At 34.6% G+C, this 288,358-nt stretch overlaps 1 long non-coding RNA gene across 2 annotated transcripts, besides 3 other annotated features; it reads right to left on the reverse strand.

The window, feature by feature from the left end:
- Positions 1-953: 953 nt before the first annotated feature.
- LINC02484 (long intergenic non-protein coding RNA 2484) lies at positions 954-149,290 on the reverse strand. 2 transcript variants are annotated; one of them, NR_147183.1, is made up of 4 exons: positions 149,166-149,290; positions 138,630-138,769; positions 5,344-5,405; positions 954-998 (listed from the first exon to the last, which is right to left on the reverse strand). It is a non-coding gene; the product is annotated as a long intergenic non-protein coding RNA 2484 (long non-coding RNA). The 2 variants fall into 2 exon arrangements; NR_147184.1 differs by lacking the exon at positions 954-998 and adding an exon at positions 3,049-3,267.
- Positions 45,111-45,627: an enhancer, noted in NCBI's record as "NANOG hESC enhancer chr4:34167190-34167706 (GRCh37/hg19 assembly coordinates)". NCBI's record gives its function as "activates a minimal SCP1, AML or CMV promoter by ChIP-STARR-seq in naive and primed H9 embryonic stem cells {active_cell/tissue: H9 hESC(naive and primed)}" and the evidence as "EXISTENCE:reporter gene assay evidence [ECO:0000049][PMID:30033119]".
- Positions 60,064-61,263: an enhancer, noted in NCBI's record as "MED14-independent group 3 enhancer chr4:34182143-34183342 (GRCh37/hg19 assembly coordinates)". NCBI's record gives its function as "activates an origin of replication core promoter dependent on BRD2, BRD4, P300/CBP and CDK7 cofactors, and independent of MED14, by STARR-seq in HCT116 cells {active_cell/tissue: HCT116}" and the evidence as "EXISTENCE:reporter gene assay evidence [ECO:0000049][PMID:35650434]".
- Positions 214,770-215,064: an enhancer, noted in NCBI's record as "tiled region #11927; HepG2 Activating non-DNase unmatched - State 24:Quies, and K562 Activating DNase matched - State 3:PromF". NCBI's record gives its function as "activates a minimal TATA promoter and a strong SV40 promoter by Sharpr-MPRA in HepG2 and K562 cells {active_cell/tissue: HepG2 | K562}" and the evidence as "EXISTENCE:reporter gene assay evidence [ECO:0000049][PMID:27701403]".

Genomic DNA, 288,358 nt, shown 5'->3' on the forward strand with positions numbered 1-288,358 from the left:
TATGATCTTAGTGGGCATGCAGTTGTGGATCCAAAGATATAGCATCTGGAGTGTCCAGTAAAATATAGACCCACAGCAGATGCAAGAGACACATTTACACAGAAATCACATATCTGATTTCACATTTTATATTTAAGTTTATGGGCTCCCCATGTGTCTCTACTCAAAAGTGTTAAGTAAATTGTGCATTAAGATTGATGCTGGAGAATTTAAGGACTCTGGGTTAGGATGAAATAAAAACATGCAGAGAGGAAAACTTAAGAAGAAGAGACCACACCTTGTCTCAAACACATTTCTCTTACCTCACAATAATTCCTAGAATCAACTTTGCCTACATGTGAAAGTCATCTACCTGTTTAAAATGTAACACAAAAGAGCAGTTGGTCACCCTGAAATATTTTATGTGAGGATTGGGAGCGAAAGAACACACAGTATGAAAAAAAATCAGCAAATTTAATCTCAGTGCAAAATAAAAGAAATACATGCATTTTCCCCTTAGGAGTCATGCAGCCCTTAGACTTTAATGCTTTACCTTTGCTTTCCTGATTCTACTATTCCAAGGAGTTATTTTAACTCCCTGTTTGCTTCTTCATTCCATTGTTCTTTTTTCCTCCTGCAAACTTACCTTTCTATTTTCTACATGTCTTTGGAGTATCAGCAAGAACAGTGCAATGTATAATAATCCTGGAAAATGGAAGCATAAGATTCAGGTTCTTATGAACAACATCATTTGCCATGATGTTGATAAAATACCAAACTGTGACTGGATAATGACCTTTGGGTTTATGCTTATGTTCACATACCTAGAGTATAAGCAGTTGTGGAGATCAGTCTTTTGTGGTAAGTTTTTATAGTTCATGTGAAAAAGAAAAAAAATAAATATCTAGCACCCAGAGTTGCCTGATGCAAATATTCTTCTGATTCTCACTGTGAAATGTTTTTTTGTTGAGGATAATTTCTCACTTTAGAGTAAAACAAATCTTGGGTCTTGTCACTGTCTGAAATTAAGAGAAACACATCACTAAGATCAAATACCTTACCTACATAAAGTTATATTTTAATTGATGCTGAAATTGTGTCTTTCCACAGAGAACAGAGATGTTTAGTGTGTGGATTTTATTTCATTTTATTTTTTGAGACGGAGTCTCGCTCTGTCGCCCAGGCTGGAATGCAGTGGCATGATCTCGGCTCACTGCAAGCTCTGCCTCCCGGGTTCACGCCATTCTCCTGCCTCAGCCTCCAGAGTAGCTGGGACTACAGGTGTCCGCCACCATGCCCAGCTAATTTTTTTTTTTTTTTTTGTATTTTTAGTAGAGACGGGGTTTCACCGTGTTAGCCAGGATGGTCTCGATCTCTTGACCTCGTGATCCGCCCGCCTTGGCCTCCCAAAGTACTGGGATTACAGGCGTGAGCCACCGCACCCAGTCGGCTAGTGTGTGGATTTTAAAATGAACTTTTTCTTTACTGGAAATACATAGTCAACTTCATTGGTAGGAGTAAAAAACAACAGAATATAGCTTAGCAGCTTAGTTATAATGCATACTAGGCTACAGGCAGTAGCACAGATCACAAAATCATCGAAGGTGAGAGTCACAGGTTATATGACAACTGCCCTTTCCCTGAATATGAGGGTATTCTAAGCCTGGGTTATAAGTGGACTGGAATGGCGTCCAGCTGGTGAATTCAGCTCGGAAATGCAGGTGAGAAAAGTGCTTAATACTTGAAACATAAGGTGCAAAGAACAGTATTTAAAACACTAAGGACACTTTTGAAATTTGTAGGGAAAGGATTCTAAATGAAAACAGGCAAAATGATGTGACAGGCGTGGCTATGGATTCTGAATCAATAGCCTTCTATGAATTCAGAAAAAAAACTGAACAAAACTTTACTATAGCTTTATAGTAAAGCTGATTGTTTCCTACAGTTTTATATTGTAGTTCAGTAAGTTGGAAGGCTATAGGGTTACAGGAAAGAGGTACAGATAGAGGCAGTCACTCAGAGAATTTTCTTCTGAGTAGAAATCTGCTTTTCTTTGGTATAGCAGCCGTGTTTATTGTCTTGCACATTTTTATTATTAATAGGAAGCTGCAGTGATTCTTACACTACCTGCTCCACACCACTCCCACCTCTCTGGCCCCCTTAAACCAGAATTATGTACAGTAGGCAACGTGCTCCGTGTGGTTTCCAGAATTGCTGGAGGGATGCACAGTTTCCGTCAACTGAAATACAGAATTTTTTTTAGTCTTAACTTTAGTCCATTTAAGATTCCCTAAATAGATTTCTTCTGGAATCTCTTCTAGTTTCTATGCCAATCAGTTCTTTCAGATGTAGCAAAGACACATCATTGATTCCTTCTATTCTTGTCTGATTTAGTAAAACTTATCATAACCAAATTAACATAAAAATTAACATAACTGAAATATAACTTCTGATTTTTTTTCCTCCCATCCAATCTATTTTCCCCCAATCTTTCCTATTTCTGGAAATGGGATCATCATGTGCCCAGTTGATTAAGACTTTATTTTCTAACCACACATATATTATCATCAGAAACTCTTGTAGCTCCATCATCAAAATAAAATTAAAAAACCCCTACTCCACCACGAATGTCCTCTTTTTATCATCATCCTTCACTTGTACTATAGAAGTAGCAGACTAGCCAATATTTGTACTGCTGGTCTTTCCCTCTTGCAATCTGTTCTCTAAATAGCAGCAAGCTATCTGTTTAAGATGCTCATCAGTGCACATCCTTTCTTAATTAAATACATCTAATAGCCTCCTATTACTCTTAGAATTTGGAACTTTCTTTAATGGTCAACATTAGCCTGTCTGATATGCTATGGCTTAAGCCTTTGACCTTATCTATTCTACTTTTTTTTTTTCTCACTGAACTTCTGCCTCTCTAATCTTTCAACTTCTGCTGTACAATTTCCATATTATTGATTATTTTAGAGTCACTTCTTATTCCCTTTGCCTGGAATATTTTGCTCCAGATGCTACAGAAGTAGCATCCTCAATGGCTGATGCCTTCACAGAAGGTAGCCTTCTTCCCATATGTCAGTCCTTGACTATCTTATCTAGAATAAGCCCCACCCATCTCAGTTATGGTCTATTACTTTTTATGCTCTTTTTTTTTTTTTGACAACCAAATGTTATCCGAAATTCTAACAAGTTCATTAGTCCCTGGAAGAATCATCCATCTGGCCGTGTTGAGACGAATCCACTGAGATTCCAGTTTTAAAAAATCATCTTATATTAGTCAGGGTCCTGGAAGAAAAAAGGGCACATTCAAAATCAACAATTTGCAAGAGTTTGAGTTTAAGAAAACCAACAAAGGACAGTGCCATGTGCCAGGATTAGTGAGAGCTGTAGCACTTCTCACTCTTGAGTCTGAAGGAACAAAGAGTAGAGTAGAAATGCTTATCATAATGTGAGTGGTACACATACGGAAAGAGCCACTAGAGACTTGTGACTTTGCGTCAAGAGACAACAAACTCCACCAGACCTAAAAGAGAGGAGGCAATTAACACTTCAGCTTTCCTTCTTTCCATATTCCCTTTCATTCTCAGAATACAATTTAAATTCATACTGCTTATTTGATAAAATATAAATATATTTCACTATTAAGCTACTTAATTTTTTTGGGTGTGGTCAATTACACTGTAACAATTTTTGCCAGAATATCAAACACTTTTATGTTTTCAAATATAATGGTTACTTCTCTCTTCTCATTCTCAAGCTCTCAGCGATATTTGTTCTAGAACAAGAATAGGATCCTGGAGACCTGGTAGAAATGCATCTTAAGAGTCCAGGCAAGTTGATAGTTCAGAGTATTAGTAAATGTTACTAGAAATTACAAGAAAATAATAGATAGTGACTTGGAAGTAAGACTGTCTTAGAAAGTGCTGTTAGAAAGAGGGGCAGCCACGAAGGGGCAGAGAACTGTGAGACAAGTCATATTTGAGGTAATAAGTGACCTAAAGGAGTAATTTTTCAGACACTGTCCTAAATGCTTCACAGGTATTAATTAATTTAATCTTCACTATAACAATATGAAGTGAAGATGATGTCTTGCTATATTGGGGGGAACCTGTTTTTTTTCTTGGGGGGGAACACAACTGGCCCAGAAAAATTAAGGAACCCCACCAATAATACTAGTAGTTTTCAGTAGTCATCTATTAGCATTCATGATTTGCTCCTAGGGTGCAATGTAATGTTGGCGATATTACAGAAAGGAATTATTCTATTCAATTGTTATTTAAGAAAAAATTTCTAAGAAAATCTAAATGGAAGTATTTATTAAAAGTGGTTTTAGAAATCTGATAGTATATGGTCATAACTTTTCTCTGTGAAAAGTAACATTTAGTAGTTTGATAAGTATCAATCACAAGAAAAAGAAAAGGAAATTATTTTTACATTTTAAAATACTCTAACAGATTTGACTCTGTGGCTCATGCCTATAAGCCCAGCACTTAAGGAGGCCAAGATGGGAGAACTGTCCAAGCCCAAGAGTTCAAAATCAGCTTGGGCAACATAGTGAGACCCTGTTCCCAGAAAAAAATAAAAATAAAAAATTAGCTGAGTGTCGGGGAGAATTACTTGCACCCAGGAGGATGAGATGCAGTGGGCTATGATTGTGGCACTGTACTCCAGCCTGTGCCTCAGAGCAAGACTGTGTCTCAAAAAACAATATTAAAAAATTAAAATACTTAATAATTTTCACTTCAATTTTGCAAGGAGTATTTGCATATCTTATTTTATTTCAGAATAAATATTTATTTTTTTCTCTAAGTAGACAGAATTTTATGGCAAAAAATCTTACACAGATCACGTTGAAGGAGCACATATTAAATTTCTATTTTATATTAAAACTTGTATACTTTAGTCATTCCACATTTGACTTTTAAAACAAAACACTTGGTTTCCCCTTATCTTTAACATAGTTTTTCATTCATTTCACTCATTTTCTCATAGATAAATAAATGACATTTGCTTAAAGCAAAATTCCAGGGTTCCTTTATAATTGCAGTAAGGCTAATAAATCAGAGAAACCAAAAAAAATAAGGAAAATTTTCAAAAATATGCTAAATTAGTAGAAAGACAGGATTCAAATTTTACAAATTAAATTTTTGGGGAATGGTGTTTCTTGGAAAAACTACAGGTTTTTATGTCATTGAGAAATCTTCAAGTTTCACAATATTAAGCTATCTAGATATCTCTGTATATCTGTTAGCACAAAGATTTCTCTTGAATAGTCCCTATATGGTCTACATAATACTGTTAATATAAAAGTAACTATGATTGTTGTTTTATTTTGACTATTACTATTATTGTTACACTTACTTGATCAAGTTTCTAGTTACTTCAAACTCATCAGGATCTCAATAAATCAGCTTTTGAGTACTCTAAAAGAAAAATAATGAAAATAAATATATTTAACCATCATTGTATTAAAGGTAGTATTTAAAGTTGTAGTAATTAATTAGGTCACTTATAGAGTGAATGAAGATAGAGAACGAATACACACAAGGACCAAAGAATTCAGAGTTAGTAGGAGGAAAACTAAAGAAGCTCAAGTTGCTAACTAAAAGAGCTGGAAAGTGTGGTGTTCAAAACTGTAGTATAACTTAGTGAGCATCTGTCCAAATCTCTTCACGCTCTTATAATCATGTATACATATGAGCATATATTTTCACCTTTATCCATACACAAACGTCTGTTTATGTGTGAATAGTGTGTGTACCTTGTTTGTTTCTTAAAAATGGTATCTATTAGTGAATTTGAGCAACTTTTCATATTTTTTGTGATTTAACTGCAACTCATTTATACTATTGCTATAACTTAAACACTTACATATTTTATTTAAGGACATTCATCTCTATCACGTTTATGAATTTTATAGTTTGAAATAATTTGGACCTCTGGTTTGTATAGAATGCTGATAAAATGCTTGGGCTTTGCAATTAAATAAATCTAAAAATAGAAGCTAATGTTGGTCTTTTATATGGAGAGTAGTTAAGTTTTTTAATCCATGGTTTCTTCATTTAATAATAGTAGTATCTTATGTGAGTATTATGAAATTAAGAAATTAAGATTTGGTATTTTTAGTTTGAATGAATACATGTAATAGTGACTCACATACTGGTAGTATAATTGTTATTAATGAAAAAATATAGTCAGATATTTTTATTTCTTAAAATTAATCGGATGTTTGAATAAAAAGCAATAATCTAAGGGTATTATTGTAATTGATGTCAGAGCTAAGTATAAATCTATTTGAAGTGTTTCAGAATCGTTAAGGAATTGTACATCACATTAAACAATGGTCTGAACACTAGCTTATCTGTAATACTGAATTAAAATGTAAAATTTCAATATTTTAATTAAATAATCACAGTTACTTTACATATGTAAATGATTTTGGCAAGTAAGCAATTGTTCTCTATCAATTTTCATCCATTCTTCCTTTGCCATGCCTCTTATTAGAGGCAGTAGGATTCAACTATTCTAATTCTGGTTGCTTTACGACTCTTAATTTACAAAGATTTGTACCATGTCATCCCTTTTTAAGTCACTTCTAGTGAGCTACATAATCTCTATTTTACATTAATCCTTACAACAATTATAGCTAATACCCCAAAATTTAATGTTTAATTGTTCAATGATTACTTAATATAACATAGTTATCTACATTTATATATTTGTACATTTTTTCAGTTCACACAAAGTCATGTAGTCCTACAGAAATGTCTAGTACACCGCTATTTTATATAATCAATATTGTATATTTGACCTGAGTAAAAATACATTAATTGTAATAACTTTTGACTCTTACTTCCTGGTTATTGTGAAGTTGTAAAAGGAATATTCTCATTGTTAAGGTCGCATAATTGCATTACCAAATTATTACTTTTACTGAAATCAGCGGGTAGAATACAACTCCATAAAGTTGTGCTTCTCAGTTGGGAGATGAAAGAGTAAGAGCATTTTCCAGTAGAGGAATGTCTTACACAGGGTTCCTAGGAAGCAGAGACTGGGGCAAAATCTTGTGAGCTAATACTTTATTGAAAGTGCAATTCTGAGGACCACCAAAGCAAAAGAAAAGTGAGGCCTGGAGATAGAGCATATATAAGAGAGTTAAATAACAGGTCATAGGTTTCCAACAAATACATCTGGGGGCTGTGTCCTAGAGGGATGTCCCTAGAGACCCAAAGGACACAAATCCATCTTGGGACAGTTTTCAGGCATGAAGGGCAAAACCATGGATATAATGGCTCCTTCTTGACTGCTGTACCTTATCAAAGACTACACAACAAGACAACAACTCTTTTACATTTCTAGGTGTCCTAACAGACTCTCTGGGCATCACTACGAAAGCCATAGTTCTAGGCCCAGTAGTATGCTGGCTTCAGGCATGACCCAGTGCATTCCCAGCCTTGATGGCCACAGGGAGAGACTCCTTGTGCTTAAGAAAAAGAGAAGGAAATGAAAAGAGGACTTTGTCTTGAAACTTGGGTACCAGCTGAGCCACAGTTAAATAAAGCACCAAGCAGGCACCTAATGCCCTCAGTCCCTGTCCCAGCTGCTGGACAGCATTTCTCAATCCACCCAGTGCCAAAAGGGAACCTGCTGACCTGAAGAAAAAAGCCCAGTCTTGACTGGTTTTATAACCTGATTAAAGAGCAGTTGGACATTGAATAAACATCAATTATAGCCAGGAAATAGCCAACAGAAGACTTGGGTGAGACCCAGTACTGTGCTGACTTCAGGTGTGACCTAGCATAGTCCCAGTGGTGGTGGTAATGGGAGTGCATGCATTGCCTTTCCCCCAACTCCAGGCAGCTCAGCATAGAGAGAGAGGCTCTGTTTGTTTGAGGGAAAGTAAGGGAAGAGAACAAGAGACATTACCTGGTAATCCATGAAATTGTCACAATATGCACCCAATACCACTAAAATGAAACTTCTATGAGTTTGCAGGAATCCTAGCATTACTGGGCTTGGGATGTCCACTATTGCACATACAACTGCAGTGACCAAAGACTTGGATCACAACACTCAATTTCCTTGGAATACTTGGAAAGCCTTCTCCAGAAGAAGATGTACAAACAAGCCCAGACTGAAAAGATTAGAAAAAAAATGTCTAACTGTTTAATATCTAACTATATGCAAATAAATTGGAAAACCTAAAGAAAATAAACTCCTAGACATATATAACCTAGCAAGATTGAATCAGGAAGAAATTCAAAAACCTGAAGATATCAATAGCAAGTAGTGAGATGAAAACCATAATAAAAAGTCTCCCAATAAAGCAAAGCCCAGGACCTGATGGCTTCATTGCTGAATTCTACCAAACATTTAAAAAAGAACTAATACCAATCCTACTCAAACTATTCATAAAAATAAAGGTAGACAAATACATTCAAACTCATTCTATGAGATCAGCATTACTCTGATACAAAAAAACAGACAAAGATACATCAAAAAATAAAATGAAATGCCAATAATCCTTAGTGAACACTGATGGAAAAATTCCCAACACGATGCAAACAAATCAAATTCCAAAACACATTAAAGAGATCCTTTATTATGACCTATTGTAATTCATCCCAAAGATGCAAGGGATGGTACAACATACACCAATCAATCAATGTGATGCATCATATCAACAGAATGAAGGAAAAAACGAATATGATCATCTAATTGATGCTGAAAAATATATATGATACAATTCAACATCCCTTCATCATGAAAACCCTCAAAAATTGGGAATAAAAGGAACATATCTCAAAAAAAAAAAGTCATATATTACCAACCCATAGCTAATATTATACTGAATGGGGGAAAAAAACAAACACTTTTCTCCAAGATCTGGAACAAGATAAAGATTCCCACTTTCATTACTGTTACTCAACATCATCCTGGAAATCCCAGCTAGAGCAATTAGACAAGAGAAAGAAATAAAAGGCTTGAAATTGGAAAGAAAGAAGTCAAATTACCCTGGTTGCAAATAATATAATCTTATATTTAGAAAAACCTAAGGACCCTACCAAAAAAAATTAGGACTAATAAACAAATTCAATAAAGTTCCATAATACAAAATCAATATACAAAAATCAGTAACATTTCTATACACCAAGAGCAAGCAATCTGAAAAATAAATCAAGAAAGTAATCCCATTTATAATAGCTACATAAAATAAAGTAAAATAAAATAACTATAAATAAACTTAACCAAAGAAGTAAAAGATCTCTACAATAAAAACTATGCAACATTTATTTAAAATATTGAGGAAGACACAAAAAATGGAAAAATAGTCCACGTTCATGGATTGGAGGAACTGATATAATTCTTAAAATGTCCGTAAAAGAGGGATCTACAGATTCAGTGCAATCCATACAAAATACCAACAATATTTTTCACAGACATAGAAAAAATCCTAAAATTTAAATGTAATCACAAAAGACTCAGTATAGCCACAGCCATTTGAGGAAAAAAAAAAAACTGGAGGAATCACATTATCTGACTTTAAATAATACTACAGAGCTATAGTAACCAAAACAGCATGGTGCTGACATAAAAAGAGACACATAGACTAATGTAACAGAATATAGAACCTAGAAATAAATTTATACATCTACAGTGAATTCATTTTCAACAAAAGTACAAGGAGCATACATTGGAGAAAAGACACTCTCTTCAATAAATGGTGCTGGAAAAACTGGATATCTGTATGCAGAAGAATAAAACTAGATATCTACCTCCTGCCGTGTATGAAAGTCAAATCAAAATGAATTAGACTTAAATCTCAGACCTGAAAATATGAGACTATTAAAAGAAAACATTGAGGAAACTCTCCAGGATATTTGTCTGGAGAAAGATTTCTTGAGTAATGCCCAAAAAGCACAGGCAACCCACGAAAAAAAAGGACAAATATAATCACATCAAGTTAAAAACCTTCTGCTCAGCAAAGGAAACAATCATAAAAATGAAGAAACAATTCACAGCATGGGAGAAAATGTTTGCAAACTGTCTATTTGACAAGGGATTAATAACTAGAATATATAAGGAACTCAATTCAATCAAAAAAATCTAATAATCTCATAAAAAATGGTTGAAAAATATGAATAGACATTTTCCAAAGGCCATACAAATGGAAAACAGATATGAAATGGTGCTCAATATCACTGATCTTCAGAGAAATGCAAATTAAAACTACAAGGAGATATTATCTCACCCCAATTAAAAGAGCTTTCATCCAAAAGACACGTAATAATGAATGCTGGTTAGGATGCACAGAAACAGAACCCTCATATGCTGTTGGTAGGAATATAAAGTAGTCCAGCTACTATGTAGTCAGTATGGAGGTTCCTCAAAAAACTACAAATAAAACTGTCATATGATCCAGCAATCCCACTGCTAGGTATATAACTTAAAGAAACCTAATCAGTATAAGAAGACATATGTGCGTTTCCATGTTTATTGCAACACTACTCACAATAGCCAAGATTTGAAATCCATCTAAGTGTCCATCAACAAATAAATGGATAAAGAAAATGTGGTACATATACATGATGGGATATTATCCAGCCCTAAAAAGGATGAGATCCTGTCATTTGCAACAACACAGATGGAATTGGAGGACATTGTGTAAAGTGATATAGTCTAGGCACGGAAAGACAAACTTCAAATGTTCTCACTCACGTGTGGAAGCTAAAAATTAAAACTAACTCATATAGATAAAGAGTAGAATGATGGTTATCAGTGGCTGAGAAGGGTAGTGAGGATGTGTGGAAACAGGGATGTTTAGTGGTGATATAGTTTGGATATTTGTTCCCGTCCAAATTTTATGTTGAAATTGAATCCCCAATGTTGGAGGTGGGGATTGGTGGGAGGTGTTTGGATCATGGGGGAAATTTCTCATCAATGGTTTCAGCCATCCCCTTTGTGATAAGTGAGCTTTTTCTCTGAGTTCACATGAGATCTAGTCATTTAATGCTGTGTGAAACTTTCCCCAAAGTCTCTTTCTTGTTTGCTCCTGCTTTTGCTCTATGACATTCCTGTTCCTCCTTCATCTTCTGCCATAATTGAAAGCTCCCTGAGGCTTCACCAAAAGTTGAGTTTCCTATAAAGCCTGCAGAAACCTGAGCCAACTAAACCTCTTTTCTTTGTAAATTACCCAGTCTCAGGTATTTCTTTACAGCAATGCAAGAACAGCCTGATACAGTCGGTACAAAAATAATTAGACAAAATGCATAAGTGCTAGTATTTGTTAGCAGAAGAGAGTGACTACAGTCAGCAATACTTTGTTGTACATTATAGAATAACTGAAGGAGTACAATTGGAATGTGTGTAACACCGAGAAATAATGAATGCTTGAGGTGATGGATACCCCATTTATCTTGATGTGATTATTACATATTGCATTGTATGCCTGTATCAAAATATCTCATGCACCCCATAAATATATATATACCTACTATGTACCCATAAAGGTTAAAAATATAAAAAGCACTAAATATTCTCAGTTTTAATTTTTCACCATATTAGTAAATTGAAAGACATGTCATAATCATATAACATTTTCAATCACATATAGATTTCTCTAATTTGCATATAAAATATTTATATATTAAATTATTTTTTAAATGATAACAATATTTCAAAGCTCCATATAGGTTGTGGTTTGGTTCAACACACTTGAAGAGAAAATTAAACGCAGAAACCCAAGGGCACTTAATTCAGATACTCATGCCCTATTTTATGTTTTAGTGAGATTGGTGAGTATAGTAGTTGATATGGATTGGCTGTGTCCCCACCCAAATATCATTTTGAATTTTAGTTCCCATAATCCCCAGATGTCATGGGAGGGACCCAGTGGGAAGCAATTGGATCATGGGGGCAGTTTTCCCCATGCTGTTCTCATGATAGCGAGTTCTCATGAGATCTGATGGTTTTATAAGGGGCTTCCCCCTTCCCTCAGCATTCATTATCTCTCCTGCTACCCTGTGAAGAGGTGCCTTCCACCATGATTGTTTCCTGAGGCCTCCCCAGCCATGCAGAACTGTGAGTCAATTAAACCTCTTTTCTTTATTAATTACCCAGTCTCAGGTATTTCATGGAAGCTGTGGTTGGCAGTCTATTAATGTGAGGTACAACACAGAGGAAGCAACCTTCCTAATGACTCGGCCTGCATGATTTCAGTGGACTCAAGTTTAGGTATTTTATCAATATAATTTGAAGGAAGTTACATCCATCTCTGACACAGTTCAGCTTCTCTCTCTGATTAATTTTTGCTGCATTTTTATTTCAATGTAATTTTGTGTGTAATTGATGTAACTCTTGGTTAAGAAGAGAGAAGGCACAGATGCATATTCCACCATATGTAGAAAATTGTAAAATGTACCTCATCTTCAAAAACACAGCAATGTTAGCTAATTTAAGATTTTCTTTCTTTTCTATGCACTTTCTTCATGCTGAGTATGATGATAATTTCTAAAAGTCCCCAAAGTTCAAAAGTTAAGCAAGAAAGCAAATAATAAAAAATGATGAAGACCTGACAAACAAAATAATGTGTCATTAGAAAATTTCATTTCAAATCATGAAGAAAAATTGCACAAAAATCAGTTTTATTAGTGTGGAATTTTGGGGTAAAGAAAATTTAGAGTCTTCTATTTCTTAATTTTCTGCAGTATATGAATAAATAGTGTAGGATTCTTCACAATGCACATTTACAGAGGATTCTTTGTGAATCTTCACATTCAAGTTATATGGCCAACTTTTACCAGATAGCCTATCCATTATCACATATAAGATCTTTACAGACATGGCTTTTAGGAACACCTATTTCAGCATTGGTCATTAAAGGTTTGTATTTTACTGAGTAGTTAGAAAAGAACAGCCTAGTACCTCTAAAGTCACTAATCTCATTCAAGAGGGCTCTGCCATTATGACCTAATTACTTCTCAAGTGTCTTATTCCCTAATACCTTTACACTGATGATTAGGTTTCAACATATGAATTTTGGAGGGGCATAAACATCCAGATTACAGCACATATAAAAAAATCAGTTGGAGCCTGAGACCAACTATGGTCTAGAGGGATTTTTGTCCCAGCCATGTTAGAATCACCTAGTGGGTTTGATAATCTTGTAGGCTTCTAGGAGCATCCTAGTTAAACTATCTCAGACTTTGTTGGGATTTAATTTGGGAACCTCTAATTTTAACAAACGTTTCAAATGTTTTTTACAAATATTATTGAGAACTACTAGCTTATAAGAATGTTGGATGCTACTTTCTCATTTGTATGTGTGTGTTAATTTCACCGTAATTTCCCATTTATAAATTTAAAGTGATAAAGTTTTAAGCAGTGAAAATTTCTGAGACTTTTATGTTTCCATACCACCTAGTAGATATGTATTTGCTATTCTAATTTTTAATTTTACATAATAGGTTACTCTAAAACAGAGTAGTACAAACCGACCATATTACTTTGTCTACAACAATGTGGATTACTTTTTTTAATTCCGGAATGGTTATATTTTTACAAAGAGCATTTTTATATATTATAAAGATATTACCTTGAAAGACAGGGAGGTTTTTTTTTTCTACTAAGTTGAGTTTATTTTTACCCAATGGAAAATATGGTTGGTGTGTGTGTGTTTGATTTTTATTTTTTATTTATTTTTCTGTTTAAAAATTATTTATTTCTTTTTCTTCCTTTTTTAACTTTTATTTTGGATTTGTGTTTCCAGGTACATGTACAGGTTTGTTACCTGGTTATATTACGTGTTGCTGAGGTTTGGGGTATAAATGATCCTGTTACCCAGGTACTGAGCATAGTATCCAATAGTTAGTTTTCAACCCATTCCCCTTTATTCTAGTGTCTCTTTTTATAATCTTTATGTCCATGACTACCCAATGTTGGATTCCAACTTATACGTGAGAACATGCGGTATTTGGTTTTCTGTGCCTGTGTTATTTCACTTGAAGGAATTATCTCCAGATGCATCCATTGTTACAAAGAACACGATTTTGTTATTTTTTTGTGGCTGTATAGTATTCCATGGTACGTATGTACCACATTTTCTTTATTCTGTCCATTACTGATGGACACCTAGGTTGATTCCGTTACTTTGTTACTGTGAATAGGGTTGTGATGAACAAGCAAGTGCATGTGTGTTTTTGGTACAACAATTTGTTTTCTTTTGAATATTTATCCAGTAATGAGATTGCTGGGGCAAATGGAAATTTTGTTTTGAGAAATATCCAAACTTCTTTCCATAGTGGTTAAACTAATTTAAATTCCCACCAACAGTGTACAAACATTTAATTTTCTCCTCAGCCATACCAATATCTGTTGTTTTCTTCTTCTTAATAATAGTCATTTTAATTGGTGTGAGATGGTACCTTATTGTTGTTTTCATTTGCATGTCTTTGATAATTATTGATTATGAGAATTTTTTCATATGCCTGTTGGCCACTTAGATTACTTCTGTTCATGACTTTTGCCCATTTTAATGGGGTTATTTGTCTTTTGCTTATTCAATTGTTTACATTCTTTATAGATACTAGATATTAGATCTTTGTTGAGTGCAACCTCATTATGTAGGTTGTCTACTTAATCTCTTGATAATTTCTTTTGCTGTTCAGAAACTCTTCAGTTTAATCAGGTCCCACTTGTTAATTTTTGTTTGTGTTGCAATTGCCTTTGAGGCCTTAGTCATAAATTATTTGCCAAAGCCAGTGTCCAGAATGATGTTTTCAAGGTTTTCTTCTATGATTCTTATAGTCTGAGGTCTTACATTTAAGTCTTTAATCCATCTTGAGTTAATTTTTAGATATGATAAAACACAGGAGTCCTGTTTCATTTTTCCGCATACAGATAGACAGCTATCTTGCACTATATACTGAATAGGGAGTCTTTCCACATTGCCTGTTTTTGTTGACTGTGTCGAATATTAGATGGCTGTAGGTGTGTGGCTTTACTTCTGGGTTCTTCATTCTGTTCCATTGTTCTATGTGTCTGTGTTTGTACTAGTACCATGTTGTTTTGGTTACTGTAGCCTCACCGTATAGTTTGAAGTCAGGTATTGTGATGCCTCCAGCCTTGTTCTTTTTGCCTAGGATTTCTTTGGCTATTCCAGCTCTTTTATGGTTTCATATAAATTTTATAAGTTTTGTTTCTAATTCTGTGAAAAATGACATGATAGTTTGATAGGAATAACATTTAATCTGTAGATTGTTTTAGGCAGTATGGCCATTAAAAAAATATTGGTTCTTCCAATCCATAAGCATGGAACTTTTTACTTGTTTGTATCATCTATGATTTATTTCAGCAATGTTTCGTATAATAGTTCTTACAGAGATCTTCCACCTCCTTGGTTAGAGATTTTCTTAGGTAGTTCAATTTTTTGTGGCTACTACAAATGGGATTGTGTTCTCGATTTCGCTCTCAGCTATAACGTTATTGGTGTATAGAAATGTCACTAATTTTTGTACATTGATTATATATCCTGACTGTATGAATGTAATTTCTCAAGTCTAAGAGTCTTTTGGTGGAGTCCTTAAGGTTTTTGAGGTAGATAATTATATCATCAGCAAACAGAGATAATCTGACTTCTTCTTTTGCTCTTTGGGTGACTTTTTTTTCTCTTGCTTGATTGCTCTGGCTTGGAATTTCAGTCTTGTTTTGAATGGAAGTGGTGACAGTGGATATTCTTGTCTTGTTCTGGTTCTCTAGAATAATGCTTCCAGCTTTTGCCCATCCGGTATGATGTTTTATGTGGATTTATCATAAATAGCTCTTATTATTTTGAGGTCTGTTTCTTCAATGCCTAGTCCCTTGAGAGTTTTTATTATAAAGGGATGTTGGATTTTATAAAAAGCTTTTTCCATATCAATTGTGATGATTCTATGGTTGTTTTTATTTCTGTTTATGTGGTGAATCAACCTTGAATCCGAGGAATGAAGCCTACTTAATCATGGTGAATTAACTTTTTGATGTGTTGTTGAATTTAGTTTGCTAATATTTTGTTGAGAACTTTTACATCAGTATTCATTAGGAGCAACAACCTGCAGTTTTTTAGGTTTTTTTTCCTCTTTCTTTGCCAAGTTTTCATATATAGGTACTTCTGCCTTTGTAGAATGAGTTAGAGAGGAGTCCCTACTCCATGATTTTTTGAAATAATTTTAGTTGATTTGGTACCAGCTATTCATGGTCTGTGTGGTAGAATTCAGCTATGAATCTATCTGGTCTGGGGTTTATTTTCATTGGTAGCTTTTCTATTACTAATTCTGTTTCAGAACTTGTTATTGGTCTGTTCGGTGTTTCATTATCTTCCTCATTCAATCGTGAGAGATTTTGGGTTTCCAGGAACTTATCCATTACTTCTAAATTTTTTAGTTTGTTTATGTAGAGATATTCATAATAGTCTCTGAGGATCTTTTGTATTTCTGATGGGTTTGTTGTGATGTCACCTTTGTTGCTTCTGATTGGACTTATTTGAATCTCTCTTTAATTAGCTAGCAGCCTTATGAATCTTGTTTAGATTTTCAGAAGCCAACTATTTTTTTAAACTGCATGGATTTTGGAGTCTCAATTTCATTCAGTTCTGCTCTAATTTCAGTTATTTCCTTTCTTCTGCTAGTTTTTGGGTTAGTTTGCTCTTGTTTTTCTGTTTCCTCTAGGTGAGATGCTAGATCACTAATTTGAAATTTTTCTGACATTTACAGGTAGGCATTTAGCTCTACGAAATTTCTTCTTAACACTGCTTTTGCTGCATGCCAGGTATTTTGGTATGTTGTGTGTCTATTTTCATTTATTTCAAAGAATTTTTTCATTTCTGCCTTGATTTCATTGCATACCCAGACATCATTCAGCAGCAAGTTGCTTAATTTCCATGAACTTATGTGGTTTTGAGAGATCTTCTTATTGTTTTTCATTTTTATTCTGCTGTGGTCCAAGAATGTGGTTGTTATGATTCTGAAACTTTTTTTGAATCTATTGAGAATTTCTTCATGGCTGAGAATATTGTCAATCTTGAAGTATGCTCCATGTAAAAATGAGTGAAGTTTTTGTAGATGTGTATTAGATCGAATTGTCTAATTGGTCAATTTTAATTCCAGAATCTTTGTTTTTTTTTGCTTTAATGATCTAATGCCGTCATTGGGGTGTTAAAGATCCCCCCTATTATAGTGTGGCTGTATAAGTCTTTTCATAGGTTTAGAAGTGCTTGTTTTGTTAACGTAGGTGCTCTAATGTTGAATGCATATATATTTATGGATATATATGTACACATTTATATATTTATATGCATATATATTTAGGATCATTAATTCATGCTAAATTGAACACTTTGTCATTATGTAATGCCCTTCTTTGTCCTTTTTTACTAATGTTGGTTTAAAGTCTGTTTTATCTGATATAAATATAGTGACCCCTGGTCTCTTGTGTTTTCTATTTGCATAGTAGATCTTTCTAGAGCCCTTTACTTTGAGCTTATGGGTATCATTACATGTGAGATGGGTCTCTCAAAGACAGCAGACTGATGGCCTTTTTTTTAAATTCAATTTGCTACTCTGTTCCTTTTTACTGGGGGCATGTAGACTATTTACATTCAAGGTTAATATTGATATGTGAAGTTTTGATCCTATTGTGCAAATACTAGCTGTGTGCTTTGCAGCTTCAATTGTGTTTTTACTTTATAGGGTCCGCGGTCTCTGTTTTTAAGCGTGTTTTTGTGGTAGCACATATTTTTTCCCCATGTTTAGAACTCCCTTAAGGATTTCTTATCAGGTGGGTTTAGAGGTAATGCATTCTTTTAGTGCATTTTTAGTGCATTTTTTGGGAAGGATATAATATTCTGGGTTGAATTTTTTTTTTCTTTACAAATGTTAGAAGTAGGCCCCTAATCTCTCCTGGCTTGTAAGATTTCTCCTGGAAAGTTCACTGTTAGTCTGATGTGGTTCCCTTTGCATGTGATACAGGTCAGGAATTTTTTAAGGGTGTGGCTGGACTTTTTTACTTGGACGTGCTCATGCAGTTATAGTAAAATGTTTTCTGTGCTTCAATCACTGAAGGCAGAACAAGCCTGGTAATTCAAGATGGTTTATTCATATGGCTATCAGTTGATGCAGCTGTCATCTGAGAGTTCAGCTTAGTAATGTTTACCAGATAAACAGCCTGTGGCCTCCTCCAACCCCATTCTATATTTGTAATAAATACTTCTGCTTTCTAAGAAGTTGATCTTGTAAGCAACACACGCTTCTGTTGGTATAATTTCTTTCTGTGCCTGATAAACTATTGCCATAAGGTGGGCAAAGTGGCCAGGTAGCAGTAATAGCTTCAAATGTATTGGGATTCTATGCCCTCCAAAGAAAGCTTCTCTTTTTTGTACCCAGAGGCATTATAATTACAGAGCCTAAAGCTATGAGAACAGAGAACTCCAGTTTCCCAAGTAGATTAGTAGGAGTGAAGAAATGCAAAATCATTCCTATTTGAAGTGTTGAAAGACATCTAACCACATCTCCTACCTGTTTCTTCCCAAAATCTCGACTTTGGCTTGGGATTCTTTCCCTCTCTGAGAATTGAACCTTATTTGAAGTTACGGCCACCCTGCTTACACTTAGGTCTTCAACTCTGTGTGCCTTCTAGTTGCAGAAGATGAATGCCTTCTTAAATATTGTCCAAGAGTTCTCTGGCTCTGACACTTGAATAATTAACAGATTGCTTCATGCATCATTGTTTCCTAGCAATAAACCACCCAAATCCTTAGTGTTTTTGTTTGATATTTCCCTTTATCTTTCAAATTCTAACAGCAATGTACCAGGTTGTAAATCACATTCACTTGCTTCCCATCTACATTTACCACAGTTAGAAATCTTAGAAGTCTCACTGCTACAATTTCCTGAAGACTATCAATACTCTACCTCCCACCAATGATGGGGGTCTTCATTTGCTATCAGAGTTTGAGATATGAGTTCTGGGAGGAGATAATTTGTTGGTAAAATTCTCCTATAAAAAGAGGATTAAGAGAAGCAAGGCAGTACAAGGGAAGAAAGCTGAAGATAAGCTGCTTTGGCTGGAAAATAGCTTCAATCTGGTCTCATGAGACTCTCTGCTATATAAACTGCACTAAGGAGCTAGCCTCAGCTTAAAATGAGATAACTAAACTTTCCTACCACCCCTTCAGTTCAGTCAATCATTGGCCTAATGGCTCCAGAAAGTTACCAATCAAAATTTTTTGATCAGGTAGTTTCTGCTTGGCCTCATCAATTTTCCAGAAAAGTTAGTAGCTATAGTCCTCTAGTAGCTAACATTCTTAGCAGCTGGGGAGTAAGTGCATCTGACTGTCTGGTGATGAGAGTTCATGCAGAGAACTAATAATACCACTATCTGAGAATGGGTTTGGAGGAATGACTTTTTTTCCGTGATTGGGGGAAATGTTACAATGTTTCTAGAAGGACCTCAAATGGAGAACTGAATTCTCTTTGACAAAGCAAATCTACTATGGTAAAATATTTCTACAAAAATATGTATACAAGTTTGTGAATGTGTCTATACAAGAATGTTCATAAACAATGTCTATAAGAGTAAAATTGTTAAAACCTTAAAATTTCCATAGTGAAGGATGGGTTAAATAATTTTATACAATGAGATATTATGATTTATATATTAATATAGCTCTATGATTTATGTTTCTGTATGTTCTTAACATCAAAACATAAATTGTTAAATCTTACACAAAGGTTATTTATTGTCTCACATTCTTTAGAATACTGCTGTATAAAAAAGAAACATATGTGAGGGCTTTTAACACATTATTAAACAGTGTAAGACTCAAAATAATCTTAGAGCCTTTTGGTTTCAGAATGTATGCATCCAAGGCTTAAAAGCAGCTGTTCTTGAAGGATGATATTTTTGGTATGACTAGCTCTAGTGAGATCATACTGGAATAATGGTATTTATAAAATATATTCATTATTATTGACATCCATCCTCTACAGGATATTAATAACTTGGAATATGAATTGGGATTGCAGGTTTTTCTTCATTTTGCTTACCTAAATTTCATAATTTAACTATGAACTATTTACAGATAAAGCATTACTTTTATTTATAGCTGCAACATATATCTTTAGATAAAAATAAGGGGGAAGTTTTTCTTACAGTCACACTCATATGTCGAATTACTTAGGGAAATCTTTATTACTATAAAAATACATGGTGTAAGGGTCTTCAATATCATTAATTTTATACAGCAATTTTTAACTGGTCTCAAAAACATTTTCAGTAAATTCTAATGAAATAACTTCCAGTGTTTGAACTCACAAGGGAATGCAGAAAACTGAATGCTGACAAAGAATTTTATTCCCCAGAAATATATAAACATACCTTATTTAATTTGGCATAAAAATGCAGATGTGCAAAAGGAATAGAATATAAGCCAGTAAACATGCAAAGGATCACCATTATGCACCTAAAAATATGATATTCTTGGGCCGGGCGCGGTGGCTCATGCCTGTACTCCCAGCACTTTGGGAGGCCAAGGTGGGTGGATCACGAGGTCAAAAGATGGAGACCATCCTGGCCAACAAGGTGAAACCCTGTCTCTACTAAAAATACAAAAATTAGCGGGGCGTGGTGGCGCACAGCTGTAGTCCCAGCTACTCGGGAGGCTGAGGCAGGAGAACTGCTTGAAGGCAGGAGGCTGAGGTTGCAGCGACATCACGCCACTGCACGCCAGCCTGGCCACAGAGCGAGTCTCCTCTCAAAAAAACAAACAGACAAACAAACAAACAAAAGACCTTCTTGCCACCCATGGAAACAAGTGGGACAGTGCTCTAATGAAGCAAAAAGTTGTTTTTCTGCTGGATTTGGGGTTAACAAATGTTATCACTTTGGCCTCTGAGATAACAGTACATACTGTAATTTTTATATGAAAAAGGTTAAATATTTAGTAGCTATAAATCAAAGTTTGATGTGAAATAGTATTTCAAAAAGTTTTTTCATCCTTTAAATGATTGGAGCCCATTCCATTTCTTCACATTCTCTGCAAAAATAAATCAGAAAATAAGTCTTAAATTTCCTTAGTAGTCTTCAAAACACAGATATGCTTGGTAAAATTTTATGGGCTTTAAATTATATAAATGGACATACATTTAAGATTTCACAAATATTTGAGCCAAGAAAATATCATGACAAAGTGACATTGGTAGGTGACATTGTTTGCTTCATGGCCACCAGCTTCCATTCCTTTATTTGATAACATGTTGTTTTTCCTTTGGGGATGATGCATACGGTTATGTACCACCAATTATGTTAGAAAATGGGAAAGATCCTTGCTCTTACCTTGTCAATTCTGCCAATGGTTAATTACATGACTTAAGCTTAACAACAACAACCAAAACCCCACCACATTTTTAAGGGACTCTGAATCTTAAGTGAGGTTTGCAAGAACAGAAGCAATGACAGAAGTGAGTTAATCTCAATAGAAATACCTGCACCAGACTGACCTTACTGTAAGGCACTTTCTGTAGAACCCAAAGTTACATTGATTATTGAACGACTGCAAATCTGGTTCTTTCTTCCACACTCAAAATTTTGAATAATGCTAAGAAGTGAATCCTATTATATTTATGTTTAATTCTCTAATTCAGCCAACACAAATAATAGAAAATAGAGGAATGAATAAAATAAGAATAACTTGCTATTCTTCCTAATATGGTCTCTTTATTGTAGTCAGCCTATACAATTTATAGCAACTGGAATACAGCTAGTGAACTGAAAAATGATATTTTAACCCTATACATATATAGTTGTACAAAAAAGTTCTTAAATAATCATGTTTTCATCTGGCAAAGATAGTTTATAACTTTAATTTGATGCCTTGGACACATGTGAAATCTCTCCCATAATTTAATACAGAGAGAACATAAATATTTTCCAATTTCAAGAGTTCATGATATCGGTCAATGCATCAATGACATAGTGCTTAATACTGAATACAGAAAGTGTGAAATAGTAGCTATACTACTTAACTAAGTATGACATATGCACATTAGTGAGTTGGAAATTAATTCCACAAAAAGTTCAGGATCTACCAGTGAAATTTCTGAGTAAGATTGTGGCTTGTTTGATCATTTTGGAATAATTTTTGCTGCAGATCCAGTTAAGAACAAGCTTGAGTGATGCAATCGTGCAGTTAAGATTCCAGGACCTTCATTAGGTAAAATACCTTCCGAAGAAAATTTGACTGTTTTTATTCAAATCTGATACATATATGGTTTTAACCAGTAATTCTAGATTGTGATATATACTTTGGAGGAGCATTTACATATGTCAAAAATAATGTTTACACAAGAATAATATATATTAGTTGGATTAATAATAACAATAAAGGCCGGGTGCAGTGCCTCACGCCTGTAATCCCAGCACTTTGGGAGGCCGAGGTAGGCGGATCACGAGGTCAAGAGATCAAGACAATCCTGGCCAACATGGTGAAACCCCATTTCTACCAAAAACACAAAAATTAGCTGGGTGTAATGGCACACACCTGTAATCCCAGCTACTCGGGAGGCTGAGGCAGGAGAGTCGCTTGAACCTGGGAGGTAGAGGTTGCAGTGAGCTGAGATCGCGCCACTGCACCCCAGCCTGGGCGACAGAGCGAGACTATGTCTCAAAAAATAAAATAATAATAAAAAGGAAAAATGAAACAAAACAAAAATATAAAGAAAGAAGGTCCCTAAATGCTATCAGTATAGATATGGATGAATCCATTTTATGTTATTCATGTTATAATATATGATGCAGTAGTTAAGAATAATGTGCTTTCAATGGACTAATATAGAAAAATTTAGAAGATATATTATTATTAAACAGAAAAATCAAGTTATAGACAAAATGTGCACTAGCATGCTCTCTATAAAGTATATTTTACAATGTTATGCATTTGTATCTACATTTATATTTATGGCTGTTATTATATTTACCTACCTATCCACATATATTTGGATAGATATAAACCAAATTAATTACTGTGGTTATTTCTGGGATAGGACTGATATTGACAGTGATTGTTGAAGGATCCTACGAAATATTTGAATTTTGCTTTTTATGAGAATAGCATATTTATGTATAAATTCTATAATCAAAATGAGTTTTTAAATAAGAGAAAATTTGAGTGAGTTGCCCATGGTAAAAAAGCTAATTAGTGCTTGAGACAATATTAAAACCTAGGAATTCTGACAATTATGATAGTCACTAATTTTCTTATGCTACATTCTTGCAAATGACTAATTTTCACTAAGCATTTCAACCAAAAAGAATTAAATATTAATTACATCCAAGTTAAAAAGGGGTGAAAGCACAGTCTTCCATCTATGCCATATTTTGTATTAATTAAACGATTTTGCTGTTATTAAAGCTGGCTTTAGGAAGAAGGTTAATGAGCCATTCTTGCAAAATTTGTAATGAGCACAAGAAAGGTAGCTTCAATCTTCCTCTAGGCTAGTGGTTTTGTAACATTAATATAAGTAAAATCACTGGAAATGCTAAAATTAGAGATTCCCAAATCCATTTCCAATAAAGTCTAAAGTAGTTGATCTAGGCATTTCAAAGAAGATTAAAAATTATTAAATACTCTAGATTATTCTAGTATGGCTGATTAAGGGCCATATTCCTAGACAGGATCAGAACTCCAAAATGCTGTCAACTGAATGAAAGGGGAAAGTTTGCTTCCCAATAGAAACCAAGCAGTGTTGAAGAAGTAAAGGGCTAGAGAGGAGGCCGAGAATAAAGTTCTTTAATAATGAATAAGTCCTCCTGATCTCAAATGATTTTCCAGAATATATGACATAAATAAGGCAGCCTATCTCCTTTTCATGGGATCAAGTTTATATTAAGAACTTTTCAGATTACCATGTCTTAAACAAAACAAAACAAACAAAAATAAAACCTTTGCAGAGGCCACTCAACTGTCCTTTTTTTTCTTTGAATATTTGATTTTTGGTGAAACTTTGTGAAATAATATCTTATTTGTCAATTCATAAACATTTTTAAGAAGACAATTCAATAAAATGAGATAGTTAAGACCTACAAATTAGTAATTAGTAGAACTATAAAATAACCTGCCCCAAAGTACCTCTTTGAGATATAAATATGTTAAGCAAGGATTAGTACAAAAGGATGTTTTCTTTGCCATTCATTGAGTATTTTCAATGATCATTTCTTACAAACGGTAGCTTCTGAAGAACTTCTTTTTACTTCTAGTTTTTCTTTCTGTCTTTGTGAAAGAAATTATTTTGTTTCAGATCACTTATTTATTCCTTTTAGAGTAGAGATTGAATTTAACTCTTACTTCTATGAAAGTACACTTAGAGACAAAAAGATATCATTAGATTTTTCTTATTTGACAGGTAAAAATAGAAAAAAAGTGCTCTCTTGATTTTTACATGGTAAGTGCAACTTTTTCATGAGTCATCTTAATTTTATATGCATTTCTTGCTCAGGTTTTGTGCAACAGAATTATAGCCATTTTTTGGTAAATCCATTTAAAATCATTCATCTGGATGAATATGTTTTTTTATTACAGCACAGATTACCATATACCTCCCAAAGACTTTTCTATTTCCCTGTCTTTAAAAAAAATCAACTCAATTCCCAAAGCACTTGACTATAGTAATGCCAATGCTGACTTAATTACGTGCAGTAAAGCTCTATTGGCTACAGCTTGTTGCTGGCTTTTCTAAGCTCTGCATGTATTTGTCTGGAAGGCAAATCCAAGAGTCATTTTTATCAGTGTCTGATCATGTTGCCATTATATGTGGTTAAATTTACTACAGTAATTCAGACCAAAATAAAAGAAAAATTCACAATAGATTTATATACAGCAAAAAAATCTGTGGGGCACTTGAGCAAGAAATAAAATGACTGCATCTGTATATTTAGAAATATAATTACTAAAACATATAGTAAAATATATTTACTGCATTAATTTATATATGTATAAAAGTATTACCAAAGTATAGCACTTACAAAACTTTGTTATTTGTTGTTTTCTGATAAGTTTACTTAAAGGCAATTAGTTCCTTTTGATCCTATATCTCAAAATCATGCCTAATCTTTTATTCAAAATGTCATAGACAGGGCAATTTCAAAATTATGTAAAACACCTGAATAGAAATTGTTCAAAAAAGACATACAAATGTCCAAGAGGTATATAAAAATGTGTTTCACATTACTAATCATCAGGGAAATGTGAATCAAAACTACCATGAGATATCATCGCATACCTGTTGGTATGACTATTATTAAGACGTCAAAATATGAAAGTTTAAGCAAGGATATGGAGAAAAGGAAACCCTTATACATCATTGGTGGGAATGTAAATTTGGACAACAATTATGGAAAACACCATGGATGTTTCTAAAAAATTTAAAAACAGAGCTACCATATGATCCTGCAATCCCATTTTGGGTATACATCCAAAATAAATGAAATCAGTAAGTTGAAGAGATATCCGCACTCCCACATTCATTACAGCATTATTCACAGCAGCCAGCATCTGGAATAAACCTGTGTCCATTCACAGATGAATGAATAAAGAAAATGTAATGTTTGGGTCAAAAATACAAAGTTGCAGTTATTTAGGATAAATAAATATGGAAATCTAATACAAGGTGTGAGGATAATAATTAATAATACTGTGTTGTATACTAGAAATTTTCTGAGAGATTTTATATGTTCTTACCACACAAAAATACATACACACACACACATGAATTATGTAAATTGAGGGCTATGTTAACTGACTTCATTGTAGTAATAACTAAACTATATATGTGTATATAAAAACATCATGTTGCGCACCTAAAATAGATACAAAAATGCAAAACTCCCATAATATAAAATTATAAAAACAAAACAAAAAACATTTCACAACATGCGTTAATTACAGTGTGATCACATTCAATTCAACTTAAATAACAGTGTTCTCAGCATAGTTTTCAGGTAGGACTCTTAGAATTATCTTTTATTTTAAAATTATAAAATATAAAACAGAATATTATTTAGCCTTAAAAAGGAAAGAAATCCTGTAATTTTCATCAACATGGATGAAACTGTAGGATGTTATGCTAAATGAAATAAACCAGGTACAGAAAGGCAAATACTAAGTGATTTCACTTATATGTGGAATCTAAACATGTTGAATTCATAAAAGCAGAGGATAGAATGGTGTTTCCAGGAGCTAAGAAGTGGGCAAAATGAGGAGATGTTGATCAAAGAGAACAAAGCTCCAGTTATACAGGATGAATAAGTTCTGTGAATAATTACCAAAATAAATAGTAAAAGATCTAGTGTATAGCAAAGTGACTATAGTTAATAATATTGTATTGTATATTTGAAATTAGCTCAGAGTAGATCTTAAATTTTCTCATCACAAAACAAAAATAACTATGTGAGGTGGTTATTATGTTAATTAGCTTCCTTGTGGCAATAATTTCAGAATGTATATCAAAGCACCATGTTATACATCTTAAAAGTATATACACATTATATTCATCAATTATATCTCAATAAAGCTAAAGACAAAACCAAAATGTTTCACTGTATTTACTGTTTTAGATGGACATTCTTCTTTTATCGATATATTTATATGAAACACACACACACATAGAATATATATAAAGAATATATCAAATATACACGGAATATATAGTTGAGTATATAGACACTTATATACTTAGTATGTTTATATGCACACATACACACAAATGCACAAAGGCACACAAATAAATGCACTTATATATTGAGTGTTGTCTGGGAACAATTGACCTCCAGTTGGTAGTTTGAAATTGACAATAGTAACCATATTTATATCACAGAAACAAAATAATTTATTTTATAAAGACAAAAGAGAGAAAATGGAAGAAACTTTGAAATTCATGGGTTTATGGGATTTCTAATTTGTTCTTGTCCTCTCAGAAAGCTAGCAGTTAAACATTACCAGCATGTCGCTGTACATATTAAATTGTGTGTGTTAGATTGATATAAATTGAATATGTCTGTGTGTATTTCTGGTCATGCAAATTAACGGTTTCATGAAATGGCTAGGGAATTCACTGCTTTTCTGCTTTCAAACATTTTGTAAGTAGTGACTCTAGAATCTGTCCTGAAATTTTGTGCATAATGGGTAGTGGATAGTACTTTTCCTATGCAGAACCACCTCCTGTTGCACCTCCTGTTGTTGTAGTAACTAATGTCACTACATTAGTGTTCTCCAACCCCCTTGTCAAGGGATATTGGTCTTTTATTAGGCATTCTTTCAGATGAATTCATTATGTTTTGGCATATTTCAAACACCACAAAAATTATTCAAGTCATTAAGTCTCATTTTCTGATTAGTATATTTGGCTGCTCATTCATTATTCCTGGTACACAATGTTACCTTGTTTGCATGTTTTATTTTTTTTTCCTGGACAAATTACTGAATGCACAAGGCAGTTTTAACCATGGGCAGAATCTTTGCAGATCAATGTTTCAGAGAAATGCCTATCAAACTGCCATATTTATCTTTCCTACCTATTTTTCTTTTCCCATAACTATAAGCATGGTTGGATTTCAAATGATTGATCATACAAAGCTCTAACAAAGAAAACATTAACCTTTCTGCCTTTAAGAAGCACACAATCTATTGTGGATGTAGCGATCATATTGAATCAGACAGGATGTGGTATCAGAGAGAATGGATCATTTATTTGATGTTCCTGACCTACGAAAAGGGAGCTCTCAAATTATTACTATTAGTTCTATCACATGAAAGCAAGTCCAGACTTAAGTAAAGGAGAGGCTTTTTTAGAAAAGACTATTGCAATAGAGGAAAGTAATGTTGTGATAGCGGATAAGTACTATTGCCATAGAAAGAAAGCTCCAGCTTAACCTGAGATCTGGAGTAGTATTAAAGTGAGGCAAAAAACAACTTTTTTTTTTATGAGAAGTAAACAAGGCTAGAAAGAACTGGGTGTGGGGAAATGGAATGATGAAGTGGAGAGACTGGATAGCTGACCTGAGTATATTTTCCCCTGGTATTAGCAGATTCTCAGGAGGGACCTTTGAGGAAGGGTCATTTAAGTTCCACTGCAAGAATTTTGTCCAGATTCGTTGCTGGAGACAAATATTAATAATTCAACTAAACATTTATGAGACACAGAATGAGTATTTGAAAGTCTGTGTCTGACCTTGTCATAGGTAAACAAAGGGGTATTTATGATTGTCTTCTCTGAGTCATCTAGGGAGAGAGATTCTTTGCAATAAAAATTTTGTACAGTAGAAAAAAAGAGGTTGGGGTAAGAAGTGTGGCTTTTGTCACCATAGCTTTTTTCCAAGAGCATGGAACTCAGGTAAAGTTCACTATAGTTGGTTACATTTTTGCAAATTTTATGTCAAGCCAAAATTTTTGTTTCTGCCTTAAGATTTTGATTCTTCACATGATATAAAGCGCCTCATATATCTCACATTTCTGTGTATCAACTGGGTAGGAGATGGACTGTTCATGAAAATGATAGCAGATGTGGAGATTCCGTAACAGGAGGCTGAAACTTAATGCATTGATCGTGGGATTGTAAACATCTGAATTTATTTCTATGGCTATTTACTTATCTTGGTGAAAATTTGAAAAATATGTTTCTCACTTCAACTATTCTGGGTATCTGTTGCTGAGAAATAAACTACCTCAATATTTAGCAGCTTAAAATAACAATTAATTATTGTGCCCACAAATGCATAATTTGGAGACAGCATAGGTCAAAGACCTGTGTATTCCACATAGCATCACCTGAAGCAACTCGATTGAACACTGTAGATCTAATTCCAAGACAGTTTGCTTACAGGGGTGGCAGGTTGGTGTTGGCTGTTAGCTAAGATCTCACCTGGGGCTAAGGTCCTGGAGTTTTGGTTCCATTTCATGTTGCTTGGACTACCCATCCAAGTAAGCTTAGAGTATAGTGGCTGTATTCCCAGGGCAATTATTCCAAGACAGAGAGAAGGTGAGGTGGGAACTATACTGATTTTAAGAACCGAGCCTTGGAAGTTATATAACCAACTTTTGCCAGACTCTTATGGTGTATCACAAAACTTGGCCCAGGTTCATTGGGAAGGAACATAAGCTTCAAGTCTTATTCATGCAATGGTAAGATTTCAAAAGATCATTTAAAACCAGAAATAGTTTAAGGACTATTTTAAGACATCATAAATTAACATAAATAATTATGTCCCAAATTTTTTGATAGAAAGATATGATTACGGCACTAGAGATTCTGTAATAAAAACGAACTTAGATGTGAAGGGCACAAAGTAGATGTGGGAACATCCTTGCAAAAATAAATTTTCTGGCATGCATTTTATTTTTTTTCTGGAGTATAATAGGCAATACTTCTCTGTTTAATCATTCAACTAATATATATCATGTCACTTGTTAATTTAGGATAACACACCAGTCGTAGTTTGTTTTCCACAAATATGCTAAGTTGTCAAAAAGTTATGTACAGTTACAGAGATCCACATATCCCTGAATATCATGTGATTATTACTGAAATAATTTCAAATCAGTAATGAGGCCGGGTGTGGTGGCTCATGCCTATAATCCCAGCACTTCAGGAGGCCAAGGCGGGCGGATCATGAGGTCAGGAGATGGAGACCATCCTGGCCAACATAGTGAAACCCCATCTCTACTAAAAATACAAAAAATTAGCCGGGCCTGGTGGCGCATCCCTGTAATCCCAGCTACTCGGGAGGCAGAGGCAGAAGAATCCCCTGAACCAGGGAGTTGGAGGTTGCAGTGAGCCGAGATGGCGCCACAGCACTCTAGCCTGGCGACACAGCGACACTCCTTCTCAAAAATAAATAAATAAATAAATAAATTAAATAAATAAAAATCAGTAATATGCATGAGGAACGTAATGATTGAAAACCTTTGTTATTTCTTTTATCTGAAAATTCCATTCCATCAGGGGTAAAACAAATTTTCTTTATCATTATCGTTTGGGAGCAGGATCAAATGTTTCCCATCCTTGAGCTGGAGCTTTTACTTACTTTCTACTTATCTCATCATCTTCCCTACAATTTTATAAGCTGAAAAATGAAACCCTCCCAAAAATAAAACACAGCTGTGGTGACTACATTCAAAAAGTCCAAAATAGATATTACCACATTTATTTACTGACTGTAAAGACTCACTGATGCTTCCAAGAAAGCTCTAAGTAGAAAAGGGAACTAGTGTTAAGATGATGAAAAGTCTCTATTACAAAATGATTGACGTGTGTATTAATTAGTAAAAATGTTAGCAATGTATTACTAGCTCTGAATTAAGTTAAATATGAGAGCAATGAGTGTGTATTTTGCTGAAATAATAATTCTTTAGACCACTAATTTATTACATTAATTTATCACTGGGCACCTATTATGTGTAAATAAGTCATAGTTAAGTTGACTTCTATGAATAAAATTCAGAAGATATTTTAGGCTAGTCAACTACCAATATACTTTAAAAGATTATAAAAGAGACTATTTAGAGTCTGAAGAGTATTTTCAAATCTTCTATAAGAGCACAGATTTCTAGGCTTTTAAAACTTACCTTAGAATAGAAAAAAAGACAGCTTTTTTACTTATCAGGTTAGTATAAGTATAAAATTAAAACTTGCTAAAAAACAAAGGAAAAAAGAATACTATGGACCATTAAAATGTATGACTACATATATATATAAATACACACATACACCTTTATACATGTGTGTATTCCATTCATAAATAAAATATTTGAATATGGAATCTACTTATGTAACAAAATAATTTTCTGCCTTAACAAATGGTATCATTTAAAAAATCCAAGAATAATTCATTATTAAAATATCCATTAATTCATCATATCAATATATGAAAGAAGTTTGAAATGATTGTCATATATATTGAAGCAGATCATGTAGAAAAATATGATCCATATGGGTTTCCGAGGATCTTATGTTTTAATTTATAAAAACATTAAGTAGAAAGTCAAGTGAAGAAGTTTAGAAATAAAATTGTATCATAGTACTTACTTATTAAAATGTTAAAGCCAGCAACTACAAGTGAAAATATTGTTACTTAGAAACTGTAAACTTATTTTATAGAAAAAATACTCCATAATTAATGTTTTAAATGAACAACCAACTTGGAAAACTGCTGTAGCTTAGAGAAAATTTTAAACAAATACATTAATATTTAAAATAGTTTTAAAGACCTATGTTTCAAAAAAAAGCCAACAAACTACAGAACTGAAACAGTCAATGTGAAGTAAAATGTACAAAAGAATAAACACAGATTTTCAATTAATATTATTATTATTATTACTACTAAGGCATTTTTAACACAAGTTAATGCTTACTATCAGCCAAGTGTACTTCTAATATTTTAATATTTTAAAGTTATTGTTTTATTTTTACTCACTAATAATCCTGTGATGTAGCACTATTATTACCCTTATTTCTAATTTTCAGTTACTGAAAAAATATAAGGCATGCATGGGGTTTAAATAGATTATCCAAGTTGTTCATCCTGTAATTAGAGGGACTAGAATTTAAACCAAGAAGGGCTGGCTCCAGAGGTGTTTGTAATCCATGTGTCTATAAAGGATTGCCATCTCACTCATAAACAAATAAATGAAATCTAAACCAATGAGAAATCAGTTTTGATCTTTCAGATTAAACTACAAAGAAAAGGCTCATAACATATAATGTTTATAACCATATGCTAAAACTGATCTCAAAATATCTGAAATTGGTAGAATAAAAATGAATGTACTGTTTGAAGTGAAATGTGTTTAGAATTCTAAATTTAAATCCCATTGGGGCAAGAAAGGCCGCTTCTAATAATTGATTCTACAAAAGTAATTACAGATATCTCTGAGATGAGTGTGAGGTATGTGGGTATTAATAGGGGATAGTGTAATAAATTACGGTACAATGAGATGATGGGCAATTACACTGCCTCAAACTCCCTGTCTTTTGTTTTTCACACGTCTTGCTCCCTCTCATCTTTCAGGTTCTACTCTACTCACCTAGGTCCCAGAAGCCTTCCAAATTCTCAACTTATGTTAGCCCTTCCTACCTCATTATAATTCATATCCATCCCCTCCCTAACTTTTTGGCATGTATTACAATCGTTCTTTATTATTATGAACTTCTTAGTTTTTAATTTGTCTCTTCTCACTAAAATGTAAGCTTAAGGAGGATTAACTTGTGTTATACCTCCATAACTGAGAACAATACCTATTATACAGTGGTACTCAAAAAATAACTATTGTATGTAAGAAAAACAGAATAAACCAATAGTTGTTCACGTGTGTGCATATAAAAAGGTATGCATACCAGCAAAATGCATCTTTAAGTTTTGAGATAAATGATGTTTTTCTCTTTATAGTCTCACCTTCTTTGGAACATTTTAGTTTTTTTTGTTTCAATTTTTATATACAATAATGCATACACTTTTTTGTTTCTAGAGTTTTTTTATTTTTTATTTGTTTTCAGAGAGTGTCTCATTATGTTGCTCAGGCTGGTCATGAACTCCTGGGCTCAAATCATTCTCCTTCCTTAGCATACCGAGTAGCTGGGATGACAAGGGTGCACAATTGCACTCAGCTACATACAAGTTTTATAAACAGAAAAACAAATGTAAAGTTACTGGCAACTTGAGAATGAACAGATATATCAGTACTAGCATGAGAAAATTCAAAGTGCTTCAAAATTCTAATAATAAATTATTGACTACTAACACAATTCATATTCTTTCAATGTATGGTAGTATAGAGATATTTAAAAATTTGTTATTTGTATATTTATACCTATCTATAATATTTTATCTTATTCTCAACAATGAACAGTAGTAATTACATATCCTAAATTTTAAATCTTCTCAATTTCACAATTTGAAAAAATAATAGAATGTAGATAATAGCATCTTGGTCCCTTCAGGCTGCTACAATAATACATGGGACTAGGCTATTTATAATATAATATAAACAGAAATTTATATTATCACAGTTTTGGAGGCTGAAATGTCCAAGCTCAAGGCACCAGCAGATTCAATGTCTGGAGAGGGCTGCCCTCTGCTTCAAAGTTGAAGCCTGGTTGCTGTGTCCTCCCATGGTAGAAGACAAAACAGCAAAAATGGCACTAGAGTGATTCCTTCAACCCTTTTTATAAGAACACTAGTCCATTCATGATGGTGGAGCTCTCCTGATTTGGTGGAGCTCTCCTGATTTAATTACCTCTCAAAAGGCCCCACCTTTTAATAATATAAATTTATTATTATATTTCAACATATGAATTTTAAAGGGACACATATACTGAAATTACAAAATTTCTTAATTTAATTTGCATTAAATTAAAAAGTTGCTTTTCCTATAAATAAAAAATAAATTTTTTAAAGTAACCTAACTTCATGTGAAAAGGCCCTTGATTTAAAATCATAAGTGCTAAATATCAAAAAGTATGTAGGGCTGGAAAAAATCGGTACACAATAAGAAAATAGAATTATTTAAAATTTATTTTACTGTAATTGCCTAATAAATGAATGTAATAAAAATGTCTTAGAATAAACAAATACATTTACATGGTTTTTTTTTTGTGGGCTAAAATATAAATTAATACATAATTTATACAAATTTATAAATGTGCCCGGAATTCATTGATCTTATCTACATAGCATGAAAGAGAAAGAGTTTTAAAGGAGAATAAAATTTAAAAGATTATATACATCTATATATATAAAAAAATCTTTCACATAATATATAAATATATTTTTTCTGAATCACATATAGTTTCTGAATAAATTGAATATAAAAACAAAATAAAATTTCTTATATATTTTCTATAATTGGTGAATATGAAAATATGATACTGAACTATAGTATTCAATCAAAATATTTTATAACAAAAAATTCAAATATTTTATTTGCAATTATTAATGAAATATGTGGACTGATAGTCCCATTTTATTTTTTTAACTATTCAGTTATCTCCTATCATGAATAGTTAAATATTCAAAATTACATTATATTTTTGGATCTTTTTACAGAAGTAAAAAGTATAATTACATTATATTTTTGGATTTTTGGATCTGACTACTCTCTTCTCATGAAATATAACTACATATACATTACATTTTATCAAAAATTAGAGTGAACTCATGCTATTTTACTGGACTGTTTCTGCACTGGATTTCCTTAAGTTTCTCAGAACCCCTTTTTTGAGGTTTCATGGAATAATTTAAGTTTAATAAATCTATTATTAGATTTAATAAATGAAGATTTATATCATAGATCATAAGTCATGAATTTTGCAAGTGTGCTTTTCCCTTCAAATCATCTTCCTTCAAAGTCATCTTTACAGGATAAACATAACTTAGTTTATACGGATATAAAGATCTTCCAACGTTTTATAATTGAAATTTCTTTGTAATACTTTTTCCAGTTCTATTAAGTTTTTCTTGACTTTTTTTTTAACTTCAGCACAATATTTTAGGTGTAGTTACAGCCAAAGTTGATATTTTAAATATTGAATAATCACTGGAATGCAATGTACATCATAAATATAAATCGATTTCAGTTCTGAACAATGGGAACAGCTTCAACACTATACTAAATGAATTTCAGCACAGATACTTAGAGAATTTTGAAATATTTTTAATAACTCTACTCATACTTTGGATCAACTGATAATGGACTCATAAAACAATGTCCTCAAATAATGGCTTAAAATCCTTTTAATTAATTAAGATGTATTGTTCATTGATATTGATGACAAGAAAATAGTTTAAAATAAGATAGATGATTTTCCTCTCTTTAGTATGTCATACATTCTAAAGGGGAGAAGAAGAAAATAAGCCCATTTAAAATGAAATAAACATTATTTTTCACCATGATGGAGCAGCTACTATCAGACATAACTCCCTATCTTAGTCCATTTTGGCTGCTATAACAAAATACCATAAACTGGATGGTTTATAAACAATGAAAATTTATTTCTCACAATTTGGGATGAGGGAAAGTACAAGATGAAAAGGCTGATAGATTTTGGGTCTGATGATGACCCACTTCCTCATAGCCATCTTCTCACTATAACTTGGCATAATAGAAGGGAAAAGGAACTCTCTAAGGTCTCTTTTATAAGACACTGATCGCATTCATGCAAGTTCTGCCCTCACTATCTAATCACCTCCCAAATGCCCTACCTCCAAATTTCTACCTCCTAATTACATTGATGATTAGGTTTCAACATATAAATTTTGTTAAATACTTAGACAATAGTACTTCCCTAGATAAATACCTGTGACAATGGGAAAAATACATAGAATAATTTCATGCATTGAGCAATGGACAGTGAAGAATGAGAAGAAAAAATATTTAAATAGAAAAGAATATATATTTAAAGAAATAATTCCCATTTTTTCCAAAATTAGTGAAAAATAAAAACCCACAAGTCTAAGAAACTCAGTGCAGTTCAAGAAGGGTAAATATAGAGGACATATTTGGGCAAACAGTTAAGTTGCTTAATATAACAATAAAAAGAAAACTGCTAAGTAACTCTGTTACTCTGTTCTCATGCTGCTATGAAGAAATACTGGAGACTGGGTAATTTATAAAGAAAAGAAGTTTAATTGATTCACAGTTCTTCATGACTGGGGAGGCCTCCGGAAACTAACAATCATGGCAAAGGGCATCCCTTCACAGGGCGGCAGGAGAGAAAATGAGTGTCGAGTGAAGGGGGACGCCCTTTATAAAACCATCAGATCTTGTGAGAACTCACTCACTATCATGCAATCAGCAATAGGGGAAACCACCTCCATGATTCAATTATCTCCACCTGGTCCCACCCATGAAATATGGGGATTATTACAATTCAAGGTGAGACTTGCATGGGGACATAGGGCCAAACCATATCAGAAACCCCTTCCCAATAAAAAAAACAGGATTATACTCAGGAATAAAATGTTATGAACAATGACTCACATCAAAAACAGTAAAGGTCACAAAAAAAAAATAAACAGCATCTTTAAAATGCCAAAAGAGAAAAGTCAATTTAGATATCCAGATTTAGTAAAAATTTTCTCCAAAATTTAATTAGAAATTGTTAATGTGTAAAAAGAAAATTTAGGTTAAATAGAAATGTTCACAGATGAAAGTTTGGATCTCATTAAAAAATGAAGAAAAACCCAAATAGCAGTTATGTTGGTAAACATACAGTTTCATTACAATTTTTAAAAAAAATGTTAAATGTTTAAAAGATAATAAATGTAATGTCACTAATGCAAAAGTAATAATGCACTAAATATGACGTACATAGAAATAAAACAACAGCAGCACAAAATATATGTGGGGAAGCGATTAAAATAAATTAAATGAAGTCCTATGTAGAAATAAAACAACAATCACACAGAATGTGTCTAGAAGTGGGAATAAAATGAATTAAATGCAGTACTAATTTTGCAATCTGAAACTGTGCAACATGACCTTAAAAATCAATGAGAAAAAATAACTATTCTCTGACCTGTAAAAATTGTGTCAAAATATTAAAAACTTGCTTAGAACCAGATATGCATATGGAAATTAAAAATTTTAAATAATATTTATTTGTTACACTGTGATTTGAAACACTAAAGTGTTTTATTTCTTTGTAAGAAACAAAGGTATTAAGAAGACTATCAATATTGCTTGCCTTCTGGTCATATATCTTATTTTTATATGCCATGAAAATCTTTCCTATGTCTTGGCAAATTGTCATACTCTTTTTCTAAGTGTGGATCAGCCTTGAACATTTTAATCTTTGCACGTTCAATATCGTTAAGATATCTCCAAGAGTTTCTTTAATGTAAGAATTTTAAAAAATATATTTCTGCAAGTGTCCTTTCTTCTGAGATACCTTTATCCTTTTTGTTTCAAACACTTTTCTTCGTTTTTATTAATAAATTCACTTTCAAGTTTCTCTGATTGTAGATTGAGACTCTTAAACAGTAGCAATGTCAACATCCCCATAGCTGGCTATTTCTTCTATAATTTTATTTTTGTTTTATTCAAACTGTATTTGCCACATTATAACATTTTTTTGCTGCCTTTTCAACTTCTTAGTCAAATGACTCTTTGGATTATTTATTTTTCAAAAATGACATGTGGGCTTATTGCAAGAATATGAGTAGACAATCCAACTATAAGATTTGCTGCCTGTGAATAACAGATGCATGGTGACCAAACACAAAAAGAATTTGAAAAAAGTGAAAAGACTGGTTATAATTTATTATAACCAGTGCACATCATATGTGCATGAACCACATATGCTATTTACATAGTGGTTTGTGAAACAAAGAGTTAGCTAAATGTGTAGCTTACTCATAGTCAATATACTATAATATCTAAAATATTAAATGTGTAGTTAATGTCACTTGATGTCAATTAAATTGTGTTAACAAATTCTTACATACCAGAACTATGCAAAACAAGAACTGTCTGTATGCTCTTATTTATTGTGTTGTTATGTACCTTAGAAAATCTTATTTTATACAGGAAGTGATAGAATATTAAAGCAAGATGGACTCAGATAAGTTAAGAATGTGTATTATAATCCTTTGATCTACCACTAAACATGTAATAAAAAGAGTGACAGCTAAAAACATCAAATAAGAGTTAAAATAGAGGAAGGTAGGGTGAGATAATGGAATAGAAGCCTACACTGTTAGTCCACCTGCCCTTCCCCGCTTTCCTGGAACCCAAATTTTAACAACTATCTGCACACAAGAAAACACCATCACAAGAACCAAAAGTCAGGCAGGTGAACAATTAAAGTGCCTGGTTTTGATTTTACATCACTGAAACAGGCATTGAGGAGAGCAGGAGAGATAGTGTTGAATCACTGACACCACCCCTACTCCATCCCAGCAGTGGCCATGCTACATGAAGACAGAATTTGTGGACTTTGAAGAGGATGAGCACAATGACTGGAAGACTTTACATTGAACCCAGTGCTGCACTGTTGCAGAAGAGAAGAAAGCTATGTTGGGCTCAGCCAGCACCTGTGAATGGAGGGCCATTTAGACCAGCCCTAGCCAGAGGGGAATCATCCATCCTAGCCATCAGAATTTGAGAGTCTTAGCAAGCTTCACCACTGTGGGCTGAAGTGTTTTGGTGTACCAGATACCTAGTTTTGCCATAGTGGCATAGAGCAAGAAGAAGTCTGTTAAGGTCCCTCAGTTTGGGCCTGTATTCTGACTGCGTTTCTGGACCTGCCCTTGGCCAGAGAGCCCACTGACCTGAAAGGTGAGTCCCAGGTATGACAGCATTCACCACAAGCTAACAGAAGTGCCCTTGATCTTTAAGTGAACATCACTGGTGGCCTGGCAGAACCACCCATGAACTGGTGGTGGTGGTGGCCACAGGGAGAGGTTCCTTTGCCTGCGGAAAAGTGATGGGAGGGAAGAGCAAGAATGACTTCATATTGTGGTTTGAGTGACAGCTTAGCTGCAGTAGTATATAACTTCAAGTAAATTGCTAAGGTTTTGCCTCTAATTACTCACTCCCAGAAAATGTCTCTGAACATGCCTGGAAACTGGGGGATCTCACCACACTGAAGAAAATGGCCTTGGGCAAGGCCCAGTGCTCTGCTGGCATCAGGTCTGAGCTAGCACAGTCTCAGTGTTGATGACCACAGGGTGCTTGAATTACCACACCCCCAGTTCCAGGTTCAGCAGAGACAGAGGGACTTTATTTGTTTGGCAGAAAATAAGGGGAAATAACAAGAGTCTTTCCCTAATAATCCAAAGAATTCTTGCAAATTTTATCCAAGACCACTGAGGCAGTACCTCTACAAGTCTGCAAAAAACACAGTGTTATAGGGTTTGCGGCCCAAATCTCTTTGCATACCTGAAAAGCCTTCCAAAGAAGGAGAGTTACAAAAAACCTCAACTCTGAAGACCATAACAAATAAATACCTAACTCTTCAATGGCCAGACACCTACAAATATCAACACCATCCAGGAAAACACGAGCCCACAAAATGAACAAGATAAGTCACCAGGGACTAATACTGGAGAAAAAGAGTTATATCGTCTTTCAGACAAGTAATTAAAAAGAGCTGTGTTGAGGAAACTCAACAAAATTCAAGATAACACATTGAAGGTATTCAGATAAATTTAACAAAAAGATTAAAACAAAAAGGATCAAAAAGAAATTTTAGAGGAGAAAAATGCAATTGACATATGGAGAATTCATCAAAATCTCCCAATAGCAAAAACGATCAAGCAGAAGAAAGAATTAGTGAGCTTGAAGACAGCTATTTGAAAATACACAGTCAGAGGAGACAAAAGAAAAAAGAATACAAAAGAATGAAGCATGTCTACAAGGTATAGAAAATAATTTCAAAGGGACAAATCCAGGAGTTATTGGCCTAAAATCCGAGGTAGAGAAAGAGATAGGGGGAGAAAGTTTGTTCAAAGGGATAATATCAAAGAACTTCCCAAACCTAGAGAAAGATATCAACATTCAAGTACAAGGAGGTTACAGAACACAAAGCAGATTTAACCCAAAGAAGACAACCTCAAGACATTTAATACTTGAACTTCCAAAGGTCAAGGATAAAGAAAGGATCTTAAAAGCAATAAGAGCAAAGAAATAAATAGCATACAATGTAGCTCTAATATGTGTGGCAGCAGACTTTCCAGTGGAAAGGTTTGCAGGCCAGGAGAGGATGACATGACATATATTTGAAGTGCTGAAGAATTAAAAACTTTTACCTTAGAATAGTTTATCTGGTAGAAATATTTTTTAAGCATGAAAGAGAAATAAAGACCTTCCCAGTCCAACAAAAGCTGAGGGAGTTTATCAATACCAGACCTGTTCAACAAGAAATGGTAAACAAAATTCTTCAGTCTGAAAGAAAAATATGTTAATGAGCAATAAAAAAATCACCTGACGGTACGAAACTCACTGAGAGTAGTAACCACAAAGAAAAACAGAGTACTATAGCACTGTCATTATGATATGCAAAATACTCCTGACTTAAGTACAAAGACTAAACAATGAACCAATCAAAAATAATAACTTTTAAATTCATAGACAGCACAATAAGACATAAAAAGGAACAACAAAAAGTTAAAAAGTGGGGGCATAAATTTACAGTGTAGAATTTTTATTTGTTTTCTCTTTTCTGTTTGTTTATGGAATCAGTGTTATCAGTTTAGAATAATGGGTTATTAAACAGTATTTGCAAGCCTCCTGGTAACTTCAAATAAAAAAAGACATAACAAATACACAAAAAATAAAAAGCAAAATTAAAGCATACTACCAAAGAAAATTACCTTCACTGAAAGGAAGACAGGAAGAAAAGAAAGAAGGAGGAGAAGTCTGCAAGACAACCAGAAAACAAATAATAAAATGGCAACAGAAACTCCCTACTTATCAATAAAAACGTTGAATGTAAATGGAAGAAACTCTCCAATTAAAAGACATACAGTGGCTGAAAAGATGAAAAAACAAGGTTCAACGATATTTTGCCTCAAGAAACATACTTCTCTTATAAAGACACACAAAGAGTGAAAATAAAGGAATGGAAAAAGTTATTTCATGCCAATGGAAATAAAAAAGAGAAAGAGCAGCTATACTTATGTCAGAAAAAAAAATTCCTAACAAAAACTGTATAAAAAGACAAGATTATCATGTAATAATAAAGAACTCAATTCAGCAAGAGAATATAATACAATTGCAAATAAATATGCACTCAACATTGGAGCACCCCAATACAGAAAGCAAATATTATTAGAGCTAAAGAGAGAAAGATAGACCTCAACACAATAATAGCTGGAGACTACTACACCCCCACCTACAGCATTGGACAGATATTCCAGATGGAAAATCAATAAAGAAAAATTGGACTTAATCGTCACTGTAGAACAAATGGACATAATTGATATTTATAGATGATTGCATCCAATGACTGAAGAATACACATTTTTTTTTCTTAGCACATGGATCATTCTTTTGGATAGATCATATGTTAGGTCACAAAACAAGTCTTAATACATTTCAAAAATTTTAAACAATACCAAGCATCCTCTCTCACCACAATGGAATAGAACTAGAAATCAATTACAAGAAAAATTTTGAAAACTATATGAAAAACATGTGAATTAAGCAATATTCTCCTGAATGACCATTGAGTCAATGAAGAAATTAAGAAGGAAATTGAAAAATGTCTTAAAACAAATGACAATGGAAACACAACATAACAAAACCTGTAGGATACAGCAAAAGCAGTGTTAAGAGGGAAATTTATAGCCATAAGTGCCAATTCAAACAAGAAGAAAAACTTCAAAAAGATACCCTTATAATGCATCCTAAAGATCTATAAAAGAAAGAGAAAGCTGAACCTAAATTTAGTAGAAGAAAACAAATAATAAAGATTAGGGCAGAATTAAATTTGAAACAAAGAAAACAATATAAAATATCCATGAAAAAAATTTCAAACTTTTGGCCAGAATAGCTAAAAAAAAAAAAAGAGAAGACCCAAATAAATAAAGTCAGATATGAAGAAGGAGGAATTACAAATAATACCACAGAAATTCAAAGAATCATTAGTGGCTACTATGAGCAATTACATTCCAATAAGTTGGAAAATCTAAAAGAAATGAATAAATTTCTAGACACATACAGCCTATCAAGATTTAACCATGAAGAAATCCAAAATCAGAACAGAACAATAATTAATAAAATGAATACCGTCAGAAAAGCCCAATATCTCTGATGAATAATGATGCAAAATCCCTCAAAAAATACTAGTAAACTGAATTCAATGATATATTAAAAAGATCATTCATCGAGACCAAGTGGGATTTATCCCTGTGATGCAAGGATGGTTCAATATATGCAATTGAATCAATGTGATATATCAATATAATGTAGGACAAAACCATATAGTAATTTCAACTGATGCTGAAAAAGCATATGATACAGCTCTACATCCCTTCATGATAAAATTTCTCAAAAAATGCATATAGAGGAAACATACCTCAACATAATAAAAGCCATATAGGCCAGAACTACAGCTATTAATTGTAACATACTGAATGGGGAAAAACTGAAGGCATTTCTTCTTAGACCTGGAGCAGTACAAGACTTTCCAATTTCACCAATTTTATTCAACGTAGTACTGGAAGTCCTGGTTAGAGCAAACAGACAGGAGAAAAAAATAAAAGCCACCCAAACTGAAAAGGAGAAAGAAAAAAGTATCCTTGTGGACAGATGATATGATTTGATATTTGAAAAAAACTAAAAACTCCACTAAAAAACTATTAGAAACAATAAAGACATTCAGTAATCTTGCAGGATACAAAATCGACATACAAAAACCAATAGAATTTCTATATGCCAACAATGAACAATGTGAGAAAAAATCAATAAAGGAATCTCATTTAGAATAGCTACAAATAAAGTTAAATAGCTAGCAATTAACTTAACCAAAGAAATGGAAGATCTCTATGATGAAAACTATAAAACATTGATTAAAGAAATTGAAGAAGACAGACAAAAAATGGAAAGGTCTTCATGGATTGGAAAAATCAACTTTATTCAAATATCCATAGTACTTAAATAAATCTATAGATTCAATGCAATACCTAACAAAATACCAATGATATTCTTTACAGAAATAGAAACAAAACACTTCTAAAATTTATATGGAACTACAAAAGACCAAGAATAGACAAAGCTACTTTAAGCAAAAAGAACAAAACTGGAGGAAATAATTTACCCAACTTCAAATTATTCTACAGAGATATAGTATCTAAAATATTATGGTACTGACACAAAAGCAGACATATAGACCAATGAAACAGAATAAAGAACATAGGGGAAAATCCAAACTCTACATAAACTCATTTTTGATAAAGGTGCCAAGAACATTCTTTGGGGGAAAAGATGGTCTTCAATAAATGGTTCTAGGAAAACTGTACACCCAAATGCAGAAGAATGAAACTGCATTCCTATCTCTTACCATATACAAAAATTAAATTAATATGGATTAAAGACTTAACAGAGGAATGGATAAAGAAAATGTGGTACTTGTACACAATGGAGTACTATTCAACAATAAAAAAATGAGATTCAGTCTTTTGCAACATGGATGGAACCACAAGTCATTATGCTATGTAAAATAAGCCAGGTATAAAAAGTCAAACATCGCATATTCTCACTTATTTGTGGTATCTGAACATCAAAACAATTAAAACCATGGATATGGAAAATAGAATGTTAGTTGCCAGAGGCTAAGAATGGTTGTGAGGGGGCAGGAGAGAGGTGGGATGCTTAATATGTACAAAAAATATACAGAGTGAATGAATAAGACAGCATTTCAGGGTAATAGACAATAATAATTTCACTGTAAATTTTTAACTAACCGAGAGATGTAATTGGATTGTTTGTATCACAAAAAATAAATGCTTGAGGGGATGGATACCCAATTTTCCATGATGCATATTATGCATTTCTTGCTGTACCAAAATATCTCAAGTACCCTATAGATATCTACACCTAATATGTACCCACAAAAATTAAAAATTAATTTGAAAATAAAATGAGAGTATTCAATAAGTGAATAAATACTTGATTAATTCAAGCAAAGTCAGGAAAAATACAAGACTAGAGGAAACATAGAAGAATAAATTACAAAATTATAAACAATATTAGTCATTTCACTGACTACATTAAATTCAAAGGCACTAAACACTACATTTGAAAGCCAAAGGCTGCCAGACTGGATGAAAAAACAACATCCAACTATATGGTGTTTACAAGAGACAAAATTTAATTATAAGGATACCAGGAAATCGAAGGATGAAAAACAATATGTAATGCAAACAGTAATGATTAGAAAGCTATAGAGAGAACCCTATGTAGATATCTAAAAAGTAGATATTACCGGAGAGAGCAAGAGAGATTTTTTGACAGAAGCGTCAATTCATCAGGAAGGCATAACTGTCTTATATATGTATGCATCCATAGCATAGGTTTAAAATGCATAAGAGAATAATTAAATGTTCCAAAAGAAAAATAACTAAATTTAAGATTTTGGCCAGGTGCAGTGGCTCATGTCTGTAATCCAAGTGCTTTGGGAGGCAGAGGTGGGAGGATCACTTGAGACTGGAAGTTTTAGACTAGCCTGTGCAACATAGTGAGATCCCCTCTCTACAAAAATGTAAAAACTAGCCAGGTGGGGTGGTGTGTGCCTGTAATTACAGCTACTCAGGAGGCTGATGTCGGAGGATTGAGCCCAGGACTTCCATGTTGCAGCAGGCTGTGATCGTGCCAGTGCACTCTAGCCTGAGCAAGAGAGGGACACCATGTCTCTTAAAATAATAATAATAATATCACTAATTTTAATTTCTCAGTAATTTCTTGAACAAGTAGACAAAATATCATTAAAGATGTAGAAGGATTACATTATCTAATGTGACCATATTCACATTTACGGATATGGAGTATTACATTCAACAATGGAATAATACACATTATTTTAAAGCACTCAAGGAATATTCACCAAAATACACTACAAGATGAAGCATAAAATGAGTTCCAAAGAATTAAAGTTATATAGATATCATAATCTGAATGAATAAAAACAAACTGAAAAACTACTTCAAATTATTAGAAATCCATCAAAAGTTAGAAATACAAAACCCCATTCTAAATACGTATGGGTGAAAAAGGAATGAGTGAAAATGAGAAAATATTTTTTCTAAATGATAGTGAATACAAAACCTAACAACATGTTTGTATGTAATTAAAGTAGTGATTAGAAGGAATTTTTAAACCTCAAAGCTCATTAATTGGATGTTGGGGAAAACAGTTTTAAAATCAATCATTCAAACCTTGGCATGAGAAGCTGAAAAAAGAAAAGCAAATAAAAACTGAAAAGGAAAAAGAAAAAGATATGAACATAAATAAATAAACTATTAGAACAGAAAAACAGACGAAAAAATCATAGATTCAAAAGACTATATTTGAAAAAGTTACCAAATTTAATAAATTCATATGATTTACTGAGAAGATGAGACACAGGATATACAAATGACCAATTTCAGGAATGCAAAAGGAGATATTATTCCAGGTGCTGTAAAATTTGTTAGGAGAATGAGGTAATATTGCAAACCTTTAAAGAGGTACTTAATGTTAAATGTGATCAATAAAGGTGAAGCCCTAATGCAACTGGACTGTTGTCTTTATAAGATGAAGAGACACCAGGTGCATGCATGCACAGATAAAAGCCATGTGAGGACAGAGTGAAAAGGTGACAATTAGCAAGCCAAAGAGTACTCAGGAAAAACCAACTCTGCCAACACTTTGATCTTGGATGTTTACCTCCGGAATTGTAAGAAATGAGTTTCTGTAGTTTAAGCCACCCATGATGTGGTGTTTTGTTATGGCAGTCTTAAAAGACTAAAATATTCTTATATTAAAATCTAAAAAGAATATTACATGAAGAGCAAATTTCAGAGCAACTTTTATCAAAGCATAGACAGAAAAATTCTAAAAAGAAAATATCAGCAAATACTATAAAACAATATATAAAAAGATTTATACATCATGACCAAGTGAGATTTATCCCAGTAGTAATGTTAGATTGAAGTAATATTAAAAAGTAGATTAACGCAGCATGTTAGCAAAATAAACAAAATATATAATCATCTTAATAGATGAAGAAACAGGATTTGATAAAAATTAATATTCATTTATAAGAAAAACTAACAATCTAGAAATAGAATATTAATCTGTTATAGAGTATCTATATAATTTATTTTAGTATATCATATTGCATGATAAAACAGTTAATGTTTTACTCCTACTTTTAAGTCTAAATGTAGAATATTTCCTTTCCATATTTATATAAACCCTGTGCTGTACATCTTGGCTAGTACAATAAGAAAATAAAAAAAATATAAGACATAAAAGATGGAAAAAATTAAACTGCCCTAATTCACTATTGGTAAAAACAGTAACAAAAAATTAAAAATGCAAAAACTTATAGAAATAGTAGATAAATTTAGCAGAAAGTAAAAGTAAATATATAAAACTAACTTTATATTTAGGTACTAAAGACAGTGGTAAAAAATGTTTAAATATGTTCTATAGCATAAAAATCATGAAATCTTTAGAAATGTAACAAAAGATATGTAACAAATAAAACATCATTGCTGAGTTAAACTAAAGAAGACTTAGCTAAATTTTTATGGTTAAGAATACCCAATATTGTCAATTTATAATTTTCTTTCTAAATTAACTACAGAGACAACGTATTTCTGCTAAAAAATATATGTAGTAATTGACAAATGGAATATAAAACATATTTTTAAAAATACCAAGGATTTAGAATATTCAAGGGAATAATGAAGGAGAACGGAGTTGACTACAATGGTTACTACAAAACTATAGTAATTCAGAGAGTTTAACACTTATGTAAGAATAGGTGAACAGATCAGCAAAAACAGAGGCAAGAGTAGATCCACAAACTAAAGGATAATTAATTTTTAATGAAGGAATCAAAGCAATTTTATGGGAAAAGTACATCTTTTCAAAAAATTATGCTTAATAAGCTCAATATATATATTCAAAAACCCGATAATCTTTTCCCAACCCCAAGTCACCACGTGCAGAAATTTTAACTTAAAATGGATGATAGATAAAATTTTGAAAACTAAATCTAGACCCAGGTGTGGTGGCTCAGGCCTATAATCCCAGCACTTTGGGAGGCAGAGTCAGGTGGATTACTTAAGCCCAGGAGTTCAAGACCAGCCTGGGCAACACGGGGAAATCCTGTCTCTACAAAAAATACAAAAATTAGCTGGGCAAGTTGGTGCACCTGTAGTGCCAGCTACTTGGGTGGCTGAGGTGGGAGGATCACTTGAGATTAGGAGGTCACGGCTGCAGTGAGCTGTGATCATATTATTACCCTACAGCTTGGGCAACAGAACAAGATACTGTATCAAAATATATACATATAAAAAAACTAAAGCTACATCAGTTTTGGTAGAATATACAAAGTAATAAGTTTTATGATATTGGTTTGTCAATATTTCTTAGATGGAACTCAAAAGGCACTTAGCAAAAAAGGGAAAAAGCAATCATTTGTATTTTACCAAAATTAACATATTTTAATCATCAAAAACATTATTAAGGCAGTGAAAAGTCACAAATAGACTGAAGAAAATGATGAGTTAATAGCTATGCTACCAAAGAAAGGACTCATACCCTGAATATAAAAATAATTCTTCCACATTAGTACTAAAGTGATAAACATTTCCACTAAAATTTGTGTCAAACACTAGAACATGTATGTCCAAAAAGACATAAGTGACTCACAAGAAACATGTGGAAGGGTGATTATATTCGTTCATTTTCGCACTGCTATAAGAAACTGCCCGAGATTGGGTAGCTTATAAAGGAAAGGGGTTTCATTGACTTACAGTTCAGCATGACTGGGGAGGCTTCAGGAAACTTACAATCATGGTGCAAGGTGAAGGCGAAACAAGGCACCTGCTTCACAAGGCAGTAGGAAGGAAACGTGCCAAGTGGAGGGCGAAGGGTCCCTGATAAATTCATCAGATCTCGTAAGAACTCACTATCATGAGAACAGCATAGGGGAAACGCCCCCATGACTCAATTACCTCCACTTGGTCTCTCCCTTCACAAGTGAGGATTATGGAGATTATGGGGTTTACAATTCAAGATGAAATTTGGGTGGGGACACAAAGCCTAACCCTATCAGTGATAAACATTAATATTTTTTAACAATGTCAATTAAAATCAAAATGTACAATTTTAAAACCCAGAATAAAAAAAACTGAAAAGGCCAGCAATAATTAGTATTAGCAAAGATATAGAGCATTCAGAACTTTTATACATTGCTGGTGAGAGTAAAAAAATGACATAACTACTTTGGAAATGTATGTATTTTCTCATAAAGTTACATAGATATCAACCCTACACCCTAGCAGTTTCACTCCTAGTTACTATGTGAGAGGAAAAAAAAGCTTTAAGTTTACACAAAAGATATGTGTAAGTATGTCCATAGCAGCTTTATTCATAATATTCAGAAACTAGAAGAAAAAAAATCAGCTATCTATTAGAAGATAAATGAACAGACTATGATATATCTATACAATGAATTAACAAGGAAAAAAGAATTGATGTAAATAACAACACCTGTGAATTTCAAAAGCATGATAGTGAGAGAAATGAAATGCAAAATAATACACAATGGGCCAGGTGTGGTGGCTCATGCCTATAATCCCAGCACTTTGGGAGGCTGAGGTGGGTGGATGATGAGGTCAGGAGTTGAAGACCAGCCTGGCCAAGACGGTAAAACCCTGTCTCTACTAAAAATACAAAAATTAGCCAAGCGCGGTGGCAGGTGCTTGTAATCCCAGCTACTCAGGAGGCTGAGGCAGGAGAATTGCTTGAACCTAGGTGGCAGAGGTTGCAGTGAGCCGAGATTGCACCACTGCACTCCAGCCTGGGAGACAGAGTGAGACTCCGTTTCAAAAATAATAATAATAATAATAATAATACACACTGTATGATTTCAATTATATGAATTTAATGAACACACAAAATTTATCTATAGTAATAGCAATCAGATGAGTACAGACCTATTGTAGTGTGCATTGCTTAGAGAGAGGCACAAGTAACTTTCTGGCATCATAGAAATGTTATCTGTCTTCAACCATGTAATTGATACATGTGTTTTTACAATTTTTACAATTTTACAATTTCAAAATTAAATGATGTATGTCTTTAGGATTTTTTTATTTTAATGGATGTAAATTACATCTCAATAAATTATTAGCTTTAAAATAAAACAATAAATAAATAAATAAAACTTTCAAGTAATTATAAGTCATAAGAAGAAAATAGAATTAGAAGATAGGCTAAGGAGTAAACTGGAACGGGTGAAGATAGGGACATATCTGAGGAGATAAAATTTTGCATAAGAATTGGAAAAAAAAGAGAGAGACAACAGGAAAAATCCCCGTGTGGATGATAGCAGGCAATTAGACCAACAGATGCAGTCTGATGGAAAAAACAAGAAAAACAACTTGTGAAGCAAGAGGAGACACTCAATGTGGGTGTGCATACACACTTATTTTTGTGTGCCTGTGTTCTCTGGAAAGACATATGTGGACCCCAGAGTGGGCACATGAAAAAGACTTCAACTGGACTTGAAGGCTGGAACCAAGACCAGCCAGTCCAGATCTTAAAACAAATATGCCTTGGTCCCAAATACACCTATACGAAAATATAAAATGAAGGTTTGTTTTGGTACAGCCACTGAAATTTGGGGTTATTTGTTATGCAGTATTATTGCAGCAATAGCTCTCTAATACATGTAACAACTATGCATGACAATGATTTGTTATGAAGAGTAGCAATTTAATTAAAATTATATAATATCAGGTAATAGAATATACTATAGTGTAAAAAGTGGTTCTCAGACTTTGATGAGAATGAGAATCTCTTGGGAAACTTATTAAAATCTACATTCAATGGCCTAAGTTCTAAAAAATATGATTCCTTTGTTCTGAGTTGGAGAATAGTAATTTTAAATACATGTATTATTCACAATGATCCCAATTCAATTGTTTAAAGACACACTTGTACTACATAAGCATAATGTCAAATTACATTGAAAATTTACATCATTTGTCCTGATGGTTTAAAAACATTTTTTTCTTGGGCAAATATATGTTAGATATGAATGTACTGTTGGTTTCTCTTTTATTTTTATGTGGGTAAGCATTTGGTTTCACAAAAATGAACACAGGATATTTTGATTAATTTAGAGCATCTGTGGGCAGCTTCATTTAGAATATTGCTTAGATTTAGTCATCTTTGATCTTGCTTGCCTAATAAAATCACCATAGCTGGAATCTAGACTTTAACTCATGTCCTAGCAGATGTTCATCTCTTTTGTCCTTTTAAGATTAGGTTAAATACAGCTGGTTAACTTTATTTATCCCATAGTTTGAGAGTGTTATCATTTATTCACATGTTATATCTGCCCTTAATTAAGGAAACAGATTTTTGCCCAAAATGTGTTCTTGAAAGTTTGAGTGGTACTATGTAGAGATGCAGAAATCTGCCACTTCTTTTTTTTCTTTTCATATAAAAAGTGTCTAATTTTTTGTGGTGTCTTTTTAGAAACACACCGGTTCCTCCACTTTCTAGCAGCAGATGACTTGGTTGCTAAACTTTCGGAATAAAAGCCTTTCTCTTTCAAATTTGAATTTTGGAAATTAGTCCCAACTAGCAAGCTCTTTGTTTTCTATTTTACTGCTTTCCTTCTGTTTTTATCCTTTATACCATTCATTCCACAATATGAGATGCATCTATAATGAATTATGTATGAATATACACAATTATATCATAGATACCATAGCTTTGTTTCATTGTCTTTCACTATTAACATTTAATAATTTTGAGTAATAATAAGCCAATAGAGTACCTATATCTTACATAAATAATGAATAGAAAGCCTAAGATAGAAATAACAGTTTGATTTGCAATCACTGTGCTTGTCTTCTGGTATGTGACATTTCATTGACTAAAGCATTAATCACATCCCTCTTTCCGTCCTCCTCTGCAGGGGTTAAGGATAATAAAGAATCATCAAGTGAGGGCCAGTCATCTGATTCCACAATGTGAAATATAAAGGCCAAATATTTTGGATAATAAAATATGATTATCAAATTCTTGTGAAAAAGATAGCCCTCTGATGGAAGTGTATTATATTATTTTAGGCTACAAAACATTGTCACTCATACAAGGATACATCAAAATGTAACATATATTATATACACCTGGGGAAATCAGTATCCATTTTAATTGACTATTCTTCTAAACTGAACTTTCTGCAATCATGACTACTTTTTTTTTTAACAAAGATATAGTTCTGCTCATGATGATCTCTTTGAAAAGTCTGATTGAATATGCTTTTAGTTCTTTTTCCTAAACGAATTCCCCTTTGGAATCTGAATTCCAGAGAGCAATGCAGTTCCCACATCTACATCTGTTTATTACTTTAATAGATATTACCCTCCAAAACTTCTTGTTAATACTGAACTTAAGTATGTGTTCATCATTAAAGATAGAAGGTAACTGCTCTTTTTTAATATTTCTAAGGCAAAAAAGAAAGAATGAAAATTAGGTGCTTTCTTTTTACTCTTTAGCAAGTTTAACTAATGTAATTAACAAAAATGGACTCATTCAAAGAGTTAACTCACTACCTATTAGTCCAGCATGATGTGAGTAGGTAATTTATACTTATTTTACAAACATCTAATTGAGTGCTTAGTTTGTGCTGAAAACTATTGTATGACAGAGAGTGGTATTCCCTAAATATCTATTTCCTTTGTAGTCTATGGAATTTAAACTCCCAATTGTTAGCTGGGCACATAAGCAAACCAATAGACATCACATTGTCCAGCTTTCTTGTAGAGAAGTGTATTATTTGACCAAATTTTGGTCACTGGGGTATGTGAAGTTGGGCAGAAGTCATGTGGACCTTTTCAGGAACCCTTCTTAAGAGACAGTAGTTGTCGATCCTTTGTCCTGTTTCCCTGTCCCTTACCCCCTTCCTGTAACCTGATGTGTAGACACAGAGGCAGTAGGAGCAGATGTATGCACCATGATTTGTTCCTGAGCAAAAAAGCCTGGATAGACAAGTAGTTTATGAAGCAAACTGCCATATCCACACTGGACTTCCAGATTCCACATGATTTTTAGTTTCTATATGAAAGATAAATGAACTTTATTGTGTGTTTGCTTGTTTACATCACTTAAGTCACTGTTATTCTGTATCTAGGACTGCTAAGCACAATCCCAGGTTATATTATACACATAACATCACGTTTAATACTCAGAACTTAGCCATGAAGTAGGAACCATTATAATACCCAGTCTAGAGTTGAAGAGACTCAAGTATAGAAAATGGACAATCTTGCCCAGTATCTTACAGTTAGTGAATGGAACAGTCAAGTCTATGTCCTGACGATTTGATTCCAGAGATTCTAAACTAGTATGAAAGACTGCTTCCTGATTAAACCACACACCTATTTATACTGTGAAGCTGTAGACTCCGTCTTTGGTGTTCTTGCATATCACTATATTAATTTTCAGAAATTTCAACAACTAATATAGAAAGTAAACATATTTCAACTATGATGTATCTGAAAAATTTCTCTTCAAATACTCCATTTAAAAAATAGCTGTATCAATAGGTTCATGGCTGTTAACATCAGCTTTAAAGAAATGGTGTTGTTGAGATTCCTGACTTTCTGATTGACCTTGGTATCTAATCATCTGTTAATAATCACTGGCATTTTTTCAATATTCTTATCCTCAGGAAAAAGAAATAAACTAACAAAATAAGGTGCTGAAATCCAAATGTCATTTTTAAATAATTATTACATTGCTTATTTTTTCTTATTAGTACTATAGCTTGTGGCCATTTAAAATATTTTCTATGATAGCTTGTGGCCATTTAAAATATTTTCAATGACTCAGTATCTTAAAGTTCAGTTCTGTTTTATTTTATTTTATTTTATTTTATTTTATTTTATTTTATTTTATTTTATTTTATTTTTAGTTATTTCTTGTCTTCTGCTGGCTTTGGGGTTGGTTTGCTCGTATTTTTCTACTTCTTCTAGGTGTGATGTTAAGTTTTTAATATGAGATCTTTCTAACTTTTTGATGTGGGCGTTTGGCAGTATAAACTTTCCTCTTAATACTGCTTTAGCTGCATTCCAGAGATTCTGACATGTATGTCTTTGTTTACGTCAGTTTCAAAGAATTTATTGATTTTTGCCTTTATTTCATTGTTTAACTGAAAGTAATTCAGAAGAAGATCATTTAATTTCAATGTAATTGTATGGTTTTGAGCAATATTCTTAATATTAATATCTATTTTTATTGTGCTGTGGTCTGAGAGTGTGGTTGGTATGATTTTTGGTTTTCTGAATTTGCTGAAAATTGTTTCATGGCCAATTGTGTGGTCAATTTTAGACATGTGCCATGTGCAGAGGAGAAGAATGTATTTTTTGTTGTTGTTGGGTGAAGAGTTCTGTAGATGTCTGCCAGTTCCATTTGGTCAAGTTTTGAGTTTAGGTCTGGAATATCATTGGTAATTTTCTGCCTCCATCAATTATTTAATACTGTCCATGGATATTGAAATATCCCACTATTACTGTGTGGTTATCTAAGTCTCTTTGTATGTCTCTAAGAGCTTGTTTTATAAATCTGGGTGTTCCTGTGTTGTGTGTACATATTTCTTTAGGATACTTAAGCCTTCTTGTTGAATTGAACCCTTTACCATTATGTAATGCCCTTCTTTATCTTTTTTGATTATTGTTGGTTTAAACTCTGTTTTGTCTGAAATTAGAATGGTAACCTCAGTTTTTTTGTTTGTTTGTTTTCTGTTTGCTTGGTAGATTTTTTTCAGTCCTTTTACTTTGAGCCTGTGGGTGTTTTATTGTATGTAAGATGGGTCTCTTGAAGATGGCATAGAGTTGAGCTGAAGTGAAAAAAATTGAGATGCAAAAAATAGTATACAAAAGAACACAAAATCATAAGTTTGTCCATTGAAAGTATACGTAAGATTGACAGACTTTCAGCTAGAATGATAAAGAAAAAAGAGGGAAGATCCAAATAATCACAATCAGAAATGGCAAAGGAAACATTACTAGTGACCTCACAGAAATACAGAAAACCGTTAGAGACTATTGTGAACACCCCTAAGCAAACAAACTAGAAAATTACACAAAATGGATTAATTCCTGGAAACAAGCAACTTCCCAAGATTGAACCTGGAAAATTTGTAACCCTATACAGACCAATAACAAGTTCCAAAATTAAATCATTAATTAAAAATCTGCCAACCAGAAAAAACCTTCTACCAAAATCACAGCCAAATACTACCAGATGTATAAAGAAGAGCTGTTACCATTTCTATTCTGATAAATTGAAGAGGGAATCCTCCCTGTCTCATTCTATGAGGCCAACATCATCCTGATATCAAAACCTGGCAGAGACACAACACAAAAATAAAGCATCAAGCCATTATCCTTGATGAACATAAATGTAAAAATTCTCAACAAAATATAAGCACACTAAATTCAGCAGCAAAAGTGAACATATTCGAAAAATTTCTACAAAATACTAGCATACTAAATTCAGTAACATATGAAAAAGCAAATCCAGCATGATAAAATAGGCTTTATCCCTGGGATGTAAGTTTGGTTCAACATGTGCAAATCAATAAATGTGATGTATCACATGAACATAACTAAAAACAAAAACCACATGACCATCTCAATAGATGCAGGAAATGCTTTTGATAAAATTCAAAATTTCTTTATGTTAATAACTTTCAACAAATTAGACCTAGAAGGAACATACTTCAAAATTGTAAGAGCCATCTATAACAAAACCACAGCCAACATCATACTCAATAGGCAAAAGTTGGAAGTATTCTCCTTGAGAGCTGGAACAAGAACATATTCACTCTCCACTGCTATTCAGCATAGTACTGGAAGTTCTAGCCAGTGCAATCAGGCAAGAGAAAGAAAAAAAGGCATCCATGTAGGAAGCGAGGAAGTCAAATATCTGTTTGCAGATGGTAAGATTTTATACCTAGAAAACCCTGTAGTGTCTGTCCCAAAGCTCCTAGACCTGATAAACAATTTTATCAAAGTTTCAGGATACAAAACCAATGTACAAAACTCAGTAGTATTTCTATACAACAACAACGTCCAAGGTGAGTGCCAAATCAAGAACAAAATCCCATTCAAAATATCCAAAAAAAGAATAAAATACATAGGAATAAAGCTAATCAGGGAGGCGAAAGATCTCTGCAATAAGAATTTTTATAAATTGCTCAAAGAATTCAGAGATTACACAAACGAAAAGTATTCCATGTTCATGGATAGAAACAATCAATATTGTTAAAATGGCCATGCTGCCCAAATTACAGATTCAATGCTACTCCTATCAAACTATCAATAACATTTTTCACAGAATAAGAAAAAAAAACTTCTAAAATTAATGTGGAACTAAAATGAACCCAAATAGCAAAAGCAATCCTAAGCAAAAAGAACAAAGCTGGAGTCATTACATTACCTGATTTCAAACTGTACTAAAAGTCTATAGTAACCAAAATAGCATGGTACTGGTACACACACAGACACTTAGACCAAAGCAACAGAATATAGAGCAACATAATAAATCTGCACCCCTCAACCATTTGGTCTTCAACAAAGTAGAAAAAAGAAACAAGCGTAGGGAAAAGACACTGTATTCAACAAATTATGTTTGGATAACTGGCTAACTTTATGCAGAAGAATGAAACTGAACCACTTCCTTAGGCCATATACAAAAATCAACTCAAATGGATTAAAAACTTAACTGTAAAACCTAAAACTACAGAAGCTCTGGAAGAAAACTTAGCAAATACCATTCTGGACATAGGTCCTGGCAAAGATTTTATGATGAAGACACCAAAAGCAATTGCAACAACAATAAAACTTGATAAATGGGACCTAATTAAACTAAAGAGCTTCTGCATGGCACCAAAAAAAAAAAAAAAAAAAAAAAAAAAAAACCCACTATCAATAGAGTAAATAGACAGTCTACAGAATGTGAGAAAATATTTGCAAACTATGCATCTGACGAATGTCTAATAATCAGTATCTAGAAAGAACTTGAACAAATTAACAAGCAAAAAACAAACAGCCCCATTTAAAATTGGGCAATGTATATGAACAGACACTTCAAAAGAACACATACATATGGCCAACAAACATATGAAAAAATGCTGAATATCACTAATCATTACAGAAATGCAAATCGAGACCATATCCACCAGTCATTATGGCTATTATTACAAAGTAAAAAAAAAAAAAAAAAAAAAAGATACTTGTGTGGTTGCAGAGAAAAGGGAACACTTATACACTGTTGGTAGGAGTGTAAATTAGTTCAACTATTGTGGAAAGCAATATGGTGATTCTTCAAAGAGCTAAAAGCAGAACCACCATTTGAACCAGCAATCCCATTACTGAATATACACCCAGAAGAATATAAATAATTCTGTCATAAAGACACATGCACATGTATGTTCACTGCAGCACTCTTCACAATAACAAAGATGTGGAATAAACCTAAATGCCCATCAACAGTAGGCTGGATAAAAAAAAAATGTAGTAAACATGCACAATGGAATACTATACAGCCATAAAAAAGGATGAGATTATGTCCTTTGCAGCAACAAGGAGAGAGCTGGAGACCTCTATCCTAAGTGAACTAACACAGGAACAGAAAACCAAATACTGCATGTTCTCACTTCTTACTGGGAGCTAAACATTGACTTCATAGACACAAAGAAGGGAACAACAGACACTGGGGCCTACTTGAGGGTGGAGGGTGAGAGGAGGGTGAGGATTGAGAAACTATCTCTAGAGTACTATGCTTATCACCTGGGTGGCAATATAATCTGTACACCACACCCTAGTGACATGCAATTTACCTACATAACAAACCTGCACATGTACCCTGAACCTAAATAGAAGTCAAATAAAAATAAAATAAAATAAAATAAAATAAGAATAAAATTGTTCCCTCGGATGAGCAATATTGTCTGTCTTTTATCATAGATTTCAACTTCACACTCCCCCCATGTTGCTCTAATTAGTGCCCGTTCCTACACAATTTTCATCTGTTTGCTTAGTATCTTCAAAATAAAATAACATATTTATTACTCTATCATGCCTGAATATCACACTGGGAATATGAAAAAGGAAATTTTCCCTGGAAGAACCCAAGTATACTAGAAAACCTGGAGTACTAGAACTCTTGTCCAGCAATGGTCGCATTAGACTTATGTATTAATTGCTATCACTATTCAGGAGCCCAGGCTCTAATCAAAATGAATGCTTTAGACAAACATCATCTTGTCTGCAATTATCTTTTTTTTTTGTTTTTCACTCTCTTAGAGATTAATAAGGGCATACACCTGAGAGCAAAGGAAACAAGTTAAAGTTAGTGTGACCAGGAAAGGAGCACTTGAAAGGGGACTATTTAATTAGTAATCTTCCATGTAGGAAGATAGGAGGAAGAAAAAGCTCAAATGATATTTCTACATATATATGTATATATTTTGACAATTATGACAAATATCCAATTTCTACTTTATAAATTCTTGTTGAAAATTCTAATTACCACATTAAAGGTATTCTCTTTATTCATGCAGTGTGATGGTAAAACCACAGAGTTAACTAAAAACAATTGTGAAGAAAAGAAATAGTATTTTACCACCAAAACAAATATGTCATTCAAATAAGTTGCATCGTCTAACTTAATAGGTTGCTATGCAATGATATAATGAGAAAAACCTGTAATGTATGTCTTCATAATATTATAGATGTGAATTAGAAGTTCTTCAACCCTTTCTGTACTGGTCCTTTCTGCACTGGAGAAACAGTTGCCAACATATTCAGCTCTGTTCTCCTGTGGATGCTAAGGGGCAGGTTTTCATTGCAATACTATAGTTACGTGGAATATATCCTGAGGTTGGTGACATTCAAAATCTCACATTTAATTTGAGTAAATTCTAGCAGGAATTCTCATTTGTTCCCAAAATTGTTAAGTAACTCTGTTATTTGTTCTGACCTCGGATGAGTGACTTATCCTAAGCTCTGGCTATTGGGTTCCAAGGACAAAAAGTCTAGGTATGCTATTTAATTTGAAATTTTGAATATAACCCAAGTAAACTATCATGTGGGCCACTTTACTCTTTAGGTGGAATGTGCATAGATGTTACATTTGGACTGGACACATCTATTATTTTGTGCCATAAAAGTAATTTAGTTTGTATTGTGTTTTATTGTTTCCTCACTGACCAAAGACATTCTTGAAAACACCAACCAGCTTAGTTCTCCTCAAACTGGACATTGCCATTCCTCAGTACTGCACTTTATTAATGAGACATTATTTTTTACAGAGCCACAATAAAAATTGACTGCCTGGGTGACAAACAGGGAGTTCTCCCCTTTGGATGCCTGTGGCTCTGGATTAGCTCACTGGGAAACTCTTCATTCCATTTTGGCTCAGGTAATGATTACTGAATATGCAAGAATTTCTTCCTTAGAAACAACCCAAACTTTGCATCACACCTCTGTGAAGAATGTGTTCTCTCCTATTAGAGCTATTTCACTGCAACAGGTTTATATAGTTTTAAATATAATTGTATATAAATATATATCTTTTAATTATATAAATCTGTTGCAGTGAAATAGCTCCAATTTACTGTACATGAATCTGGTAGGAAAGGGACAATTGACCCGATGGCTAAAGACTGATTTGCAATAAATTCTGATATTATTGGCAGCTATTGTAGCCAGCAACCATTCCCTATAATTTACCTTAGCTCTGCTGAGTATAGATAGATAGATAGATAGATAGATAGATAGATAGATAGATAGATATCATATAACATGTAATAGATACATCTTTATATATTTATATGAAATCTGTCCTTACTTAAAAGGGCACCCCTTACCTGTGCTTCAAAAGTTGTCAGTACTAGCTCATTTTTGGAAGAACCTCAGAAATCTGAAAGTGAGAGTTAGAATTTTGAAAAAATGTTCATAGTCTGACAATCATATTTCTACTGAGGGAAGAAAATTTATACTCGATGGGGAAAGGTATTGTGAGAGCTCTTCAATATCTGCTCTAATACTTCAGTTGCTCCAACAAAGAAGAGGAGAAGTGAGAGGTTCCCATGGTGAGGAGGGGAGAATAAATAGAACATGCTTGGTTCAGCATATCTGAGTACTCTCAGTCAGACTGCACTGACCCTCTGGTATTTTATATATACTCACTGTTATTAGGGAATCTTTATTTTCAATCTGTTTCAAAATGCAAAGGGAAATAAAAATATGTTTTTATTGATTTCATGAAATCCAAACATTGGTTACTCAAATCCCACTTTAAATGACTCAGACTGCATATATTCTTCAATATGCAGGAATTTTAAAAATTTAAACAGAATCAGCAATAGCTAAAACAAGACTTTGCAATTAGGCAATTTATTGATGCTGCAAATGCTAATCATATATTTTGCCCCAGTTATTACACACAAAATTTAATTGGCAAAATAGTTACCAATAGACAAAAGTGGATTATTTTATACACCTAAAATTACCATCATAGGTTGCAAAACTTTGCCCTTCTAACCATGTGGTGCTTAGAAGAAAGAATTTATAATCAAAATAGAAATATACTTCCAAATTTTTTATGTCTTCAGTTTTTTTTTCATCATGGAAATAGTAATAGAATAAATATCAAATTCTGGAACCAAATTTTGTGGAATTGCTGTCTCATTACATAGCTCTTTAACTTTCAAAAGTCAGGTTTTGGTAAATTTCTCCATCTGTAAAATGACAATGATAATTTATTTTAGCATTTAATAAATAGTCTTACTGGGTATTTATGAATATTAAATACATTAATTGTATAAAGCTCTAGGAATACATGAATATACTATGGAACATAATATTTGTTCAAAAAATGCCAACAATTATTAACATTCACTGAAGGTTTATAGAAAACTTATAAGTAATGTTGGACATTCTTTCAAATGATTGGAAACAAAGATAACTTATGAAGTCGGTCACTCCTTTTCTACATCAGCAGTAGATAGGTTTTTCTTAATATCCACTCTTTAACTCAATACTGAAAAAAAAGTGTGACAAAGAGCTCAAGGCTTATTGAATTAAAGGCACCTGATACCAATCTATTTTAATGCAATTATTTAAAATATGATAATTCAAACTCATTATTTTATTCTGTTTATTCATGCCTCTTTGATAAATCAACCTAAAAGTTTTATTTTTTGTATCATTTTACTTGCCATATTTTAATTTGAGAATGTTATTTTTCCAGAAATTTCCTAGAAAAGGTAGGAACCATCTAATTATACTCTATGTTGTTCAAAATAAACCATAACAACTTATTTATAGACAGAAAAATATGACACCTGGACTTAAAGCTCCTGCCTCATTTCTTTTTCTACTACATCATCATTAAAGGATTGCCAGAATCAAAGTTCTCATATTCTAATTTGGGAGATTTTGTCATTGAAATATTTTTTACAAAAAAAAAATTAGAGGTGGTATATGAATTTATACTTCATTTGCATTTTTCTGTAATTAACAACACAAGCTTTATATTTCAAATAGTTCATTGGAAAGGTAGTTTTTCTTTCTAACCACCCTTCATTTCCTAATGTATAATTGAGTTAAACCTGGTAAACATTTCTTTTTTTCCAGGTGTCAAGATGTTAAACTTTGTCAATAGAGGACTCTGCAGGGACACTGTGGATGAAAGGGTCTACTCTTCTTCACTCCAGGACACATCTCTGGACATGCTCTTCTAGTGCATGACAACCAACAGTATATCACAGCCAGCAGTGAAAGACTGCCTAAAATATAATCTACTTCTCAGGAGGCAGTTTCTTCCAGTATATTTGAAGAACGCTTTCAAGCTGTTTCTTCTATACAGAATCTAAGGTAACTTCATACTCTGGTGGGCCACAGGTAGGGGGTTCTTCCACATCTGTTCCTTCTTTAGAAGGTCTGCCTCAGCCTCAAAGTTTGTGGCTGCTTACTCCATATGCTATTCCTGAATTCTTTAGAGTTGTCTCTTTCCCATAATAGCTAATCCCCTATGAGAGTTTATAATTCCTTGTATTAAACTTCCTGTGTTCAAATTATTCTGTGGTTTCTGTCTCTTGGTTGAATGTTGACTAATAACAGTTGTGGTATGAGGAAGTAGAGGGGTTCCTGGAGAAAGATCTGAAAAGATGGTATTTGGACATTGGTTTACTCATGCCCTTGGGCTTGAGCATATTGGTGAAAACTTTGCCAGAAGGAAACAGAGTGCTAAGTAATCTATGGCATGTAGTGGCATACCAATTAATCAAGACATCACCTGTGCTTGATTGTGATCAAGTGCTGACTGAATCAAGTCCCATGGAAACTCAATGGCTGCCATAATTTAATGTACAGAAAGTGACTACAAAGACTATGCTGTGGCCAGAATTTCCTGAGTGACTTGGAACGCTTACAGAAATGAATGATAAGCTCAGGAATTTAGACGTCAACTCATGACTAAACCAGAGAGATTTCATAACAGTCCTAAAATACTATCTTATTTATTAGGGTCATAAGGTTGATACCATCAAAAACCAAATGCAAAATTTAATTATGTCAACTGTGAATAGCAAACTCCATGGTGTCACCATCCTTAAGTGTTAAGTTTCAAATATTGATTATGAATGATTGTTCAGTTGTAGAAATAAGGATTTCCTTGGCTACTCTTATTAACTTTTTGTTTTGTTTCTATATAAGTACTCAATTTCCTGTTTTTTTCTTCTCTGTTCTTACTCTTTTACAATAGAAGGTTGATGGCTATTAAAATGAAAATTCATTGTCATTGATTGCACAATGTCAAGATGGATTGTAATTGAGGAGGAGTGAACATTACTCAGAAATGGAGGCAGTACTTAAGAGCTTTGTTCTTCCTTTTACGTGAGGGTGAGCAGTTGTTTATGTTAGGATCGCCAGGTTGTGTTACACAGGAGCATTTTTTGTTTGTTTCTTATTGCTGTTTGGAGGCTTAAGAATGGGAAGAAAATATGTGTGAGGGATGATATATTTGGATTGGCTTGCTCAACATCCATTCAAACCTGCTTATTGTGTATTTTCTTATATTGCAGAGGCTAAAAAGCTAAAAAAAAAAACAAAACAAAAACAAAAGCAAGCCCACACACAGTTTTCCAGATTCTCTTGACATATCTAGATGTGATTTTGGTTTACATCATTCATATCACTTCTGGGAAATATTGGCTGCTTCACAGAAAAGCAGAGGTGGTAGACTTAAGATCTGGCCAGTGTTGCAGTAACGTTCAGATTTGGCAGGCCGTTTCCTGATTGCAGCAGAAGCACTGGCTGTCTCAGCATCCCGAATGTGTCCTGTGAGTTTTGAAAGTCATTAATGGGAGAAGGTCAGCGTAAAGTCTGTTGTTAGTCATTCTAAATATTTTGAAAGGTCATCAGTATCTGTATTAGTCTGTTTTTGTGCTGCTGATAAAGACATACCCAAGACTGGATAATCTATATATTAAAAAAAAAAAAAAAAAGAGGTTTCGTGGACCCACAGTTCCATGTGGCTGGGGAGGACTCACAATCAAAACGGAAGGCAAAAGTCACGTCTTCCATGGTGGCGGGCAAGACAGAATGAGAGCCAAGTGAATGGAGAAACCCCTTATAAACATAGCAGATCTCATGAGACTTATTCACTACCATGAGAACAGTATGGGGAAAACCGCCCCCTTGATTCAATTATTTCCCACCAGGTCCCTCCCACAACATGTCAGAATTATGGGAGCTACAATTCAACATGAGAATTGGGTGGGGACATATCAGTATCCTATAATAAATCCCATATCAGTATCCTATAATAAATCCCCATCAAGATTAACCCTGGATCAGGGAAGAAATTATTCCTGTTAATGATTTGAGAACAACAGACAAGACTTATGAATATATGTGCCATTACATTTAAGTCTTCATGTTCTTGGCATGTTCTAGGCAGTTGGTTTATGCTTTGCCTGCATGTGTTTCCCCTCATCAATCCTCCAAGTCATGTCATATCTAACTCCTCCTTTATCTGGATTGCTTTAGGTTTGGGTCTATAGCCCTTATGAAATACTTTGGGCACTATTACATCGATGTGATATTACTTTGGAGGCTTTTGATTCTACAGAACCATTCTTTTTTATCATGAAAACCTGCAATTTGCCTATCAGAATGTTTGCTTTCACAATTATCATTTATGATGTGCACTTCAAGGTGCTGTCTGAAGTCAACAATTTATAATAAAATGTAGAGAACATAAATGTTCCGTTTGATACATTTTTTAACAATTGTATACACTGATGTAAACACTATTAAAAGATGCGACTGTTGTATTACAGGAAAGAATGCTTCCCTGTGCCTTTTCTCTTCACACCACCACCACTACCACCGCCACTATGGTCACTGTTTTGATTTTATCTTTTTTTATTATTCCTAAGCTTAACATAAATACAGTCATAAGATGTGATGTATTCTTTTGTCTCTGGCTTCTTCTGCTCAACATGATATTTTAGAGATTTATTCATTCGGTGGCATATGTCAATTGTGTGCTTGTTTTTTATTAAATAATATTCAATGTATCAACATGCCACAATTTGTTTATCCTATTCTACTGCTGATGAAGTTTGGGTATTACACTTTTGGGTTGTTACAAATAAAGATGCTATAAAATAGCTTTATGGAAATTTTTCTAGATTAAACGTCTTTAGAAGACAGTTTAAAATGTCCTCTGCGATACTTTAGGTTTCACCTAGTGCTCAGTAAAGGTCTGCTACAGGTTGGTCAAGGAAATGGGGAGAGAGATTGCCCGAGGCACCAAAAGCTGTGAGTACAGCAGAAGAGCAAAGGGAATTCCTCATTCTGATGCTGGTGTCAGGGCTATAAATCACAGCTCTCCACAGCCTTTTCCATGCTCATGTCCCAAGCTCTGCTGGAGAGGAAGTGGTAATGCTGCCTTCATTGTGTTTTACTAGATTCCAAAGAGGAAAATGAGTGGAAATAAAATAGAACTTATTTCATTTTTATCTGCTTGAGTAGTCATTGCTTGCCCTCAGTGAAGACACACTGAAGTGCCCTGTAGGAATACAATTGAGCTTTCCTACCTTGCACTAGGTTTCAGGGGCTGCCACTTTGCAATAGAATACCAGTATGGCTGAAAACACGCTCTTTCTCTCTCTCTTTTTAAGAAGAGCTTTATTGAGATACAACCAATATACAAAAACTGCACATATTTAATGTATACATTTGATGAATTTGGACATAGGGATACACCCATGATACTATCACCACAATGAAGGTAGTAACAGACATATTCATCATGTCTAAAAGTTTCCTTGTGTCCCTTAGTTGTCATTGTTGCTCTTTGTTTTGTTTGCTTGCCTTTGTGGTAAGAACACTTTACAGGAGATCTATTCACTTAACAAATTTTCAAATGCATAATGTAGAATTGTTGACTTTAGGCACTATGCTGTAAAAAGATCTCTAGAATTAATTCATCTTGCATAAGCTGAAACTTTATATCAATTGAAAAACTCCCCATTTCCCTCTTCTCCCAGCTCATTGTCAACACCATTCTAGACTCTTCTTCTGTAAGTTTGACTATTTTAGATACTTCATATAAGTGGAATCACGCAGCATTTGTCCTTCTGTGACTGATTTATTTCATTTAGCATGATGCCCTTCAAGTTCAATAAAACTGTTTACAAACAACAACAGAAAAAGAATTTCTCTCATGTTTTCTGGGCCTTCCCCAGGCTTTAGCAGTTAACGACCATCATGCCTGAGAAAGTTTTCCCTCATTTCTCCTGTCCTGCTCCCAGCATTTTACAGCAGCTTCTTTGCTCCATTTTAAGCCTCTATTTCCTTGTGTGAATTTGTCTCCTCTCTCTGTCCTGTCCCCTAAGCCTTCAACAGGCCACTATCTTCCACTTGAAAAGGCTGTGCAACCCTAGGAGGGGTCCCTCAGATCCCCTTCCCACACTCTGACTGACCTCTGCATGCTACTGCCACCCACCAAGCAGACTCAAAAAATAGTCTGCAAGGCCATGCAAACCTTGTGGCTGGACTCCATAAGTTTCCAAACCATCATAACAGCTTATATATAAAGTACGGCTAAAGATTTCTTAATGGTGCGGCTGGCTTCTTCATCAGTTATTTACACTAGGTTTCTTCTCCTTCCACCCCTTGATCAGTAATGAAAGCAACTATTGGTGTTCTGTCTCCTAGTAAGCATGTGTCACTTTCTGGACTTGTTTTCATTTCGTTAACTTCTTGTTATTTTTTGTTATATCTTCAGTTCCATTATAGGATAAAAATTTAAAAAAATATAAATTTCTCTCTCATTCACCTTATTGGTATCAGTTATATGGTGAAATTATTAATGATTTCTTGTGACTTTCTACATTCCCACCTGAAGCAGGTGTCTCTTTTTATGTCATTTTAGTCTTTCTATAGTAATTCATTGTAAATAACAGACTAGACTCATTGCTTTGTATAATTACTACCACATGGCAGATATTCAATAAAATGATTTTGAATGTCAAATGAATTCATCAAATCAACCCTACATTGTCATACATTTCTATTTTTAAACAAGTGTCATCATTTCACTATTAAATCTGTTGCTCTGAATATTATCTTTAAAATACACTTCTGAGTCATTTTTTAGGTCACTTTATATTTCAGAACAGTTGATATCAAGGGTAAAAAGAACAGCATCTTTTTGTCACTTCCTGTTTTCTGAATAAAAATAATTTATTTTCTTCTGCAAACTTAATTTTTCCCACAATTGTACTTCAGTCAAGACTTCAGACTGACATTTATGGGGACTAGTCCATTCTCAACCTGTCCCCTGTCATCATAAGAAAACAAAGTAACTATCAGCAATTGTCTGTTTCTCATCTCTCTCTCCTTAAGATGTTTGTAAGAATAATAGTACTATTTAAATGTTAAAGTACTGTATGAACTTAGAAAAAAGCTTCAGAGACTCATTCTCAGGTAGAACCTAAGCTTCTAAATATAGTTGGTGTCCCCATATCCACAAGTTCTGCATCTGCATATTCAACCAAGCATGAATTTAAAATATTTTGGAAAAAACAATAAAAATAACAATACAGTTAAAAATAATGCAAATTAAAAAATATATAACAACTATTTACATAACACTGATCTTGTGTTAGCTATTGTAAGAAATCTAGAGAGTTTAAAGTACTTGTGAGGATGTGCATAGGTTATATGCAAATAATATTACATTTGTATAAGGGACTTGAGCATTGGAATTTTGGTATCCTCAGGGGTTCTGGAATGCATTCCTTGTAGATACAGAGGGACAACTGTATGTTAGGTTTCTGTTCTTGCTGAAAAGCTTTATTATCATTGAATCTCTTAAATGAGATTTCTTATTACTAAATATCACTTACATGTCATTAATATAATAATAGGGTCATTATCACTGAATAACATTAAATGTGCTTATATAAATGAAGCTAGAAATTGATGGCATAATAAGTTTGCCAGAGGTTTTTGCTTTGCTTATATAAACTCATGTAATTCTCACAAACAACTTGTGAGAGATGCTATTATTATTCCAATTTTACAAATGAAGAACCTCAGGAAAGGGACTTAATTAATTTGACCAAGGTTTCATAGTAAGTTACAATTAGGATTAAACCAAGGCAGTATGATTTCAACATCCATAATCATAAATTCTATATTTATTTGCTTTATTTATTAACAAGATTGCCTTCTACAACCAATAGTGAAATTGCTGTTAGCCCATTGTCAAACATAATGACATTACCTCAGTTCTCATTCAACTTCATTTCTCTACTCCATTCAACTAGAGACAACAATTTCCTTTATGTTCTTCCTGTATCCTATTCTCAACATGAGCAAAATCAGGCTCAACATATTTTCTTTTATTTCAGAGTTGGCAAACATCTTCCATAAAGAGCTAAAGAGTAAGATCTGTGGACCATGTGGTCCTTGTCACCACTGCTCAATTCTGCTGTTGCAGCGAGAAAGCAGCTGTAGAAGTTATGTGAATGAATCTGTGTTCCAGTAATACTTTATTTAGAAAAACAGACTGCAGTTGTATTTTGCCACAAGCTCAGTGGGTTTGCCTACCCTGGCATTACTCCATACTCAATTTAAAAAGGCCCATTAGAGTGGTCTTTAGGACTCTACTCTCCCATGCTTTTTATTTACCCTCTCTCATTGATATGTATATATATATCTCTTAGCTATCTATAGTAGTTACTAATCGCTGAATGAATACTATGAACCCTTTAGATATTTCCTGTAGCACAATCATAAAGAATGTCACTTGCCACACTAATCATAAGTGGAATATCTAGGACTTGACGTATTACTGAAATTCATGCTAAGATATGCTATACTGCCTCTCTGACTTTATGTTTTATTATTTATAATTCCATACTTATTTCAAATTGATGATTTAAAATTATTTTTAAGAGACAAGTGATTCTTGTACTTTTTTATATGGGTATCAGGCATGTGAAGTGAAGTGAACATTATAGAAAATCAAATAATACTAATAACTAGTATTTATTGAGTGCTTACTATATCCGCACTAAATATTTCCCTGTATTATTGCAATTAATAGTCAAAGCAATCTTATCTAGTAGATGCTATTATTTTCCTTATTTAACAACTGATACAAGACTTTGAAAAAGCAAGTAATTTGAAAATATAACTTAGCTAGCATGGCGTACCACCAATATTGAAATTCAGACAATGTTATCTCGGGTCCCATATTCTGAACACTTTTGCAATATCAACAAAGAAAATAGTAGTTTTGTAAAGCTGATGACACTACTGAGAGACTCTTTTGGAGGGACAATGTTTGTGCAAGAAAAGGTGAATAATATATTGAGTCAGGTGCATAATACACTGATTCAGATTGTTCATGACACTGTAAGTATTTCTCATGCCTATTACCTTTTCCATGAGAAGCAGCCATTGATGTTTTGTAGTTAAATTATTTACAATTCATGTCACAGTTGAGACTGTGCTCCGCGCAATTGATAGGGTATAAATAAATTAAGGTGGCAAATACGAGAATTCTGCATAAAATGGTCATTAAATAGTGGTTGAATTTCTGGATCCTTACTCGGGGTCTGTAAAGAAGAAGGCACAAAGAGGGAACAAAAACGCTAGGAAGAATAGAAGAGATAGTATGCATAAAGCTAAGAGAGAGAAAACCTAAGTCGCAAACACGATTAGATAGCATTAGATGCTGTCTCTGATAGAATAGTAAGTTAACAATAACGCTAAACTGACAGTAACTTCAAAGAATGTTGAACGTTTTACATGAGTTGGTGTTAAATCCAGACATGTTTTTGAAATGGTCCAATTTACCATGAAGCCTGACTTTTGTGGCTGCTGAGTATTTCACTTGTGCCTACATAATTTTTTCAGTTGTCTCACACACACACACAAAATTCTTGACTGTGGGCATTAATCCACACAAGAAATTTTCATTTATTTGCTTAGAAGACGTTTCTAGAAATGGTAATGTGTAATAGTATATAACAAAAATCCAGCTGTTTTCAATTATTTAATACTATGCAAGTAACGATATGTATGCTTCAGAATTTCCATTAAAATCATATTTTATTCTATTATTATTATTTTTCAGAGTATGAGTCTCACTCTGTCACCCCGGCTGGGGTGCAGTGGCACCATCATGACTCACTGCAGCTCAGCATCCCTGGCTCAAGCAATCCTCCTGCCTCAGCCTCCCAAGTAGCTGGGACTACAAACACTGATATGGTTTGGATCTCTACGTCCCTGCCTAAATCTCATATCAATTTGTCATCCTCAATGTTGAAGTGGGGCCTGGTGGGAGGTGACTGGGAGTGGATCCTTCACAAATGGTTTAGCACCATCCCCTCAGTGCTATTCTCTTTATAATGAGTAAGTGAGTTGTCGCAAGATCTGGTTGTTTAAAAGTGTGTAGCACCACCTCCCTCTCTTGCTCCTGCTCTGGCCATGTAAGATGACTACTTTCCCTTTACCTTTCACTGTAATTGTAAGTTTCCTGAGGCCACCCCAGAAGCAGAAGCTGATATGCTTCCTCTACAACCTGCAGAACTATAAGACAGTTAAACCTCATTTCTTTATAAATTACCCAGTCTCAGGTATTTCTTCACAGCAGTGCAAGAACAAACTAATACAAAAAAACTGGTACCCAGGAGTGAGGCAGTGCTTATTATAAAGGTACTTGAATATGTCGAAGTGGCTTTGGAATTAGGTAACAAGCACAGGTTGGAACAGTTTAGAAGGCTGGGATAAGAAGACAGGAAGATGAGGAAAAGTTTGGAACTTGCTAGAAACTTGTTAAATGGTTGTGATCAAAATGCTGATAGTGATATGGACAATGAAGTTCAGGATGAGGAGGTCTCAGGTGGAAATAAGGAACTTATTGGGAACTGGAGCAAAGGTCACTTTTGCTATGCATTAGCAAAGAACTCGGAGGCATTGTGCCTCTGCCCTAGAGATCTGTGGAACTTTGAACTTGGGAGCGATGATTTAAGGTAATTGGAGGAAGAAATTTCTAAGCAGCAAAGCATTCGGGAATTTACCTGGCTGCTTAGAACAGCCTATGGTCATATGCATGAGCAAATAAAAGATGTAAAACTAGAACTTATATTTAAAGGGGAAGCAGAGTATAAGAGTTTGGAAAATGTGCAACCTGACCATAGGATAGAAAAGGAAAACCCATTTTTGGGGCAGGGATTCAAGCATGCTGCAGAAATTTACATAAGTAAAAAGGAGCCAAGTCATAATAGCCAAGAGAATGAGGAAAAGGCCTTGAAGGTATTTCAGAGAACTTTGCTGCAGCCCTTCTCATCACAGGCACATATACCTAGGAGGAAAGACTGGTTTTGTGGGCCAGGCCCAGGCTCCACTGCCCCGCACAGCCTCATGCCCCTGTTCCCTGGATGCTGGTCACTCCAGCTCCAGACGTGGCTCAAAGGAGCCCAGGTAAACCTCAAGCTGCTGTTTCAGAGGGTACAAGCCATAAGCCTTGGTGGCTTCCAGGTGATGTTAAGCCTGTGGGTACACAGAGTGCAAGAATTGAGGCTTAGGAGCCTCTACCTTGATTTCAGAGAATGTATGGAAAAGCCTGAAAGTCCAGGCAGAAGAGAAGCCTGTTGCAGGGGCAGAGCCCTCATGAAGAAACTCTACTAGGGCAGTTCAGAGGGGAAATGTGGTGTTGGAGTTCCCACACAGAGTCCTCACTGGGTACTGCAAAGTGAAGCTGTGAGAAGAGGGCCACCATCATCCAGACCACAAAATGTTAGAGAGATACCCACAGCTTGTGCCACGTGCCTGGAAAAGCTGCAATGCCAGCTCTTGAGAACAACTGTGGTGGCTGAGCCCTGCAAAGCCACAGAAGCAGAGCTGTTGAAGGCCTTGGAAGCTCAACCCTCGCACTAGTATGTCCTGGATGTGAAAAATGCAGTCAGGGGAGATTATTTTGGAGCTTTAAGATTTAATGACCATCCTCCTGAATTTCAGACTCGTATGGAGCCTATTGCCCCTTCCTTTTGGCTGATTTCTCTCTTTTGGAATAGGAGTACTTACCCACTGCCTAAACCTCCATTGTATTTTGGAAGTAACTAATTTGTTTTTGATTTTACAGTATTATAGGTGGAAGGGACTAGCTTGTATCAGACTTTGGACTTTGGAGTTAATGCTGAAATGAGTTAAGACTTTGGGGACCATTGTGAAGGCATGATTTTATTTTGAAATGTGAGAAGGACATAAAATTTGAGAATGGTCAGGGGAAAAATGAAATGGTTTGGATCTGTCACCAACCAAATCTTATGTCAAATTGTAATCCCCAGTGTTGGAGGTGGGGCCTGGTGGGAGGTGATTGAATCATGAAGTTGGATCCTTTATGAATAGTTTATTAGCATCCCCTCAGTTCTGTTCTCATGATAGTGAGTTATCATGATATCTGGTTGTTTAAAGGTGTGTAACACCTTCTGCTTCTCTCTCTTTTGCTCCTGCTCCAGCCATGTAAGACATTCCTGCTTCCCCTTTACCTTTCACCATGATCGTAAGTTTCCTGAGTCCTCCCCAGAAGTGAAACCTGCTATGCTTCCATACAGCCTGCAAAACCATAAGCCTACTAAATTTATTTTCTTTATAATTACCTAATCTCAGGTATTTCTTTATAGCAGTGTGAGAACAGACTAATACAGTGCACACCACTATGCCTAGCTATTTTTTTTTTATTATTATCTTTTGTAGAGGCCAGTTCTAGCTGTGTTGCCTAGGCTGGCCTCAAACTCCTGGCCTCAAGCAATTCTCCTGCCTTGGCTTCCCAAAGTGCTGAAATTACAGACATGAGTCATGGTGCCCAGCCCATTTCCATTAAAATTGTAATATAACCTCTTGGATATTCATCACCTTTTCTCTACATTGTTTTGGTATCTGTAAAATGCAGCACATGATTTAAATTATCTCTAACTTTGTTGTAAGTTTTAACATTCCATTAATCTATCTCTTCCTCCTGTAATTAAATCTGTTTTTCTTCAATCTCTAGAATGTAACATTGATGAAAATTATAAGCATATAACCTAGCCTCAAAACTCAAAAATCAGATCTCAAAAGCTAAGCATATATATTTATTGGGCTACAAAGCTACAGGAAGAATAGATCTCTGGGAGGCCTTGAACTGACCATGTTTTTCCCCACTCTCACTTGTGGTTCTTGAGAATATCTGTAGATTGTATTGGGAATGCAACATCTTGAGATGAGGTTGAACTGACTGGAACAGCCTAAGCTCTGTTTCTGTTCCCTCCAAGAGAAGAGTGTCCTACAGCATTTTAGCCCACTGAGTCCAGTAATTCTAGGGTATATAACCCAGGTGGGCTACTTTTCAGGATCCCTCAGCAGTGATGTAAGTGAGGCACCGGCAGACAAGATTCCATTCGCTCTGAGCAGATTTCCTTAGCTTTGAAGGAGCGGGTTTCTACGAATCCTAGGCTTCTGCTGTTCCTTACTGCGTATCTGTAAGCAACAAACTTGCTTCATACAACTAGTGTGAATGTTCTATCTCACTGAACTCTGGCAAGCAGTAAAATTGCAGACCAAGATTCAGTGAGCTGAAGTGGTAACCAGGGCATGATGAATCTTGTTAGTACCACACAAGTATATTTTTGTGATTTAAAAAATGAGAAATTGCAATGAATTGAAAATAACCAAAAATACATATTATTTTTACTTTACATTTTTTAGTATGCATATATGTTAAGCATCTTAATTTATATAGAAATTTATTATATTCTAATATTTATGTATATTAAGAAAAGCCTATTGAATTTGCATGTAAGCCATTTAAATAAAATCTGTCAACTTTTTTACTCGTATATCTTATCTGGCTTATTTACTTAATCACAGATAATTTTCCAAAGCAACAATTGTGTTGCAGTCAATTATGTGTGATTGAAACTTGGTTTATAAAAGCAAATGTATTAAATTCAAGTGTTAAATCTGCAAAAACCTGATGAGTACTGTTTGGTTTATAAATTACGATCTCATAAAAGTGCTAATATTTTAATATTATTATTATAGCATATAAACTAGTATCACATCCCCAAAGACATAAGTGTTTGTACAATATATCTAAGTTTGTGTAATACCAGTAACAGTAAAATACCTTGCAGCTTAATATCTGCCAGTCACTGTTCTGAGCATGTGCTATGGATTAATCCTCAAAATAATTGTAAATACTGATTCCCATTATTTCCATTTTACAGGTGAGGAAACTGAGCAACAGAGCAGTAAGCAGTTTGTCGAAGATCAGACAACTCCTGCATAGTGGGTCCAAAAGATAAATTCTATTACTCTGATCCAGAATCTTGCTCTGAGACATTCTGTTATCTATTTTTTTGTGTATACCTGGTATAAACTATATATATATATAGTTGCTCTTTATATGACACTCTTGGTTTCTTTAATATAAAATATGAATAAAATGAATAACAAAGAAATTCTAACATTCCCGTATTTTGTTTTACAGTATGATATGATTCTTATAACTAATTGTTGAAATATTCCTCTGATAATACTGACAATAAAAAAAGACATTTAACTATATTTCTTACAAATGGATGATATGAAGTATATAGTAACAATAACAAAACTTATTTTTAAAAAATCTAACTTTCAGTAGCAGTTAGTATGTATATTATCTTTGAATAGGATTTTTTTAAAGAAAACATTTAAGACTCTCTAGTACCAGGCTCTTCAATGTTTTCTACCAGGGATATGGGATAGTAAGGCATGACATACACAGCCCCATGGGGAAATGATGCCATGTTTTTCGGGAGCAAATGTTCCTGTAATATGGAGGTGTTTTGAATTATGTATAATTAGAATCACATTTCATACAAAGGGAACCCGAGGACATCATGGTGAAGAATGTATGATTTAAAATAAATTCATTTTAATGTAAAAAACATGAGTTGGAAAATACCCTTTGCACTTCGGGTAAGACCACAGACATAGCACCACTTCACTCCATTTGGAGAAGTGTTATGCTGTCTGGTAAATTTAAGTAGAAAAGCTTAAAAATAATTAACGGGAAAGATTTTGTATATTGTGAATTGTTAAAGCTCAGAGGATATAGGGTATTTACTCATTACTAAGGAATGTTGTAGCCCAGCCAGCAGTAGTATTCAACAATCTTTGTTTTCATTTTTGTGCTTTACTACTTCACTTTCTACTTTATCATTCGACTTTATTTTCCACTTTACTATTTGTCTTCCTAATAATGCATGTCTTCAGGGGACTATTCCTGGTTGTTCATTCCTTAATCCAGTGGCTGCAATCTATAAGATCAGGAGAATGGTGTTGTCATTGCTATCAGTGTTCTTGCCATCACAACCAGGCTATTCGTGATACATTGACAGCTAGACAATGGAGTATAAGTTCTAGCACCTCACAATAAATATTCGTGCCTGTGGAAGCCTGTCCATTTGCCTTCATTGCTGTAGGAAGAATGGTCAACCCTCCTGGTTCTGTTCAAGTGCATCTCATTAGCTGACCCTATATTGCCTCAAGAAATCTAGCTACAAGTATGTGAAAGAAATGTCCTTGTTATCATTCAAACCCTGCATATAGGTAACAACATAGAAAGGAAAGAAACAGCTGTAATATGGACATTATCTTGAAGATTAATACTAAGAAACAATGTAAAAATAACAAGAAAATATTCTAATCTAGTCCTGAGAGTCACAATAAAAATAAATATTGGAGAAAGTACAATTTTATACAAGTCATAACCAAGAATATGCTAAAATCATCTTTGAGCAATAATATAAGCAAAGAATATACATTTACAAAGTATGTAAATGATAAGAGTTTTAGCAATCACTATGGAATAATTATAGTATGGGATAACTATGGAATTATTTAGCAATAGATTATGGAGTAAACTATAGAATGTGGTAGGGAAAATGTTACAGGATATCAAAAGAGTCGACTAAGCATAAATGGCTGTGAAACACCTAAGGCGGGGCTTCACTCATGGTCACATAGCTTAAGAATGATCACTGATTTCTTTGTGAGACAGTAATATTTATGCATAACCTAGAATATATATTGCCTTTTACAACAAAAGTTTTTTTGTAACATAGGTAACAAGTTAAATAATGACTGAAAAACTTTTACATATGAAATGGGGAGCAAGAAGATACTCCTGACTATTCCAATCACAGTTTAGCCGTTAGAAGTATGCATACTCAACAAAACATTTATCATAATATTTTGCTAGTAAAATCATTAATAGATTGTCCTCTGTAGTGGTAGAGATAGGTGCTACAATAAATTACTCTGTATTAAGTTTTAGGTACACAGCCTGGCTATTGTGTGCTTTTAATATAAAATATTGCATAAAAAGGCATAAGCTAAAATGAGGCAGAATTTATTTGGATACTATTTACTTGATTGTTTTCTCTATCTCGGCAACAGAATATTAGTCCAATTGTCATGACAGAAATACTCAGTCTACATATAAATATTTAATGAAAATTAGAAAAAATTTTGCTTTAACTTGTGATTTCTACTGATATTTTTTAATTTTGAAGAAAAAATGGAATATGAGCTCATATCTGTAACATCTATTGATCTATCTATCTAGACTTGTCAAAATTTATTAATACATATATTCAGAGCTTTCATCTTAAAAGCTATCCAACAGTTGCTAACTTTTCTTCTATTGTAGAGAAAACATTCTTGTTTGCTTTGAAATATCTTAAACCAGTCTTCCTTCAGAATATTTACTAGAATAACATTGAAATGTTTTCCTTTTATATCAATAAGTGTGTATATATTCACACACTAAAAAAATGGTAGGGGAAAACAATCAAAATTAAAGAAGTGAAAAACAGAGAGATAAACAATCACTGATATAGCACATATGACACATTTGAAACAAGCCCTCTGAGTAGGAATCCAAGACACAACTTTTTTCTTTCATAAGAACCTACAAATGCTCAAAGTTTTGTAGCACTGGGTTCAGATCCACATCTCTTCCAATTCCTTGGCAACAGATGAGTTGCAAAATTCAGAACTTTTGGATTTTAGAAAGGTAATATGGTGCGTATATTATGTAACACGTAACACACATTAATACTGCAATGAAACATATAAATAATTCATAGTGAAGAAAAAGCAAAACCTTATATATAATAGTAAGGTCATAGTTTGTTTCCAAACTCATTATAAAAGCAAAGAAAGATAACAAACAAATAAAAAACCATTAACTTTTGGGTCTGCAGATAAGGCATGCTGAACTTTCGTCTGTGACAGTGTAGAAGGGTAGTGCTCAAAACACGAGGCAAGCCAAAAGCGTTTTAAAAGCATCAAAATGCCAGATATCCTGCCCCATTCTCAGCTAGATAATGCCAGATATCCTGCCCCATTCTCATCTTTCCCATATTGAAGAAGATTTATCATATTGATAAAGGAAATGACTGAGAAGTTAAAAGTGGAGCAATGCATTCAAAATTCACAGAGAAAATGATTTCCAGAACTGTACCCACCTAAGCCATCCATGTAATAATAGGGGTCAAATGAAGACATTTCAGGCATAGATATCAAAATATTTTCCATTTTAGGAAGGTACAGAAGGATATATGCAACAAAATGAGACAGTATAAAAAGAAACTACATGGGTTATGAAATCAGGGAATGAAATACACATGCCAGCAGGAGCAATCTCCAAGTTAATATAGGGAGTTTAAACTTTGAGAGTTGTGCAAGAAACGGAGAGAGCAGCCTGTCCAGCAGGCCAGAAAGTTCTAGAGATGCCTTTAAGCTTACAAAACCAATAATGATAAAATGTTACAAAAGTGGTATTTCTTGATGGTTTTGATTTTATTTCTGGAGTGGGATTATGACGTGCTGGGATGTGACTTAGTGTTACTTGTGGATAAAATGTTATACATGCCTCTTATATGAACAGTCATAATACGGAGAATATATAATCATAAATTACGATACAACTAATTCTGTGGAAATGGGTGAACAGTAGTATGTTGAATGGTGATGGCAGCAGAATGCAGGTGGTGAAGCAGTGAGTGCTACATCATTATAAAAGTAAAGAACAAATAAGTATGTTACTGTAAACTAGAGATATAAGATAATAAAAAGAAGAAATCTAAATTGTTCAAAGCATTTGCTTCTGGTGATCAGGAAATGGGGGAAGGATCATGAAAGATTGCTTTTTTCAATTAAATCCTTGTATAATCATTTGATTCTTTAAATATTGTGCATCTACACTATTGATAAATGTATCCTAAATTAAAAAAAATAGTAGACTTTAAATTAAGAACTAGTCAAGCCCATTGCAGCTAAGTAGACACAGGGTTTATGAAAGGAATGATGAGAAGAAAATTCAGAAAGACTGTTTGGGGCCTTATCCTGTGAAATATGTGTCAATGTTAGAACACTTTGTTTTAAATGCTACAAGCAATAGGTATCATTGAATGACTTTAAATGGAATTTATTTTAACTTTCCAGGCCTCCCGTATAGCACTCCTTGAAGAGAAGAAACGCTGTTCTCTCAACCCAGGAAGTATTTATTGAACAAGCACTATTTTTTATTTATACATTAAGATCTTCTTTCTGGTTACTAATAAATGTAAAAGATGAGGGATGGGAGGAAGTAAATATATCTATTTATTTATAGATCTATCTATCTATCTATCTATCTATCTATCTATCTATCTATCTATCTATGAGAAACCATGATGACTAAACTATTTACCTTAAGGCTTTGGAAATTCCCGGAGTAAGACACCACATGGCATCTCCATTTAATTCTTTAGTCTTTGATTATGCAAGTGTTTAAAGTACTGTAAGTACAGAATCAATTATCAGTCTTTGTTAACTCAGAACCTGTTCTGCAAATTACAGCTGCCTACTTAAATTAAACCTCCTCTCTGGACCTACAAAAATATAGCTAAATGATGTCTATGAATATTCTTTTTAACTAGAGGTTCTCAAACATTAAAGCACATAAGAATCAATCGAAAATCTTATTTAAAATGCAAATTGCAGAATTGCAGAGCCCCATCTCAAGAGATTCTGATTCAGTACTTCTACTCTGATATCCAAGAATCAATCCGTCTCTCCTTCTCTCTCTCTCTCCCTACAAGTCACTATACTTTTCAGGTGGATTATAGACAATATTTTAGATGAAAGAAAGAAGACCAAAACAACTCTACATTCCTGTTATGTGTTTATACTCTCTCTGGAAGCTGCATTCTCTTCTTGAAAATAGGCACAGAACTTTTTAGGGAGAGATTTGTTCTGTGACACCTTCAGCCATAATATTCTTTCATATTATTAAATTCTTACAGTATAACCAAATTAGAGAAATCATAATTTATGAAGTTTTTCATATATTTTGAACAATCCTAATAATCCCACCACTCTGTAAAAATTAACATGAATATATTATTTTCCTCATACGAAATATGTAACAACTGCAAAGATAATATTAAAATATTTTGAAATATTTTAGCAGAAAAAGAAACTTGAGAACATTAAGAGAACCTAAGGAAAATCAATCTACTGGGAGTAAAAATAAAAGAGTTTGAAAAGTGCTTCTTTGCAAATACGAGACATGTTCTTAGTTAAAATAGAAAACAAACAAAAAAGCAGTCATCAAACAATGTAGAGTAGTCCAAATAATTTGTGGTCAGCTAATTAATTTGCTAATTAGTAACTTCTTTGCAAATTTCAGTCCCATCTTGGCTTTGTTTCTTAGCAGTTGTAGAAACAGTATTCTGCAAATGAACCACAATGTAGTGCATAGCCATGGGGAAATCTTGCCATAATCTCTGTTTAGTTTCCAATAGGAGAGCCACTAGCTAAATGTGGCTTACTGGGCAAAGACATATGGCTAATCTACACTGAGATATGCCTCAGGTATAGAACACACACCAACTTTTGAAGACATATTATACCAAAAAAAAAAAAAAGGAATGTAAACTCTCTTGTTAATACTTTGTGTTACACGCTGAAAAGATAATATTGAGATTTATTGAATTAAACATAACATGATTAAAATTAATTTCTTAGGTTTCTTTTTTTAACTTTATTATAGCTACTAGAAAACATGAAGTTTCTTATGTGGCTTGCATTAAATTTTGGTTGTTTTTTTTCTCATCCTTGTTGAGGAATGATTGAAAAATAAAAATTGCATATATTTAAGCTGTAGAACTTGATGTTTTGATAGACATATATGTTGTGAAATGAATATTACAGTCAAGCTTATTAGCATATCATCTGCCATAGTTATGATTCATTTATTTGTGGTGAGAAGACTTAAGATCTACCCTCTTAACAAATCTCAAGTATACAATACAGTATTGTTAACTATCGTTGCCATGCTGTGCATTTGATCCTCAGAACTCATTCATCCTGCATAACTGAAACCTTGTAGCTATGGCTCTGTAAGGATTATGTCAGACATGAGTCCCTTTTATGTTATACTGTAATTTGAAAGGATATTAACAGCACCTCCAGTCATGTTTCTTCATCCCTCCTATCATTCTATCACTGACTATGAAGTTTTGAAGACAGCAGCTACGGTGGAGATGTAGGCAGAAGCCTTTTCTGCTCTTCTTTTATTGGGTTTTTCCCTGCCCTGCCCTCCCTTGGCAGTTGGCCTTTTCTTTGTCTCTGCCTTCAGAAGTGATGGCTCTGTCCTGGCTTCTATCCTCAAATGATTCTTCATTCTGGAGGTTCTGCAACAACTGCTTCCTCAACTTCAAGTATAGAAATTAGATAAACTTGGTTTTACTTTTTACCTTAAGCCAGGTTCTAATTAAAAGGCAAAACAAAACAAAAAAAAAGTAGCCATTCTTATTCATAACCGCAGCAAATTGATATTTAGTTTGCCCATCTTGATTTGTCTAATACATAAGTGTATCAGGCTAAACTGAATTGGCATAATATCTAAAATTACTAATTCCAGAGAAAAGGTGTCTGAAAGACTGAAAATAATTTTTCCCTAGGAAGAAATGGTTTGCCAAGCAAATTAATAATGTAAAAGTTTTTCAGAGCTAATTACAACCCTTTCTTATTTGATCATTAAAACAGTTTTCCTTTGTTAGGCAATATTTTGTTAACCTAGTTTAGTCAGAGTGCGCATTAATGAAACTGAATTTTTTCAAAATATGGTATATTATTCGGTCATTATTTTTCTACTAAGAATAAACTTTACTAGAATTATTAAAAATAAATAAGACTTTAAAAATTACCTTAGTTTTTGCAGAGTGCTATTTCTTTAAAAAATTCTTTAAAAAATTCAGAATGAAATTGCAATTTATAAGTTTTGTTGAGTATTTACCCAAAGTTTGATTATCTTGGCCTGGGGAATAGCTTGAGGTTCAGATAAAATGTGACTTCAAAATGCAAACCTAGTCTGAATAATTAAGATTTAAATGTACTTTTACCTTAAATAGATAATATAAAAAAACTTAACTCTGGATTAGCATACATTTTCCTGAATCTTCTTTTCAGCTATAATCCAGACCAATATGCAAACAACATATATAAATATGAAATCACATTTCAGCACATCCAATATTATTCTGCCATTATAATTGCTAATCCCGAAATAATTCTGGCAGCAAGGAAGAGGATCTCTAGGGCGTCCCAAAACTACTCAAAATAAAGTGATATGTTAATAGAGAACTGCAGAGAAGCATGTCCCTGGCATGACTGGAGTCAGGCTGGTAATCTAGCAGCAAAGGTTGGCTGAGAGCTGAAGCAAGAAGATGTCAAGCCAGGTAGTGTATGGAAGGAAAGTTACCACTGAGGGCATAACATTTACCAGTGCACAGTGTTACAAGGGCATGCAAACTTGTCAAATAAATTGTTGTAGAGCTTGGATGCAAGAGATCAAAGTCCTATGGGTGGTGGCACTGTGGGCCCGAGGAATCAGTCTATTCAGAGTTGCCCGGCTCATTACAAAGCTAGAGAATAGGACTCAGTTACAAGAAGAATTTGCTGGCAAATACTCAGCAGGCAGATTGCTTAAGTCCTGTCCAATCCAATTGTCCATTGAGTACACAGTGACTTGGCTTGAGCAAATTTTTTTTTTTTTTTTTTTTTTTTTTTTTGAGACGGAGTCTCGCTCTGTCGCCCAGGCTGGAGTGCAGTGGCGGGATCTCGGCTCACTGCAAGCTCCGCCTCCCGGGTTCACGCCATTCTCCCGCCTCAGCCTCCCAAGTAGCTGGGACTACAGGCGCCCGCCACTACGCCCGGCTAATTTTTTGTATTTTTAGTAGAGACGGGGTTTCACCATTTTAGCCGGGATGGTCTCGATCTCCTGACCTCGTGATCCGCCCGCCTCGGCCTCCCAAAGTGCTGGGATTACAGGCGTGAGCCACCGCGCCCGGCCGGCTTGAGCAAATTTTAATCATGCTTCTCCTCTCCTTACAGACCTCTGAACCTAAACTTGGTTCAACCCCAAGTCTAAGCACGCACTAAGGTACAGAACTTGCCCCATTAACAGCTCATTCCAACAACTACCACACAAAGAGAAACATTTCTGGTTGAACCACCCCAATCATGCTGTCTGCCAATCCCCACCTAGATGTCCAGGTTCTTCTCAAGTTCCTGCTATCTCTGCTTATCCTTCCCTATAAAAGAGAGCTTTTTCTGTTTTTGGATAAGATATTTGCACATCCTAAGATTAGCGTTTCCTCCCTATTGCAAGTCTTTTGGGGTAAATCATCACCTACATCTGGATTTGTTTTTGACAGTCCCAGTGATGGGTCTGCCTCATTCTTTCCATCTCCTCCCATTCTTTTGTCTCCCTTGACTTTTTGCTGTTATCTGTAGTTATCCTAAAGAAGTGGTAAATCCAAGAATAAAATTCTTACACGAAGGTCTGACCTATTACTGCACATTCTAGAACTCTGCCTGGAATGTCCTCAATTCATTTCTCCTTTTTCTCCTGGAAAATTTCTTCTACTGCAGTCCTCAACCTATATACTTTAGAAAGAGTCCTCTGATGAATGCGATTGAATTAGATGTCTGTTTTTTTTTTTTTCTTTACACAGCTTACACAGGTTTTTATACCTAGCCTGACTGTAGTTATTCTGACTGCAGTATAAATGCCTGTTTCATTACATTTGCGTTTCTAATCTCCCTAAGGGCCTGCTCTGTGTCTTGTTCATTATTATCTCCCAGTATCTAGCACAGAGCTTACCACATATTTATTGTTTATTAATATTTTCTTATTATGTTACCAAATAAGTGAAATAATAAATACCTAGGCCCCATATTCACTAGAAATTAGCATGCCCCATTAACCAAAACAGAAGACAAATTGTATTAGAAAAACCTGTGCATTCATGGCCTAGGAATGTCTGAAAAGTAACCCAGTGCAGCCCTTATGGACCACATCCACAAAATTGTGTTGAGATGGAAATGGTAATGTGATTTGACTGATGCCATTAAAGCATTCACTGCCCAGGTCAAGAGTAATGGCTTAGAAACTCAGCAGAGCTCCACCTCTGATAGGTAAGGATACTAGCAGCAGGTATGCAAGTCAGAAGAGGCACAGAGATAGGAAAGTCCAGGACTGCTTATTTCATTAGTCACCACATTGTGTTTCATGCTATTGTCATGAACCTGATTACCACTCTGTCCAACATTATTTCATACCTGTTCCTTTTAATTTCCTATTTTTATATCTTCAGTTTTCCATCTACCTTCAATCAATTTAAGATTGTATCACAATTTCTTAATTCTTATTGTATTCATTCTATCATATCTAAATGGGACACTCAGCCTGTGCCTTTTTCTTTTGCAAATTACTCTAACAGAATTCTATTACTGAGAAACATTTCCAAAATTTAGCCTCCTGATTAAAAACTTGCAAAGTTTTAATGAACTTCACTACCCAAGAGACTGCTTTTACTACCGTATCAAAACAATGCAGATTGTGAAGATAGATAATGATAAGATTGGCAAAAGATTCTGGATGAACTCTTGAAGCTGATTAAACTGGGCCACCTGTTTTACAAAGTTCATTTTGCATTGGTATGTGTTTCATCTAGTCAGGTAACAATTGCCTGGCTTAATTGCATCAGTATGTGATTTTTCTGACCAGGGCAAATAGGATATGCCTTTGGAGAGAAAAATGTCTTAAAATGTTTGTTTATTCTATTTAATGTTCAAGGCTATTGAAAGACAATACATGTGAAGTATTAATATAAGGACCACTAAAAGTTTTTTCAAAAAGCTAACTCTGGATATGTGGTCATTATTATATTTAATGAGCTGTCATATATTTTTTGAAAGTAACATTAAAATATTATAAAAAGATACTATAAATTGTAGAGCAATAATGAAATTCCAAAAAAGAGCATAACTTTATGATACATTTTTAGATATTCATTCATAATTTAGATTGCTTAACATAAGCTTTATTTTGTTCTTAAAGTCTTTTTCTGTACTTTTGCTGTTGTTTTTGCTGTTATTATGGGACAAAATAATCTTCCCACAAATAAATGTGGTGTGACTATTATTAAATATTTTTTATGATCTGGGTTATGAATACCAATTATTGATATTATTAACTTCTATTGTTTTTACTTCTATGTATCAGCTATATGCGGATTTTATTGAAAAAAAAGTGGATTCCTGCATGGTATCTGCTTTCCTCTTTCTCTTCTAACGATACCTTTAGGGGTAAGTTAACGTGTGTAGTGTGTATGAGTTGGTGGAAGTGGGTGGTAAAAATACAGGAAATTATGCCTGATTACTTGCTTAGCTTGCATTTGGCAGTCAAAGCTAGTATTCAAACACAACCCTGGGCTAGATGAGGAAGAGGCAGTGTGTTGAGGGGAAGTACTGCAGGGAAAAAGCAGGGAGATACTGCTGAAAAGAGGTAAGAACAATTTATCATGCTTTTTATTCCATTGCTCAGTTACTACGGCAAGAACAAATCAGAGTGGACTAACACTCCATGCCCCTTATTCATTTGTTTAACCATTACGTATTGAGTGCCAATTATAGAAAAAGCATTGGTTTAGGCACTAGACATCTAGCAAGAAAAGAAAAATAACTACTGTCTCACAAAGGTTCATTTTCCCATCTTAAGGAAGCAGTACAACTGAAGGTTTGCAAAGTAGCACTTCCCCAATCCAGCTCTGAAGATTTGCTGTGATGAGCTACGATGAATGCATAACTTCACACCATGTGCCTTTATAAGTTTGCCTTATGGTTCCACTTCAAAATATTCAGTTCACATGGCTAATTAGCATATTTATATATCTATAATATATTATGAGTATTTATGCTACATATTGTCTCTTTGTAACTCCAAGTTCTATATCATGATAAGATGACCTGATTTCTAGTCATGCATCTAGGAGTTATGTGTGAGCTGCTTGACTTAATGCTCTTTAGTTCTTGCATCTTTAAAATGTGCATGGTAGTAGAGTAAAATTTAATTTCTACTGAGTGGATCAGGATGAATATTATTTCATAAAAGTGGATCTTCTCTAAGGGTGGAAATACATATGAACCATTTAATGAAATAATTATACACAGGGGAAGGGGTGTGGCAGGGAGAGGAAGTCCTCTATTCTACTTAAATAAAGGGGATAGCACCTTCCTGTTTTTATTTTTCTTATTTTACTTTCTGTGAATGAATTATAATGCAAAACACCTCAATAAAAGAACTAAATTAAAGATCTACAATAGTCCTAAATGCTTCTGTCTGATCACATGTACTGTCAAGCTGTTATTTCTAGTGTGAGAGTTGACAGGCATATAAGAACCAGTTCTCTTTCTTGTTCTCCCCTCCCTTCCTCCTCTATAAGTATTCTCCTTTCTATTAATACTGTAGGCTCTTGAGAGAGCTCAGGCTAACTGAGCCAAATTTCATGAGACACCTATTAAAAGGTTTCTCCATCAAATCTCCTGGAAAGGGAAGAAGCCCTACTGGCCATATTCCGTTGTAATTCAACTATGTCTGACAAATGAAAATATTTTAAAATATCAGTTTTCAAAGTGAATTTAACAAATAAATTAATGAATATTTACGTGGTTTGGCTGTGTTATTACCCAAATCTCGTCTTGAATTGTAGTTCCCATAATCCCCACATGTTGTGAGAGGGACCCAGTGGGAGGTAACTGAATCATGGGGGCAGTTACCCCCATGCTATTCTCATGATAGTGAGTGAGTTCTCATGAGATCTGACGGTTTTATAAATGTCTGGCATTTCCCCTGGTGGCATTCATTCTCTCTCCTGCCACCCTGTGAAGTGGCGCCCTCTGTAATAATTCTAAGTTTCCTGAGGCCTCCCCTGCCGTGTGGAACTGTGAGTCAGTTAAACCTCTTTCCTTTATAAATTACCAGTCTCGGGTATGTTCTTATAGCAGCATGAGAACAGACTAATACACTAAATTGGTACCAGGAGTGAAGTGCTCTTATAATGATACCTGAAAAGGTGGAGGTGACTTTGGAACTGGGTAACAGGCAGAGATTGGAAAAGTTTGCAGAGCTCAGAAGACAGGAAAATGTGGGAAAGTTTGGAATTTTCTAGAGACTTGGAAGGCTCAGAAGACAGGAAGATGTGGGAAAGTTTGGAACTTCCTAGAGACTTGTTGAATGGCTTTGCCCAAAATGCTGATATTGATAAGGACAATGAAGTACAGGCTGATGTGAGCTCAGATGGAGATGAGGAGCTTGTTGTGAACTGCAATAAAGGTGATTCTTGCTATGCTTTAGCAAAAAGACTGCAGCATTTTGCCCCTGCCCCAGAGACCTGTGGAACTTTGAACGTGAGAGAAATGATTTAGGGTATCTGGTGGAAGAAATTTTTAAGCAAAAAAGCATTCAAGAGGAAGCAGAGCATAAAAGTTTGAAAAATTTGCAGCCTGGTGATGCAATAGAAAAGAAAACCCATTTTCTGGGGAGAAATTCAAGCCTGCTTTAGAAAATTGCTTAAACAATGAGGAACAGAATGTTAATCACCAAGACAATGGGAAAAATGTCTCCAGGGCATGTTAGAGACTTTCGGGGGATGCCCCTCCCATCATAGCCCCAGAGGCCTAAGAGGAAAAAATTGCTACCTGGGCCAGGCCCAAGGCCCCCTGCTCTGTGAAGCCTCAGGACACAGTGCCCTTTGTCCAGCAGCTTCAGCTTCAGCCATGACTGGAAGGGCCAAGGTACAGCTCGGGCCATTGCTTTAGAGTGTGCAATCCCCAAGTCTTGGTGGCTTCCACATGGTGTTCAGTATGTGGGTGCACAGAAGTCAAGAATTCAGGTTCAGAAAGCTCTGCCTGGATTTCAGATTATATATTGCCATGCCTGGATGTCCAGGCAGAACTTTGCTACAGGGGCAGAGCCCTCCTGGAGAACCTCTGCTAGCACAGTGCAAAAGGGAAATGTGGGGTCACAGCCCCCACACAGAGTACCCATTAGGGCACTGCCTAATGGAGCTGTGAGAAGAGGGCCACTATCCTCCAGACCCCAGAATGGTTAGATCCATCAACAGCTTGCCATGTGCCTGGAAAAGTTGCAGACACTAAAGGCCAGCCTGTGAAAGCAGCTGGGAGGAAGACTGTACCCTGCAAAACCACAGGCATGGAGCTTCCTGAGGTTTTAGGAGCTCATCTCTTGCATCAGCATGACCTGGATGTGAGACATGGAGTCAAAGAGGATCATTTTCAAACCTTAAGTTTGAATTATGGCTCTATTGGATTTTGGACTTGCCTGGGGCCTGTAGCCCCTTTGTTTTGGCCAGTTTCTCTGATTTGGAATGGTATATTTATCCAGTGCCTGTACCCCCATTGTATCTAGGAAGTAACTAACTTGAATTTGATTATATAGGCTCCTAGGTGGAAGGGATTTGTCTTGTCTTAGATGAGACTTTGGATTTGGACTTTTGGGTTAATACTGGAATGAGTTAAGACTTTGGAAGACTGTTCGAAAGGCATGATTATGTTTTGAAATGTGAGGACATGAGATTTGGAAGAATCCAGGAGTGGAATGATATGGTTTGGCTGTGTCCCACCCAACTCGCATCTTGAATTATAGTTCCCATAATCCCATGTGTTGTGGGAGGGAGCCATTGAGAGGTAATTGAACCATGGGGCAGATATCCCCATGCTGTTCTCGTGATAGTGAGTTCTCACAAGATCTAATGGTTTTATGAGACTCTGACATTTCCCTGCTGGCATTCATTCTGTCTCCTGCTGTCCTGTGAGGAGGTACCTTTCACCATGATTGTAAGTTTCCTGAGGCCTCCGCAGCCATGTGGAATTGTGAGTCAACTAAACCTCTTTCCTTTATAAATCATCTAGTCTCGAGCATGCCCTTATAGTAGCATGAGAATGGACTAATAAAAATACATAAAGAGGCTTTTCTATAGAAGTATATTGTCCTAGTAGAAGTCAATGCTAATGAATCTTCAGTGCTAATTAGTCATCTTCCTAAGGAGATGCTGTTTTCTTTGTGAATCGGGTACTCTAATCAAAATAGACTTTGTAAATTTGTTAAAAATTCCAAAGTTTCTGAAGAAGACTGCTCTCTTTGGATTCCTGACACAGAATTTAACCAGAAGGTAAAAAGAAAGAAGAGGAAAATAAACAAGATTGCCATGAAGGGTTGACATATTAGGATAAAAAGGACAATACCCCCACCATACACATACATACAGGTGCATGTACACACCCACACTCACACACACACACATGCAAATACAGCAAGTCAGTAGAAATTAAGCAGACAGTGGGAAAAGGGGAAGTTTACATTCTAAGCATGCTTGTCAATCATGCTGGTGAATAGCAACATTAAAGAATCATAATCTGATAACAAAACTGAGAATTCAGATAAAAACAATTTAAGTATGGTTTTGTTCCTCTTACTGCTCTGCAACTGAAAGATAATAAAAATATCTACAAAATCTAGTAGGTAAATTAAATATTTACCTTAGCTCTTCTGCCAATAAAAGGAAGAGACCCTTAGCATGCCAAGAAATTCAATGATTTTGTTGTTTATTGTAATAACAAAGCTGGCCTCATAAATATATTCGTACAGATAAGTGACTTGGAAATAAGGGTACTTCCACCATTTATTTCAGCTGTTCTCTCAGATCCACTATCTAGTAATGGGATTTGTAAACATATTAAGATTCAATTTGAACATTCTGTTAAAATGCTGGTCTTGAAAAGATAAAACATTATAACTTGCAATATCACAATTTATTCTATTTGCAATTATCACAATGAGTACATGTCAGTTGCACCAATGTTAAATAAGAACTTATGTTTATTACAGTTTGATGACATTATAGATGTCATCTCTAAAACTATGTAGGTTATTCTTTTATAAAATACAAAATATTTAAATATTATCAGCCCTTTTTAAAGTAAGAGATTGACTACCAACTCCTAGTCTTAACTTTTGTTTTTTGTGCTTGCTTTTCTAGGGCACTATTTAAAAAAAAAAAAAAAAAAGGCCCTGACTAAATTGTAATGCAAAATATTTAAATACTACTATATGCAAAATTATGTTATTAGAATTTTAATCATACTTTTACCCTAGATTTTTTTAAATGCCTACTTAAATGTAGTAAATATTTCCATTTTTTTTGAAGTTTTTTCTTTTTATTATTCATTCAGTTACTGTGTTTCAGTAACTGCAGGAAAAATAAGCTACTTTGGTATTTCAAAACTTGAAATACCAAAGAGAAAACAGACCCCTTATAGAGCCAGATCCATTTAGAATTTTTCCTCCTGATTCATTCTCATGCGTATATTTTGGGTAGCTTTCTATAAAATTACAAGGTCTTTTTAAGAATGTAGCTTGTTTTCACTTTCTCATAGACTTAATAAATAATCTAGGACTTATCTAATTCCATAGCAAGGATTTAACCAGCATAGCTTCACTTGACTTCTAAAAATATTTTATGCTCTTTGTTTGAAAAGGTGGACACAGTAGGAAAGTCTAATGCAATTGCAAATAAGTTTTACCAAAGCAAACCACACAGTTCATTTTAAAGTCGAGCTCTTAGAAGCTCACCCTTTTTTGAGGGATTGAGGTGTTTGTTTGTTTGTTTGTTTGCTTGTTTTTGAGATGGAGTCGCGCTCTGCCGTCAGGCTGGAGTGCAGGGTCTCCAACTTGGCTCACTGCAACCTCCGCCTCCCAAGTTCAAGCGATTCTCCTGCTTCAGCCGCCTGAGTAGCTGGGACTACAAGCACGTGCCACCACGCCCAGCTAATTTTTGTATTTTTAGAAGAGTCAGGGTTTCACCACGTTGGCCAGTTGGCCAGGATGATCTCGATCTCTTGACCTCGTGATCCGCCTGTCTCCAGGTGTGTTTTAGAAGAAAGCCTACTTACTCCCAGGCATGCATTCCTTTCTTTTATAACATTAAAATGTTGCAACGCAACTTTTTGCTTTATACAAATGCATATGTGTATATGTGTATTGCCATGGTTAATACCGAATGTCAACTTGATTGGATTGAAGGATGCAAAGCATTGTTCCTAGGTGTGTGTATGTCAGGGTGTTACCAAAAGATGTTAACATTTGAGTCAGTGGACTGGGAGAGGCAGACCCACACTCAATCTAGGTGGGCATCATTTAATCAGCTGCCTGCACCCCTGGAGTAAAACAGGCAGAAGAAAGTGGAATGAGCAGACTCACTGAGACTTCCAGCCTTCATCTTTCTTCTGTGCTGGATGCTTCCTGCTCTTCTACATCTGACTCCAAGTTCTTCAACTTTTGGGCTCTTGGACATCCACCAGTGATTTGCCAGGTGCCCTTGGGCCTTTGACCACAGACTGAAGGCTGCACTGCCAGCTTCCCTATTTCTGAGTTTTTGGGACACAGACTGGTTTCCATTCTCCTCAGCTTGCAGATGGCCTATTGTGAGATTTCACCTTGTGACTGTGTGAGTCAACACTCCTAAATAAAGTCCCATATATATATATATACACATATATATACACACACACACACACACACATATATATATATACATACGTATATATCCTACTAGTTCTGTCCCTCTAGGGAGCCCTGACTAATATATGTATGTATATATCTATATAATATATATTACAATGTTATTATTTAGATTTTTTCTAGATTTTTCTCTTTATTTTAATGAAGACCATTGTAAGCAGTCCAAAATACTCGGTTTTTTTTCTTTAAGCTTCATTGAAATTCTACTGTTTCTTATTACCTCATTTCTCTATGCCAAAGAAGATTTTTAATTAAGGTTATATGCATCCAGGGTCATTAATAATCTGCTGATTAATTGCCACCACATGATTTTATGATGGCTTCTTTGGAAAGGTTATAAATTATGTTTAAGCTCTAAATGCTAGGCCATTCAAAATGAATTAAAAAAACAGTAAGGTCTGATTAACTGAGAAAATGAAAGGAAATTGAAGACAAGAAAATAAATAGTTAAATAAGGAATGTTATTGATAGGATGCTAGGTTAATTATTCAATTTTAGCTATTGTAGTGAACTTACAGCTGAAAAACTTACTAAGTAGTATAAAAGATATTTTGAACGTTGTCATCACAAAAAAATGATAAATATTTAGGGTGATGAATATGGTAATTATTCTGATTTATCATTATACTATGTATACATGCACTGAAACATCACCTAGTACCCCCAAAATATCTATGATTATGTGTTAATTAGAAATTTAAAAAATAAGTAATAAGTCAACTCAGTAGGCTTTGTAAATATCTATATGTGCAGATAGAGATAACACTATGATGTTTTATTCTGAATCATTCATAAAGGCTTATAACTAACTAATAAGCTCAATATTTTAATATTAATGGGGATCTCTTCATAAATTATAACTTGTTAAATAGAGCTTCTCTAAATTTTGTCTTCTACTTCTGTCAACTAGACACTGCTGTATGTGACATTTTGTTACAAATAATGTTTTAACACTTCCAGCACTAACTTTAATCTGGGTTCACATATTACAAAGTGAACTTCACTTGAATATTATTATTATGTACATTTTGACCTTGATCAGAGATGTTGGTCTTCAAAATATCCAGGCCACATGGTCATAGAAGGTATACATGGAAAGTCAAAGCAAATTATAATAACCTAATGAAGACTGTATTTTTTTGTATGCCCTTCAATTTTCATATGACTACTAGTTTTAGAAGAATGCGACTACTTATAAAAATAAAATAAATAATTAAGCAGAAATATTTCACTCTAAGAAGTCTGAAGGACCATATCGAAAATGTTTAGAAGGGACAGTGATAAGATAGCGATTAATAGTAAGGTGCAAATAACCAAGTCAGTTAAATGTAAATGTTATTCTATACATGCATGAATACATATGTATTGAAGGAAGAAAGGGATTAAGAGATAAAAAGCAATAAAGATGGACCATTTATAATTTTTAATAATCAAAAACAGAATAGTATTGTATAGCATTATTGAGATATATTTTACATACCATAAAATTTACCCGTGTAAAGTGCACAGACAGATCAATGGTTTTCAGTATCTTGAGAGTTGCTCAGCCATCACTAAAATCTAATTTTAGATTATTTAAACAGCCTCAAAAGAAATTATTAGCAGATTAGCAGTCATTCCTCACCCTCAACCACATTCCAACTTTTCCTTTTACCCACCACCAGCTCTTGGAAAATACTCATCTACTTTCTTTCTCTGTACATTTGCCTATTTTAGAAATTTCACGCAAATGGATTAATGCACGATGAATATTTTTGTGACTGGCTTCTTTCACTTAGCATAATATTTCAAGGTTTACCCATGAGGTAGAATGTACTGACACTTTATTTTTTACTGTCTAAAAATGTTCCATTATATTTATGTACTAAATATTGTTATCCATTCACTAGCTGATAAACATTGATAGGTTATCTTCTATTTTGGCTATTATGAATAATGCTGTTATAAACATTCACATGCATTTCTTTGTAGACGTATGTTTTCATTTCTCTTTGGTAACTAGAAATTTATTTTCTGAGTCATAAGGTGACTATCTCCAAGTTTAGCATTTTGAGTGAATGTCAAACATTTTCAAAGTCAATGCACCATTTTAAATTCACTCAACAATTTCTGAGGTTTCCAAAACTTGCTATTGTCTGCATTTTTTATTATAGCCATTGTAATGAATGTAAAATGGTATGTCATTATGGTTTTGATTTGCATTTACTTAATGACTAATGATGTTGAACATCTATTCAGGTGCTTATTGGCAATGTATATATACCTTCCTTCTAGAAAAATTATACTTAAATTATGTTCTCATTTTTAAATTGGGTTGTCTTTTTGTTGAGTTCGAAGAGTTCTTTATAAATTCTCAACGTTAGGTCCTTTACTAGATACGTGATTTGCAAAAAAAAAAAAAGATCCCATTCTATCTTTTTTTTTTTTTTTACTTTCTTAATGATGCCCTTTGATGTTAACTTTGATAAAGTCCAATTTACCTCTTTTTTTCTTTTGCTGCTTGTCCTTTTGATACCTTATTGAAGAAACCATTGTCTAATTCAAGGACATGAAGACACACTCCTGTGTTTTCTTTGAAGAATGTCATAGCTTTAGCACTTACATTTTTTTTGCTTTTAAATTTTATTATTATTTCTGGGGTACATGGGTAGGATATGCAGGTTTGTTACATAAGTAAATGTGTGCTGTGGTGGTTTGCTGTACTTATCAACCCATCACCTAGGTATTAAGCTGAACATATATTAGCTATTTTTCCTAATGCTCTCCCTCCCCCAATCCCATCCCTCAACTGGCCGCAGCATGGGTTATTCCCCTCCCTGTGTCCATTTGTTTTCATTGTTCAGCTCCCACTTATAAGTGAGAACATGCAGTGTTTGGTTTTCTGTTCCTGTGTTAGTTTGCTAGGATAATGGCTTCCAGCTTCACCCATGTCACTACAAAGAACATGATCTCATTCCTTTTTATGGCTTCATAGTATTCCATGGTTTATATGTACCACATTTTCTTTATCCAGTCTATCATTCATGGACATTTTGGTTGATTCCATATCTTTGTTATTGTGAATAGTGCTGTAATGAAGATACATGTGCATGTATCTTTGTAATAGAATGATTTATATTTTGGGGGGTGTATATCCAGTAATGGGACTGCTGGGTCAATGGTATTTCTGGTTCTAGATCTTTGAGGAATTGCCACACTCTCTTCCACAATGATTGAACTAATCTGACCTTTGACAAACCTGACATAAGAAAGCAATGGTGAAAGGGTTCCCTATGTAATAAATGGTGCTGGGAGAACCGGCTGCCCATATGCAGAAAATTGAAACTGGACCCTTTCATCAAACCTTGTACAAAAATTAACTCAAGATGGATTAAAGACTGAAATATAAAACCCAAAACTATAAATCCCTAGAAGAAAATCTAGGCGATACCATTCAGTTCATAGGCATTGGCAAATATTTCATGATGAAACGTCCAAAAGCAATTGCAACAAAAGCCAGAATTGACAAATGGGATCTAATTAAACTAAAGAGATTCTGCACAGCAAAATAAACTATCATCAGAGTAAGCAGGCAATCTACAGAGTGGGAGAAAATTTTTGCAATCTATTCATCTGAAAAAGGTCTAATATCCAGAATCTACAAGGAACCCAAACAAATTTACAACAAAAAAAGGAACAATCCCGTTAAAAAGTACGCAAAGGATAAGAACACATACTTCTCAAAAGAAGATATTCATGCAGCCAACAAACATGAAAATAACTCAACATCACTGATCATTAGAGAAATGCCAATTAAATTCACAATGAGATACCATCTCACACCAGTCAGTCAGAACGGCAATTACTAAAAAGTCAAGAAACAACAGATGCTGGCGAGGAGAAATAGGAACACTCTTACACCGTTGGTGGGGATGTATCACTTACATTTTAATATATGACTAATTTTAAGTAATTTTTTTGTGCATAGTGTAAGAAAAAGGTCCAACTTCATTATTTTGCAGGTCACCATATACAAATACAGATCACATGTCTTTTTTGGAATCTGAAAGAGTCCAAGTTACAACAAAACAGAATATGAATATCAACAAGTAGGAATTTATTTAGAGGAGACTGATGAAAAGATAATAATCCACTGCTGATATAGCAAATCTAAGTGGCATTGCAATAAATAATTTCTTTGACACGTACTAACCACAAATATCAGCTTATCATCAACTTGAATGTAAAAACTCTATAATTAATATCATCAACAATATAAATATTGTCAACCATTTAGTACTCTTATGTTCTAAGTCTAATGATATACGTATACACATTATATTTATATATTTATTTATATATATAAAATTTTATTTACCTCAGTATGAACACATGAAGGGACACTATGATTATTATCACTTTAAATATTAGAAGGGTAAAGTTAATAGAATTTATATAATATATCTGAAATTTATCTAACTCTGAAGTGTGTGCACTTCATTGTTATACCATGGCCTTTTTTAAAAGTGATGAGAATTTGTTTCCTTTTGGGTTTATTACCTTTTCTTTTATATATAAATGCCTCCTCTCTCAACACAAACATCAGTTTGCCTGGACACTGCTACCACATTGAACTAATCATCTTACTCATTGCTTGCACTCTCTCTCTTTATTAATTAATTAATTAATTAATTAATTTTTCTTTTGAGATGAAGTCTCGCTCTGTTGCCCGGGCTGGAGTGCGGTGGCACGATCTCGGCTCACTGCAACCTCCACCTCCCAGGTTCAAGTAGTTTTCCTGCCTTAATCTCCCAAGTAGCTGGGATTACAGGCGCGCACCACCGTGCCCAGCTAATTTTTTTGTACTTTTAGTAGAGACGGGGTTTCACTGTGATGCCAAACTGGTTTCGAACTCCTGACCTCAAGTGATCCACCCAGTTTGGCCTCCCAAAGTGCTAGGATTATAGTTGTGAGCCACCACGCCCTGGCCTCTTTTTTTTTTTTTTTTTTGTATTTTGTATTTTTTAGCAGGGTATCACTCTGTCTCCCAGGCTGGAGTGCAGTGGTGCAATCACAGCTCACTGCAGCCCTAACCTCCTGGGCTCAAACGATCCTCTGGAAAGTTTTTCATCTCTTTGATCGCTACAAAATCTCTATTTAGTCACAATAATATATAATAAATCGCTTTATCTTAATTCCTTGAAATCTAACTTAGCTTGCTACATCTCTACATAAAGAGGAATTAAAGTCATTTCCTAACTAAAACCCAGTGGAAGTGTTCCCATGCTTTGGTATCTTAGTTTGACTGTGTTGGAACCTTACCTTGCCAATTTGGTTAGCCTGGAATTCTGTTTCCTAAAATTTTCTTCCTTGAATAGGGACCATGGTGAACTTTGGCCTATAGACATACTTAGTAATTTGAGAAATAGAAGCAAGGCAGCAACCATTACTCTATGAAAAAATAGTAGTAGGTGGGTAGTTGTAATCACAAATGCCTAGCACCTCCATGCTACAACCAGCTATTCCTAAGTGTAATGTTTCTGTGTGTGTCTGTTTACTTCATTAATATCAAATAAGTACAATTTGGTGCTATAGTTTTGTTCACAAATTATGTAAATTGTTATTGATTGTATCTTCCAGCATTTCTCAAGTATGCATATGTATATAATTTTTAATTAGCCCAGTTCTTAATGCCAATCATTTACAACTGCCTTAAGAAATGTAGCTATTGCCAGGTGCGATGGCTCATGCCTGTAATCCCAGCCCTTTGGGAGGCTGAGGCGAGTGAATCACCTGAGGTCGGGAGTTCGAGACCAGCCTGACCAACAAGGAGAAACTCATCTCTAATGAAGATACAAAATTAGCTGGGCATGGTGGTGCATGCCTGTAGTCCCAGCTATTCGGGAGGCTGAGGCAGGAGAATTGCTTGAACCCAGGAGGTGGAGGTTTCAGTGAGCCGAGATCGTGCCATTGCACTCCAGCCTGGGCAACAAGAGCAAAACTCCGTCTCAAGAAAAAAAAAATGGATATAGTATGCTTTAGATTTTTATATATTTCATTTAATTGGAAATGGTGTGTTTAGCATCTAAGAATAGTCTGTGCTATGGCTTATAGAAGAAGCAACACCAGAATTTCAGTGGCAATGCAAACAACGTTATTTCTTGCTCTGCTATGCCACATCAAGCTTGAGTGACTCTCTAGGACGGTTGACTCCCATTTTATGGTGTACGATTCTGGATTGCTTTAAACTTATGGCAATTCCCTGTCCAGATACACTACCATAACCCCCACAAAAGACAGCTGTAACTTGTGTGCAGTCTTCATTGATGAAAGGGATTATGTGGAAAACTTTACATCAAAGATATGATGAAATGAAATATCCCCTTATGCACAGAAGGAAAAGTGGATAGGGATTATTAGTGAGCAGCATTAAATACTGCATATGTAACCCAAGTAAACTTTAAAGTGTACGCATAGAATGAATTAGGGAGGTTCCTTCTTTGTCTATCTTGTGTAATAGTGTCAAAAAGATTGGTACCAATTCTTCTTTGAATGTCTGGTAGAATTCTGCTGTGAATCCATCTGGTCCTAGACTTTTTTGTTGTTGGTAATTTTTAAATTACCATTTCAATCTTGCTGCTTGTTATTGCTCTGTTTGGGGTATCTAATTCTTCCTGATTTAAGCTAGGAGGGTTGTATTTTTCCAGGAATTTATCCATCTCTTCTAGGTTTTCTACTTTATGTGCATAAAGGCATTCATAGCCTTGAATGATCTTTTGTATTTCAGTGGTACAGATATAATACCTCTTGTTTCATTTCTCTAAGAGGTTATTTGGATTTCCTCTCTTCTTTTCTTGGGTAATCTTGCCAATGGTCTGTCAATTTTATTTATCTTTTCAAAGACACAGTTTTTCATTTCATTTGTCTTTTGTGTTTTTCTGTTTATTTGTTTGTTTCAAATTCATTTAGTTCTGATCTGATCTTTAAGCCAGCATCACCCTAATACCAAAACCAGGAAAGGACATAACCAAAAAAAAAACTACAGACAGATATCCTTGATGAACATAGATGATAAAATCCTTAACATAATACTAGCTAACCAAATCCAACAACATATCAAAAAGATAATCCATGATGATCACGTGGGTTTCATATCAGGGATGCAAGGATAGTTTAACATATGCAAGTCAATAAATGTGATACACCACATAAACAGAATTAAAAACATAAATCACATGATCATTTCAATAGATGCAGAAAAGCATTCAACAAAATCCAGCATCATTATATAATTAAAACTCTCAGCAAAATTGGCATACGAGGGACATACCTTAATATAATAAAAACCATCTCTGACAAAACCACAGCCAACATAATACTGAATGGGGAAAAGTTGAAAGTGTTTCTTCTGAAGACTAGAACAAGACAAGGATGCCCACTCTCACTACTCCTCTTCAACATAGTACTGGAAAGTCTTAGCCAGAGCAGTCAGACAAGAAAAAAATAAAGGGCATCCAAATCAGTAAAGAGGAAGTCAAACTATCACGGTTTGCTGATGATATGATTATTTACCATGAAAACCCTGAGGACTACTCCAGAAAGCTCCTAGAACTGATAAAAGAATTCAGCAAAGTTTCTGGATACAAGACTAATGTACACAAATCAGCAGCTCTTTTATACACCAACAGAGACCAAGTGGAGAATCAAATCAAGAACTCAACCCCTTTTTAAATAACTGCCAAAAAAATTACTTAGGAATATACCTAACCAAACAGTCAAAAGACTTCTACAAGGAAAACTACAAAACGCTGCTGAAAGAAATTATAGATGACACAAACAAATGGAAACACATCCTATGCTCATGGATGGGTAGAACCAATATTGTGGAAATGACAGTATTGTGAAAAGCAATCCACAAAGTCAATGCAATCCCCATGAGAATACCGCCATCATTCTTCATAGAAGTAGAAAAAACAATTTTAAAATTTATGTGGAACCAAAAAATAGCCCACAAAGCCAAAGCAAGACTTTTAAGCAAAAAGAACAAACCTGGAGGCATAACACTGCCTGATTTCAAACTATGCTATAAAGCCATAGTCACCAAAACAGTGTGGTACTGGTACAAAAACAGGTACATAGACCAATGGAACAGAATAGAGAACCCAGAAATAAACCCAAATACTTATAGCCAACTGATCTTTGACAAAGCAAACAAAAACATAAAGTGGGAAAAGGACACCCATTTCAACAAATGATGCTGGGATAATTGGCTAGCCATGTGTAGGAGAATGAAACTGGATCCTTATCTCTTACCTACTGAAAAAAAATCAACTCAAGATGGATTAAGAACTTAAACCTAAGACCTGAAACTATAAAAATTCTAGAAGATAACTTTGGAAAAACTTTTCTAGACATTGGCTTAGGCAAGGATTTCATGACCGAGAACCCAAAAACAAATGCAATAAAAAACAAAGATAAATAGCTGATACATAATTAAACTAAAGAGCGTTTGCATGACAAAAGGAACAGTCAGCAGAGTAAACAGACAGCTCATAGAATGGGTAGAATGGGAGACAATCGTCACAATGTATACATCTGACAAAGGACAAATATCCAGAATCTACAAGAAACTCAAACAAATCAGTAAGAAAAAAAAAAGTCCCATCAAAAAGTGGGCTAAGGACAAGAATAGACAATTCTCAAAGAAGATATACAAATGACCAACAAACATATGAAAAAATGCTCAACATCACTAATGACCAGGGAAATGCAAATGAAAACCAAAATGCAATACCACCTCACTCCTGCAAGAATGGCCATAATCAAAAAATCAAAAAACAGTTGATGTTGGCATGGATGTGGTGAACAAGGAACACTTCTTCACTGCTGGTGGGAATGTAAACTAGTAGAGCTGCTATGGAAAACAGTGTGGAGATTCCTTAAAGAACTAAAAGTAGAACTACCACTGATGCAGAAATCCCACTACTGGGTATCTACCCAGAAGAAAAGAAGTCATTATTTGAAAAAAATATTTGCACTTACATGTTTATAGCAGCACAATTCACAATTGCAAAATCTTGGAACCAAACCAAATGCCCATCAATCAACAAGTGGATAAAGAAACTGGTATATACATATTATATATATATATAGATATATATATATATATACCATTGGTATCTATATATATATATATATATATATATACCATTGGTATATAGATATATATATATATATACCATTGGTATCTATATATATATATATATATATACCAATGGTATATATATATATACCTATATATATATAGTGTGTGTATATATATATGCCATATATATATATACCAATATATATACCATATATGGTATATATATACACTATATATATATACATGGTATATACCATGTATATACCATGTATATATATATACACACACACAAACTGGTATATATATATATATACACAAACTGGTATATATATATATATATATACACACACAAACTGGTATATATATATACCATTGGTATATATATATATATACAAACTGGTGTATATATATATACACCAATGGTATATATATATACACAAACTGGTATATATATATATATATATATATATATATACACACAAACTGGTATATATATATATATATATATATATATATATACACAAACTGGTATATATATATATATACACGCACACCAATGGTATATATATATATATACACACACACACACACACACACACCAATGGTATATATATATATATATATACACACACACACACACACACACACCAATGGTGTGTGTATATATATATATATATATATACACCATTATATATATATTTATATATACCATTATATATATACCATTATATATATACATATATACACATATATACACACACACACACACACACATATATATAATGGAATACTATGCAGCCCTAAAAAGGAAAGAATTAACAGCATTTGCAGTGACCTGGATGAGATTGGAGACTATTACTCCAAGTGAAGAAACTCAGGAACGGAAAACCAAACATCCTATGTTCTCACTGATATGTGGGAACTAAGCTATGAGGACGCAAAAGCATAAGAATGATACAATAGACTTTGGGGACTTGAGAGGAAGTATGGGAGGGGGGCAAGGGATAAGAGACTACAAATATGGTTCAGTGTATACTGCTCAGGTGATAGGTGAGCCAAAATCTCACAAATTACCACTAAAGAACTTACTCATGCAACCAAATACCACCTGTACCCCAGTAACTTATGGAAAAAATAAAAATTAAAAAATTACCCTGAAATGTATCACAAAAGAAGTTGGATTTATGGGTTGAATTGTCTCCCGCCACACCTCCTGCCATATGTTGAAGTTATAACCTCTAGTACCTCAGAAGTGACTGTTTGGAGATATGGTCTTTACACAGGTAATCAAGTTAAAATGACATCATTAGGATAAGCTCAAACCCAATGTGACTAGTGTCTTTGTTAAAACAAGAAATTTGGACACAGAGAGAAACTTAGAGAGAAGACTGTGTGAAGAGACACAAGGAAAAGGCAGCCATCTGCAGCCAGTGGGAGATGCTGGAACAGATCTCGTCTTATAACCCTCAGAAGGGACAAACTCTGCTGGCCTCTTAAATTTGGACTTCTAGCCTCTAGAAATGAGACAAGAAATGTCTGTTGTTTAAGCTAACCAATTTACAACAAAGTACCATAAATTTTACCCAATTTATGGTACTTTCTTACAGCAGCTCTAGGAAACTAATGCGGCTGGTTTGATGGATGGTTGGAGGCTTGGATAGATGCACAGATATGTAATAAAACAAGTATAATAAAATGTTAATGATAGGTAGAATCAAGGTGGTGGGTTTATGGATGTTCACTGTAAAATTCTTTCAACTTTGCTGTATGTTTGAAATGTTTTAAATGTTGGCAGGAAAAGAGCATTACAAAATGTTCTCTTAGAACAAAGGAAGTCAACTCTTATGAACAGTTGCTCCATTCCTAAAAGTTCCATGACTCTATCATTCCACAGAAGAAATCAGATAGCTTCAGATTAACAACTGGCAGAGTAACAGTGGCATTTAACAGATGCATCCCTACATGTTGACCCAGAAATTACACGTTGGACACTCTTTTATAAAAATACAAATACCAGTACATAAGTAAAAAAAAAAAGTATTCACATTATTTTCATCTTATAACTGGGATGGCAAAGACAATATAATAGGGTTATGAAATTTTAAATTATATATCTCTTCTTAAAGAGAAAGAGTGGGACCATTCAGGCTTCTTTTTTGCATATTTCCTCTGTTAAAAGGGACATTTTAAGTATTAGCCTTTAATTTACTCCTCCTAAAAAGACCATACATTTTTTCTAAAGTTAAAACTGACCTGTAGAAGCTGCCTTATTTTAAAAGTGACTAACACTTACTGTTCTATTCATTATTTTCCCAAATTAACATTGTTTAGTATAATCAATGTCAATGGATGATAGACTTTTTTTAGTTTAGAAAAATTCACCTTCTCGGCCGGGCGCGGTGGCTCACGCCTGTAATCCCAGCACTTTGGGAGGCCGAGGCGGGTGGATCACGAGGTCAGGAGATCGAGACCATCCTGGCTAACAAGGTGAAACCCCGTCTCTACTAAAAATACAAAAAATTAGCCGGGTGCGGTGGCGGGCGCCTGTAGTCCCAGCTACTCGGGAGGCTGAGGCAGGAGAATGGCGTGAACCCAGGAAGCGGAGCTTGCAGTGAGCCGAGATTGCGCCATTGCAGTCCGCAGTCCGGCCTGGGCAACAGAGCGAGACTCCGTCTCAAAAAAAAAAAAAAAAAAAAAGAAAAAAAGAAAAATTCACCTTCTCTTAATTAATAAATCACAAAGGAAAACATGAGTCATGATTTAGAAAGTGCTTGAATGTTGAGCAAGAATCTTAAAGATGTATTATTTGACAATCTATTAATTATAATGAAGAAACCTGACAAAATCTGTCAAAATTATAAGTCAATTTTATATTTAAAAACCTTAAGTATGGAATATATGTGTGTTCTTTGGGGTTCATAACAGTGTTCAAATATGAACTGATGATTTAAGCACCACATTTAAAAGGCGAATAAAAATAGGAAGATAAGAGGAAGAAGAGGGGGAAAAAAAGGAAACAAAGATAATCTCTGGGGTTGCAAAGTACACCAGATGTCATTTTCAATGTTGTCTCTGAATACTGTATCTTTTTTGGTTTTCTTTGTTTTAGAAAATGTCATGTACCATGAGCTGCAGCTTTGCTCTAGTTTTATTGCCTGTCACAGTCACAGTTGACAAAGCCAGTCTTTTTGCCATCAGTCTCAGTTCAACTATACTGCTGACTACCTCAAAGAGTGTAGAAAATTTATTGCAAAGCAAGGTGCACTTCATGCTTACAGCTATTGCAGCAACATCGTTAATAATATACTGACATAACCCCAAGCAACTGCTATATGTGACAGAGGAGAGTAAATTCCTAAAACACAGTATATCCCATCATGTATGTGAGAGCATGGTTTAGTAAGCAGCCCTCCATTCCTACTCTGAAATTTTCCACTAGCAACCATCCATTATTGCAATGTTCATTTTAACAAGAAGCAAACAAAGATTTTGTGCACGTATGATTTTGAATGTACATCTAGATGCTTAAAACACGATCAGAGTAAAAGAGTTTTTCAAGCTATAGGGCTCACATGGTAAGTTGAATGTATATTTCAGGTTTCAATTTTAGGGAGAAAAATCCTTTTGATTCAACTGAAGGGAGTGAAGCCATTTTTAAATTTTAATATTTTTGAGTTTCTATTAACAAAGACAAAGGTAGTTCAAAATTTCTTCCATGTGAAGCAAGAAATAATGTTTAAAACTACATTGTTTTTAATGTAACTCTTTGTGTTCAAATCCTAGCTCTAAAACATGCTACCTGTATGACCGTGGGCAAGTTGCTCATCAGCTCTGTACCAAATTCCCTAAACAGTAAAATGAAAGAAATAATACTACCTATTCCCTAGAGTGATGGCAGGAATAAAAGAATTCAATATGCATAAAAAATTAAAGGAATGTATGTCCTGTAATAAATATCAAATAAATTTAGCTCTTGTGATTGTGTTTGTCTATTCTTTTAATGTCCTTTAAAATCTGACTTCGTATTTTCTATTCAAAGGTATTTGAAACAAAGTCCCTCATTCTGGTATTTAGCATCCTCTGTGACTCAAATATTATTAGTTCCTGATCATTAAATAATTGAACCTCTCTTGGGAGACTGAGGTTAGTCCTAACCTCACCTTCTATCTTGTAACTTCCACCACTAAGGAAAGGGAAGCACCATCTCCCCTTTCCTCTATTTATTATTTAGTATCTTAGTCTGGCTGCCTAACTTCCCTGATTTATTCAGCCCTGATTCATTGATCCTTACTCCTATCCTTTTCATCTATACCCTGTGGAAACTTCATGATAGTGATAACAAAAGAATCTATATCTCAGTCGTGTTGTAGAAGGCTTTCCCCACTTTAGGGATGTAATTGAAAATTAGTCACCTGAGAATGGATTATTTAGGTTTCTTACTGTTTTATTGGTTTCTCCTTCTCTGGCAGATCCTAAACTGAAAGTTACTCCTTAATTTGACACATGGTGATATGAATAGCATGCTTTCTAACTGTTTCTCCAGCCTCATCCCTGCCAGAACCTATCTCAGAAATTATATGGTTTCAATTATTTTTTTGTTTTTATTTTTAATTTGTGTGGGTACAGAGTAGGTGTATATATTTATGAGGCACATGAAATATTTTGATAAAGACATACAATGCTTAATAATCACATCAAGGTAAATGGGGTAGCCATTACCTCAAGCATTTATCCTTTCTTTGTATCACAAACAATCCAATTATACTACTCTTCTACTTATTTTAATTGTACAATAAATTATTATGGACTATAGCCTCTCTATTCTGCTGTCAAATACTAGCTCCTATTCATTCTATCTAAATATATTTATGTACTCATTAACCATCCCCATTCCCCAATCTCCATTACACTTCCAAGCATTGGGTTCCATCCTTCTACAGTCCATCCATGAATTCAATTGTTTTAATTTTTAGCTCTTACAAATGAGTGAGAATATGTGAAGTTTGTCTTTTCACGCCTGGCTTACTTCACTTAACCTAATGACTTATGGATCCATCCATGCTATTGCAAATGACAAAATCTTATTCTTTCTATGGCTGAATAGCATTCATTATATATATTTACTATATTTTCTTTATTCATTCATCTATTAATGGAAACTTAGGTTGATTCCAAATATTGACTATTGGAAATAGTGGTGCAATAATCATGGGAGTGCAGATACCTCTTCAATATACTGATTTAATTTCTATTGGATATATGCCTAGCAATGGGACTGCTGGGTCATCTGGCAGTTGTATTTGTAGTTTTCTGAGAAACCTCCAAACTGTTCTCAATAGTGGTTGTACTAATTTACATTCCCACCAACAGTGTATGAGAGTACCTTTTTCTGCACATCCCAGCATTTGCTATTGCCTGTCTTTTGGGTAAAAGCCATTTTTAACTAGGGTAGGATAATATCTGATTGTAGTTTTGATTTTCATTTCCCTGTTGATCAATGTTATTGAGTACATTTTCATATACATGTTTGCCATTTATATCTCTTCTTTTGAGAAATGTCTATTCAAATATTTTGCCCATTTTTAAATTGAATTATTAAACTTTTTCCTATAGAGTTGTTTGAGCTCCTTATATAACCTGGTTATTAGTCCCTTGTCAGATGGGTAGCTTGCAAAAATATTTTCTCCCATTATATCAGTTGTCTCTTCACTCTGCTGATTGTTTGCTTTGCTGTGCAAAGCTTTTTAACTTGATGTGATCCAATTTGTCTACATTTGCTTGGGTTGCCTTTGTTTGTGGGGTATTACTCAAGAAATCTTTGCCCAATCCAATATCTTGGAGAGTTTTTCCAATGTCTTATTTTACTAGTTAATAGTTTAAAGTCTCAGACCTAAGTCTTCAATTCATTATAATGTAATGTTTGCATATGGTGAGAGATAGGGGTCTAGTTTCTATTTCTCTGCATATAGATATCCAGTTTTCCCAGCACCATTTATTTAAGAGGCTAGCCTTTTTCCAATGTATGTTGTAATGGTATTGTTTGGCTCTGTGTCCCCACCCAAATCTCATCTTGAATTGTACTCCCATAATTCCCATGTGTTGTAGGAGGGACTTGGTGGGAGATAACTTGAATCATGCGGGCAGTTTCCCCTATACTGTTCTCATGGTAGTGAATAAGTCTCATGAGATCTGATGGTTTTTTCAGGGGTTTCTGCTTTTACATCTTCCTCATTTTCTTTGCTACCACCATGTAAGAAGTGCCCTTCACCTCCCACCATGATTCTGAGGCCTCCCCAGCCATGTGGAACTGTAAGTCCAATTAAACCTCTTCTTCCCAGTCTTGGGTATGTCTTTACAAGCAGCATGAAACTAAACTAATACAATAAATTGGTATCTGTAGAGTGGGGCATTGCTGAAAAGACACGTGGAAATGTGGAAGCGACTTTGGAACTGGGTAACAGGCAAATGTTGGAACAGTTTGGAGGGCTCAGAAGAAGACAGAAAAATGTGGGAAAGTTTGGAACTTCCTAGAGACTCATTGTATGACTTTGACCAGAAGCCTGATAATGGTATGGACAGTAAGGTGCAGGCTGAGGAGGTCTCAGATGGAGATGAGGAACTTGTTGGAAACTGGAGCAAAGGTAATTCTTCCTATGTTTTAGTAAGGAGATTGGCAGCATTTTGCCCCTGCCCTAGGGATTTGTGGAACTTTGAACTTCAGAGAGATGATTTATGGTATTTGGCAGAAGAAATTTCTTTTCTTTTTTCTTTTTTTTCTTTTTTTGAGACGGAGTCTCGCTCTGTCACCCAGGCTGTAGTGCAATGGTGCGATCTCGGCTCACTGCAAGCTCCGCCTCCCGGGTTCATGCCATTCTCCTTCCTCAGCCTCCTGAGTAGCTGGGCTACAGGTGCCCGCCACCAGACCCGGCTAATTTTTTGTATTTTTAGTAGAGACAGGGTTTCACTGTGTTAGCCAGGATGGTCTTGATCTCCTGACCTCGTGATCTGCCCGCCTCGGTCTCCCAAACTGCTGGGACTACAGGCATGAGTCACTGCGCCCGGCCGGCAGAAGAAATTTCTAAGCAGCAAAGCATTCGAGAGGTGACTTCGGTGCTGTTAATAGCATTCAGTTTTATAAGGGAAGCAGAACATAAAAATTTGGAAAATTTGCAGCCTGACAATATGACAGAAAAGAAAAACCCATTTTCTGAGGAGAAATTCAAGCCAGCTGCAGAAATTTAGGTAAGTAATGAGGAGCTGAATGTTAATCCTCAAGACAATGGGGAAAATATATCCAGGGCATGTCAGAGACATTCAAGGCAGCCTCTCCCATCACAGGCCCAGATGCCTAGGAGAAAATGGTTTCTTGGGCTGGTTCCAGGGTCTCTGTGCAGTGTGCAGTCTAGGGACTTGGTGACCTGTGTTGAAGTGGCTCCAGCCATGGCTGAAAGAGGCCAATGTGGAGTTCAGGCCATGGCTTCAGGGGGTGCAAGCCCCAAGCCTTGGCAGCTTCCATGTGGTGTTGATCCTACAAGTGCACACACGTCAACATTTGAGGTTTGAGAACCTTGCCTAGATTTCAGAATATGTATGGAAACACTCGGAGGCCCAGGCAGAAGTTTGTTGCAGGGATGGGGAGCTCATGGAGAACCTCTGCTAGGACAGTGCAGAAGGGAAATGTGGGGTCAGAGCCCCAACACAGAGTCCCTACTGGGACACCACTTAGTGGAGCTGTGAGAAGAGCACCAACGTCCTCCAGACCCCAGAATGGTAGATCCAGACAGCTTGCACCATTCTCCTGGAAAAGCCACACCCTCAATGGCAGCCCATGAAAGCAGCTGGGAGGGAGGTTGTACCCTGCAAAGCCATAGGGGCAGAGCTGCCTAAGACCATGAGAACCCACCTCTTACATCAGCATGACCTGGATGTGAGAACTGGAGTAAAAGGAGGCCACTTTGGAGGTTTAAAATTTGACTGCCTCGCTGGATTTCAGACTTGCGTGGGCCCTGTAATCACTTTGTTTTGGCCAATTTCTCCCATTTAGAATGACTGTATTTACCCAATGCCTGTACCTCTAATGTATTTAGGAAGTAACTAGCTTGCTTTTGATTTTACAGGCTCATCAGTGGAAGGGACTTGCCTTGTCTCCAATAAGACTTTGGACTGTGGACTTTTGGGTTAATGCTGAAATGAGTTAAGACTTTGGGGTACTGTTGGGAAGCCATGATTGGTTTTGAAACGTGAAGACGTGAAATTTAGAGGGGCCTGGGGCAGACTGATATGGTCTGGCTCTGTGTTCCCACCCAAATCTCATCTTGAGTTGCACTCCCACAATTCCCGTGTTTTGTGGGAGAGATCCTGTGGGAGATAATTTAAATCATGGGGGTAGTTTCCCCCATACTGTTCTCATGGTAGTGAATAACTCTCACAAGATCTGGTGGTTTTATCAGGCATTTCCACATTTGCATCTTCCTCATTTTCTCTTGCCAATGCCATGTAAAAAATGCCTTTAGCCTCCCGCCATTCTTCTGAGGTCTCCTCAGACATGTAGAACTGTACATTCAATTAAGCCTCTTTTTCTTTCCAGTTTCAAGTATGTCTTTACTGGCAGTGTGAAAATGGACTAACATAGCACCTTTGTTGAAAATGAGTTCACTGTAGATGTATGGATTTATCTCTGAGTTCTATTTTCTATTCTATTGGTCTATGTGTATTTTTTTATTAGAGCACCATGCCACTTTGGTAACAATAGCTCTGTAGTGTAGTGTGAATGAAGTTAGATAATGTGTTTCCTTCAGTTTTGTTCTATTTGTTCAGGATGGCTTTGGTTCTTTTGTGTTTCTGTATAAATTTTATGATTTTTTTTCTAATTCTGTTAAGAATGTCATTGATATTTCAATAGGGATTGCATTGAATTTAAAGATTGCTTTGTATAGTATGGATATTTTAACACTGATTCTTCCAATCAATGAACATGGAAAATATTTCCTTTGTGTGTGTTTGTGTTTCTGTGTGTGTGTGTGTGTGTGTGTCTAGTTTTTGTTGTAGAGAATTTTCATTTGTCTGGTTAAGTTTATTCCTAGGCATTTAATTTTATTTGTGACTAATATAAATGGAATTACTTTCTTGATTTCTTTTTCAGATTGTTCACTGTTAGTAGATAGAAATGCTACTAATATTAATACATTGATTTTATATCTTGCAAGTTTACTGAATTTAGTTTATCATTTCTAATAATTTTTGGGTTGAGTCTTCAGGGGTTTTTTTTCAAACATACGCTCACATCATTTGCAAACAAGGGTAATAAGACTTCTTCCTTTCCAGTTTGGATGCCTTTTGTTTCTTTCTCTAGTCTGATTGCCTTAGCTAGGACCATTAGTAATATGTTGAATAACAATGGTGAAAGTGGGCATCCTTGTATTGTTCCAGATCTTAGAGAAAAGATTTTCAGTTTTTCTCCTTATAGTATGGTATTAGCTGTGGATCTGTCATATATGGCTTAAATGTATTGAGGTATATTCCTTCCATATCTATTTTTGAGGGATTTTATCCTGAAAGGATGTTGAATTTTATGAAATTTGTTCTCAGTATTAATTGAAATGATCATATGATTTTTATCCTTCATTCTATTGATATGAAGTATCACATTGATTGATTTGCATATGTTGAAATATCTTTGCATCCCTGGTATAAATCCAACTTGATCACAATGAAGGATCTTTTTAACACAATGTCAAATTTGGTTTTCTAGCATTTTGTTAAATGTTCTTGCATCATGTTCATCAGGAATATTGGCCTTTAGTTTTCTTATCTTTTTTTAGATATGTCTTTTTCTGTTTTGCATATCAGGGTAATAATGGCCTTGTAGAGCGAGTTTGGAAGTATTCTCTCCTCCTCTATTTTTCCAAATAGTTTGAATAAAATTGTATTTTTTTCTTTAAATATCTGGTAAAATTAAACAGTGAAGCCGCTGGATGCAACGGATCCAAGCTTTTTTTTTTTCCCAACCTGGAGACTTTTCATTACAACTTTATTCTCATTATTTGTTATTAATATTTTCAAGTTTTGATTTTCTTCGTAGTTTAATCTTGTTAGGTTTTATGTGTTTAGGAATTTACCGATTTCTTCTAGGTTTTTAAATTTATTGACTTATAATTGCTCCCAGTAACCTCTAATGATTTTTTGAATTTTTCAAGTATCAGTTGCAGTGTCTCCTTTTCATTTCTGATTTTATTTATTTGTGTGTTCATTTTTTCTTAGTTAGATGGACTAAATGTTGATTTGGCTTATATTTTCAAAAACACAAATTTTTGTTCCATTTATTTGCTCTTATATTTGTTATTTCTTTTTTCTAGTAATTTTGGGTTTTATTTGTTCTTGCTTTTCTAGTTGAGATGCATATTTAGGTTGTTTATTTGAAGTTTTTCTTTTTTTTATTTTGCACTATAAATGCATTTAATTAGTATGCAGGATTATTAAAATTAGACAATACATACTTAGTCGCTTATACACACAGGCATTTTGTTCTTATCAGAACAGTGGAAATGCTAGGCTTTTATTGATGTAAACTTTCCTATTATTACTGCTTTCTTATATCCCAAAGGTTTTAATATGTTGTGTTTCCATTTTCATTTGTTTCAATAAATTTTTAAATTTTCTTCATAATTTCTTAACCCATTGCTTATTTAAGAGCATATTGTTTCCTTTTTATGTGTTTGCATAGTTTCCAAAATTCCTCTTGTTATTGATTTCTAGCTTTATTCCTTTGTGGTCAGAGAAGATGCTTGATATTATTTTAATTATTTTTGAATATTTAAAGACTTGTTTTCTGACTTTACATATAATCAATCCTTGAGAATGATTCAGGTATTGAGGAGAAGTATGTGTATTCCACAGCTACTGGATGTAATGGTCTGTAAATATCTGTTAGTTCTGTTGAGTCTATAGTGCAGATTAAGTCTGATATTTCCTTGTTGATTTCTGTGTGCATAATATGTCCAATGTTGAAAGTGGGGTGTCGAAATCTTCAAATATTATTATATTGGGATCTATCTCTCTCTAGCTCCAATATTATTTGCTTTATATATCTGAGCACACTAGTGTTCAGTGAATATATATTTATAAATGTTACATCCTTTTGATGTATTGACTACTTTTTCATTGTTTAATGACCTTCTTTTCCTTTTTTATAATTTTTATCTTGAAATCTATTTGTCTGATAGAAGTATAGCTACTTCTGCTCTGTTTTGGTTCCCATTAACATGGAATACCTTTTTCCATCCCTTTATCATCATTCTATGTGTGTGTTTATGAGTGAGGTCTATTTCCTGCAGGCAAGAGATCATTGGGTCTTATTTTTATCCATTTAGCCATGGTATATCTTTTGAATACAGAGTTTAGCTCATTTTCATTCAATGTTATTATTGACAAATAAGAACTTACTCCTGCTGTTTTGTTACTTGTTTTCTGGTTTTCTCTCCTTCTTTCCTTCCTTCCTGTTTTCCTTTTAGTGAAGATGATTTTCTCTGGTGGTATGTTTTATTTTATTGCTTTTTATCTTTTGTGTAATTGATGTATGTTTTTTGACGTGAGGTTACGCTAAGGCTTGCAAATAACAGCTTATAAACCATTAATTTAAACTGGTGACAATTTAACACTGATTGCATAAACAAATTAACAAGCTAACAAACAAAGGGTAAACTCACAAAATTGTGCTTGTTAACAACTTCCCCCTGAGCTTTAACTTTTTTTTTGTTTCTATTCATATCTTATTATACTGCCTAAGTCTTGAAAAGTTATTCCAGTTATTTTTTTGATAGGTTCCTCTTTTAGCGTTTCCTACTCAAAGTATGAGTAGTTTACACACCACAGTTAGAGTTTTATAATATTCTATGTCTTGTACTTATTTGTCTATGTACTTATGTACATAGACAAATATGTCTATGTACTTATTTATACTAAATGATTTCCTATTGCTATTAATTCCCTTTTCTTTCCAACTGATGAACTCCCTTTAGCATTTCTTATAGGACAGGTCTGGTGCTGATGAAATTCCTCAGCTTTTGTCTATCTGGAAAAGTCTTATTTGTCCTTCTGGTTTTAAAGATATTTTCATAGGATATACTATTCTAGCATAAAAGTATTTTTCTTTCAGCACTTTAAATATGTCATGCCCAACTCTCCTTGCTTGTCAGGTAGGAGTCACAGAGTCAAAGGAGATGATTTAGAAGCTTTCAAATTTAATGACTGCCCTCTTGGATTTTGGACTTGCATGGGGAATGTAGCCCCTTCATTTTAGCCAATTTCTCCAATTTGGAATGAAAGCATTTACCCAATGCCTGTACCCCCATTGTAACTTGGAACTAACTAACTTGCTTTTGATGTTACAGGCTCATAGGCAAAAGGAACTTGCCTTGTCTCAGATAAGGCTTTGGACTTGGAGTTTTGGATTAATGCTAGAATGAGTTAAGATTTGGGGGGACTGTTGGGAAGACATGATTTTGTTTTGTAATGTGAGAAGGAAATTCAGGGGAGTCAAGGTCAGGATAATATGGTTTGGCTCTGTTTCCCCACCAAATATCATCTTGAATTGCAATTCCTATGTGTCATGGGAGGTACCTGGTGGGAAGCGATTGGATCATGGGGGTGGTTTCCCCATGCTGTTCTCATGATAGTGAGTGAGTTCTCACGAGGTCTGATGGTTTAGAAGTGTATGGCAATTCCACTCTCTGTCTCTCCTGTCATCAAATAAAATGTGCTTTGCTTCATCTTTACCTTCCATCATGATTGTAAGTTTCCTGAGACTTTCCCAGCCATGAGGAACTGTGAGTCAATTAAACCTCTTTTCTTTACAAATTATCAAGTCTAAGGTAGTTGTTTTTTTTTTTTTTTTTTTGGAGACGGAGTCTCGCTCTTTCACCCAGGCCGGAGTGCAATGGCGCTATCTTGGCTCACTGCAAGCTCCGCCTCCCGGGTTCACGCCATTCTCCCGCCTCAGCTTCCTGAGTAGCTGGGACTACAGGCGCCCACCACCGAGCCCGGCTAATTTTTTGTATTTTTAGTAGAGACGGGGTTTCACCGTGTTAGCCAGGATGGTCTCGATCTCCTGACCTCGTGATCCACCCACCTCAGCCTCCCAAAGTGCTGGGATTACAGGCGTGAGCCACCGCGCCCGGCAAGGCAGTTCTTTATAGCAGTGTGAAAATGAGTACAGTAGGTTTCCACTAAAAAATGTGCCACCAGATATATTGGAGCTCGTTTATGTGCTTTTTGTTTCTTTTCTCTTGCTCCTTTAGAATCCTAAAGGAAGGATCCTTTCTTTATCCATTACTTTTAGAAAGTTCCATTATTAAATATTTTGAGGTGGTCTTATTTGGATCAAATCTGCTTGGTATTTTATAACTTTCTTCTACTTGAATATTGTTATCTTTCTCTAGGTTTGGAAAGTTATCTGTTACTATTTCTTTAAAGAAACTTCTGTCCCCATCGCTCTCTTTCTACCTCCTCCTTAAGGATGAGAACTCTTTGATTTCCCTTTTGACACTTGTTGTTTAGATCCTGCAGGCAAGCCTCATTCTTTTTAATTTTTTTTTCCTTTTGTCACCTCTATGTATTTTCAAATAGCCCATCTTCAAGCTCACTATTTCTTGATCCTGCTTGACCAATTATACCATTAAGGAACTCTGATGCATTCTTCAGTATGTCAATTGCATTTCTCAACTCCAGAATTTCTTCTTTCCCTTTCCCTTTTCTTTCTTTTTTCTCTTTCTTTCTTTCTTTTTCTTTCTTTCCTTCCTTCCTTCCTTCCTTTCTTTCTTTCCTTCCTTCCTTCCTTCCTTCCTTCCTTCTTTATTTCTACAGCATCTTACTCCCTCAGCCAGGCTGGCATGCAGTGGTGCAATCTTGACTCACTGCAACCTCTGCTTCCCAGGTTCAAGTGATTCTCCTGTCTCAGCCTCTCGAGTAGCTGGGATTGCAGGTGCACGCCACCATGCCTGGCTAATTTTTGTATTTTTAGTAGAGATGAGTTTTCACCATGTTAGTCAGGCTGGTCTTGAACTGCTGACCTCAGGTATTTCATCCGCCTTGACCTCCCAAAGTGCTGGGATTACAGGCATGTGGCACCGTGTCCAGCCTTAGCTCCAGAATTTCTGTCTGATTTTTAAAAATTATTTTAATCTCTTTGTTACATTTATCTGATAGGGTTTTAAATTCTTTCTCTGTGTTATCTGGGATTTCACTGAGCTTCCCCAGAATAGCTGTTTTGAATTATCTAAGATATCACATATCTCTGTATCTCTAGAACTGGGCCCTGGTGACTTATTTAGTGAGATCACGTTTTCCTGAATGGTCTTGATGCTTTTGGATGTTCATCAGTGTCTGGGCATTGAAGAATTAAGTATTTATTGTAGTCTTCAAAGTCTGAACAATATGCAAATTTATCTTTGTAATCCCTTTGTGAATAGCTATGCTAGGCTCCTTTTCTGTAGTAGTACTATTCCTTTCACTTTAATTATATATGTTTGTCTGCTTTTTATGACAAACAAATAGCTTTATTATGAGAGACTCACCATAATGTGTCTTCATTTTTCATATTCATTCATAAGCACAGAAGCCTTGCTAATAAAGAGCAAGGAATACAACTGAAATTGGGGATACAAGTAGGGTGAGGAAGAGACTGATTTAGGAGCTTGTTTAAGAAGGCTATTCTAGAAGATGGCCACAAAATGTGGAGAGAGTTAAAATAGTATAAAAATGCTAATAGTTCCTTAATCGAGCATGTGACTAGAGGATTATTTACATTTGTTGTCTCTGCCTCATCCTTTTATTTTTCTACTTCATCAGAGAGGAAAGGGGAGGCAACATTGGCCTACAGACAGTTTACGGTTTAAACACACTACCGACTGACTAAAGCCAACTTAAAATTTCCCTAGTTCCTGGCTAATGTTCCTGATCTCCTTTTTCTTAGATCATTTTCTTTAAAAAAAACTTCCAATTAAAAATTCCTTTCCTGTCTCTTTGAGATGTAAATATTCCAAAACTCAGAAATATCTTTCTCAAGGCCCCAAGAGCTATCTCTTTGAAATGTAATAATCAAGAAAGATAGGGCCTCTATCTCCTGGTCTCTGTAGAAATGTAGGAGCCTAATGGCCTAATTACATTAAACAAACTTGCCCTAACATAATGCAGCCCTTTTTTATGAACTCACTCAGTGTTTAAAAATCATCCTGCCTTTTGTTTCAGTGGAGTTGAATTTAATCTTTGAAGTTAATCTCTCTCTCCATCTACAGTAGTATAAATAAAACCTTCCTTTCCCATATAACTGGTGAGGTATAATCTTTCTTAGAGCGTTCTTAATAGATACAAGGTCTATAGTCCAAAAATATACAAAATTCTATCACCATTCCTACACTGTTTCTAATTTCTATTATGTTACTTTATTTTTTTTTCCTAATTTGGAATTAGCATTCAGATTGTCTCATTTCAGTTTCAAGTAAAATACGTGAAAAAAAAACTCTCTCTCTAATTCATCATTATTTTAAACCAAGTTATTTTAAAAAAATTGGTCCCTAAATAAGGCTATGGGATGTGTACAGTTTATCAGGAAATACAGATGAGTACATGCCTGAAGGCAGTTTAAATGAGGAAAGCAATTTGAGTTCCTCAGACCTGACCTAAAATGTATTATATAAAATACAAATGAGTTAACCCACTTAGGAAAGAACTCATTCAAACATTGAGTCTGAGATGCATGTATTTGGAAGTGTCCTTAGGGTAAGGCCCTGCCCCAGGGAAAGATCTTGGTCAGAGTTGTCCACCAAAACCAGGAACTTCCCTAGGCTAAAATGTGTAGTGGTTCAAGGCTGATTTCAGGCTCTCTTATTTCATGATTATTCCCTCACCTCCTCTTCCCTATCATAATCCCTGGCTGCAGCCTTTATTTCAGAATCTCTCACATAAACATTTTGCATGAATTTACCATCTTCCAACATCACCACTTTTATTTTCATCAAATCCCTCTCCTCCAAACTAAGTCTTACTCATTCCATAGTTTGGTTCTTTCAAGTCCTACTCATTGATGATTAAATCTAATGAATTATATAAACAAGTGAGCTAATTACATTGTATTAGTCTGTCCTCATGCTGCTAATAAAGACACACCTGAGACTGGGCAATTTATAAAGGAAAGAGGTTTAATGGACTCACAGTTCCACATGGCTGGAAGGCCTCACAATCGTAGCAGAAGATGAAAGAAGAGCAAAGGTACATCCTACATGGGCAGCAAGAGGGCTTGTGCAGGGACAATCCAATGTATAGAACCATCAGATCTTGTGAGATGTATTCACTACCACGTGAACAGTATGGGGGAAACCAGTCACATGATTCAATTATCTCCACCTGGAACCACCCTTGACATGGGGGGATTATTACAATTCAATGTGAGATTTGGGTGGGGACACAGCCAAACCATGTCATAGGTGGTTCTTACATGTATCATATTTTTGTTTTAAGAAATATATTTGGAGAGAGAGACTTAACCCCATGGTGAAATCTCACAATAAAGGTAGGATAGTTAATAGTCACAGTTGGGCCAGTGTAACTGTTGACAATGTACCCTTTTATACTCAAAACTCTTCCAATTTGGAAAAAGTAAAAATGGTCACCTTATGGATTCCAAAAATGGTATTAGTGATGGAAGTTTGAGAACAAGGCAGGTTGTTGTAAGAGAAAAGAGGACTGCCAAATTCCAGAGCATATTGGGGGTTATTTAGGGTTGCTCACCTCTATGTAATTTCAGATCCTGTGGAATTTAATATTCTGGGTGTCTATTTTCTTAAAGTTATCTTTCTTATTTTCTTAAAAAACAACAGACAGCACTACTTCCTATCTGAACTAATTATCCTAGTAGAAATTTTAGAGTACTTCTCATGAATGCTCAGAAACCCCCAATACTAGGTGAGGATAGGAATTTGAACCGGGGCATTCTATGGAGAGGAAAACTGAGGCAAGTAGAAGCAGTGAAATTGGAATACCAATACAGGTAGTTTTACTTCATAGTTGCACGGTCTAAAACACAATTCTGTACTTCCTCTCAAAAGAGGAGAGGGAGATGAAGAAACACAGAGTGAGAAAGAAAGAGAGGGAGAGCAAGATGGATTCTGAATAATAGGCCTGTGCATGGCTCTTTGTATCTCCAGTGTCCACTCTGTTGACCTATTATCTCTCTTCTCCTAACCAAGAGATCCTCTAGTCTTTTCTATCCTTGAAGTTTTCATTCTCATCCCCAACTGAGCTCTAGTTTTCATCTTATCTCAAGCACAGACTCCAGGGAAAAATGTCAAACTGTCAGTTTGCTTGATGTTCCACTGACAAATGGGGCTCACTGACTTGAGATGCTCTGGTGAAAGGAAGGGTGATTAGATCATCTTAAGGATATTGCCACATAGTAGACTATCAGAGGATGCTGAGTATGTGCCAATTACCATTACTTCTATATTCCATATTATTCTAATGAGAATTTTATCATCGCTTCTCACATGACTTCATTTTAAAAACTGTTTTTTTGTGAATCTATCTTGAGTTTCTGGAGGCTTGGGGGAGGGAGTAGTGTGTGCATGAAAAGGGGAGCTAGTGGACACACGACGTGCAAACTATTAGAAACCACCTCACAATCTCTAACATTTTCTCCTGAGTGAGGATAGAGTAATCCATGCTTTCTCACATGTATTAGTTCATTTTCACACTGCTGTAAAGAACTGCCCATGACTGGGTAATTTACAAAGGAAAAGGGTTTAATTGACTCACAGTTCAGTATGGCTGGGGAGGCCTCAGTAAGGCAAAGGGGAAGCAAGGCACTTTCTTCACAAGGCAGCAGGAAGGAGAATATATGCAGGAGGAACTATCAAACACTTATGAAACCATCAGATCTCGTGAGAAATCACTCACTGTCATGAGAGCGGCATGGGGAAAACCAACCCCATGATTCAATTACCTCCACCTGATTTCTCCCTTGACATGTGGGGAGTATATGGATTAAGGGGATTACAATTCAAGATGAGATTTTTGGTGGAGACAGAGCCAAACCAAATTACCACAGAATGAGTGAGTTTGTCTTAATATAGCCATACCTCTTTGATGCTTCTGTTGTAATTGTAGTATATATTAATAGTCTGTTTACATAATAAATTTAATATAATAACAGGATATATCTGTAGCTATGTAAGATAATGTACATGTTGTATGCTGTGAACAAACTGAAATCAAGGACAATTCAAGGTAAAATATTCCTAAAAATTTATTTCTATAAATCACACATTAGTAGTCTACATGTTCTCTAATATGACATAGGTATAAAGATAGATAAGTCACATCATTTGTCAACATTCTTGCTCTTTAGCTAATTCACCAAAATGCAAACTGTAAAGGCAGATAATTTTTGCCCTCTTGTACCTAATCTTGTCTGACATCAGAATTTCCAGCCAAATAAATTATGACTGGCACTCCAAGTAACTACTTCTAAAGTTGTCAAGTTCTCCAAGATGCTAGGGGATACCAGGAATGTTTCAGGGCAATGTCCCTCAGAAGGAAGGTCACCTACTGAAGAATGACAGTGCTTTGAAGTCTCTCTAATTTTAAGAAGTCAAAAAATGAGACATGTAACAATGAGATTATAAACGTAAAGTAGTCAAAGAAGTCCATAAAAAAGCAACATTAATTCATAAGGAAAAGAATTATCGATAAATACAATGAAAACAAAAAATATTTTTAACTTGAAGTTTTTGACAACTTCTTATATTTAAAAACATATTTTTATATAAAAAGTTAGACTGTAGAAATGTAATCTGGTTCAATAGAGCTTTATAGATCAGTGAACAGAAACATAAATCAATTAGGATTTAAATCTTTTAGCCTTTGGATTTTAAAACCATCATTAAACAATTTGAATGGTGCCTAAATACCAATACAGCAAAATGAGTGTTAAGAATTCAGGCTCTGAAAATATGACAGACTTCAGTTTAAGCTCTAGGTTGCATCACTTACTAGCTAATTAAGCATTAATTTTTGTATTTTTAGCATGGAGTTAATAATAGAAGTTATTTTGGAGGTTCTTTGCAAAGGTTAAATAACATACTATATTCAACCAAGAACAATATAAATTGTATTGTTCTTTTTATAATAAATCATTTTATATATGCTAATGAATAATTTTAAAGTATTAATAAGGTAATATTATTGCTGTCACCCTCAAAATATTTAGGCTTAAAGAACATTATCATTCACTTAGCTCAAGGGAATAATTGGTTCTTTCTGTTCCTATCAATTCCTCCTGCATATGTCCTGAATATGTCACATCTTTGTTTAGACTGTGGTGTTTTTATGTTTATTTTATATTATTTCTCACCAAAATTTATCAGGAGTTTTTCAAGTTGTCTTCCTGAATATCTCCTCCTTCCACACACACTTCTTTCATCGCTGATGATTTTTCTTTCATTTTTCTAAAACAATAATTGTGTTGCTTTTGCCAAGAGAACATCTTTGGTTTATAATTATATAAATTGTACTAGCACATATTATACAGCTATGTGTGATACATAGCCAACATTCTGGTATAAATTAAATATGTTATCTCAATTTAATTTGATGTGGTTTGAGTGTGTCCCCATCCAAATTTCATCTTGAATTGTAGTTCTCATAATCCCCACTTGTCATGGGAGGAACCCAGTGGGAGGTAAGTCAAATGAGTTTCATAATATTATTTCTAAATACAGATGATAATACTCAGTATATAACTAACAATGTATACTGGGGGAAATTAGAAGTCCCAAAATTTGTTTCTGCCATGGACTATTCCAAATCTGAACACTTCTTCTTTCTTTCATTTATCCCCAAATCAAGCATTATCTCTAGCCATGTGGAATATCATGCATCCCTTAGACTATCTCAGGGACATTCAGATTCTTGTGTCTTTGAACGTCAGATTATTCCTGCTCAGAATGACCGTCTCTACTTTTTGTCTTTGGAAGATTTCATGTTGTGTTGCAAGAATCAGAAGAGTTCTCAGTGCATTGCACAGTGCACACGCAATGACCATACCACATATGCAGTGTGTATGCGTATGTTTGGGTATTTCTGTGTGTTTGTTTTTCATGTTTCTAACCGAGTAGAACACAGCCTCCTCAAATATAGCTGAATCGTAATTAATGTACATTTTTTAGTTGCTGTTTTTGTTAACAGTTCCTGGAAGAATTTCAGGTATATTATAGATGTTCAAAAGTGCTTGATTAAATGGATGAAAGAATAAATAACATTCTATGATGCTGAAATTTAGTATTATAAAGTGATTTTTAACAATAAAGAGAATAATTCAGATCTGTGTTTGCTTAATGGATTTTCAGAATTTGACTTTAACTACAAAAATAGTAGCAAATACTAAAATAAAAAGTTTTTTTCTGAATAGGTTTTGATTTTCTCTCCCATAACATTAAGTTTTTGGCAGCTGATATTTATGGAATAAAAATGATGTGAATCTAATAATAAAATGTAAGCTAGCCAACTCTATTTCCTACAGAATACTCTATAAAATAAATTGTAATAAACCAAACTCTTCTAGACAGTAATGATGGATAATTTCAATTTATCTTATTTCATGAATAAAAATATACCTATCATAAATCTTTTCTTTTAACATAAATTACTACTGTTAAATTTCTGATGATGCTACCTCCCACAAATTATAACCTGAGAATCCTTAAAAAAGAAGCTGAAAATATATTATAGATGATTTTATTCTTAGCATTCATATTGATCCATAGACTATAGCTGACATATTGAAACCATTTGTCATCCTAAAATATATTTTATTCAATAATCTTGATACTTATTAATTTATCCTCTTGTTGCAAATGCCACACATATTTAAATATAAAACAACTGTATTCATCCTTCAGCAATAAACATCTCTTAGTCTGAAGAGTATAGAAAATTTGTGCGCACAAAATATAAAGGGCAAAGAAAACTTATTTTAGCTGATACATAAATCAATTAACTATATTTCTCCTCTTTTTTATTTTTTTACCTCTTTGTATTCTTCTGTTCTTCAATATCCTCATCACTCATATCATCTTCATTGTTATTAGTAAGCATATACGTAATTGTTAAAAATAATAAGGAAAGTTACTTTTTTCACTATTTAGTATTTTAAAAGCACAATATTTGGTAATTTGCATACATTATACCATTTGTAAAATGAATGATATTTTCTTCATTTCTTATAATAGGAAACAGATACAATTATATGTGTCCAATGCCTAGTGCGATACCAATGAATGTTATGCTGACTCAAAGGAAAAGCCATTAGGAAAAGCTGACTTAAGGGCATGCTTCATGAAAGGAGGAAGGTGTTGGAAAAAGCATAACACATTAGAACTTGTGTTATTTCTAGTGTAGAATTTGCTTAAGAAAAAATCAGGTGATAAACTTGAATTAATGATATGCTAGATTATGAAAAATACCAAGTGTCAGATGAGAGTATGATATTCATTTTATTATAATTGGGATGATTCTGATGGTCTTACATTATAGTTTAGTATGTTTTCAATTGTGTTTTACAAATGTTATCCTGATAATCATAGAGAAACTGCTGAAACAAGAAGAGATGAGTGTCAAGTTGACAAGCTAGAAAATTTTGCAATAGCCCAAGAAAGATAAACAGCCAGTGAAGGGATGAACTATGGGTGAGACATTGAGAATAAAATAAAAATATAAATAGATCTAAGAAGATGAGAAGAATTGATAGGTTAAATACAAAAATTATCCCGAAATAGGAAGAGAAGCAATTGAAGTCAAAGATGAATTTAGCTTTCTGAAATGAAAGAAAGGAAGAATCATGTGTCTTTGGCATAACAGGAAACGCAAGAGGTTATATAAGGGAAGATGGAGAACTTGTTTTAACAAGACAGATTGCAGATGATATAGCACTCTTCAGGATCAGATACTTGGAAGTTGAACAGAGATGCTCAGAATCTAGCTTTAATGTGTCTGCCTGTCTCATAGCAATGATACTACTTGAGCTCTCAGAGAGAATGAGCAAAATATGATGCCTAATCTTTTTCACCACATTCTCACTTAGAGGAAAGATAATGATAAGAAAGAAAAGAAAATGAAATGTGTCCAAGATATGGATCCAGAAGCAGACACTGTTTCATTATAGAAACAAAAAGAGATTACAAATTAAAAACATGTTTATACACCTGCGATAATAACTACTTGTCAACCTTTTGAGCACTCACTATTCTTGACATGTATTTTTATATGCATTATAGTTAATTAATACAATAAAATTCCATGAAATAAATATATTTATTATTATTGCCATTTTGGCTAGAGGAAACCAAAACACAAATTACACAACTTGACCAACATGAAAAATAAACATTAGTTATAATTGTGTTAACTTCCAAATCTATATCTGTCTGATTCTACTCATGACTGAATATTAGGTGAAACACTTATTAATCTTAAAGAACCGATATTTGATAACTCATCTTCCTGGCTTATCTTCCTGCTATGTATCCTTAATCAATTAGTACCAAAAGGAAAGGGATGCATTAACTTATTGGTGAGTTGGGAGAGCAAACTGGACATGTGCAGTCCTTCCTGCTTGCCTGAAGAGAGAACGTGTGCTGCTGAGCCCCACTGGCCTGCAGTAAGCATAGCAGGGTAACTTTTGAGATGGGCTAAATTCAATTCAAATAGTGTCAGAAAGTACGTATGGCATTAAAACTAAACAACTTTTCTCTAAGCGGTTTTTCACAAGAAAAATTAATAAAAGTTTACCTCTGACTCTCACATTTATCTCTGTTTTATTCAAGATGGGCATAGAGGAGAGGAGATATGGTTATAATTGCTTACCTCATTATCTCCCATGTGTGATATCCAGTAATAGACTATATCTGTGACACCCTAATCACCCTAATCCTCCTGATTATCACTCACTATTTGCTAGAGAACAATACAGAGGCCACTTCCTTAAGGTATATTTACTATCCTGTGCAGGGCAAGGGGGATTTACCTGGTCTTCAAATGTGGTAGATATACCCTAAGATGACCCCAGTGAGTTACTCTCATGGAATCTCTTCCCCTTGAGCGCAAGTGAAACCTGTGACTTGAACTTAACTAAAATAATATTACCAAAGTGATGAGCTGTCGCTCCTTTCATTAGGTTATGCTGTGGAGCAAAGGCAATAGGATGTTGCTCCCACTCTGTCAGAGTAGAGAGAGGGAAACTCCTGCCAGCTTTGCAGAAGTATACTGCAATGTTATAAGAGGGCTTATGAGGTGGCCAAGAAGTGGTGAGAGTGTCCCTGGCCAATGACCAGAAAGAAAACAGGGACCTCAGTTTTAAACCATAAAGAAATGAATTTTGCAAACAACCTGGAGAGCTTGCAAATGGATCCCTCCTCAGGCAAGCCTTTAGATGAGAATGTAGTATGACTTACATCTTGATTGCAGCCTTAGGAGACCATGAACAAAAACTTGAGCTAAGTTGTTTCTGAAATTCTAACCCTTCATAACTGTGAGATAATACATGTGTATTATTTTAAACACTAAGTTTGGTATAATTTCTGATACAGCAATGGAAAACAAATATACCACATATATAATCGGTGTAACCATACTTGTGATTTGACACAATCACTCACACCACCTACTGCATGATTGTCCTGTGGCATAAGGCTATCATTGTGGTGAAAGTCAAGTGATAGCCTCAAAAACAACCCCTTCAGGAGTCAAGATAGTAAATAAAAAAGAAATTGTGTTCTGGAGTTGTGGGAAGGGATTATTAAAATAATGCCACCCTTAAGTACATAAAGAACACAAAGCTGAGGATTCCTAAGATATCAACACATAACTCACCAGGCTGGATCCTCCAGTAAAGCTCTAAACCTTTAGTGACAGCAGATTTTCACAAATTCAATTTAGTGGCACCAAATTCTCACTCTATATCAAATGTGATATATTTGTTACAGCAGATTTACATGATCTCCAAGACATAGTATGAAGACATCGGTTTGGTGAACAGTTTATATTCAGATTCACATAGAACAGAAAACAATACACATTTATAGCTTAGCTCTAGAACTATGTCAATTATTTGGTTATGTATCATAACATTGTCCAAAGTGATATGGACCATCTGGATGTCCCACAGAACATTAAAATGACTCATTAATCAATAATATTATGCTAATTGGTCTAAACGAGCAAGAAATGCCTAGCATATTGGAGGGCTTTGCTGATACATCCACTCTAGAAGGTGGGAGACGTACCCAGAGAAAACCACTAAATCACATTACATCATTAACCTGTTTAGGGGTTCCGTGGTCATAGGTGTATTAGGATATGACATCTAACATAAAAAGTTCACCTTTGCTCATAACTACAAAGAAGACAGTACGTGATATAACGTTAAATCCAGAGGACTGCTATTCTATATGTATATATTATATCAAAATCAGTGGTAATGGAGATGTGCAATACTGATGAAGTCATTTTTAGTTAAAGTCTGTAATTTTGATAAGACATGAGGGAAAAGATTGGTTGTCTCAGTCTTGAGTGGAGTATTTAAGAACAAATTTTTTACTCGGTATTCTCTGGTAATAAGCAAATTCAGTCATCTACATTGAAAGATAAAACAAAGACATGGCAATTAGTCATATTTATATGTATTTGTAAAACCAAGTAAAATTTTTGCTTTATTCTTACTAGGATATTCTTTCTTTGTTCAATATAGATTTGAAAAACTTTCATTTTTATTGCAGCCTGCAAAGACTGATTTTACCTTCTAAAAATTAAATGAGGTTGAGATTATATAAAGACATTTTATGTGAAGTTTAGAAGCTTAAGATAGTGTGTGTGCCCTGAAGAAATCTCATGTTTAGATGCCTTTGAAACTCCTTATTTGTGTTTCACTCTGTCTTGATACATCTTTAGTTTCTTTAATCAATGAACACACTGCTCCACACAGCCCCTAAGGCAAAAGTTGCCATAATCAGTTTTCAGTATAAGACAAAAGCAAACTGAAAAGAGTACTCCAGAATATGTTTACTAGTATCCCTGACAGAAGTTTTCAATCTCCCTACAGCCACCACACATTATGAATGGCAAAATGTATCTTGTCAGTAGAGCCAGTGTCTTTACATATACTCTGGAAATTAGAGTCTGGTGTCAATTTTTAAAAAGTGAATGTAGCATTTTAAAAAATACTTGATTGGTCAGAGATATATGACAAAAAATTCCTAATAAAGGAAAGGTGTTTACACATTGTTCCAAATTTGTATAGGTTTTCTTTATCTACCTGTTATGTAATAAAACTAATAAATGAATAAATTTTCACTTTCTTTAACCTGTCAGACAAAACCTACAAAAACTAGAGGAAGAGTCTGGTATAGAAGACATATTTATAGAACTGGGCAATAATTTTCTATATTCTCTATATGTTAATGAACTCTTGACATTATAGTATCTAACTTAAGAAGGTAGGCTTTTTAATTAGGCAGATCTGGGTTCTACCATTCACTAATTACGTAACCTGATTAATTACTAAACCACACAAATTTCCATTATTTCTTTTATAAAGTGGCTGTATTAACAATACTTATCTCTTAAAGTTGTTTAAGGTATTAAAAGATGCATATAATGGAGCTGACACAGTTTTCACATTAGACATTTTGGCTGCCTCCTCCTCCTCCTCCTTCTTTGTGGTCATTGTCATTGTTGTCAGGCTTTAAAATAGAACTATAAAACTGCAATTGTAGCATTTTATTTTATTTTAAGTTTCCCTGACCCTGTTCTTGTCCTCAAATTTCACCTCCCCAGAGAAGCCTTTCTGTACTATTAATCTAAATTAGTTCCAACAAGCAATTCTATCTCGTTACCCTATTTTATTTTTTTCCTAGCATTTGTAATCGTTATCTTGTTTATTCATCTACTTACTATTTCATAATTAGTTCCCAATTCCAATGTCTGTCCATAAGAGGACAGACTTTATCATGTGCTGCTCTATCCACCTGGCATTTAGTAGGCACCATGTAAGTACTCATTAGGTTAATGAATATGAATGTTCTCATTGTTTTTTTTTGCTTCTTCATCAAGAATCAATTGTTTATTTCCAAAAAGACAACCAGAACAACTTTTTGATAAGACGTAACAAAGCTTATTAGACTTATTGAAGCAAAGTAGAGCAGTATCTCAACAAAAATCTTAGAAGTGTTTCAAAATGGAAAATATGGGCATGGTTTAGTTGCAGTTTGAAGGCTTGAGTTGAAGAATTTTAAGATGGCTGTTACAGGGTTGGAAAGTAGATGGGCTACTATTATGACAATTGTTTGGATGAAGGGTACAGCAAGATGAAGATCTTTAAATGAGCCATAAGTAAGCTGTTCAATTGTTTTGGTTTCTTACCTTCTAGGAACTGGTATTTCCTTCAGTAAGCATTGGAGTTATTTTTGTTGCTCTCAGTGTTGCTTAGCAAAGAACAGGGAATTATGCTTCTTCCAAGAATTGTTTAACATAGGGACCAGGAAATATATCTGGTTCCAATATTGTTTAACACATGGACAGAAAATTACATGGTTTCAGATTTTCAAGCTTTATTTGCATTTGACACACGGATTCCTTTCTTATTTTTGCATAGCTATCACTTGTGTATGTTATACACGAGTTGGTTTGTATTCTAGTTTTCACTTGTGCTTTTGCATTATATTTTTCTAGAGCTCCTCTTACTTGCATTTTTTTCTGTCTCATTAGCTGAATAAACTTATATAGTTCTCACCCATTCAATGTGGATTCATATAAAAATTCAGTTCTAGGCCTACTTGAAATTTTTAGTCTTCCCTTATTCATTCAGATATACTACTCATTGTCACGTCTTCAAATATAGTGCTTACACTTGATTTTAAATGTTAAATTTTTATTATAATCTTTTCTCTAATTTTCTGCCTCCTCTCCATACAGAGTAGACAATATTTGTAAGATATTGTCCCACTTTTACGTCCTTGTCTATATAAACATCTACTTGTCTGTATAAACATCTATATAGATGTCTATTTTAATATCTACTAGTGGGCATCTCTTACAGTGTTTTGTAAAAATTCCATCAGAGAGTCTATTACATGGATAGGCTTGATGCTTTGAAAATAAATTTAACACTCTTCTGTCTACTGACTTCCCATCCACCGAGCTATCACAGTTTTTAGCTGTTAATAGCGTCAATACTTGCAGCATCTCTGATAAGAACAATTCTGCTTCACCTCCCTGACCAGTAATAAGTTTTAGTTTTAGTAACTGATGCCTCTTACAAATTGACTTTTGTATGGTCTCTTAGTATTGTTTCTCCAATGCCAAGATTCACATAGCAGTCAGATTAAATTTCCTAAAATTCTACTTTGACCTTCTTAAATAAATACCTTCAGTGATACGGAACTGCCTATAATATGACATCTATTCAGCTTAGCTTAATATTTATGATAACTTACAATTAATCTCTGGACAACCTTAGATAATTTCTAGGTAAAAGTATTTTCTATTGTTTTTCTATATCAATTAAGGAGCTTGCTGGCCCACCGGTTATGCCTTCAATGTGCCATGCATTTTTCTCCACCTTTGAATCTATATTCTCCCTGCTTAAAATACTTTTCTGTCAGCCCTGTTTCTCTTTCAATCCCCACTTCAAATTCCTTTTTCATGAAACCTTACCAAAGTAGTATAATCCACAGGGATAGCTAAATATTGAAAGGTAATAAATTCAATGATAATGTTCATTTGTAATGCACAATATATATTGCCCTGGCTTGACTGTAATTTCACAGTTTTTATTTGTGTTTGTTTTTTCTCTTCATATTAAATATGCAAAATCTCATTATTAGAGCATTTGTAACATATGCATTTAGATGCTCTGGAGACCCTAATTTGCATGCATATTTTTTAAAACAAATATCATAGATGTTCAGTGTTATTACTTTAGAGATTTGAAATTTAGTAAGTACAATGGACTGAATGGTTGTGTCCCCACTCAGAAACAAATGTTGAAATCCTAACCCTAGTACAATGATATTAGGAGGTGGTGCCTTTGGGAAACAATTAGGTCATGAGGGTGGAACCCTCATGGGTAGGATTAGTGCCATTATAAAAGATATCCCAGAGAGCTCTCTGCCCTCTTCTGCTATGTGAGGATACAATGCGAAGATGGCAATCTGTACCCTGAAAAAAGAGAGTCCTCTCTAGAACCTGATCAGGCTGCCCTCTGATCTTGGACTTCTAGACTTCAGAACTGTAAAAAATATATTTCTATTTTTTAAAAGCCATCCAGTTCATGGGCCTTTGTTAGAGCAGCCTGAGTAAACTGAGACAGTAAGGCATGGGTATGACCCCTAGAAAGCTCTCTAAAGAATTAGGGCCATGAGTAAGAAATGCAGAATTATTTGGTTCACTAGTAGATAACAGACAGGCGAATCAAATAAACAAGCTGGTACTTCAGAGAATTGTTCTGAGATTAAAAAGTACCTTCAGGCTCTTCAGGCAGGGCTGGAAATATCCTTTTTCAATAGGCTATAGTACTGCACAGCCTTCTCTTACATAAGGTATTGTGTTTGTTTCTATCCTATTAAATATGTGAAATATATTGAAGTCAATTTGTTTCTAGTCTCATGAAAAAAATAGAGTTTATCACCTTCTAGGACTCTTCAAAGTTATAAAAATCAAAGAAAATACATTTTCAAATATTTTGCTCATAAAACTGCCTCTGAAATAAAACACAGAATATTTTGCATTAGCAATTGGGTTTCCCTCATGTTTATTACTTCAATTTTTGCTCTTGGAATAGACGCTACCTAAGAATAAAAACTAACACATAGTAAGTCTTCAACAAGCCTATATTTATTGAATTTAAAGGTACAAGGTAATCATATTTAGTTTCTTCTTGTGCATTTTTATACCTTACGTATTCTTTAGTTAACTGAATAGAATATTTCCTTTCCTAGTACTTAATTTACTCTTTCTCTAGAAAATTGAGCACTTAGAGATTTTCTGGAAGATGCTTACTGCATGTGTATGTGCTAACTAAAACGGCATTTCTTATGCATCCATTAATTATTTTTGAAAAAGTATTTTCCATGGGTTCTGAAGAATTTTAGTTACAAGAGATCATGAGATGCTGAATAAGAAAAAAAACAAACAGTGTGTTCAAATAAATTTAGAAACACTGTCTACTCAACTTTTCAAAAAAATTCAACTTGAATTTTAGATATGGGGGTCCTTCTCCATGTTTGCTACATGGATATACTAAATGATGCTGAGGTTTGGGATATGAATCCCATCACCCAGGAAGTGAGCATAGTACCTGAAAGGTAGTTTTTTTTAACTCACCCTCCTCCTTCCCTTCCTACTCTAGTAGTACAGTGTCTATTGTTCCTGTATTTATGTCTATCTGTGCTAACCAATATTTAGCTTCCTTTTTTTGTTTTTTTTGACATGGAGTCTTGCTCTGTTGCCCAGGCTGGAGTGCAATGGTGTGATCTCAGCTTACTACGACCTCTGCCTCACGGGTACAAGCGCTTCTCCTGCCTCAGCCTCCAGAGTAGCTGGGATTACAGGTGCCAGCCACCATGCCCAGTTAATTTTTGCATTTTTAGTAGAGACGAGGTTTTACCATATTGGCCAGGCTGGTCTCGAACTCCTGACCTTGTGATCCACCCACCTTGGCCTTCCGAAGTGCTGGGATTACAGGTGTGAGGCATCGCACCTGGCCTTAGCTTCCATTCTTAAATGAGGCTATGTGGTATTTGGTTTTTAGGTCTTGCATTAACTCCCTTAGGATTATGGCCACTGGTTCCATTCATGTTGCTGCAAAGGATAAGATTTTATTGGTGTGTTTTTTTTTTTTTTTTTTTGACTGTGTAGTATTCAATGGTATATATGAGATACCATCTCACACCAGCCAGGTTGACTGCTATCAAAAACTCAAAAAACAGCAGATGCTGATGAGGCTGTGGACAAAAATGAATGCTTTTATACTGTTGGTGGGAATGTAAATTAGTCCAGCCACTGTGGAAAGCAGTCTGGAGATTTCTCAAGGAACTTAAAGTTACTATTCGACCCAGAAATCCCATTACTGGGTGTATACCCAAAAGAAAATAAATGATTCTATTAACTGTTATCTGGAGATTCACACTGTGAATTTCCATTTTAAGGAGTTTGTAAAGTCCTGCAAGAAATAAACTTGTTTCTTTTTATTTAACTTAGAGTTTTCCTATCATTTTACATAATGTTATTTAGATCAGTCATTTTCAAAACTTCTCTGTGAAAGATCCATCTTTATTTATTTATTTTTATTATACTTTAAGTTATGGGGTACATGTGAAGAACGTGCAGTTTTGTTACATAGGTATATGCGTGCCATGGTGGTTTGCTGCACCCATCAACCCGTCACCTATATTAAGTATTTCTCCTAATGTTTTTCCTCCCCTAGCCCCCCACCTCCCAACAGGCCCTGGTGTGTGATGTTCCCCTCCCTACATCTATGTGTTCTCATTGTTCAACTCCCACTTATGAGTGAAAACATGCAGTGTTTGGTATTCTGTTCTTGTGATAGTTTGCTGAGAATGATGGTTTCCAGCTTCATCCATGGCCCTGCAAAGGACATGAACTCATCCTTTTTTATGGCTGCATAGTATTCTATGGTGCATATGTGCCACATTTTCTTTATCCAGTCTATTATTGATGGACATTTGGGTTGGTTCCAAGACTTTGCTATTGTGAATAGTGCCACAATAAACATACGTGTGCATGTGTCTTTATAGCAGCATGTTTTATAATCCTTTGGGTATATACCCAGTAATGAGATTGCTGGGTCAAATGGTATTTCTAGTTCTAGATAGTTGAGGAATCACCACGCTGACTTCCACAATGGTTGAACTAATTTACACTCCCACCAACTGTGTAAAAGCCCTATTTCTCCACATCCTCTCCAGCATCTGTTGTTTCCTGACTTTTTAATGACTGCCATTCTAACTGGTGTGAGATGGTATCTCATTGTGGTTTTGATTTGCATTTCTCTAATGACCAGTGATAATAAGCATTTTTTTCATATGTCTGTTGGCTGCATAAATGTCTTCTTTCGAGAAGTGTCTGTTCATATCCTTTGCCCACTTTTTGATGCCGTTGTTTGTTTTTTCTTGTGAATTTAAGTTCTTTATAGATTCTGGATATTAGCCCTTTGTCAGATGAATAGATTGCAAAAAATCTTCTCCCATTCTGTAGGTTGCCTGTTCACTCTGATGATAGTTTCTTTTGCTGTGCAGAAACCCTTTAGTTTAATTAGATCCCATTTGTCAATTTTGGCTTTTGTTGCCATTGCTTTGGTGTTTTAGACATGAAGTCTTTGCCCATGCCTATGTCCTGAATGGTATTGCCCAGGTTTTCTTCTAGGATTTTTGTGGTCCTAGGTCTTATGTTTAAATCTTTGATTCATCTCGAGTTGATTTTTGTATAAGGTGTAAGGAAGGGGTCCAGTTTCAGTTTTCTGCATATGGCTAGCCAGTTTTCCCAACACCATTTATTGAATAGGGGATCTTTTCCCCATTGCTTGTTTGTGTCAGGTTTTTCAAAGATCAGATGGTTGTAGATGTGTGGTGTTATTTCTGAGGACTCAAGTGCCCCATTCATTTCTTGACTTGGAGTTTCATACATTGGCATGACTCCATGATTTTCTTCTCTCCTCTCTTGGTTCTTCCTCTGGGGCAGGATGTTGCTCAACTGCTGCATGCACAGTGTTGGTCAGCATTTTGGAGTGTGACACATACACAGTGTGTTTACTGAGGTTGTGCTCATGCTCTCTAGGGGCAATTTTCCTTTATTGGTTGAACACCCACAAAGCAAGGTCATGCATCTGCCATTTTGCCTCTTAGTATTCATGCTCGAGCCTGCTAGCCCACCTCTTTAGTTCTTACTGGGAAGCTGCAGATCCAGCTCCAGGTGTATTCTATCTATTGGAAGACTGTCTTCCCCTGTCACTGGCTGTGACCAATTATTATTTCAGAGAGACAGTTTAACAACTGCCTGACCATCACCTGACATTTGCCTGACATTCCTGGGGGTTCCTCTCCTGCCCTGCTTATGTCTGCCTAACTACCTACTCTAACAATTACAAATCCTGAATGCCATTTTGATGTGTAGCCAATTTGGGAAACTAATTCACTGTGGAATAAGCATTTTGATAAGTGAGATTACACAGCACAGGGCACTTTCTTTTTCAGTCTCGTTTTTATAGTCTCTAAGGAGGGTTACAAGAGGAGGGGGAGAGGAAGAAGACATTGGGAGGCCCAGGTCCAGCCAAAAAAGCAACATTTCAGTCATTACCAGAAAATTAAATGCTTCCTAGTATGTGAATGATTCCTTAAGGTCTGGGCAACCACAGGTATGAGTAGAGCCCATAGAGTTCCCTCAAAAGACACAGAGATTCTAGTAGCACCTACTATTAACGAAACAAAAATCATTGCAAGGGTGTGTGCAGATTATTGAATGCCTCTGCACGTAAGTTTCAGATCTTCTAATTCCATATTTATCTATCTCTGGTTAATCTACTGCCTTTAAAGTGTTTTAAGTTGTTGTTTTCTGAGCTATGTCTAACTCTAATGTATTGAGCTACTGGTTCATTTCCTAATCAGAACTGACTCCTGGAGTCCACCACCAGCCTTGCCCTGTCTACAAGCTCCTTTTTGCCTTGCCTTCATTCTCTAACATATTCTCTGAGTTGCTATTAATTTGTGGTGCTTTTCCTAACAGTGTACCTATATTTAGATCAATAACGGGTTCCTGAAGAAAACTGTCACTTTTGTAGTGACAGTTTCATAGTATCTAGACTGCCAACATGGGCTCAGTTTGACTATGTTTTAGAGAAGCTTCTTCCTTACTATAGCCCCTGACTTCCCTTTCCTTTAGAAAACTTGTAATTACAGATTTCTTCTCTGCGTCCTTGAAATGCAGATCTTTATAAAAGCCTCTTGTCAGATTTACCACACAGGACTGTCTCACTAGGACCTGGGAGCCATCCCTTTGATATATAATCATCATCAAGGAAGACAGCACCTCTACCTCCCAGCCTCTGTGGTAGGGTAGGAATCTGACTTCAATGGGTGACATATTCTAAGTTGTAAAACTATGTCTAGTTATGAAAATATCAGAAAGTTTACTTTTCATTTGGGTAACACCAATTAACAACCATAAATGGCCTATGTCCACCCCTTTCCACACTGCATTTCAATAAATTAAAATAAAGTCTTCCTTGCCTGTTTAACTTTATCCTGTATAATTTTTGCTTTGAGGTCTAATGATTTCTCATACATTAACCTAAATATAGTGACTATTAAGATATTTCATTACTGATTTAAGAATTCTTAATTGGAACCATTTATTAAATTAGCAAAGAAATATGAAAACAACATTTTCCATAGAATTTTTTATTTTTTTAGTGTTGTTACATTATTTTGTATTTGATAAAATCAGGTCACCTTGTACCACTTAAACAAATATAAACATTTTTATAATAATTTATATCAAACTAATATTTTTATATTTCTAAATCATTCCTATTTATACACATGATAAAATACAATGAAGTTTGTGTGCCAATTAAATAATATTCCAGACATTTTCCTAAGCACCATCTGTTCTCCCTTTTAAATACTCAAATGTTCAGCTTAATAGAGTATGTCCTGAATCTTCCTGTTCCATATTTGCCATATTATATTGCATTATTTTTTCCACATTATTAATCTGAAATGATGATCATCATTACTTTCTTATGTGCTATAATTTTATAAATATATCCGGCTATTTTACATCTGATGGTTCAGGCTGAATTTATAATGACCATGAATTATCTCTCTGAGTGTCATTTTAAGGTGTCCATGTGCTTTTATAATGTTTTCTAAAGTAAAAATTGAAGAAAACAGTCGCATATTTTACATAGCTCTTGTTGGTGTTTTCTTATTTGTGAAAGTGTATAACTTTTATTGTTCTTATTTTTTAAAAAGAGTGTTCATTTTTAAATAAGATAGAACAATGTGATGATTCCTGGACTCTTCAATAAGCACCTAGAGAGTAATAGGAGCTTTTTATAACATTCAAGAGAAATTATAATTGTATCAGTCATCTTGGCATATCCTTAATGATTTGCCACCAGAATGTTTTAAGGATGGTCCTGACTTTTAATTCAAAATAGTAAGATTTAAATGTTACATTTTAAAGCTTTAAGGATAAGAATAAAAGATAATTCAATTGAATTTGATTTTTAGGTTAAAGATACAGAAGCACTGAGAAGTTAAGTTGCCCAAAATGACATTGCTAGAAGATGGCAAGCCCAGGCATAAGTCTGGGTTGCTATGCACCAAGCTGCAAGCTTTTAATCAGTAGGCTAAACTGCCTTCTAAGTAAATTACTTGGAAGAAATGAATATGCTGTTTGCTTCTTTGCTCCCTAAAGCATTATCTGGCACACCCTCATGATTCAAGGCCCAAGTTACTCTATTCTTTTGATCCTTTCCACTACAAAATTCATTGATCTTAGAAACAGCTTGTGTGATAGACAAAGCTATAACTAAATGTGAAATGTCATTATTTGGCAATCTGAAATCAAAATTAGATATTCCTATTTAAATTTCAAAATCTGTATACACACACAGGTGACTGTATCCTAGATTTTGAAGTAATACACTTTTTATATTTTGAACACTGTTTTTCTCTATTCCCAGTTTCCCCTTAATTTTACATTGCTTGATGCGCTTTCTACAGTCCTTTCACCCTGTCTCAACATAGAGTGGAGGGTAAGCATCCCCCAGAGCTAGCTGTATTCCCATTCTCCAAATTAGCTGATTATGGGCTGAGATAGATGCCATTCTCTCGGAGGTGTGGAACTTCTTCATCTAAAATGACCAGTCTCTACAGACCAATTAAGCAAAAGAATGCTGAGCCGGCTTCCGACAGGTAAAGCTCTCAAAACACACAGCAACTGTCAGGCTATGAACCTCTAAGCAATTTCTGTGAGAGAATTTTCTGAAAGGTTGAGCTAATGGGTTTGAGTACAGCTGTGCACAATGTTTTGCAGAGCCAGCAAAACTAGGGAAATGTAAGTTTTTGCCAGTTTGCTAGAACAGTGGTTCTCTGCTTTCATAAACAAGGTCCTGTAGATATGCAAGGGATTCCTTCACTACTAAAGACTGCTCTTCATTTGGAGTAAGCACCAATTTTGAACTCAGACCACCCTGTGGCCTTCATCTGCTTAAACATAAAAAAAAGACAAAGTCAAGTTTTATTGAGTAGATTTGGCTACACTTGTACTTTCATCTGTTCCCTGAGCTTTTATGTTCTTTCCAGGGGAATTTCTCAGCAGGCTTTTCTGCATAATGATATCTGAAATGCTGTCACCACTAATCGATCTCAAACTTGTTTGAAGGGGTATCATATATTACTGAGGAATCAAACTGCATACATTTTCCTTATTTAACATGAACTTTATTATAATAAGGGAAAGTGGAAAAAACTGAGGCTTCGGAATCCAAAGGTTTGGATTAGAACTCTGGGTTTAATCACCTAATAGTTGTGTGTTCCTGGGTAAGTTAGTTAGCCCCTTCCTATTAGCTTTATCATTGTTAATTCATCTCACATATTATGGTGATTAAGTCTGCTCATGTATCTGAAATGTGTCCAGGGGGTGCCTGGTACATTGTGTGTGCTTGCTGAGTGAATCTTCCTTACCTATACTCTAGATATTTTTAAAGAACAAAATTGGTCCGGAATTTTTTATTTTTTAAATTTCATTTATTCATTCATTCATTCATTCATCCAGTCATTCATTTAGTAAGAGATAGAGTCTCACTATGTTGCCCAGGCAGGAGTGTAGTCTATTTATAGGTGTGGTCATAGCACACTATATCCTTGAACTCCTGGACTCAAGGGATCCTCCCACTTCAGCCTCCCATGTACCTGGGACTATAGGAACATGTCATTGTGCCCAGCTAGTCTTGAAGTTTCTTTAAAGACTACTACATTTTTAGTGGATGACACCATTGAGGTTTCCAACCTTATTTCTATGTTTATCAACATTATGATTGTGTTTCACTCAAGACAAGCAAAGAGTGGTGTAGTGGACCAATGTGCTCCATGACCTATTTTTGCATAGTCCATGAGCTAATGATGATTTTTACAATTTTAATTGCTAAAGAAAGAGAATATTTTGTGACACATGAAAATTATATGAAATCAATATTTGAGTGCCGTTTAAAACATACTCACACACTTAAGTTTTGTGCGTGCCTGCTTTAGTGCAGCAATGGCCCAGTTGAGTAGTTGCCAACAGAAACCATAGAGTCTACAAAGTCATATACTTTATACTATCTGGCTCTTTACTGAAAAAATTTACAGATCCATGATCCAGAATATTAGATATGGTCTGATCAACATATTAAGAATGATTTCACTGATCATATCACTGCTCAAAAATGTCAATCCATCTATTATGTTTAATATAGAATTAAACAAAAGGTGAGCACTGACTGGTATTATTATTTCTTATTTGTTTTTGTTTTTTGTGTGTGTGTTTTCTGGGATGTAAGTCACACAGATGGCAAATGAAATTCAAACAAGCACTTTATTCCAAAGAACATATCCTGGAGTGAGGAGGCTCTAAAGCTCTAGTTATTCTAGAAAATTTTCATGTAACTTGTGTAAATCACTTTGCTGACTAGGAACTCATTTTTTTTTCTATTTATGGTCAAATAACCACTAGCCTTATATTAAAATCTAAAATTCTAGAATTTAAATTCAGTAGGTTTTTAATTTTCCTTACCAAAGCTTCCCTCATCATCTTAAACTTAGTATTTTATTCAATGTCAAAATTTAAAAAAAAGTTGCTAAATATTAAGATATACATATTTTTAAAACTTAGTCTTCAACTATTTAAAAGTAGTCTTTATGATTTTTAAATTTAGTTGACCAGAATTTTCTTTGAAAAGTGATAGAAATACAGTGAATTAATTTTTTGACACTGTGGCCTCCTGGCCTAGAAAATAGTAAATACAAAGCATAGCTTTTTTTCTTTATACTTCATGGCTTCCTTTCATATTCTAAATATTTCTAAAGTTACTATGCTTTATTGAAAGCTGTCTGAGTCTAGTGTTTTTGTTTCCATAATATAATTGGAGAAATGTTGAGAAAAACAAGGAGAAAACTGGTACACATTACATTTCTTTGTGTCCTTGTAGACATTTTTTGTCCTTTTCAATTTTTGATCCCAAAATAAATTTGTCCATGTACATACACATTTGAGTGAAAAGACTGATGAAGGACAAAAGGATTTGAATCCAAAGAAACAGGACAGTGCAATAAGTTGTGAAAAATTAGGGCAGTATGGGAGGCAGGAAAAAATTAGGGCACTGCAATTCAGAGATAGGGAGAAGTAGAGGGCAAGGAATAGCATACTATGACAGGTGAAGAATGAGCTGGGTCTACACATTATAAAGAGGGAAGATGGAGCACATGGATAGGGAGGAATAATCATATGAACATCTGCTTACTCAAAATAAGTTGTCAATACCCCAAAGGTGAGATATAAAACAAAACAAGAAAAACGGCAGTGGAAGGGTTCCAGATTGCTTATGAAAAATTTAAGAGATGTTAGGAAGATGAAATAAATTTATCTTTTCCTGAAAAAATAGACCTAGTTTGTCTTTGGGTGCTTCCTTCTTCGTTATGTTCCCAAATCTTAATTTACTTTGTAAAATTATAATAGATTTTTAAAAAAACATAACCTATTATACACACTGGATTTTATTTTGTAACTACCATAGTTTTAGTCTAAATAAGTACTATTCAAGGCCGGGTGTGTTGGCTCATGCCTGTAATCCCAGCACTTTGCGAGGCCGAGGTGGGCAGATCATGAGTTCAGGAGATCGAGAGCATCCTGGCTAACACGGTGAAACCCCGTCTCTACTTAAAAAAAAAAAAAAAAAATTAGCCAGTCACTGTAGTCCCAGCTACTTGGCAGGCTGAGGCAGGAGAATGGTGTGAACCTGGGAGGCGGAGCTTGCAGTGAGCCAAGATCGCACCACTGCACTCCAGCCTGGGCGACAGAGCGAGACTCCGTCTCAAAAATAATAAATAAATAAATAAATAAATAAAAACCAAATAAATAAATAAATACTAATCAAAAAGAAGTTCACATAATCCCATAAAGTAATCCCTGATTACTTTAAAACCTACAAAACAAATAGTGATATACAGCTACATGATTAAATATTCAAATATTTACAAAATAATAATGCAAACATTTACATATATGAATGTAAAATTTAAGGCCCCTAATTAAAGTTTGAATTGTCACAACTCATTTTTACTTTATTTTCCTAAAATTCATATTTCAAAATATGTTGACAAAATTAAACAAGTAAACAACAATCAACTCTCCGCCACAAAACAAGAACAACAACTACTGCTACTACAGAAAGAGGGGCTGAGTGCACTAGGTAATGTAGGATTTTTCCTAACAGTAATATCCATATAAATACATAAGCACTACATGAGAAACAGCAGTTTGAGGGAATACACATTTTCTCAGTGTGAGACAAATATCATTTACCAAATCCCAACCGACTTCATAGCTATTGAGAAGAAAACCAATAGAAACCAGCAAATGGTATCCATTATCATGACGTGTTATAGCACAGTGTGCTCTGAATGTTGTTATTTACTTAGAATAATTTGTGCTCACATTCCTGTGAGCTACTGGATAATAACAGAAAGGTACTTCTTTTTTCTTACTACTTTAGAACACACAAAGTCTTTACCACTTCTGGAGGAATATTGATCCATAGTTTAAATGTGCAATCTGGCTCCAGATGTTTATACTCAATTACTCATGTGTACAGAGGTGCATTTTTTAAAAGAACAAATGACAATCACAAGGATATTATCCAACTAAGATCAAAGAATAAGTTGTTACGATATAGAAAAAATAAGGGAAATCACAAGGAGATTTCATTATGTTTCTTGTGGAAATGGAAATTCGCTCCTTTTTTGTTGTTCGAGGGTAAGCCCAGAGATAAATTCACTGGTTTTGTATCCTGAGGTGAATCTATCAAATATATGCTGTAGGTAGTAAAAGTAGGTTTGTTTTCAAAATTTCTTAACTACTATTTGTGTCCTTGTTTAGTGTAAGCCTTCCTATCCATCTCTGCCATGATGCTTTATTATTTTTTGTCAGAACCGCTCTTTCTGTATCCACTCATTTGACACAATTTATTCTCAAAATCTAATCTTAATTGCTTGTCAGGGACAAAAATCCCAAGAGAGTACCAACATTCCATAACAGTTTGTAAGCATTGGAGAATTCGAGTGTTTGTTCTGTTACTGAAAACTCCCCATAGAATTGGAAGTTAAATTTCTTGGAGGAAAATGCAGGTGACTTTATCATGAATCACTAAATTTATGCACTTCATTACAGAGAAAACAAGGATATTATTAAAAATGTAGTTATTATTATTAAAATTATTAATTTTCTCTAGAACTTGAATTAGTAGCATTTTTAAAAATCAGCTGTTCTATTTACTATTTCTGATCAAGTCATTTTATATTATAAATACAGACAATGTATAAATTTCCTCTTTAAAAGACCATAATATGTCAAAATAATAAATAAGCACCTAGATTTCATTGGTGGCCAAATTTTATGCAATCTCTCTCAAGAGTATTTTTGTCTTTCTATCCCAGGAACCCAGCTATATTTTAAACCAAGTACCAAAGCCACCTACACAAACCACCTGCTCATAACCAGGTCCCCAGGCTCAGCTCTCTCCTCCTTTTCTGGCCAAGCAGCTATCTTATATGTCTTGCTACGATCAATAAACATATCTGTTGTCATTATCAAGAACACATATTCCTTCTTGGCCCTAAACTAGATATCAAAGAATAGATTATGCAAAACAGTGATATTCTTGAGTCTATTCACAGTTCAGAATCATCACTTTAGTCAGTCAAGACTTTCCCTTCTCCTCTCAGGATCATGGACATACTGACACAGCTGTTCAAGAAACACTATCCTTACCTTTGCTGTCTGATCCTTTTATGATTTATGGTTTGGGATTTCAGCTCTGATGTCGTTCATTAATTCCTTTATTCTAGTCACTTGTTCAGTTAAGAAAACCATTTCCAGTGTCCTCTATGTACCAAACACTATCATGGTTCCTGAAACATAACAATAATAGCCAAATTTATTGAGTGCTTACTATATGAACTAAAAACTTGACTCTTATGTGTCATGATATACCTTGGAAAATCATACTATGTATCTGTTAATATTATGTCCATTTTAAAATAAATCAAATTGAGGCTTAAGGAAGTTAAAAAACTTAAGCAAGACTATACAGTAGAATTAGAATCAAGATACTAGAACCCCAGAGACCACATTCTTAACCCTAAAATAAATAAATAAATGCAAATAATCATAAAAAATGAATCTTCTGGTCTAGGAATTCTTATAATTTAGTGGTAGAAGTCAATAATCGTTAATTGCACTATAATTAGGCTAGCATAGACCTATGCACATGCTGTTGTGGTCAGATATAAAATATGTGATAGCATATTTAGAGGAAAAATATTTTTAGATTGGTCACATCACTTCATTGTCTTGTTGCTTCCAGTATCTTTGAATAGATTATAGATTATTATGCAAGATAATACAAGAAAAAGTCCAATTTATCCATTAAGTTATTTATGTCCGTAGCATGATATTTGTTTTTTCGTCTTTTATAACTATCTGTGCTAATGGCTGGTGCATTCCACTATCCATTCACTTCTCAATTTTCTTTTTGTAACAAAGTAGAAGAATTTAATGTTCTTTATTAATTAGCATTTATTAAATAAAATTACTTCTTCCAGCTTTGACTTAAAAATTTTAATTATTGTAAAATCAAGAAATAATTCCCATTAACTTACAACATGTTCTATATCTGCAATCTATATTTTTAGAAGCTTCTCTTGACCTCCTATCTGCCTTCAGGTACTGCCCTATTTTTTGTCACTTTTCACATGAAAACTCAAATAGTTGGCTGTAATCCATTTCAAGTTTCTGAATTTCTTTTCTTTGCTGAACTTGTGCCCCTGGAACTCCACTGAAGCTGTTCATGTATATATCACCACTGACCTCCTATTACAAAGAACAAAAGCCCTCTGTCTCTTCTCATCTTACATGCTCTCTCAGAATCACTCAGAAAAATTGAACAGCACCTCCTTCTTTAAACAGTAAATTCCCTTGACTTATGTGATATTATGGATTCCTGATTTTCTTCCTGCTTTATTGATGTGTACTTCTGAGTTCCATTTTATGAATCCTTCCCTTTTTTTCAACTTGTAAATATAGTGTATTTCAGGGATGTATTGTTCTTATGTTTCTTTTTTGTAACTTTGTACTTAATACACTATATCTCATGGTAATCTCATCCTGGCTGATACTTCTTGGGGATTGGTTCTAGGACTTCCCAGGGATGCCAAAATCTGCAAAGGCTCAAGTCTCTTATATAAAGTAGTGTAGTATTTGCATATAAATACAATGCACATCTTCCTATATTCTTTAAATAATCTTTAGATTACTTATATTACCAATGAAATGTAAATGCTATGTAAATAGTTGTTATATAGTGTTGTTTAGAAAATAATGACAGGAAGAAAGTCTGTACACGTTCAGCCCAGATGGATTTTAAGATATTTTCAATCTGCTGTTGGTTGAATCCATAGATGTAAAACCCGGGGATATAAAGGGCTCACTGTATACCTATCTACATACCCATGATTCATAGATTGGTCTTCAGCCTTAAATTTTACCCTGAATTTCAAACTCATGTATGCTTATACTTGTTTCATTCATTCATTCATTATTCATTCATTTGATCATTATTTTGGCAAATATTCAAAATATTACAATTCAAACACTTTTGTGGGTATTTAGTTTTGAATAAGCCAGGCAAGGTCTCCACACACAGTTCCCTTTTTCTGAAATATTTCTGAAAAAATGAGTCAATATATGTGTTTTTGTGTTTGTATGTATGTGTATATATATGTATATGTGTGTGTATATATGTATGTATACATTTATATGGATATTTTGATGGTTATATGAAACTTCAGGCAATATAAAATACCAGACTCTCTGAAGGGCACTTTTGATGTAATGTGGCTATATTCTTCTTTTAGAAAATGTTTAAAATACTGCAACTAGAGAAAGACATCATCAAGATGACTGACTAGAGATGCCCAGCACTCACCTATTCCACAAAGAGGTACTAAAACAGGAAGTAGATAATAACATGTGGAGTAGTGTTCTAAGGGAAAACACTGGAATTTAGCAAGAAAGTGAAAATGATTTTCTGAGACACAAAAACTTAAAAATGGCAGCAAATAGAGGGAGACAAAGCAGCCAGCTGGGATTGACTCTGAGAGAAGAAAAACATTCCATTGTGGAGATAATGCAGCAGGAGATCCCTAGCAATGCACATTCCCTGCAGTCTTAGGTATGGAAGATCCCCTCAGTCCTCATAGTAGAGAACTCCCTGGAACTCACGTGACTCCATTAGTCCAGAGAGGGAATTCACACTGTAACCTCCCCATATCTAGGACCCATGCTGCTGCAGCACAGTGCTATTTTGAGAGTAGACTCCCACTAGACTACTTTCTGCCCTCAAAACCAAGAGCCCCTGCATCACCACATTCCTAGAGCCCCGCCAGAATCCCCTCACATCCACTCAGAGAGCTGCAGAGTCACAGTGCCAGCTGAACCCAGCAATGCAGCCACATTCCTGGTACATACAATACACTACATCCTGGGGAACAGGCAGTCCAGCACATGAGGGAAGCTGCTCCCAGGATATAAGGAACCAAAGTAACCACTTCCCACAACCTGCAAGCCACATGCTGGGACCCGGTGCTGGTAATAGCAACCTCATGCCCTCCAGTGGTAGGGTCATTACATGCCCATGACTGTTGCCCAGGAACATGAGGATCAGCCTGCACAGGTTACCACTGCTGGCAGCAACTGTGCATGTGCCCATACCTGCTGTCATTGGCAACCACATGCATGCACACCACTGCCACCACTGATGCCCACATGTGCCACCCAGGGGAGCAAGAGCTAGCCTACACAGGGACACTGCTGCCAGTGACAGTGCCCACATATGCCACCCAGAAGCCTGAGGACCTCTCTGTAAGGCTTTTTCCATCCCCCAAAATTCATACCACACCTTCCAAAAACAATAACAGCCTAAGCCAATAACGAACTTGCAGATACCACTGAGAGATTACAGCAGAATAAATCATATAAAGAATCCATTACTGTGTCCACCCAGAACCAAAGCCAAAGCACGACTCAATCAACACTATAGCTACATCTACAGAAAAATGTCTTACCCTCTATTAGTCCATTCTCACACTGCTAATAAAGACATACCAAAGACTGGGTAATTTATAAAGGAAAGAGATTTAATTGAGTCACATTTCTGCAGGGCTAATGAGGCCTCAGGAAACTTACAATCATGGTGGAAAGAAATGCAAACACGTCCATCTTTACATGGCAACAGCTAGAAGTACTGAGCAAAAAAAAAAGGAAAAGCCCCTTACAAAAATCATCACTTCTCATGAGAAATCACTATCACAAGAAAAGCAAGAGGGTAACTGCCATCATGATTCAATTACCACCCACTGGGTCCCTCCCACGACACATGGGGAACTACAGCTGAAGAGATTTGTTGGGGACACAGCAAAACCATATCCAATTCCAACCTGGCCCCTCCCAAATCCCATGTCTTCACATTTCAAAACACAATCATGCCCTTCCAACAGTCCCCCAAAGTCTTAACTCATTCCAGTATTAACTCAAAAGTTCAAGTCCAAAGTCTCATCTGAGACAAGGCAAGTCCCTTCTGCCTATAAGCCTGTAAAAGCAAAAGCAAGTTAATTACTTCCTGGATACAATGGGGATACAGGCATAGGTAAATACACCCATTCCAAGTGAGAGAAATTGGCCAAAACAAAGGGGCTACAGGCCCTATGCAAGTCCAAAATCCAACAGGGCAGTCATTAAACCTTAGAATTCCAGAATGATCTCCTCTGATTACATGTCTCACATCCAGGCCTTGCTGATACAAGAGGTGGGCTCCCACATTGGTCAGCTTCACCCCTGTAGCTTTGCAGCATACACCCCAACTCCTGGCTGCCTTTACAGGCTGGCATTGAGTGGAGTGTCTGCAGCTTTTTTAGGGGCACAGTGCAGGCTATCAGTCCATCTAACATTCTAGGGTCTGGAGGATGGTGGCCCTCTTCTCACAGCTCCACTAGGCAGTGTCCCAGTGGGGACTTTGTGTGGGGGCTCCAACCCCACATTTCCTTTCTGCACTGCCCTAGCAGAGGTTCTCTATGAGAGTTCCACCCCTGCAGCAAACTTCTGTCTGGACATTCAGGCTTTTTCATACAGCCTCTGAAATCTAGGTGAAAGTTCCCAAACCTTAATTCTTGACTTCTGTGCACCTGCAGGCCCAACACCACATGTAAGCTGCCAGGGCTTGAGGCTTGCACCCTCAATAGCAATGACCTGAGCTCTACATTTGCCTCTTTTAGCCATGGCTGAAGCTGAAGTAGCTGGAATGCAGGGCACCATGTCCCAAGGCTGCTATACAGCAAGGGGCCCTGGGCCTGACCCAAGAAACCAATTTTCCCTCCTAGGCCTAAAGGCCTGTGATGGGAGGGACTGCCCCTGAAGGTCTCTGACATGCCCTGGAGACATTTCCTCATTGTCTTATTAATTAACATTCGGCTCCTTGTTACTTATGTAAATTTCTGCAGCTGACTTGAATTTCTCCTCAGAAAATGAAGTTTTCTTTTCTATCACATTATCAGGCTGCAAATTTTCCAAATGTTATGCTTTGTTTTCTCTTGAGTGCTTCACTGCTTAAAACTTTCTTCCCCCATACCCTAAATCATCTCTCTCAGGTTTAAAGTACCACAAACCTCTAGGGCAGGTACAAAATGCCATCAGTCTCTGTGCATAGCAAGAGTGACCTTTACTCCATAGTTCCCAACAAGTTCCTCATCTCCATCTGAGACCACCTCAGCCTGGACCTTATTGTCCATATCACTACGAGCATTTTGGTCAAAACCCTTCAACAAATCTGTAGGAGGTTCCAAACTTTCCCACATCTTCCTGCCTTCTGAGTCCACCAAGTCTCTAGGAAGTTCCAAATTTTCCCACATTTTTCTATGTTCTTCTGAGCCCTCCCAATTCTTCCAACCTCTGCTTGCTACCCAGTTCCAAAGTAGCTCCCACATTTTCAGGTACCTTTTTCAGTAGTGCCCCACTACCCAGTACCAATTTACTCTATTTGTCCATTCTCATGCTGCTAATAAAGACATACCTGAGAGTGGGTAATTTATAAAGAAAAGAGGTTTAATTAACTCCAGTTCCACAGGGCTGGGGAGGCCTCAGAAAACTTAAGATCATGGAGAAAGAGATAACAAACATATCCTTCTTCACATGGTGGCAGGAAGGAGAAGTGTCAAGGAAAAGGGGAACCAGCCCCTTATGAAACCATCAGCTCTCATGAGAACTTGCTATCACAAAAACAGCATGAGGGTAACTGCCCCTGTGATTAAATTACCTCTCACGAACTCCCTCCCATGACATGTGGGAATTATGTGAACTAAAATTTAAGATGACATTTGGGTGGGAACACAGCCAAACCATACTATACCTTATGAAAGCTAATCCATAAAATTAAAACTATCAACCATTATATCAGATGCATGGATATAACCGTATGGACTCAAACTTCATTAAAAACAGGAAGACATGAAAGCTGTAAAGTAATGCAAAAATTATCTACTAATATACCTTGAAGAAAGGAAATTTATAAAATGCTTGAAAGGGAATACAAAATAAAGATCTTAATGAAACTCAGATAGCAGAGAATATAGCCAGACAATGCAAAGAAATCAGGAAACCAATTCATAACCTAAATGAGACATTCAATAAAGAGACAGATATCATATAGAAAAGCCAAATGACAATCCTGGAAGTGATGAATTCAATAAATCAAATAAAAATGCACTTGAGAGTTTCAGTAGACTAGACCAAACAAAGCAAAAAAAAAAAAAATCTGTTGAGAACAGGTCTTATGATATAACACAGTCAGATCAGTAAAAAAGAAAGGATAAGGGAATAAAAAGAATACAGAAATTCTACATGACATATGCGACACCATTAAGTGCAAAAATGTTTACTTTTTTTAATGTTCGAGAATGTGAAGAGATGAGAAAATACATAGAAAATCTATTTAATGAAATAATAGCTAAGAACTTAAGTCCTGAGAGAGAAATAGAGATCCAGATACAGATAGCTCAAATAAATCCAAAAATTTCAACCCAAATGGTCATCTTTCAGGCATATTGAAGTCAAACTGCCAAACCTCAAATACACAAAGAAAATTTTCTAAAAATAGCAAAGTGTTAAGTCACATATAAGAAAATGCATATCAGACTAACATCAGATTTCTCAGCAGAAACTTTATAAACCAGAAGACAATGGGCTGATATATTCATCATCCTGGGGGTGGGGAGGGGGGTTAGGAAACACCTGTCAGCCAAAAATACCATGTGCAGAAAGCTATGCTTCATAAGAGAAAAAAAGTCTTTCTGGTACAAGCAAAAATGGAGAGAACTCATTGCCACTAGGCTAGCTCTAAAAGAGCCGCCACGTCTGGTAGCAAAAGGATGATATCTACTATAATGAAAACACACAAAAATATAAAATTCACTGGTAAAGCAGATACACAAATGAGAAAAAGAAAGGACTCAAACACTATTAACTTCAGAGATAAATCAAACTGAAAAATTAGATATAAAGAGATGAATAAAGAAACAAAGGATATACAAGGAAAGAGAGAGAAAGCATTAGAGTAAATGGCTAATGCATGTGGGGCTTAATACCTAGGTAACAGGTTGATAGGTGTGGAAAACCATGATGGGAGAAGTTTACCTATGTAACAAACCTGCACATCCTGCCCATGTACCCTGGGACTAAAAATAAAATTAAATAAAAAAAAGTAGAATGAAAGAAAAAGAAAGAAAGAAGGAAAGAAGAAAGGAAGGGAGGGAGGGAGGGAGGAACGGAAGGAAGGAAGGAAGGAAGGAAAGAAGGAAGGAAGGAGGGAAGGAAGGAGAGAAGGAAAGAGAAAGAAAGAGAAAGCAAGAAAAAAGAAAAAGTGGGAGGGAGGAAGGAAGGATGGAAGGAAGGATGGACAGATGGAAGGAAGGAAGGAAGGAAGGAGAACTAACAATATGACAGGCATAAGTCCCACCTATCAATAACAACGTTGAGTAAAAATGGTTTAAATTCTCCAATTAAAAGATAGAGATTTACTGAATCAATTAAAAAACAAGACCCAACTATATTCTGCCTACAAGCCACTCACTTCATCTATAAAAACAATCATAGAGAGAAGAGATGGAACATGATACTTTATACAAATGTAAACTAAAAATGTATAAAAATAGCTATACTGACATCTGACAAAATAGACCTTAATTAAAAATGAAATATGAGAGCTTGCAGTGAGCCGAGATCCCGCCACTGCACTCCAGCCTGGGCGACAGAGCGAGACTCCGTCTCAAAAAAAAAAAAAAAAAAAAGAAATATGAGAGACAAAAAAGTTCATTATATAATCAGAAAGTAATGAACTCACCAAGAGGATATAACAATTACAAATATGTACGTACCCAACACCAGAGAATCTAGGCATAAAGCAAATATTATTAGGGCTAACAAGAAAGATCAAACCCAATAAACTTTTTTTTCAGACAGAGTCTTGCTCTGTTACCCAGACTGGGGTGCAGTGGTGTGTTATAGGCTCACTGCAACCTCCACCTCCCGGGTTCAAGTGATTCTCCTACCTCAGCTTCCTGAGAAGCTGGGATTACAGGCACCTGCCACCACTCCCAGCTATATTTTTTTCTTTTCTTTTTTTTTTATATTTTTAGTAGAGATAGGGTTTCACCATGTTGGCCAGGCTGGTCTTGAACTCCAGACCTCAGGTGATCTGCCCGCCTCGGTCTCCCAAAGTGCTGGGATTACAGGCGTAAGCCACTGTGCCCAGCCCCAATAAAATATTAATGGAAGAATTCAACATCCCACTTTTAGCATTGGACAGATCATCTCAATGGAAAATTAACAAAGAAACATAGAACTTAAACTGAACTATAGATCAAATAGGCCTAACAGATATTCACAGAACATGCCATCCAGCATCTACAGAATGCATATTCTTCTCATCAGTACATAGAACATTTTGCAGAAGAGACCATATGTTAGTCCACACAAATCTCAAAAATTCTAAAAAATCAAAATCATATCAAGTCTCTTTTCAGAACACTATGGAATAAAACAAGAAATCAGCAACAAGAGGAATTTTTAAACTCTACAAATACAGAGAAATAAAACAGCATGCTCCAAAGAAACCAGTGGGCCAATTAAGACATTAAGAAGAAAATTTAAAAAAACTTATTGACACAAATGAAAATAGAAATGCAGCATACCAAAACTGATGGAAAACAGGAACCACAAAAGACTCCAAAATGCTAAAGCAATCCTGAGTGAAAAGAACAAGCCTGAAGGCATTACACAACCTGGCTTCAAAATATACTACAAAGCTATATTAACCACAATAACATGGTATTGGTATAAAAACAGAAATAGACCAATTAAAAAGAACAGAGAACCTATAAATAAATTCACATATCATATTTATAGCCAACTTATTTTTGACAAAGTTTCCAGGAACATACATTTGGAAAAGGACAGTTTCTTCAATGCATGGTGCTGGGAAAATTGGATATCCATGTGTAAAAGAATGAAACTACACCCCTATCTCTCACCACGTACAAAAATCAATGTAAAATCGATTAAAGGCTTAAATTCAAGACCCAAAACTATTCAACAACTAGAATAAAACAGAGGAGAAATCCTTCAGAACATTGATATAGGAAAATATTTTATAGATAAGACTACAAAAGCACAGGCAAAAAAAAAAAAAAATAGACAAATAGGAATATATCAAACTAACAAGCATCTCTCCAGCAAAGGTAACAATCAACAGAATGCAAAGACAACCTGTAGAATGAGAACTATATTTTCAAAGTATTCGTCTGACAAGGGACTAATATTGGGAATATACAAGTGACTCAAGCAACTCAAGAGCAAATAATAATAACATTCCCATTAAAAATGGGCAAACATTCTGAATAGATATTTCTCAAAAGATGATATACAAATGGCCAATGAGTATATGAAAAAAAAAATGCCCAACATCTCTAATCATCAGAAAAATGCAAACCAAAACCACAATGGACTATCATGTTATCCCAGTTAGAATGACTATTATCAAGAAGACAAGGCTGGGCGCTGTGGCTCACACCTGTAATCCCAGCACTTTGGGAGGCAGAGGCAGGTGGATCACCTGAGGTCAGGAGTTCGAGACCAGCCTGACCAACATGGAGAAACCCTGTTTCTACTAAAAATACAAAATTAGCCAGACATGGTGGCACATGCCTATAATCCCAGCTATTCTGGAGGCTGAGGCAGGAGAATTGCTTGAACCCAGGAGGCAGAGGTTGCTGTGAGCCGAGATTGCACCATTACACTCCAGCCTGGGCAATAAAAGCAAAACTCCGTCCCCCCCAAAAAAAAAGACAAAAGTAACAAATGTTGCCAAGAATATGGGGAAAGGGGAGCTCTTATACACCGTTAGTGAAAAATAAAAATTATTTCAGCCATTATGAAAACGGTATGAGGTTTTCTCAAAAAACAACAAAAATAATTATTTGATCCAGCAATTTCACTACTGAGTATTCATCCAAAGACAAAAAAAAGTCAGTATATCAAAAACATATGTAGATATCTGCACCCATGGTTATTGCAGCATTTTTGCAATGGCCAAGATGTGGAATCAACTTAAATGTCCATCAACTGATGAATGGGTAAAGAACATGTGGTATATATACACAATAGAATACTATTCAGCCATATAAAAGAATAAAACTCTGTTATTTTCAGCAACATGGATGAGCTGAGAGGACATTATGTTAAGTGAAATAAATCAAGTAAAGAAAGATAAATACTACATGTTCTCACTTATATGTGAGAGCTAAGACAAATTGATTTCATGGAAGTAGAAAGTAAAATTATGGTTACTAGAGACTGAGAACTGTAGGGACATGGGAGAGGATAGGGAAAGGTTAATTAGGGATACAAAATTACAGCTATGGGAGGAATAAGTTCTACTGTTCTGCAGCACTGTAGGAAGAATATGATTAACAGTAATTTATGGCATATGCACAAATAGCAAGAAAAGAGGATTTTGAATGTTACAAAAAGAAATGATACAGGTTGGATGTGACAGATATACCAATTTCCCTGATTTGATCATTACACATTGCATACATTTATCAAAATAATTAATCTGTTCCACATAAATATGTACAATTATTTTGTGCCAAATATAAACAAAGAAGAATAAATGATAACAGCAGAATGCTTGGAAATTACCTGAATATTATTTTGCAGTTGTTCAAGCTGTTTGGACAAAGCCCCTGAGGAAGCTGAGAAGAATATGGTGTGCTTTTAATTTATTCTGTTTATTCTCACATTATTAAAGACTGAACAGTCTGTCAGGTTGTTTGCTAGATTTAACTTTCTAAATTCAATGTACCCATGTTTCTCATCACATGTAAATACCAGTTGGTTAAATATTGCCTAAGCCTGACAATGATTAAAGAAAGTTTTCAGCAGAAAATAAAGCATGAGAGTCGGTTGGAAAAAAAATACTACAAACAAAATAAAATTGGTGACTACATTGTTATAATACTCAAAAATACTTATTTCTGGTCTATATTATATCTGCTTCTTTGTGCAGCATAGAAGCTGTTGAATTGTAATTTTTCCAATAATTTGCTACAATACTCCACGACAAAGGAGGCCAAATCTTTCTATCTGTTCTTCTACATCTCCATTTGTAATCAATTCATACATTTATATTTACTCAAAGTGACAATAAAGCTGCCACTTTAATGGGCAAAATTAGTGACAAGGAAAGGGAACATTTATATTTCAGTTTTCTCTATAGGGTTAATACACAGAGTCTAAATCTGCTTGAAATTTATACCTTAGAGCAACTTTTTCTCAAAGCTTGATTGTACATTGCAATAATGGAGAAAACAAAATGATATTTTTGTCCAAACCCAGTTGAAAAAATCCTGATTTAATTAGTCTGAGAGTATGGCTCAGAATTTTAAAAAATAGATATTTTAAAATCTGTATAACTTTGAACATTCCCAAATGCTTTAATAGCAGCCACGTTTAGGAATCACCAATCAAGTATGGTTACTACATCAGTCAAGATCCTGATGAAAATAGGTGAAATATTTAAAGGGCTAATAGAAAAGCTCTTTTTTAAATAAAGTAGTGGGCAGTGTTCAGAGAATCAAAAAAGTCAGAATCAACGACATTAGGAAATTTTTACTTCCCCAGGTGTAAGTTAAAAGGAGTGAGTGGCATTAATAAAACTTGTCAAGCACTGTAGCCACGGAAAAGGGGCTTCTGAGGAGGAACCTTGGCCACATGTAAAAAGAAACAAACAAACAAAAATACCCAGCCACATCAAAAAGTAAGGCCCTGTGGAGAGGCAAGGCTTGGGCCCCTCTAATCTCTCCATAAGCCACATAAAACATTTAATAAATGTCCTTCAAATTAAACTAGCCCAAGACGATTCTATTTCATGCAACATGAAATTGTTTCAATACAGTAACTGAGTACTGTATTGGTCTGTTTACACACTACTATAAAGAAATACCCGAGACTGGGTAATTTATAAAGGAAAGAAGTTTAATTGACTCACAGTTCCATATGGATGAGGAGGCCTCAGGAAATTTAACAATCATGGCGGAAGATGAAGGGGAAGCAGACACCTTCTTCACAAGGCAGCGAGAGAGAGAGAGAGAGAGAGAGAGGGAGGGAAGGGGAAGAGCCTCTTATAAAACCATCAGGTCTCGTGAGAACTCACTCCTATCACAAGAAGAGCAAGGGGGAAATCCGTTCCCATGATCCAATCACCTCCCACCAGGTCCCTCCCTGGACACCTGGGGATTACAATTTAGATTAAAATTTCAGATAAGATTTGGGTAAGGACACAGCCAAACCATATCAAGTAGTCACAGGCAATGGAGTTTCAAAGAGATGCAAACGTGGAATTTGTTTTGTCTTATGTTGGACTCAAAGGCACATGAAGCTATGTCAGCAGCATAGGCAGGACCAACTGGCTAGTCCGAAGTAAGCAGTGGAGAATTCATCATTTACATTTTGACCTGTGGATTATTTGGAATAAAGCTGCTCTTGGAAGCAAGATTGGAAAACGGAGGGAGAATTTTAATAAATCATCATGATAATAATGAGCTAAAGGGTTGCCTATTTCTAACTGAACTGAAGTTAGAAGAAAGAATATGATAAATTCAGTGTTATAAAGGCTCAACTCAAGTGGGTAAAAATGATCAGGGAGCTTCAGGGCTGCAACCATCTCTCTTAGCTCTGAAGGCTGACACAACCACAGAAACAGGTGATCATATGAGTCACTGAATGACATATAGACAGAATTCATAATCATGCCAGAAATTATATGTGAAATTGCAAGCAATGACTAGAAAACCATGAGCATTCAGTAATTACAAGTGTTAATTTAGGTGAATTTAGATGTCGAAATACTTCTTGCAACCAAGCACAGTCCCTCTGTTACTATCTGAGAAGGCTACGGAGTCTCTCCTGCTTTGTCTGAATTAGAAGCTTTGCGAATGTGTAATTCTACCCATGAAACACTATTTGCCTCATGACTTTTATAACTATTACTTAGAATAAAGACCTCAAATGCAGCTCAGCTGCAGGGAAAGGGCTAAATACAATATTCAATCCAGGAGGAAATAGCTTAATATTGAAACAATGTCACAGTTTACAACTATATATCTGCCAGAATGTAATATCTTGTACTTGTTTTCATGAGCTGTAAAGTAAATAAGAAACACTTGATAGGTAAAGAACTAAGTGAAAGTACAAACCAAAGAGTTTAGGAGGTATTGAAGCTGGCTTTCACTTTGAAGACTCTTTGAAATCCCTTGTTAATTGTTAATCACGTTTCATAATCTCTTTGATTTTAAGAATAGAATATAAAATTCAAAGTTCACCTAAAACTGTGAGCTTAATAACTACCCCCCATTCAAACTTAGAAAACCAAAATTCTATAGGTTTAGTATAAAGAGAAATTATAAATATAGAAAATCTTTTGACTTTCTTCATAATTTTCCAGACTTCATGGAGTTTCTCTTGTCTCAAAATTTAGTGCTGAATGAGTGTGAAGTAAAGGTTCTATTGAAAAGCAATAGCCATAGCAAATCCAAATGTAGATTTCAGCCCAAAATTACAATACCTCTCTTAGTCAGTTTGGGCTGCTATAACAAAAATACCATAAACTGGGTGACTTAAACATCAAAAATTTATTACAGTCTGGAGGCTGGAAGTCTGAGATCTTAGTGCCCACATGTTTGGGTTCTGGTGAGGGCATTCTTCCCAATTTGAAGATGGCCATCTTATTTTTATTTTATTTTATTTTATTTTTTGAGACAGAGTTTCACTCTTGTTGCCCAGGCTGGAGTGCAATGATGCAATCTCGGCTCACTGCAACCTCCGCCTACTGGATTCAAGCAATTCTCCTGCCTCAGCCTCCCGAATAGCTGGGATTACAGGCATGCACCACCACACCTGGCTAATTTTGTATTTTTAGTAGAGATGGGGTTTCTCTGTGTTGGTCACGCTGGTCTTAAACTCCTGACCTCAGGTGATCCTACTGCCTCGGCCTCTGAAAGTGCTGGGATTATAGGCATGAGCCACTGAGCCGGGGCCATGTTCTTGTGTCCTCACATGGCAGAGAGCAGAGAGAGAGGAAGCAAGCTCTCTCCTTTCTCTTCTTATAAGAGCAATTAATTCCATTCATGAATGCTTCATCCTTACGACCTGATTTCCTCCCAAAGGCCACACCTCCAATATTGTCACATTGGGAGTTAGAATTTCAAAATATGAATTTTTGAGGGGTATACAAACATTCAGTCCATAACACTCTTCTTTCAAGAAAATCTCAATTCATAAATTTAAATTTATATTAAAGTCTTTGAAATAATGTGGGTCATTTTCTAAAATGAAGTGAAATTCCTCACCAGGGGAATCTTCCCTCATTTGAGATATTATTTCTACCAACTAAGATCCTCAGAAAATCAATGCATCAGAGTCAAAAATGAATAATCATACAAGGAATAAACAGCATCATGAGAGAACTAACTCCAGAATCTATCATATTGTAAGAATATAAATGTTTATTGAATGAAGTAGACATATTCACAATAATCAGAAGGTATTTGCATACTCATTGTAATTGCTTTAGAAATGAATTGTAACAAATTTTGTTACTGATTTCTAAATGAATGCCAAAAATAGCACTAGGTATTACAACTTGCGGGATGCAGATGAAGGATTATGCATAAGGAGATTTATGCCCTTAAATGCTCACATTATAAAAGACAGGCACAAGATAATTAGCTGAACATAAGTTTAAAAGTTCAAATGCTTAATTCAGAATATATTCAAAGAAACTAGACAGGAATAAAATATATATAGTGATAAATATTAATTGAAAATTTAATTATTTAATAAAAAGTGGGCAAACCCCTGCCAAAACTCTACCAAACCCTTATATACGCAAACCCCTGACAAAATGATAAAGGAAACAAAGAGAGAAGGTAAACATACAACTTTTGGGAATAAAAAAGAGAATATAACCATAGATGCTACTAAATTTGTATGTAAATGTACATATTATAAGTAACTATAGTCAAAAAATTTGAAAATATAAATAAAATGCATTGAGAAATTATTATAAAATTACAATTTAACAAACTGGCTAAAGAAGAATTACAGAACCTGAACAAGCTTATAATAATTAAACAAATAGAATCAGTAGTTAAAAACTCTTCACCAAGAAAATATAAAGTTCCTAGAAGATTTACAGGAATATTCTTTTAAGTATTTAAAGAATAAATAATTCCATTTGTACACAAGCTCTTTTTCTGCAGTGTAAACAACCATGTAAAACATCCTACCTTCTTTCTCAAGATATTTTATGATGCTAGCTTGCCTGGTAACAAAACCGTTGAAGACATTATGGGAAAAAACATTTAAAACTAAATTTACTAGTAAACACAGATGTTAAAGTCATGAACAAATTATTAAACAAAATCTAGCAATATATACATACAAAAATATATCCTAACTATATAGACTTTCTCCAAGTATATAAAGACATTTCAACACTAGAAAATCTATTATTATAATCACTCCCCTATTTTAATTTTATTACAACTATATTTCAATAGTTTTGGGGGTACGAATGGTTTTTTGGTGAAATAGATGAATTGTATAATGGCAAAGTCTGAGATTTCAGTGCACTCATCACCTGAGTAGTATGTGCTATACTCAATATGTAGTTTTTTTATCCCACACTTCCTTCCAACTCTCCCCCAGCTAAGTCACCAAATTATATCACTCTGTATGCCTTTGTGTACCCATAGCTTAGTGCCTACTTTTAAGTGAGAACATACAATATTTGCTTTTCCATTTCTGACTTACTTCACTTAGAATAATGGCCCCCAGCTCCATTCAAGGTGCTGCAAATGACATTATTTTGTTCTTCTTTAAGGCTGAGTAGTATTCCTTGATGTATATACACCACCATTTCTTTATTCATTTATCAGTTGATGGGTACTTAGGGTGGTTCCATATCATTACAATTGCTAATGGTGATGTAATAAACATATGCATGCAGGTGTCTCTTTAATATAATGACTTCTTTTCCTTTGTATTTAAATATACACATTATAAGTAACTATAGTCAGTAAGTTTGAAAATATAAATCAAATGCATTGAGGAATTATTATAAAATTACAATTTAACAAACTGACTAAAGAACTATAGAACATGAACAAGCTTATAATAATTAGACAAATAGAATCAGTAGTGAAAAACTCTTCACCAAGATAATATAGGGTTCCTAGAGAATAGGGTAGATATCCAGGAGTGGGATAGATGGATGGAATATTAGATCTACTTCTGGTTCCTTAAGAAATTTCCATACTATTTTCCATAGAGGTTGTATTTAATCTACATTCCCACCATCAGTGTATAAGTGTTCCCTTTTCACAAAGTCCATGCCAACATCTACTGCTTTTTGACCTTTTGATAATGGTCATTCTGGCTGGGGTAGGGTGATACCTGATTGTTGTTTTAATTTGTATTTCTCTGATGATTATTAATGTTGAGCATTTTTTTTCATATGTTTCTTGGCCATTGGTATATCTTCTTTTGAGAGATGTCCATTCATGCAATTTGCCCACTGTTTGATGGGATTATTTGTTGTATTTTGCTGATTTGTTTCAGTTCCTTATAGATTCTGAATATCAGTCTTTGGTTGAATGCATAGTTTGCAAATATTTTCTTTCATTCTGTGGTTTTTTAGTTTACTTGGTTGATTATTACCTTTGCTATGCAGAAGCTGTTAGTTTAATTAGGCCCTATTTATTTATTTTTGGTTTTATTGCATTTGCTTTTGGGGTCTTAGTCATGAATTCTTTGTCTAGGCCAATGTCTAGAAGAGTTTTTCCTAGGTTTTCTTCTAGAATTGTTATGGCTTTAGGTCTTAGATTTAAGTCTTTGATCCATCTTGAGTTGATATTTACATATGGTGAGAAATAGCAATCCAGTTTCATTCTTCTACATGTGGCTATCCAGTTTTCACAACACCATTTATTAAATAAGGTGTCCTTTTTTCAAGTTATGTTTTTGTATATTTTTTGAAGATCATTTGTTGTAAGTATTTGGCTTTATTTCTGGGTTCTTTATTCTATTCCATTGGTCTGTGTGTCTACTTTTCTACCAGTACCATGCTGTTTTGGTAAGTATAGCCTTGTAGTATAACTTGAAGTCTAGTAATGTGATACCTCTAGATTTCTTCTTTTTTCTCAAATTTATTTTGTCTATTCAGGCTCTTTTTTCAGTTCCATATGAATTTTGGAATTGTTTTTTTCTAATTCTGTCAAAAATTGTGTTGGTATTTTGATAGAAATTGCATTAAATCTATAGATTGCTTTGGGAAGTATAGCTATTTTTACTATATTAATTCTTCGAATCCATGAGCACGGGATGTGTTTCCATGTCTTTGTGTCATCTATGATTTCTTTCAGCAGGGCTTTGTAGTTCTCCTTGTAGAGATATTTCAGCTCTTTGGTTAAGCATGTTTATAAGTACATTTTTGCAGCTACTACAAAAGTGATTGAGTTCTTGATTTGATTCTCAGCTTGGTTGCTGATGGTATATAAGAGTGCTACTGATTTGTGTACATTGATTTTGCAACCTGAGACTCTACAGAATTTATTAATCAAATCTGTAAGTCTTTTGGATGAGTCCTTAGAGTTTTCCAAGAATATGATACTATCATTGGCAAACAGAGATACTTTGACTTCCTCTTTTCCAATTTGGATGCCCTTTATTTCTTTCTCTTGCCTGATTTGACCGACTTCTAGTGCTACATTGAATAGAAGTAGTGAAAGTGAGCTTCTTTTTTTTTTTTCAGTTCCTAGAGGAATAGCTTTCAACTTTTCCCACTTCAGTATGCTGTTAGCTATGGGGTTGTCATATATGGCTTTTATTATTTTCAGGTATGTTTCTTCTGTGCGTAGTTTGTTGAGGGTTTTTATCATAAACAGATGCAAAATTTTATTGAGATGATCATATATATTCATATATATGGTTGTTGTTTTTAATTCTGCTTATGTGATAAATTATGTTTACTGATTTGCATATGTTAAACCATCTCTGCATCTCTGAGATAAAGTCCACTCGATTATGACATTATCTTTTGATGTGGTGTTGAATTCAGTTAGTATTTTGTTGAGGATTTTTGCATTTATGTTCATCAGGGATATTGGTCTGTAGTTTTTTGGGGTTTTTGTTGTTGTTGTTGTTGTTTTGTTTTTTGGTTATGTCTTTCCTGGTTCTGATATATGGGTAGTATTGACTTCATAGAATGAAGATAATGGGTAATACTTCATTAGATTGGATTCCCTTTTTCTCAATCTTTTGGAATAATTTCAGTAGGATTGGTACTAATGTTTCTTTGTCTGGTAGAATTCAGCTGTGAATCCATCTGGTTGCAGGCTGTTTTGTTGGAAGTTTTTTTTATTACTGATTCAAAATCACCACTTGTTATTGATCTGTTCAAGATTTCCATTTCTACCTAATTCAAGATAGGAAGGTTGTATGTTTCCAGTAATTTGTCCATTTCCTTTAGATTTTCTAGTTTGTATGCATAGAGGTGTTCAGAGTTATCTTCAATACTCTTTTGTATTTTGTGGTGTTCATTATAATTTCTCAATTTACATTTATATTTGAGCTTATTTGAATCTTCTTTCTTTTTTTCTTGGTTAATCTGGCTAATGATCCATCGATTTTGTTTATCTTCTTAAACAACCTACTTTTGCTGTGTTGTTTGTTTTGTTGTTGTTGTTGCTGTTTCCATTTCATTTAGTTCTTCTCTAGTCTTTGTTATTTCTTTAACTCTGCTAGCTTTCAGTTTGGTTTGTTCTTTTTTCTCTAGTTCCTTGAGATGTGACATTAAGTTTTCAATTTCAGATCTTTCACACTTTTTGACATAGGTATTTAGCACTGTAAGTTTCTCTCTAAGCACTTCTTTTACTGCACAGCAGAGATTTTGATAACTTGTGTCACTATTATCATTCATTTTGAAAAAATTTTTAAATTTCCATTTTGATTTCACTGTTAACCCAAAAATCATTCAGAAGCAGATTGTTTAATTTTCATGTATTTGCATTATTTTGAGGATTCTTTTTTGAGTTGATTTCTAGTTTTGTTCCACTGCAGTCTGAGAAGATACTTGATATAATTTTTATTTTTTAAAACTTATTGAGACTTGTTTTGTGGTCCATGATATGATCTGTCTTGGAGAATATTCCATTGCTGATAGAAGTAATACATATTCTGTATTTCTTGGATAGAATGTTCTGTAAATATCTGATAGATCCATTTGTTCTAGAGTGCAGTTCAATTCTTTGTTGACTTTTTGTCCCAGTGATCTGTCTAATGCTTTCATTGGAGAGTTAAAGTCCATTATTGTGATGATATATTTTTTTTCTCAGGTCTAGTAATAATTGTTTCATGAATCTGGGAGCTTCAGAGTTAGGTGCATGTGTGTGTGTGTATATATATATATTTGTGTGAGTGTGTGTGTGTGTGTGTGTGTGTAATATCTTCTCATTTGATTGGTCCTTTTATCATAATATAATTACCTTCTTTATTTTTTACTGTTGTTGCTTTAAGTCTGTTTCATCTAAGAATAGCTACTCTTGTTTGTTTTAACTTCCATTTGCATGGAAGATATTTTTCCACCCCTTCACCTTGAGTCTATATGAATCCTTATGTGTCAGGTGAGTCTCTTGAAGACAGCAAATATTTGGTTTGTGATTTTTTTATCCATTCTGTCAATTTGTCTCTTGTAAGTGCAGCATTTAGACGATTTATATTCAATGTTAATATTGAGATGTGAAGTACTGTTTCATTTATCATGTTGTTACCTATATATTTTGTTTTCTTTATTGTGTTATTATTTTATAGGCCCTGTGAGTTTTATGCTTTCAAGAGTTTCTATTCTTGTGCATATCTACCTTTTGTTTCAAGATTTAGAACTCCTTTTAGCATTTCTTGTAGAGCTATTCTGGTAGTGACAAATTCTCTCAGCATTTGCTTCTCTGAAAAAGACTTTATTTCTCCTTCACTTATGAAACAATTTTTCTGGACCAAAAAAATGATTAGCTGACAGTTATTCAGTTTAAGGAGACTAAAGATATAATCTCAATGACTTCTGGCTTGCAAGGTTCTGTCTAAAAAGTCTTAGTCTGATAGGTTTTTCTTGATAGGTTACCTGATGGTTTTGTCTCACTGCTCTTAGAATTCTTGCCTTCATGTTGACTTTAGATAGCTTGATAACTACATGCCTTGGTGACATCATTTTTGCAATGAGTCTCCCAGGAGTTCTTTGAGCTTCTTGTATTTAGACATCTAAATCTCTAGCAAGGACAGGGAACTTTTCCTCAATTATTCTTTTAAATAATTTTTCAAAACTTTGTGCCTTCTCTTCTGCCTCAGGAACACCAATTATTCTTAGGTTTGGCCATTTTAGAATAATCCTGTATTTCTTAGAGACTTTGTTTATTTCTTTGAATTATTTTTTCTTTTTGTCTGACTGAGTTAATTTAAAGGGCTTTTCTTTGAGCTCTGAAATTCTTCCTTCTACTTAGTCTTGTCCATTGTTAAATTGTTCCACTGTATTTTGTACTTCTCTAAATGTGTCTTTCATTTTCAGAAGTTCTAATTGGTTTTTCTTTAAAATACCTATTTCTTTAGAAAAATTTTTATTCATATTTTGAATTGTTTTTCAAATATCTTTATCTTGGTTTTCCCCCTTTCTCCTATATCTCCTTGGTAGTTTAATAATCAGTCTTTTGGATTCTTTGCCTGGTATTTCAAATATTTCATCTTGGTTTGGAACCATGGCTAGAGAGCTAGCTTGATCTTTTGGGGGGTGTTATAGTACCCTGTTTCTTCATTTGCCAGAGTTATTTTTCTTATTTCTTTTCATTTGGGTAGTGGGTAGACTATTCTAATTATTCTTGAATTTATTTTTTATTTAACTGTCTTTTTAAAATTACTATTTCTTTGTCTTTCTTTTGAGGATGTGACCTTAATGTTTAGTTTACTATAGTTTAATTTGATTCTTGGTGGTTTTAGTGCTGAAGACTCTGTATGAGGTCCTTGGTTATAGGGAGTCTTTGCATGATGGCTTTCTCAGATGCTGGTTGTAGCAGCAATGTGCTTGGTATGTGAACAAGTTCACTGTCTCCTGTTTGGTTGGAGTGGCAAAAGTCTCTTGAAGCTAATCTCATTCCCTGGTGGTGTGCACATTTTATTTAACTTTCCCCCAGTATTTTACTTATTGGGCTGAACAGCTCAGGCCTCAAGCCAGTAGGGGACGTTTCCATGGGTAAAAACCAGCTGTGGCTTACTCTCATGGGTAAATGCCATACCCAGTGGTTGGCAGAGGTCCTAGCCTTGTGAGAGGCAGCTGGGGAGCTCTCAGTGAAACACACTGAAGTCTTTTCAAGAGGAAGAGAGGGAGCCACCTCAGTTCACTTGCCAGTGCAGCAGAAAAGTTTTCCACTTCTCAGTCACACTCCTGACCCACTGTTTTGGCTATTCGAACAGACAGGCACCTCTTCATATGCAGGAATGTTCATGTCCATGTAAGTAGGAATTTTGACTCTTCTCCTCATGCAAGCCTGAACCTAGAGGGCACTCCTCATGTGGAAATGCAGTCATCCTGAAATATTCCAGAAAGGCTGTATACAGATGCACCTATTCTGAGCTTCTGTGGAAGAAGCTCCAGCTGTGTCTGCAGTGATGGATGAAGGAGAAAAGAAGTCTACTTCTCCAAGACCCTTCATGAGCACTAGGGCTGTCTGACTGTTGGAGTAGAATCACACACATTCCCTGATCAGTCCAGCACTGCACCTGTGTCTCTGCTGATAGAAACTTCCCATAAGTGGAAAGTTCTGAGACTGAAGACCTGCTATCTGGATTATTTTGTCCCACAGATTGCTCCATTGATGTAGTGTACTCCTCCTTCCCCTATGAGTAGGAGTTCATGAAAGCCAGACTGCTATGAATGCTGCTGCTGCTGCTGCTCTGGATTTAGTCACTCAGAAGAACTGCCACACTCCAAGCTGATGTTGGGGAATGTCTGCAAGAAATCCAGTAATGTGACCTCTCCTCACATCTCCCAGCAGTGGATACCAGCACCAGCTCAGATGGGGATGGCAGCTCTATAAATAGGCTTAGTGTGTTGGCTTTCTAAAATACCAGTTGTAGTAGCAATGAATTCGTTATGTGGACAGACTCAGAACTTCCCAGTTAGCCAGGGTGATGCAGGCAATGGTGATAGCTGAAGTCACAGACAAGTTTTCTCCTTCCTGGGCATTGTGTTATTCTACCTGGAGATGCTGTAGTGGACTGTGTCAGTTGGCATCCAGCCAGGAGGTGGTGCTTCCAAGTGGTAGCAGTGGGATTTGTGCTTGCCTTAGGTTATGCAGGGGAGGTACTCTGGTGTCACAGTCAATGAGCAGGACCATAATGCTCCCAAAAGTCTCTGTCCTTTGTGTTAAGCTACCGGGTTAGGTGGAGGTGCAAAGCCAAGTGGAGGCAATGTCAGGCAAGTTGCGCTCTGACTCTCCACATGCCAGGCTAGAAATGGCCCCAGTGGGGATCAGAGAGCAGTTCTCTGGACACTGGGGTAATGTTCCATTAAGGAGTGCAGCTGCCTCTGCTGTACAGAAGAATCTACATGGGGAGTGGGAAGTAGCAGGCAGTGGTAAGCTCCACCAAGCTCCCACACACTTGGTAAAGCAGCTAGCTGGTTTTCAGGCAGTCTATGCTCAGAACTCACAACTGACATAAGCCTTCCCATGGAGATAGCAACCTCAGCTTTCAGACCCTGCCCTCTTGATCTGCCTTGATCTCCTACACTCAGGGCCGCAGCATAGTTCCCACTTGACCCTCAGTTCTGGCCAAGGGAATTTGTTCCTACTCGAGATTATATTGCAAATCTCAGTTGCGAGCTCTTCTTAACATGCGGCCAATACCTCTGTTAGCTACCAGACTTCCAGGAGGTCTTCTGTGAGGTAGAATCAGGGATGGCTTCCCTCCAACCTCGTTGGAGACTGGGAATGCATGCAATGTATGTCACAATGTCACACCTTCTCATATACTCCCCACTGCTCTCTAAATTACAGTGATGAGTAGGGTTAAGGCCTGCCCCCGTGGCCTGGCTAGCCAGGTTTCCCAGTGGGAGTGTATAATAACAAAAGCAGTTTTTCCACCTCTCACACTCTGAGGACCTACAGTTTTCCACCTGGCTCATGGTACAGGCTGCAGCCTGACACTTCTTTCAAAGGGTCTGTGGTTTCTTTCAGTTTTTCAGCTAAATTCCTGTGTTGCTTCTTGGAAAAAAATTCAGTGTGAATCTGTACACACTATTCTGTCTTTCCAAGTAGGAGAGGCACGCTAACAATGCCAAAATCTGCTGTCTTGGAAGGTGAGGGGAAAGATTAAAATATTTTGATAATATTTAACAAACTTACATAATAGTAACTATTAACAAAGAAAGAATAATGCAATAAAGTACATCTACAAACCACTGAGATATTAATATACTTAATGATTAAAATGCCAAAAACACTTCTTAAGATTTGAAAAGAGACAATAATCTATCAAACTACTAAATCTATTTATATTTCATCTAAAGTTTTGTCCAATACACTGTGATAACAGAAGACAATATATTGAAAATTTAAAATCGAAGTAAATAAATCCTCATTATTTTCAGGTGCTACAACTGTGTACATAGAAAACTGGGAGAAAAAAGCATTAAAATAGTTGGACCTAATAAAATTGTTTATATATGTATTCTAGCCTAAGAAAAATATAATTCAGTATATGCAAGACTATTACAGAGAAAATATGCAACACATTTTATGATTTAAAAATATAAGCAAATGTAGAAATATACATTATTAAATAGGAGTTTCAGTATTATCAAATGTCTGACCTGTAAAAACAATCTTTAGAGTAATTGCAATTTTAAACAGAGGCATAAAAGCAATTATCAAGAGAACAGAAACTAAATTTTATACAGAAGAGCAAAGTCGAGTATGCCTGACACACTCCTAAAAATAAACATGATGGCTAGACTTTAAAGTGGTTATTAAAACTTACCATAAAGTGTTAGTAATAAAGGTTTTGTAAGCTTTTCCCATGATAAATAGACAAATGAAACAGAATGATTATCCAAAATTATTCCTTGTACATATGGGAACTTGAATTGTGAAAGATAGCACTTCAAATTATGAATAAAATTATTAAATAGTTAATAAATTATTCTGGAATAAATAATTAAAATATAGAAAAAATAAAATTGATATTCTATATCATACCATTCTCAAAAATAAATTCCAGGTGGATTAAAGGCTAAAGCATAAAGTCTACAAAATGTTTAGAAGGTAATATGAAGTAATGTCTTTATGACTGTGGAGTAAGACAAACATTCTTCAAGAAGACAAAAAATGCAAATAGTAAAAAATATCTGTTTCATTTACATTAAGATAAAAGATCTGCCGTTGATAAAAAGTCAAGCCACATACTGGGAGAAAGGTATAAACATTTTCATCTAAAATTTGAAATGATTTGTATATAAAACATGTGAAAAAGTAATTTTAATAAATAAAAAATGAACTAACAAAAATGCAAAATAACTAATATGGCACTTCACTAGAGAGAAAAAAAAGAACTCATAATATACAAAAATTTATTCAACTTGCCAGGCATGGTGGCTCACGCCTATAATCCCAGCACTTTGGGAGGCCAAGGCAGGTGGATCACGAGGCCAGGAGATCAAGACCATCCTGACTAACACGGTGAAACCCCGTCTCTACTAAAAATACAAAAATTAGCTGGGCGTGGTGGCTGGCGCCTGTAGTCCCAGCTACTTGGGAGGCTGAGGCAGGAGAATGGCGTGAACCCGGGAGGCGGAGCTTGCAGTGAGCCGAGATCGAGCCACTGCACTCAGCCTGGATGACAGAGCGAGACTCCATCTCAAAAAAAAAAAAATTTACTCAACTTATTCATAATAAAAATGTAAATGAACCCTCAATGATATCATAATTTCCAGCAACATCAGAGGTTGCATAAAATGTAGAGTAACTGTAAATTGACTTCGCACTTTGGCAATAACTAGTAGAATTAAAAATGCTGTATTCTATAATTCAACAATTACATTCTTAGATTATTTATTCATTATATAACAAATACTAGCAATATGTTTCAGAAAAAAGTTATAAAACTGTACCTGTTATCTACACTAAAATGGATAAAAGTATGGTGAAATACACACACACACACACACACACACACACACACACGTCCCACACATATAAGTAAATACAAGTAAAGAGGTTAAAATAAATGAACTATAGCTATATTTATTAATATGAACAATTTCCTTAATGTAAAAAAAAGCCATAGGACATATGTATAGTAGTTTCCACTACATAGAGGGTAAAAGTAAAATTAAATCCTTTATATGGGGTAGTCATACATGGTAACACTCAAAAATTATATAAAAACTCGCAACAAACTAATTATAGAAGGAGTTTGGCTCAACATGATAAAATCCAGTGAAAAACTGACAGTTTTTCTCTATGTTCAGGAACAAGACAAAGATGCCTATTCTTACCACTTCTGTTGAATATAGATTTGGAAGTTCTAGTCATAGCAATTGGGCAAAAATTAATTAATTAATGTAAAATAAAATAACATCTAAATCAGAAAAAGGAGTCAATTTTACTCTGCAGATTACATGATCATATGTATAGAAAACCCTAAAAGCTCCACCTAAAAACTTTTAAAACTAAGAACTGAATTCAGTAAAGTTGCTGGATACAAAATCAACATACAAAAGTCCATTGTGTTTCTATACACCAACAGCCAAATGAGAATTAATAATCTCATTTACAGTAGCACCAAAAAACATTTAGGAATAAACTTAACTAAGGAGCTAAAAGATCTGCACACTGAAAACTATAAAACATTGATGGAAAAATGGAAGAGGTACAAATAAATAGAAGATATCCTGTGTTTATGAACTGGAAAAACTGATATTGTTAAAATGCTCACACTACTCAAAGCTATATATAGAGTCAATGCAATGCCTATCAATATTATAATGACTTTTTTAACATAAATAAAGCAATTCTAAAATTCATATAGAACCAGAAAGGACTCCAAATAGCCAAAGCAGTCTTGGAAAAGAACAAAGGTGGAAGAATCAAATGCCCTGATTTCAAAATATATTACAAAGAGCCACTAATTAAAGCATTATGACACTGGTATTAAGACAAACATATAGGCTAGTGGAACAGATAGAGTGCCCATAAGTAAACACATGCAAATATGATCAAACTGATCTTCAACAAGGGTGCCATTAACACACAATATGAAAAAGACAATTTCTTCAACAAACGGTGCTGGGAAAATTCAGTATCTCCAAGCATAACAATGAACTTCAACCCTATTTTACACCATACACAAAACAAGTCAACCTAACATTGATTAAATATTTGAACCTAAGACTAGAAAGTATAAAACTGTTGGGTAAACACTTCCTGACATTGGTCTTGGCAGTGATTTCTTGTATATGACACCAAAAGCATAAGCAACAAAAGAAAAAGTATTTTTATACACCTGTTGGTCCTGTTTGTCCTCTTTAAAAAGATTTCTAATCAAGTCTTTTGCCTATTTTAAAATTAGATTATTAGTATTATTATTGCTGTTGAGTAGTCTGAGTTTCTTATGTATTCTAGATATTAATCTCTTGTCAGATAAATATTTTGTAAATATTTTCTCCGATTCTGTGGGTTGTCTCTTCACTATTGTTTTCTTTCCTGTGCCAAAACTTTAGCGTTTGATGTAGTCCATTTGTCTATTTTTGCTTTGGTTGCCTGTGTTTTTTAAGGTCTTCTTCATAAAATATTTGCCTATACCAGTATCCTAAAGCATTTCCCATATGTGGCTTCATAGTTTTGAGTCTGTGTTTTTGAGTCTATGGTTTCTGATCTAGTGGTTTCATGGTTTCATGTCTCACATTAAAGTCTTTAATTCACTTTAAGTTGATTTTTGTATAATAGTGGAAGATAGAAGTCTGGTTCCATTTTTTTTGGCATATGAATATCCAATTTTCTAAGTAAAATTTATTAAAGATACTGTCCTTTCTACAATGAATGTTCTTGGCATCTTTGTTGAAGATCGGTAGGCTATAAATATGTGGATTTATTTATTGGTTCTCTATTCCATTCCATTGGTCTATGTGTCTGTTCATATGCCAGTAGCAGGAGGTTTTGGTTAGTACACTTCTGTAGTATATTTTGAAGTCAGGTAGTAGTGTAATGCCCTCAGTTTTGTTCATTTTGCTTGTGACAGCTTTGATTATTTGGGGTCTTTTGTGATTTCATATAAATTTTAGAAATTTTTTCTTTTGCTATTTCTATGCAGAATGTCATTTATATTTTGGCAGGGATTGCATTGCATCTGTAGATCCCTTTTGGTAGTATGGTCATTTTCCAGTATTAATTCTTTCAATTTATGAACATGAGATGTCTTTCCACTTTATTGTATCTTCTTTGATTTCTTTCATCAGTGTTTCATAGTTTTCCTTGTAGAGATATTTTACCTTCTCAAATTTATTTTTAGGTATTTTTAAATTAATATTTACAAGTTTTACTTTATTATATAGTCGAGCACTCTCATTCGTAGGACTTTTTCCAATATAAATGAAGAGCTATTTTAACACAAAGACGTTTATGTGAAACTCAGAGCAGCATTATTTATATTTGTCAAGAACTAAAAATAATGTGATAAGTCATCAGATCGTGAATGGATAAATAAATTGGCTATATGCAAATTATGGGATGTGTTTCAGATAGTGAATGGATTAAGAAATTGGCTATATGCAAATTATGGAATGTGTTTCAGCAATATGAAGAAATGAGCTATCAATACATCAACAACATGGCCGAGTTATAACAATATTGTAACAAGAAAAATAAGTGAAATGCATAAGACTATATATAAATGTTTATTCCATTTATAAAAAAGTATTAAGAGGCAAAGCTATTAGTTACAGATAGCAAATAAATGGTTACTTCCAAAAAGGTTGGGAAAAAGGTATTTGACAGCAAATCATCAGTGGCAAAATTTTATCTCATTAAGGTGGAAGCTATGTAATTTTAAACGATTTTTAAAACTTACCAAATAATACTCTTAAATTGAGTAAATCCTATTTTTTGTAAATTTTACCTTAATAAGTTTTGGAAAATAAATATCAATTTTGAACCAAAATGGAAGTGTTAATTAAATATATGTATTGATTCTGCCAATAAAAATTTTATCTCTGGACAATAACTTTTCTAGAGGAAAGAAACCTATTAGTTTCACATATAAATGGTTAAGTGTTAACTATGATTATTTTGGCAGATTCTTATAAATCATATTTTGCTTTTACACTTAAAAAAATTCCAGTGTTTAGCTGTGGTTAAGTGGATATTTTTACTTTAGTGAAAGATATCAGAGAGCACATTTGCACCTGTCAGATTTGTATTATTAGCTCACTAATTAGGAAAAAGCCTAATAGTGAGAAAATAATTTATTATTTTATTATCTCAAATCCTGTAACATTGGTAACCTCTGAAAACTCTGAGAAACTCTGTGACTCCTTGTTCTTAACTTCTGAATGAACCAATCAATTGGATTACCCAGAATATGAAGGAGACTTATTCACTGAGAATAAGAGGTGATATTTTTGTGTTTCTTGTTTCTAAAGTTTCTCATGTATTCTGTAACTGATTATAAGTAAGTATCTTCATCATGGATACCTGCTACAGATATCTATCTCCTTAAAATTTCCTAGTCTCATCCATATACTTCAATGACAAAGAATAAGGAAGAATTTCTTTCATGAGCTCTTTTTGGTACATTGCTATTATAGATAGGTTTTAAGGTCAAATATTACTACCATAATTAGTAATATCACTTAATTATTCAGAAATTGAAGGAGTTATGTGGAAACAATAATTTAAACTACATAACAACCTGGAAATTTCTTGCATTTGTTTTATAATAGGTAATGTATCTTTTAAACATACATACAAATGTGGAAATTAGCAAGAGGTGAAAAAGTTGCTAAGTTTTGTGGGCGTATGTCAGATTTTAATTCTTCTAGCTCTCCCATATCATTTGGGTTGGGCAAAGTTTCTCTCTCTTAAGCCTGTCAAGTTGAGAGATTCTTCAAATACTAAAAAAAAGTTTCCATATAAGTAAAATTAGAGTAGCTAAAGTTTGTAAGCCATCAATACAATCTGTATTTAATTATAGAAGGGCTGTATATCCTATTGTTTTTATTTTACTTATTTTATTATTATTATTATTTTTTGAGACAGAGAGCCTCACTATGTCACCCAGGCTGGAGTGCAGTGGTGTGATCTCGGCTCACTGCAACCTCCGCTTCCTGGGTTCAAATGATTCTCCTGTCTCAGCCTCCGTGAGTAGTTGGGATTACAGGTATGTGCCACCATGCCTGGCTAATTTTTTTTTTTTTTTTGTATTTTTAGTAGAGAGAGGGTTTCACCATGTTGGCCAAGCTGGTCTCAAACACCTGACTTCAGGTGATCCTCCCACCTCGGTCTCACAAAGTACTGGGATTACAGGAGTGAGCCACTGTGCCCGGCCCCTATTATGTTTTTATGTTGAAAAGAAATCTCGAATACCAAAGTAATTGCTTACGAAACGATAAAATTTTACTTTGCAATATTCATGATGAAGTCCCCAAATAACATTATGGTTTACCTTCCATTTGAAAATATTAAGCTAAATTTGCAAAACCTTACAGTTATACATCAATTATGGTGACCTGAGTTACGTATCTTATGTTGTAGCTATATCTACATATTTTGGTTATCACAAGTATTGACCCAGACCTGGGAAAAACCCAATAGAGTTAATGACAACTGGCAGTTGCCCCCCTTTGCTTTCAGGGTACTTCATTTATTTCTTGCAATCTCATTCTTCTCATTTCTACCACATTGTTTCATTAGAAGAAAGAGGAAGGATTTTTTTATGAGGTTATTTATGAATGAATGAAATAGAGAATTTACTGTGAAATGTAGTAAAAATTGCAACTCATAATGTCTACATCTAGATTATGGCCAAAGGTTATTTCCACTAGATTCAATTACCTAGTTACTTAACTGAGATTCTTCTGTATTTTGTAAGTCACAATGAAATTGCTTTAAGAGTCAGTGATATCAATGCAATTCTAACGTTTGATGCTTAGTTCAAACACACCCACATAAACACCCCCAAAACAAAATGCCTCTTGTTAATCAAACATCACAGCTCGAAAGATGCTCTATTATTAAAACAACAGTTTATTTGTTTTCTATAAATAATGCCCAATAATTATTATGTTTGATGGTTTACGGGATGAGCTCAAATGATTTAAATATGCCTTTCTACTAAAAATTTTAGGATAACAGAAAAATTCCTTTCACCCTGTGAAATAAGCAATAAGAAGAGATAAAATGTTTAGACATGTTGTACTTTGTAATATCTCCGCAAATAAAGGGAGAATAGCAGAATTAAATTTTCATAATTAATAAAGATGTTATCGTTCGTATTCATTTTTTCAATTGTTATTAACCCCTAGAAAATACACAAGGAGTATGAGATACAATCATGTGTATCATGCAGTAATAAGCACCATCTGGAAATATTCAGAACACAAAAATATAGTTATCTGCATACTGTTGATTCACTGTGTCTGACTCAGTTAATTTCAGAAGTATTTATATAAGCCAACTCAGACAACACATGCACTATGACTGAAAGATAATTTTAAAATCAAATTTTCAAATGTATATTTCACAAATCATTTTGTTAAACAAGTGTCCTATTATTCCTTACTTGATGCTTTACCTAATTCTTATACTTATTCGAAAAAGTTCAATGACATAATAAGAATAACTCCAGATAAATTAAGCAAATATAGTATAACTTATTTTATCTTAAATGTATTTACTGATAAAAAGGATTTGGTGTATTTTAAGCATTTCAAAAGCAATCAGATTACAATAAAATAAAAATTCCTAGCATCTTAAAATTTTATGCCATACTGTCATTTATGGAGACATGGATTTATTACTTTGACTTTTTAATTTCTGACACTTTTCTAAAATTAACATTTTAATGACAAATTGTGATTGTCAATGTCAGCATTTTAAAACTGTCATTGACAAGAAATTATTCCAACCATAGCAGTTTTATAAGAGGACAGTGTTTTTGAATTAGTCAGAAAATTAATTAAGAAAATAATTGTGGTAGTGGCTCATTCATTCTGCAGTACATTATGTTAAATCAAAGTTGCTTTTATAAAAAGTGTTTCCCAGGGCTAAAAAACTTAAATGTATATTTTAAATGAAATTATTTTAATAATAATAGCAACTACTGTTATATTGATTGCCGCATTCCATATATTATTATACTGTTGTAATTGTTTTTTACTTAATCTATACAGCAGCCCTATGTCATAGCTACTGTAATTGTTCCATTTTAGTGGTATGAATGCTGAGGTACAAGAACGTAATTTGCATTTTGCCCAAGAACACATGGTGCAACTTAGACCAAATCTAAGTGGTCCACTTTACGGACTTCCTTAAAAGAATGATGATGTACTTCCTCCCTTAAGACTGAAATATTAACTTTAATAGCAAACGGTATAGCTGTGCGTATAGCATCATGGCACTGAGGAAATTGCACTTGCAGAATAAACTCTCCTTGAGCCATCACAGGTCTAACAAATGAAGGAGAGGTCACCAAAACTGTACCCCTTCCTAAAATATGTGCTGAAACTACTGCAGTGGGAGCCAAGTTTAATTCAGAAGACTTGCCTTGAGGTGAGCTGCCAAGGCAGTACTGCTGTGGGGACAGAGCCTAGGGGCCAGCAGCAAGGTGAAGAATTTCATGCTGGCACATCTACCTGAATTCAACAAACTCAAATAGGGCAAAGAGGCTCTTGGCAGGAGCACAAGGGGCATGTCTGAGGTGTTATTTTCTTATTTCATTGCCTGTGTGGCAATTACATAGCGTACTAAATTTAGGATCCTTCATTATATTGAATGCCTCTGAAATACACATTTTATCCCTGTATGCTTTATTCCACTAAAAAAGGAGGAAGAAAGAGAGGGAAGGGGGAAAGAAGGAAGGAAGGGCAATATCTACAATGACACGCACACACACAAACACAGTTTAAAAAGTAAAGGTGTGGCGTCTTTGAAGACAAAATATACAATACTTTAAAAGAACCATCAAGAAACAGTGAGAGAAAGAGAAAGTGGCACACCCTTAACAGCTTAGTAGGACTAAAAGCATGCTACAGTCAGATGTTATTTAAGAGAGTAAAGTATTACAAGCAACTGTATACCAATATTTTTTAAAAATCTATGCAAGATTGTCAAGTCCTAAATAAACCAAATTAAAAACGTGACTCAAGAAAAATCAGAAAAATGAATGAATTCATAAATATTTAAATTTTTGTACAGAGAAATGATCTATTTCTAAAATGGTAGCCTAAAATTAGAAAACTGGAATTTTAAATAAGACCCATTCACAGTACCAATAGATTTAAGTTATTGAGAATAAATTTGACAAAATATGTGTAAGATTTCTGTGCAGAAATTGGTAACATTTTATTGAAAACATTAAGTAAGACAAATAATTTGAGAGCTATCTTGTGTTCATTCAATAAAGACATTTCTGTCTTTATTGTATAGGGATCTATTATTTTCAAACTAGCCTATAGACTTATTATGATTTCAAATAAATGTTCAATAGGTTGTATGAGAAATGTGGCAAGCTGAAACTCAAACAGGAAATGGAAGAACAAATGACAAAAAATAGCCAAAGTTTACGGAATAAATAAGAATGGTTAATAATATACAAAAGTATCCTGAATAAATAAGAATTATAAATAAATAATTCCAGCATGTCACTCAAATTCTTATTTTTTAAAAATAGATCGATACATTTCACAACAAAATTAAAAACATATGTTAATTTGAAAAATACCATAACAAAAGTGAAAAGACAAGCTCCTTGGAGGAAGATAATAGGAATACAGAAAGTTGAACATAGATTAATATACAGATTAATCTTTTAAAACTTTTAAAATAACAAAAACAGAGAATGAGATAAGATGTGCAGAAATTTTTCAGAAGACTAAGTACCTAACCCAATATATACAGAAAATTATGCTTGTTACAGGAGCAGGAAAATAAAAATTAATAACAAAATGAGAACTACATTTTACTTATTGATTGGCAAAAATGTTAGACAGGATATGGATTAAAGGGGGCCACAATATATTTCTTATGACAGTGTACATTAATTAACCAACACTGGAAAACCATTTGGTGTTGTCTCAGATAAAACAAAACTTCTCTAGTGAACTAGCATTTCCATTTCTCACTATAACCTCTGGAAAAACTCTTGAATTTGTGTGCCCAAAGATATGTACAAGAATGTACATAGTAGTTTTGTTTGTTTTAATTTTTAAAAATGTATACATACACAAATTCTATCTGCATGACAAATGGATAAATTGTGATAAAATTACCATGATATGTAGCAGAGCAAATGAAAGAATTATGTCTAGAACCAATAACATGGATGGATTTTAAAAATTAGAATGTTGGAAGTTCTAGGAGACTACCTATATAATTACATCATTCTTATAAAACTCAAAAATAAACCAAATAATTAGTTTTATAACTTGCATGTTTTACATATAATCATTTTGTATTAAACATTTAAAAATATAATACTAACACATAATTGTTAATTTTTTTGTGTTTTTAAATATTACGGGTAAGTAATCCAAATGTATTTTATTTAAATGTTTTAAAAGTGCTCATTTCAAACATTACCACTCTCTCTTAAAACTGTCTACCCCAAGTTCCCATTTCAGCTGACATATTTAGATCCTATTCTCTAAAGTAAATTTGCTCATTTTCCCTTTAAAGTAGTAATTAAAGTATATCCTTTTGACTGAATAAGACGTTTTTGTTGGCACTTTGTGCTTTAACAAAAAGCATATTTAAATTCTTTGCAAACTAAAATATAATAATGTTTTATTTCATTTAATTTTCAAAACAAATTTTTAAGGTAGATATATTGATTATTGAAAACTAATGTGTATTTAAATAAAAATAAAACAACTTGATTAAAGCAAAAAAAGAAGAGAAAAATAAATCTATTGTTTCAGTTGTTTTTTCTCTGTGCTGACATCACTGTAAGGTAAGCTTATCCATATGGCATGCAAGATGTCCTTAAGCAGATCCAAAATTACATGGTCTTTGCATTTGGGGTTGTAAAAATAAAGATTTTTTTAAAAGATTTGCATGTTTCTTGCAATTTGCACACTCATGGTTGGAACAGTTTTCCTTAATATTTAGTAGGCTCCATTTGCAAAAACTACATTTTTTTAATTTGTTTTTGGCTGTAGATTGGATAAAGATGTATGTGAAATGAGGAAATCTGTTCAATGGTGTCTGGTTTATGAGAGGCCTGCATGTTTCTAGCCAAGGAGGAGTGAGTGGTATCCTCATAGCTAATCTCAGAAAAGAGATACCTTTGCTCTGTCAGCATGGGTACATCAAACCTCATCAAAGTCTTCAGCCCCAGCAGGACATTGCTGAATCATAAAGAGCAGTTTCTTTAGAGGTATGGGACTGGAGCCAGACTCTTTGTAGATCTATGAGTGCATGGGAGGAAGTAGAGACATAGAGAGGGCAGTAGAGTCTACTCTCTCAAGAGAAGTGAAACAGAAGAGAAATAAGTTTAGAGAGGGATATGAGGTTAAGGGCATTGTTAAAAAAGAGGAGGACAGTGTAGAGTTAAGACTGGAAATAATACATTTCCTAGCTATTGTACTGACAGGTTGGGTGATTATACCCAGGATTTCTTAATCAGCTATAAATTAGATGAGATAACTGAATATGGAATTGCTTTTAGGCTGGGCTCAGCAAAGTGACAAAAACAAAAAAATCAAGAAGGCAATGGATTTGGGTATTTTGACCAGAGAGGTTGAAGTTATGCATTTCATGTTCTTGGTCACTTTAGGTATTGAACAAAGCAAGAAAGTAAAAATTGATAGACTGAAAGACAACATAAAGTTTAAGGGATGTTACAATGATTATACAAGAATGAATATTCCATAATAGCTATTTATTTTATTTTAATTACTAGATTCATGGAAAAGGTGTTTTAGATGAATGGCATGACCCTCAAAACAAGAAGATGTGCTATTTAATTAATTGTCTGCAAAAGAGTGAAAAGATAGACAAATAAAAGATGAGAAAGCTCCTTGCCTCTACCTTATGTTGTCTCCTTCTGTTCTATTAAAGTATGAGAGAAGGTATTCATTATCTATTGATAATACTGCTACAGGAAAAACTGTACTCAGATAAAATTTACATTAAATAATTAAGATGTGAGGTATGGAGGAAGAGGATTATTTTCCTTAAATATTCTCTGACACTTTCCCCAGCATTCTATCCTACACTCTCTTTTCACTTTTTGCATGATTTCTGCAGATATACTTCACTACAGTGGCAATATTTGTAATCTGTGTTTTGAAACTTTCAGCTAATCATCTCAGGCCAGATGTCTCTCCAACGTCCAGGTCTATTTTTCCAAATATCTCCCTGCTATTTAGAAATATTTCAGTGGCACCCAAAACTCAACAGTTCCAACATCAAATTCATAATAGTGTATTGTTTCCAACTTGTTCTTCTCATTTATCGTAATCGTGATGGTTGATACCACCATCCCTTACTCTGAGCAAAAGAGACATATATGTTTACGTGACTTCTCCATCATACCCCTCTCATATATCTTCAAAATCTATAAATACATATGATTAATACATGTCATGTATTGTTTTTCCATTTCTGCCAATATTAAGTTTTCTCAGGCCATGATTTTTCACCTGGTTACAGCCTGAATTTTAGTGGTATTTCTGGCTTTCCACTGCCAGTCCTCTGTGGCTTATTTTTATGCTGAAGTTTTGCAGATATTAAATAATCTCATTCATAATTAAATATCATCAATCTAAAATCAAACGATGACTTTTAATTATCCTCAGGATAAATCTTAGAAGCTGTAGCATGGTGAAGGAGGAATTCCATTTCTATTACCTGCTTGCTTTGGTTTTTAGAATTCATCTTTTCATACTTTTCATAGTCAAATTTCCAGACATATTATACAAGCTGAGCTATTAGAACATTTTTTTCTTTTTCTTTTCTTTTTTCTTTTTTTTTTGAGACTGAGTCTCACTCTGTCACCAGGCTGGAGTGCAGTGGTGCGATCACGGCTCACTGCAACCTCCGCCTCCCGGGTTCAAGCTATTCTCATGCCTCAGCCTCCCAAGTAGCTGGGATTACAGGCACCCGCCACCACGCCCATCTAATTTTTGTATTTTTAGTAGAGACAGGGTTTCACCATGTTGGTCAGGAAGGTCTCGATCTCTTGACCTTGTAATCTGCCCACCTCAGCCTCCAAAAGTGCTGGGACTACAGGCTACTAGAACATTCCTTACCTTAATGGTTTACACATTCTGTTCCCTCTGCTAGAATCCCACGCAAGCATTTATTCATCATAGTAATTGTGATTTCCATAGCAGAATGAATATTTCTTACTATACCTTTGCATTTGTCTTCTGTATGTGTGCATTCATATAGAATACTTATTGCCAATGAATTATAAACTCTTAATAAACTGTGAGTCAATTAAACTTTTCTTTATAAATTACCCAGTCTCAGGTATGTCTTTATAGTAGTGTGAAAATGGACTAACACACTCATCCTCCTCTTGATCTTCTTTCTTATTTATCCACCTTCTGCTGCTTCTCCTCTTTTCCTCCTCTTTGCCTGGGCACCATCATCTACTAAGTTATTCAAAGTTAAAATCTTCTCATTTTATTTGAATTTACATGCTCATTTGACTAATATTCATCACTTAAGGTGTGTATTTCTGTTAAGAGGCCAGCATCTTTATAACTAGCTTAAATTCAATACTCTGGATGTGAAATTTTAAAGAAAAGCTCATAGCATTTATTTTTGGAATATTAAATAAAGATTATATAAATGTATGGATTCATCTGATTCATATCTTAGATTCTCCACCAACAAACAAAACAGCAAACAAGAACAGGCATTCATATTAAACAATGGCTTAGTTACCAGACTGTTAAATTCCCTATTCTTTCCCTTTTAAATAATTTTATTCGGATAACTTCTTTGTGCTTTTTTACTGGTTTTTCTTCCATACTAAACATTTCTACTCTAGTTTTGAAAATCTAGGTATGTCATAAATAAATGTAAAAAAATCATCAACATCTTAGATACTGAGAATACAAAGCCACTGTAACTTTTATTAAGAGTTTATAATTCCCACCAAGTATCTCCCTAAACACCTAGGGATTACAATTTGAGCTGAGATTTGGGCAGGGACACAAAGCTAACCATATCAGTGAGAAACAGGAGGAGAAGGAGAACAATAGGGAGGAGGAAGAGAAAGAGCTTCCAATGAGACTACTGAAGTTGACTTTGAAGTAGAATGTGTGAACAGTATAGACTATTGAAAACACAGGAAGCTGTCCAAAAAAATTGTTCCTAAGAATTTATATTTGAAAATCACTTGTTGAAAATGATTATTGACATCAAAAGGCAATAATAGAGCACTGAGGTATTTAATAGGTATTATCTTTTACTTCCATTAAAAACAAGGTACATGATGGCAGATTTTCAAATTCTCTTTGGAAGTAATTCCAGTATATACTTTTTTGTAATATTTCTAAATATTATTAGATATAAATGAAGAAAATTATATGCACACAATGTCATAATTATAATAACATATTTTATTAATAGCTATACTATGTGTTGAACACTGTGCTCACGATTTTCCATGTTTTACTCTATTTATTATTACAAGTCACAACAATCCTATAAGACTTATAGGCATAGTTAAATTAACTAAATTTCCATTGATATGAAGCTAGGAAGTGGTGAGGTGACAATTTGAACTTGAGTACATTTACTATAGAGCTGCTGAAGTAATGTCATGGACAAAGAAATGCCACTTTTGGACTCCCATCTCCTTCATTCAGGTACACTGCTCTCACTGTACTTTGATACCATGAATGTAATAGAAAAAGCAATGATACACAGTTCTACATACTAAGTACCTGGGAGAAGGAATCCTTGGAGATACAGAACATATTTAATTCAAATAAATGACAGGAACTATCATAGAAGAAAATAATTCAACAAGTAGTAAAACAAATGGTTTTATGTTTTATTGAGTAAGATCCTCAGGAGGCACAGAATGAATTCCAAAAAGCTTTTATTAAAAGCCGTATTTACTGGATCTGGTATTTGTACCAAAGGGTAAAACCTAGGGCTGCGTAGTTTGTAAAACTCAATAAATTTATTAATAAAATAGAATTTACACAGAGATAGTTTCATGTGCACTAATATATTATGTATTTCTCATTTCCTATTGTTCTGTTGTTTATTGGCTAATCGACTTGGAACAAGATTCCAAGTGTTTGTCAGAAAGATATTAGATATAGAAATAGAGAGGTATAGCAGCCCCCTACCCATGTGCATGTGTGTGTGTGTTTGTGTATGTGTATGTGTGTGGGTGTGTGTATAGTATCTGTGACATAGATTATTTGTGGCAATTAGATTACACCATGCATAGACTACTTGTTATATCCCTTATCACACAGTAAAGTCATAATAAATATTATTGTTGTGATTGTTATTTTAAATTATGCTTACGTTTGGCACTTTGCAATTTCTGATCTAAAAGCCTTTAATTCTGCAAACATCAAAAAGCCTTGGTTTGGGCCTGGGCTTCTTCACACACTGATGTTATGGCATGATTGGCAAAAGCATATATTTGCCCTAAGTCTCAGTTTACTCATTTCTAAATGGAGAAAAGTTGTTTTACCTGTCAGTATTATTGGAAATGTGTTTTAATCTAGAAATAGGTATAAAAGAATTAAACCAGCATCATTATTATTTTGTCATCTTTATAATTTTCCCGGAAGTAGTTCCACTAAAAGTTAATTGGAGTGAAGCGTGTAATTGACTTTTGATGCGAAGCAGGTTGTTCTCTCTTCCAGTTGTCTAACACTTAAATCACAACTAGATATTCTCAGTAAAATGAAGATGGGTTTTAAGTGGTATGGTGAGAATAAATGCCCTTTCTAGTTGTCTTAAAGATCATTTAATTTTTTAAAGATCTAAGAAGAAATGTGACTAGATATTGCATAGCCTTCTCCCTAGATCATCTCTAACAATATATTTCAGTAATGCTTGATTATTTGAGCTCCTATTACAAAAATGTGTATTGTAAAATGCTTTTCAATATCCTACCATCACAGGGATATGTAAAGTTTGCTTTTAGCTCTCTTACTTGTAGTTTTAGATGAGCAGCAGTGACTGTGCAAACGTGTGGGTAATAATGCTTGATGGTACTTACAATGTCATCACGTGCTAAAATGCTTCTGGTTCATGTACCACAAAATCACAGATGGGAAAAGTTGGTTAATCTCTATTGGTAATCAAGGTGAGAAAAATTTAGTCTCAACTGTGGGAAAAATATGCATTGGTATTTGTTGGATTTTGACAATTTTATTTGAATCAAAAATTAAATAACAGACTTGGATTTAGAGGCCAAAAAAAATGAAGATGATCTTTTTCTGCCAATGCTTTTTTACCCTAGCTCTTCAAAATTTAAGAGAAGGATTAATATGAAAATAATATAGCAAAGTACTACAAAAAATTTCCTAAATTTTTTTTCTGTAACAAAAATAAGAATAAGCTCTATTGCACATATTTTCATTTAAGAAACTTTCTAAAAATTTATTATGACTGGGTGAATTCTTCCATCATCTGTTAAATTATTAAACTTTTTTTATTAAAAGTTTTATAGTTTCTCCCAACATGCCAACCATCTGTACTTAAAAACTGTTTGTCAGAATGTTACTAAGACAAAAACACAAACTTCGAAAAAAATTCAATGACATCTAAACAGCAAACTCCTATTTTTAGTATGACTGAATGAAAGCATCTTTGGTTGGGAAGAAATTTTAGCAATCTTAGGCATTTTTTGTTAGTTATTTTTAAATTGTATGTTTCAGTACATGGTAGCCAAACCCTTCATGAAGAGCTACTGAATTCTGATCAATAATTAAATATATTTTTGCTACCAGTGAATACATATTAATGTGGCTTTGTGTTATCAGGATTATTGAGATGAGGGGACTGTAGGACAAGCTACCGATAGGGTTCAACTAAGTACCTCATATAAGTAAGAGGTATGTGGACAAGAAAATATTAAGCTGGGTAGAAAATAACAAGGTGGTTGTATTAGTCAATGTAAAGTCAGGAAATGGTTCTTTCTGGTAAAATTCTGGCATTTAAATAATCACACCAATAATTTGAATGTCAGAATTTTAACATAAAGGACCACTAACCAATGACTACTATTTAAATAAGGTAAGAATAACTTTCAGAAAAAAAGTAGATACAGGGATCAGCCATTAAGACTGAGCAGGGTATCCGGGAAGGGAGTAAACTTGGGAGACCTTTGCCAATTGACTCTCAGATTTCAGACTTCCTTTGAAAGGATGTGACTTCAGCCCTTTATGGAGAAGTTTGCTGAAGTGCTACAGTCCAGGAATAAAAATCAGGAAACTGCCCAGTGGGGCACTGGTAAGACTTGATGGAGAGCTTTCCAGAATGCTGTGGAGACTCATTGGGAAACTTCATAGTAATGTGCCAACAACAACTGCTAGAAAGCTGCCCACTAGAGCAACGCTGAAACTTATGGGAAAGCTGCCCCCAGCAGCACCTCTGAAACACACTTGAGAGTGAGAACCACTAGGAGTCTAGTTTCATTGTGGCTGTCAATCACCAGAGGAGCAAGAAGGAAAGGCATACTGGAACCAGGAAGATAAACCTTTTCTTCCTGCAGTGTCCCACCAGGGCTCTCCACTAGCAAATTTAATATTGTACCAGCTGACAAAAGGAGAGATGTTTATAAGTTTGCTTGGAAAAGTGATATCTGGCCCAGTAGTATTCCTGTTGTTGACTTTACTTCTGTGTAGTTTGTCTTTCTCTACTATTTGAACTCCTTAACTCCTGGGAAGGCTTTGATTATTCTAAATTTCAGCTTTGGTCTCCAAACACCATGGAAGACTCTTTTAAACTAGTTCAACCAATGTGGAAGTCAGTGTGGCGATTCCTCAGGGATCTAGAACTAGAAATACCATTTGACCCAGCAATCCCATTACTGGGTATATACCCAAAGGATTATAAAACATGCTGCTATAAAGACACATGCACATGTATGTTTATTGCGGCACTATTCACAATAGCAAAGACTTGGAACCAACCCAAATGTCCAACAATGATAGACTGGATTAAGAAAATGTGGCACATATACACCATGGAATACTATGCAGCCATAATAAATGATGAGTTCATGTCCTTTGTAGGGACATGGATGAAGCTGGAAACCATCATTCTTAGCAAACTATTGCAAGGACAAAAAACCAAACACCGCATGTTCTCACTCATAGGTGGGAATTGAACAATGAGAACACATGAACACAGGAAGGGGAACATCACACACGGGGGCCTGTTGTGGGGTGTGGGGAGAGGGGAGGGATAGCATTAGGAGATATACCTAATGTTAAATGATGAGTTAATGGGTGCAGCACACCAGCACATGTATACATATGTAACAAACCTGCACGTTGTGCACATGTACCCTAAAACTTGAAGTATAATTAAAAAATAATTCTCTACCTCTTAGAAGATAAATTCTACTCAGTACCTCCATGTCTTTCTCAAATTGCACAGAAGTTGACAAACATTTTAATAAAACAGTGGTATAAAATGTTTTATTATAACTTTTATAATTAATACATTCTTTATAAGTGTCTCTTCTGTCTATGATTTTGGCCCCAGAGTGCCATATACCTTTAGCATCTCTCTCATGATATTAAAGAGAAGATATATTTGTGATATATTTGTTTTGTATTTTGCTTGTTTTGTTTTCTAGTTGTTCTTTGCAGAAGTATTGCTGTTCTACGTGCTAGTTCATCACAGGTGGAAGTGGAAGTCCATGGAAATATTTGAAAAGAAAATTATTCACATGGAGTCTAATATTTGCAATAACACTTATTTGTGAAAAGGGAAAATACAGCCTCTAAAAGAGTATTTATTTACTCATTATTTTTATTTGTTGACATTAAAGCCGGGTTTTTTAATCCATGTGCTTTTATAATTTTTGTGAGGAAACATGTTTTGCAGCATTTAATCCAAAGTCTGAAATTCAAAGATAATACCATTTATCTTTCTGTTAAGATCTCCTATGAAGAGCCAATTTGTTCATATGCTGAGGCAAAATGTTAACCTTTACGGAAATATAGCAGTAGTGTCTTAACTACTTTTTTAGCTACTTAAGCCGCAAGAGATTTTCCTCAGTCAAGACTGCTTAAGTCAGGCTAGTCTGTTATAAGAGTGAAAAAGCAGAAACCACAGCATTTTAAGTTTTTTGAAGTTTCTGCTTTTCCAAGTTAGTTATTGCTTAATCTCAAAGTTACTCTTCAATTAAGTGTGACATGTGGAATATAATTATGCATCCATTTTACAATATGTCCACATGCCAACAGGGGCCTCTCTTTTTAGTAGTTTCATTGTTGTTTCCAATAAAGAATAGAGAGTTTTCCTCTCTTGTTGCAGCATATTGAGACAGTGAGGTAAATTCAACGCAAAAAAATGCATAGAAAATAATTAAAGGCAACATGTAAATGGGGGCTTGATGTGGCATGTAGTACTCTATAGGTGCTGAGGATATGGCCAGAGTGGGTTCCCATTAAGACAGAGTCTGGCTGTAAGTCTAAGAATGCATATTTAACTTGTATTCAAATAGCATATGACAGATGAAAAGCACATTTCATACATTATTACTTTTTCCTCACAACAACACCATGAACTGGAGATTTTGGCTAAAATGTTCTCAAGCAATATTCCCTAAAGCAGAGAATATTTTTATATTCAACAAACATTTTCAAGATTTTACTCACTGAAAGGCAATATAGGTGGCTCTAAGAACACAATAGTAAGTAAAAACATGGTGTTTACTCCTATAGCCTAGTGGAGGAGATTGGCATTAATCAGTTTCACACAAATGTAACATCTCAAACCATAATAAGGGATAAAAGGAAATAAATAGCATATTATAAGCACGTATACGAAGAAAATCTGAACTTCTCTGAGAATTTGGTGAAGCCATTCTAGAGTGAGTGATTTGAGTTGAAATAGGAACAAATGTCATATGTACACAGGAGAAGTGTTGAGTTGGTGATAGCACTCCAGGCAGAAAGGAGAAGGATGTACAGATGTATTGAAGGATTAACAATGTGGCAGAAATAAAAAGAGTGCAGACAGAAACCTGATTCTTCTGACCCCATATGATGCTCACTTTAACAATCCTACATGAGCTATAGTCAAAGAAAAATAATGGAAGAATGCAGGGTTCAGGGCCATGCAGTCTCATTACTGTCAACTAGCTATGTGATCTCGGTCAACTTTCTCAACTCCCTGAGACTCTTTTTATACTATACATACAGAGAAATAATGCTTTAAACATTAAGATAGAATGGGATGACACATAGAAAATAAATGATAGAACATAAATGACATATAGAAGGTACTAAATAACAGTCAGTTTTCCCAAGAGATGAAAAACTTTCTTACAATCATGATGCAAGTTAGTAAACAGGATAAAAATTATGTCAACAGGAGTTATTTTTCTCAAGGTATAATACTTTGGTGTATTATCATTTTTATGGAATTTTTCCTAAAATATATTTATCAATGATGTTTTAGTTTCAAATAATATATTTAAGTATTATTCCCTTAACTGTAATTAATCTCAGGCATTCTAAATACTTTAGACACATGTTCTTTCAAATGCATCATTTTACTTTTTGTTAGTTGTTACTTCTATGAACTTAGATTCCACATACCAGAGACTATAATGAGATCGTAACTAATACTTACATGTTTAGCAGCTTCCCACCCCAATGCAACATTTACTCAGCACTTCTACTCTAAATGTATACAACACAGGGCCAAGCACAGTGGCTCACACCTGTAATCCCAGCACTTTGGGAGGTCGAGGCAGGCAGATCACCTGAGGTCAGGAGCTCGAGACCAGCCTGGCCAACATGGTGAAACCCTGTCTCTACTAGAAATACAAAAATTAGCAGGGCATGGTTGTGGACACCTGTAATCACAGCTACTTGGGAGGTTGAGGCAGGAGAATTGCTTGAACCTGGGAAGCGGAGGTTGCAGTGAGCTGAGACCACGTCATTCCACTCTAGTCTGGGCAATAAGAATGAAACTCTGTCTCAAAAAATAAATAAATAAATAAATTTATGCAACATGGCCTATACTAGTCTATATTACTATCTACAATCAATGAGCAATTTGTTATTCTAAATCTGTTTCTAAACTAGCACCAAAATGAGCCATCTCAGACAATAAATCTAGTGAGAGATTTATTATGATAAGCATAATATAAATGACCTATGTCATTTTGAGAAAGAGATGTTTTCTCAAGTTCCACATTTAGTTTTTCTTGCCAGGAATGATATTACACATCTTTCTGTCAAAATGCTGATAATTATTCCAAAGTAGGTTTAAAGCCTTCCTTATCTTTAAGGCCAAAGTGACTTCACCCTTTAGTAAATTTTAATAGCTCTTCTTGTCTACATTTTATATAACGAGCTGACCACTGAAGTAATTTCATCCCAGGCTTATGTTTCTTATCTACTCTTATCTACTCTGTAAGCTTCTTATAAATAGAACTGATCTGTTTATTGATCAATCGAACTGTAATTGTTTATTAATATGTAAGCATATACATTTCTGTATATGTCTTTATACATATATACTATATTAATTTCTGTATATGTGTGTATACATATACACTATATTAATCATTGGAAGAAAAATTGGATAGTACAGAAAAGCATAACACTTCAAAACACTCTGTTAATATATTTGAATTCATGAAATGTTTATTTAATATCGATTTCAGTCCCTCTTCTAGATATCAGGGATATGTCAGTCCTTGCCATCATGAAGATAATATTCTAGTACAAAGGGAGATAGTCATTAAAATTAATAGTTGAATTTTATAATATATTAGAAAGTTATAATGACTCTGGAGAAACATAAACTCATCAGAAAGCTTAAATTCCAGATGGATGTCATTGAAAGTAAACACCAAAATTGAATTATGCTATATAGTGAGAATTATTCCAGAGAAAAATAAAGCAGGGAAGAGTATATGCAGTACTAGGAAGGTTGCAACCTTAAGTCAGTCAACGAAGCCCTCAGTGTGAATTTCATGTTAGCAAAGACTTTAAGGTGAGGAGAGAATAAGCTGTATGAACACCTATGGGAAGAGTATGCTCTGGGAAGTCCATAGCTGTTTCAAAAACCCCAAGCTAGAGTGAGAGCAGAGTAACTGGAAAAGAATGATGAAGGGAGAGATTAGTAGACGAGAAGGTCAGGTGGGTTATGAGGAATCAGAAATCAAAGGGCTTTACGGGCTTGGACTATATAAGGAAGTGCTTTTGTTTCATTCAGAGTGAGAAAAATTATTACGACTTCTCTCTTTTCACAGAAGAGTAATATAAACTAATATTATTTGAACATATTTCTGGCTTCTATGTTAAGAACAAACTATAGGAATTGTTGGCAGGAATATAGGGAGATGAGCTAAGAGTCACTGCAATGCAATAATCCAAGCATTGGATTGATAGTGAACTGGATCAGGTAACAAATTTTTTTCATATTTTGAGGGTAGATCCAGTAAGATTCATTCATGCATGGCTAAAAGGTGCAATACAGACAGACAGACAGAGATAGAGAGAGAAGAGGAGAGGAGAAGAGAGGAGAGGAGAGGAGAGGAGAGGAGAGGAGAGGAGAGAGATTCAGGGTGACTCCAATTTTTTTGGCCTGAACAACTGAAAGTTGTCATTAACTGAGAATGAATAATTAGATTTTAGATATAACAATTGAATTTTGTTGGGACTTGGGACATTGGAAGTTATAAAATATGCATTAGCTAGCCAAGCAAAGATGCTGAGTGTATTAGTCCATTCTCACATTGCTATAAAGAAATATCTGAGACTGGGTTATTTATAAAGAAAAGAATTTTAATTGGCTCACAACTCCATAGGCTGTTTTATGTATACAACGTATAAGAAGCATGGTAGTATCTGCTTCTGGGGAGGCTTCCGAGAGCTTTTTATTCATGGTGGAAGGAAAAATGGGAGCTGGCATTCTGCAGGAACAGGACGAAGGGTGTAAGTGACACACACTTTTAAACAACCAGAACTCATGAGAACTCAGCACCACCAAGACAATACCAAGGGGGATGGTGGTAAAGAATTCATGAGAAATCCACCCCCATGAGTCAGTTACCTCCCACCAGGCCCCACCTCCAACACTGGAAATTGCAATTTAGCATGAGATTTGGGTAGGGACACAGATCCAAATTATATTATGAATAAGCAATTGGATAAATTACTCTGATTCTTTTGGAGAGATCTTGACTAGTGATGCAATTTGGGGTGCTATTAGTAGAATACTGAGACTGAATGAGATTACCAAACTGTTGAGGGTAGAAAGAGATGAGTTAATATTTGGAGACAACGTTCTGATTTAGTTAAATGCTACAATGTGGTTGAGATAGAAAGAATCCCTCAGGAAAATAGAGCAATGGACCAAAACAGCCAAAAGTTAAAGGAGACAGTATTCTGTGGTGCAGTAGATGTTAACTAATGTAATTATTTACACTGTTTCCAATTTACTAAAAGATCCAATAAGATGATGATGGGTTTGATAATATGAAGATCCTTGAGAAAACTAGTTTAATCATGACATGATTCAAAATCTGACTGGAATTGGGTAAAAAGAGAAAAGAGAGAAAGTGAAGGCAACCCTTTTCAGGAATTATGTGTAAAAGATAAAAGTTATGTGATAAATGACTGTTTTTTTTTTTTTTTGCTTTCTTTAATATGAGAAAAAAGAAAATTATGGTTTTATACTAAAGAATATGATTCATTTGACAGAACAGTTTGATGACGCAAGAGAGAGATTAGGGAACTATTGGGAAAATATCTTGTGTAGGAAAGAGTAAAAGGGTTTGATTTAGCAACCAGGTGACAGGGATGGACTTGTATAGGAGCATGGAAGGTTTACTCATGGAATTAGGCACAGACAACTACACTTAAAAGTAAGAAATATAGAATATATGAGCAGAGATGCTGGAGACAGGTAGATCATTAGTGTAAGCTCATGTATTAAAATGTCTTTAGTCACCACTTTTATTTCCATAGATGAAATAAGGATATCTGTTAGAGAAAAACAGAGAGGACATATCAGAAATTTGAGAAGAAAGTGTAAAATAACCTAGTAAAGTAAGAAAGTGAACAGACTAGGAAAGTATAGTATAATTGCACGGCAATATAAAGATTTGTGGTTAGGGATTTAGATTAAGAAAAATCGGCTTGGTTGTATATTTTCCTCTAGCCTCATTTGGCTGCATAAATATAGGTGGAATGTGAGTGGAAAATTGGATTTAACCAGAGTTTTTTGTTATTCATTTAACATAATAATGAAAAATGACTGTATTATTTTTAAACTGCCATTTTAAAATTTTAACTATTATATAATTTTTTAAGAAGCACACCAGGCTTTACTCAACCATTTCCCCATGGTTGGACATGTAGGTTGTTGCCAATGTTTTCTATGATAAGAAACTTGAACATTTTAGAATATATAAATTTTTATGTATAGAATGTATTCCTTCAGATAAATTAATAGACTTTTAATTATGCTATAAAATAACATGAAAATATTAAGGCTCTGGATATTTCTGCCAACTTTTCCTTCCCAATAAGGTATTGGCACCTATGTTTACCTCTTCTGTACAGTAAGTGAATAAAGTCATGATTATCACTTTCAGTTTGGCTAACTGACCACCTTGAAACCTGTCAGCTCAGACAAGACATATTATTTTTGTCATATATTAACATTTATTCATTTAAAACGTTTCTGATATATTTTGTTTCTTTCAGGGAATGTTCATTTTATTTGAACCTTATGCCTTCCCTAAGTTGTGCTCTAAAGTTTTGAAACAAATAGAAACACCCACCCTCAGGAAAGTTAACCTTCTATCTACACTGCAGAGTCCCTAACTTGAGGAAATGTCTCTGATCCATGAGAAACATTTCTTTCAGTTTACTTTTACACTTAAACAATGCTAGGCACTCAATATCAGGTGCAGATCCCCTGTCAGTTTTAAAAAAGCCATTATTTTTATAATATTGTGAGTTTCGTCTTCATCTGTTTCCCATAAGCCAGCTGAAATTCTGCTTCCTATCTTTCTTTCATTCATATCTTGACCTTATAAAGCTTACTGTACTTTATCTTTGCCCTCTTGTTTCTTCAATAACATTCTTCCAGCCTCCTCTGTTGCACACTTTGGCTAATTATTTTCTATTATCTGCCTGATTGTTACTGAACTTTCTTTATATATAGAAAATCTACTTCCCTACTACTGAAGCTGTCATTCTCTGATTCCTACATATGGACTAAGATCTGTGTAAGATAATCTTTTAACTTTCACTCTGGTCTGGATTCTCTTCTGCATGGTGGTAATTTAACATCAAATGCCACACACTAGCTGGAGTTTTCAGCACAATTTATACAAAGAAACTATTCAATAAATATTTTCCTATTGAAATTCCCAAAATTCATTGCAGATACATAAAATAATTAGGTATACATATTTTTCTAAACAGATTTGATTTTTTAAACATCTGTAAAAAATACTTTAGGTGAGGTAGCTTCTAGAATTAAGGCAGTGAGAACTCCACAAACACTCTCTTAAGCAAAGCAATCATAACTGATAAAAATTATTTAAAAATAAACATTTGAAGTCTTAAAATTTCCCTAAAGGACTATAGAAGATAAAGAAATTTTTATTCAAGAAAATCTACTGAATCTTTTTTTTTTTTTTTTTTTTTTGAGAAAGAGTCTCACTTTGTTGCCCAGTCTGGAGTGAAGTTGTGGGATCTCGGCTTACTGTAACCTCCGCCTCCTGGGTTCAAGCAATTCTCCTGCCTCAGCCTCCCAAGTAGATGGGACTACAGGTATGCGCCACCATGCCTGAATAATTTTTGTTTGTTTAGTAGAGACAGGGTTTCACCATATTGGCCAGGCTGGTCTCGAACTCCTGGCCTCATGTGATTCACCCGCCTAGGTCTCCCAAAGTGCTGGGATTACAAGCGTGAGCCACCGTGCCTGGCCCAATCTACTGAGTCTTAAAAAAAAAAGCTGCAGTCATTGGCATGAGCTGTGGCCTGCTCCCCAGACCCAGCTCAATAATGCAGAGGCTCTAAGCAGGTATTCCTCTCCCCTCAGATCTCAATCAAGGTCTGTGGTATCTCCTACCCCAGACACACAAAAAGGCTACACATGTTCTTCCTCTTTTCCTGTTGCATGACACAGAAGCTCTATTCCAAAAAGAGCAGGTGAGAGGTCCAGGTCTCTCTTTGTCCACACAGCTTTACTGGGAAAGCAGAAGCTCTACCCCAAGCATGGTAGATATGTAGGTTAAAAAAGCACGGCAGACATATATTCACTAGGTCACAGAAAACATTAAAAATAAATTAAATTAAATAATTTAATTCAATATTAATTAAGCTGAAAATAGATGTTGTCTGTGCCACAGGTCCTTTCAGGAATAACAGTGAAATACCCTGATGAGAGACAATTCTTCAAAGGACAGAGCTTTGGGCAGGACATCTGATATCCACTTTGTGTGGAAGAGAAAGTAGCACAAGTTTGGAATGCATCCAGACTCACAGACAGTTGCAAACGCTTGACCTATTGGTCAGGTGCTTGGAAGAAAAAGATTGGAAGACAGAAAATGAAAATATTAGATATAAGCTTGTGGGAGGACTGGCCAGTAATGGTCACAGAACACAGTAATAGCTGTATTGCATCTAAATGCCTACCAGGGATCAACCACATTGGAAGAGACACTAAATTGTCAAATAGATTTACTCAGTAAATTTATGTCAACCCACCTCTGTCATTGACCACCCAGAGCAGGAATAATAGGTAGATGTATGAATACAAAGGGGCAAAGCTATAGTCTCTACATAAGACAAGTCTGATTAAGCTACTGACACTTTCAAGTGTCGAATCTTCCAGAATGAGAGATGGACATTGAATTCCTAATATGGCATTTTTCCTCAAAGATACAAGCCAGTTTTTGGTGATAAAATGATTAAATTTGAATCTTTCCACACTGAAATAGTGTAGAAATTTATCTTCACTGAAATCACTTCTTACTTTGCACTTGAGTTTGTTTTTCTTGCCTGCAATCTGTCAACCAGCAACCCCCACTGAAGACTCATAGAGTGTTTGATTCACCAAAACAGCATCTCCCATGATATTGCATCAGATCAAGGCACTCATTTTACATTTAAAAAGATTATGTCAAGAGAGTCATGAACATAAAAATAGTGGAACAACAAAAGAGAGTGGTGAACAGCCTATTGAAGGCATAGCTGAGTGTTGGGTTTTGTAACAATGTTCTATTAAGAGGGTCACCATTCTTTGGAATGCTGTGTATATGCTAAATCAATTGCATTATTCATTCCTGTATTCTGATATGTATATACATAAGTCCAGTAACCAAGGCACAGATGCAGAAATTGTCCCCCTTGCCATCATTTCCCATGACTTGCTGGAGGAATCTGTGATTCTATCTTTATAACTCTGTGCTGTGTAGAAAAAGAATCCTGTTTCTCAAAAGAGGAACATTTCCACTAAGAAACAATGCAAGAGAAAATCCTATTGAATTTTAACCTATAGCTCCTGTTTGGCCACTTTGTGCATCTTGTGCCAAGAATTCAGCAAGCAAGTCAATGAATCATCACCCTGAACTGGTTAATTAATTGTAATCATTAGGAGGAGGTAGGACAGGGATAAGTGTATTTGCTAACCATCCCTAAAAATTACTGGTACCGTTTGAATATTTGTCCCCTCCAAATCTCGTGCTGAAATGCAAGCCTAAATTTTGTAGGTGGGGTCTGGTGAGAGATATTAAGGCCATTGAAGTGTGGGTGGTTTGATGGCTTCCCAAGAGTAATTAATGAGTTTTTGCTCTATTAGTTCACATGAGAACTGATGTTAAAAAGAACCTGACACTTCCTCCTCTCTCTTTCCCTTGCTCTTTCTCTCCTGCTATGTGATATGCCTGCTTCCTTTTTGCCTTCCCCCATGATTGAGAGCTTCCCGAGGCCTTACAAAAGGCAGAGTGGATATTGGCGCCTTGATTTTTATAGAATGTGCAGAACTGTGAGTCAAATGAACCTCTTTTTTTTACAAATTACCCAGCCTCAGGTGTTGCATTATAGCAAGACAAAAGGGACTAGCACAATTTTCTTGCCCAATTTTGATGGTAAATGAAAAAGCACAGCACCTATGGCTTGAGAAGGGCATATTAAACAGAGGATTGAAACTCTCAAGGATGAGTCTTGATCATCCCACCAGGTGAGCCATTTTGATCACAGAGGTGTGGCTAGCTAAGAGTAAAGGGAATTTACAGAGGTAGAGAAGGAAAACAATGTGTTGCCTTCTGTAAAGTTTCCTGCAGTTTCAGCTGCAGGGAATATAGTGTGCCAGTTGTTTCACCAATATTTCTTTTAAAATTTTTCTGCAGAAAAAGAGGATCACTGTATTAAGGTAGGTGCCCCCAGGAATCAAACTAAGTAAATGGATCTAAGTAGTGCAAGGAAGGGACTTCATATAGGCTTTGCTGTTCAAGTCAGGTAGCAAAGCCTCCTCCCAGTTAGTACTGATTTATTATTCTGCCTGGTCAGAAGGTTGTCATCTGAGAGCTGAGCCTTATTCAGCAATTGTTTTTGCTGAACAGTGTCACCTGCCCTTTGTTCATGTTCTCTTTCCCAGTCAGCCCACATTCAGTGACTGCTGGACACAAGGGTATAAAGACCCAGCCTTCTCCCCGAGAGTTGGTCAAACTCTGAAAAGCCCTATTAGCTTCAAAATTTCTCAAAGTGTTGGCAGAGGAATTGCTTTAACCGCGGGACTGCACATTGTCTCCTTCGATTCATTTCATTTTCCTTCAAAATGTTGATACCAAGAGCATTCATAATAAATTTCCTGCATGTATAAATTCATTTCAGTACCTGCTTCCAGGAGATACAGGAAGACAGGTCCCCAGATGGGCTTGGCCACCCAGCTCTCCCCTTCTTCCTTTCAGTTCTTGAGCAGAAATCTACTGAGAATGCAGCATCCTGTGATGAAGAGGAAATGCATGAAACTACCCCTGCTGAGTTCTCGTTCCTCAAAAAACAGCGTGTTCTGCAACCCCGGAGCTTAGTGTGCCAAGTTGCATCCAGAATATTAAACCCAGGGCAGAGTACTTTTGGAGTTTCTCAGTCAAACAAACTCCTCTTCTTTATAAATTACTCAGTCTCAAAATTCTGTTACAGCAACACAAAATGGACTCAGAAAGAACCCTTGCAAGAGAACCTGTGACACTCTCCAAAATTAGCATCTTCTTGTTGATCAGATATCCCATAATGCATAAAAATAGGCAGTTATTATCCTGGAGTGTGTGTTTAAAGCTGATCCACACAGCATGTCATGAAGATCACTGAAGGGGTTTATCTATCTGTGTTGAAAGTAAAGACGCAAAGTGTGCATGCTGAACCAGAACCATCTTGATGGCTATGAGAGATGCATAACAAAGAAAGCTTCCTTGACTATCTGAATTATAACCAATTCAATACAGAAAAGTCATATGTTTGACCAACTGTCATGCTTGTCTCCTATTGTTATTTACCAATTTTGCTGCTTTGGCAATTATATGTTAATTGAAAATTATTTCAATAAACAGATCACATTTTTTACTACATATGTATATTTCTATTTGAGTAATCTACAAAGAAAGATAGTCATAAACTAATAAAGCTTAAATTAAATCCTAGTGAATAATTATTATTTGATCAGGTTAATAAATATTATTTCACCTTGAAATGACTTTTGGTCCTATAATATTTATGAGAAATACTTGCATTTATGTGAAATATTTTCTACCTGGCTTTATGTATTTAAAATATTTAACTTAACATGTCAAAGCAATTAATATTTATTTTGAACAAACCTACTTCCTCAGAATTTTCTGTTTGAACTATATTTTTGTTAGTAATGAGGATTACATTACTGCCATTATAAATCACCATTAATAAAGAGTACGTGCATAGGAGCTATGTTCCTAGATGTTACAGTTTGTAGGTCTCATCTTGAATGCAGACAGTACTTGGAGAAATTATCCAGAGGACATTGAATAAATAAAAGTTTGGTCTCTTTAATCTGTAAGATTACTTTGAGATCCATAAGCTTACTGTGTAGGCAGTTTAATTACTTGTTTCAAAATAGTATTATAATAACATTTGTACAAATTTGGACTATCTTCTGCCATAACTATGTCCTTTATATTAACCTTTATTGTTCACATGATGAAGACAAAAAAGAAAAATGAACCTCATAAACTGAGGCATACTACAGAAGGCTCTAGACTCTAGACTGAGTCTAGTATAAGATTCAGAGGAATCTATACTATCATAGTGTTTATTAGGAGTATATATTCTTACAAAACAGACAATTCTGCCCTGGCAAAGATTTATAGAAGGATGCAAGTATCAGGGAAAATGATATTGTTAAATGTCATAAAATAGAACAACAAGAATACTTTATTATTTATCTGAATACATGCTAGTTTCATATAAATTATTTTACATCTTTTCTAGTAAATAATTGAGTTAGGTACTTTAAAATTCTCCAATTTACAAATTAGGACAATGGAGTTTAGAACTATTAGAAGATACATTGCCCAAGACATCTTTCGAAGTGGCTGCATAGAGAATTAAATTCTATTACTCTGACTTCAAGTTCATGCTCTCTTCTGAACTGGCTGATAAGTATAAATATAACTGAGTGTAAAATAAATTCTTAAACGTGGAAAAAAAAACAAAAGAAAAAAACATGGCTAAGAGAGGGAGAAAGGTGAGAAGCATGGAAGGAAGATTTTAAAAAGAATGAAACAAAGGAGACAGTGAGGGAGAGAAAAAAAATGTGAAATTAAATGACCAAAATTGCAGGAACATAAAAGTGATTTAAGGGCTTATAAATGTCGAATGAGAACGTTCTTGCACTAACAACTTAGAATGTTTTTTCATAATCTGAGCCTATGTTAAAACATATATGGAATGCTGTGAATTATATTTAAATTCTTTTTTTCACCATCTTCCATTTACTATGAAAGCATTATTTCATTAGTTCTCAGGACTCTAAACCAAATTTTGACAATTTGATTGAGTGTGGTCCTTTAATATTATTTTTGATGTTACACATTCATGAAAACCTAGGGTTTCAAAGTTGAAGGGTTACAAATTCTACCACCTATTTGCTGTTGTGTTTCTCATACTTCATGCCAAGGTATTCTATAGAATCGTATGTACTATTTCTATGACCCATAGGAAATCCTAACTCATGATCCACATATTAAATATTGGAAGCCATTTGTTATGTCTCACTTGAGTTTTCTCTTAAATCCAGTTTATACTTTCAATAATTTTACTTACAAATGGTTTCTGTTTGTTGTTGTTGTTTTAAGTTTCCAATGAATATAATGAGTTACTGATTGCAGAAATCTCTCTGCTTCTTTCACAGGAAATGTTGAAGAAACTTTTTAAAAAACAAAGTATATTTCTCCTCATATACATGACACATCATTGTGGAATAGTTCAAAGACTTCAGATTGAGAGAAATTGCACTTGAAGATCTGCATTAAAGGAATCACAGTGGGAAACTCCTCTACAATTGGACATGATTAGACAATGCAAGTCTAGAATTTGAACTGATACTCTTTCAAGTGAGACTTTTGGAGTACTTGAGGGGAGAGTGAATTTTGATGTGGAAGAGATGTGAATGTTGTAGTCCAGAAAGCAGATTGTGGTTCCTAGTCTCCGGGATGGCCCCTAATGATCTCTGCCTCTTGGTGTTTATACTCCTTGAGTAGTCTCATCTCACATCGTATCAAGGTTGGTCTATGTGACCAATAGAATACGGCATAACTGATAGTATGAGACTTCCGAGGCTGGATTATAAAAGACATTGTAACTTCTGAAACACACTCACTTGGATCACTTTGGTGGAAGCCAGCTGCCATGTCAGGAAGATACTCAAAGACAATGAACAGCTCCATATGATGAGGCACTAAAGCCTTCTGACCACCATCAGAACTAACTTGCCAGGTGTGTGAGGCAGCTACCTTGGGGTGAATCCCTCAGTTTTTCAGTAAAGCTTTCTGCTGACTTCAGATCCAGCTGATATCTTAACTGCAAACTTCTAAGAGACCCCAAGCCTAAACCACCTCAATCAATTCTCTCCAGTTCCTGGCCCTCGGAACTGTTTAAATAATATAAGCTCATGCTTTATGATATTTTATTGTGCAGCAATAGAATACTGAAACAGGTGTGGAAGGTCTAAAGAGGCTGAGACAGTGCTAGATTAGATACAATATGTAAAGTTAGAATATATTCTTCACCTTAGCCATTGGAAATGCATCAATGAGAAGAGTACCATTTCTTAGCACCACTAAGAAGTTTAGTACTGACTCCCTCTGCAGGCTTGGGCTGACAGCAGGTCACAGATCTGGGTCATTTATATGCATGGAGAATGATGTCTCTCCCTCAACTCTCCCCACAAGTAATAGCAACTAAATGCAGGTGCTCAGATGCCAAAAAGCAGAAGGTTTCAATGACCATAATGCTTGGCAAGGCTAGAGAGGCAGCCAAAGCATCTTGACCCACAGGAGTTTTTGTTTTGTTTTGTTTTGTTTTTTGAGACGGAGTCTCGCTCTGTCGCCCAGGCTGGAGTGCAGTGGCGCGATTTCGGCTCACTGCAAGCTCTGCCTGACCCAGAGGGAGTTTTAAAGATGATTATTAGAGCATAACGTATCTGGGACGAAAGGCTGCCAGTGAAGTCTCTTATTAACAACTCTAACCATCTCTAACATCTCTAAAAGAAAAAAAGAAAAACAAAAAACAAAAAACCAAAAACAGAATAAGCAGAAGTCAAATATATGCTGTAAAATTTCCCCAATACTTCTCCAAATTACTTTACGGCTCTTTGCGCTAGGGGAAAACAAAAACAAAAACAAACAAACAAAAAACCCACCTAGAACTTTTTTTTTTTTTTTTTTTGAGACGGAGTCTTGCTCTGTCACCCAGGCTGGAGTGCAGTGGCGCCATCTTGGCTCACTGCAAGCTCCGCCTCCCGAGCTCACGCCATTCTCCTGCCTCAGCCTCCCCAGTAGCTGGGACTACAGGCGCCCACCAACACGCCCGGCTAATTTTTTGTATTTTTAGTAGAGACGGGGTTTCACCGTGTTAGCCAGGATGATCTGGATCTCCTGACCTCGTGATCCACCCGCCTCGGCCTTCCAAAGTGCTGGGATTACACGCGTGAGCCACCGCGCACGGCCCATCTAGGACATTTTAAGTTTACTGAACACAGGATCTGTGCTGATATTTATTTTTTATATATTATATTATATTTATTATAATTATATTATATTATATTATATTATAATTATATTATATTATATTATATTATAATTATATATTATATTATATTATAATTATATTATATTATATTATATTTTTATTGAGAGAGGATCTTGCTCTTTCCCAGGATGGAGTGCAATGGTGCAATCTGGGCTCACTGTAACCTCTGCCTCCTGGGCATAAGCCATCCTCCTGCCTCAGTCTCCCAAGTAGCTGGGACCACAGGTACCCGTCACCACTCCTCACTAATTTTTTGTATGTTTTGTAGAGACAGGGTCTCGCTTTATTGCCCAAGCTGGTCTCGAACTCCTGGGCTCTAGCAATCAACCTGCCTTGGCCTCCCAAAGTGCTGGCACTACAGACGTGAGCCACTGTGCCCAGCCTGTGCTGACATTTAAAGCCAGAGTACCTAAACATCACATTGACACCCCCCTCCCCTTGTTAGAGTGGTGGCTTATCAAGTCTAGGCAATAAATGATGTTGTGGCTAAATTTTGACTCAGCGTTCATGTGGGGTGAGTAGAACCACTTGGTATATATAATTATGGTTAATATACTTGGCAGTTGGAATAACCTCCACATTTGTCCTTTCTCTATGGGATAATACATGTCATAGTGGGGAAGAACAAGTGGCAATTTCTGAAAATGCTTTTCTCAAATCAATATAGAAATTTAAAAAAAATACAACGTTTTAGTAGTGAAAGGTGTCACCAGTGGAGGCTTGTGAAAGTTTTAAATACTTAAATGACTTGGGTAGCAGTCTTTGGTTATGGATTATCATCAGTTACTCTGGAAACAGCATGATGCACATATAAACAAAGTGACCACATAGAATGATAGAAAAAAGGGGCTATTGCATGAGCACTACTCCCAGTCAATAAGCCTTTCTAAGGTGTATCTCCCTAAACAGTCAAACTTTCAACTACAGAGAAAATCACTTATCCTGTAAAGTGGCACTGTTCTTTGTGAGACCAGTTGACTATGTTGAGACTTTTTATCCTGGAATTTGTAGCAACTCATTCTCATAGGAAGAGCTATCTATACCCGGTATGGACTAAAATTTCCTGTACACCAGTAGGCAATTAATGCTTTTCAATATTGCTACTGAATCTGCACATCTAAACAGGAATAGTATACATCAATAACTTATTTTGACCTGTAAAAGAAAACCTCAGTTATGCTTGCATTTATACATATTATAGTTATTGATATTTTAATAACATATATATTAAATAACCTAACTTTAACAACATACATATTAAAAGTAAAACTGATGTAATTCCAAATATTGTACATTAGGCCCATAAATAAAATCTGGAAAATTCATGATCATAAAATCAATTTATATACTCTTTACATTAAATCCAATACCATGGACCATAGTAAAATGAGATCTGGGAGACATGGGATAATATGAATGTCTTACTTAAGAAACTATTTTATTATATGTTTATGTAAACCAATACAATAAAGAACTTAGAGCTGAAGAATACAAGCACTTTTCTAACAATCTTGCCATTTATTATTACTATGCAGATATCCATACAATCAAAAACTCTCCAAGGTTATAATAATGATATATATACCTATTCCATGTCCAAACTGTCTTATGGGCAACCCATCAGTCAGGACCAAGGTCTGAATAACACATCTTGATATATTTTATAGACTAGTATTTAGGATGTGTGGGTTTGCTAATAGAAAAAAGATAGACTTCAACTTCAGACTAACCTGAACCTTACCACGTATTAATTTCATGAGCTAGAGTAAGACAAATATACCCTCTCAGGCTCTTAGTCCTCATCTATACAGTAATGCAAATACCCATCATAGACAGCTTGGTGAAGAATAGATATAATTATCCTGGCATGCAGCAGGAACTTAGCAGGTATTATCATTTGTCTTTATTGCTCTTAACAACCCAGCCATAAAAAGTAATGCAGAAATGATGTTTATAGTAGCTTGCAAAAGTACATTTTTAAATAAAGTATTACTAACAAATAATTTACCCTTATCTTGAGTTACTTAGAAAAGCATGAACAGATCATTTTAAATATGTAAAGATATGACATTTTTAACCTTTTTCCAGCAATATTTCCGATTAAGTTTTAAAGAGGAAAATTGTATTGCAGCCTCATTTTTCATAGATATATAGGAGAAAGTGCATAGCAAAATATAACTTTATCAATGAATCTCTAGGACTTCTCACAAACCATCAGCTAATTTCTGCATGTTTTGTTAACAACATCCCAACATAGAACTACAGGCGCTTAATCTTTGGAATTAACTACTTTTGGCTTTTTTGAGGAGAAGAAGGGAGGTTAATAAAGGAGAAAGGTTAATAAAGAGAATATTAAATGAAAAGAGAAATAGTAAATGTGCCCCAGTTGAATTATACACTCTATATTTTTCCTTATTTAAGTAAAATAGGTATGTGATTTTGTAAATATATTTCTATGAATAATACATCTAAAATGAACCAGACTGGCTAAAAAGCACTAGAAATTTATTAAAACCACTGACTCACGAATATGTAGCATATGTTCTGTGATATCTCTTAGGAGAATGTTTCAAAGTGTTCTTATTTTATTTGTATATCATCTCTGTTTGGAAGAAAATAGCGCTGTTCTGCATATTTTTTGCTTTGCCTTAGAAATTATGATTACTAAATGAATCTTATGACTTGGAACAAAAACAAATAAATGCAAAGCATTTTTTTTCTGTGTGAGAGCAGTAATTGTCTTTTATCTCTTCACAAACTGAAATAACATGGACAATAATAGCACGTTTTAATTGTTTGAAAATGTGTGAGCACAAGAAATTGTGGCAAGCAATGACAACGTGAAAAACATATTGTCAACTCACTTATGGTTAGAGACATATATGATGTTACTATATGATCATTTACGGATAAAATGATATCACGATTAATAGTATAATCTACAATTTTGCACATTTAAATTTTAGTGTTATACACAGTTGCACATGTTATTTTTCCAATTAGAATATTTAATTACAAGATTACTTACCTAGAATTATTTTACATGTACTATGCTACTTTTTATATATTTGTGTGTATAAGGTAATGGATCCTGAGATTTTAAAACAGATAGATTACATTTGAATTCTGACAATAATTTTGAAACTTGAGATTGTGCAGACATCACACAGTGAGATGTAATTGTGAACATGTGTTCACAAACAGGAATCAATGCTTTCAGTGAATGCATTCTAAGAGAAGATTCTTTATCTAAGCACATAAAAAATGTTAATGTAATCTGGTTTAACAAGCTAATCAAAATTTAGAGATGATATAATTTTATGTGTGTGGGGAGAGAGGCTAGAAGAAATTAAGGCTTTAGCAAAAAGTTGCAGAGAGTTTGAAAGATATTCCAGTGGAGCTGTCTCTTTTGAGCTGACCAGTGTGTTTATAATTTTAGAGCCCATATGATGAGGAGAAGCTAGTGTTTTACATGTACAAAGAGCTCCCAACCTATATTACAGAGCATATTTACAAAAGTATGCTTAATCATATTAAGATATATGCATTCAATTTAAATATTTTTGAAATGTACTGAAAATACTACATATTGTTGTGAATATAGATGTGTGTGTGTGTGTAAAATGTATTCCTAAAATTCATGTATACGGTTATTGTTTATAAAAATAGTATAAGATTTGGCTTATGAAAAAAAGAAACTAAAATTTACTTTTATTACATAGAAAAGTGAATTATTAATAATGCATGGGTTGTATACAAAGAAGATGTGACAGAATCAAGGGAGACAGCAACAGGTTCAACATTTAGAAGGACTCACACACAACTTTTGTGTCTACTCTTGGTTTGATTATGAAGACAAATGTAATTATTTTGCATTGTGAGTAAAATCCACATAATAAAATTTAACCACCAAATTAAAATTTAATACAGTGCATTTGATACTAATTTTAGTTAAACAAACCAGAGAAAGGAAAGTTTAACTTATTAACATATATAAGCTCAGAAGAGATTGATTTAATCAAGCTCATCTTTTGAAACACTCATTTATGATTAAAGGGTAGGGAAATGAACAGAAGGCTGTGGATTTTTCATAGCTGTCTGCCAAGAATGGTTAGGGTCATCTTTCACTAATCTGTGACTACTTAGGAAATTATCTGTTAGCTCTCATTTGTTCTATTCAATGTCTTTAGTGGATGTTTAAAGACAGAAACAAATGAAAAAATATACATTATTAATTCCTGTAAATTTGCACAAAATTTTATAAGTGATTTGCATATTGCTTAAATATATAACAATGGGTAGATATGTAAGTATTCAGAAATCTTCTTGTTTAAGTTCAATAGTTTCCTCTTTTTCTTGTCCTACCTATAGCTACCATCAATTAGGCTATGTTGAGCAGTATCAGAAACTTTTATTTTGAATGCTCTAATGTAAAAAATTCTTCATTATTATATTTTATTACAATAATTATGAACAATTGAAATACTTTTCAAAGAAAATTTTATATATATAGTTCAATTATATTTTAATGTCTCATAAGTGCCTATTACCTATAATCTATATATTTATATGTTGTTAATAACATAGCCAAAGGATTTATTGGCTACTTAATCATCTCACTGTTTTGTAGAACAATAGAGTAGGGCGTATTTGTTTGGTTTACTCCGTGATTCCTTTTTTATGGATTCTTTCCTTTTGAATAAAGAACTGAGGATGTTATCCAAAGATTAATCCCAAAATAATCTGTTTTTCTCATGTAACAACTTATCTCTAAGCTCATTTCTGTGCCTTAGAGTATTCCTCTCACCTCAACATCTGGACAGTTGCCTCAATTATTCAGCATATTTTTCATGTTTTCACAGGCATCATCTTCTATAAATACTTTAAATAATCCCTAAAAAAGCAATTGATATAATCTTAAGTTTTATAGTTTTCTGCTTAAATCTTGAGAAAATCAAAAGATACTAAGAGCTGTATATATTAATCATTGTTGTTTTAACAAGACAATTCAACCAAAAAAAATTTTAGACTAAAAATTGTGGCACAAAAATGTAACGTTTCCAATTGTTATCTAGACTATTTTAGAGATTTAAAAGAATTAATTTTAAATTCTGATTTAAGGCCAAGTGTGGTGGCTCATGCCTGTAATCCCAGCTACTTAGGAGGCTGAGGCAAGAGAATCGCTTGAACTTGGGAGGTGGAGGTTGAAGTGAGCTGAGATCGTACCACTGCACTCCAGCCTGGGTGACAGAGTGAGACTCCATCTCAAAAAAAAAAAAAAAAAAAAAATAGAAAGAAAGAAAGAAATCTAGCGATAGTTTAAAGTACATGAGAAGATGTGCATAGGTTATACACAAATAGTACTCCATTTGTATAAAGGACTTGAGCACTGAGAAAAAAATTTGATTTAACTTAAAACTATGAAGATGATCCTTACACATGCTTATTTTTCCAAAAATTGCATGAAAGTACTATGTTGGATACTTTAGCAATAATGACATTGCTTTAAGGTTTGTACATGATCTAACTCTAAAATCTTAACATATTTAGTGAAATATATTAAACCTGTTTACATTCTATCATTATATTTACTGCAACAATATATAACTGACATCTATTATTTTGATTTTCACTAATATTTATACTTAGGAATATAGAAGGGAAAATATGGGATACAAAATCTAAAATAGTCATTTAAAATTAGGGAGCTAGTATTTGTCCTCTGCCATGTTCAATTACAAAAATGGTAATTGCCTCCCTGGGCCACCAGTAATACCGAAGAATAGTAGAAGTTCTGGGCACTCTTAAACTTTGCTGAAATTTCACAGTAACTGTCTCTCTGGAGGTACAGAACCCTAATAGTCATGAAATTATACATCTGTGTCCAGAATTTAAAAACACAAAACTTCTTGTACCTGAGAAAATATTGAATATAAAACCATCGGGTGCTACTCTAATCAATTGCATTGATTAGTGACAATGCTAGGTACTCTGAAAAATATATACTGTAAATTCAAAGTTCAGAAAACCTGGGATATACATCATGATGTATTCCTTAATTTTTGCAATTTTTCTAAGTTACAAAAGGTAAGACATAGCAATACAATGTTGGAGAGTATAGACAAATTATTAAACATCATCAGAAAAATATGCAAAACCCTTAAAGTTAATAACACCCCACATGGAAAGTTCAAGATAAAAAATATAAGAACCTACCTTTGTCTTTATTACAATTTTTATAGGACTACCAAAGCCAAATTCTGAAGGACAGAATCTGTGCTCTTCATTAATGATATCATCTCAGCTTGGGTGGAATTACATCATATAAACTTGATACACATAAGTTATCTTTATGTATTTTCAACACTCTTTAATGTAATTCATCATTGTTCTTGGCAATTACCCAGAATTTGTTATATTAACCAAAACACATAGAGGAGAGGTGGAGCAAGATGGCTGAATAGAAGCCTCCTCTGATTGTTCTCCCAACAGGAACATCAAATTGAACAACTATCCACACAAAAAAATCACCCTCATAAGAACGAAAAATCAGGTGCATGATTACAGTATCTAATGTTAACTTCATATCACTGAAAGAGGCACTGAACAGAGTAAAAGAGACAGCTTTGAATTGTCAATGATAGCTCTCTCTCATCCCCGACAGTGGCCATGTGGCACAGAGAATCTGTGCCCTTGAGGGAGGGACATCTCAGCAATTATGGAACATTGTAGTGGAACTCAGAGCTGCCCTGTCACAGTGAAAAGCGATACTGGGCAGAACTCACCCAACACCCAAGGAGGGAACGCTGAGACAAGCCATAGCCAGAGAGGAATCATCCAGCAGAAATTGAGTTCTGGCAAGCCTCAGCACCATGGGCTAAAGTGCTATGGAGTTCCTAATAAACTTTAAAGCCCATCTAGGCCACAAAGACTGCAACTTCTAGGCATGTCCTAGTGCTGTTCTGGGCTGATAGCCAGTAGACTTGGGGGGAAGGCAACCTAGTGAGACACCAGCTGAAGTGGCTGAGGGAGTGCTTCACTACATTATCCTAACCCCAGGTAGCATAGCTCATAGCTCCCAAAGAGACTTTTTTGTTCTTCTTGAAGGGAGAGAGAAGAGTGCAGACGACTTTGGTCTTGCAACTTGGATAACAGATCAGCCACAGTAGGATAGAGCACCAGGCAGAGTCATGAGGCCCTGATTCCAGGTTCCAGCTCCTTGATGACATTTCTAGACACACCTTGAGCCAAAGAGAACATTCTGTCTTGATGGAAAGAAAGCAATCCTGGCAGGATTCATTACCTGCTGACTAAAGAGCCCACGATCCCTTAATAATCAGCTGCGGTAGGCAGGTAATATAATGGGCTTTGGGCATGACTCTGAGACATGTTGGCTTCAGATGTGACCCAGCACATTCCCAGCTGCAGTGACTGCAAGGAAAGACTCCTGCTTGAGAAAAGTAGAGACAAGAATAAAGGAGACTTTGTCTTGCACCTTAGACACCAGCTTGTTAGAGTACCAAGTGAGCTCTTGGGGTCTCTGATTTTAGGCCCTGGCACTTGGACAGCATTTCTGGACCTGCCCTGGGCCAGAGGAGAGCTCACTGCCCTGCAGGGTGAGTCTCAGGCCAGGTAGCATTCATCACAAGCTGATAAAAGAGCCCTTGGGCTTGAAGTAAACATCAGTGGTAGCCTGGCAGTACGGGCATGTGGCAGTGGTGGCCATGGGGACAGAATTATCTGCCTGTGAGAAGGGAGGGAAGAGTATAATAGACTCTGTCTTGTGATTTAGATGCCAACTCACTACAGTATAATAGAACATATAGATGTCAAAAGTTTCTGACTCCAGGCTCTGGCTCTCAGACACCATCTCTGAAACCTCCTGGACCCCAGGGGAGCTCATGAGGGCACATGCTGGTTGATGCCACCACCTGTTGATTATATAGCCCTAGGGCCATGAACAGAGGCAACAGCCAAATAGTGATTACACTGGACCTTGGGTGACACCCAGTGCTGTGTTGGCTTCAGGTGACCACAGGGGTTTTTTGTCTTTCCTCCTCTAACTCCACAAAGCTCAGCAGAGGAAGAGAGGTTGTTTCTTTGGGAGGCAGTAAGAAAAAAGAACAAGAATCTCTGCCTGGTAATTCAGAGAATTATTCCTGATCACATCCAAAACAAGGGCAGTACCTCTATAAGTCTGCAAAAGCCAGAGAATTAATGGGCTTGGGTGCCCCCTAATGCAGATATGGCTGCAGTGACCAGAAACTTAGATTACAACACACAAAGTGCTTCCAAAGAAGGATGGGTACATACAAGCCCAGACTGTGAAGATTACAATAATCTAATCTAACACTTCAATGCACAGACACCAACAAACATCCGGAAGCATCACAACTATCCAAGAAAACATGACCTCAAATGAACTAAATGAGGCATCTGGAACCAATCCCAGAGAGACAGAGATATGTGACCTTTCAGGCAGATAATTAAACATAGCAGTTATAAAGAAACTCATTGAAATTCAAGATAACACAGTGAAGAAATTCAGAAACCTATTGAATAAATTTAACAAAGACACTTAAATAATTAAAAAGAATCAACCGGAAATTCTGGAGCTGAAAAATACAATTGACATACTGAAGAATGCATCACAGTCTCTTAATAGCAGATTCGATCAACGAAAAGAAATAATTAGTGAGCTTGACGACAGACTATTTGAAAATACACAGTCAGAGACAAAAGAAAAAAGAATGAATAATACCTACAGAATCTAGAAAATAACCTCAAAAGGGCAAATCTAAGAGTTATTGGCCTTAGAGAGTAGGCAGAGGAAGAGATAGGGGTAGAAAGTTTATTAACAGGTATAATAACAGATAACTTCCCAAACCTAGAGAAAGATACCAATATTCAAGTACAAGAAGGTTATAGAACACCAAGGAGATTTACCCCAAGGAAGACTACCTCAAGGAATTTAACAATAAAATTCCCAAAAATCAAGCATAAGGAAAGGATCCTAAATGCAGCAAAAGAAAAAAAAATAATATAAAATGGATCCCCAATATGTGTGGTAGAAGGCTTTTCAGTGGAAACTTTACAGGCCAGGAAAGAGCAGCATGGCATATTTAAGTGCTGAAGGAAAAAAACCTTTTATCCTAGGACAGACTATCCAGGAAAAATTTTCCTCAAACATGTAGAAGAAATAAAGACTTTCCCAGACCAAAAAAAAAATGCTGAGCAATTTCATCAATTCCAGACCTGTCCTACCAGAAATAATAAAGGGAGTTCTTCAATCTAAAAGAGAAGAACATTTATGAGCATTAAAAATCATCTGTGACCTCACTAGTGAGGACACAGAAAAATAGAGAGTATTATAACACTGTAAGTGTGGTGTATAAACTATTCATACCTTAAGTAGAAAGACTAAATGATGAGCTGAAAAAAAATAATAACTACAACAACTTCTCAAGACATAGACAGTAGAGGAAGATGTAAGTGGAAGCCAAAAAAATAATCTTAAAAAGTGGAGGCATAAAGTTAAAATGTGGAGTTTTTATTAGTTTTCTGTTTGTTTGTTTGTTTGTTTATACAATTAGTGTTGACATCAGTTTAAAATAATGGGTTATATTATTTTCAAGCTTCATGATAACCTGAAATCAAAGGGATACAACAGATACACAAAAAATAAAAAGCAAGAAATTAAAACATACCACCAGAGAAAATTATCTTCACTAAAAGGAAGACAGAAAGGAAGCAAAGAAGAAAGTGAATACCACAAAACAATCAGAAAAAAAAAAATGGCAGTGGTAAATTCTTACTTATCAATAATAACATTGAATGGCAATGGAGTAAACTCACCAATTGAAAGATAATAGAGTGGCAGAGTGGATTAAAAAAACAAGATCCAATGATCCCTGCCTACAAGAAATACACTTCTCCAACAAAGACACATATAGTCCGACAATAGAATGATGGAAAAAGATATGCCATGCAAATGGAAACTAAAATAGAGTCAAAATAGCTATATCTATACATAAAAAATATATTTTAGGACAAAAACTATAAACAACAAATAAGGTGATAATATAATGATAAACTGCTAAATTCATTAACATGATATAGTAATTGTAAATATATGTGTACCCAACATTGGAACACCCAGATGTATAAAGCAAATATTATTAGACATAAAAAGAGAGATACACCCCAGTATAATAATAGCTGGAGACTTCAACACCCCACTTTTAGCATTAAACAGATCTTCCAGACAGAAAATCAACAACAACAACAAAAAATCAATATTAAACTGAATTATAGACCAAATAGATCTAATAGATATTTATAAAAAACTGTATCTAATGGCTACAGAATACACATTCTCCTCAGCCCATGAATCATTCTCAATGATAGATCATATATTAAGCCACAAGTCTCAAACAATTTTTAAAGATTGAAATTATAAGGGGCCAAGATGGCCTATTAGAAGCAGCTGTGATCCACGGCACTCACAGAGAGAAACAAAAGGGGTGAATGAATACAGCACCTTCAACTGAAATATCCAGTTTCTCACATTGGAACTGATTAGGAAAACAACTTGACCCAAGGAAACAAAGAAAAGCAAGTGAGGCAATGGCCCACCTGGAAGCAACATGAAGCCAAGAGAATCCCCACCCTCAGCCAAGGGAAGTGGTATGACCCTATGAAACCAGGCTTCTCCCATGGATCTTTTCAACCTATGGATCAGGAGATCCCCTTGTGAGCCCACACCACAAGGGCTCGACACACAAAGCTGTGTGGAGTCTTGGCAGATCAGCTGCTCAGTCATGAACAGGGAACCAAGAGCTTTACACATTCAGCCCCTGGGATCCCAAAAAAACATGTCTGCAACTCAAGCAAAGTGGGAAGTCTGCACATACCCATAGTAAAGAGGCAGAATCCAGTGAGGTGCGCAGCGTTATTCTGAGGGCCCCACTTCCATAGCACCTCACAAGATAAGACCCACTGGCTTGGAATTCCAGCCTGCCACCTGCAACAGGATGGAGCCTGCCTGAGACCAGATGGAGCCCCCAAGTGAAGGGGCAGGCATTATTTCTGCTGTTTCGTTGACTCAACCATTGTAGCCTGTGAGCGTTGGAAAGTCTAAAGAATTCAGAAGAGGAAGGGTATCCCTAGTAGTGCAGCACGGCGGTTTTGCCAGATAGTGGTCAAACTGCCTCTTTAAGCAGAACCCTGATCAACTTCTCATGGAGTGAGTCCTTCCGGCCACCCCCACCCACATTCTATGGGGCTGACAGAGCTCTAATTTCTTCCTGGGATGGAGTGCTTGAGGAGCAGAGCAGGCAGCCACCTTGGCCATTCAGACTTCTCAGCCAGTCCAGCACAGCTGCTCTACCCAAAAGAAGCCAGACTGTTTCTTTAAGTGGGTCCTTGATCCCATTTCTCTTTCAAAGGGCTGCTGCAGTTTGCTGGGGGTACTCTCCAGACTCTAGTTGCCTCAGTATTTTCCCATACCTGGAGGTATCATCAGCAAAGGCTACAAAACAGCAAAGAAGGCAGCCTGCCCCTTCTTCTGGAAGCTCCATCTTAGGGGTGTAGTGTCCTATTGCCAGCCCAAACGAACCTGTAGGAGGTGGTTGGAGACATTAGTTGGAAGGTCTCACCCAGTCAGGAGAAATGAGAAATATACTGCATGGTGTATACACCCAAAGGAATATAAATCATTCTGTTATAAAGATACATTCATGTGTATGTTCATTTCAGCACTATTCACAATAGCAAAGACATGGAATCAACCTACATGCCCACTAACAATAGACCAGATAAAGAAAAGGTGGTACATATACACCATGCAATACAATGCAGCCATAGAAAGGAAAAAGATCACGTCTTTGCACGGATATGGATGGAGCTGGAAGCCATTATGTTCAGAAAACTAATGCAGGAACAGAAAATCAAATACCACATGTTCTCACTTATCATTGGGAGCTGAATAGTGAGAACACATGGACACATGGGGGAAAATAACACACACTGGGGCCTGTAGGTGGGTGGGAAGTGGGAGGAGGGAGGAGGGAAGTGGGAAGAGGAAGAGCATCAGGAAGATTAGCTAATAGATGCTGGGCTTAATACCTGATGAGATAATATGTGCAGCAAACCACCATGATACATATTTACCTATGTGACAAACCTGCATATTCTGCACTTGTACCCCTGAACTTAAAATAAAACTTGGAAATTAAAAATAATTGAAACTGTATATAGTATTTTCTCTGACTACAATGAAATAAAACTAGAAATCAGTAAGAGAAAATTTTTAAAATATACAAACACAGGAAAATTAAACTGTGTGCTCTTGAATGAGCAGTTGGTCAATAAAGAAATTTTTTAAAAACTGAAAAATTTCTTGAAATAAAAATGGAAACACACTATACTCAATCACAGTGAAAGTGGTACTAAGAAAAAAGTTCATAGCAATAAGCAGCAACATCAAAAAGTAGAAAAACTTCAAAGAAATAATATCATGTTGCACTTAAAAGGACTAGGAAAGCAAGAGAAAACCAAACGGAAAATTAGTACAAGGAAGGAAATAATAAAGATGAGAGCAGAAGTAAATGAAATTGAAATGAAGAAAACAATACAAAAGATCAATACAACAAAAAGTTGTTTTTTGAGATAGTAAACAAAACTGACACATTTTAGCCAAACTAAGAAAAAAAGAGGAAAGACTCAAATAAACAAAATCAGAAATGAAAAAGGAGACATTAAGATCAATACCACAGATATTCAAACGATAATTAGAGGCTACTGTAAGCAACTATGTGTCAATAAATTGGAAAATCTATAAGAAATGGGTAAGATAAATTAAATAGATAAATTAAACCAACCAACATTGAATAATAAATTAATCCAAAACCTGAACAGACAAATAACAAGTAATAAGATCAAAGTCATAATAAAAATTCTCTTCATAGTAAATCCTAGGACCCAATGGCTACATTGCTGAATTTTATTATACATTTAAAGTATAACTAAGACCAATCTAAACTATTCCACAAAAATAGAGGAAGAGGGGCTACTTTCAAACTCATTCAATGAAGCCAGTATTACACTGATACCAAAACCAGACAAAGACACATCAAAAAAAGAAAACTACAGACCAATATTTCTGATGAATGTTGAGGTAATAATCTGCAAGAAAATATTAACAAATCAAATTCAACATCACATTGCAAAGATTATTTATCATGACCAAGTGGGATTTATCCCATGGATGCAAGTGCAGCTCAGCTTATGCAAATCAATCATTGTGATACATCAGATCCACAGAATGAATGACAAAAATCATATTATCATTTCAATTGATGCTGATGTAGCATTTTACAAAATTCAACATCCCTTCCAGATAAAAACACTCAAAAACCTGGATATGGAAGCAACATACCTAAACATAATAAAAGGTATGCATGACAGACCCACAGCTGATATCAAACTGAATTGAGTAAAACTGAGAGCCTTTTCTCTAAGATCTGGAATATGACGAGGGTTTCCACTTTCATCACTGTTATTCAATATAGTATTGGAAGTCCCAGCTAGAGCAATCAGACAAGAGAAAGAAATTAAAAGCATACAGATTTGAAAGGAAGAAGTCAAATTATTCTTGTTTGCAGATGATATAATCTTATATTTGGAAAAACCTAAAGCCTCCACCAAAAATCTATTAGAACTGATAAAGAACTTTACTAAAGTTGCAGGATACACAATCAACTACAAAATCAGTAGTATTTCTATATGCCAACAGCAAACAATCTGAAAAAGAAATCAATAAAGTAATCATAGTTACAATATCTACAAATAAAATTAAATGTCTAGGGATTAAGTTAACCAAAGAAGTGAAACATGTCTACAATAAAAACTATGAAACATTGATAAAATAAATTGAATAGTACACAAAAAAATGGAAAGAGGTTTATGTTCATGGATTGTTAAAATGTCCATACTACCTAAAGCAATCTACAGATTAAATGCAATCATTATCAAAATACCATTGATATTCTTCATAGAAAAAGAAAAATACAACCCTAAAATTTACATGCAATCAAACAACACTCTGAATAGCCAAAGCTATCCTGAGCAAAAACAATAAAACTAAAGGAGTCACGTAATCTGAATTCAAGTTATACTACAGAGTTATTGTAAGTTAAGCAGCATGATGCTAGAATATAAACAGACATATAGAAGACCAGCACAAAATAGAGAACCAAGACATAAATTCATGCATCTGCAGGTATCTCATTTTTGACAAAAAAAATGCCAACAACACGCATTGGGGAAATGAAAGTCTCTTCAATAAACGGCACTTGGAAAACTGGTTATTCATACTGACATAGTTTGGATATTTGCCCCCACCTAAATCATGTGTTGAATTGTAACCCCTAATGCTAGAGATGGGGCCTGGTGGGAGGTATTTGGATCATCAGGGCAGGTCTTTCATGGCTTGGTACTGTCTTTGTAGTAGTGAGTTCTCATAAGATCTGGTCATTTAAAATTGTGTGGCACCTCATCCCCTCCTCTCTCTCTCTCTCTCAATTGCTCCTGCTGTTGCCATGTGATGTACCTGCTTTCCCTTGGCCTTGTACCATTAATGTGAGCTTCCTGAGAACTCCCTAGAAGCCAAGCAGATGCCAGCACTATGCTTCCAGTAAATCTTGCAGAACTGTGAGCCAATTAAACCTCTTTTCTTTATAAATCACCCAGTCTCAGATATTTCTTTATGGCAATGCAAATGCAAGAATGGCCTAACACACAAATGAAGAAGAATAAAACTAGACCCCTATCTCTTGCCAAATACAAAATCAACTCAAAATGGATTAAAGACTTTAATTTAAGACCTCAAACTATGAAAATACTAAAAGAAAAAAAAAATAGGAAATGCTCCAAGACATTGAACTGGGCAAAGGTTTCCTGAGTAATACCCTACAAGAACAGGCAAGCAAAATAAAAATGGGCAAATGGGATAACATTAAATTAAAAAGCTTCTGCACAGCAAAGGAAACAATCAACAAAGTTAAGAGACAACCCACAGAATGAGAGAAGATATTTGCAAACTCTCCATCTGACAAAGGATTTATAATCAGAGCATATAAGGACCTCAAACAACTCTATTGGAAAAAAAACTAACCATCTGATTAATAAACGAACAAAATATCAGAAAAGAGATTTCTCAATAGAAGATCTACAAATGACAAACAGGTATATTGGAAGGTACTCAATACTGCTGATCATCAGCGCAATGCAAATCAAAACTACAATGATATAGCCTCATCCCAGTTAAAATGGCTTGTATCCAAAAGACAGGCAATAAGTAATGCTGGCCAGGGTGTGGAGAAAAGAAAACCCTCTTACACTGTAGGTGAGAATGTAAATTAGTACCACACTATGGAGAAGAGTTAGGAGGTTCCTCAGAAAACACAAAATAGAGCTACCATATGATCCAAGAAATCCCACTTTTAGGTATATACCCGCAAGAATGGAATTCAGTATACCAAAGAGATATCAGCACTTCCATGTTTATTGCAGCACTGTCCTCAGTAGCCAAGATTTAGATTTAACCTGTGTTCATCAACAGAGCAATGGATAAAAAAAAATGTTGTACACATACACAGTGGAATATTATTCAGCCATAAAAATGTATAAGGTTCTGTCATTTGCAACAGCATAGATGGAACTGTAAATCATTATGTTAAGTGAAATAAACGAAGCATAGAAAGACAAACTTTGCATGTTCTCACTTTTTTGTGGGAGCTAAATATTAAAACGATTGAACTCACGGAGATAGAGAGTACAATGATGGTTACCAGAAGTGGGGAAGCCTAGTGCGAAGTTGTGAGAGAAGTGAAGACTTTTAATGAATAAAAAAAAAATTACAAAGAATGAATAAGATCTAGTATTTGATAGCACAGCATGCTGACTATAGTCAACACTGATTCATTTATAAATTTAAAATCAATAAAAGGGTATAATTGGATTGTTTGTAATACCAAAGATAAATGCTTGAGCTGTTGTGATTATTATGCATTGCATGCCTGTATCAAAATATGTCATGTACCCAATAAGCATATACACCTATTATTTACCACAAAAATTTAAAATAAAAAAAACACATATTCACAGAGACACACAAGGAAAGCTAAGCAATATGTAGCATAGCTAAGATAAGCTCACTCACCTTAGTAGGCCCAATTGCAGTTTTCAAACTTATGTTATTATCTGTGTGGGTTAAAGACAATATAAACATCATTCAAATTGTATATTATTTGTTAATTCCATACTACCATAAAAAGAAAAAAAAATACCCCAATTTTAGTATTAAAGTGTATTAGTCAGGGTTCTCTAGAGGGACAAAACTAATAGGATATAAGTATATATGCAGGGGAGTTCATTAAAGAGAATTGACTCACAGGATCACAAGGTAAAGTCCTGTGGTAAGTAGACAGTCTGCAAGCTGAGGAGCAAGGAAGCCAGTAGTGGCTCAGTCTGAGTCCAAAACCTAAGAAGCAGTGAAGCCGACAGTGCAGCCTTCAGTCTGTGGCCAACGGCCTGAGAGCCCCTAGCAAACCACTGGTGTAAGTCCAAGAGTCCAAAAGCCAAAGAACTTGGAGTCTGATGTTCGAGGGCAGGAGAAAGATGAGGGCCAGAAGACTCAGTAAGTCTGCTCATTCCATCTTCTTCAGTCCACTATTTCTAACCATTCTGGCAGCTGACTGGATGGTGCCCACTCAGGTTAAGAGTGGGTCTGTCTCTGTCAGTCCACTAACTCAAATGTTAATCTCCTCTAGCAACACCCTCACAGACACACCCAGAAACAATACTTTGCACCCTTCAATCCAGTCAAGTTGACACTTAATATTAACAATCACATGTAATTAAGGCTTATATTTATTTATATTATAACCATTATTGAACATTAACAGATACATTATGACTTCTAAATTGACTATTTCAAAAATTCTGTAATCTGTATCAAATCAGAAAATATGAAAGTGAGGAGTATATTCAAGTTCAATTATAGGAAGACAGCCAAATCCCAAATTAATATGCTAAAACCCTCTGGATCTCTGATAAAACCAAGTCATACTTCACCATTTTTACCTTATTTGTTGATTAAAAATGTATTCAGTATACAGTGTATCTTATTTGAGGAGGCTTTTAAAATTTCCCAGATTAATTATTCTTTTAACACATTTGGATAGGAAGTATTTTAGGGTGGTAAATTTCTAACTTAAGGCTCTGAATTCAGAAAACATGCAACTGTTTTAGAATGACCCTATGTAATATAGAAAACGTCCAGATACTAATTTATATCTGTATCTGAAAGATACAAAAGATATATCTATAAAAGATAAATCTTTTATAGCCATCAATTTATGATATTTTCAATGTGGTCTCTAATCCAAAGAAGAAAAATGTTTCTTGAAAGAATTTAAGGTACAATTCAAACAGGAAAAAAACATGTCTGGTCTTTGTCTATAGACTTATTCTATCTCTTCTCATGGGTCCCTTAATTCTTCTTTGTAAGCACAACCCCAATTTATTTAAAACAAAATAAAAAGACATCTACCTTCACATTCTTACAATTTTATTTTACCACCTGATAATTCATTTCAGTGATGAGAAAGAACATGTCCCTCAGCTGTGTAATTGCCTTTTTTTTGTCCCTAATCATGGAGGTTTCTGCACTGGACAAAGTACCAAGTGATAATTCAGCAGACAATCTGAAATCTTTCATGAGGACCCCAGCAGCTGTTAGATAGATCTGGGTAACTCTTTAAAGAGATCATGAGTCTCTTATACCTAGACATGCATTAGCCCATGTAGGGCAATGACACAGTACCTGGCCCTCAGGATCCCATCCTCAGATAATATAGAAAACTTTTAAAAACAAACTTTGCATGGCATCATTCTGAGTTAGCTCTATTGTACGTCAATATAATCTTACTGGCCTCTTTAATAGCAGAACCAGAACTTCTTCCTCTATTCCTATGGCCACTAAGGGTAAATTCTTAGGGTAAAGTACAGAAGAGAAAAACAAATCTGGTTCAAAAATATTAGGAGATTTTAATGATTTGTATTTACTGGTATAAAATAGTTTATTTTGTATAAACTAGTAGCAAATTGATTCCTAGACAATGTTAATTCCAAGTAGGAAATTATCATTAAAATTGTTTAACTTTAATTTTAACTATCAAAACATCTTCTTCAATGCCCTCCTCATCCTTTCTTCCTGTCACCATAACAACCAATATTCTATAATAAGATATTAGCAGCCTTAAGGAAAAAAGATATAGAAAAGCCTTCATATGTGTGTACGGAATATCTCTTCCCTGTCCTTCTTGAGAGAAGACAAATGTATAAAATGAAAATGCAAAAGTACTGAACAAAGACAATGAGAAATATATTGATAGTTAAGAAAGTTAAGCTTAAGGTTTGAGTGCTTTATATATTACTATATTTTGTCATATCCATTCTGCGTGGCATTTTATAATACAGCAAAATGAGGCACAGAAAAAAGAACTAAATAGGTCGGAAAATACAGGTAACGAATGACAAAGAGAGAATCAAGCATAGGCACTTTGACTCTAGGCAAGATGTTTTTAACCATTACGCCAACCTCTCTGCTAAGGCCCATTTATTCATTCAATATGTGCCACTTGCATTTATTCAGAAAACATGTATTAGGCAATGGAAATATGGCTGAGAATAAAAGGCATTTTGCAAACAAATTTAAAAAAACAAAACAAAACAAAACAAAAAACGGCTGGGCGCTGTGGCTGACGCCTGTAATCCCAGCCCTTTGGGAGTCCGAGGCGGGCGGATCACAAGGTCAGGAGATCGAGATCATCCGGGCTAACATGGCGAAATCCCGTCTCTACTAAAAATACAAACAGGTAGCCGGGCGTGGTGGCGGGCGCCCGTAGTCCCAGCTACTCCTGAGGCTGAGGCAGGAGAATGGCGTGAACCTGGGAGGCGGAGCTTGCAGTGAGAGGAGATGCGCCATTGCACTCCAGCCTGGGCGACTGACTGAGACTCCGTCTCAAAAAAAAAAAAAGAAAAAAACCCTGCCTTATGAATCTTAACTTCCATAGGGACATACCTCATTGTGTGTCCAGAATTGGTGGGTTCTTGGTCTCACTGACTTCAAGAATGAAGCCGCGGACCCTCGCCGTGAGTGTTACAGCTCTTAAGGTGGCGCGTCTGGAGTCTGTCCCTTCTGATGTTCAGATGTGTTCGGAGTTTCTTCCTTCTGGTGGGTTCGTGGTCTCGCTGGCTCAGGAGTGAAGCTGCAGACCTTCGCGGTGAGTGTTACAGCTCTTAAGGCCGCGCGTCTGGGGTTGTTCGTTCCTCCCGGTGGGCTCGTGGTCTCCCTGGGCTCAGGAGTGAAGCTGCAGATCTTCGCGGTGAGTGTTACAGCTCATAAAAGCAGCGTGGACCCAAAGAGTGAGCAGTAGCAAGATTTATTGCAAAGAGCGAAAGAACAAAGCTTCCGCAGTGTGGAAGGGAACCCCAGCAGGTTGCCACTGCTGGCTGGGCAGCCTGCTTTTATTCTCTTATCTGGCCCCACCCACATCCTGCTGATTGGTAGAGCCAAGTGGTCTGTTTTGACAGGGCGCTGATTGGAGCGTTTACAATCCCTGAGCTAGACACAAAGGTTCTCCACGTCCCCATCAGATTAGTTAGATACAGAGTATGGACACAAAGGTTCTCCAAGGCCCCACCAGACTCAGGAGCCCAGCTGGCTTCACCCAGTGAATCCCACACCAGGGCTGCAGGTGGAGCTGCCTGCCAGTCCCAGTGCCGTGCGCCCGCACTCCTCAGCCCTTGGGTGGTCGATGGGACTGGGCGCCGTGGAGCAGGGGGCGGCGCTCATCGGGGAGGCTCGGGCTGCACAGGAACCCACGGAGTGGGTGGGAGACTCAGGCATAGCGGGCTGCAGGTCCCGAGCTCTGCCCCACAGGAAGGCAGCTAAGGCTCAGTGAGAAATCGAGCGCAGCCCTTGGGGGCTGGCACTGCTGGGGGACCCAGTACACCCTCCGCAGCTGCTGGCCCGGGTGCTAAGTCCCTCATTGCCCGGGGCCAGCAGGGCTGGCCGACTGCTCCGAGTGCGGGGCCCGCCAAGCCCACGCCCAGCCGGAACTCCAGCTGGCCCGCAAGCGCTGCAAGCAGTCCCGGTTCCCGCTCGCGCCTCTCCCTCCACACCTCCCTGCAAGCTGAGGGAGTGGGCTCCAGCCTTGGCCAGCCCAGAAAGGGTCTCCCACAGTGCAGTGGTGGGCTGAAGGGCTCCTCAAGTGCCGCCAAAGTGGGAGCCCAGGCAGAGGAGGTGCAGAGAGCAAGCGAGGGCTCTGAGGACTGCCAGCACGCTGTCACCTCTCAATTGCATTTTATGGATGAGTAGCATTCCATAGGGCGTATATATGTATACACATACATATGTGTATATACACATAGACACACACACACACAACATTTCTTTATCCAGTCTTCTATTGATTAACATTTAGTTTGATTTCATATCTTTGCTATTATGAATAGTGCTGTGATAAACATATGAGTGCAGATATTATTTGATATGATTTATTTTTCTTAGGGTAGAAATTCAGTAGTAAGATTACTGGATCAAATTGCAGTTCAATTTTTAGTTCTTTGAGAAATCTCTATACTGTTTTACATAGAGGTTGCATTAATTTACATTTCCACTAATATTGTATAAGCATTCCCTTTTATTTGCATCCTTGGCGACATCTGTTATTTTTTGCCTCTTTACTAATAGCCACTCTGACTGGCGTAAGATGATATCTCATTGTAGTTTTAATTTGTATTTCTCTGATGTGCATGTTTTCATATGTTTTTTGGCAATTTTTATATCTTCTTTTGAAAAAAGTCTGTTCATATATTTTGCCTACTTTTTAATGAGGTTATTTGTTTTTTGTTGTTGTCAATATGTTTGAGTGTCCTGTAAAAATCTGAATATTCGTCGTTTGTCAGATGCATAGTTTGAAAATATTTTCTCACATTCTGCAGCTTGTCTGTTTACTCTATTGGTTATCTCTTTTACTAGCAGAAGGTTTTCTAGTTAAATTAAGTCTCATTTGTCTATTTCTGTTGCATTTGCTTCTGGGGTCTTAGTCATGAATTATTTGCCAAAGCCAATGTCCAGAAGTTTTCCCTAGGTTTTCTTCTAATATTTTATAGTTGCAGGCCTTACATTAAACTCTTTAATCCATCTTGAATTGATTTTTGTATATAGTGAGAGTCCAGTTTCATTCTTCTGCATATGGCAATTCAATTTTTTCTGCACCATTTGTTGGATAGTGTTTCTTTCCCTAGTGTATGTTTTCATCAATTTTGTTGAAGATCAGTTTGCCGTAAGTTTACAGCTTTATTTCTGGGTTTTCTTTTCCATTCAATTTACCTATGTACTATTTTTATACCCTTACCATATTGTTTTGGGTACTATAGCCTTGTATTATAATTTGAAGACAGGTAATATGATGCTTCCAGGTTTCTTCTTTTTGCTTAGGATTGCTTTGGATATTTGGGCTCTTTTTTGGTTCCATATGAATTTTAGAATATTTTAGTAATTTTATAAAATATGGCATTGGTATTTTGGTAGAAATTGCACTGAATCTGTAGATTTCTTTGAGCAGTATAGTCATTTTCATAACATTGATTCAATCCATGAATATGGGGTGTTTTTCCAATTGTTTTTATCATCTGAAATTTCTTTCATCAGTGTTTGGTAGTTTTCTTGTGGAGGTCTTTCACCTCCTGAGTCAAAGTATTTCCAGGTTTTTTTTTTTTTGTAGCTATTATAAATAGAATTGACTTTTTGATTTGATTTTCAGCTTGATTATTAGCTAAGAAAGTTTTAATGGTCAGGATGGAAGATCAAACCAGCCATAACATTCCCTTAGACCAAAACCTAATTCGGACCAAAGTTTTAACTGCCTTCAATTTTATAAAGGCTGAGAGAACGAGGAAGCTGAAGAAGAAATGTTGCAAGGTATCAGATATTGACTAATGAGGTTGACAAAACAAGCTACCTCCATAACATAAAAGTAGGAGGTTAAGCAGCAATTGCTTATGTGGAAGCTACAACAAGTTATCCAGAAGATCTAGTTAAGATAATTGATGAAGGTGACTACACTAAACAACAGACTTTTGCTGTGGACAAAACTGCGTTCTATTGGAAGAGGATGCCATCTAGGACTTCATAGCAGGAGAGGAGAACTCAAGGCCTGTCTTCGAAGCTTCAAAGGACAAGCTGACTATCATATTAGGAGCTAATACAGCTGGTGATTTCAAATTGCAGCCAATGCTCATTTATTATTCTGAAAAATCCTGAGGGCCTTAAGAATTATGCTGAACCTACTCTGCCTGTGTGCTGTATAAATGAAACAATAAAGCCTGAATGACAGCACATTTGTTTACAGCATGGTTCACTGAATATTTTAATCTCATTGTTGAGATCCACTGCTCAGGGAAAATAACAACAACAAAAAAATATTTCTTTCAAAATATTAGTGTTCCTTGACAATGTACATAATAATTCTAGAACTCTCATAGTGATGTGCAAGGAGATTATTGTTGTTTTTATGTCTGGTAACACAATATTCATTCTGTAGCCTATAGATCAAGGAGTAATTTTGACTATCCAGTCTTATTATTTAAAAAAATACATTCATAAGACTATAGCTATTATAGGTAGTGATTCCTCTGATGGATATGGGCAAAGTGTATTGAAAAGTTTCTGGGAAGGATTCATCTTTCTGGATGCCACTAAAAAATTTATGATTCATGGGAAGTGGTCAAAATATCAAAATTAATATAAGTTTGGAAGAAGTTGATTCCCACACTTATTGATTACTTTTTCAAGAGTTCAGTGGAGGAAGTCACTGCAGATGTGGTGAATTTTTTTTTTTTCTTTTTGACAGAGTCTCACTCTGTAGCCCAGGCTGGAGTGCAGTGGTGCAATCTCGGCTCACTGCAACCTCCACCCCCAAAGGTCAAGCGATTCCCCTACCTCAGCCTCTGGGGTAGCTGGGACTACAGGCATGCGCCACTACACCCGGCTAATTTTTGTAATTTTAGCAGAGACAGGGATTCACCATGTTGGCCAGGCTTGTCTCGAACTCCTGACCTCAAGTGATACACCCGCCTCAGACTCCCAAAGTGCTGGGATTACAGGCATGAGCCACTGCGCCCAGCTCTAAATATTAAAAGAGCTAGAATTATAAGGGGAACCTGAAAATCTGACTCAATTGTGGCCATCTCATGAAAAAACTTGTACTGATGAGGAGTTGCTTTCTATGGATAAACAAAGTGGTTTTTTGAGATAGAATCTACTCCTGCCAAAGAGGCTGTGAATATTGTTGAAATGAAAACCAAGGATTTAGAATATCCCATAAACTTAGTAGATAAAATAGTTCATAGGGTTGTTAGAGGATTGACTCCAATTTTGAAAGAAGCTCTACTTTGTTTAATGTTATCAAACAGCATCACAAGCTACAGAGATGTCTTTTGTGAAAGGAAGAGTCAATCATTGCAGCACATTTCATTGTTGTCTTGTTTAGGGAAATTGCTACAGCCATCTTAACTTTCAGGAAACACCACCCTAATTATTCAGAAACCATCAACATTGAAGCAAAATCCTCTACCTGCAAAAAGATTACAACATTCATGGAAAGGTTCAGATGTTCATTAGCATTTTTTTGCAATAAAGTATTTTTAAATTAATGTATATACTTTTTCAGGCATAATGTTATTGCACACTTAATAGACTACAATATAATGTAAACATAACATTTATATGCACTGGAAAACCAAAATGTATATGCACTGGCAAACCAAAACCAAAGTGTGTGACTCGCTTTATTGAAATATTCACTTTATTGCTGTGATGCAGAACCAAACCTGCAATATCTGCAACGTATGCTTGTATATTTCACTTTAGATCAAGATAAGTATGTGGAGAAGAAAAAACCACTAAAAGGGAATATGAAGTGCCTAGGCTCTGTGTATTGGAGATTCAAACAAGTAGTCAGTAAAAAAGTCACATTGTTCATATTTGGGTTTTAGGAGAACTACTCTACCAGCAATTTAGAAAATGATTCAGAGGAAAGAGATTGAAGGAGATTCAGAGGATACAGTTTGCTTACAGAAATATGTTTTAAAATATAAACTAAAATTTGTGGAGAAGTTCTCAATTAAAAAGATCCAGTGAGCTAGGAATTCTGCAGAAAACATCATAGATTGGCCTGAGGATATAATGCTTGGCTATTGTTTCAACAAAAACCTTAGGATCTGAAAAGTTTATTACAAAATATTATGCTGGTTTTACTACTTTAATTTTTGAAACTAAAGTTAGGCTTATATACTTATACACAATCTTTCAGAAATATTAAGAGCGTCAAATGTCCACAATTTGAATACCATGGTTATAAGTTATAATAATGTAACTGCAAGAAAAGTGGTGAGACTGGTTGACTCTTTTTTTTTTTTTTTTTTTGAGACCAAGTCCCACTCTGTTGCCCAGGCTGGACTGCAGTGATGCTATCTTGGCTCACTGCAAGCTCTTCCTCCTAGTTTCAATCAATTCTCCCACCTCAGCATCCCAAGTAGCTAGGATTACAGGTGCTTGCCACCACACCTGGCTAATTTTTGTATTTTTAGTAGAGATGGGATTTCACCATGTTGGCCAGGCTGGTCCCAAACTCCTGACCTCAGGTGATCTGCCCGCCTTGGCCTCCCAAAGTGCTGGGATTACAGGCATGAGCCACTGCACCTGGCCTGATTAACTCTTAAGTAGTATCATAGGAGAGCTCAAATAATTATTCATCACCTTTATACAGTTTGTTTCATGAATTATGAAATTATATGAACTATATGAAAGTTCACCTCTGAATTCAGGAATCGATCACAATGCTGGTAGATGGTTAAGAGCCCTTTAGTTTTAGTGTTTTTAATTATTTGTGTTTGCTTTTTGTTACATTGTGAACTGCATTTTTTAAATCAATGAATTGTTGGTAACCTACTGAACTATTAAGATTCAAGATATTTTTTAGTTTTCTAGGTAGTATGCCAAAACAATTGAATAAGTGGTTCATTATTTGTAATATTTGATCTCTGATACAGTTATTTCTGACATTAAGATCATATGGCCTTTGCCCATATGTTCAGAATGTGCCTTTATCTTTTCACTTATGTTTAAAGAGCTTGCAATACTAAAATTCACTCTATAACCATAAACCAGAATCACTGAATATCTTCAATTCTTTTATTACAAATTTTCATATCATCTCCATTTATAAATCACATATCATTTAAAGCAATTTGTGAAAGTTGTTTTCACGAAATACTTTTGATCAATTATGTTTCTGCTTTTGAAATGAAGGGAGAAAGATCTGCAAAGGTGATTGGTTTTATGATACAACCAAATAAGACATGTTCCTTTACTCAGAAAATCTTTCAATATTATTATATGTTTTTTAACAAAATTAATATTTTTGGCTACATATTAAAGTTAACAGTAATGTAGTACTTACTACATGATGAGAACTATTCCAAAAAATTAACAAAGGTTAACCTATTTAAGGTTAACAACAAACTATGAAAGTAAGCACTATTATGTCCCTATTCTTCATTTTAGGAGAAGGAGTACAGAGAAAATACATATATTATCAGAGGTCTCCCATTTAGAAGGTAGTAAAACTAGAATTCAAACCCAAGTACTGTGACTCCAGAATGTGTGTTCTTCCTAACCATGCACCTTCATGGCATTTTATGCCTGTATTACCATTCATTTAGCCAATCAACTATTTGCATTTATCTTGCTTGTTCCAAAAAACTTAAAGTAATAAAATAACACCATTGTATTACTCTGTTCTCACACTGATAATAAAGACATACCTAAGACTAGGTAATTTATAAAGGAAAGAGATTTAATTGACTCATGGTTCCACACAGCTGGGGAGGCCACACAATCATGGTGGAAGGCAAATGAGGAGCAAAGTCACATCTTACCTGGTGGCAGGCAAGAAAGTTTGTGGAGAGGACTCCCATTTATAAAACAATCAGCTCTCATGAGACTTATTTACTACCTTGAGAGCAGTATGGGGAAAACTGCCCCCCATGACTTAATTATCCCCACTTGCCCCTGCCCTTGAGACTTGGGGATTATTACAATTCAAGTTGAGATTTGTTTGGGGACACAGTCAAACCATATCAACCATGTTAAGTATTTTAACAAGAAAATATTCTTACACACCTTTATTATAGCCTGAGAAAATAATAGTATAGCATAAATTTCCACTTTCGAGATTATGTAAAAAACATTTCTTTATTTAAATTGCTTTCCATAAAAATTGTATAAATGTATTCTCCCCTTAATTGCATCTGAGAGTTCTGATTCTCTTTCCTCTATGATAATGTTGTGTCTTTTCTTCTTTAACAATTTTTAAGGTTAAACTTTGTTTCAAGTGTGTGGGGATTCCTGTCTCAGTAGAATCCACAAAACATGAAAACAACCTTGGCTCCAGTTTTTTGCCATATGGAGGGGGCGAAGTTATGAACGCAAACAGCATTTTCTAAAATGCTGAGTTACTTGCAGCATAGTAGGCAACTAACAAAAGAACAGATGCTTTAAGAGTAGACGAAGATTGTTATATTTTCTATTCATGGCATAGTTAAGCGTAGGACACAGGAAGGGCAAGTGAGTTCCATTGTGTGAATGTGTAGGAGGACGTGGCAAGATAGCAATTTAAAACTTTTCACCTGCTTTAAAAATATAGAACATTCTGAAATTTTTTGTCAGGGAGATAACATGGTGAAACCCAGTCTCTACTAAAAATACAAAAATTAGCCAGGCGTGGTGGTATGTGCCTGTAATTCCAGCTACTTGGGAGGCTGAGGCTGGAGAATCGCTTGAACCTGGGAGGCGGAGGTTTCAGTGAGCTGAGAGCATGCCACTGTACTCCAGCCTGGGTGACAGAGCAAGACTCCATCTCAAAAAACAATAAATAAATAAGAGTATTAAAATTATTATATTGGTTTAGCAAGGACACACACAACTTCCTGTCAAAAGTAGAAATCATAAACTTAAAATCATTTAGATAATGTGATTGTGGAATACACAGAATTATTTTATTATTTTCTTTCATTTTTACTGTTTTTCACATTCTTATTGCTACTATTGTTTAACATTTAAAAAGTCTTCCAAGAGGGTTAGATATAATTGTGGATATGCAAAGAGCGCACCATCTGCTCTGACACTTAATAACTATAAGGGTGTCCATGGAAGTGCCAGTTAGCTTCAAATGCAAGTTAGAGGTTCAGGCAAGTAATCTTCTAGGCTGGAAGCATATGCCTCTCTTTCAGTGTTTCACCATGACTGTTTATTTGTCTACCTATTTTTGAAGTTGTGGATTATTTCTTTCTCTTAAAAGTTAGCCCATTCTCAGGACCAGACCCTTTTCCCAAACACATGAGGTGATGAGCTTTTTAAACTCTGTTATAGAGGCAGGCAGGAATAGATATCAATATAATGGCCCTGGAAATTTCAGGTAACCAGGCATTTTGAGAAATCTTCAAAACAACTTCATGGTAGAAATATATCCTTATGCTTTATTCTTTTACAATATTTATTGGCTTTATATAAGGTTCAAATCTTTATGTTCAGCTTGGGATGAACAGAACAAAGCTCTCAAGGATCTTGTATATGTTTAAGGAAGTAACCCTGTATATGTGTATATGACACAGTGTCATGGAGAAGCAATCATCAAGTCTATTGGGTCAATAGTAGAGAAATTTTACACCACAGGGTATATTTAAATTGGCTAGAGCAGGTAGAATGGAACATTCAGGCAGAGGTAAAAAAATGAGGAAGAATAAAAAGATATGCTCTACTGAAGACATCTCAGTGATTCTAATAACATTAGGTGGAAGAAAGGGGGATAATTAGGTTAGATAGAAGACCATAAATGCCAGGATTAAAAAACTGGATAAAAGACAACAAGAAAAATTACAAATGTACTCTGTGCAAAGAGCAAAACATGAAGTTATATGTGTTATGATTCAAACTTTTATATACATTGATGAGTAGTAAAGAACATGCACACTTACATCTAAAATAGGTGAATTTTAAATCAATAAAATATGTCAGAGAGATATTACATAATTGGCAATTTCTGATGACCTGGTTTTGTATTGAACAGATAAATTGCTTTCCTCACATTTTATAAAATTTGTGTTTAACAAGAAGATAATGCATACCCTCAGATTCACATATTTTATATTTCCAAAATAATGCAGAAAATATTGCTAGAAACATTATATGGATATAAAATTTACCCTAAAGATAATAAACTCATAAATACATACTAAACAGTAGAGCACAAGGCAATGAATTTTCATTTGTGTCACATAGAATCTTATTCTAACGTTCTCTATGTCTGAAAAGGACAATTGTGTAACAGATAACGTCTCTGTGAACCTAGATAAAATAGCGTATTTTAATCCCAATATGTACATGTCTAGAATTATATAATGCATACATTATTTGACACCAGATTTTAAATGGATCACAATTAATTTTTTCTTTATCTTCATGTTCTTTATGAGAAGTAAACAGACATTGCTTTAATTATGGCATAAAATATGTTCCCTGTTTAATTTCAAAGACAATTTCTGTGTCATACATTTATTGTGGGAAGAATGCAGGAAGTTAATCTACTAAGGGTTCTCTCTCATTAGTTTCAGATAAATCAGTGCCCAACTTAAACACTGAGGTAGTGAATATTTTTCCCTAAAATATTCTTTCTTAATGTTGGCCTAAATTCTACTATATTTGTATTCATGGCTGGTAGTTTGAGATTGTTGCTGCCTTCAGTTTGATGATAGAATTTTCCCACATATGTATGTTTCTTGGGGGAATTTTATTTTGTCATTTACTTTCTACCTATTATATACTTTTCTTACATATTTTTTCTCTCTTTTACTAAATCTTCTTCCACTTTTATAGAAGTGTTTATGTGTAAACAAAAATACTATCTTATATGAATCTAGTAAAGCACAGAAAGCCCAATCTATGGAATATATGTGTTGGTGTGTGTGTGTGTGTGTGTATACACAATCTATGGAATATGTGTACATATATATGTGTGTGTATGTTATATATATATATATGTAAGTAAATTCAAATATTGAATATGTGTTGGTATTTGTTTCATTTCTATATGGAAATTCAAATATTGAATTTGAACTCAATAATTATATTTACTCTAATATTTTTTCTGGTTTACCCTCTTCTGTTGAGAACTGCTCACCATTTTCATTTGGAAATAACACAAATACACACATTCAATATTTAAATTTATTTTGGTAAACTTTAAGAAAAAATTGATGTAAATACTCACAACATACCATAACTTTTTCTTATTTATTGATATGGTTTGGCTCTGTGTTCCCACCCAAATCTCACCTTGAATTTTAATAATTTCCATGTGTCAAGGTCAGTACCAAGTGGAGGTAATTGAATCATGGGGGAGATTTCCCCAATGATGTTCTCATGATAGTGAGTGGGTTCTTGTGAGATCTGATGGCTTTATAAGGGATTTCTTCCTTCACTGTGCACTCACTCTGTCCTGCTGCCCTGAGAAAACGCACTTCCACCATGATTGTAAGTTTTCTGAGGCCTCCCTAGCCATGTGGAACTGTGAGCCAATTAAACCTTTTTTCTTTATAAATTACCCGATTTCAGATATTTCTTCATAGTAGCATGAGAATAAACTAGTACATTTACTCTAATATTTTTCCTGGTTTACCCTCTTCTGTTGAGAATTACTCATAGGTACTTTCTATTCAGATAACCTCTGTTTCTGCTTAAGACCATAAGAATAAACATTATTGTAATTTTATTTTCCCCATTTTTATTCATCTTCTTTTGTTGTCTGTTTTTTTTTTTACTCTTTGGACTCTGACAAAAATGTTCTCTTTGTGTAGGAAAAAGAAGAATTTAAGTGATTTTTTAAATTCTTCTTTTGCCAAACAAAGATAGTTTTCTCACTGAAGATAAAATATGTAATCATTTCTTTAATTGACATTTTTCTCTATTTATTCTTCATTCAAAAACTATTTGGATGTTCTAACTCCACAGTGGGTATTATGGTAAGCTATTGTACAATTTGCTAAAATACACCATATCAACCCTCACTCAACTTCAGGAATAGCCATAGGTTTTCTGCTGTCTCATCAGTATCACCTGACTAAATGTACATGCTTCAGTGTACTTAGTGAAACTGCCATCACTATTCGCCACTGTTGTGCATCCTGATGCTTTGAATAAAATGTACAATGACTGCATATTTCTAAACTGTGCCACCTGATACAGTAGCTACTAACTACATAAGGCTCTACATGTTTAAATTTAAATTAATTCAGATAAATAATATGAAATTTGATATTTTTACAAACACTGGTAGTATTTAAATAGCTCAATAGGCACAAGTGATTATTGTATTGTAAAAAGCCTATGTAGAGGATTTCCATCATTGTAGATAGTTATTTTGGACATAGTATATGGGCCAAGGGAACAGGATATAATCTCATAGGTCTATAAAACATTTATCTTTTTTCTACTGTGAGTACAAATCAATGAATCCTTCCGTAGCCCTATAGAAAAGTTAAAGGAAACAAATTACTAAGAAATTTTATTTTATTGTTTCTTTTTACACTACTTAATTTACATTAATTGACACAATTATCATACATATTTATGTTTTAGTTGTCATGCAAATAATCATTTTCTGTTGCAGTTGGATTTTTAAAAATGTATTTTTATTCTCCCTTAGGTGGTTCTCAAAGTAATTACCCACATGTTAGTGTCTAGGTTGGCATCTCTACATTGTCTGTTTTTTAATTAAAGTATATTGTGGATTAAAAGATATTTTGTATGCATAATTTTTATTAATAAAAATTCAATATTACTAAAAGATAAAAGTGGAAATATTGCACTTGTTTTTGTTCCTGAATTAGATCATTTCATTTATGACTCTCTCTCTACTTCTAGAAAACTAAATTGTGATATAAACAGATGGTTTGTATTTTGTCCTGTTCCCAACTGTTTTGTTCTCACATCCACAGGAAAGGAAAATGACAGCTTTTGTGATATTCTGGAAACAATTATTTGAGAAAATTTATTCCAGTCTTCATTTAAAAGTTTGAAATTTAGTATAAAACATCGCACTGTTATCCAATAAAAATTTCTTAAACATAATATCATGACATAAAATCAGCATTAATAAAAATAATTATAATTAACATGAAATTAGTAAGCTTATAGGTATCAGTTACTAGGTACCGAGCACTATTGAGAGCTTTACACAGTTAGCACATGCAATTACCTAAACAGTTTTCTGAGGTAGATGTTTTTATTATTACTTTTATCTCTTGATGAAAACCTGAGGCAGGAATATAATAAGATGCTATGAACAACCCAAATATGGCTAGGAGCTCCATCATACAGGAAGCACAGAAAGTCAAATAACTGTGGTGTCTGAAATTAATAGGAAAAGTTTAAACTTCAGTTCCTTTGCCTCAATGTAATCACCAGTTTGCTGGTTATATGACCTTGGCCACAATAATTACCTTTTATGTTTCAATTATTTATCTTCATAATTATCAAAATATTATTATTCAACCTATTTAAAATAGTGAAGGAACCTGAAAAGGAATTATTGTTGCTTGATTATTTGGCCCCATTCACCAATCTGTCTTCTGTATTAAACAGCAGTCTCAATGATTATTTTTCTACGTGTCTTACTTTTTCTTTAAGAATACGAATCTTAGCCTGCTCATTAGCCAAAATACATGGAAAATGGACAGACCAACTATATCATTTATTTTCAAAGTGTTCCTTTCTTTTTTTATTTTTAAGGTATTCTTTTTGAAGTATTTCTATATATACAGTGATTATAGGTATGACTGCACAGGTTGGGCACTGTACAGTTCCAGAGAATGTCATTCACAGATATTACAACCACACGCTGTGGCTGGGATTCATATAATTTTCTGGATATATTATTTAAATTATCTCCTATTTTAATAATTCCAAAGTCAAAATAGAAAACTGTACTTATGTATTTCTAAGAGATATTCTTGAATATGAATACATGGAAAGCATGCCTATGTAAAATTTAGAACATATTATTTTTTATTCTAATCTGGATAATTATTGTCTTCATTCATTCATATCCCCAAGCATTTGCAAAGAACTTCACAGTTTATCCAAGTGTTAACATTAAAATTAGATTGTGAATTAGAGCAAATATTTATACAACATGACAAGATAACAAACACTTTCATATAAACAATAGGTTTTAGATAAACCAATAAACCAATCAATTCCCATTTACATTTTGTAGTTAACTATCATTTCTATGTAATGCTAGAACATATTTTTAAGTACCACCCTTTTTTCCTAAAGATCTGCCATAAGAGACATAATGAAATGTATATAAATATGTGTGCATATATATATCCTTTATTATATTATCCTTTTGTTTCTTCATATATTTATATATGTAAATAAAATAAAATGAATAAAATGTAAATGTATAAAGAAACAAAAGGATAGCATAAATGAGAATAAGAGAAGATAAATAATATGTTTTGGAATTTACTCAGCATCTGATTCATTACAGCAATTAAGTTTTGGAGTTACGTTTATGATAATCATTGACTTAATTTTGTTTCTGTTGCAAAGTTCAGATTACTCAACGAAATAAGAACAAGTTTCTTCACATGTCATTAGGGTGATCAATAATTCTAAGTCTTCTTGTTTAGAGCTGTGAGAAACTAAGAAGAAAAAATGTCATCCACATATACCTATATATAACTCAGATTTTTTTATACTTTGAAAAGTATGCTCTTCTGTGTGTTCTCCATCATCTTAAATATTTAGTTGATTTTGGGATATTTAAATAGGAGTGGGACATAGAGGTGAAATGGTCATTGCTTTTGCTGTCCAGATGGAGAAACTCGACTATAAAAAACGTAGTGAAACTCTGCTGTCAGAAGCACAACAAACACACAAATCCATATTTTCAAGTTCTTGTTCTTGTGTATTTTCCACTAAAATAAAATATACGATATCTCTTGTTTTTGGCCTTTTCCATAGTTCTGATTTCATTTAAATACAGGCAAAAGGAATTTTTTTAGTTGTATCAGAAAAACAGAGCAGGATAATTATTTAATGTAATTAATTCTATTTCTCTTCAGGGCATTGCATAAACTAGGAACTACTTTGGTTTACAAAGAAATATCTACTATAATATTTTCTTACAGATTTATTGAACCTAAGATAGTTTTCTCCATAAACATAATTTTGAATGCAATCTGCTGTAAAAAGAACATATATTTTTAAGAATTACTTTCAATGCCTGTTTTTTCTGTTGTTTCTACTTTCCATTTGTTCTTTAAAAAACAATAAAATTTCTTACAGATAAATATATCTATATTACAAATAAAGATAAATTTCTTGTCTTTGTATAAGGAAAACTTAGTTTTCTCAATTAGCTAATATAGAAATATATAAGTTGTTTTATATTGAAATGTTTAATGTTAATTTACAGTTTTAAATTTATGGTAGTCAAATTTTGCTTTGTGGATTTTAACGTATTTTCAGAGAAGCTATACAGTATGGTGAGTAACAGCATCAACACTGAAGCCATTTAAAAAATCAAATTCTGACTTCATCCCTTCTAAATTGTTTGACATTGAATGAGAAATATAACCTCTATGATCCTCAGTTTCCTCACTGGTAATATGGGAGTAATGACTGTGTGTCTAACTCCTTGATTTTCTGAATGTTAAGTGAGCTTATCTATATAGTGTTCTCAGAACAGTACATCCTAGAATAAAATATCCTGGAACTTTCATTGTAATTATTATTACTGGTATGATTGTCACATAAACCAAAAGCACAATGCATGTGGTGCATCCCTATTTATGTATATATGAAGAGCTTTGTGTTTTGTCAATAGCATTTGATATATACTCACATCAAAGAATCTGGTCAAACCCCCATAGAATCCTGATATCATACTTTATTATTTAAAAAGTCTAAATTTTGATAGATTTATCAAACATAAAAGATATTTTACTTGGCGGTTTAGTTTGCATTGCCTCTCTATATACCATGCTAGATTTAGAATAGAGCCTCTCTCCATTTATTCATTTCTCATTAGCTAAGAGCTTTGACTAATCTAATAGGTCTCTGATTCCATTAGAATCCCAAAAGACTTCTAATTCTTTCAAGAGAATAAGAAATTCACTCTCTCTACTTTCTTGACACTGGGTTATCAATTACTGCTTGTCTTCTGTGTTCCAGGCAGTGGGTGAGACACCAGGGATGCAAGATATTTTCTACATTAATGCACGCATAATCAATAGTACGGCCCAAGGTCATATATAATTTGATTTTATAAATATTTGAAGAGGACAATAAAATGCTACACAGTTAATAATCTCACAAAGTTTACAAAACATTTTAAACTAGGATAGTACCAAAAGTAAGTAGTAATCTACTTTAATCATCTAAAGAGAACAAAACACCCTCATCTACACACTACACATATGACTGCCCATCTCACAGAGGTGAAGATGGCAGAGTAAAGCCTATATATTTTTAAAATAGGTTTTGTTAAATTATGCTATATGTGCATAGAAATCTGTAGTTTTTATGAGTTATTCAAACTAAAAAAATATTTTCTTTTCTTGTTGAGAGTGAGAGAAGGAAGGGACAAGGAAAACAATATTCTAGACTTCTTATATACCAAGATATTTAGTATAATATTTTCATGTTATCTCAGAGTTTCAGCAGAGGCCTTGGGTACCAACTACCCCAGATCTAAGGTGTGACATTGACTACATACACATGACATGTTAAGGAAATGTAGCACTGATTCTCTCAGCATTAGTAATCACTCACCTATAATAATTTAGAAAGGTCAAGGAGAGACTCTATTTATGGAGGAACTTGTCAGTGTTTTGTGTCGATTTATTTTAAGCCAAAGTACAAGACAGGGATTTTGAGGTAATGACTCAAAGATGTTAACATATACACTATTGAGTTTGGGAAGCATGAGGACTCTATGAGGGGCAGTGGCTAGATGGTCATTAGATATGGATAACAGTGTATCAGGGAATCACAAGAGTCACTATCTGCGATCCATGTTTTTATCTATAGTGAAAGTTTCAAAAATCTTGTATTCTATTTGTCAAAATTGAGCCATGCAGAAGGAAGGTGGCTGTAGCTTTCTTAAGAGAATCTACCCAATTGTCCTGACATGAGTTGAAAATTGACCCAGCAAAGTAGAAAGCATGGAAACCAAGGCTCATGTGGCTAAGTTGTAAAACGCCAGGTGCAGATTATCTCTCCCATTATGAATTGCATTTGAATTTTTCCACCAAGGGGTGAAGGTAGAGGAGGTAAATATCTCTAATTAACATATAAAACACAACATTATAGAAAGAGCCAATAATCGTACATTTAATGTGCAGATTTCCCTAATAATAAAGCACAATGCATTCAGTTTTCTATTTTTTCTGTGTTTTCTTTCTACGTCAATGCTTGAAGTGTCTGTAAACTGGATAGTGCATAGGCATGAAGCATGACAAGAGCAGAGTTGAAGAAAAGGAGTAAACTTCTCCAACGCCCTAGAGCAAGATTCCAAGCCTACAATAGATTCAAAATGGTGGAGAGGAGACAAGTTACCTTTGCATTAAATTTTAAAGACTTTATCATTACGATAGCCTGGGTAGAGCTTTAATTGATAAAAATAAAATCATTTGCATGTTTAAATAAACTTGGCTACAACCATCTATGTACAAGGAAAGAACTGGATCTAGATCAGATGAAACGGCCAGATGGAGAAAACGCCAACTTTTCAACTTAACAGTAACATATTGTGTTAGTTTTATATGGCTGCCATAAATTACCACAACACACAGTGGTTTAAAACAACAGACCTTTATTCTCTAACACTTTAGAGGCCAGAAGTCCAAGATGGAAATAATGGCAAAATTGCTTCTTTCTTGGGGGCTCAGTAAGATAACTTATCTCATGCCTCTCTCCCCATTTCCCATCATTTCTAATCATCCTTGGCATTTCATGGTGTGTGACAGCATGACTCCGATCTCTGCCTCTGTCATCAAGTCATGTTCTCCATGTGTATCTCTGTGTTCAAATTATCCGTCTTTTTATAAGGACACTATTCACCAGATTAGGAACCACAATAATTCCATACAATCTCATTTTAGTTCAATTACAGCTTCAGAGACCCTATTTCCAAATAAAATTACATTCACAGGTTCCAGATGGACATGAATTGGGGGGCAGGGGAGACTATTCTGCCCAGTACTCCTGTCACATATTTACATACAAATGTTAGTAAGAGTTTTGAAGTGGATCTATTCCAATTTCATGATCTGAACATTATCTTCATTCTCAAATACACAGTTAGTTACATTTTCTGCCTGTGGATTTAGCTTGGTTTCCTCCTCTTATTTTATTTTATTTTGTTTTTTTTAGATGGAGTCTCACTCCAGCCTGGGAAGGCTGGAGTGCAGTGGCACGAACTCGGCTCACTGCAATCTCTGCCTCTCAGGTTCAAGCAATTCTTCTACCTCAGCCTCCCGAGTAGCCAAGATTGAGGAGTGCGCCACCACACTCAGCTAATTTTTGTATTTTTAGCAGACACTGGGTTTCGCCATGTTGGCCAGGCTGGTTTCAAACTCCTAACCTCAGGTGATCCACCCACCGTGGCCTCCCGAAGTGCAATAACAGGTGTGAGCCACCATGTCCAGACCATCTTTTTTTTTTTTTTTTTTTTTTTGACACAGTCTCACTCTGTTTCCCAGGTTGGAGTACAGTGGCATGATCATAGGTCACTACAGCCTCCAACTGTTGGACTCAAAGGATTCTCCCATCTCAGCCTCCTGAGTAACTGGGACTCTAATCTTGTGCCACTGTACTTGACTAATTTTTTCTTTTTTAACTTTTTGCCTTTTGTAGAAATAGGTCTCCTTTTTTACCCAGGCTGGTGTGGAACTCCTGGCTTCAAGTCAACATCCCACCTTAGCCCCACAAATTGCTAGGATTATAGGCATGAACCATCTGTTAATTATCTTAATAAAGAGAGAATGAACTCAATTGGATATCTGAAATTGGAAGAGAGGAAAAAAAGGACTTAAATTTCATGCATTCAAAATGGAGCTACTAATAGTATCTATCACATAACATATAAAAGTGATGAGAAAATGAAATAATACATGTTTAGAAACAGGAAGATGTTTGAAACATAATAGGCATTTATGATTTTTGCGGGCTTTTTTATTAAGCATGCAAAGCAGGAGAATTTTTTTACTGATAACAAAGTATCTCAAAGGCTAAGTATTTTTAGAAAAAGGTAAAGAATTGTTAATGACATATCCTTTTCTTCCATTTATGTTGAACATTATAATGTTATTCTACTCAGTAAAATACTACCATTTTAATTGATATCATTTTAATAGAATTTCATTTTTAACACATGGAAAAAACAGATAAATGGAAGATAGTTTTGATTATTTATTTTACTTTAATGTTTGATTTTTATAATTCATTGGAAAAGAAGCAAAGCTATATTTCTCTGTTCAATTATTTTCCAAAAATGGTACAATCTTTTCACCTCTAAGTGTTACTATTGCATATTAACAAGTAAAATAAGAACAATATTTTATTTCAAAATAAGTAAGATATATTGCCTGTACTTTCACATTAAACTTATGTAGTTTACTTTTTTATATTTATATGTAAAGTAGACCAACATTTATTTATTTATTTTTTTTTTTTTTTGAGACGGAGTCTCGCTCTGTCGCCCAGGCTCACTGCAAGCTCCGCCTCCCGGGTTCACGCCATTCTCCTGCCTCAGCCTCCCGAGTAGCTGGGACTACAGGCGCCCGCCACTACGCCCAGCTAATTTTTTGTATTTTTAGTAGAGACGGGGTTTCACCGTTTTAGCCGGGATGGTCTCGATCTCCTGACCTCGTGATCCGCCCGCCTCGGCCTCCCAAAGTGCTGGGATTACAGGCGTGAGCCACCGCGCCCGGCCCAACATTTTTATATGAATAAAGGCAGACATATTTCCAAAATGAAGAGTTTTATTTTTTTCTATTCACACTCAAGAGAGTACACAGAATTATCAAATAGATCCATTACATCAGCTAAGTTCTTAAAAGCCTTATATTTATTCAAGGTAGCTCTGTGAGGGTATAGACAGAATTTAAAAACATATGCACACATACTAGAAGCCCTTGACTTATTCTCTGCTTTGCCACATGTAGTTAGAAAAAACAGTAAAAAGGGTAAGGAATCTTTGTCTATGGATTTTTTTCCCCTTTTCTATATTGTTAGCTCTCAATAATGGTTACAATAAAACTTTCCAGAGTGGAACTCATTGACCAAAACATAGTGATCTAGCCAAGCTTAGTATGATATTCCGAAGTAAAGGAAAAACAAATCAAAACATAACCGGGCCATTTGAAAATAAACAAGAAAAGTTTATTTTAAGGAATCTAAACTAAAAGCTAATCTAGGAAAATAAATCTTTAATTTTTGTATTTTTTGTGGTGATGGTGATGTATTGTTATGTTTAATTTTATTTAATTTTTATCAATGTGAAGTGGCATTACCTCCAGTGTATACCGAAAGCAATATGCTCTTTTGTTTGTTTCTGCCTCAGCGATATATATTTTTCCACACTGGTTTGTGGCTGCATGTCAGAGCCACTATGAAATTCAGTTAAGCATTCACATATCACTCTTGGTAAATGCATGGAGATGTGGCACACTAGGATGTCTGTGTTTCCATTCAATATACACCCCTGAGGGCATGAATTATGAATCATTTATCCTAGTATTTCCAGAGTATATCACTATACATGGACCACAGTACACATTCACTAAATGTTTATTAATAAAAGAAGGAATTACTAATTTGAATAACTAAAATTAACCCCGCCATGAAGAAAGCATCATCTTTCTTTAAGAGTGGCTTTGTAATAGGAATAAGAATCTGTTAAATTATAGTTATTTTATATTCAGTTATGTTAAGGACCTAGGTTTTTTGAGACATATTTAATTGTATAAGAAATAAAATTTTAAATGAAACATTGACTAGAAACTTATTTAGGCATGGTTATTAAAGAATGGAAACATTTCTGGATGATGGAAAATTCTATTTCAGTATGATATTTTTTTCACAAATTATTAAATATAGTGATAACAGCATTCTCTCAATTCTTCCCATGGTTCATTCAAATACCCCTTGTATATTATTTTGTGTTCTTTAACCGCAAAGTGAGCATAACCTGTATATCTCAATGACATTTCTTTCTAAATAATAGTTTAAGTAAGATAGAACAAAAATGCTATGCTATTATGATTATACATTTTTGAGTCTATCTAGCAATATCATTACAGATCAAAAGCTCAGAGAGAGCTTGACAATTCTCAGAAATGGAGTTACAATTTTAAAGAACAAAATGTCATTTCTTAAACAATGAATCATCACTGATATACAATTCTCCATCAAGTAATTAGTAATTCCTTTATATAGTAGGTCTTATCAACATTTTTGTAAGAAAGAAATAGAGCTCACAATTGGATTTTAGAAATATCTGTCTTTAGTTCAATAGATTTCAACATCACCAGCCTGGTCTCAGCACATATCATTAGCAGCTATCTCAGTGGATACAGTTAATTATCACTATTTCTTTCAGATAATGAATACTAAATAGAATACTTGCTCTGTTACAAAGTTTGAAACTGTGCTTTTGATATGAAAAAGATATCACTAAGAGTACAATGAAGTGGCATCTTTATTTTTTGCTAATGCCAGCCTGAAACTTTGCTCAATGTTTTTAACTGCCTAGGGACATTTTTCCCCCACTAATTGTAGCCCTACTGCTAGTGATTTGAGAAATCATTAGTGGAATTTTAAAATCACTGTTCTTACATAAACAAGCCTTAATTTTCAAATTCAGCTTTTTGCAACGCACTGAGATATAACATTTTAATGCATACTCACTGAAGGTTACCATTCTTCTTTATTAAATATATTGTAGTAAACATGTTTTCAACTTGATTATGTATACTGCATTTTGAAACAAGGAGATTGAGTGACTGGGCGTGTTGAGGGAAACTCTATTTAATACTACCTCAGATAAGAAAGAGGGCAAAATCATTTCTTGTTTCAAATAGAAATGGCTTAGTAAATGGGAATTACAAGGTCATGTCAATGTGCAATCTGATTATCAGTAGAAGTATACTGAGTTGAAGTTCAGAGGACATTGTTTTTCTACCAGAGGGTTCTGTGGAATTATATTATAAATAAAGTTATATATATAAAACAAAATAGAGTCCTTGTCATATTTCCTTGAAGGATATTTCCACATGGCAGACTTGTGCATTCAGGAAAAAGCAAGATGTCTTCTTTTCTTATTGTCTCATAATCCACATACTGAAATAGAAGTTAAAAAATGTAAACTAACGTGACTTATTCCAAAGAAATGAGGGGAAGATACATATATTATTACAAATAAATCTAGACCATTTTGGCAAACAGCGTTAGCATTTTTCTTGACAAAAGTTGCTAAAAGTTGGTCTGCTTCATCACTGACAACTGGTTAAAATATTGAAGAAAGAAAAGTATAAAAATATACACAGTTCAGTCAGAAGCGGACCAGACATGAAATGCAATGTGATAAAATTTAGGTAGAGATGAGTGTAGGGGTTAATATACACATCAGATTTTATTTCATTCTTTTAAAATTATTTTCTATTTATTATATCCCAATGGAATCAGAGTATTTAAGAAACTTCATAATTTCAGCAACCTGTCTGTGTTCCTTCTTTGTAAAAGAAAATGTTCCTCTATTTATATTTCAAATAATTATGTATAAAATGTTATTATAACTTTCCAGCCACCATTTTCCAACATTTATAGTTATAATATATTACAAATGATGCTAAAGTGGTTTATTTTAGAATCCTAAATGATCAAATAAAATAATAATACATATGCTCAGATATCACCTTGAAGTTTTCAAGGCATTTTTATTTACATTACATTAGTTGGTCTTCAAAGCAAGCCTGTGAGGCAAGCAGCACTGTTTTTAGTACAGCCTTGATACAGAAAACAGAACAGTTTCATGAGGTTAATCAATTTATTGAAGTAATGGAGTCAGAAAAAGGCCAAGTCAGCTTTTGAGAGTGTGTCTTCTGAATGCTGCTTCCACAACAGTTTGTCCGTATGTTAGTAGCAGCAAATCCATACAGGTATGCAGCAACTTCAGTTCTTGCCTACTCACATGAAAGAATTTGACTGAGGGGCACAAAACAGAGTAAGAGACTGAGGCAAGTTTTAAAGCAGGAGTGAACGTTTATTAAAAAGCTTTAGAGCAGGAACAATAGGAAGTGATGTACATTTGGAAGAGGGCCAACTGGACAACTTGAGAGATCAAGTGCATGGTTTGATGTTTGACTTGGAGTTTTTTATGTTGGCATGCTTCCAGGGTCTTGAATCACTTCTCCCCTGATTCTTTCCTTGGGGTGGACTGTCCATATGAGCAGTGGTCTGCCAGCACTTGGGAGGGGCCGTGTGCACAGTGCATTTACTGGAGTTATATGCATGCTCACTTGACGTGTTCTTACCTTACCAGTTGAATCTCCCTAGAAGGTAGTTTACCAGTCAAACTCTGGCATTTTGCCTCTTAGTGCATATGCTCTAGCCCACTGGCCAACTCCTGAGATCTTATCCGGAAGCTGCTGATCACCAGTTTCAGGTATTTCTATCTATTGGGAAACTGCCTTTCTGTGGCACCAACTGCAACCAATTATTATTTTAGAAAGAGAGTGTAATAATTGCCTGACCATCCCCTGATGGTCACCTGACATTCTTGGTGGCAGTTTGGAGGGGTCTCCTGCCCTGTTCATGTCTGACTAACTACCTACTCTAACATTTTTCACGCTCAAGAATCCAAGACCCCAATTCTTTGGGGAAAATGGTCAAAGGTCAGTCTTCTGTAACTGCTTCCTGCTGACAGAGGGGATGTGATGGTTGTTCTATGGGTCTTGGCCTCTTGCTAACTGTGAGAGTAGGGTGGCTCCATGCATTGGAGAAAGTGGTATTTAGACAGCTCTAAAGGAGAAAAGGGAAGGATTTGCCTCTGTTGTGTCTGACTAATGGGCAGCATAGGGGTCCCCTGTAGAAAAGTGAATATTGAGAGGATAGTATCTCTCACTGAGGATCATCTGGAGATTGATGGCCTGAAGGCAAGAGGAGATAAATTGTGTTATTAGATTTAGAAGACATCGACCAAAAAGGAAAAGTAGAGATGCCAAAACAAAATAGCAGGGTGAAGACAGTTTCAAAAATTTCTAAGACTGCTGACATACCCAGGTAGCTGGTGGCTATAGTTATGCCTGCTAAAACTTGAGTTCATGGGGTTGCCAGCCAATTTCAATATGTGCCCAGAATTAAAATATTGATTCAAATTTTCTACATTACACTGCATTACTCTCTTGTTTCTTTTGAGGTGCAGTCAAAGATCACTGCTTGGTTCAAAGAAATAATCAAGATTAGTCTAAATTGCAGACAAAAACTAAAAAATAATTAATGAGTCTAGCACTTAATAACAGGTGTACCACAGTTCTTAAAATAATTTCTCTCTCTCCAGTCCTCATTTTTATTAACAACAAATCATGATAAGACTGATTTGCTTGCAAAATAAGCTGTAGCCTTATTACACTTGGCCTGATTATTTGTACGAAGCATAGCAACAATAATTATTTGCCTCTTGTAAATTGGCTTTTATGGAACTTTGCTTCACAAGGAATCCCAAATAAGACCTTTTAAAGCCTTAAGCCCAGCCATGGGTTTGTGCCATCAAATAGCTGTACAAGTTAGAAAAATTCCTCTTCATTGAGGTCCCAAGATAACTTGGGACTCAGGAACCTGTTCTGAAAGTGTCATTATTTATTTACCACAAGTCAGAAACCCTGTATAGGAACTGTGTAGACAAAGTATAAGGCTAGTTTTCCTAAGGGTCTTTTATTGACTCTATAAGTCAACTTTGATTCCTTAAAGGAATCTGTTTGTAGCTGAAAACATGCCATTCCAGTCAAAGCTCCAGTTTCTCCAACTTTGTCCTGTTAACCAAAAAAAAAAAAGATTAATATGGTATTTATATAAATAACTACATTGCCATAAGTTAAGAATACTCCTGAATCGCTCCAAATTCTGAAGAAATCTACTAGAGAGAAATATACTCCAAATTTTGTTTATAGGAGTATGCTTTACTCAATTGTTAAAAACTGTATATAGCTTAGAAAATGTTTTCTTGGCTTTGAGAAACAAAGAATTAGCAACATTTTAAGCAAAAAGACATACAAGAAATATTTTAAGTCTTCTGTGAGTTCAGTCCACGTAGTTAACTTCTGTTGTGCTTGATATTTATAAACATTTCCAGATCTACATGAGAGCCCTGAAAGTTTTTTTCTTTTGTTCTAATGTCACAATCATCAAAGTTATCAGAAACTACATTTAACCCTATGACTGATTACAAAACTACCTTTTAAAGAGGATTAAAACAAAACAACAATTATCTGTGGAAGACCGAAAGCCTTAGGGCAGCCAAAGACACAATAGGTAGGAAAATGTGTTAGCTCTGTGGCACACAATAATTTAACATAAAAATTATAATTATTATCGGTGACATATACTAAGTCATGTAAGAATTATAGGACTTTTGCATAATTTTGGAACACAAACCAATAACACATTTATACAAATAAAACTCAAAGAAAGCCAGATTATACCTTTGCATTAGTGTACTATTGATGTCAAACACAGTTAGTAATAAAACCTTGTAGATAAATCTAGCCAGCCTTAATCAGTTTGACCATAAGGTAAGATTTTTATAAACCTTTCATAGTCCTTTACAATTTTCTGTTATAGAGTAGAACAATGCTCTAAGAAAACTGTGTTGTGCATTTATCCCAATGTTCAATTTATGGATAAACTGAATGTCACCCCTTTAATTTTAGCCAATGTATTCATATACAGAATCTTTAACAACATTAATATTTCACAAACTTTCCATAACTTGCTTAAACTTTCAGCTTTATCCTATGCAACCTAAAATAATCCTGTATCCTCTTAAAGTAGGCAAAATTCCACATTCCCAAGCCTTCTTGTGCTTTTTTAACAAAAGTACATTCTACTTTCCTTATATGCCTTGGATGTAAAACCGTTTTTGCAGTAGTCTCAAGTACATGTTACACTGTTAACTCAGCAACTTATATTTTGGTGAAAAACCTGGTAAGTAAGCAATTATCTTTATGTACTAGGTTTGAAGCCTAGGATACTAGACAGAAGTGCAGTTAAGGTTTGACTCTTACCAGCATAGCTAGGAGGCATGGATAACTCTGTATGTCCCCAGGCCTAACCTAGATTTTAATGGCTTTAAAGCTGGCAAGTTGTACAGTTAAGAGTCATAGTAGTTGTGTATGACCTTAAGACATTTAGTAGACCCAATAATGTTTAACATTGTATAACACTTCTTTTATTAATTCCCCTACAAATAAATAAATAATTTATTAGATTTTTGCTAGGGCATGTCAAGTAAGTGTGGGATATTTCTAAAATCATGAGGTAGGACTGTCTGGGTTTAAGTTTTTGGTTAAGGATTCACATAGCTGTTTGGGAGAAATAGGGCTGTTAGAGAAAAGGATGAATTCAGAGATTGGGCAAATATTAAGCAGGGACCTATTTTGAAAGTATGGTTTTCTCCAAAGGAGTATGAATCTTTTATTTTGGAGAGAGGGCGGATGCCATTTTCTCCTATGACCCAACAGGATTTGGAGGAGGGTTGCTTAGAGAAGGTTAGCACAGAGTAGATAGCTCTTGAACCCACAAGGCAGATTTATAATTTTACTTGCCACCTACAGAGTTGCCCTTGTCTTTCTCTTGTTGATGATGATGTCTGATTTGGGAGCTAATCGAGCAGAGAGCCCCGTAGCTCAAGGCCATCAGGAATTAAGTTTCTGTCCAGAGACCCTTTGGCCCTCAGGACAGTCGAGTTTCCAGTGGCCAAGCTTGTGGCAGAGGGGGCAAGATATGTGGGGCTTTTCCACATTTATCCTACTGTAGCAGTTTGCATTCCAGTGGCCTGGATTCTCACAGCAGTGGCAGTGACCTGAGGAGTGCCCTTAAGACAACCTGGAGGAGGCCAGAGAGCTTGCAGAGCAGCCAATAGTTGGGCCTGCCTCTTCTCCTTGCATGTTTCCTTTTCCTTAGCCTTATCCTCCTTGTCCTGATCTCAGCTATAAAAGAATGAGGAGGCTAATTTGAGTATTTCCTGTGTAAGGTCACTGGGTTTTAAGGCTGAGTATTTTTTTTTTATTATTTTACTTTAAGTTGTAGGGTACATGTGCACAACGTGCAGGTTTGTTACTGCATGTACACATGTATACATGTGCCATGTTGTGCTGTACCCATTAACTTATCATTTACATTAGGTATATCTCCTAATGCTATCCCTCCCCCCAGCCCCACTCCACGACAGGCCCCGGTGTGTGATGTTCCCCACCCTGTGTCCAAGTGTTCTCATTGTTCAATTCCCACCTATGAGTGAAAACATGTGGTGTTTGGTTTTCTGTCCTTGTGATAGTTTGCTCAAAATGATGGTTTCCAGCTTCATCCATGTCACTACAAATGACATGAACTCATCCTTTTTTATGGCTGCATAGTTTTTAAGGCTGAGTTTTATAATTTTCTCCCAGTTCATTTCTGGGCCAAACAGTATTCCAAAGGAAACCTAATTTTTTGTTTTAAGGTTTGGAGATACCAGACATTTCCCTTGAGGATGCATCTGAGGGGTGTGTCTTGTGTTATGGAGACACAATTACCTATCTGCAAAAAAAGAACAGAGAAGAAAAAAAAAAGGAAAAAGGAAAAGAAGGTGTCACCTCTTACTGTCCTATTATTAGTCTGAACAAGGTATTCCCCCATTCATCCTCCATTCATCCTTAGAGTTCCAGCATGAACTGGTCTTATCATATACCCTTAACCTTGGTCTCATCTCATCACAATTATCCATTTGAGAATCGAGGAGATCCTGGAATCAACAGGGATCTGCTTGTTTATCCTTGGGGTATCTGGAATGAATCGGTCTTATTGGGTACACCTAACCTTGCCTTTGTCTCTGTTGTAATGGTAATTTGTTAGCCTAGAACAAGCCTTCAGCTCTGTCCTATGGTTTCCTGAACCTGCAGTCTTGGGCTGTCCTATAGCCTTGTCTCCATGACATTATAGTGACTCTCACTTGGAGAATTCTAGCAAAAAAATGATTACTTCTCTTCTCACATTCCAATTTCCCATGTTCTTTAAGATGGAAAGCCTATTTCTCAGCAAATTGCTGCAAGGGAACAGGACTTCGCTCCCTTCAAATATGACTTTGAAGGTCTTGATGCATATTGAGAAGGGTGTGGAAGTAATTACAGAAATGGAGGCTACAGGAGGAAGCAGGAGGAAGTGAGAGGAATACTCATGGAAAGCCTTTATATGCTCACAAAAACAGCAGCCCTTGGATTCTGGAAGGCAATGTTTATTGGCCCTCTTGACATAAAAGAGAAACTTCTGGAGGATTTTGGGGCATGGATAAGGGCTCAAATGGCAAAGGCAGAATGTCCTCTCCTCACAAAGTAGTATTAACTAAAAAAATAAATAAATAAAAAAAAGGAGATGGGGTTGTTAAAGGACCACAGGGTGAGGTCTTATGCAGGCAAAAAAATTGGTTCAAAATCCACTGGAAAACATGGCCCTGGGGCATAACAGGAATGGAAAGCACATGGTAAGTCATAAGGAGCTGGTAGAGCCAAGGTTCCAATTAGTGTCTGTCCTGGCAAGGAGCCAACAGCAGAGAAGGAAGTCATGTGGCATGCAAAGCAAAGTTAGAGAAAAGACAGGTTGCCTCCTAAGCAGAGGTCCTGCAGGTGTGCAAGGCCATTTCAGAATACACAGAGAAAAAACAGGAGAATAGGTGGTGTGGGTTTTTGTAAAAGAGTCTATTTTAGTGGAAAAAGCAGAGGAAACTCCAGACATTGCACAGTCTCTGGCTTTAGCCCTACCACTCTCATGACCCTTTTGTCCAAAATGACCATTGGCATCTCAAGTCTACTCGGTGCAGACTCCAACATCCTTCTCATCCCTGTGAGCCACCAATCAGGGTGAAACTGAGAGATAAGCCGGGAAAAGCAGAGCCACTGTGGCCAAGAGGAATTGTTCTGGGGGTTGTTTAGTAAGCAGGAAAGTGAAAAGTTAAAAAAAAAAAAAAAACACATACGGGGGTTGAATGCTACCAGCCAAAGAAGGCAAGGTGTACACATATCTTACAACCAGGAAATGTATCTGAATCATATGGCATCAAAATATGTTCGAAGCATTAAATCTGTATGAATCTCCTGCAACCTCAGTTCTTGCCTCCTTAATAGAAAGAATTCAACCAAGAGGCATAAGGCAGAAGGAGAAACCAAGGCAACATTTAGAACAGGAGTGGAAGTTTATTAAAAAGCTTTATAGGCCGGGCACGGTGGCTCACGCCTGCAATCCCAGCACTTTGGGAGGCCGAGGTGGGCGGATCACCTGAAGTCAAGAGGTCGAGACCATCCTGGCCAACATGGTGAAACCCTGTCTCTACTAAAAATACAAAAATTAGCTGGGCATGGTGGTGTGCACCTGTAGTCCCTGTTACTCGGGAGACTGAGACAGGAGAATCGTTTGAACCCAGGAGGCAGAGGTTGCAGTTAGCTGAGATCACGCCATTGGACTCCAGCCTGGTGACAGAGCAAGACTCCGTCTCAGAAAAAAAAAAAAAAAAGCTTTAGAGCAGGAATGAAAGGAAGTAAAGTATGCTTGGGAAAGGGCCAGGGAGATAACTTGAGAGATCAAGTGCATGCTTTGATTTTTGACTTGGGGTTTTATATGTTGGCATGCTTCCAGGGTCTTGTGTTACTTCTCCCATGATTCTTCCCTTGGGGTAGGCTGTCCACATATGCAGGGGCCTGCCAGCACTTGGAGGGGGCACAAGCACAATGTGTTTACTGAAGTTGTATGCGTGCTCACTTGAGACATTCTTCCCTTACCAGTCAAGTGTTCCTTGCAGGTCATGTACCAGTTAAACTCCACCATTTTACCTCTTTCTGTGCATGCTTGAGCCTACTTGCCCAAGTCCTGAGACCTTAACGGGAAGCTGCTGATGACCAGCCTCAGGTTTTTTTTTTTTTTTTTTTTTTGAGACACAGTTTCTCTCTTGTTGCTCAGGCTGGAGTGCAATGGCGTGATCTCGCCTCACGGCAAACTTCTCCTCCCAGATTCAAGCGATTCTCCTGCCTCAGCCTCCCAAGTAGCTGGGATTACAGGCATATGCCATCACACCCAGCTAATTTTGTATTTTTAGTAGAGATGGGGTTTCTCCATGTAGGTCAGGCTGGTCTCGAACTCCCGACCTCAGGTGATCCGCCTGCTTCGGCCTCCCAAAATGCTGGGATTTCAGGTATGAGCCACCACGCCCGGCCTCAGGTGTTTTCTATCTATGGGGAGACTGCCTTTCCCTGGTGTTGACTGTGACCAATTATTACTTTACTGAGACAATTAAGCAACCACCTGACCGTAACTTGACAGTTGCCTGGCATTTCTGAGGGCAAGGGACTCTCCTTCCCTGTTCATGTCTGACTACTTACCGTAACATTTAAACAGAAAATAGTATATTTGTCACACAGACAGGTAAGACAAAGAGTCATGGAGTTATGATAAAATGAATAATATATGACCTATAGTAATAAAGAATAAGAGATTAGAAGAAGAGAGAGTAAAAATGAGACAGGAAGTGGATGGGGATGGTTGAAGAAAAAAATGAGTTAAAAAAAGTTGTAGTTCAAAGGGACTTATAAGCTTTCTAGAAAATACAGCATGCGGGATAGTTGAAAAAAGACACTTGGCAGACATAAGATATTAATAAGAAATGACAGAAGAGGCTAATGTTTTGTAGTCAGATGGAGGATCTAAGGTTTTGATAATGTGACTCTCAATAGAGATATGAGCACAAAGAAGGAAACCAAAAAGAGAACCAAAGAGAACCAAAGGGAACCAGTAAGAGATGCTGAAGTGGCTGGGCACAGAGACTCACACCTGTAATCTCAGCACTTTGGGAGGCTGAGGCAGGTGGATCACTTGAGGTCAGGAGTTCAAGGCCAGCCTGGCCAACATGGTGAAACCCCATCTCTACTAAAAAATACAAATATTAGCTGGGCGTGGTGGCGGGTGCCTGTAATCCCAGCTACTTGGGAGGCTGAGGCAGGAGAATCTCTTGAACCCAGGAGGCAGAGGTTGCAGTGAGCCGAGATTGCACCATGGTACTCCAACCTGGGTGACAGATTAAGACTCTCTGGAAAAAAAAAACAAAAAAACAACTTATGTTGAAGCACTCAAGTAGTGACAACAGGAAAACAGTTGCCACTCTCAGTCTGATAGTGCAAAGAGAAGACATAATGTTATTAGAGCTCCAAAAGAGTTGGAATCCTTGAAATGGGTACACTAGCAGAGGCTGTATTCCTGCAGGGGTGTAGCATTTGCCATAATCCAAAAAGTGAAGCAGGGAAGACACAGAAGAAGAGAGCCTTACCTATTTTCTTCTGCTATACAAACTCCTCCTGTTATCTTTCAGTTGTTGAGACCAATTTGCAGTCAAAATACAGTCAAAAAAGGTAAAGATAGGCTAATTGACTGGGTTAGCCTTATGGGTTAGAGAGCAAAGTTCATATCTGGTTAAGTTATGGTTAGTCTTATGTCAATTTCTTAATAATGTAAGTGCAGTTTGACTATTTTTTGCTCCCACTTGTAGGTCTCTCTCTTTCTCCTTTGAATCTTGGGTATTCATTACAATTATCCTAGTCTCATTCTAATCTGTTTATCCTCCCAAAGTCCCTTAACATAAGTGGCCTTCCAATTTTCTGATGAAACCAGTCTTAATGGAAGACAACAATGAGAATAAACTCTCTTGGGAACAAAGGCAATATAAAAGAGGAAATTTTAGATCAAATGCATCTATTATGATAGAATGTATTGGAGCAGGGTGAAGGCATACTAGAAAAGAATACCTTTCTATGTTCCATGACATTGTGCTGCCTCTCTTAAGCCCATGACTAACAGAATTAGCATTACCATTCAAATCCGTCTCTTCAATTCTGAATGCTCCGGTATAACATCCACTCTGAATATTTAAAAGCTCTGCTCTACCCTACCATGATGGCTTTGGCTTTCACAAGTGGGTTTTAATTGTCTGGGGAGGTAAAAGGACCTAACTGCCATTCCATTATTTAGCATTTTTACTGTTCACAGATATGTTCTTACTTTTATAGCCTCCCTGTTGATTTTCATGATTAATGGATGTGTCTCTCTCTCTGGCAAATTTTGAATAAGTCTTAGCCTGAATGGTTATAAATGTAGGTAGCTCTTTCAACCTCCCTTATCTACCAACAAGGCTGGTACAGATAAAACAGTACGAGGCATGTGTAACATTTCTATAATTATGAAATAATAAAAAATAATACCAATTTTTGAGATTATTGTGTCTTAATGTTGCAATGCAGACCGGAAATACATAAATGGTAACACAAACTTGTGACTGTCATTTATCATCATATAATACTAGAGATCATAAACCTTTTTAGCTAATAAAAAACAAAAAGAATGGCCTGGTTATGTTCTCTGTCAATAATCATTTTAAAAAGGTCAGTTCGGCATAAGAGGGCAGGTTAGTTCAGAATCAATAAAGATATTGTTTAATATTTCTAAAAAAATTGTTATTGATTTATCTATCTATAAATTTTTAAATATTTCCTGTTAGATGCCTAGCTCTTATAAGTTCTGAAACCAGGAAAGCAGAAATCATATAAATGTGACATCTGAAAAAATTATATGTGAACTGAGTACCTCGTATAAAGATAAAAGGACTCATAGTACTTGATCTGTCTTTAAAATAATCACCACAATAACGGAAAACAAACATGTAAAGACATAATACCAATAATATGAGAAGAGCTATTTACAAAAAAACAGTATACAGCCTAAAAAGGAAATTAAAGAGGAGATATAATCACAGCTAGCTTATTGAAGTGAGGGAATAGGAAAGTGTGGTGTTTCATCATTAAATACTTCACTGAACTAAACTATTTATGGTAATGTAGAATGTCATAGTAATGTGAATTATTGGCAGAAGAGTTAATTTAGGATTTTAGCCAAAAAAAAAAAAAAAGGTAGGGATGTAAGTAAAGCTTTTAAATTCCTAGCTGCTTCTCAGTTGGTAGATGTCATTAGTTGTTAATGTAAATTTATTTGTGATTAATTATGACTGTCAATAAGAAATTTTGTAGAACGAAGTACCGGAGAAAAAATAAGAACACATGAAGAAAGCCACATAAGAAGACTGGCACGAAACAGGCAGACATCCAAGGAAGTTACTCTAAGGAGCCACAAAAAACAAAGTCCCATCTTTAATAAAAAGATTTAGAGATTCAATCTGTTTCAAAGATTCCCTGATTAACTGTCTGGAAACATGAAGTGTCAGATTAAGCATTAAGTTCAGCTCATGCTTACTGCTTTCCATGTCTTAGAAAGGGAAAGTACTTTAAAAGAACCAATCTGTAATATAGAAGACAGGGAAAATGGCTCTTAATAGAAACAAGGAAATGCTAAGAAAAGTAAACCATAACTGAACAACGCTGAAAAGTTTAAAGGGAATTAAAACATAAATGGCTTTAGACAGGAACAGAAAAATTATGATAAATAGAAAAAACATCTGCAATACTGGATATATAACATTAACGTGGATCTTCATTCATATAATTTTCTAAGAGTTTTGGACAAAGTGTACCCTGTGACTTTCATAAACTGTTGATAGAAATGTAAAATGGTAAAATCTCTTGGAAAATGTTCTTCAGCTTCTTAAAAAATTAAATATAGCCCTATCATCTGACCCAACAATTCTACTCCTTGGTATTTATGAAAGAGAAAAAGGAAATATATGTCCTTTTAAGGACTTATACCAAATGTTCAGCTTTATTTACAATAGCCAAAATTTTTTTTGTAAAAGCTAAAAAAGTGAAAAAAAAAAAAAGGAAATGGCACAAATGTTTATCACCAGATAATGAATAACCAATTTATACATTGTTTATTCAATGGACATCCAAGTGATAACTATTCAAGTGATAACCAAGATACCCAAATTGTCCAAATAACATCCAAATGTTTACCAATGGATAAATGATTATGTTATATCGATACAATGGGATGCTATTTATCAATTAAATGAATAAATTATTGACGCATGTATTGAGATGGATAAAGCACAAAATATTTATGCTGTGTAAAATACGCCAGACCAAAATACAAGAGTACATACCATATCAATTCATTCTATAAGTCTCAGGAAAGTAAACAGTAATATGCAGTTACTGAAAACAGGTCAATTGCGTTTTGGAGATGTGGAGTAAAAAAGAGTGTGAGGGAGGAATTACCAGGGGCATTGGTAAACTTTTGGATATATACTTTCTCATGATTGCAGTGATGGTTTTTATTGTGTAAGCATATGTGAACATTTGTCAAATCGTATACTTTAAATACATGTTAAATATGTGTGGTTTATTGAATATCAATTATTTCTTAATAATACTGCTTAAGAAAATAATTGTGAGAGTCTTCATTCACGAAGTGATCCTGAGACTTTTGAAGAAGCTACAGAGTCCCATTCTCTTAAGTACAGTGATGTCAGTCACGAAATAATGTGATTACTTTGTTAAGTGATCTCCTTTACTAAGGGACTAGCTTTTGCTGGCTAACAACTTTCCATTGGGATATTTCACATTCATTAATTTATTCATTCAGGTATTGTTTCATTCATTATCCTATCAACATATCTCTCTATGTCTGGGTCTGTCTTAGACCCTTCAAACTCAAGTTCTCTTAAATTGAGCAAGTTATCATTTTCCCATGTCCTTTACAAGGCTTCTCTTCTTCACTTCTTAATTTTAGTTAATTGTATCATTACTTAACCATTTGCCATAATGTTTTTTTTTTTTCAGCAAACATTAGTGAGGGAATTCAGTATAATTCAAATACTGAATTAAAAAGATAACTAAGATTTAGTCCATGCTCTCAAGGATATTAAACTAATGTGGTAGAAGATTTAATATGTAAACAAAATGTAGTAATATAATCTGTTGGTTTTACAGGCTATGGTATGGACTGATCTATTCTGTCAAAAGTAATTTTAAAAAGCTTTAAAGAAACAAAATATGTTAAAAAACAGTTTGAAGAGTGACTATGAATTTTATTTCAGACAAGACAGAGGGAATTTTATCTCAGTAAACAACATCAGAAACAAAAGCATAGTATAAAATGTTGTGTTTGGGCAAAGATGAATACTTGTGGTTGTTATTTAAAGAGATAATGTGAAAAACTGCTTTCAGATTAAGTTGCCAGTTCTTAAAAAGTCATAAAACCAAATAGAAACATCTGAATAGACTACTAGAATGAGGGAGGCCCTGAATGTACCATTGTTTGAAGAGTTGATGGGACTAGTGTCTTTCAGGCCAGTGTTCTCTGCGTCCTCAGAAAATACGCGGTGATATTGACACCACACATGAAGAATCCCTCTCAGCCTTTTCACCTTGCCAAGACATCAGATTTCTTCCTGCAGATCATGTCAAGGACATTCTGACATCGTGTGGTAGACAGATGTTCTATCTAGATTCCCCTTCAAAGAAGGAATAGCTGCCTATTTAAAGAAAGTGTGGTCAGTAGAAAATCTCCAGTTGTCAGCTTCTTCAGGACCTACCTTTGCGTCAGGGACAGCTTTGCCCAAGGTCATGTTTTGCCTGAGGCAGCCAATGTTCTACAGCTAACTGAGGAGGGATTATAAAGCTATAGCTATTTAGGTCTAATGCATGAAAATTTAGAATGGAAATCCCTGCTTCTGAGCTCTCCATCACTAACTTGACTGATTTTTTATTTAGGGTGGCATTGTATTTCAGCTCTTCCCTTTATATGGTCCCGGTTTCTCCTCCTACTTTTTCAAAGACATTGATCATTAACAAATGCTTTGCACTAAAACTTCATTTCGGCTGCTGTTTCCAGAGAACTCAACCTGCAAATCATCTCAACCTCATTGAATATTTGACATTGTCAAGGCTAGGTTTCAGTCAACCAACCAAATAAATAGTAGAATTACTCCTCATGTTTAAACTAATATATTCAGTCAAGAAACCAAAGTGTCTCCACTTAATATACTGCCCCAGTGTATTGATATGTTTTGGCTTTCTTGATTTAATTCTCTTGTATCCCTAGTCCCCACATATATTTTTCAGTTTTGTTGCCTTTATAAATTAGCAAATCTTGCCCGTATTTTGAAATATAAACTAATCTTCTGGGTCTGATTTTTATCTTATCTCTGAAGCATGCTAAAATATGATTATAATCATAAGTCTTGAACAATAAGCTGTGGTGAACTTGTGTCTTGAGGGGAAATGACATCCCCATGCAAGGCAACAGCCTACAGTTATGAAGTAAGATAAAATTAGTCTCCTTACCCACTGCTGGAGATGATGCTTCCACAGGTAAAACAATCTAAAGGAAATTTTAATATTTAAGGGTTTCAATTACAAACAAGTGTCAAAATTCATCCCTTCTCATTTTACTCCCAAATAAGTGACAATTCCATAGAAGTGACTTTAAAAAGTAAGAATTCAACTTGTATAATTATTTTCAACCAGCATAATTAAATTTGGGGTATAATTTTCATTGTTATCTCCTCAGTCGTTATAAGATGTAAGTGATTATTTTGGGACCACAATAGTACCTCTCTAATTATCTGTGATTGGTAAGAAAACTTTAAGGCACTGATCTTTTATGTTTATTTCTATAAGCTTCTTGGAATAATCAGAAACCAGCTTCCCACCCTCAGTTCTTTATGTCAGTATTAATACAATAATGGCCAACAACTGCCTGATCTTAGATAGTATAACCTATGTATTAGTCCATTCTCATACTGCTGTGAAGAAATACGTGAAACTGGGAAAATGTATAAAGGAAAGAGGTTTAATTGACTCACAGTTCTGCATGGCTGGGGAGGCCTCAGGAAACTTACAATCATGGCAGAAGGAGAAGCAAACGCATCCTTATTCATATGGCACCAGGAGAGAGAAATGCATAGCGAAGTGGGGGAAGCCCCTTATAAAATCATCGAATCTTGTGGGAACTCACTTACTATCACAAGAACAGCATGGGGGACTAACTCCATGATTTATTCACCTCCCACAACATCCCTCCCTCAACACATTATGGGCATTACAATTCAAATTACAATTCAAGATGTGATTTGGGTGGGGACACAGCCAAATCATATCAACCTAAAAGACTGACGAGTGTTAATTTAAGTAATTTTGATACCACTGCATGCTAAAAATCATCTTTTTCTGTTAACTGTATTCATCATCAAAACTAATTTCAGAAATCTGTATTTAAGGATATGATTCCTGGGACTAATCATGGTACCACTTACAGGCTTTGAAAGAAAGAATCAAAAACCCAGAAGCAGTGGTTGGTATTGCACCAGCGATAATTAAATATAGGAACTAATGTGTATAGCTTTTAAAAAGCTACTATTCCATATGCTGGGGAACCTAAGGGACGATATGCTGTCACAAAACCTATGTGCTTAGAGCCAGTGGCTGAACAATTGTCATTTGGTCTCTGAAGGTCTGGAAAGGGGTCTCCTGAGGCTCCCGCTTCATAGTAAGTGCTTGGACCTCTTGTGTAGATGTGTTTTTGTGTGTGTGTGTGTGTGTGTGTGTGGTGTGTTGGGGGTGTGGTCACTGTGCAGCTGGTGCTGACATCCCTGACACAGTGCAGATGGCTGGTTCTAGGAGTGCTGGCAGATACTGGGTTGGACCCTAACTGCCTTTTGCTGCTAGAAGAATGCAGGCAAAGTTAGAAAACTGGAAGAAAATTCTTTTTTTACTTCCTCCCTCTTTGCTGTCTCCCTCAAGGGCCCCTCTCCATGCTCCCCCGTCTCCTGCCCCTCATTCCATTGATACAAATGAAAAGAAAACCATCTGGTAAGAGACTTTGGGAAATGAAATTTAGAGTATAGTGTCTCAGGCCCAGTGTTACTAAGAAGCACACAGAAGAGTGAGCTGGGAATTCAGAAAGAATGAATAAATATCTTTCTCCGTCATACTCAGAAAATAAAATTATTTTCTAAAAAATGGATTAAAGTAAACACAGAAATACATACACATACAGCAGATTGATGACCATGCTATCCACAGCAGAATAAAAATTGAAAATGGGTCACCAAAACTAAAGTTTAGTCCAAATATCATAAGAAATAACCAAGTTGGAGTTTAGTTATTTTTGAATGATATTATTTTTCTTTTATTTTATGTTACAGAAAATGGGCAGCTAAAGAAGATAATTGAGTAGGGACACAGTTTATTGCCATTACTGCTCAAATAGGTTTTCTTTTTGTTTGTTTATGTAGGTAATTTTATCAATCTTTTCTTTTACAAGTATTGAATTTTGACTTACAGTGAGAATGGCCTTTCTCATTCCAAAATATAAAGAAATTCAATCAAGCTTTCTTCAAGTACTTTTTCTAGTGCCATTATTTTTTGCATTTAAATAGTTGATCTATTTGGATCTCATGGCATGTGGTGCAAAACACAGACTTATGGGAACTGCTAAATAATGGTATCGATTATGCCGCATCTGCAATTCTGGGAGCAGTAATGTGTGATTGCATTTAGGAAAAAGCTATCAGTTTATTGTTCTAACTAGCTCAGTCATCAGGTTTTACTTTGAAAGGGTCTGTATGCCATACATAAATGGAATTGTCATTTTTAATAGTGGTTTATACAGTTGGTTCATGATTTCTCCTTTGTGTAACAAAAAGCTAGAGCCTTAGATCAAGAGCTGGTTTCAACAAAGACAGATTTAGCCCTGAGCTCACTTGTGGCACTGTCTCTTTTTACAACCGTAAAACTGGCATTGCATCATTTTGAGTAGAAAATAGAATCCTCATCATGCTTTTACATTATGCATGTAGCAAACATTTGTTAGCAAACTTCCTTATAATTAATTCAATTTTCCCCCCGAGGGAAATATTGCTTAAAAAACATTTACTGTATGATTAATTTAATTTTATAAATTTGATTAATACTTCAACTTTGGAGCTTTTCATGTATGTTGTTAAAATAAATTCTACTTGAGTTTTAATAATTTCATGACTGTTCCTTTTTAGCCCTGTTATTTGCTTTGGATTGTAAAATTCAATAAGAAGAAAATTCACAGTCAATGGAACTGGGCGGTGTTGGGGCTTTTAGTCTGGAAATGAATAACATGCCTGTGTAGAGATGACAATAATTTAAGGCTCTGAGAGCAGGTCTTTATTTACTTACTATTGAAATCAGACACAGTCTTTGGTCTGATGCAGTAAATATTTTGTAATTTTATTGGAAACTATAACATCCTGGCACTCACAGAAGCCAGTTTTCTATACAGTGTTACATGACATCTTCACAGTAATGATAAATTAGATGCAACCTCCAAAATATCCAAGCTTAGCCATTTATAAGGAAAATGGATACTGAAGCAATCTTACTTCTCATAACAACAATTTTCACAATTCTGGTCTACTGCCAGATTAATTCTTTTTGGAATATATTAAGTGTGTTTGCAGGAAAAGGGAAAATGACTCTAGTATTTGTTGCGTGTTTCGTATGTTTCAAACACTGTATTGCTCTGTGCTATGCATTTTAACTTTGCTATTTGGTAAAACTCCCACGGTAATCCATGAGGTTGATGGTGCTAACTCCATGCTGCTTTTGCAGATACAGACTCAGAAAAGGCAATATTCACAGTTTGTACAATTAGTCTGTGGCTTTCAACTGAGATCGCATTACTATTCTGCCAACAAGAAAAATATTAGTAAAAACACCAAGACATTCTTTCCATAGGCACACATTATATCAGCATATATATAAGATACATATTTTTATAAGATTATATATATTATATACATACATATTTGGAACATATGTGCATACACACACATATATTCAGTGGAGATTGCATGCAAGAAGTTTGTACACTTTAAACTGATTCAAGTTATGCATCTTCAATGATTTAAAAGGAAAACACATAATATTGTTTTTAATCAATATTGAAAGAAGAAAGAAACTTGTATTTTACCTGAATTTTCCAAATCTTTCACATGTATGAGTACTACCAAGATTATTTTTTAATAAACAGATACTTTGTATTACTTTCCTATGATAGTAGGAAAAGTAATAAATTATCATAGAGTGACTCAAACCAAGAGAAATTTACTCTCTCACAGTTTTGGAGGGCAGAAGTCCGAAATCAGTATCACTGCGTTAAATCGAGGTGTTGGCCTCTAACCAACTCGGGAGGCTCCCCCTCCCCTCCACTTCCCTCTCCTCCCCTCCCCTCCCCTTCCCTTCCTTTCTTCTTTTTTTCTTTAGTTAGTTCATTCTTCCTTGCCTTTTGTGGTTGATGACATTCCCAGGCTTCCATCCACATCACCTTTGTCCCTATCTTTTTATCACCTTATCTTCTGCATTGAGCGTGTGTACTCTCCCTGCTTCCTTGTTATAAAGGTACATGTGATGGCATTTTGGGCACAACCAAATAATCCAGAATAATCTCTCCGCCTAAAGATCCCGAAATGAATGGTATCTGCAAAGACCCCCTTTTCAAATAAGGGAATGTTTACATGTTCCAGGGATTAGAATGTGATATATTTTGGGGCCATTTTCAGCCAACTACATACTTGATATTTCCGTATTCCTTTGCTTATTCCTCTGCTGTTGGTTTTGGTGAAAAAAAAAAAAAAAACAGTTATTCTTTAAATTTGCACTGTGAGTTTTATTCAATAAAGGTCTTCATATATTTATTTGTTTCAATATTTATTTCATAATTTCTCACAATGTGCTTTAAGTTAGGAAATTCAAAAACAACCAAGTATTGTTATTTGTCAGGAAATGACACAAGACAGCAGATTCAGATGACAGCAAAGTGATAACTATGCCAGTTTCAGCTAAAACAAACATGTAGAATTTTTAAATCTATTGAACAAAATTTCATTCAGCTTTAAGCACTCCCAACATCAAGAGAAAATGCTGAACCATCCACACTCTCTCCTTCCATACCCTGTTTAAAGCCGGTTGTTATATGGTTACAATTTCTTTTTCTACCAAAATGGTCTGACATTTTCTCTTGCCTTGTCTCAGTTTTGCCTTCTTTTACTGACAGCACCTGATTTAATGTGAAATATTTAATTTATATGTTTGAAATGAGATTGAAACTATCCCTGGCCACATTGGTGGCCATTTGACTTTTCTGTAAATCAAAAAGGATTCTAAATATAAAGTTTTCTGGAAAAAGCATTAAGGAAAAGTAATGCTTATTGAAGACAGGCAAGAGAGAGACAACACATGTGTAAGTGATTTTATTGAAAAAGAGAAGCAATATAAGGGAAAAGAAAAAAAGATAAAATTTTAGAAAAATAGGGATAAAAGTAACCTGAATCTACAGATTTAACAGTACAAGATATTCCATGAAAACTTAACACAAAATGTTAAAAAATATATGTCAAGTAGATATCCTAGTGTAGATAATAACTTTCAAAGACAAATAAATAATTTTCATTCATTATCTAGATGAAAATATGAAGTCATCTGTAGGGGAAAACAAAAACAGACTGTCTTTCCATACCTCCTTCACTATAGTGGGAAAGTGCCTACAACTTTTTCATGAAAATCAGGCATAACTCCAAAATTCTATATTCAGGCAAGCTGATACTCAAGTCAGTTGTCAACATGGAAGCCATTTATAATATGAAATATTAACTGAAAGTGTACAGTGTATTTGTCCCTTTGAAGAAACTATCAGAGGATGTTTCTGTTAACTAAGAGATAGTAAAGCAATATATAAATTTATTTGTATGGTGTTAAGTTATAATAAATGTTACCATTTATTATACCATTATTTATGGCAATATGTAATATTGCAAAATGTAATACTAGGAAATCTGACAATGTAGAAAAGGTATATTATACAGAAATTTGAAGAGAAGAGAAGAGAAGATGGGAGGGAATGAAAATATGGGGAGAAAAAGTAGGGAATGGAGAAGATTTCTTCATGGTTCAAAGTGGGAAATAGGCATTGAAGAAATAAATTATTAAGAATATTATACAAAATCATAATTGTGAAGGTAACCACTAGAAAGTAAACATAATTATTTCTTAAAAGAACATATTCCAAAAAAGCAATCTACATGCAGACTGAGTTTTAAAAAACAAAAGGAAGAAAATTTCAAACCTCTGTATATAGTTTGCTACTCTTTATGCTAAATAACTCTACACGAATATAATTACATATGCACAGATCGAAAGGCCACACAAATAAATAGTAACGATTGCACTGGAGGGGAGATGAACTGGATAGAGAAAAAAAATGGAGGAGAAACTGTTTGTAATTCAGTTTATTTGTATCTTTTTAAAAATTTACAGTGTATATATACATATATATCTGGTTAAAATTGAAAAAGTCTATAGTAGAAATTAACAAGTAAGCAAAGGAGGTATATGTGAAATGGGTATTTGGGGAAATAATTGATATACTTTGTTTTGTTTCATACAATATTCTACAAACAGCTCTGGATCCTCACCTATATATGGGTGATTATATAAAAAGTGGGAATGGTATAATTGTTTACTTTAAAAATTTCTAAATGCCTATAGTATTGAATAGATATCAATAGTTTTTATCTAAGAAATATCTCCTCTAGCCGTACTGAGAATTATTTTATTCTCAATAGATCTGTGCTCTGGCATTTTTAAGTTGAGATAAAAGAAAGAAAATATATAGTAAGAAGGAGAAGCAGAAAGTGTGAGGATCAGGTAAGACTTCCAGAGAGCAAGTGATTGATAGCAATAGAGAGAGCAGCGATGATACTGATACCATGGCCAAAGGGGACAGTCCAGATTAATGAAATGCATCCATGCTTGACGCTACTATCTCTCTCTCTCACTTTCAACTTTTCTGCTGCTCTGCTAAGGAAACTCTGGTTGACAAACATAGTTATAAGTGATTAATGACATCTGTGAGCAGCTGAAAAAATATTTAAATACTGAGGAAATACTGAAGTAATTATTTTATTGAAAATTAGTATTTTATTAAGTGATAGATCAATTTTTACTGTGAAGAATTAGGCAGCAACACTTTAAAGCCTAGAACTATATACATCACAATAACCTCTCTCAAAATAATAATGTAAAATCCTCAAAAACTGAATTTTCATAGTATGACCATCTCTAAAGGAATTCTGTATAAAAAGACTGCCAATTTTTTATATAGTAAGGTGGGCCAGTACAAACATCATCGGACCTAGAGTTAAGGAGGTTGCATATCAGTTCCTGGCTTTGTACTATTTGGTGTAATAAAGATGAATATTGACGTTTTGTTGGGATTTTTAATTCTGACTCCAACATTTACTATTTGTTGTCCGTTTCAGTCAGACAGAAGCCACTGCATGTATTTCAAGCTAGAAATGATTTAATTCTAAGAATACGGTGTATGGGCAACCACAATAAAGGCTTAGGTAATACAGATCAGAAAAACTGGTACATTGTAGATTTAATTATATTAATAGATTTCATCATGGGAAGAAAATTAATAGTAAACACCAAAATCAGTTAATAAATCAAGATACCAGCTTGACATTTAAAAATTCTCCAATTTTGAACACATAGAGTGTCACAAGACAGGCACCATAAAAGCCAATAGTCCTGGCTCAGGGGATGTTTCTAGGCTCTTTTTTTTTAGTTGTCAGTGCTCTTGATATTTAAAAGCATTGGTTATGCAGCAGATTCCTGCTGCTTCTTACATAGATTTTTCTTGACTCATATAAGTCCTTTAAATTGACCTATTTTGGTTTTAATTTCTCCCTAAGATGCCTTAACTCATAAGATAGGACCAAAAACCCAAGCGAGATACGATACACACAGTGTGCTCTTAAACCCAGGGTGAATGTCTTTATCCCAGTATCCTGTTAGCTACTTGGCTCAGTGAGACCAGACTATAAAATCATTTTAAGAAACGTAAGGTAGTAGTTTCTTTTTTGATAGAGTTTATTAATTTTATGTGAATTTACAAAAGAAATACTTATTGAAAAGGCAAAAATTATCTATTCTCTGCTTTTATAATAACATAATGCAGTATAAATAAAATAATAGGAAAACATCTTAAGATAGTAAATTTGTGACACTTGCTTTTATGTGAAAAGAGATTAATTCAATCTAAATCATCATTTAAAAATGGGCATTAATGTGCACAAATATCCTTTGGAATATCTATAAGTTATACATGATATCAAGATTAAACTAATGATGATTTATCACATTGAAATGTTTCTTCAAAGTATAAGAAAGAAATTATCATTAAATTAACATTTTATTAGACCATTAGACCAAAACATATGCTAGTAAATCAATAACCAATCTTTACCAAATAAGCACACAAACATACACTAAGACCTATCTATCATCTGTCTATTCATCAAACCCAGTACAATGTTTTGAAAAATTAAAAGCTCTAGTTTGTCCTCAAAGACTTTCTTTTTTTTTCATTTTTCGAGAAGGAGTCTTGCTCTGTCGCCAAGGCTAGAGTGCAGTGGCGCGATCTCGGCTCACTACAAGCTCCGCCTCCCGGGTTAACACCATTCTCCTGCCTCAGCCTCCTGAGGAGCTGGGACTACAGGCGCCCACCACCAGCCTGGCTATTTTTTTTGTATTTTTAGTGGATTCGGGGTTTCACCATGTTAGCCAGGATGGTCTCTATCTCTTGACCTCGTGATCCACCCGCCTCCGCCTCCCAAAGTGCTGGTATTACAGGCGTGAGCCACCACGCCTGGCCTCAAAGACTTTCTTAAAAAATGAATTGCTATAGAACTACTCTGGTAGGTAATAGACATTACACAGTGCTTGTAGAGCTGGGATAATCACAAGAATAAATGAGGCCTATTTTCCATTTTTGTCATATGGCATCTGATATTCAGAGAGGTTGAAATTACAGACTCAAAGTAATGAAGTTTTTTACAACAGGAGAATGACATCAATATCCTGATAACTCATTTGTTCTTTTTTAATACTCAATTCAAGGAAAATACAATTTAAGTTTTCCTTTGAAATATGACTAGAATAGAGAATGCTCTAACCACTATCTGCTACTCCATGTCAATGTATATGAAAATATCCTGCTTTAGATGGATTAAGTATGTGCCAGAATGTTTTTATACACTTTGATAAGAATATAAAGTGTCATTTTTAAAATTCTTTAATTTAAATAATGTTGTCTGTGACATTGTAGATGGTTTCAGGAATATCAAAGTAAATACAAAGCCATGTGTATATCAATTAATGACTCTCAGGTCCACTTGTCCACAAAGAATGTTCATCAAGTGCCTAACTCTAATGTTAGTAAGGTTTTAATTAGGTAGGAGAAAACTAAAGCTATATTTATAGATTTGACTTTGTCCTACCTCAGGAACGAGAATTGGCTAGGCTATCTTGAAGTCTAAAATAATTTTTAGCTATTGGTGCAGGGAATTTCTCTAGGTGATCGAAATCAGAAGAGTGGCTGCTGCTGCAGGTAGAGGGTCAGGAATTGACTGGCAATGGCCATGGAGGAACATGTTTATGGTCTACCGCTAAGTGAATAAAAAGAGAACAAATAACACCAAAGTTTAATCTCATTTGTGCATTAATAATATTGATAGAGGTTATGCTGGAAGGACACACCAAATGTATACTAGCAGTTATCACTCTATCATGGAATTGAGGCGATTAAAATTTGTATCAAGTTTTTCTCAATTATTTTCTAATGTTTCCATTATGTATATCATCTGCTAATGTCCTAAAGGGGAAAAAGGAAAAATCTGGGTAAATTTCAATATGGTCAAACTTTTTCTTTTATTTTTGTGATATTAAGCAATTACTTTAAAATATCCACAGACTTTGACAGAGTATAAAACATGATTAGATTTCCAGCAGCAGCTCATGTGGCTGAGAATAACACAAAAGTCATAATTGACCTTCAGACTAGAACTGAATGCCAGAAGAAATGTTCATCAAAGAAGAAATCCTGTAAAGAAAAATCAGGACCAGTAGCCAAAGAAAATTTTAGCTACCCAAACATTCCAGCCTGGGCTCATTCCAGAGGCACAACTATATAATACCTTGAAGTAAATCTGTAGCATTGGTCTTCTATCATGTAATTAAAGCTTTATTGACAGTGTCTTTGCTTTTAAATTATTTAAATAGATATAAGACATAGCCTTTAGCTTTTTATAGTCTCCCTTTTTGTGCACTTACGTCATTTTTTACTAGATTCTGCCAATATAAACCTCTATCCTTTGCCAATGTGATCAGTAATCTAGTGGCCAACAGAATAGAAGTGGAAGCATGTGGTGCCTGCATCTGACTTAAATAATAAGTGGTATATATTGACAATGACTGACTTTAAGCCAATTGAGCTTATAGGTTGAGAAGAAGAAGTTGAATAGAAAGCTAATTGATTGCATTAGTTACTCTTAACTACATTTGTCAAGTTAACTGCAAGAATTCTCTGCTAATATGGGGAAATAAATATAATAAAAACAAAATAAGGGAGTCCAGAAATGTTGAGACTTTCAAGTTTGGCAGAAGTAACTGCTTCTCATCTGTAGTCAAGAAATAAAAAGCATCAAACAGAAAAGACCTTTGAGCAACAAAGGCCAAATAGACTCACTGTTGCCGCAAGGATCAAGTCAAGGGCGTTCCTGCTGCATGCATTCTTAAGAGTTCTGACTTGATTTAGGTGTCTCAGATCAAAGACTCAATTCCGGTTTGACTACCAGTAAATTCTCTCTATTGGACAAAATGACTCAGAAAACACAAATAAAAAATAGGTGTCTCCAGAGAAACTTGACATGCTTAAAATACAAATAATTAAGACAAGAGGGCAAGGCAGACAGAGTCAAAAAAGCAAAGATTTGTCACGAATGTAAGAAGTGTGCATAGAAACGAAATGTGGATGAAGCTGTCGGTACTTGTGGCTGATTGAATCATATTGCTAGGAAGCCTACTATGTTTTAAAGACACAATTATGGCTTAGACTGAAAAAAAAAATCTGTGAATGTTTAGGACAAGAATATACAAAAGTACCAGAAATACCAAGACCAGAAATATGAGAACTCTACTTTTCAAGATCCCCAATCTTCTAAGGGCGGGAAGCAAGTTAAGAAAAAACTGCTAAATTTCCAAAAAGGGTATGATTTCTGCTGGGTCTTTACCTGAGAATTGGTAGAAAAATGAAGGGGAGAGAGTTACCCAGAGAACGGAAAGAAGCAGCACAGAGAAAAATGTACTGAACGTCTCCTCACAATAGCTATCCATGTGGATTTCAGAATTGACACACAGATCTTTCTTTCTGAATGGGGGTCTTTGCTGAGATTAGACAGTTCCCTGGACATGCTGCATAATTTATCTATTTAATTTATGAATGTCTGAATCAAGAAAAACTACATAGGTATTTAGGATAAAGAGGCTAATATAAACAATATTCTGACAGAGATATCAAGAAGCACAACATGTATCTTGGATGACATCATGCATGATGCCAGGAGCAGATGGGGATTCCACGATGCCTCCATTGGAAAGAGCTACTTGCCTTTTTTTTATGTGGAGTAAAGTGAGAACCAAGTATTTGGTGAAAAGAGACGTGGAGTGTTAAAACCATTATTCTACTCACCATTCAGTAGTCCCAAATCTGGGAATAAGAGGAATTATATTTCCAGATCCACTTTTAATTGAGTGGGACCAAGTTACTAGTTCTGTCCAATAAGCCGTGGGCAGAAAACAAGGTCGGATGTCAACTCTAAAAGTCATTTTTTAATTTACAAGTCAGTGCTTTTCAGATATTTTTTTCCTTCTGGCATAATGAAAAGCATTCGGCATAGTTCTATAGGTTTGAGTCATTATTTAGCTAATTAAGCAAAGCAAACTTCATAAAAATTTCTATTTGCCTCCAAATGTGTGAGAACTCAAAATGTTATTGGTTTGTGTCACTCAAGTTTTTTTTTTTTTTTTTTTTACTCCTTTCACTAATAAGCTTTTGGTGGCATTATGTTTCACTTTACATACAAAGAAGCAGAGGTTAAAGAGGATCCCTAAATTGGCCAGGCGTGGTGGCTCATGCTTGTAATCCCAGCACTTTGGGAAGCCTAGGCCGGCGGATCACGAGGTCAGGAGGTGGAGACCATCCTGGCCAATATGGTGAAACCCGGTCTCTACTAAAAATACAAAAAAATTATCTGGGCGCCGTGGCGGGCACCTGTAGTCCCAGTTACTCGGGAGGCTGAGGCAGGAGAATTGCTTGAACCCGGGAGGCAGAGGTTGCAGTGAGCTGAGATCGGGCCACTGCACTCCGGCCTGGTGACGTCTGGGTGGAGGTGTGAGTGAGGGTGGGGGTGGGGGAGGGGCGGAGGGAAGAGGATCCCTGAATTGCCTCAGGTCATTTGGACATCTAGCTACCATTTGAACTCTTGTCTGCTTCTAAAATGCATCTTTTTTTTTTTTAATGCTTTTAACTTACTTTACCTTGAGGGATATCTAATCCTCTCAAATACTTTAAATACAACAGTAACTACAGCACACATCTATTATTCATTCTGAAGGCCCTCTCTCTCCCCCAATCATATTCTTGTTATAAAAACTGCTATTGGCCACATATACTTTATCTATGTGTAGACTTCTATTCAAAGCGCGGGAAGTCATGCTTTCTATCCCTGCCCTGCTATAGCCCAGAGGTACAATTTTGGAACAATCAGTGTCTTCTCCAAAACTTTTTTGTTTTTTAATTGAAATGGTTAACAAGTCATTCTTCAGAGGCAAAAGGAGCTATTTGAAGCCAAACTTACCTCTTGTTGAGAAAACCTGACTTTAATGACGCAAAGGAGGGCACCGAGAAAACAAAACCAGACAGGAAAAATGACAAAAACATTCTTTTGGTTCTCAAGCCTTTGTTCCTAGTTCTTCTTGAGGAATAGTCTGCCTTTCCTGTGATTTGAAATCATAATTGAATTTTTTTAATTTATGAGATTCTACTTTCCTAAGGCAGTTCCAGTTTTGATTCTGTTACTAATACCAAAGAATTATAAAATCATATATGCAAAAGCCCATGTTATTAGATTTTCAATCATACTTTTTTTGGTTTCTATTTTTTTTCCTTTAACTTCTATGTGTTCAGATACTTAATCAGCAAATTTCATATTTTGTCATGCTCTATTAAATTTAAAATAGAATACTGTGTGACTACTCAGAGAAGAGAATCTTCTGAAATGTGTGAAAATGCAATTGATCTTTAAATGTTCACGTGACAAAGAAGGAGATTGGTTAAGTTAACAAAATCATGAATCAGTTCTTACTATGGAAAGGTCCAATGGTAAGATGTCTAACAGTTTTTATTGGAATATTTAATTAAAAGTGCACCATCAAATAGGGCTCAAAGATCTATTATTGAAAATACACTTTTATTGAAACAGAAATCATTAAACTTGAATTTCTCCTTTATATGATCGTCATGGTTGAAACTGCCTTTGCAAAAATGGTATCAGTGAGAAAATTATGGCAACAGGAAAGATCTGATCTAGCCAACTTCTGTCTCTTCCTTTTAGCTTTCATGCTGCTTTAATTATTCCTAGGCTTAGGCCAAGATAACTTTGGAAGACATTTAAGTTACAGTTTAAATAATAATAGCTGTTCCCTAAAAAGCCACAACCTTTGTAAAGCTAATGAGAGACCACCAGGCTAGAGGGAGAAGAGGAGCCTGATTTCTGTTAATGTACAGTAGGCATAAAGGATTGCCAGTCATTATTCTGGAGGTCCTGCAGATAGCATCACTATTGTACAATGGCTTGTAAAGGAATCTTTTCAGAGTTGTTGGCATGTCTGACACCCATGGCTCTAGGACCCATTGGAACCAATGGCTCATCTGGCCGCACCCAGAAATGATTCTGAATACAGGAGGACCATTTCACGCACCTCTTCGGTTGCACTCCAAAAAATTAGTGGCAAGCACCCATTTCCTAGCCATCCCCACCCCTTCCCCAAACTGACTTTGAGAAACCCCTAGCCTACCAGCTTCGATGAAATTGATTTGACTAATGATGCTGTCTCCCACGTGACATGGCTAGCCTTGCATCAATTAAACACTTTCTTTAACGCAATGCCATAGTCTTTATTTATGCAGCAGTCGGGAAGAATCCCAAGGGTGGTTATATGTTCAACAATGAGGAACAAGTTAAATTAAAACAAAACAAAACAAAAAAAACCTTACGCTATTAGTAATTGTATTTCAATTTGAGGATAGAATATATGGATTTTCTCGTAAGAAAATACACTTACTATACTTTGCATTGCTTTTGAGTTATAGAGTGTAAAATATAACAAATTGCATATAGATTTAACCTAAGATTTTATGGATAAAAAACCTTGTACCCAGCTGATTAGAAGTATATTGCTTAAAAACAAAATTTTAAATAAGCTGAGCCTGTTAAATTTGAATTCACTTGATTTATTTTCTCCCTTACTCTCCTGTGTGGTGAAATGAAACTGTTCAAAAGACACTTTGATGACTTGAACCAAATGGAGAATCTTTATTTTATTTGCTAGAAAGAGTATTTATGCTTCAAATGTAATGGTTCCTGAACTATTCTCCAATTACGATTTAGTTACTATAATTTTGGGAAGAATAATTGTAAATTTATTGTGTGTATGTATAGTAGAGCAATAAGCCTATACAACAAACGTTTTATCCCTTTAGTTTGAAAGTTTAAACTCAGACTGGATGTTACTTTGACCAAGCCCAACTGTATATTGTGCTTGACTAGTAGTATTTCTCCGGAGATGTATTTATCTATTAAATATTCATCCTTTCCTTGGTTTTTATTATAATCCAATATTAGCCTTTTATTATGAGACTTCTATATATATATATATATACACATACACACAGATACATATATAGCTTATATAAGGTATATATGATAAATGACTTAGCATCATCTTTTTTTGAAGAATCCCCATTAATTTTGAAATGTCACTTTTTTAAAATAAATATTATTGTATATATTGTGTGTATTTGTCATGGAATACATAGATATTAAAATGGCTATTATAATGAAGCAGATTAATATGTCTATCATCTCACATGTGATAGATGACAAGAGCAGCTAAAATCTACTTATTTAACAAAAAATGACCTAATAGAATGCAGTTTTGTCCACTTTAGTCGCCCTGTTGTACATTAGATTTCTAGACTTGTTCACCCTGTATATCTGCTATTTTTTCTTCTTGGACCTACGTTTCTTTACCCACCTCCCCATGGTAACCACTGTTTCATTAATGTCATATTCTTGAATGCATAATCCCCACTATGCATTTTAATAGCAAGAACATGAATGAAATGCACATAATAACAGAAGAGATTATTCTAAAAACTGGATTGTAGGGTGGATATCCTAAAAACGTATTGTAAGGGACATCTTCAGAGAACGCATTGAAATCGTCAAATAATCATATGCACTAACAGTGGATAAGCACACTTAGAAAGAGTGATAATAAATCCATCCTCTGCACATCCCAGAAACCTGCCATGAATATTATTTGAGGTCTTGAAGATGAAGAAATTATGTAAGGATAGTCAAATATATGTCAGATTTCAAGGAATATAAGCATGAAAATGTGATTAGATAATGTAAGTTACATGAGTAATTTGAAAAGTCAGTCTAATCGTACTGTCCTAGCAAATAATCACTGAATAGAGGGTTGCATTCACACCTTTCTTAAAGGGACAAGTTATTAGCTATAATTGGCACAGTGTGAGCTTCAATAAACCTTTAACTACTTGTGAAATACCTTCTTATCCCCACCTACAAATCCTTTCATTAACTCGTGGCTATAATGAATCAAGGAGCTAATTATTAGCGGCTGTGTGGCAACTGGGATGCCACTGTTATTAGAGGAACATGGAGTGCAAAGACTTCTCACTAATAAAGAAATACATCTTTTTATCTGTTCTGGCACTGAACAAGAGAAGGACAATCAACTCAGGATTGCCTCTGATAATACTGACCTTGCAGCTTGCATTCTGTGGATTTAGAGCATGGATGGTAATTTAGAACACAAGTCCTTTACTAAAAATACAGAGACAATAAGGGCATAAAAAGCAAATGTCCTATTATCACATACTTAGTCATGACAGATTCAGAAATAGAAATTGCAGTTTCTGAATCCGGGATTGGAGGTCTTTCTCATACATTTTGCTACCTTGATAGACCCTTACCTATTGATCCTCCTATGCAATATCAAGTCATTCAATATTTGTTGATTCAATATATGATGTTTGAATACCACTGTGTGTCTCTCAAGTATCCTTTTTCCTTTTCGATTTACTTCAGAAAACAGTAAAGTTATAATCAGGAAAATACATATTTTTTAGAATTCTAATTTATCAAAATTCTTGAATGTAAATGTTTAAATGCTATACACACACAACACACACGCTCATACACATATTTAGATATAAATATATAAATATGTAGGAAGACTAGATGGTAGATCTTAGATACACAGATAGATGGATGATGATAGTTTAAGTTGGTGCAAAAGTAATTGTAGTTTTGCTATTAAAAGTGATGTCAAAAACCGCAATAACTTTTGCACCAACCTAGTATTCTGATTGATAATACTCTTTATTTGTGTACTTTTATGTATTCATTTATTCATTCAATGTGAATATTTAATATGTTCCTACATTCTGTTAGTTAAGATGTGGTGATGAATAATATAATTATTATGTACCCTACCTATAACTTTTAATAAATTTATAATAAGTGACACTTATTTTAAGTCCTTGACAATTTATTGATGACAATTTACCAGACACACACACACACACACACACACACACAGACACACACACACTCACAGTGCAGTCATTGTTAGATAGAGGCATGTATCCAGAACTAGAATACTGAACTGTTTTAAATGAGGTGCATAAAAGAGAAAAACTGTACTGGTAAACAGAAGTATTATACATAATATTTAATAGCAATTCTGTTTGTATTTGTAGACTTTTTTTAGAACTCTTGTAAAGTATAACCATTTAAAAAGTTAGAGCAATAGGATCAACTCTTTTCAGAGCTACAATTGATGGAAAAGAAATGGAAGTACATCATGCCAGTAGAATATTTCCTTTCAGAACAGAAAGTTTAAAAGGATAAGCAAGATTCACAGATTCTTAATCTCCCCTCCTAAATAAAGTAATGATGAGATAATTTGGGAATATTGAACATGGGGGTAGGGGAAAGACTCTAAATAGTTTGAGTTTGCTAACTGCACCACCATGAAGCAGCAGGGATGCTGCCAGGGTGCTCACAGGGATAATTATCACCTGGGAGGGAGCAGTACTTCCAGAAATGATGTTCATCGTCAGATAAAAGGGGAGGGCCTATCACAAGCATTCTATGCCAAGGTATAAAGCTTTTTTTTTCCAGAAGGAGTGGTTATGAATTAAGACCCTCTGCTGTTCAAATAATTAGGATTTGTGGTGTTTAAGAATTACCTCCATTAGAGAAGTAAAATGGTATTAATAGTGTGGCTGCAAGCTGTGAAATATAGAAACATTACTTCCTAAGACAGCTGTTCAACTGCTGTTAGAATATGCAAACTTCCCTAGAAAAAGATTTTTTTTTCTAGTCAATCAGTGTGTGGATAGCAATCAACAATAATGAAAAGAAATAACAGCTCCATAGAAATGAGAGTCTTTTGAGCTATTGAAACAATTATGATACAATCTACATGACTAAGGGAACAGAGAATCATTTGGGTATCAAGATATCAAAAAAGTGGGAATGAAGAGATCAACCCACAAAGGTGTATTAATTGAATGATAAAGAAAGCAGTAATTCACAAGCTAAGTTCACCCGTGAAGAAAAGTCTTCTGATTCATTGGAGAAACAGCAAGTTTTAACATAATTCTTATAGGAATAAATATGTGGATAAATGAAAATAAGTTTTGTTAATTCAGCCATCAAAAACATCAACTGGACCTTCCATGAAAAGCTTGTAGCTTACTAAACAAATATGATGATATATAAATATTTAAATTAATAATTATACTTGGTTATTTGCCTATGATGACAAACTGGGGGATAGAAAAAATACCACGAGAATCTAAATTTCAAACTTGTTAAAATACTTAACTATTTTCCAACTTTTCAAGATACTCAACATAATCCATATGTGATTTTTTAGGAAGGCTCTCAATGACTGCAGTATTTTGTTAAGGGAGGAAGAATATCAACTGTATTAGATTAAAAGGATACATTTCAATATGTTAAATTTCAAATATGTATAAAATTATTATAAAATAGAATTTTTTTGCAAAAACTTCAGTAAATGATACAGTTGAACTTTTTTGTTGTGAGTAACCTATAAATTCAAATATATATAAATTCCTTGGAAAAGAATTCCAAATATAAAATTTAAATACAAACACAAACACACACACAAGCCTGTATATATTTAGATTTCATGTGTGTATGTGTGTGTATAATATATATATGTATATATGAAGACATGTGAGGACACATCTGAGTTCATGTGTATACGCACACACACAAGGATAGTAGACAAAGGGAAAAAAGTCTATGAAAAGCTAGAAATTTCACAAGGGCTAAAGGGAAATTATAACTGGAAAGAGAAAACAAGCCTAAACACCTTAGAAAAGGCAAGGGAAATGAGGAAAAAGGCACAGTAGAATCTCAAAAATTTGGACAAAAGGTTGTGGACGAATAGGCTAGATAGGTTATGGTGTGCTCTGGAGAGAATATGGGGAGCTGCCGTCAGTAAGGCATATTTTGAAGAGAGCCCAGGCCCAGGTTGGCTTTTTGATATTGCACTTTGGGTAGCAGCAAGTATGGAAACTGCTTCCAAAATTTTACACCAAATAGTGCAACAGACACTGAACTTAATGTCTGCGGATATGAGTGGACTGACGTCTCAACAATGAAAAATCTTTGCTATGTTTCCTTAAGCATTTTTTTTTTGAGACAGAGTCTTGCTCTGTCACCCAGGCTGGAGTGCAGTGGAACAATCTCAGCTCCCTGCAACCTCTGCCTCCTGGCTTCAAGTGATTCTCCTGTCTCAGCCTCCAAAGTAGCTGGGATTACAGGTGCACACCACTAAGCCTGGCTAACTTTTGTATTTTTAGTAGAGGCGGTGTTTCGCCATGTTGGCCAGGCTGGTCTTGAACTCCTGACCTTGGATGATCCACCAGCTTAGGCCTCCCAAAGTGATGGGACTACGGATGTGAGCCACTGTGCCTGGCTCCTTATGCAATTTGAAGACTCAGTTTCTTCATTTGAAAATAACAACTTTGAAGTACATGGCTAAGGAACTGGTATGCTTAACAGGTATACGTTTTCATTTCTATTACTATAAGAAACTGGTATGCTTGAAGGTACAAATTTTCATTTCTATTTTTGGCACAGAATAAAATATTTTTCTCTCAAAGCCTGATATAATCTATTAATATTTCTATGTGTAGATACATTTAATTAGTACATAACTGTCTAAAATAAAGCAATCTACAAGTACAGAAATATTTTTAGTCACCTGCAGAGAATGTCACCAATAAAATAACACATGAGATTGGATATCTGCAGTGTTACTTGTGAATAAATGAATGCTTATGAAGCAAGGGCACTTCACAAGTATCTTAAAAAAATAGGGTACATTCTCAGCAAGATTTCACTTGAAGGTAGTATAGTAAATCAACTCTAAACTATACTTGGGTATTTGCATATGCCTGAAAGAGCCTTTTCTTAATGCTATGATTATATTTTACATAAAAATAAAGAATAAAATAAAATATAAAAACTAGCATTTGCCATTATTTATTATATTTTCTTTGGTTCCAAGTCATATTTATTTGACAGCTTTTTTTTTAATGTATTATTTTCTAAAGAAGAATGTTCCTTTCCAGGCTACGGCTACTTAAGTTCTCATTTCCACAGTCTTTATAATACATTTCTCAAAGTAATCCCTTTCTGTGCCCTGATTCTTCCACTTTATGTAGTGATTTGCATTTATTTATTTATTTACTATTTTGATTTTTCAAAAATCTTAATACCTGGAACAGAAATATTGAATTACAGATATAAATCGACTAGTTAAAAGAAAATGTCTCCAATTATAAATGATGAAATCAACATTCTCATGTATGTTTCAGACTTTCATAAATTTAATAGTGTGAATTCTGCTTCCAATGTCCTATTTGGACAAAAAAAAGAAAAGGTAAATTGTTTATGGACCTACAAAATACAACTATAAATAAAGCAACCCAACCAGCCAGCCTATTTCCTCTCATTTTAAATATATAGATATATTCATTTTATTTATTGGAATTTTTTTTCTTAGATATCTGGTTTTAGGTTTTGAGTCTTTTTATTTAAGTGTGCAGTGTCAACAAAATGCAGGGTTACTTACCAGTTGGCTTATACTGGTTGTCACAGCCAATGGCTGTGTTACGTGAGCCAGAGTCTAATCTGATTGGTTGGAGCCAGTGGCCCTTCAGGTTGCTAAAGACCATGCTGATTTTCCACCTTAAGATATTAGTATGTAAATAGAATTTATAAGGGCATAATTCAGGTGATGATTTTTTATTCACTTAAAATTTTTTTTAAATAGCACACGTAGTATATGCTTAATAAATAATTACTTTACTGAATATTTGCCTACTTTTAATTTTTAGTGTGTGAATATATATGCTAAAACTATTTGCATGTCTTAATAGTGGAAAATGACTATGAGATAGCTTTTTATTATTTATTTTTTATTTTTTAGAACTATATCCATAAGCACCCACTTAATTGAGAATATACAGTCCCAATTTATATTATCTACACCAACTTTGATGTACATGTCAGGTTTTTTTCAAGTATGGGTTTGATTTTGTTTGTCTGATTTTATGTACTTGATCACAGAGTTTAGACATGACCACTCCCTTTATTTTCAACATCATGCACATTATATTGTTATATATGAAAAATGTTATCTTTTCAGTCATGATTTTCTGTCTGTGTTTGGAGGAATTATTCCATGCTTCTGGCCTTATGACCTCTTGTAAGATTATTAAATTCTACAAAACTACAAAAATCAGCTGTACTTAGAAAAACAATTTTTCTCAACTACACACATTAATCTGTTTCACTGGGGATGTTCATGTTGATCCAAATATGTATAACTAAATAATTCCATGCACATTGTAGCAAAAGCTACCCTATCTGTGTGAATGAAATCTCTTAAGGTCAAGGAAAATCATTTAGAACTTGTCAAAGTACAAAGAGAAAGAAGAAATAATCATAAAGCAAAGAGATTTCTTTTCCAGATATATTTTTTGCAAACATCCCTCTGAATGTATTATTAGTATTTTATCTGAACTCACTTTATGTTAAAGCAAATGTTTCTTTTCAATTAGAAGAGTTGGAAACAAATTATTTTTTCTTAAAAATAAAAATCCAACATGGAAACTTTTATTATATTTAGGACTTTTCAAGCCCTTTGTTTTTCTTTGTGTTTCACTTTCAAGAAACATTTATACATATATAGAATATTTTCTATATATGTGTAACTTTATATTCTAACCATTTTTGCTTCTTACTATAGATTTTATGCATATTCATGCATTCAATAGCAACCCTACTTCATGAAGATATAAATGTTTAATGGAAATTCAAATCACAGCTTCAATTTTCCATCTCTTTTAAAGACTTCTGATTTTCTATTACTATTTAAAAGGTTAAATTAACTTTAAATTTGCATTTCACAATACATCTGCAATGCTGATATTTAGCATTATAAAATCACAGAAAACATAATAGGTAAGTAATTATATAAGTGAGAAAGGTTAATAAAAATATTGATGAAACAAACAGCAATAACTTCAAAGTTTAACAAGTAACTCTATGAAGAAATGATACACTTCACTAAGAATCATTCAAACTTGTTAACTGAAACATCTGTTACTAGATCTAGTTATTTGCTTTAGCAACTGATAAAATCCCTCTATAACAAAAGTAACTACATAAAAATACATTTTAACTATATTTATCTCTAAGATTTTAATTCTTCAACGAAGGAGATATCTTTATTATCTTTCCTTCACCATTTAAACAGGAAACTGAAGATTTCTTCATGTAAGGTGATTCATTAAAATACTAGTGGCTGACTAAATATAAGCTATATTATTTGGTTAAAAAGTAGTATTTCCATTAATTCATTGCGCTGTAATTTCTACAAATTAATATTCTTATATTATACCTTGTATAATATTCTCATATACATACCTTGTAATTTTGTGTCCTTTTAAACCTACATGTTCCTAAATCTGTGAACATGTTTTATTCCTTTTACTTCTTATTTGCAAACTGGCCAGTTATTTTCTGAGTCCCTATTTTTCCCAGTATTACAAAAGCATCAATTGCATTCATCAAGTAGCATCATCACTGTTTCTGAACTTGACCTCTAGAGCTGGAAATTTCTTTGTTCAAGTGACCGCAAGCCCTAATTTCACCAAATATTGTCTTCTTATCTAACATGGTAGCCATTTTTCCAGTCTGTGGTAATTTCTTCTCTGGTCACCAACTGGCCACTTTGCCTCATATTTTAGGTCACACATTTAGGTTATGGTAGCACATCAATTCTAGACACGAAATTCTGCATTAGTTAGGTTAATGTAGATTGTACTTCACTGACATCCAACCACAATTCATTTTGACTAAAACAGTTGTTCATTTTCTTTACTCAACATGACTAACATTAGCAAAGGGGTCATACTCATCTTAGGGAACAAAGGCTGGCATAGGTATCATATGTCCATGATGCCTCTTAAACTATCATAATAAGGAGTAAAGAATGTTATATCACACATAACTACAAAAAACTGATAAGTGCAAATCAACTATAAGCCCAGGAAGAAGGAGAAGTGAACTGATTACAAACAGCTTTAGTGTTAATCAGGGATCCCTCATTGAGAGGGAGGTCAGAGAAAGTTTCCATGAAAAAATCATATCTAAATGGATATTTGAAAATTATATGAGTTAATGGAAATAAGCAAGTAGTGGGGAAGGAGGTATTTTACAGAGAAATAGCACATGCAAAGACCCTGTGAGATGGAAGCAACACACTATATTGGAGAAAAAAGAGATCAAGTTCAATTTTGAGGAAAAAAGAGAAGTTCAAAGTTAAAATCATGTTAATGATTTTAGTCTTTGTCTTAAGAGGAAAAAGAAACTCTTAAAGGGCTACAATATTGTCAAAAAGAATAGAATACTTAGGAATAAATTTAACCAAGGAGGAGAAAGACTTGTACACTAAAACTACAAAATGTTACTGAAAGAAATTAAATATGCAAATTAATGAAAAGTAACCTCATGATCACGGATTGAAATACTTAATTACCCTAAGATGTCTTTACCACTCAAAGTCTCAAAGTGATCTACAGATTCAATTGCAATCTCTGTCAAAATCCTAACAAAATCTTTTGTAGCAATAGAAAAATTCATCTAAAATTCACATGGAATCTCAAGAGGTCCTGAATAGCTAAAAACAAAATTGAACAGAAAAGGATTAGAAGCCTCATGCTTCCTGATTTCAAAACTTACTATAAAATCATAGTAATCAAAACAGTAAGATTCTGTCATTAAGACTGACATATAGATCAATGTAATAGATGAGAGATCTCAGAAATAAATCCTTGCATAAATGGTCAAATGGTTTTTAACAAGGATGTCAAGGGCACTCCATGGAAAAAAGCAATCTTTTGCACAAATGGTGTTAGGAAAGCTAGATATTAATATGCAACTTTTTTTTCAATGAAGTTGGACTCTTAGCTTACAACATACATAAAACTTAACACAAGTTAAGGTGTCTAAAACTTAACACAAGTTTCTAAAGGCAAAGCTAAAACTATAAAACTCTTAGAAGAAAACAGGGGAAAACCTTCTAGTGTTGAATTTATCAATGATTTCCTAGGATATGACATCAAAACACAGGAAACAACAACAACAAAATAGAATAGTTGGACTCATTCTAAATTAAAAACTTTGCACATTGAAGGACACTATCAACAGAACAAAACACAACCTGATGAATGTGAGAAAATGTTTGCAAATCATATATTTCATAAGGAATTAGTATCCAGTATATAAAAAATTCTGTAATTCAACAGTAAAGCAAACCACCTGACAAAAAAGTAGACAAAAAATCTGAATAGACATTTTTCCAAAGACGATATGTAAGTGTCTAATAAGCACATAAAAATATGTTCAACATTCACCAATCACTAGGGAAATACAAACCAAACCACAGTGAGATACCACTTCACCCCTTCCTTAGAACAGCTATTATTATAAAGACAATAACAAGTGTTGACAAGAATATGAAGAAATTGTAACAATTGTGCATCATTGGTAAAAATGTAAAATACTGCTGCCACTGTGGAAAACTGTATGGCAATTCCTCAAAAAGTCAAACAAAATTACCATGTGATCTAGCAAGTCCACTTTGGGATATATACCCCAAAAATTGAAAACAGAGACTGAAACAGATATTTGTACACTTATGTTCATATCAACATATTAATAACAGCCAAAAGGTAGAGGCAACCCAAGTGTCCAGTGTTCATCAACAGATGAATGGATACACAAAACGTGGTGTATATATGTGTGTATGTATGTGTATGTGTGTATACTTATATATATATTCATATATACATACATACACATGTATAAAAGAATGTTAGTCGCCCCTATAAAGGAAGAAAATTCTGAAACATGTTACAACATGGATTAATTTTCAAATCATTGTGCTAAGTGAAATAAGGTAATCAGAAAAAGAAAGATATTATATTATTCCACTTATAGGAGATAGCTAGAGTCATCCTAAATTCATAGAAACAGGAAGTAGAATGATGGTTGCCAAGGGTTTTTGGAAGAGGGGAGAACAGAAAGCATTAACCAATACAGAGTTTCAGGTGAAATAGATGAAAACATTCTAGAAGTGAATGGTGATAATGATTGTACAACAATGTTAATATACTCAGTGCCACAGAACTGTACATTTTAAGATGGTTAAGCATAAACAAAATGGTAAAATTTATGTCATGTATACTTAACCATTTTTCAAAAATGGGAGCAACATATCTTTCTGTATATCTAAGTAATTCTTCAAACTCAAGTTATTCATAAAGAGATCTCTGAAATATGTCTCAATTCTTCTCTTCACACTCAGAATTTATCAAATGTATGTACCATTTATTTGTCAAAATGTATGTACCATTTATTTGTATAGTCTTATTGATTGTACTAGATATTTTATAAGTTTTGCATTTTCTAAATAATTCTTGAAATGAGCAGGCAAAAAGATGCATATATGTACACACACACACACACACACACACAATGTAATGTCTTAGATAATTCAGGTCAGCAAAAGTGGTTTTGATTGATTGATTAGTTTATTTTTATGTATAGTGACAACATCTTTTGATGAATAGTAGCATATCCGTTTTGCAAGTATCAGACTTACAGAATCTTCAATTACTTAATGCAAAGTACAACTTGGAAGAAAACAGTAAGAAATATTTTTTCTCCATCTAAAGTGAAACTTATGCTTGTAATAGAGGAGAAGTAAAAATGCCCTAATACCAAATGGCATTACAATATAACACATTTTAAGAATCAAGATTACTGCCATGACTTACTGGCATTTTGTTTTCTTCATTCAGCTCTACAAAATGTCAGTTTATGGAATGGAATTACTAAAAATGAACAATGAAAATCCAACAATCAGAAAACACAGAGTTTGGGGTTATTGAGTGTAGTTCACTAGAGAGACCAGCCCTGAATATTTATCAAAAACAATTGTTTATATTTAGAAAAATATGAAATTTTATTCAGTACACTCTGACAACATAGAAAATCTGCCATTACTTTTAGAAATGTTCAATAAGAAAATATGTATTTTTAAAAGATCATAATTTAACATTTTAAGCTTCTCTAATTAGAAAAAATTATTCATCCCAGAAATATGATTTGCTCATACTGGAAATGCCTGGTATGTCATATGTTTTTCCATTTCACTCTGCATGTTTTAGTTCAATTCAGTTGGGTGCAAATTCAAAGTTAAACATATAAACAAGTAAAAATCATAACTTTAGTTAAGGCAAAAAATTATAGAACTTTGTAACAGTGTTGTGTTTGAATATAATAAAAAGTTGAAGACCACTTTTAAATGTAACCTACCTACATCATCATCTGATTCTTGCATGTCTGGTTTATGCACAATAAACTGGAAAAACATAACAGACAAGCAAAAAATGTGATTGTAGTTGTGTGTTAGCTTTTGATTGCTGCTGTAACAAATTGCCAAAAACTTAGTGGCTTAAAGCAATACAAATTCATTATCTTAGTTTTGTAAGTTAGAAGTTTGCCATGGATCATCTGGGTTAAAACCAAAGTGTCAGCAAGGTTGCATTTCTTTCTGGAGGCTCAAATAGAGAATCAATTTCATTAGCTTTTGCAACTTCTACAGGCTGCCCACATTCCTTGTCTAGTGACCTCCTTCGTACATCTTCAAAACAAGCTATGTTGCACTTCTCTGTAAATTGAGTCAGGAAAGGTCTTCTTTTATGAAATCATGTGATTAGGTAAGGCTCACCCAAATAATCCAGGAGTCTTCCCATATCAAAACCCTTAACTTTAATCACACTTGCAAAGTCTCTTTTGCCATGTAAGGTAATACATTCACAGTTTCCAGGGATTAGGATGTGGCTACCTTTGAAAGCCATTATTCTGCCTACCACAAGTTGTCTCTAAATTATGTTTTTATAAAAAATAAATTAGATCGATAGCTTCAGAATGGCAATTTTGCTCTAATTATATACATTAGGTATAGTGCATGCCAGTAGTTTCTTCTTCCAATTCAGTATCTCTTAAGTAAGCAATTGCAACTAGAGGGTATAAATTTCCATGTATTTTCTATCCTTAAACAAACATAAAGAGAGCATAAAACCACCTTAGTGCACAAGAAGATTCCATGATACATTTATATCAGTGGTTATTATTCTAGTTTTCATGTGAAGATTTCATCCTGCTTGATACTTTACACCTTCCTTCTGTAGTGCCTTTCCCCTATAATTTATGTATGCTACAGTGTTCACAAGGAAAATACATATATTAAAATCAGTTTGTGCCATGAGACTTCTCTATTTGATGAAAGTCGAATCTGGCTCAGGTATAATAAAAAATATCAAATAAAATATAGCAACTCAAATATCTATATGTAGGTACTAACAGTATGATCTCCAAAAATAATGTTTCTGAAGCACAGTCTATGTGGTTTATGGTGAATATGTTTGGTTAAATAGCTAAATATCTGTCCCAGGTTCTTTTCCAGTGTGCCTTCTTTTTCTTCAAAGGCTGGAAAGTTTAGAAACTACTCTTCCTGGATTCTTTTGTACCTAAAGTTTCTAATGAAACAATTTTATTAATTGCAATTTTACTCTTTATATGGCCCTTTCATGTTTAATTGGTTAACGTTATTATATTTTTATTTCTTTAAATGAAACATATTTCACATTTATTATTTGTCATTAGGATAATGAAAACAATTAAAGTTTATCCATTTTCATTTGAAATGTCAGCTATGTCTCATAGAATGTGAATTTCTATTTTTATCCGATTATGTTCAGAAAATAGGACCTGTTTTTAGAGTCTAACACTGAATTATTTCTAGAAAGAAATCACTTAGCTTTTGGTTTCTAATTTTGTTTTCAACACATTATCTTGTGTTATGTTGTGATTTTCTTGTTTTTATTAATCTTACTAAGGAAAATATATCTGTGAATACATTCCCAAGGATTCATATCAAGAATTTAGACCTGATTGTTATTTCATTTTTATGTATTCATTATTCAATAACTATTCAGTCTACAGACCTGTCATGACATCTACCTTTCTAGCAGAAACTGCACATAAACTTTGCCCTACTTAGATTGTTTATTGTTGTCTCCACCTGTGTAGACTAGTAGGTCTATTAGAGCAGAGAGTTTTATCCCGTTTCACTCACTGACATAGCCTTAGCATATAGATGAGTGCCTGACACTTAGCAGTCTCAGTACTATTAGCTGAATAAATGAATTTACAGAGTGCCTATTGTATGCCACACACTGTTCTGGGCTCTTGAGATGTATCTGTGAAAAAAAAAAAAAACCCTATGGAGCTTACAAACCATGAGTGGAAGAAGTCAAATAGCCAATAAAATATAGTTATAAAAATTAAGCTATACAGAACACTAAAAGATGATAAATACTATAAAAAGGAAAGGGCATGACAAGGACAAAGAAAGTCAGAAGTCATTGGCCAAGAAGAGGAGTGGTGGGGTTGTAGCAGCAGTAGTATTCAATATGGTGGTCACCGTAGGATGTACCAAGAAACATTTGAGCCAAGTCTTAGAAGTAAAGGTACTAACTCTGAGGAAAGAGGAGGGAGAGAAAATCCAAACAGAAGACACAGTCACATTAGGGCAAGGAGATTCCATACAGAACAAATGGTAGAGTAGAAGGAGGAAGGGACAGGTAGAAGAAGATGAGATCAGAGTGATGAGGAGAGGGTAAAAATCTTGTGACCCTCAGAAGCCAGAGAATGGATTTTCGTGTTTTATTTTTAGTAAAACGGACCATTGAGGAATTTTTAACAGAGACGTGGCACCTTGTCTACATTTAAAGGGTTCATTTAAATGGTTGGCATGTTGAGAATAAGCAGTAGGAAGTAGAATGGTGAGTTTTGTAGCACAGTGTATTTATCCTTTCAGTAAGACCAATCAATCTGGACACCCAAGCATAGCTGAGCATTAGCTGCATGTTGTTTAATGTAGAACTAGCAGGAGTATAAATTTTAGAAACTGACCTTGTAGATTGTTTCTTACAAATCAGAGATGCTGAATTAAGTCTTCCTTAAAAAAGGGAGAATGGTTTTCCCCCTCCTTTTTATCTGAGGGGGATACATTTCAATACCCCTGTTGGGTATCTGAAGCCATGAAGGTTACCAAACCAACTAGCTACATACTTTGCTTTTTAGAGCTGATGACCCAGATGGTTACTTAGTCATTAATAAGCAGATAGGATACACAGTATGGATACTGTGAACAAGAGAATGGTTTACTTCCCAGTGGGGCCAGAGCAGAGAGCTCAAACTTTCATCACACTACTCAGAACAATGTGAAATTTACAATTTATGAATTGTTTCTGGAATTTTTCACTTAATATTTTTGGACCAAGATTGGCTGCTGGTAACTGAAACTGTGGAAAGCAAAATCACAGATAAGGGGGCTTGTTGTAGATCTTTTAATGTAAATTAATTTTTTAAAATTTTCTAATTTATTTAGCATTTAATAAATGTGGCCATTTTTCTTTTCTATTTCTGAGTGCTGTATTTCCAGCTCTAGCATCTAGTATTTAGGCAAACTCCATCATATGTAATTTCCTCAGATTTTCTAGATGGCTGCTCAGAATCTACTGAAACATATCCTGTAAAACTAGTGGAGGTCATCAAAAGCTTATATTCAATGGGAATAATTGTTCACTTTTTAAAATGGGATGCCCCAAATTTGAGTACAGTGCTTTCTCATAAAAGCAGAAGAAAATTAGATTAATTCCTCTTGTGACTAAAAATGAATATAAATCCAATATATGCTTATTAAATATCTACTATACGTAAATCTATCTACTATATATCAATGTAGTGTACATGAGCTTAAAATGCAATTCATCAAAAATACTACTTTTATAGGATATATTTTATAAAGATAATATTTTATATTTTTACTTACATTTCTGCTCCCTAAAATTTTTTTTTAAAAGTTGCTATAATATGCTAATACATTTATGACATGCTTCAATAATTTCCTTTCCATTAAGCAATTATATTGTTTTCCCCACCTCAACCCCTGATTAGGAAAATGGAGAGCAGGCTACAGACTAGCAATACGTAATGCAAAACAAATCCAAAATTAGTCACTCCCTTGTCCCTTTCCAATGAGCACAGAAATAATAATTACTAAAATCTTAATTACAATGTTCTTTTTAGGCCACATAATACACAGATAAGTGAAGTGTTTAAATTCCTAAAACACTTAATTGCAAAGACTTTTTTTTGGGCCCTATAAATTACAAAAGCTGAGCTATTTGATGTATTGCCACCATCACCTTCTCATGCAAAATATGAATGAAAATAAAAGGCAAATTTGTGTCTGTGGCATCAGTGTATCTTTGGCATTTCTCTAAGGTCTACAGATGCCACCACTAATAAAGAGACGTTAAAGAATAATGAGCTCAAATCTCTCATATTTTGAATGGTGAAAAAAATTTATGTTTCAGAGATCACATAGGGCCAAAATTGTGTAAATGCACACAAATCACTGCAAGAATTATATTTGCGATCCCTATTCTTATGGAAGACCTGTACATGTAAGTTTCTAATCTGTTATTGGCATGAGAAAATCAATATTTGACAAGGGAAATTTTTCCATGACAACTAAATCTTATTTATTTATTTATTCCTGAATTTAAAAGTATTATTAAAGTTTTAAGCACTAAGCTTTTGAAATGATCTCATTTCTATTTATTTTTGAAAGGGTTTTGGCACAGTACGCTAGATTCTGTTGATTTCTAAATACAGTATTAATGTTCTTGCTTGCTGGCTTAGAAATATAAAACTTTCCTTAAGAACACTTTAGAAAATTATTTTACTGTTAACCTGATTGGCAAAGAAGTATGGTAATATTTTATATTCATGATTATCTAGAGTAACTGATACTCTAGATAAAATCATTTTCATCTAGATTTTAAGGATAAAGACTCTCCATTTTGTACCAGTGGTCTAATCTTTGGAACACCCATTAAAGTGCCTTGCATAGAGTGTCTAATAAGCAGATTTATCTGGAAACATCAATCCTCTTTCTTTTTATTTATTTCTTTTTTTTCAGAAGGAGTTTCGCTCTTGTTGCCCTTGCTGGAGTGCAACGACATGACCTTGGCTCACTGCAGCCTCCGCCTCCCGGGTTCAAGGCTATCAATCTCTTTCTATGCATCCATCTATATATATAGAAACTTTCACACATACATGCAGAAGGAAATTATTGTGTTTTAAAAATCTTAGGTGGATCATGGAAAAGAAAATGAGCAGATAAATATATGTCCCCAAATTTTATATATGTTTGAACATGAAAACAAACAAAATTATTTACTTCCATTTATATATGGAAGAATTCATATAAAAGTGAATTTTGCTACATGTTATAGACAGCTTCTAGAGATGGTTTATGGATTCTCCTGGAATCCTAAAATTCAGTGACTGATTGATTCGCCTTTTCAAAAAAATCAATAACTGATTGATTTGCCTTTTTAAAAAACAGACAATACATAATCATTCAGATTTGAATAATCAAAATATAGATAAGTTAAAAGAAAGAAACTACTATCCTTAATAAATCTACCAATTGTTAATAATCTAGACATGCTATTGAAAAAATATGCTGAATCCACACTACTAAAAATTCAATACACATTGCCATTAAAATGTGAATTATTATCCAAATATTTTTTGACATTTATAACTACTGTTATATAGATATAAACAGTTGATGATGAAATCTGAGAAAAAAACTTATATTTGTAAAATTTCTAAAATGTCAAACTTTTATAAATGTAATTGATGGCATTTTATAAATTTTTTACCTATATAAATAATAAATTTATTAATTTCATATATATTTGTTATGTATTATATAATTTACTTAGTAAAAACATTACTAAGCTTTAAATATGTAAATTATATTAAACCAATTGATGAAAAACCCAATAAGCTGAAAAAGCTCTCCCTCCTTATCTTTTTTAAGAAGGAAAAAATATATTTTTTATCAATTTTATTTCCTTGAATTTTAAATTTTCTTCCTCTACTTGTACTATCTACTCCATAACAAAAATAATTTGAATAAACAACAAAAAATGTACTATAGTACTTGAAGTCTTATATATTGAATAAACCTTGACCATATCAACATATGTTTTTGTTTTGCATTTAAAACAAACTATTAGTCCTAACCAATTATGATCTATTGCATTGGCTATTTCAAAATGCTATAATGAGCTCATTCGATTATTCATCATTAAACGGTTCTGATTGCATTATTCATTCATACAGCATGTATTGAATGTTTATCATAAACAAAACAAAATTTTTAGGTAATTTTGCTTTTTAGAGGAGAATAACAGAGAATAATACATATTTTTACTTTTAATTATTATTTTAACACAGATGATACATGCACTATATTTATAAATCTTTGAACAGTTAATGAGACATTCGCTTTTAATATTTGTTTGCTATTAGAAGGTATGTAATGTATTGGTTCAGGTTTCGACACTGAGAAATAGTGTAAATACAATAACACTTGAAGGAAAAGAATATAGACTTGGTGCTTAGTGATCATTATGAGAACTGAAATGATTGATTCTGACTTGCCCACTGAGTCAGTGTAGAGTTTAATATTTTATGGGAAAATAAATAAAACTGACATTATTATTTACATGTAAGAATATACTACCATGGACATAAATACTCACATTTAAAGGCTTACTAAGCTATAAGAGCACTATAAAGTTTATTTTGCTTTCTCTTACACATCACATTTGTACTGTGAAACATATATTATCAGAAGTCGGTACAGATAAAAAATACAAAATTTGTTGAAGAACTCTGTCTTGTTTATCATTACACAGGAAAAAATTGGAATATAAGACAAAAATTATTTTTTTCATACTAGCTACTTTTGAACACTGCTTTGCTCAACAATTTTGCATCCATTAAAATAAATATGAGAAGCAAATATTTCAAAGTATAGCTATAAAATACTTGTATGTAGAAATTTGTTGATGCCCTCCTCGGCATCTTGTCCATTGTCTTATTTTATTTATTTACTTTATCATATTTTTTCTTCAAGGTAGGCTGAGCTGATGATACACACAAAGACATACACTCATATTCATATGCACACACATCCCAAACAAAACACTCAAAAGAGATCTAATTAACCTATTGCCCAAATATTTTCAAATCTAAAATAAGTATATGATTTTGTTTTGTATAAAATATAGTCAGTTCATTCACAATCTTTATTATTTTGGTGTGAGTTACAGCTTGGAATCATGTTTGGCTTATATAATCATTGGCAAAATTTTCACTGAAATGTCTAACATATAAGAGAGTAGAATAGAGAGGCTGGTTATAAAATTTGAGCCAATAAATGGAGGTCAAATCAATATCAATTTCCAATTTTCCTTATCTGCTTTTGCCTGTATAGTTAGGCACTGTGTCCTGCCATATATTCACTCACATAGAAAGTAAGTATAGAATCAATGAACTAGAACTCTTTTTCAGATAAGGTTTCATTAAGTTGTTTTCTTGCTTCAATTCCATAAATATATTTTTTGTTCCTAACATAAACAGCAGAGCTAATGCATCGAGGGAGGTCATAAGCTAACTTAGTTCAATTTGGGCATTTTTAACTATCAACTGTATCATCTTTAGTTAAAACTTTGCTGTTTCTTTTCTTTCCTCTTATCTTATTTAAGCATAACTGCTGGAGTTCTGCAAAGTCTGCTCTGTTGTGTATGTGGACAATGGTGCAAATGTTGTTAACTATAAGAAAATGTTTGATTTAACTGAAATCGATAAACTTTAGCAAAGGGTAGTCTCATAAACAGCATAACTTAAAAAATGTTTAGTTAAATTGTTCCTTCTCCAGTAAGTTTTCATCTTCTTTTGCTGTATGGCTGGTTTATATTTCAACATGATGTCTAATTTATATACTTGGTTTCGACATGCAGTTAATTAAACTAGCCATTAAGTAGATTGGAAACTACTAAGGAACAGGGTTTTAATCGGTGTGTTTTCATGACTAAAGATCAGTAGAGGAGAAGTTGGAGTTATAGTTGACCACATATTCTTAAATTTTGATTCAGATTCATTTAGTAGCAACACAATCGTGTAATATAAATCTTAAGTGGTTATTGGTGGACTTTTAATGTTTTGCTATTCATGAATTTAAAATTCATTCTGAGCTTTCATTTTTTCAATTTATTTAAAAATTTACCTGTAATTCATGAAACCCTAGAAACAGAGCTTGAGGAAGCCTTTAATTCTTCAGAGTTCCATTTGCTTCCTGTTGTTTCTAAATTAATTTACCTGTTGACTTCATCTATATTAAGCATTATACAAACGGCAAGAGCAATGCAACTTTTTCTGGCAGTGGCTTCAATGTATGAAGGGCAATATAATTATCTAGGAGGTTTCACTTTCGAGAGGTCTCTTGATTTTTGAAAATTATCTCTATGTCAACTTTGAAACACCGTTGAAAAACAGCAGCTGAACAGTATCTTTTATCAGAAATACTGAACAGTATTTCTGATACAGTGTACTGAATAGTATTTTATCAGAAAACAAAACAAAAAAGTACCTTTGGAATGCTACTGGTTAAAATATTGCCTGATTAATTTATTCTTAAATTTAAGTTTATCCTTTCTTTTTTTACATCAGAAAAATTAGATAAAAATTTTGCCCCAAATCAGATTTAATAATTTATCTAAAAATAATAAACGTAAAATATTTTTTGAAAGAATAATTTACTTCTTTAATCTGTCTTTTTCATGTCCTTGGAGAAAAGGTGGTTTTAATTGGTAATCCTAACTTACTATTTATGCTTCTTGTATTACAAATATACTCCTGTGATAACTCAAAATAATTCCATGCAGTATGAAGTAATTATAAGTGATTCAGTAATTAATAATTTCAGTACTAATATTGATATATACTTATGTCATCCCAGGCATTGTGATTAGTTATTTACAAAAGTTATTTTATTTATTCATCTACCGTAAATTTATGAAGAATATAATAATATCCAAAGGTTTTATATGAAGAAACTAACATGAAAATGATTAATAGTCCAAGAATAAACCTAATAAGACCATCAATCCCCAAAGTTTTTGGCACCAGGGGCTGGTTTCATGAAAGACAAGTTTTCCATGGAAGGTGTTGGGGTAGGGGATGATTTCGGAATGAAACTATTCAACCTCAGATCATCAGGCATTGGATTCTCACAAGAAGCACACAAACTAGATACCTCACATGTGCAGTTCACAATAGGGTTCCCACTCCTATGAGAATCTAATGCCACCGCTCATCTCAAAGGAAGAAGAGCTCAGGTGGTAATGCTTGCTTGCCCGCCACTCATCTGCTGTGCCGCCTAGATCCTAGCAGGCCACAGGCTGGTACCGGTCCATGGACTGGGGGTTGGGGACCCTTGTAATACGTGACTGAGTCAATATTCTAACATTGCTTTTTTAGATTCTAAAGCCAAATTTTAATCTTAATTTCGAAAATATATGAGACTCAAGTTCTACATCTACTAAATGAGGAGTTTGAAACAGTTGATCTTTTAAGTCTGATCCCTCTCTCAAAACCTATGATCTAGTACTGAGTAAATTTTAAAGCATATATATTTTTTCTGTTACCAGGAATTTTACAGTGTACATAAATATAAAAATTAGTAAGAAAAAGTGATTGCTTTGGTTATCTCATATTTTTACATGCTACAAGCAGTATAGTAAGCCTAAGATGATTTTTTAAGAAAACTGATCATTAGAGTAGATTTTATCTTTATAGTGAAGTTTATGAATTCTTAGGAATCTGTGGCTCATGTTAAGAACTTTCAGAATATCTGTGTGCACAGATATATGTGGGACATATGTGAGAACACTCATAAACAGTAACGTTCATTATAATCTCTTGATCGGAATGCTAACTACATCAGAGAGAAGATGTTTAAATAATTTTCCATTGCTTTAACTGAACGAGTTAATAGAGCTAAGTAGAAGATAAACTTATATAATAAGGTACTCAGTAGATATTTTTCTATTACTAAATAATAATGAGTAGCCCAAACATGTAAACCACAGAAATGCTTACTGATTGGTATTTGAATAGTGATGGATAGATAAATATGGTTTGATAGTTCACTGATAGATAAATATGTCTTGATACATGTACATGGTAGTTGATAAACATGAGTAAAAAGAGAGTGAACCAAACTGTATTAAAAAGTAAATGAAGATTAGATATATAAAATTGAGCAAAATAAAGCAAATTTCAGAAAATGACACATAGTATGGTAACATCTTTACAAAGCTTAAAAACAAGAAAAAATTAAAATGTAATTTAGGAATATATGCCTTATTTCATTAGTCCTTTATCATATACTTATTAAGAGTATATTAATAGTCTGACATTATAAATTATGAAGCTAGTACAATAGAAATTTAGACTCTAAAAATACAGCTAGATAAAACCATTTTTGAAAATGAAATAAAATGATTATCATAAATCTTTGTTTAGTAGTTAATTCTGAAAGTGAGGGAGAAAGATTGAAAGAGGGAGCATAGAAAGAGACAATGGTTGGGATGGATTCTAAATCTTAAGACGTACCAATAAATACATATTATTATTATGCATTATAGCTAGCATACAAGATATTGATTAGTTAATACATAATTATTACATTATTACATAATACAAACCATTCAGAACGTCTTAACACAATGTCTTAATGTTACATTTTCTTATTATATTCCTAGGCAGTCAATCTTTTATTTACAGTTAAACCCTGCAACCTAATAGAATTTCATTGTTTTGTAAAATTCTGTAAATCTCATTGCATTATTAAGTAGTTTTCAAAATATTCTGATCTCTAACAATCACTATATTGTAGCCCCACAATTCTTAATTTTATAAAGAGCCTTGCCACAATTAATATCCAATATTTATTTGCCTTTTAAAAAATTGTAGTGAAATATATAGATAATAGTAACTATACACATCATTTCTAAAATAATAAATTTAATACCATGGTTATATATAAAGGATAAAATAAAATTAGTTATAATAAAATAATGTTAATTCTCATGAATGACTAAAATAAAATATATGATAATGAAGTAGTCAAATGCTTTATCTATTATAAAATCTTTGCAATTAGGATAAATTAAGTGGTATTTATTTTAAATATATCAAAAAAGAAAGAACAGGTTACAGTGATAGCGACTAGAATAACACTTGTTTAGAATAAATAATTTCAATGAGACATTTGTATATGGCAGAGAGAAAAGGATAATAAGAGGAAAAAGGTAAATAGGGAAATCATGCCAAGACAAATTACAAAGGAAATGAAGAAAATGAGAAAATATGCTATTCTTGGATATAGGGCTTATTATAAATGTAATTATTATGATAGAGAGCAGAGCAGAGACAAATTATCACAGAAAACATATTACCTACATTGAAGCCTCTCCGTATCTCAGAAAAATATTCAGTGTTAGGTCCTTAAAAGGAACCTTAAGTGCAAATCTTAGAATAGGCAAAAGTGAGCAGGGAGTGGTCATGAAGAACCATGAATCATGAGGCTATAGAGAGGTTGTAGATATCAGAAAAACATCAGGTGAAAAAGATACAGACAACCCCCCAAAAGAATGTAATTTTAACCTGTAATTTTAATGACATAGATTTGTTATTATTGTACAATATATTTTTTCAAAAACCTATAGAGTGTTAGTAACAATTTAAAAACCATTATTAATGAAATTGAAATTTAGGGAAATCCTTGAATTTTGTAAGGATCACCTGTCTTAATATTATGTGTTAAATACAATTATTTTTATCTTTACAATATTTATAATTATATTTGTAGTATTTCCTGTAGCTAAGCTAGTGCATTAAACATATTCCGAACAGGTTGAATGTTCATGATATATTAAGTAAACAAAATGTGAAAAATACATTATTCCATACATTCAAGATATTATATATTTAACCTATTTAAATTCTTCTTCAAAATATTATCCTAAATTATTGGACTCTGTCATTCAGATTCATGTTTTAAAATCTTACTGGTTATCAACTCCTTTTGATCTTGAGTGGAACATTTTGAATTTCCATGCATTCTGGAAAATTCTTCATTGTGAAGGAATCTTTTTATTATGGGGTGCCAAATGGCCCATGCCTACAATTTTTTCAGTACCATTCTCTGATCATTATGACAAAAAAATTCACACAAAGATTTCTACAATTTATTTTACTGTGCATTAGTGTTTTAGTCAAAAACTACTGTTCTCAACAATGAATATATGTACACTTAATCTTGTTAAAGAGTCTTATCTGGAATCTCTTATATAAAGCCAGTATTTAGTCAAATGCTTTCTTTTCAGACAGAGGTTTATCTGTAAAGCCTTCCATTCTATGTTTCACATTTTACACATTATTTGATTATATCTTGTTAATTTGGAAAACAATATATCTGAAAGAACAAAGAGTAAAATTGGAAATATTTTTAACAAAAAGAAAGTCTATACAAAATATTAAGATATTTTAAACTTTGTTAAAATTTTTTTGGGAGAGTCATTCTGTTAATTAAAAAAAATAGTGGTGGTTAATAATTGTGGAAAGGAGATCAATGGTCTTCCAAAGACCCTTAAAGA

Source organism: Homo sapiens, chromosome 4 (assembly GCF_000001405.40).
Source record: "Homo sapiens chromosome 4, GRCh38.p14 Primary Assembly".
NCBI classification, from domain to species: Eukaryota; Metazoa; Chordata; class Mammalia; order Primates; family Hominidae; genus Homo; species Homo sapiens.